The sequence below is a fragment of the Homo sapiens genome, chromosome 4 (genome assembly GCF_000001405.40).
Source record: "Homo sapiens chromosome 4, GRCh38.p14 Primary Assembly".
Classification (NCBI taxonomy): domain Eukaryota; kingdom Metazoa; phylum Chordata; class Mammalia; order Primates; family Hominidae; genus Homo; species Homo sapiens.
Window position 1 is genome coordinate 8978315 of NC_000004.12, and position 287303 is coordinate 9265617.

Genomic DNA, 287303 nt, shown 5'->3' on the forward strand with positions numbered 1-287303 from the left:
TAATATCATCCTCTCGCCCTCTGGATACGAGGAAGATTTTCACAGGGGTGTGTACACCCCTTGCGATATTGGGAGTAATATCATCCTCTCCACCCAGGAAATGACTAACAAGGCCACGGGGGGTGTGAACTCCTCCTGCGATATTGGGAGTCATGTCGTCCTCTCCAAACCTGGATGTTAGCAACGAGATTACAGAGGGGGTGTACGCACCCTGCGATATTGGAAGTAATATGATCCTCTCCCCACCTGGATATGGGGAAAGATATCACAGCGCGGGTATACATTTCCTACGCTGTTGGGAGTAATATCATTCTTTTCCTTTCTGGATATTAGGAAGAATATCACAGGAGTGCGGTACAATTATTTCGATATTGGGAGTACTATCATCCTCTATTTTCCTGGATATTGGGCCCAATAACACAAAAAGCTGTACAACCCCTGCGATATTCGAGTAATAGCATACTCTCCTTCCCTGGATGTTAGAAAACAATATCATCAGGGCTGAACACCCCCCGCGATAATGGTAGTAATATTGACTCTTTCACATGCCATTTGGAACAATATCACAGGGGGTGTTTACAAACAGGGTTGGTGTACACCCCCTGTGATATTCGGAGTAACATCATTCTCTCCACCTACTGACATTAAGAACAATATCCCGGCGGGAGGTGGTACACCCCCAGTGATATTGGGAATAATGTCATCCTCTCCTTCCCTGGATATTAGGAACAATATCACAAGGGGATGTACAACTTCCGTGAGATTGGAAGCAATATCATCCTCTCCCCCGCTGGATATTAGAAAAAAATATCATTCAAGTTAGATACCCACTGTGATATTAGGAAGAATATTACAGGGTGCACACCCACTCTGACTTTAGGAGAAATAGCTCCCTTAAATGTCACAAATAATACCACAGGGTATACAGTGATATCTCCCTAGGATATTACAAATACTATCACAAGGTGTACACCCACTGTGATAACAGGAGTAGTACGTCCCAAGGATACTACCAAGAATATTACAAGGCTGTACACCCACTATGACATAAGAAGTGATATCTCCCTACGGTATTACGAATAACATCACAGAATGTACACCTATGGTGTGCACCCACGGTGATATTAGGTGTAATATCAACCCAGGACATAACCAATAAGACCACAGGGAGTACATAAATGATGTACACCCACAGTGATGTTATGAGAACTATCTCTCTAGGATAATACGAATAACATCACAGAGTGGACACACATGGTATACACCCTATGTGGCACTAGGACTAATAACTTTCTAAGATATTACCAATAGCGTCACAGAATAGAAACACATGGTGTACACCCACTGTAACACTAGGTGTAATTTCTCCCTAGGATATTACCAATAACATCACAGGATGTCCACCCATGGTGTACACGCACTGTGATGTTAGGGATAATATCTCCCTGGGATACGATGAATAATGCCACAGGGTGTACAGAAACTGTGATATTAGAGGTAATATCTCTAATATCACAGCGTGTACGCCCACTGTGATAGTGGGAGCAATATCTCTCTAGGATAGTACAAATAATATCACAGAGTGTACACCCACTGTGATATTAGGAGAAATATCTCTCTGGGATATCACGAATTATATCACAGAGTGTACACACATGATGTACATCCACTTTGATATTAGGAGTAATATCTTCCTAGGACATTACAAATAACCTCACAGAGTGTACACCCACTGTAATACTAGGAATCGTATCACCCTGGGGGATCACCAATAATATCACAGGGTGTACACCCACTGTGATATGAGGAGTAATATCTTCCTAGGGTATTACGAATAATTTCACAGTCTGTACGCACAAGGTGTACACTCACGGTGATATTAAGAGTAACTTCTACCTAGTGGATGACAAATAACATCGCAGGGTGTACACCCACTTTGATATTAGCTGTAATATTGTTCTAAGTTGTTACAAATAAGATCACAGGGTGTACAAACATGGTGTACACTCACTGTGATATCAGGAGTCGTATCTCCATAATATATTATGAATAATATCACAGGGTGTACACCCACTGTATTATTAGGAGTAATATCTCTGTAGGATATTACAATTAAGATCACAGGGTGTAGAGCCAGCGTGATATTAGGAGCAATATCTTTCTAGGATAATACAAATAATATCACAGGGTGTACGCCCACTCTGCTGTCAGGAGCAATATCTCCCTAGCATATCAAAAATCCTATCACAGGGTGTCCAATCTCTGCCTTCCATGTTCTAAGGGATTCTCGTGCTTCAGCCTCCCGAGTAGCTAGGGTTACCCGCTACCACGCCCGGCTATATTTTTTTTATTTTCACTGGAGACGGGGTTTCACCACGTTGGCCAGGCTGGTCTGGAACTCCTGACCTCAGGTGATCCATCAGCCTCGGCCGCCCAAAGTGCTGAGATTACGGGTGTGAGCCATGGCGCTCAGCCAAGAGTTATATATTCAATTCATTTGGAAACACAGCTCCCATATTTGAGTGTGCATGTCCTTTTTTGAAGAAATGATGTCAGAAAACCGAAGGATGATAATAAATATGAAAAGTAACAGGCATGTGAAAAGGTCTTCCGATTAAGAACTCTAAGTTTCGATTTCGTTTTTAGATAATGGAGTCCTAGCTCTTGTGTCGTCCTTTTACATATTCTACATCAAAGGAATTTGTAGCACGGTGTCAGAATAAAGTAGAGTGTATTTCACGGCTTCTTAATTTCTTTCAACTAGACTGAGATCTTTTTCTTCAAGAGAGAAGAACATTTTCATTGCATTCTATTTATTTCTGAAAAGAGTAGGCCGTATTTTACTGAGATCACGGATTTGTTATATATGACGTTTTGATCTTCTAACATTCTTCAGTGGATTTTCTCTGAAGTAGTGTGTACAGAAAGAGTTGAATAGCAAAAAAGTAAATCATGTCATAATTCTGAGATTTTTGGATTTGTCACAACTGAGAAACATTGCTGGCGGTGTATGGTCCGCAAGTGTGAAAATGTTCCTTGTGAATTGCTTGCATCCAAAATATACACACAGCATTAAGGGATGGTTTTTATCTTTTATTTTTCCAATCCTCTTTTCTTCCCAAGGTGTCCAAGTCACACAAAGCCACGGAATCTCACAGGTGTCTGAGAATTCCTCCTCCTGGGACTCTCAGAGGATCCAGAACTGCAGCCCATCCTGGCTGGGCTGTCCCTGTCCATGTATCTGGTCACGGTGCTGAGGAACCTGCTCATCATCCTGGCTGTCAGCTCTGACTCCCACCTCCACACTCCCATGTGCTTCTTCCTCTCCAACCTGTGCTGGGCTGACATCGGTTTCACCTCGGCCACGGTTCCTAAGATGATTGTGGACATGCAGTCGCATAGCAGAGTCATCTCTTATGAGGGCTGCCTGACAAGGATGTCTTTCTTGGTCCTTTTTGCATGTACAGAAGACATGCTTCTGACTGTGATGGCCTATGACTGCTTTGTAGCCATCTGTCGCCCTCTGCACTACCCAGTCATCGTGAATCCTCACCTCTGTGTCTTTTTCATTTTGGTGTCCTTTTTCCTTAGCCTGTTGGATTCCCAGCTGCACAGTTAGGTTGTATTACAATTCACCTTCTTCAATAATGTGGAAATCTCTAATTTTGTCTGTGAGCCATCTCAACTTGTCAACCTTGCCAGTTCTGACAGCGTCGTCAATAGCATATTCATATATTTCGATAGTACTATGTTTGGTTTTCTTCCCATTTTAGGGGTCCTTTTGTCTCACTATAAAATTGTCCCCTCCATTCTAAGGATTTCATCGTCAGATGGGAAGTATAAAGTCTTCGCTACCTGTGGCTCTCACCTGGCAGTTGTTTGCTGATTTGATGGAACAGGCATTGACATGTACCTGACTTCAGCTGTGTCACCACCCCACAGGAATGGTGTGGTGGCATCAGTGATGTATGCTGTTTTCACCCCCATGCTGAACCCTTTCATCTACAGCCTGAGAAACAGGGACATACAAAGTGCCCTGCGGAGGCTGCTCAGCAGAACAGTCGAATCTCATGATCTGTTCCATCCTTTTTCTTCTGTGGGTGAGAAAGGGCAACCACATTAAATCCCTACATCTGCAAATCCTGCCCCTTAGTCACATTCTTTTTGTGGCTTGACGGCTTTTATTCCTTTCCGTATTTCCTTTGTGAATATTGCTTTCTTCGTTATGCCTTTCACTGGAATGGGTGAGGATTCTGGGATCCTTTGTTTAGCAGAAACCTCATGACAGAATCCTCTATGCCTAGGCGGCCTCCTTTAGTTTCTGAGCAATAACTCTGTCATCCAGGTGGAATCACAACCATCTTTTTATGTACACGAAGTCCTCATTTCGTTTTGGAATTCCCTGAAAACTGAATTTATGGAGACAATGTACAGGAGGTCCTCCAACACCATTGGTGCGTTCAAGGTTGTGTAGTTATAATGTTGGTGAGGAATAAGTGGTTTCATTATACCTAATTTTGCTTAAAGGTGAAGTTTCCAAGAGACTTCCAAAGATGTTAAGTGAGGACATACTGTACATCAAATTCATATCCTCTTCCACAGTTCTTGTGGAATTTCTTTATAAACTGCTTCTAGAGAAACTATTTAGGCTGGTTATGTGTAGAGATCCATGTCACCGGTCCTCAATCTTGGCTTTGAGTCAACTCACCTGGGGAGCTTACAAATGATGAGGCCTGGGTCTCATTACCTGAGATTCTGATTTCTCTGCACCTGTGTGAGCATGTGGATTTTTTTTTTTTTTTTTTTAAAGCACCAGAGGTGATTCCAATGCCGAAGATTTTAGAGGCATCAAGCTCCAATGAGTAAGAACAGAAGTTAATTGTAATATGATTTCTTCAAATATTATCTTCAAATGCATTGTCCATCAATACCATACAAATGTTTATTATGCTGTTGTTTCTTACCATTTAGCTTTTTCTATGTTTTTCTTTTTCTTTTTTTTTTTCTTTTTGAGGCAGAGTTTCACTCTTGTTGCCCAGGTTGGAGTGCAATGGGACGATCTCGGCTCACTGCAACCTCTGCCTCCCGTATCCAAGCGATTCTCCTATCTCAGCCTTCAAGTAGCTGGGATTACAGGCATGCGCTACCATGCCCGGCTAATTTTATTTTGTTTTGTTTTGGTATTTTTAATATAGACAGTGGTTCCCCATATTGGTCAGGCTGGTCTTGAACTCCCGACCTCAGGTGATCCGCCCGCTTCCGCCTCCCAATGTTCTGGGATTACAGGCGTGAGCGAGTGCGCCCAGCCACCACTTAGCATTTTCATTTTACATTTGTTGAAATTATAGATTTATACACACTTTGATTGCTGCTTTGTTATACACTTGCATATTCATAAGATGGGAAATAGAAAAGAATAAAATGGGCACAGTATCCCTGAAGTTTCACATTCCGAGACATGTTAAAAATATTTGCTTTTTAGAAATTTGTTTCAATTGATAAACTGTGGTATACACACACAATGAAGTACTATTTAGCCTAAAAAGGAATAAACAAAATCCTCTCCACTGCAGACAAAATGGATGAGATTGCAGGTCTGTATATTAAGTGAAATAAGCCAGGCACAGAATGACAAATACTTCATATCCTCACTTCTATGTAGGAACAAAAAAGAAAATCTTGGCCAGTTGTGGTGGCTCAGGCCTGGAATCCCAGCACTGTGGGAGGCCGAGTCGCAAGGATCACTTGAGACCAGGAGTTTGAGATCCGCCTGGCCAACATGGTAAAACCCCGTCTCTACTGAAAACACAAACAATTAGCCGGACGTGGTGACGCGTGCCTGTAGTCTCAGCTACTCGGAGGGCTGAGGCCCAAGAAGCGCTTGAACTCGGGAGGCGGAGCTTGCAGTGAGCCTGGATTGTGCCTGTGTACTCCAACTGGGCAACAGAAAGAGACTCCATCACACACCTACACACAAAAGGAATCTCAGGAAGGTGGAAAATATAAAGGTTGTTAGCAGACGCTAGGAAGAAAAGGGGTGGGATGGGGAATGAAGAGAAGTGGATAATTGGGTCCCAAAATACAGAAGGATGGAACAACTGAGTCCTAGTGTTTGATAGCACAGTATGAAAATTTTAGTTCACAGGAATTTCTTGCATATTTCCAGATGCTTTGGTGAGAAGCTTCCTAACTTTCTCATTATGCTGGTTTTTCAGCTATTCTCTTTCTGCTATCGAAATCATGCTGCAGTTTTTGTTTTTGTTTTTTTGTTTTGAGACAGAGTTTCACTCTTGTTGCCCAGGCTGGAGTGTCATGGTGCAATCTTGGCTCACCACAACTTCTGCCTCCTAGGTTCAAGCGATTCTCCTGCCTCCATCTCCCGAGCAGCTGGCATGCCCCAGCACGCCCAGCTAATGTTGTATTTGTAGTAGAGAAGGGGGGTTTCTTCCTGTGTGTCAGGCTGGTCTTGAACTCCTGACCTCAGGTGATCCGCCCGCCTCGGCCTCCCAAAGTGCTTGGATTACAGGCGTGAGCGACCGCGCCCGGCCCATGCTGCATCCTTATCTGTTGTCTGTTGTTGTTTGTCTGTTTTTGTGCCCAGACATAACTTCTCACCTATATGTTCAAATGATTTTCAACATGAGTGCTAAGAAAGTCCATTGGTGGAAAAGCAGCCTTTTCAAGAAATGGTGTTGGAGAAACTTGATTTCCACCTGCAGAAGAATGAAGGTGGACTCTGTGTCACAACAGGTGCAAAAATTAACACAAACTGGATCAAAGACCTAACCCCAAGTGCTGAAAGTATAATATGCCTCAAAGAAAACATTGGCCACACTTTCATGACATCAGATTGGGCAATGCTTTCTGGGATATGACACCAAAAGCATAGACAACAAAAGAAAATTAGATTCCTTGGATGATATCTAAATGACAGACACTTTTGTGCATCAGCAAACACTGTGAACTGAGTGAAAAGATAACCCATGGAATAGGAAAAAGATTTGCAAATCATATCTCTGAAAAGAGGCTGATATGCATCATAAACAAAGAACAGCTACAAATGAACAATCAGAAACCCAAAGCACCCCATTAACAATGGTCAGAAGACTCGAGTAGACTTGTTCCTAAAGAAGATATAGCAATGGTCAATAAGCGTCTAAAATGATGTTCAAAATCACTCATCATAGGGAAGCGCAAATCAAACCAAGAATGCCATACCACACATTAGGATGGATATGATAAACAAACAAGCATTGGTGAGACTAGAGGGAAGTAGGAATGTTCGAATCTGATTGGAGGGAATGTAAAACCGTGAAGGAACAGGGAAAATACTATGGCGTGTGCTGCAAAAAGTAGAAACAGGATTATCAGATGTTCCCGCAGTTGCACTTGTGGGTGCCTGCCAAAAAAAATTAGAAGCCAGGAGTGGAAGAGAGATTTGTACACCCAAATTCATAGCGGCATTATTCACAATAGCCAAAATGAGGAAGCAACCCAAGGGTTCGTGGACAGATGAATGAAAAAGCACACTGCAGTTCATTCATGCGATGGAAGACTATTCAGCCTTCAAAAGGCAGGCACTTCTGGCCGGTGTGGTGGCTCACGCCTGTAATCCCAGCATCTTCGAAGACCGAAGTGGGCGGATCACCTGAGGTCAGGAATTCAAGACCAGCCTGGCCATCTTGGTGAAACCATGTCTCTACTGAAAATGCAAAAAATGAGACGAGCGTGGTGGCGTGTGCCTATTGTCCCAGCTACTCGGGAGGCAGAGGCACAAGAATCGGTGGAACCCGGGAGGCGGAGGTTGCAGTGAACCCAGATTGTGCCACTGCACTCCAGCCTGTGCGATAGAGTGAGACTCCAAGGAAACACAAAACAAAACAAAGTCAAACGAACAAACAAACAAAAAACGAACAAACAAACAAAAAACAAACAAACAAAAAAAACAAAGAGGCACTTCTGACGCATGCCGCAACATGGATGAACCTTGTAAACATTATCTTCAGTGAAATAAATGAATCCCAAAAGGATAAACACGCCCATGCTCAGTGGCTCGCACCTGTAACCCCAGCACTTTCGGAGGCTGAGCCACGCGGATCACTTCAGGTCAGGAGTTGGAGACCAGCCTGGCCAATATGGTCTCTATTAAAAATACAAAAATTAGCTGGGCGTGGTGGCGCACGCCTGTAATCCCAGCTACTCCAGAGACTGAGACACAAGAATCGCTTGAACCCACGATGTGGAGGTTGCAGTGAGCCGAGATCATGCCACTGCACTCCAGCCTGGGTGACAGAGAAAGACTCTGTCTCCAAAACAAGAAAATTAAACACGGTATGATTCCACTTATCTATCAAGTGTCTAGAGTAGTTAAACTCATAGAGTTGCAAACTAGAAAGGTGGCCCCCAGTGGTGGGCGAGAGAGAGGAGTGGAGAGCTTGGTGAATGGGTGCAATTTCCATTTTGAAAGATAAAACTGTTCCGGAGATGATGACAGTGATGGTTGCTAAACAATGTGAACGTACTTAATGTCATGAAGCTGTAAACTGAAAAAGCGTGGAAACTGTAAGTGTTTATACTGGCCATTCTATATGAACTAATATATAGTTATAATTTTTAATATTTATACGTGGTATATTTTCCCATAATAAAAGATGAAAATTAAAGCAGTTGGATGTTTAAAAAGAAAAGAAAGAAGTGAAGAATACACACCAGCTTTCTCCTGATTAGAGGAAGAGCCCCAAATCTTCTATGGACACTCACTTTTCTCTTCTTCTTCTTGCTTTATTATGAGGAAATCCTTAGAGGTTGGGGAACTTGGGCGACTTTGACTAATGAGGAGCTCTGTGCCTTGAGCCCCCCAGGCCACAGAACAGTAAATAGTCAGTCTGTGACTCCAGCCCTGCAGTGTGAGGTTGCAGTCCTGTGGGCTCCACAGACATCACCTGTATCAGGAGGCTCATGTCTTACCGTGTCTTCTTGCCAGCCTCGAGGACGGAGTCTGAGCCTCCATGGTGCACCACACAGGGAGGACAGTGGACCTGTTCTCCGTGGTCATGGCTCAGAAGAGGGGAAGGGCAGTTCAGTGAGTGTAGGCAAAAGAAAGAGCGATCAGACTCTTACTGTGTCTATGTAGAAAGGAAAGACATAAGAGACTCCATTTTGAAAAAGGCCTGTACTTTCAACAATTGCTTTGCAGAGATGTTGTTAATCTGTAGCTTTGCCCCAGTCACTTTGAACCAACCACTTTGACCCAACCTGAATTTCACAAAAGCATGTGTTTTATGAAATCAAGGTTTAAGGGATCTAGGGCTGTACAGGACGTGCCTTGTTAACAAGATGTTTCCAAGCAGTATACTTGGTAAAAGTCATTGCCATTCTCTAGTCTCAATAAACCAGGGGCATAATACACTGTGGAAAGCCTCAGGGATCTCTGCCCTTGAAAGCGGCATATTGTCCAAGGTTTCTCCCCATGTGATAGTCTGAAAAGTGGCCTTGTGGGAGGAGAAAGACCTGACCGTCCCCAAGCCCGACACCAGTAAAGGGTCTGTGCTGAAGTGGATTAGTCAAAGAGGAAAGCCTCTTGTAGTTGAGAGAGAGGAAGGCCACTGTCTCCTGCCTGGCCATGGAAACTGAATGTCTTGGTATAACACCCGATTGTACATTTGTTCAATTCTGAGATGGGGGTAAAACCGCCCTATTGTGGGAGGTGAGACACGTTTTCAGCAATGCTACCTTGTTATTCTTTACCCCACTGAGATGTTTGGATGGAGAGAAACATAAATCTTGCTTAGAGACACGTCCAGTCATAGTACCTTCCCTTGAACTTCCTTATGACTTGTATTGCTCACAAGTTCGTTGCTGACCTTCTCCTTATTATCACCCTGCCCTCCTACTACATTCCTTTTTGCTAAAATAATAAAAATAATAATCAATAAAAACTGAGAGAACTCAGAGGCCTGTGCCTGTGCAGGTCCTTGGTATGCTGAGCGCCGGTCCCCTAGGCCAACTGTTGTTTCTCCATACTTTGTCTCTGTGTCTTATTTCTTTTCTCAGTCTCTCGTCCCACCCGACTAGAAATACCAACAGGTGTGGAGGGACAGGCCACCCATTCAAGTGAGTGCTGAGGGACGGTCGGGAGCCTTGTTTGTTTCCTCCTCCTCAGGACAAACAGGAGAGTGCGGTGGGCAGATGGGAGGAGATCAATATGCAAACTCCTTGCTCAGCTGACTGTGGAGTTTCTGTTCTTTGTTGTGCTGGGGGGTCTCAGAAATCTTATTGAAAATTTTTCTTTCCTCCCCCACTGGTTGTCCTTTTCATAGACATCTCACCCATGGTAGCAGGGAATCAGTCCCTCTAAACTATTCCCTAAGAACAACAAAGAGATTATGAAGGTAATGATGAGGATAAAGAGGATGACGACAGACACCATGGCATCATGAACCCTTACTGAGGGTTTCCTACAGACCAGGCTCTGAGCTCTGTGCTCTATGCAGCTTGCTTCATTTCATCTGCATAGTCTCCATGTTATTAGTGCACATTTCATGATGATTTTACAGACTAGAAAAGGCGCAACGGATTTTCATGTAGCTTGTACCAGATCACGAAGTCAAAAAGGGTGAAGTCCAATTTGAACCAGGCAGTCTAAGTCCAGACACATGGCATTTGGCCGGTCCTCTCCCTGCATCCAACCTGCCCTCTCAAATCCTCGTCACTCAGGCGGATGCCGCTGCTCACTGTGCCCTTCCCTTTGGGGGTTCCTTGTAGACCACAACTAGACCAGTGGGTGCCACAATCACTGTGTCATGTATAGAAAGGGCAGCTGCGATCACATCAAGGATTCCAGAAAGAATTGGCACAGGATCATTCGGGACGCATCTCTCTCTTGCCGCTGTTCCTGGCTTTCCTTACAGCTGTCGACTTCCCCAAAGGAGTCATCAATTCGGAGTTTGGCTTCCATTCCTATTGAAGAAGCTGGAAAGTGTTTCAAAAATGCTCCTCTGATGTGCCTGTGCTTAAGACCTCTGAGCTCTGCTTAAAACTTTTTGAAGCTGGGCGCGGTGGCTCACGCGTGTAATCCCAGCCCTTGGGAGGCTGAGGCAGGCGAATCACAAAGTCAGGAGTTCGAGACCAGCCTGGCCAACATGGTGAAACCCTGTCTCTACTAAAAATACAAAAAAAAAAAAAAAAATTAGCCAGGCATGGTGGCGTATGCCTGTAATCCCAGCTACTGGGGAGGCTGAGGCAGGAGACTCCTTTGAAGCCAGGAGACAGAGGTTGCAGTGAACCGAGATCATGCCACTGCACTCCAGCCTGGGCAACAGAGCAAGACTCTGTCTTAAAAAATTAAATAAATAAAAACTACGAAAAAATGTGCTTGGATGGGCTTGGCCAACTTTAGCCATTAGCTCACATACCACTTTGGAAGGGCATAACTTCAGTCACTTCACCCTTTAATCCCTTTGCTCAAGACTAAAGTTCCGAGAGGAAGTCTAATCGGCTGAGTTGTGTCCATGTGGGCAGTGCAGGAAAGGGTGCAGTGGGAGGCGGCTCCAGGGACGTCTTTGGCTTCCATCATGGGGGAGCAAGCGCCTGGATTATCCACCCTAACAAATCTGGACAAAGGAAAACGAGGTTCTCTGAGGAAGGAGACATAGAGCCCAAGGAGCTAACCAAGAGACAAATAGTCATCCTGTCTTGTCATTTTCTTTTACACATGTGTGTACATTATCTTACACTTATCACTTTGTTTTCTTTCTCTCCTTTAATTGCACCCTGTTGCCAAAAGTTAAAATAAAATGAAAGTATTGAGATAGCTCAGTAACTGACTTTTGGTCAATTGCCTTTTCATATAGTGAATAGCTGCCCAAACGATTGTCTCTGTCACTGTGCAAATTTGCAAGCGTTTGCATGATCACTCCCAATCCCCCAATACAGGGCTGTGTTACAGCACAATTTAGTTCAGTGTTTTGCTCTCTGCAACAGGGAGGTTCTCATCCATTACAGGTTGCAGTAAAAACAGGGGTACCATAAGCAACCACCTCTTTCCTCAACGATGAGATGAAAGCAAAAGCCAAGTAGCTCCATATATCCAACTTAAAAATATAAAAAGTTACACCCGTGGGCTGCAATTGGAGCTATGGCGGCGGCAGCTGTCTCTGGGTCTAGCCCGGGGTGTGGACCTGGGGACTCCCCAGAAGGGCCCGATGGGGAGGCTCACGGAGCGTCGGTGGAAGGCGCACAGGATGCTAAAGCTTTACAATGGTCTCTCGGAAGGGGAGGGGGTGGGACTCCCCTCGGGGCCCGACCCCCTGGACCCCACTGATCTGAACGGGGCGCACTTCGACCCGGAAGTTTACCTAGACAAGCTGCCTAGAGAGTGCCCTCTGGCCCAGCTGATGGACAGTGAGACGGACATGGTGCAGCAGATCCGGGCTCTAGACAGCGACATGCAAACCCTGGTCTATGAGAACTACGATAAGTTCATCCCAGCCACAGAAATTGACAAACAGCATACAACTCTATGAGGAATTGCAGGAGACCCAGAATTTCCCAAATAACCTTGTAAAAGAAGAACAAAGTTGGAAGACTCACAATATATATATATATATATAAAGTTGTGTTTTCGTTCAGTTGTAAATGTTTAGTAATTTCTATTGTGATTTTTCATTTAATTCATGAAAGGATATTTTTAATTTTCCAAATGTATGCTTGTGTTTAGCTATCTTCTTGCTTTTGACTTCTAATTTTATTGCATTATGGTCAGGAAAATGTGGTCTGGACAATGTCAATCGTATAGTGGATTTGGTTGAGACTTCTTTATGGCCTAATATGTGGCCAGTTTTTTTTTTTTTTGCAAATTTGCCACATGTGGTTAAAAGGAATGTGGATTATTTGTTTTTTTAGGAGAGTTTTTATTTTTAAATAGATAAGGTTCTCAGTGTAATTGAAATCTAGCTTCAATTAACAATATGCTAAATCTCTCAAATCTTAGGATGTTAGTCAGTGTAAAAATAGACTGCTGCTAAGACTAATAAGCCCTGAACTCTCAGTGCGTTGGCACCCATAGCATAGTCTGGTGCAGGGCAGGGGTTCTCCTTAGGGGCCCTTGTCCAACAGTGATTCAGAGATTCTGGAGATTTCCATCTTTTAATTCTGCCATCTCAGAATTTTTCACTTGTAGCCATATGGTTAAGAAGAGAGGGAACATAGCTCACACTTGCCTTTGATGACCTTGGCCTGAAGGGATTTCTTACATTCCTATTGGTGGAAATGCAGTCACATGGTTCCAAACTAACTGCAAGTAAGGCTGGGAAATGTAGTCTTTCTGCATGTTCAGGAAGAGGAATGGTGTGAACACAGCATTGTCTTTGACACACTAAGCATGTGCTTAAGAGTTCTTACTCTTATAGGAGGTTTGTCTGTCCTGTGTAACTTTCTCAGTTTTTGCTTAGATAGTTTCAGGCAATGTTGTTTGGTGCATTCAGCTTGATGATTATTATGTCCTCTTGGCAAAGTAGTCAAGATTCCCATCAATTTGAATGAAAGTGTTTTACAGATAGGTCAGGAAATGTTAATACTTTAAAATGCCCTTCCATTCCTCCACTCTACAGATAAGAACAACAGAGTCCTAGAGAGAGGAGGTCATGGGTCTCGCTCATGAGTGGCAGAATTGAAACCAACATGGCAGTAACTTTGCCTTTCCCCCATCGTGTTGTTCTCCCTCTATCTTCACTCTGCTGATTTCTTCACTTGCTCCATACAGACCTCCCAGTGCCAAGTGTATAAGTGTGTCCGGAATTGGTGGGTTCTTGGTCCCACTGACTTCAAGAATGAAGCTGTGGACCCTCCTGGTGAGTGTTACAGTTCTTAAAGTTGGCGTGTCTGGAGTTTGTTCCTTTTGATGTTCGGATGTGTTCGAAGCTTCTTCCTTCTGGTGGGGTTTGTGGTCTTGCTGGCTCAGGAGTGAAGCTGCAGACCTTCATGGTGAGTGTTACAGCTCTTAAGGCTGCATGTCTGGAGTTGTTCATTTCTCCTGGTGGGTTCATGGTCTTGCTGGCTTCAGGAGTGAAGCTGCAGACCTTCTCGGTGAGTGTTACAGCTCATAAAGGCAGTGCGGACCCAAACAGTGAGCAGCAACAAGATTTATTGCAAAGAGCGAAAGAACAAAGCTTCCACAGTGTGGAAGGGGACCCCAGCGGGTTGCCGCTGCTGGCTTGGGCAGCCTGCTTTTATTCTCTTACCTGGCCCCACCCACATCCTGCTGATTGGTCCATTTTACAGAGAGCCTGAGTGGTCTGTTTTGACAGGGTGCTGATTGGTGCCTTTACAATCCCTGAGCTAGACACAAAGGTTCCCCACGTCCCCACTAGATTAGCTAGATACAGAGTGTCCACACAAAGGTTCTCCAAGTCCCCACCATAGTAGCTAGATACAGAGTGTCGATTGGTGTATTTACAATCCCTTAGCTAGACATAAAGGTTCTACAAGTCCCCACCAGACTCAGGAGCCCAGCTGGCTTCACCCAGTGGATCCCACACAGGAACCACAGGTGGAGCTGCCTGCCAGTCCCTCTCCGTGCTCCCACACTCCTCATCCCTTGGGTGGTCGATGGGACTGGGCGCTGTGGAGCAGGGGGCAGTGCTTGTCGGGGAGGCTCCGGCCACACAGGAGCCCATGGAGGGAGGAGGCTCAGGAATGTTGGGCTGCAGGTCCCAAGCCCTGTCCACGGGGAGGCAGCTAAGGCCCAGCGAGAAGTCGAGCACAGCAGCTGCTGGCCCAGGTGCTAAGCCTCTCACAGCCCGGGGCCGGCAGGGCCAGCTGGCAGCTCCTAGTGCTGGGCCACCAAGCCCACGCCCACCCGGAACTCCAGCCGGCAGGCAAGAAGCACGCAGCCCCGGTTCCGGCTCATGCCTCTCCCTCCACACCTCCCTGCAAGCTGAGGGAGCCAGCTCTGACCTTGGCAAGCCCAGAAAGGGCCTCCCACCGTGCAGCCGCGGGTTGAAGGGCTCCTCAAGTGCTGCCAAAGTGGGAGCCCAGGCAGAGGAGGCACCAAGAGTGAGCGAGGGCTGTGATGGCTGCCAGCACGCTGTCACCTCTCAGAAGGAGTGATTAATCTGGGCTTCTCCAGAAAGTCCATTCCTGGTAGGCACTGGGAATAAGAAATCTCAGAGTATAAAATAACATCAAGTGGTAGCACTTTTGTGAATGGCTCCCAAATTAGATCCTTTACCTTTTTTTTTCATGAAGCACAGTTGCACAAAACACGCTTAGCCTGAGATGAAGCACATATTAGAGAAAGGTTCTCTCTATAGCATTATGTATTACTCGAATGAGCATTAAAAAGAAGAGATGGGACATGCTCTCTCTAGCTACTATTACCTCCACTATAGAGTTGACTTACACAAGCTCATTATTGCATTATGCTTTATTCAACAAAATAACTTTAATGTTGAAGCTTAAATTGAATTCGCTAAAACATCTTTGTCTCCAGCATAATGTGCCTCAAGTGTCTTCTTGGTGCCTGAATTTTCTCCAGAATTATAGTGCTGAAGCTATGGAAATGGTGAAATTATATGCAATCTGCAAAACAATGTGGCTATAATGTGGTAATTGGCCTTCCGCATAATTAAAGGAACATTTCCTCATCAGAGCTGTTCCATCAGATACCCAAAGGCTATCGTTGTACAAATCACCCACTTAGGAAAACCTTTATTCCCAGTAGCCTATAAAAATCTGGTTATGCAAACAGATTTGCTTATTCAGTAACATTAATGGCTTCTCAGATTTAAAAAGTCATCAATGTGATTGACCTATAATCTGTTTCCTCTGTGACCAAGTGTCGTTTTTATTTTGACAGTTAGGAGCCTTTTGACCCTTCCACAGCTGGCATGAAGGCACAGGGAGGAAAATCTCAAAAACCAAAAACCTGTGTATTCCCAGACTATTAATCAATAAAAATCACTTCAACTGGATTAGGGTCTTTTACCTTGCAGAAAGGCTCTTATGGACATTGGAATTGGATTTTTACACTTGATATGACACCTCCTTGAGTCAAATCAGATTCGTGTTTGATAGACTCTTGCCGAAAAATTGCTCCAGGGTCTGTGCAGTAGCTAACGCCTTTTTGTTGTTGTTGTTGTTTTAAAAGCAGCATTAAATGTTTTCATGAAGACCTTCCCAGCAGTGATGTTATTGGGAATATGGTCTTTAGCTCTGGTCCTGAATAACTCACACTGAGGAAACCTCTAACAAGTGTCTTATTGGAAGTTGTCTGATGGATTGTTGGTTTTAATAACAAATCTCTTCCCTTTTTCTGTCCCCTGTGTTCTATTCTCCTTTCTCTACACATTATTCTGGGAGGATTCACCTATTCCCAAAATCCTTTCCTCTTTATTTCCATTCCAGAGCTCTCTGTATAACTCCAGGCTGATGAATCCAACTGCCCAGTTGTTATCTCCACTTGGCTGTCTGTCTTGCATTGACCTCATCTTACCTTTCCTCTCCTGATTTCCTCTTCTGCCTGGGCTCACCACGTCAGATTCACACCACCATCCACCCAGCTTCCAAAACACCTGGGCCTCATCCTTCATTCCTCCCTCTTTCTCAGTTAAGTTAGTCTACTGTCTCCTCTCCATCCTCACTGCCACAGCCTTGGTCCAGCCAACCATCTTGTCTCACTTGGTGTATTGCAACCTCCCACCTGGTCTACTCACCTCCCACTCTCCTCCAGCCAGACTGCTCTTTTTATAGCACAAAGTGGATCATTACTCCCCTGCCTAAAAACATCTACTGTCTCCTTTTGTCTACAGGATAAACATGACAAAGAGCCTTTAAGATTTGGCTCTAACTTACCTCTACATTAGTCACTTTTTACAATTATATGAACATCTCTCAGCTCCTCACCCTCTCACGTCTCGATTTTTGCACATGCTCTTCCCTCTGCTGGGAATGATCTTCCACAGCTCTCCTATCGACCTGGCTAATTCCTACCATTTTCTAGTCTTCAACTGAGGAGTCCTGTGGTGGAGAAGGATTTCTGACCACCTGATAGAGATTGCATGCCCACCCATCACCTGGCTTTTTTTTTTGACGGAGTCTCGCTCTGGCCATCCAGCCTGGAGTGCAGTGGCGCGATCTTGGCTCACTGCAATCTCCGCCTCCCGGGTTCAAGCAATTCTCCCACCTCAGCCTTCTGAGTATCTGGAATTACAGGTGCCCGCCACCACTTCTGGCTAATTTTTTTGTATTTTTAGTAAAGACAGGATTTCACCATGTTGGCCAGGCTGTTTTCGAACTCCTGGCCTCAAGTGATACACCCACCTTGGCCTCCCAAAATGCTGGGATTACAGGCATGAACAACTGCACCTGGCCGACTGGGTGCCCCCTCTTTGTGCTCCCCTTGCCCCAGGCATACTGTCACCATAACTCCTACCATTGTGAGTTGAAAATGATTTTTTTTTTTGCTTTTTATTTCTCTCATTAAATGCAAAGCTCATTGAAAAGAGGATGGTGGTTGTTCACTGTTGTACTCCTAACTTTTGACTCAGTGTCCTGAGGTCGGCTCTAGAGCTGTGCACACATGTTCAGACATTGGAGCACATCTTGTCTAGCGCCTCTTTTGAGGTGGCTTGGAGAAAATTCAGTAGGTACTTCCCCTAGGATGAAACAGAAGCTTCACCTAAATCAGGAGTTCTTCAACTTCAGCCTGCATTAGAATCCTCTGAGAGCTTGTTAAAAATACAGTCTCCTAGAGACCACTCTTCAAGAGTCAGTGAGTTGCTTCATCATCAAAATATATACAGAATCCAGCAGGTCTTCAGCGCCAGCCTGGTCTGAGCCACTGTGGACTGCCACTTGCAGAATCTCACTGCTGGTCTCCTTGCTTCTGCTCTTACCTTCTTATCATCCATTCAAGTAGCCAGAGTGATCCTTTTTAAAAATTTTTTAAAATTTTTTTGAGATGAAGTCTCACTCTATTGCCCAGGCTGGAGTGCAGTGGTGCTATCTCGGTTCACTGCAGCCTCTACCTCCTGGGCTCAAGCCATCCTCCCACCTCAGCCTCCTGGGTAGCTGGGACCACAGGGATGCACCACCACACCTGGCTGATTTTTGTATTTTTTGTAAAGACAGGGCCTTTCTATGTTGCCCAGGCTAGTCTTGAACTTCTGTGTGCGCCCACCTCAGCCTCCTGCATTTTTAGGAGGCCCCTCTTGTAGGGATTTTGATGCAGAGGCCTGGGCGCCTCATGGCTCCTCCCATCTCTCTCTGTCTTTCTGTCTCTGTCTCTGTCTCTGTCTATCTCTCTCTCCCTTTCTCTTTGCCTTATAGCTTCCCTGGGGACTAGACTCTGCCTTAGGCATCCCTCTGACTCCTCTTTCCTTTTACACTGAGGCTGCTTTAAGTCGCACCTTGATCTGAAGCCTTGGGCTTCTGTTCCTATTGCTTGCTTTTGTTGGAAGGGCCGTGCAGCTTCTTGACAAATTGCAAAGGTGCCCACGAGTTTCCAAGTTCACAACAACCAAACCAGATGACAAACAAGGATGCAGCCCACGGCTGGGGAGACAGATTTCATGTCCACACAGAGATTCCAAGATGCTGAACTGAAATCCACCCCGAAACCTGTTTTCTCTCTCATTTAAGTTCAATGTCACCTGGGGCCTTGCAGGGCAGGGCTGGTGACCATTCACAGGGCAAAGATGCTTTGAAATGTCAACTGAGAATGGTGTGGTGGTTGACAGATGGCACATCAGGGCATAGATTAACATGGAAAGAGAAACTCACCCCTTGGGGGTAGTGTGTGAGGCTGGCAGCCACACAGAGGGCTTTTCCTGCGAGCTCTCGCATAGATGCAAACAGCCAGGAGGTTTTGCTTTCTGAGCCTGAGTGGAACAATGTTCCTCCCTGCACATTGCCGCTCTGCAGCAAATGTTTATTCCTGTTGCATTGATTAAAAGTGCTTACCAGGCCGGGCGCGGTGGCTCACGCCTGTAATCCCAGCACTTTGGGAGGCCGAGGCGGGCGGAACACCAGGTCAGGAAATTGAGGCCATCCTGGCTAACACGATGAAACCCCGTCTCTACTAAAAATACAAAAAATTAGCCTGGCATGGTGGCGGGCGCCTGTAGTCCCAGCTACTTGGGAGGCTGAGGCAGGAGAACGGCATGAACCTGGGAGGCGGAGCTTGCAGTGAGCCGAGATTGCACCACTGCACTCCAGCCTGGATGACAGAGCAAGCCTCCGTCTCAAAAAAAAAAAAAAAAAAATAAATAAATAAAGAAAGTGCTTACTGAAAGGGTTTGAGGGGAGTGGTGACAGTGTGAGTTATGGCTCTGCCGGCTGCCAGTGGAGCCAGCCACTCTGCATAGCTGTGCAAGGGTGTTTTGAAAAGTGGCTCAGCCAGCCAGGAGTGACCGGGTGTAAGTGTTGCTGCCACAACATCTTGTAGCCTGATTGGGGCCGTATTTGCAGAACCCCTAAACCACTACATTTGTTCAGGCTTAAAAATAAGCTTGCTTTTTTGTTTGTTTGTTTGTTTGTTTTGGTTTGTTTTATGAGACGGAGTCTTGTTCTGTCGCCGGGTTAGAATACAGTGGCATGATCTCTGTCCACTGCAACGTCTGCCTCCTGGGTTCAAGTGATTCTCCTGCCTCAGGCTCCCGAGTAGCTGAGACTACAGGCATGTGCCATCATGGACAGCTAATTTTTGAATTTTTATCAGATATGGGGCTTCACCGTGTTGGCCAGGATGGTCCGATCTCTTGACCTTGTGATCTGCCCACCTCGGCCTCCCAAAGTCCTGGGATTACAGGTGTGAGCCACCGTGCCTGGCCAAACATAAACTTACTTTCTTACCTCTTCTGCTGAACTCTATTTGCTTCTTTTCCCAAACGTCTTTATCCAAAAGAGCTTTTAGCAACAAAGTTACCCAATGCCCTTCCCTAGTCTCTCCTTGCAACTGGCTCTCAGCAGGTGGTAGGAGGAAATCCTTAACAGAACCAATTTACGTGACTGTTTGGAGGACTCTCGCTAGCCGCAGGAGGTGTTTGCATTTTTAAATTGGTTAGTAGGGTCAGAATGTTTCATGAGTAAGAGCACAGCCTCTACGTTGGATGCCCTGAATTTGAATCTCAACATGGCCACTTTGTATATAACCAGAGGATGGAATTGGGGACCCAATGGATCTACCATGACATGAACTTGCACCAACATTCACCTGACCTCCAAAATGCCTATTCTGACTGGTAGACCCTAGTCTCTCCCTAGTGCCAGTTCAGAGCCTGTGTCCAGTGATCCTGCATAGGTCTCATTAGTTTCTATTCCCCTGTTCAGTCATCCTAGTAAAAGGCTGTGTACTCCTTCAGGGGCAGGCTGGGAGAAAAATTGACAGTATAAATTTTTGGCAGTGGAGCAGAGTCCTTTTTGGAGGGGACCTGGCTTCCCATTCAGACAAAGGACTCCCGGTCTGTGAACTGGCTTATGTCTGGGAATTGACTGGAGACTGTGACTCTGTTTTTATGATTCAGATTAGACTTCTACTCACCTGACCTAGAACCCTTCTGCAAACACAGATCAAGTAAAAATGTGGCAGGCTTCTTACCTATTTCACTTCTAGGAATGCCACGATCAGCTGGCAGCATAGGTCTCTGCAAGTCAGGCAATTCTGGTTGCAGCTTTGACTCTGTTGTCTTTTATGGTAACTGCGTCCACCTTGCCTTTGGGGATTTAGTGCTGCGATCACTTGGCCCCAGCCCCTGTACTGTGCCTATGTCACTTACCCTCTTTATACCTCAGTCTCCTCCTCTGTAAAAATGGGCATCTAATAGCACCAAACCCCAGGGCTGCTGTGAGGTATACATGGATTAGCATATGGAAAGTAATAGAAGAGGGTCTCAAAGCCCATGTGTCATTAGCAGAATTATTTCATGACAGGGGAGAGCTGGAGGAGAGAGGAAGGTGCTGAGCAGACCCATGTGCTCTCCCACCTGTGTTTCCTGAGCGCCTATGTGCTGCCCACTGTGAGAGCTGTTAGGGTTGAAATAGGGAGCACAGCAGGGTAGGGGCCGCCATCAGGAGCTTAGTGGGGAGACCATTGTGCAACATGGTTCCAGCGCTTGGGGTGGGGAAGCTCAGGGAGTAGAGGGGCCTAGGATCCCGGGCAGAATCATGGAAAGGACATAGCCTCCCCAGCCTCTCCTGCCTCCACTGCCTCCCTGGCCTCCTCTGCTTCCCTGGCCTCTCCTGCCTTCCTGGCTTCCCCTTCCTCCCCAGCCTCCCCAGTCTCCCCTGTCTCTCCTGCTTTTGAGGTAGGCCAGGAGCTGCTGGTGCTCACTTAGCCTGTCCTGGACTCTTGGTGTAGCACCTCGATGTCCAGAAAATACCCCCGGGTTCAGCTTATCACACAGCCAAGGAAGGAGCTCCACACTGACACTAAGGGTGCATCCTGGGCTCATTCATCAGGGCATGCCTCCAAAATATTTCTCCACGTCTCCTCTCTTTGCCCACCTGCATTATCTCTGTGCCTGAGCCCTGGCTGGGGGCCTGCAAGGATCCCCTATCTCCTCTGTCCCTGCACGGCTGGGTCCCAGGCAATCTGTCTGCCCACCACACCTCTCTCCCCTCGCCCTCCATGCTCCAGCCCCACAGTCCTCTTTCTGCTTCTTTCCTAGCCTCTGGGCTTTTGCACACGCTGTTCCCTCTGCCCGAACATGCTCCACTGGGCTGAGAACAACTCTCTGAGACCTCTCTCAGCTGTTGCTTCCTTTGGAACAGCCGCTGCTGCTGTCCCTCTCCCAGCTCCAAGACCTGCTGAGCCTCCTGTCTTTCTCAGTTCCCATGACCCCAGCACTTCTCCTTGGCCTCCTTTTGCCCAATTGACAATGTCCGTTCTCAATGCCTTGTCACCCAGCGCTGAGCCCCACTGTGTGAAGGCCATGCCTGTCATGTTCACGACAATATCCCCTCTCCCATCACCACGCCTGGTCCACAGAGATGCTCAAAAAAGATCTGTTGGTAGGCAATGCGAAGGTGCATTCATGTCATCCTGCAGGCGGAATTCTCCACGAGTTTTGAGCAGCCTCGGTTTTCCCACCACCTCCAAATCATGCAAGACACAGGGTAAGAGCAAAGACAAGGTGGCTGTGGCTGATGTCCACCCTCTCGGGGCGTCCCTTCTCTTCTCTCTTCCTTGGGCAGGGAGACCATCGGGGTGCAACCTGGCTGGGGCGGGGAGGAGGTGCAGAGCCTGGCCGGAACTGGTCTGGCCAAGGGCAGGGGACAGCGACCGCCTAGGCCGGGGCAGGTGAGCGAGGCGCAGGCCCCGGCCCGGCGTGTCCGCGGTGCGCGCGAGCGGCCAGCAGAGGGCGCCAGAGAGCCAGGAGCGGCCTGCGGAGGAGCCCGCGCCGGCACCGATTCCCAGCTCCGCGCCACGCGGACCCACCGAGCTCGCGCTCAGACGCCCCAGCTCCGCCGAGAGGCCGCTCGCGCCGGGTCCTTCCTCTTCCCCAAGTGCAGGCCGAGCCTCCGCAGCCACGGCCAGCCCTTCGGGCAGCTCCAAAGCCACTGGCAAGCCCCGAGGCAGGGATGGCCGGCCCAGGAGGGAGGAGGACGACGTCCCTCCCTAGGAGAAGAACTGCGGCTGTTGCTGGAGGGGGGAAGCGCACAGCCCGACGACTGCGAGGACGGGGAGGACGCGCTGAGGTCAGGCAGGGAGGAGACCGGCACCCAGACAGGTGGCGACGGCAGAGGAGTAAGTGACGCGGGCGCAGGGGTCCGGGGGTGCCGGGGACGCGGGGGTGCCGGGGACGCGGGGTAGGGTGGGCGGGAGGCTCCGTGGCCGGCCCTGGGTTGAAGTTGGTAACTGAGCGGCAACTCCGGCGGGCGCGGAGTGACAGCTCGTGACGGCCTCCGAGACGCCAGCTGCCCCTTCTCGGCTGTGTGCCTTCGACTTCCTGATTCTCCCACGACGTCCCTGGCCTGGAGACCCGCTGGACTCTGCGGCTAGCCAAAAGGGGAAGGGGAGCCCCGCGTCCTGGGGGCCCCCAGCAGGGGAAGGGGCGGGGGTTGCCCCGGGCATCCTGTCTGGGGCATCTGTCTGGGACTCTGCCGGTGCCTTTCACCTGGCGAGGGGCTTGTGGCGGGGGCAGGGGGGAAGTCGCTGGCGCCAGGCTTGGCCAAGCCCTGCTCTGCTGGGCTGCGGGCTGGCGGCGCTCACCCAGCTCCTCACCTGCCCCGCATCTTCCTGTTTTTCTTCCCTTTCTGGTTGGGCAGCGAGAGTTGAGAGGAGGCAGATGGCTTACATCCCAGAAATCGCTCTCCTCTTTCCATCCCTACAGAGAGGGACAGAGAGACAAAGTTCCTTGCTTCCCCCGGGGCGCTGTCCCTGTGAGCTCCCGGTGTCCTGCACACGTGGAACCCTGAGTCACCGGGCCTGTGTGTGTGCGATGGGGCTCCGTGGCCAGCCTGGCCTCCTGGGGTTCACTTTCTGCTTTCCTACCCCAACTCTTCCTGTGTGGCTTTGCTGGCCTTCCACTGAGGAGGCACGTGGGTTTGGAGGGCAGATGAGGCCCGCTGGAGAGCTGTACCCCTCAGTGAGGGCTGCCACCTTGATGGTTTTTGATGGATAATGGGGTTGACCGCTTTGTTCCTTCCACATATTTTTATGTTTGACCATTTGCTCAGCAGAGCGTGTCTTAATCATTTGATTCGTGGTGAATGAGCCCCACATGGGAGAGAGGGCGGCCTTCATTCTGAACCCATTTAGGCAGCACGGGCAGCCCTCTTCGCCGTGGGCTGCATCAGAGCCCCCCTGCCCAGTCTTGGGGTTGCTCCCGGATGCTGTCTGGGAGGCTTGCTTATGGTGACATCCTCATCTCCCCGTGCACTTTACTACATTCAGAGCTTGGGTCACCTGGACACTGAACTCAGGTGAATTTTCTCTGAGATCCCGGGAGAAGGAGGACAGTTCTCTGGAAGGTTTTCCAGGGCGGATCACGGAAAGGATGGGAAGGGAGAGGTCCTGGTCGCGGACACAATTACGGTGGCAGTGTAACGCCGGGAAACTTTATTGCGTGAAGTCCCTCTTACTCCCTCTACATCCCTCTTTTACATGGACTCTGACAAAGACCAGGATACCAGAATGCAGTGGAGTGACCAAGTGTAGTGGGACCTTGGGAACAAGAGTCTGGAGCCAGGGGGCTGGAGTTTGCATCCTGGTTCTGCCCCTCCTTAGCTGGCTGACATGGCACAAGCCACTTACCCTCTCTGAACCTTACTGTCTTCAGTGGCAAATGGATCCATCAACAGGCCCCATTGCCTGGGGTTGTTACTGCTGAGATTAAGGGAAGCTCGTCCGTAGAAGCACTTAGCGTTGTGCCTGGCACATAGTGTATGGTGGATAAATGGGACTTAGGACTGAAACTCATGCCTTGGTGTGTTTTTGCAGTGATGTTTTGTTCTGGGGTGCATCACAAGAGACAAGGTTCTTGGCCGGGCGTGGTGGCTCAAGCCAATAATCCCAGCACTTTGAGTGGCCGAAGAGGGAGGATCGCTTGAGCCCAGGAGTTTAAGACCAGCCTGGGCAACATGGTGAAGCCTCATATCTACCAAAAAAAAAAAAAAAAAAAAGCCAAGTATGGTGGTGTGTGCCTGTAGTCCCAAGTACTTGGGAGGCTGAGGTGGGAGGATTGCTAGAGCCTGGAAGGTCCGGCTGCAGTGAGCTGTGATCATGCCACTGCACTCCAGCCCAGGTGACAAAGTGAGACCCTGTTTCAAGGAAAAGAGAGACAGACAGACAGACAGACCCACAAGTGTCTTAAACCAGAATCTCCATGTTAAAATGATTTCCGAAGGCTAAAAGGATGACATATTGATAATGAAATATTTAAAAGGCAGAAACCCCACTGAATTTCTTGGTCCACAGAGGGAAATGGGAATCACATGACCTGAAGGATGATGTAGGAACTGAACAGAAACCATCCTTGTTTCCTGAATCTGAACATGGCACCCTCTTTTCACGGTGTCTGTATCTGCTCAGTCCAGCGGCCCCTCGAAAAGAGGGAATCTTGATTTTCAAACTTAAAATTTGGCCCAAAGCCCACTGCTGCCCACAATGCCCGCCAGACACGTTCCTCTTACCTTTTAGTTTCTATGGGAATGCTCTCTTTGAAGAACCCATGAAGCAGTGTCAGGCTGGTGTGAGGATCAGCAGCAATTTCTTTGAGGAGGAGAGCCCGTTTCATCGCTCACAGGCCATGTCTGAGTGGATCAAGAAGAACAGAGTGCCCTTTTATGAGATTTTGTCTGCGTAGACCATTAGCTTGGTAAAAATGTCAAAACCATCCTCGTTCTTTAATAGCAGATTATTTTGGACTTTTCTCTGCAAGAAGCAGCATGGGCATTCAGATGCTTTTAAGGATAAAATGTTCTTTCTCATCATCAGGCCTGGTGCTCTGGATGGCTGAGGTTTTAATGTGACTGGATGTCCCTTGGAGTGGCTCCTAGGCTGTGCTTCTGTGGTTGGGTGGCAAGGGGTTGCTTTATTCGGTGGTGGCTAGAGGATGTTTTAGCAGGTAAATCGGGCCCCCAGGAGCCCCTGAGTGCCAAGTCCTGCTGCAGGGCATGTGTTTATGGTGGGGAGGTGGGGGGGTGGAGGGTGGAGGGTGGGGGGCATTGATTTCCTGCCAATATCAGAAGTTTCAGAGGCTTCTTGTGTATCCACAAACACCCACCCCATTGAGAAGGCCTAGAAAACCTGGCCCTCCCCAAGCCTTTACTGACCACTTGTGAATGATCCCAGGGTGTGTCTGACCCACAGCTCCTCCTGGAGGGAGAGAAAAGTCTCTCCTAGGTATTTGGTTATCAACCTCAACCACTTGCTGAGCCTTCCTCAAGACCAGGGACCTCGGCAGAGATTTCTGGGTTGTCAGGCAGAACCGAGCATTCGAGGGTAATAACTCTTTGGAGTCCCTGAAATCCCTGATGGATGCACCAGGTAAAAGCACCCAGGGTTGAAATCAGATGAGGAAGGTTATTGTCAGCCTGGGGCTCCTGTAGAGGTGCATCCGCGTTGCAGGGATTTTCCTTCTTGCTGAGGAGAAACCTGGGTTTCTCAGCTTTGCCACAGTCACAACATTTGGGGTGAGACCATTCGTGGTGCTGGTGGTGGGGCCATCCCGTGTATTGTGGGATGGTTAGCAGCATCTCTGGTCTCCATCCTCTAGGTGCCATTGTACCCTCCCAGCTATGGCTACCCCAGGTGTCTCCAGACGGTTTCAAATGCCATGGAGCAAGGGAGTGGTACGTGAGCAAAACCACCCCAGTTGAGAGCCATTGGTCTACACTTGTGGAAATGTTTGAGGGTGAGAGTGTCGAGCTTGGGTCCCTGCTGTACCCTTTATGAGCAACGCGGTCTTGGAAAATTAACACTACTCCAGGGGCCTCAGTTTTCTCATCTATAAAATGGAGATAAATGAGATACACTTTCATAGGAAGGTTATATGGGATTTACTGAGATAATAAGACAGTACATGGAAAATGCTGGGCATAGAATTTATTTATTTTATTTTTTTTTAAGACGGAGTCTTACTCTGTTGCCCAGGCTGGAGTGCAGTGGCATGATCTCTGCTCACTGCAACCCCCACCTCCTGGGCTGAAGTGATTCTCCTGCCTCAGCCTCCCGAGTAAGTGGGATTACAGGTACCCACCACCACACCAGGCTAATTTTTGTATTTTTAGTAGAGATGGGGTTTCACCACATTGGCCAGGCTGGTCTCAATCTCCTGACCTAAGGTGATCTGCCTGCCTCGGCCTCCCAAGGTGCTGAGATCACAGGTGTGAGCCACCACGCTGGGCTGGGCATAGCATTGTAACACAGACAAAGCACAAAATACTTGGGCAATATCTTTTTACGTTTGGCTTGTCTAGACTCCATCCTCCATCCCTTCATGCGCTGGTACAGTGCAGACCAGAATATCACCCACCTAGACTGCAGAGTGGATTTGGGTGGCATCTTGGCTTTCTGCACAAGATTTGCCTGTTCCCCACCACATCCCCCTGGTTCTCAGGGTCCAGGATTCCAGGAGGCAGGGATGTGGGCAGGCAGGGCAGGTGGCCCACCCAGTTCACTCCCACTCTGGGGACCTGCAGAGCCGGCTCTCCAAGACAGGGTGTTTTGACCAGCATCTGGGTTTCTGGATTTCCATTTGAGCACAGCTGGACTACACAGGCTGAAGCTCTCTCTGCTGAGATATAGATATTTCCCTGGCGATGATCTTTCAAGCTGACATGAAGACATGGCCACCCGCTGGAACGTGGTGTGTCTGCCGTGGTGCTCTTGTAATTTGTGAGGCAGGTTCCTGAGGAATGCAGTGCGTAAGTGGGAAATGGTGGGAAGTCCTCTCGTCCCTCGCTGGCCGAAAGTGCTGCCTGCGCAGGTTGGTGGACGGTCCTTTGAGCAGGAAGAAGACACGGAGCACATTCCTGTTAGCTATGACAGAGAGGGGCAGGGTACACACTGGACATTTCAAGCCCCTCCAGAGAAGCAAGTCTTACTGTGCTGGGAGTACTTGTGGAGTGGGGGCTGTGTCACCCTGGGCTTTAATTATTTCAGGAACATTTAACCGCAGGGCTGGCAGGCTGGATCTTGATATGTGTTTCTCAGTTGGAAAGACTTTGGACCATAGGGAAATGTCTTCTCAATTCTTTTAGTTTCATTAAGTTGGTCATTTTTCTTCTTGTGGCCTCTGGAATGTGACACAGAACTCAACGGACAGGAAGGAGATGAGTTGGAGGCTGGGACAGGGGTCCCTGCCAGGGATGCTGGTGACTCACATGACTGTGTTGATGTGTGGGGTCCGGTGCCTGGTTTGGGGAATGTTTGTGGGATATGTTCCAAAGCACTGATGGACGTATCAGGTACTGGAGGTGAATGGTCAAGTCTGATCTCAGGGCTGGCAGTGTCAGGCAAGGACAGGAAGTTGACATTGGACTCATTGGCTGAGGTTGCTTGGGACCCAGGGGGCAATGTGTCCCAGGACAGATGGGTCTGGGGCTAGGAAGTCAGGTTTGGGCTGGAGACTTGGGCTTGGGAGGCATCCCAGGTAGACAGTAGTTGAGGCTGTGGAAATGACTGCGATTGCCTGGGATGAGAGTGGAGACAGACAAGATGGGGGTTTTGCTCTAAGCCTGGGGAACCCACCTCCCAGATTCAAGGGATTCTCCTGCCTCAGCCTCCCAAGTAGCTGGGAATGCAGGTGCGTGTCACCATACCTGACTAACTTTTGTACTTTTAGTAGAGATGAGGTTTGGCCAGGCTGGTCTCAAACTCCTGACCTCAAGTGACCGGCCCACCTTGGCCTCCAAAGTGTGGGATTAGAGGCGTGAGCCACCATACCATGCCTGACCATTTTTAAATATTAATTTTTATGAAATATTTTCAAACATTTTTACTGTACATTGGAAAAGTCAATCATGATTTGAAACCTTTATCAAAATCCAATCAAATGTCAATTAACCATTTAATTGTGGATGAGTAAGGAGACTATTTTGACCAAAACATGTTAGAACAATTACCACTTATAGAAATAATCTATGTTTTAATGTTTTAGTTGAATTAAAGAATATTTTATATTCTGTGCAGGCGCAGTGGCTCACACCTGTAATCCCAGCACTTTGGGAGGCCGAGGCTGGTGGATCACCTAAGGTCAGGAGTTCGAGACCAGCCTGGCCAACATGGCGAAACTGTCTCTACCAAAAATACAGAAATCAGCCAGGTGTGATTGCACACACCTGTAATCCCAGCTACTTGGGAGGCTGAGGCAGGAGAATCGTTTGAACGTGGGAGACAGAGGTTGCAGTCAGCCGAGATCGCACCACTGCACTTCAGCCAGCCTGGGTGACAGAGCGACACTCTGTTTCAAAAATAAATAAATAAATAAAATAGAATTCTGAATTTTATTTTTAATAATTATTTTTGTAAAGAGAATGTCTTGTTTTTTGGAGTTGTTGAATTTATTGAATTGACAAAAATTACGTACAAGAGGGTATACAACATGATGTGATTGAATTATGTATACATTATGAAATGGCTAATCAAGCTAAATAACATATCACCTCCCAGACTTATTTTTTTGTGGTGAGAACAGTTAAAAATCTACTCTCTTAGTGATTTCCAAGTGTATGATATGTTGTTATTAACTATAGGTACCATGTTGTCCCATGGATATCCTGAACTTATTCTTCTTCTCTAAAAATGACATTCTGTGTCCTTTGGCATCTGCCCACTTCCCCACCCTGGCAACCATCATTCTACTCTGCTTCTGTGAATTCAACTTTTTTCTTTTCTTTTTCTTTCTTTTTTTTTTGAGACAATCTCATTCTATTGCCCAGGCTGTAGTGCAGGGTTGTGATCTTGGCTCACTGCAGCCTTGACCTCCCAAGCTCAATCAATCCTCCCAACTCAGCCCCCAGAGTTTCTGGGAGTACAGGCATGCACCACCACGCTCCACTAATTTTTGTATTTTTTTGTAGAAATGGGGTCTTGCTATGTTACGCAGGCTGGTCTCGAACTCCTGGGCTCAAGCAATCTGCCAGCCTCAGCCTCCCAAAATGCTGGGATTACAGGCATGAGCCACCATGCCTGGCCGAGTTTAACTTTTTTAGATTCCACATATAAGTGAGATCATGTGGTATTTGTTGTTCTGTGCTTGGCTTATTTCACTTAACATAATATCCTCCAGGCTCATCCATGTTGTCTCAAATGGCAGCATTTCGTTCTTTTTGAAGGCTGAATAGTATTCCATCGTGTACATACAGCACATTGTTGCTGGAAGTGTAATGGAGGCCAGTTGGGGGAGGAGGGAGAAAAGATTCACTCTAAGTCTAGATGCTCCAGCACCCACCCAGGGTGTGTGCAAGGAAGTGCAGGTTGCTCCTGGTCTTGCAAACTGTGGTTTGTGAGACTCCAAAGCCCCTATCCTTCCACGATGCTCTCTGTCCTGTTATCACATTTCCTTGGAGGAGAACCCAGCCTTGGTGGAGAGCCCTGCTCTGGCTTTGTCCCTCGGCATGAGATGGCAAAGGATGGTGCTGCTGGGAGACCCTCACGTCTGCTCACTGGGGGCTGCTTGCCTTCTCCATTCCTCCTTCAAGTATCTGAGCAGCTCCTGTGTGCCAGCTGCTGGTCTACGAGATGGATGGGTCCTTGGAGATCACGCTGTAGCAGAGGAGGCAGGCTGTAGCCCACAGGCCAGAACCAGCCCCCTGCCTGTTCATACAAATAAAGTTTTATTGGAACATAGCCACACCCATTTCAGTGCATATTGTCTTGTGGCTGCTTTCCTGCTACAGTGGAGAGTTGAATAGTTGGGACAGAGACCTATGGCCTGCAATGCTGAACTATTTACCATCTGGCCCTCAAGAAAAAGGAAAAAAACATGCTGATCCTTGTACCCTGACAGTCTTAGGTTAAGAAGACTTTGTACCACCCTGACGTCCCAGGCGGCCATGAGTCCAGCCACCCTTAAAATGTACACAGGTCTGGGCTAGCGTGCTTTCTGATTTTTGTATGGGGAAGAGAAAGGAGGGAGGAAATGGCAACTTGTTGCCCTGTTCTAACATTTTCCTAAGATGGGTCTCCAGGCAAGGGCTTGGGATCTCACCTTGCACAGCTTACAAAACCCAGTGAGGCCAGCTGTCTTGGCGCTGCCACTCTGAGGGATGGAGCCCCCAAATGACTAGGAAGAGAGATAAAAGAATAGTTTCTGTGAGTACAAGAACTGGCGTTATTGAAACTAACATTTCCCCCAAGTTTTACAATGTCTAGGCATACATATTTAAGTGTCTGCCTCAAAAGCTCATCCTAATAACCAGATGGTGCATTTAATTTCCTTTTTTTGTTCTCTGAGCAACATGCAGCTTCCTGCACAGCCCTCCTTGCAGGCAACTGTGCTGAGGTGACAGTCTTCCTGACAGCCAGCACAGATCCCCAGGGCCTCTGAGAGCCCTGTATTCTGGGGGAAGCTTTTCCCCCTTATATTCAGCCCCAGCTGGAAGGGGGCAAGTTACCCACAGGGCTCCTGCCTTAGCTTAGCTTAGCTCCTGCCAAAGCACAGGGCTCCTGCCTTAGCTTCTCCAGGGAGTCTGGCTCCCTCTGACCCTCTAGACCTCACCAGCTGAGGATCAGAGTCCCGGGGCAGGAGCCAGGGCCAGGGGGCATTGGCGGGTGGTTTGAGAATGCAGCTCTGGAAGGGGGAAGTGCGGGCCCAGGAAAAGCTGCTCGAGGGAGACTGCAAAGAGATGGCATAGTTAGTACAAGAGGGCCGGGCATGGTGGCTCACACCTGTAATCCCAGCACTTTGGGAGGCCGAGGTGGGCGGATCACCTGAGGCCAGGAGTTTGAGACCAGACTGGCCAACATGGTGAAAACCTGTCTCTACTAAAAATACAATAATTAGCCAGACGTGGTGACACCTATAATCCCAGCTACTCGGGAAGCTGAGCCACGAGAATTGCTTGAACCCGGAAGGTGGTTGCAGTGAGCTGAGATTGTGCCACTGTACTCCAGCCTGGGCAACAGAGCAAGATTCCATCTCAAAAAAATAAAATAAAATAAAATAAAAAGAGTCAGGATAGGAGGAGGAGGGAAGAGAGGGAGCTGTGGGACAGCAGCCAGGGCCTTAAAGGCACAGGAGAGGAAGCTTGGATTTCCAGTTCCAAAGGACATGAAGACAAAGTCACACACCTTTATTTAACCTGCTCCAGGTGAGGCTGGGCTTTGTGCATTTTCCTTGTTTTCTTTTTCCTTGTGTTCAGGCTGTTGTAGAAACAGGTACACAGGGGCTCTGTGTAGCGCCCTGTCCTGGTGGCCTTCAGGAAGCATGGGGCGCCCTGGTTTCCTTGGCTTCGTGTTCCCCTTTCCTCCTGCCACCCCTGACTGTGCTCCCCACCTTGTCCCTCAGACCATCCTCTTGGAGGGGCCTGGCCAGGGCTTGTGTCCTTGCTAGTCTCTGGGGAGGAAGATTCTGTGGCTTGAAAGCCTATTGGCTTAAGTTGCAAGGTGTAGGTGCCTGGGAGGGCACGTGCACGGCCCTCTTGACTGATCCATTCATGTTTTTCTTTTTTGACGCTGTTCTATGTTGTCCTGATGGAGGGGTAAGCCCCTGTCTTCTGCCTTTCCTGCCTTGGACTCTTGTAATTGGGCCAGATGAGAGGGTCTATGTGGTCTGAGAATTCAAGCAATGCAGGCCAGGTGTGGTGGCTCACACCTGTAATCCCAGCACTTTTGGAGGCCAAGGTGGGCAGGCCAGGAGTTCGAGACCAGGTGGCCAAAATAGTGAAACCCTGCCTCTACAAAAAATGCAAAAGTTAGCCAGGCTTGGTGGTGCGTGCCTGTAATCCTAGTTATTTGGGAGGCTGAGGCAGGAGAATCACTTGAACCCAGAAGGAGCAGGTTGCAGTGAGGAGGAGGTTGCAGTGAGGAGGAGGTTGCAGTGAGGAGCAGGTTGCAGTGAGGAGCAGGTTGCAGTGAGGAGGAGGTTGCAGTGAGGAGGAGGTTGCAGTGAGGAGCAGGTTGCAGTGAGGAGGTGGTTGCAGTGAGGACGAGGTTGCAGTGAGGACGAGGTTGCAGTGAGCCGAGAATGTGTCCTTGGACTCCAGCCTGCGCAATAGAGTGAGACTATGTTTCAAAAAATAAAAAATAAAAAAAATAAAAAAATAAAAAATTTATATAGAAAACAAAACATAAAACTTTCTCTTGATTTGATTTTCTTGATCTTGCTTCTCAGAGGTAACACTGGGAAGGGTTGGGGTATACCTCTCCACACCTTTTTCTTTGATTTCTTTTTATTTTTTATTCTACGTTCTGAGATACATGTGCAGAATGTGCAGGTTTTTTACATAGGTGTACATGTGCCATGGTGGTTTACTGCACCTATCAACCCGTCATCTAGGTTTTAAGCCCCGCATGCATTAGATATTTGTCCTAACGCTCTCCTTCCCCTTGTCCCCTACCCCTGATGGGTCCTGGTGTGTGATATTCCCCTCCCTGTGTCCATGTGTTCTCATTGTTCAACTCCCACTTATGAGTGAGAACACGCAGAGTTTGGTTTTCTGTTCCTGTCCACACCATTTCCCTCTGTGCACGCAAGCACATGTATTTGCACATAAGTGTTTATTGTAACCTTTTTAAAAAAATAAAAATGGAATAATGCTATATTTATTCTTTGGAAAGCCTGCTTTTCAGGCAGCATGTCTTTGACATTGTCTCACGTTGGAACCTGGGAACCACCTTCTTCTCCTAGCAGTTATTCTGACGTGGGGATGCACCACGCTTCGTTTAACCAGCCCTGCACCCATACGTCTGTGGATGGTTTCCGCCTTTTCCCAGTCACAGACGGTGTTCTGATGAATTTCCTCGCACATATCACTTGGTGCTCTGTGCGTGCATTTCTGTGAGATGTTCCTGGAGGTGGGCTGTCTAGGTCTGAGGGGGATCTGTGCTTAATTTGCATCCTGTGCAAAATTCCATCCAGTCATCCGGCTCCCCAAGGGCTCACATGGTACTGTCCTCTGTAGACATCATCTTCTGCAGATGATGGCACGACCGCCTCTTTCTTTTACTCACACCAGTCTGCACCCTGGTGTCCTGGGGGGGTCCAGCCCCTACCCGCTTGTCTGCCCCCAGTCCCCCCAGCCCCTGCTAATAGGGACTCTGGCTTCTGAGCTTTGGCAGACTGCTTCACTCTGGAGAAGTTTGCTTTCTCAAACATTCCTGGCAATGTTACTGTAAATCCCGAGGCCTGTGTTTGCCTTCTTTGGGCCTCAGTTTTCTCATAAGTAAAATGGGGATAATGTGATGCTACTGTCTGCATCCTAGAGCTGCCGTGAGGGTTCAGTGAGATCACTGTTGAGAGCACGTTCACAGCGCCGGCCTTGTGCGCAGTCAGCACGTGTGGGGCAGGGCTGTTGCTGATACGTGGCTGACTGTCATTGCTAGACTGTGGCTTTACCAGGGATGATGTCTTTAGTGCCGAGCCCAGAGCCACCCCTAGTACCTGCTGTGTTTATAGAGTGATTGAGTGGCAGGGTCAGAGACTGGGGCAATGGCAGCAGAAACAGAGGAAAGAAGTGGGGCTTCTAATAGGTCCTGGACCAGTGGCCCTTGAGATGAAGGCTTCTTGCCAAGGTCTGGGGCTGTGCTGTGTGTTCTAGGCCCGAGACTGGAAGCTAGGCCTGGCTGCAGCCCCCGCTGAACTGGGGAAGTGCAGGTCAGCATCCTGCTTCATTAGGACACCTCCAAGCCCAGCTTAGACGTGGATGCCAGGTGACCCCCTGTTCACTCTGAGCCCAGACAGAGGACAGGGAAGTGTGCAAGGGTGGGGACCCCCATCACAGCCCTTGACTCTGTAAGGCATATTAAGGCATATGGGTTTGTGCACGTGTGTGAGCACGGCCGTGGCTTCTCTGAGTTTCAAGCTCGAGGTTGTGTTTATGCAGGGTTAGGCTTGCCAGGTAAAATACAGGACGTCCAATTAAACCTGAGTTTCTCATTAACCCTTTTTTTTTTTGGTGCAAATATATCCCATGCAATATTTGGGACCTGCTTACCCTAAAAAATGATTTGTTGTTTATCTGAAATTCAAGTTTAACTGGCATCCTGTCTTTTCACTTGCTACATATGAGAGTTCCGTGTGGGGGTTATCAGTGTGCATTTGTGAGTTCCCATGTGAAGGACTGTCTCCAAGTGTCTGTAGGTGCCAGGATGGAGATGGACAGAGAAGATCCTCTTGGGCTGCTTTAGTGGTACCTAGAGGCTGTGGGGTTGGACACTTCAGCCCCAGGGGCCTGGGCAGCACTGTCCAGCACCTGCCTGCTCCTGTCTTCTTCACGGGGGCTGACTTCCCTGCCATCTCCCTCCAAATACGGTAGCAAGAGCTATCCCATCTGCCCCCATCTGGAGCTTAGCTGCCCAGCCAGACAGGATGGCAAACAGTGTGCAGAGGACTGCAAAGTCTTCCCCAGCTCCTTCTGCAAGGGGCCTGCAGATGAAATGGAAGCCCTCATCCTCACCGCCTCCCCCTTCCAGAAAACCCAGGCAACAGCCACCTCTGAATGCTGCTTTAGAAGCTTCTCCCTCCTGGTGATTAAACCACCCCAAGGCACTGCATTTCCACCATAGGCTTGTTCACATGCACGCAGCCAATTGTCTTGGATCCACCTGTGTGTCTGATTCATCAGGGTGAGGGGTTCTCCTCTGAGGTGCTTGCAAAGATCTGCTTAATTTTCATCTGGAAGACTCTGTAGAAATCAGGCCCAGCTTTGGAAGAAAGCCCTTTCTCCCCCTTTAGCAAATTCTGTGTCATTCTTTTTTTTTTTTTTCTTTCTTTTGTGAGACAGAGTTTCACTTTTGTTGCCCAGGCTGGAGTGCAATGGTGCAATCTCGGTTCACTGCAGTCTCTGCCTCCCGGGTTCAAGCGATTCTCCTGCCTCAGCCTCCTGAGTAGCTGGGACTACAGGCACCCACAACCATACCCGGCTAATTTTTTTTTTGTATTTTTAGTAGAGAGGGAGTTTCCCCATGTTGGCCAGCCTGGTCTGGAACTCCTGACCTCAGGTGATCCACCTCGGCCTCCCAAAGTGCTGGGATTACAGGTGTGAGCCACCATGCCCGGCTGGAATTCTGTGTCATTCTGGATACTTATCATGACTTCAAGCATCCAGAACTCTGTCCTGGGTATCCTGAGCCTGAGTGTGTATGTGTGTCCAGCTGGCTTGGAGGTTGTCTACAGGCAGGTTGAACTTGGCCTCTGAGTCCATGGCAGCCTCACATGGGAAATACCACCAAGGAGCCTCATCCTGTGCTTTTAGGAGATAGTTTCTATTTAGTCATTGCTGAATCTGTTACAGACAGGGTCTCAATTTCTTGCAAGTCCTGTATGAGGTGGGTGCTGTGATTATCCACATGTTCACTTGTTCTCTCTGGCCTCTTTCAGGCTCCTACACTTCCTTTGCTCTTTTCCTGCCACAGGGCCTTTGCACATCCTGCTCTTTCTGCCTGGAAAGATTTTCCCTCTCCCTGCCTCTTCACCTGGTCACGGTCTCATCTGACAGTGGAGTCACTACATCCTCAGGGACGCCTGGCCACACTGACTCAGTCAAAGCAACCCCCTGTTATCTGCTTTCATGACACCAGGTGCCTCTCTGTGGTAGACACTAGCTCAGCTATGGATTCCTATTTCTGTGCATGTCATCCTTCCCCTTCAAGACTGTGGTCACCATGAGGACCAGGGCCATACCTGTTCCTGATTCTCATTTGTGTCTCTGGTGTTTAGTATATGCTCACCTAGAATTTGATTAATGAATGACGGCATACCCATTTTACAGATGAGAAAGTTGAGGCTCAGGAACATTATGTAACTTTCTCAGTAGTAGGTAGTGATGGTTTGAAGCCATCTGGCTGGTCGCTGGGTGCACACTCTTAACGAATTCACTATGGTTCTTCTCTCATGGTAGCTCTCCAACAGCAGGAATGAGAGACAATTTTAGGATAGGTGTAACCAGAATCCCAGGGGTTATCCTAGAAGATGGTGTCAGGAACATGCTTGCCTATGGGCCTTCTTACTGTATGGCATAAAATACTCAGTTTTTCTGACTCACCTTTAGTAAAGACCTTAGCAATATTTGAAGCACAGTTGTCAACAGGAAAGGGTGGCTTTTTAAAAAGCAGTCTATATCATATTTATCTTGTGGTCTGCCATGCCCCCCTGATCTTCTTCAGCTTCAGTTATGCAAAATTAACACTTCTTCTCTTGACTGCCTCTCTCTTACCTGTTCAGTTTCTTTTCTGTGTTCGAGATTGCTTAGATTTTTTCCCCATTACTACAGCCTGCTTCCCACCTGTATCCCCCAGCCAGCTTGTTCTGGATTTTGTCAACAACAGTTCCAGCGTTTAGTGAGGGCTGGACTGAAGGAAAGCCTTGGAAAAGGATGTGTGATGAAAGGTGAAGACACCTAATGGGCAGGCAGTCATCAGGGTTAATTCAAAGGCTGGAAGAAGGGCTGACCTGGAGGACTGGAAATGTCTTTGAGCCGAAGGTCATGTGCAGGTGGAACGAAGAGGGTGAGCCTTTTGGGGTGAACTGCAAGTATTTGATAAGATCCCTGTCCCCATGGTTGGGGAAGTCTTGATAAGCATCCTCAATGTGATGGGGGGATTAAGGGACCCCTGGCTCTACCAGCCCAACATGGCAGTAACATGACCCAGCCAAGTTATTGATTATTGGTTGCCCAGCTGTCATCAGCTCAACATCTTCTGTTAGTTATAGCTGCAATTTGCATTAGTTGTCAATGCCAGTTTTGAATTTCCTAGTCAATAAAGTGTTCTGAGAGTGGCGACTAAGGCTGAGCACTACCCATAATCATGAGTATTACAGAGGCAAGCCCCTTGCCCACCCACCTGCAGGTGATGACACACCCTAGGAAATCACTCAATTCTTTGGAGGACCCCGAATAAATGCTCAAGTCCATCTGTTCATCTGTCCATCCATCCGTCCACCCCTCCTTCTATCCATCCATCCATCCATCCATCCATCCATCCAGACATGCATACATCCATCCACCCACCTACCCATCTATCCACCCACCCACCCATCTATCCACCCACCCACCCATCTATCTATCCAACCCACTCTCTTATGCACCCAACTATCATCCACCTACCCACCCACCAACCCATCTATCCATCCACTCACCCATGCATCTATCCACCCATTCACTCAACTACCCATCTATCCACACACCCGTCCATCCATTTATCTATCCCTCCACCCCCTCACCCACTCATCCATTTCTCCACCCACCCAGCCATCCCTTCACCGACTCAACCATCCATTCATTCATCCACCTGCCCGCCCACCCATCTTTCCATCCACCTATCTATCCACTCACCCACCTATGTATCCATCCATCTGCTTGTCCTTCTGTTCATTTATTCCACAAAGATTCGTTAATCACCTGCTAGATTCTGGGGAGGTACCTGCTCTAGTAATTGAGAAGACGGTCTCTAGAATATGATTCCCTGGGCTCAAACTGAGCTGCCTCCTAGCTAGCTGCTTGGGTAAGTTATAGAAATTGTGCTTTGATTTTCTTATCTGAAAATTGGCTATTAATATCTTCTACTCTTGCAGATGTAGTGAGGATTAAATAAGATGTCAGGTTAAAAGTGCATCATCGACACTCAATAGAAATTAGGTTTTACCATTCATTATTATTCTTGGCAGATGCTGCAGATAACGTGGAGAGCATACGAAAGACACATGTTTGAACCAATAGTGACATACGGGTGCTAAGTTCTGCAGTAGGGGAAGGGCAGAGAGCCATGGAGTGGGCCTGGCCCAATCCTGGAGCCTCAGAAAAAATTTCCTCATTGAATTGCTGTTTTAGCTGAGACTTGTGGGATGGGTAGTAGTTGGAGATCCCAGACAGGATGTGACCGAGTTAACCATGGAAAAATGTGGTCCTGGCATCCATGGCAGAGTTGAATGATCCAGTCCTTCTCTCTCCTCTGGTTGGAAGTCCACCAGATCTGGGAATGTCAAGTTGGGGGAGGGGCTGGCAATGATCATGACCTTCGCCTGTCCTCACATGTCCTTTGTGTATCTGCAAAGCCTCTGTTCAGTCTCCTCTTCTGGAAAGTGGGATCGGAAACCACATCTGCTTCTTTCCCAGGACTGCTAGGAAGACAAGATTAGATGGCAGGTGAGAGCTCTTTGAAAATGAAAACATTCTGCTATTTGAATGCAAAGTGTTCTTCTTTGCCTGTGATGTTTCCTAATCTGTGAACTCATACTGGACCTCGAAGCTGTCTATTAAAAAAAAATGACAAAGTGGCTGGGCATGGTGGTTCATGCCTGTAGTCCTAGCACTTTGAGAGGCTGAGGGGGGCAGATCACTTGAGACCAGGAGTTCGATACCAGCCTGGCCAATATGTGAAACCCCATCTCTACTAAAAATACAAAAATTAGCAAGGTGTGGTGGCATCTGCCTGTAGTCCCAGCTACTCGGGAGGCTGAGGCACAAGAATCATTTGAACTCAGGAGGCAGAGGTTGCAGTGAGCTGAGATGGCTCCACTGCACTCCAGCCTGGGTGACAGAGCGAGGCTCTGTCTGAAAACAGAAAAAAAAAAAAAAAAAAAAAAAAAAAGCAAAGTTAACACTTCCTCCATCTCTCCCCTAGGGGAGGCAATTTGTCAAAGATTGTTGTTGGATTTTACACACAGGGAAATCTAAGGAAGGTGTGGAAACCAGACCAGGACTCCAGACTGTGGTCTCCCTGTTTACAGGGTCTTAAATGGGGGAGCCACTTTGGGTTCTTTCCACAAGATTGCTTTGTAAAAAACCAAGAAACAAACAAACAAAGAACTCAAAAAAACAGCCCTCACCTAAATATTCACAAGGGACCTCAGGCAATATCTGCAAACAAAAGTGAGTGATCAGTGGAATCTGTCATCTTTACAACTAAGACAGCTCCAGAGTTGAAGCAAGTGGAAATATCTCTAGAGACAGAGATTTGGGCAGGTTTTGCCAGTTACAAACTATGAGAACTTGGGCAAGTTTACCTCTCTGAGCTTCTGTGACCTTGTAAAATAGGCTGCATTGTGCTAAACGTGCAGGAGGAATCCCAGCATCCTCCTGTGCACAAGGCTGGTTTCTTCCCATCCTTTTCCTTGTTCTGCCTCTCTCCTCCTCTCCAAGAGATGAATACATGTGGACCCAATAGGGGCCTATGTTTGCAAAAGCTCGCAGGTGATTCTCATGCAGCCAGCCTGGCTGTGGCACTGACCTCTTGGACACTTCTGAAGGCGCATTTACTAGTGAGGAAGGTCACTGTGTGTGAAAGGCACGATTCATCTTCCATTCCTTTCTTCCATGAAGCAAGGCGCATGGGTCGACTGAGCTGGGAGAGTCCACAGAGTCAGCCTCCCCCACACTTCCCTCCCTCCTTATTCCTTGTGTGCTGTACTTTGTCTTGATTTCCTGTACTCTGCACCAAGCCAGGAGATGGTAAGATCTCAAAAAAATCATTTTTTGGGAAATGGGACCAAGAGGGTTTTGGTTTGCTTGTTTGTTTGAGACAAGGTCTGTCGCCCAGGCTGGAGTGCGGTGGCATGACCTTGGCTCACTGCAGCCTTGACCTTCTGGGCTCAGGTGATCCTCCCACCTCAGCCTCCTGAGTAGCTGGGACTGCAGGTGCACACCACCATGCCTGACTAATTTGTCTATTTTTTGTAGAGATGAGGATTCACCATGTTGCCTAGGCTGGTCTCAAACTCTTGGGCTCAAGCAGTCCTCCATCCACCTCGGCCTTCCAAAGTGCTGGGATTACAGGCATGAGCTGCTGTGCCTGGCCAAGGTTTTTTTTTTATTATTATTATGAAAAATTTTCAATATACATAAAAGTACAGAGACTACTTTAATGAGCTATCATATACCGATCACATAGGTTTAAAAACTATTAAAGTTTGTAATATTTACTCCATTTGTTTTTCTGAAGTATTTAAAAAATAGTTTACAGTAGTTTTGTAATTGCATCATGATATTCACCCCTACGTAATTTACTTTCCCTCTAAAAACATGAGGGCATTTTTTATATGATCATTGTCATACCTAATCAAATTACCAGCAATTCCTTAATATCCTCTAAGATCAAGTTTACATTCAGATGTCTTCTCCTCAAAATGTCAATTGTGATTATTTTTCTCTTTGAGCAAACATAATAAGATCTCAAGATTTAATGACAGGGATTCCATGTTAGCTCTGATGTCTAAGCTCTGTGGTCCATTGTGGCTTTACTTGAAAGTCTCAGGCTAGGCGTGGTGGCTCACACCTGTAATCCCAGCACTTTGGGAAGCCAAGGTAGGTGGATCATGAAGTCAAGAGATCAAGACCATCCTGACCAACATGGTGAAACCCTGTCTCTATTAAAAATACAAAAATTAGCCAGGCGTGGTGGCGGGTGCCTATAGTCGCAGCTACTCAGGAGGCTGAGGCAGGAGAATCGCTTGAACCTGGGAGATGGAGGTTGCAGTGAGCTGAGTTTGCACCACTGCACTGCACTCCAGCCTGGGTGACAGAGCGTGACTCTGTCTCAAAAAAAAAAAAAAAAGTGTATGTGAGGAAACTGGGATAGAGCTTGGGGATATTGGGGGTTGGAGGTACTTTATCTACTGAACAAATCCATGGGATACCAATGCTAGAGGAAGAAGCATCATCCTCAGTTTCTACTAACTCAACCACTCATGAGATGGGGACTTGGTGTCCAAGAGAAGAGCCTCTTTTTAGGTCTTCAGCCTTGATCAAACCATTTCTGAATTCCTCATACACATATAATCAGGTGCTATGAGTGGTACTGATTGGATAATCTTTCTGTCGTTTCCTGTGATAGGAAGGAAAATACATGTACAGTCAAATTCCTTGAGGGTTCTTTCTTTTGCATCAGGGTATCTCAAACTCCTGCCCTTAAAACACCTGCAAGAGAATCATCCAGGCGGCTTGCTCACTCTGCATGCAGACCCTTTAGAATCAGAGTCAGAATCACTGGGGCTGGAGCCACAAAATGAAATGACATTTCAACAAGTTTGTCATCACGTAAGAGAGAATAGGTGAGTATTTGGATACCTATAATACAAAGTAGATTCAAAAAGAATGATGATTATTTTAAATATTGCGTTTTTAAAAATTTAATACAGAAAAGGCTGGGCACGGTGGCTCACGCCTGTAATCCTAGCACTTTGGGAGGCCAAGGCGGGTGGATCATTTGAGGTCAGGAGTTCAAGAACAGCCTGGCCAACAAGGTGAAACCCCACCTCTACTAAAAATATAAAAATTAGCCAGGCGGTAGTGGTGCACGCCTGTAATCCCAGCTACAGGGGAAGCTGAGGCAGGAGAATCGCTTAAGCCTGGGAGGCGGAGGTTTGGTCGGCTAAGATCGTACCGCTGCACTGCAATGTGGGTGACAATTGTTTAACCACCACCAAAATGGGTTCTGAGTCCAAATATTAATATGAAGGACACTGGTGACATTGTCTCAAAAAAATTAATGAATACAGAAAAGTACAAAAAGGGAGAGAAATCACCGAAAATCTCACGACCCCAAGAAATAAACCTCATAATATTAAGTGAACAGCATTCCTTGCTATGCACAAAGATGGCTAGAGACATGAACAGACACTTCTGATCACACAAAATGAGATTTTAAAAACAAGAAGTAGCAAATTGAATGCTGGGTAAATTTATCAGAAGAAAAAGAAATGGAAGTGAAACTGAAGGAACTGGTCAACTCAGATAAATGTAGTTTTTCCTCACTAAAAATCAGTTTCTAGAACGTCTAAGAAATCAAAGATGATGAAAAATATTAAGAAGTTTTATATATATGTAAAAGTCTTTACAGTTGATTGATCATCTCATGAAAAATCTGTACAGTCACTGCAAATAAATCATTGCAAAATCTTTACTCCTTTTGCTTTTTGCCAGCACTTTGCAGTTTCTGGACGTCATTCTGCCCTTGCATTCCTTTTGCTGTTTTCATGAGGTCATCTTCTCATGCCAGCTGTGTCTTGCAAGTCTATGAGTTCATTTTTGTTTGCATAATTCAAAGAACCAGATAGCATGCCAAAGCCCATTGTTTAACCACCACCAACATGGGTTCTGAGTCCAACTATTAATATGAAGATGACATCCATTGTGGTCTTGTACATTTTGTTGCCTTTCCGGGGTGAAGGACATTGGTGACCATTTGTTTCCTCTGGAGTGGTCGATTGGTCATGAACTTCCTGGTCCAGATAATTACTGTGTCATTCATCATGGTGGTTGATCATCAGGTAGTTAGGGAGGAAAATAAACAAGAAGTTATATATTTAAAACCACGTTTCAATTTTAGACCTGATTAATTGACTTAATAAAGGGCATTAGCACTTCTCCTTCCTACAGTCCCTCCCTTTACCGCTGGAAACTAGTTATTTCTAGGTTGTTTTATGTTGTTAAGGTTGACCACCTTCTCTTTCTGTTCTGCAATCATAGTCCTGTTTTTAAATGGATTCACCTCTCATAATTAGCCTTTTGTCATGGTCATTCAATTCACCAGTTGCTTATTTTTTAATTTCTTGGCTGACTAAATTTTATTATGAAGACTTTTTTTTTTTAAAGACCTCAGAAATACTGTATTCTTTAAGTTCTTCAACATGTGATCATGTCTTTTGCCTATTTTGATTGGGCAATAATTTAGCTGGCTATAAAATTCTTGGATTATACTCTATTTCCATTAGAAATTATAGGCAACCATCCACTGACATTTCATTGTGCTTTCTTTCTTTCTTTTTTTTTTTTTTGAGATGGAGTCTTGCTCTGTCACCCAGGCTTGAGTGCAGTGGTGCGATCTCGGCTCACTGCAAGCTCTGCTTCACGGGTTCACACCATTCTCCTTCCTCAGCCTCCCGAGTAGCTGAGACTACAGGTGCCCGCCACTATGCCTGGCTAACTTTTTTGTATTTTTTGTAGGGACGAGGTTTCACTGTGTTAGCCAGGATGGTCTCAATCTCCTGACCTCGTGATCCACCGGCCTTGGCCTCCCAAAGTGCTGGGATTACAGGTGTGAGCCACTGTATGAGCCCAGTCTCATTGTGCTTTGTACTAACCCCCTTTCCCTGGTCTCTTCCAGCTTGTCTTCTTCTCTCCCAGTAGTTTCTTCATGAAGAGGCCATGTGCTATATTCCATGAGATATTTCACACTCAAAGAAGACTTCTTTTATACTCTTTTGATAATTTGTCTGGGAATCACTGTCTTGATTTATAAGGGACTTTGTAATAAATACAGTAAAAGAGAAACACACAACGTATTTTGAGACATCAGAGAAGGGAGAAACCAATTCTATTAATATTTGGGGTTAGCAGGGAAGGCTTAGTTAAGAGGTAACATTTGAACTAAGCCTTGAAATAAGGGAAGGATTTGGCCATGCAGTAATGGGGAGAGAGTAGAAGCAAGACATGATGGTTAGTGTTATGTATCAATTTGACTGGGTTGTGGGGTGCCCAGATATTTGGCTACACATTATTCTGGGTGTGTCTCTGAGGTATTCTGGATGAGGATAACATTTAATTGCTAGACTGAATAAAGCAGATTGTCCTCCCAAATGGGGGTGAGCCTCATCCAATCCACTGAAGACCTGAACAAAACAAAATGGTAGAGTCACAGAGAATTTGCTCTTTTTACCTGATTATATTTGAGCTGGGACATCAACCTTCTCCTGAGTTTAGATGTGGACTCGAGTTGGAACTATATCATTGGCTGTCCTGGGTCCCCAGCTTGCTGGCTGCAGACTCCAGGACTCCTTAGCCTCCATAATCATGTGAGCCATCCCTTACAACAAATCAATCTGTCTCTCTCTATGTGTATAGCTCTACCTCTATCTCTCTGCTCTTTCTCTGGAGAACCTAGAGTAATACACAAGGTTATATTAGAGAAGAGGATGACCCAAGGAAAAGCATGGAGGCAGAAAAATGCAAAGAGGGTTTGGGAAGACTGGGGTCCTGACGGGGAGTTTGGATTTCACTGTGTGTAGCATGGAGAATCCTTGAAAATATTCAAGAGGTGAAAATTGTATTTGTGGAAGAACACCAGGAGTATGTGAAAGAAAAACACTCACTCCATTTTAACTCCACTGAAGGGAGCATCAACGGGATGCACTGGGGACATGGGTTGGAGGGTAGTTGAGGCCATATCTGGAGGATCTTTACTTCTAGGCTGAGTCTGAAGTTACCTTTCTGGGGAGTGGGAGATTACAAATCTTTGAGCTCCACTCAAGAGATGGTTTTGCTAACAATGGCAGGGCGACGGTGGTGGTGGTGGTAAACTGGTAGCATGAATTCTAATTGGGCTTCTGTTATTCTAGCCGAGAAAGTTGGGGAATGGTCTTTCCGTAGAATAATACAGACCTGGGAATCAACTGCATGGAGGAGGTAGTTATAGGTGATGAGATGGCTCAGGGACAAAGTTTGGTAGAAGGAGAAAAGATACTAGGCTGGTACAAAAATAATTGCTGTTTTTGCCACTACTTTCAATGACAAAATCCGAAATTACTTTTGCACCAACCTAATAGGATGCAAACTTCGGAGCCATCTGCATCAGAGGGATTGATGAAGATCAGCAAAGCTTGGGAACACAGGAAAGGAGCGGGGAGGGTAATGACTTGAGGGCATATCAGGGATAATCAAGGTTTTTCTTGTTAGCATGTGGAGACTTAAGCATGATTATATGTTAAACGTCTGGCACATACATGGTGCAAAATATTTATGAGTGAAATGACAAGTGAAGGTGGTGAGTCATGGGAGTTCCAAGGGAACGGGTGATAAAGGGAGGTCTCAAATGAGGCACAAGTGGAGAAGGTAGCTTGGGAAAGGAGAAGGATGCTACTCCTTATAAGATGGGAAAGGCAGAGGAAGAGGGTCAAGGTACAGTGATCCGGGGTGAGATAGAAGTGAGTTGAGAGAACTCCACTCTGGGCTCTGAAATCCCTAGGGATGGGTTTGGGGGCTTTGAGATATGGAAGAGGTTTAAAGTTAATTGTTCTAGCAAATATGGTTTGGAACTTATTTGTGATGCTTAAAAATATTGCTGAGCACAAGTGAAGTCTACCCTAGAGTTGGATGGTGAGATTATTTAGTGGAACTACCAGATCCATGTTGTGATTCTTTCCAGTATAATTCAGCAGCCCTTGGGCAGTTGCGAGGCAAGTCATCAGTGGGGTATGGAGATTTTCCAGGTGGGTGTGGTTGAAGGCAGGGAAGAAAGAGTTCAGGAGCACATTTCAAGAAGAAGGTGACTGTAAGGTCCAGGCTGAGCAGGAAGGTAAAGCAAGAAGGAAACATGAGGTTGTGAAGAGAAGTTTAGAGGGATGAGGAGGCAGGAGAGGTGAACAGTTGCAGGATGTAGCTAGAGTGGCGATGTTAGATCTTGGAGCAAGAGAGTTTTACAGTGATTATGAAGATCAAAGGGCATTAGAATCAAGCTATAAAGAGCCACTGTTTGATGTTGGGATGTGAGGATGCTGCAGGTGGATGTCTGCACATTGATGGTGAGAACATGGTCACCCTGGCCCTGCTGGGTCTTTGCTAAAGAGACTGTGCTCTGTTCTTGGGGCCGTTTTCATCACCTGATTAGAGCAGTGGTCCCCACATGGTGTTCTTTGGACCATCTGTATAAAATGTTCATAGGTCAAGGGTAAAATGGAAAAACAGAGAAAATGTCACAGAAATGTGCCCATTGGTGAAACACCACGAGCTGTCCTTTTTGGAGGATTATTCTTTATTCTAAAAATGTATATATTCTATTCTATTAAAACATTTTTGTATTTGCATTTTTTTCTCTTTTATGAAATGCCATGGGGTAGAAATTTGTAATGTATCCAATTCTCCTGTCTTCATGCATTGCCCTGTGGTGGGGGAGGGGATGTGGCTAGTACTGGCCAAGAGGCTGGGGGCAGAGGTGCAGTGTGAGACTTCTAGCCTGGGGCATTTAATTCTTCGTACAGGGCTCTCTAGCATTCTTCTCCCTCTGTTCCCTGCTTGGTGATACTCGAGGTAATGCAACCCTCATTACCCTTAGTCTTAGGGCAAGTTTGATGGGAAACAGAGCACCCCACACCTCCCTGCAGATGTAGCATGAGAGAGAAAAACAACTTCTGATGTTTGAAGTTACCAAGATTTAGGAGTTGTTTGTTACTGCAGCAAAACCTCACCTATTCTGACAAATCATGTTGGAATTTCTATGTATATGTGTGTGAAACTGGTAGTTTAAAAACGTTCCTTCTTTCCAAAAAGAAAAAAAAATTGCAACCTTATGTTGGTTCTCAAATTAAAAAAATATTTTTACTGGTTTATAAAATAGAAAAATCTGAGAATCTGTAGCTTAGAGAACTAACAGTGTGGGATGTCTATAAAGACCAGGTTATTTTATCAGCTCCTAACATGCCTTAATAAAAGCTTAGCCAAGACTTGTAATATTTCAGTCTTTCCCATTCCACGTTCCATGGACCCTTGGAGAGACATTGATGAAGCGGTGCATCCATGAACCACCCTAACTCAATCCTAGTGGCAGAATCCCCCTTTTACTGCAGAATGAGCTTCTTCCTACAGTGATACTTGAACCCCTTAGATATATCCTGTACTAATTATATTAAAACACGACCAATGCTTTTGCTTTGTTGTCCCCCAAATTAAACATATTAATCATGAGAACCCAGAGAATTGGATTTAGTGTAACTGATTCCAAACTGTCAGTAAGAACATAATTAGGTTATATTTTTCTCCAGTTCAGATAAAAGAAAATTGACAATAAAATGCTGATCAATATGTGTAGCTCAGGAGGTAGAGCCTGCTTTGAGATGCAGAAGTGTTTGGTTTTTTTTAGATCTATATTCTTGAGTAAAGAAAAAATCCATCTCTCTTTCCTAGAGGGGAAGATTTTCAGAGCTGGGCTTGGCAACGGCCTGACTATCAGAGGCTGAATTAAACCAATAGGTACCTCCCTGGAGTGAATGGTGCATTTCTCCTGTTCGGGGCACCGTGTTTTTATGGTGGAGTTTGCTTTCTGTCTTGGTCTCCGGATGTGTGTATCTGTGGGTGGATGTCTGCATGTAAATGGCAGTGTATACCTGTGTGGGTGTGTACAAAATTCCCATGTGAATCTCAGCTTTGTGGGGATCTCCGGGTCTTGAGCCCAGCAGATGCCATTTGAAGAAAAATCACTTGAAAATGAGACAGAAAGAATGGAAACTAAAACCTAGCTCTAAAGGCACCAGGCTGATTAAAAAAAAATTCTGTATCTTCTTTGTTTTCTACTCTACCTACTTCCAAATGGCATTTCTGTTTCCTATGAAATGATTAGAATGAAAGAGATTCTGAGCACAAAAGAGCAGATACTGTGTGATTCTGTGTATGTCAGGGTGTCAGCTGTGACGCTGCTGACATTTCGGCTCAGCAATTTCTCTGTTCTATGTGTGGGAGTTCCCTGTGCAGTTTAGGATGTTGAGCGGCATCCCTGGATCCCTGGACTCGCTGGATGCAGTAACACAACTCCCCTCAAGTAGAGACAACCCCCAGTGTCTCCAGATATTGCCTAATGTCCCCAGGGGGCAGAATAGCCCCATCTGAGAACTGCTGCTTTCATGAAGTACAATGTCAGGTGAAATAGGTGGAGGCTGTTTGTAGTCAGGGGTTAGTAGAGATGGAAGAGACCCCAGGAATATCCTGGAAGGGGCTGTAATATTTTGTTTCTTGAATTGGGTGTCGGTAATATGGAGATGTTCAGTTGTTGTTGTTGTTTTTGTTGTTGTTTTGAGGGAGGCTCTTGCTCTGTCACCCAGGCTGGAGCACAGTGGCACCGTCATGGCTCACTGCAGCCTCTGCCTCCTGGGCTCCAGCAGTCCTCCCTCCTCAGCCCTCCTGAGTAGCTGGAACTACAGGCATGTGCCATCACTGTTGACTAATTTTTGTATTTATTTATTTTTTGTAGAGAGGGGGGTCTCACTATGTTGCCCAGGCTGGTCTTGAGCTCCTGGGCTCAAGCAATCTGCTCACCTCAGCCTCCCAAAGTGCTGGGATGACAGGCATGAGCCACTGCACCTGGCCAGTATGTTCAGTTTGTAAGAAAAGTACTGTGTTGACCTCTTCTATGTGCACATTTCTTTAAGTAATAATTCAATAAAACATTTAGAAAAATTGGTCATAATAGGGGTGATGTGCAGAGTGATTGGCATGAAAGCTGATCACCTTAATTTGAACTACTCTGAAATGAGCACCAGGGGCCACCAAGAGGAGCCTTTCAAGGTGTCATAGCCAAGGAGAGGAGTGTGTTGTGTACATCTATGCATAAAGGATTCGCTGGTTACATGGAAGGATGAAGCCTCCTCCTGAGGACAGAGACAGCAAAGCAAGTGGAAGCCCAAAGCATTGAGCTTTCTAAGTAGAATTTGCTAAAATCTTGTGGATGACTCATGCTCTTAACCTACACGCATGTACATATTGTCCATATACACATTAATTCTGTAACAAGGCCCACACATAAGGGTTTTTTTCTCTTTTGAGACAGTCTTGCTTTATTGCCCAGGCTAGAGTACAGTGGCATAATTGTGACTCACTGCAACCTCCGCCTCCTGGGTTCAAGCAATGCTTGTGCCTCAGCCCTCCGAACAGCTGGGACTACAGGTGCATACCAACATGCCTGGCTAATTTTTGTATTTTTAGTAGAGACAGGGTTTCACCATGTTGGCCAGGCTACTCTCAAACTCCTGGCCTCAAGTGATCTGCCCACCTCAGTTTCCTAAAGTGTTGGGATTTCAGGTGTGAGCCACTGCGCCTGGGCCCACAGGTAAGGTTTGAGTTGAGATAGAGAAACTCTGGCAGGACTGAGGAATTGGGCCACAGTCTCTGGGAAATATGCACAATTTCTGGAATCTTCTCTACTTCCAGAGTTCCCACTTTCTATCCGTCTCCTGTTTATTCAACAAACTTGTATGGAACCACAGTGTGTCTAGAACTTGCCAGGTGTGGAGGATAAAAAGATGACTGAGGTCGGGCATGGTGGCTCATGCCTGTAATCCCAGCACTTTGGGAGGCCAAGGCAGGCGGATCACTTGAGGGCAGGAGTTTGAGCACAGCCTGGCCAACATGATGAAACGTCTCTACTAAAAATACAAAACTTAGCCAGGCATGGTGGCATGCATATGTAGTCCCAGCTACTTGGGAAGCTGAGGCAGGAGAATTGCTTGAACCCAAAAGGCAGGTGTTGCAGTGAGCTGAGATCACACCGCTGCATTCCAGCGTGGGAGACAGAGCGAGATTCCATGTCAAAAAAAAAGATGACTGGGATACAGACTCCATCAGAGTTGACTCTAACAGAAATTTGGTAAGAGCCCAAGGTCTGGCTGGGCAAGCACCTTGATCCTGCAGCCTCTACTAGAAGGAAGAACACTCTTTTCTTTACGCATGAAAATGTTTTGTGCTTCTTACCTACAAGCACAATTTGTGTTAATTCTGCAAAATTTGCCATATAACTGTGCCTGTATTCTTAGCATTTTTCCTTTGAGAGATTTTTCAGCATATCATCTTTGGACTATGTGGAATTGGAAATTTACTTAGAGTCAATAACAAGTACAGGAAAGTCAGTTCTTAGTCAAGAGTTAGGTTTTCAAAGACAGTGGATAAAATAAAAAATCTAGTACAGTCAAGATTATACGTGCAAATCCCCTCATCATTCATACAGTTTAGCAGTCAGTCTTACCGTGGCTCACCAGGTCCAATCCATATTTCTTCCTCCACGATTGGAGCAGAGGGTGATTTTTTTTATGAGCAACTGATGAAGTCATTTAGAGACCATTTGCAGTAGGAGCCCTGTGTACTAGAGACCAATCAACGTGCCCTCACAGCACCATTTCTCTCTCTCTCCCTCTTTGTTCTTGCCAAGTACCCACAGTTCATTTTTCATAGATTAAAAGAGCCCAAGTTGGGCCTATACCTAGGAGTACAATTGCTGGGTCATTTGGTAAATCTATGTAGAATTGTTTGGGAAGTTGTTGAAGTGTTTCTCACAGTGGCTACAATATTTTAATTCCTACCAGTAGTGTATGAAGTTTCTAGTTTCTGTATCCTCACCACCACTTGTTATTTTCTGTATTTTTTTTTTTTTGAGACAAAGTCTTGCTCTGTCGCTCAGGCTGGAGTGCAGTGGCAAAATCTCAGCTCACTGCAACCTCTGTCTCCCAGATTCAAGTTACTCTTCTGCCTCAGCCTCCCGAGTACTTGGGATTATAGGCACCTGCCACCATGCCTGGCTAATTTTTGTATTTTTTTAGGAGAGACAGGCTTTCACCATGTTGGCCCGGCTGGTCTCAAACTCCTGGCCTCAGGTGATCCACCTGCCTCGGTCTCCCAAAGTGCTGAGATTACAGGCATTCACCATCGCACCAGGCCAACTTTCTCTATCTTTTATTCTAGCCATGCTTATGGGTATGACGTCGTATCGCATTGTGGTTTTGATTTCTGTTTCCCTGATGATGAATTTCATTGAGCATCTTTTCATGTGCTTATTGGCCACTTATATGTCTTCCTTGGAGATGTGCCATATTTTCATATTCAAAAATGAAAGCACAGGTCCACACAAAAATTTGTACATAAATAATTACAGTAACATCACTCCTAATAACCCAAAGAGGGAATTTATCCAAATGCCCATCACCAGATGAAGAGATATATCGATTGTTGTCTACCCACATGGTGGAATATTATTTGATCACAAAAAGGAGGAAATTACATACGCTACAGCGTGGATGAACCTTCAAAACAGATGAAAGATCACATTCTACATGATTTCATTCAGATGGAAATCTATAGAAATAGGAAGTCGATTACTGGTTGCTTAGGGCTGATAGGGGCATGGGAGGATAGGGAGTGTTAGCTAAAGGGTATGAGGTTTCTTTTTGAGGTCATGAAATGTTCTAAAATTGACTGGTAATGTTTGTGTATATCTGTGAATATATTAAAAACCATTGACATGTAAAAAATGCAAAGAAAAAACAGCCCAAGTTGCAATTTTATTTAACACTTGATTGGCTTTAAAAATAGATTCCAGGCTGGGCATGGTGGCTCACATCTGAAATCTCAGTCCTTTGGGAGGCTGTGGTGGGAAGATTGCTTGAGGCCAGGAGTTCCAGGCCAGCCTTGGCAACATGGCAAGACCCTGTCTCTACAAAAAAAGAAAAAATATATATCAGCTGGGTGCAGTGGCTCACACCTGTAATCCCAGTACTTTGGGAGGCTGAGGCGGGCAGATCACCTGACATCAGGAGTTCAAGACCAGCTTGGCCAACATGGTGAAACACCGTCTCTACCAAAAATATAAAATTTAGCCTCTTGGTACTCTGAGCAGCACCATGGCGGTTGTTAAGAACAAGTGCCTTATAAAAGGTGGCAAAAAGGGAGTTAAGGAGAAAATAGTTGATCCATTTTCTAAGAAAGATCAGTATGATGTGAAAGCACCTGCTATGTTCAATATAAGAAATATTGGAAAGACTTGGTCACCAGGACCCAAGGAACCCAAATTGCATCTGATGGTCTCAAGAGTCTTGTGTTTGAAGTGAGTCTGGCTGATTTGCAAAATGATAAAGTTGCATTTAGAAAATTCAAGCTGATTACTGAAGATGTTCAGGGCAAAAACTGCCTGACTAACTTCTATGGCATGGGTCTTACCTGTGACAAAATATGTTCCATGGTTGAAAAATGTTCAACAATGATTGAAGCTCATGTTGATGTCAAGACTACCGATGGTTACTTCTTTCATCTGTTTTGTGTTGGTTTTACCAAAAAACACAACAATCAGATACAGAAGACCTCTTATGCTCAGCACAAACAGTCCCCCAAATCCAGAAGAAGATGATGGAAATCATGACCTGAGAGGTGCAGACAAATGACTTGAAAGAAGTGGTCAATAAATTGATTCCAGACAACATTGGAAAAGATGTAGAAGAGGCTTGCCAATCTATCCTCTCCATGATGTCTTCATTAGAAAAGTAAAAATGCTGGAGAACCCTGGGTTTGAAAGGCATGGAGCTTCGTGGTGACGGTAGTAGTTCTGGAAAACCCACTAGGGACGAGAGACATGCTAAAGTTGAATGAGCTGATGGATATGAACCACCAGTCCAAGAATCTGTTTAAAGTTCAGACTTAGTAGCAAATAAGAAGTCCTATTTGTGAAAAACAAACAAGAAACAACAATGAAAGAGCAAAATTAGCTTGGTGTGGTGGTGCATGCCTGTAATCCTAGCTACTCAGGAGGCTCAGGCACGAGAATCACTTGAACCAGGGAGACAGAGGTTGCAGTGAGCCAAGATTGCACCATTGCACTCCAGCCTGGGCAACAGAGTGAGACTCTCTCCAAAAGGAAGAAAAAAAAAGTATCCGGGCTTGGTGGCATGCGCCTGTAGTCTCAGCTACTCTGAAGGCTGAGATGGGAGGGTGGATTGAGGCCAGGAGTAATTTGAGGCTGCAGTGAACTATGATTGTGACACTGCACTCCAGCCTGGACTGCAGAGCAAGACCCTGTCTCTTATACGTACACACACACACACACACACACACACACACACACACACACACACACACATACATACATACATACCCGGGCTCTACCTCTGGTGATTCTGACTCAGTAGGGTGGGGTGTCCCCTAGGGATCCTGCTGTTCAGCCTGGTCTGGGATCCACTTTTCATTGGGAACTGAGACACTGGCTGTGAGCCTTTCTGTCCTGTGATGTAGAGGTCATGGCGATGCAGTTTCAAGCTTAAGGAGACCTGACTGTGCGTTAGGTGTTGTGCTGAACATCATCTCTTACTCTCACAGCAACATCCTTAGAAGGTTAATGATGTATCCCTGCTCTACAGATGAGGAACTGAGCTTTCAGAGGAGTTTAGCTTGTTCAAAACTTATTCTTCCTATGGAAACTTTGTACCCTTTGACCAGTGTCTCCTATCCCCTACCTTTCCTCCACCCCAGCCCCTGATAACCACTGTCCTACTCTCTATTTCTGTGAGTTCAACTTCTTTAGATTCCACATATAATAAAATCATGCAGTATTTGTCTTTCTGTGCCTGGCTTATTTCACTTAACACAATGTCTTTCAAGTTCATCTATGTTGTTGAAAATGACAGGATTTCTTTCTTTTTTAAGGGTTAATAGTATTCCGTTGTGTGTATATAGTACATTTTCTTTATCCTTTCATCCACTGATGGACACTCAGGTTGATTCTATATCTTGGGTATTGTGAATAGAGCTGCAGTGAACATAGAAATGTAGGGATCCCTTCGACATATTGATTTTGATTTTTTTTTTGGTCTATATCCAGAAGTTGGGTTGCTGGATTATATGTTTTGAAATCTATAGCACAGCAGCGTGACTATAGTCAATAATAATGTATCTTTCAAAATAACTAAATGGGTACATTTCAAATGTCGCATCATGAAAATTGTCAGTAAATTAGGGGATGGACCTGTTCATTAGTTTGATCTAATCATCCCACATTGCATACACATATCAAAACATCACATACATTGGTACAATTATGATTTGTCAATTAAAATAACGTTAGTTAAAAAAATAAGTAACTTGTTCAAAGCCCCAGTTGGGATTGATGGAGCTGGGACATGCACCAAGGCTATTGCTGTCAGGCCCACAGAGTCCTTTGTCCACGAATGTTGAAGCCCTACCTGAGATTTCTACTGAGATCAGTGTAGGGATTCAATGTCTCAGAATCATCCCATCCTCCAGGGCCCACAAGTCCATGACCGCTGCCTCTACCCCTGACCCTACTGACCTGAAATATGGCCCCTGCTTTCTTTTCCAGGAGCATACAACACTTACACCAAGCATTGATGGGATTTGTTGACTTCATTTGAGATGTGGGGCCATGGAGAGGGTCCCATGATCCTTGCTTGGTGTTGGCCAACTCATTGACTTCTCTCCTTTGACTTCACCCTTCCCTTTTCTACTCACCTCCTCTGTCATGGATTGCTCTGGGAATTCTGAGCCCTGGTTCCTTTATTTTGCAGATAACCTTCACTCTTCTCTGCAACGAATCCCAAAAGTGTGTAGTTGAGCTGACTGCAAGGTGCTTGACACGCAAGAGAATTTATAAATGGGATTCGGCCTCTGGAAAGTGGTGGTAGTTCCAGATTTATGTGGATGTTACTTTGTTTTTCCCTATAAAATCTATTCTTTAAACTGTCAAGCTCTTGGCTCCTGGCTGCAGTCCTTTGCTGGTGGCAGTGGGCTGGGTACTGCCACCGGGGAGAAATGCTCCCCACTTAGGGAAAGGGAAACTGGTTCTCTTTAAGAGGCAGAGGGAGGTTTCCAGTGCCAGTTTGTTTGGAGGCAAAATGGCTGTTGTATTAAAATTGCCCAAACTTGGGCTGGTGCCTAGTGTGTTTAGAGCTCAAAGCCATGATTGTTTTCATTTTTTTTTTTTTGGTTGTTGGTTTTCCATCCTTTTGCATGGCAGGTTTCTGCTAATAGCTTCAACCTCAAGAGTCCCATTATACAGACACTAATAGCACCTACTGTGTGTCAGTCTGTAGTGCCTACTATGTGCCAGGCATTGGAGATAATATAATGATGAACAAGATAAACATGGCATTTGGAAAAGAGAGTCTGGTTCCCACTCTCAGCCCACCCCAAAGAGAGGCCAGAATTGGGCTTCCAAAGATCTCAGATTCCTTTGCATCACCTCCCTGAAGAGAGCGGGTGAAGCTTTGGTGTCTGAAGAGAATTTGGCTGGACAATCCTCCAGGTTTGGAATGATGGGAAGGAGCTGCCATCTGTGTTTAAGATGAGAAGTAGGGGAGTGGCTGGATATCAGAGGAAGCCAAGATGAACAGAAGGTTTTTGTGAGTTCCTATGCATAGTGGAGACCTGTTCTAGTGAGGGTCCCTGGGGCTGAGCCTGTGGGTCAGTGGAATGATGCTGTGAGGAGGGTCTTGCTATAGCAGATGGCCCAAAGACGGTTGATGGATCATGATCAGCTGGAAGAATGGAGAGTTCGGAGGATGTAGATCTTACCTGGCTTTCCAACAGTGTGTAAGCCCAGAATTCTTACATAAGCCCATGGAGAAGGGAAAGAAATGCTTGTAACGACAAGATTGAATTCTCCACCTACCAGGCATCCAGGGACTCAGAGCAGATTTAACTGAAGTTACAGAAATAGGAATGTGACATTTCCTACATCCGGGTGTGCTGGAGCAAATGTATACCCTCCCTGGTTTGTGGGGAAGGAGAATGCTAACAGACAAGACTCCAGGTTTTCGCTCTTAAACCTGGTGCCTAGAAATGCATTTTCTACTGAATGCAGACAGAAGCTCCATATAGACATATCCATCGCTGCATCTCTCATGCCTTGTGTTCTCCCTAATTTTCCCTTTTTAACCCACAGAGGAAGAAAGTTCCAGCATCACTTCTGGCCTCTCAAGTGTGAGTTAGGTGGCCAGGTGGGGTTATTCATGCCTGTAATCTCATACTGAAGGGGTGGCCTGCCCCTCCACACCTGTGGGTATTTCTTGTTGGGTGGGATGAGAGACAGAAAAGAAATCAGACACAGAAACAAAGTATAGAGAAACAACAGTGGGCCCAGGGTACCGGCGCTTAGCATACCAAGGACCTGCACTGGCACCGGTCTCTGAGTTCCCTCAGTTTTTATTGAATACTATCTTTATTATTTCAGCAAAAAGGAATGTAGTAGGAGGGCAGGGTGATAATAAGAAGGTCAGCAACAAACATGTGAGCAATAGAATCTATGTCATAATGAAGTTCAAGGGAAGGTACTATGACTGAACGTGCATGTAAGCCAGATTTATGTTTCTCTCCACCCAAACATCTCAGTGGAGTAAAGAATATCAAGGCAGTATTGCTGTAAACATGTCTCACCTCCCACCATAGGGCGGTTTTTCTCCCATCTCAGAATTGAACAAATGTACAATCGTGTTTTATACCGAGACATTCAGTTCCCAGGGGCAGGCAGGAGACAGTGGCCTTCCTCTATCTCAAATGCAAGAGTCTTTCCTCTTTGACTAATCCACCTCAGCACAGACCTTTTATGGGTGTCGGGCTAGGGGACCGTCAGGCCTTTCTCATCCCACGAGGCCATATTTCAGACTATCACATGGGGGGAAACTTTGAATAATACCCAGCTTTCAAGGGCAGAGGTCCCTGCGGCTTTCCACAGTGCATTGTGCCCCTGGTTTATTGAGACAAGAGAATGGTGATGACTTTTACCAAGTATACTGCTTGCAAACATTTGGTTAACAAGGCACATCCTGCACAGCCCTACATGCCTTAAACCTTGATTTCATACAACACATGTTTTTGTGAGCTCCAGACTGGGTCAAAGTGGTTGGGGCAAAGTGGCTGGGGCAAAGCTACAGATTAACAACATCTCAGCAAAGCAATTGTTTAAAGTACAGGTCTTTTTCCAAATGGAGTCTCTTATGTCTTCCCTTTCTATGTAGACACAGTAAGAGTCTGTAAGAGTCTGATCTCTCTTTCTTTTCCCTACATATCCCCCTTTTCGTTTTGAAAAAACCACCACCATCATCATGGCCCCTTCTTGCTGGTCGCTGTCTCTCTGGAGCTGCTGGATACAACTGTAGACTAAAAATAGAAAGGACAGATATACAAGGATTAATACAAAATTTGCAATAGTGGAATTTCCGGTGGTTTTAACCCAAGTGACGGGGGCAAGAGGACGGTGTGGGTGCTGTGGCACCCGGGCAGTCTCCCACCTCCTTTGTGTCTTAGTTGCTGTTTCTCATCGTTTTCAGTCTTTCTCCTCACCTGCTCACTCGCACCTTTTATCTCTTTGTCTCCCTTCTCTTACGGTCTCTCTCTCTCTCTCTATTTTATACTATCTCTCTCCCCAGTCTCACTTTCTGTGTCTCTCTCTGATCTCTGTCTCTTTTTCTTTCTCTTCCTCTCCCTGACTCTCCACATGTGCAGTTTCCTTGGTGGATTGTAACTTCATCTGTTCTTCTGATATCACCATTTTGTTCACCCTGCGAGTCGATGATGCTCGATTGCGGGTTTTCTGTCTCTGCAGAGGCACTTTCATTTGCATCCCTGATGAGTTCATTGTAGAATTTCAAATGTCTAGTGGGTATCCAAACAGGAAGCTGATTTTCTCCTGGTGAAACACAAGCAAAACCTCTCCCCCATGTTATCACTTTACCTATTTCCCATGTTTTGTTTTTGTTGTCTTTCCACCAAATCAGTTTTCCCTCATGTGGGCTGTTCTTTTTACCAGTAAAATGTTCTGCAGAAGTAGTGGTCTGATTTCTATGTATGTCTAGAAAATCTAAAGTATAGAGTGTTAGATTAAGTTGCATCTGGGGAGTGCTATACTCCTTATTGTCTTTTTCCTTTTTTTGTTTAAGCAATTGAGCTTTGAGTGTTCTAAGCAGGACAGGTAAGATCTGCGTCTGACACAGTCAGCCAGGTCTCCTTACCCTCTGCTTCCCTTTCTGCCTGTGACTGAATGGGCATGTCAAGGTCTAGTAGGGGATCCAGGAGGAGGAAGCCTCATTAACTTCTATTCTGCAGCAATTGATGGCCATCCAACTTGAACAGTGGGGGCTTATCACCTCATATACTAAGACCAGAGATAGCTGATGCCAAGGTTGGCTAAATTAGTAGCTTGAAATGTTAGGTTTTTCATTTGAGGTTTCTATGCTGCTATTGTCTTCTGCTCTTGGTCACAGAGACTGCCACAATCGGCATGTCAAGTCCTCATGTGACAATATCCAGACACAGCAAGGAAGAGGTACAGTGTATTCCTGCATGTTTCTTAAAAAAATGTTTTTGATAGAGAATAATTGTACAAATTTATGGGGTCCATGTGAGATTCTGGTACATGCATGCAATGTGTAATGATCAAATCAGGGTCTTTAGGATATTAATCACCTCAAACATTGATCATTTCTTTGTGTTGGGAATATTTCAAATCTTATTGCTATTTAGAAATACACAAAAAATCTATTTATCAGGATACAAAATCTATGTACACATATCAGTAGCGGTGCTATACACCAACATCTACCAGGCTGAGAATCAAATCAAACCCTTTTATGATAGCTGTAAAAATAAAATACTTACGAATGTAACTAACCAAGGAGGTGAAAGACCCCTACAAGGAAAACTACAAAACACTGTTGAAAGAAATCATAGATGACAAAAACAAAAGGAAACACATTCCATGCTCATGGATGGGTAGACTCAATATTGTGAAAATGACCATACTGCCAAAAGCAGTCTACAAATTCAATGCAATTCCTATCAATGTACCATCATCATTCTTTATAGAATTAGAAAAAAAATGCCAAAATTCATTTGGAACTAAAAAAGAGTCTGCAAAGCCAAAGCAAAACTAAGCAAAAAGAACCAATCTAGAGGCATCACATTATCCAACTTCAAACTATATTACAAGGCTATAGTCACCAAAACAGCACGGTGCTGGTATAAAAATAGTCACATGACCAATGGGACAGAGTAGAGAAGCTAGAAATAAAGCCAAATACTTAACAGCCAACTGATCTTCGACAAAGTAAACAAAAACAAAGTAAGAAAAGTACACCGTATACAACAAATAGTGCTGGGATAATTGGCAAGCCACATGTAGAAGAATAAAACTGTATCCTTATCTCTCACCTTATACAAAAATCAACACAAGATGGATCAAAGACTTAAATCTAAGGTCTGAAACCATAAAAATTCTAGAAGATAACATTCGAAAATGCTTCTACACATTGGCTTAGGCAAAGAGTTTATGACCAAGAACCCAAAAGCAAATGCAACAGAAACAAAGATAAATAGATGGGACTTAATTAAACTAAAGGCCTCCTGCACAGCATAGGGAATAATCAGCAGAGTAAACAGATCACCCACAGAGTGGGAGAAAATTTTCACAAACTGCATCTGACAAAGGACTAATGTCCAGAATCTACAGGGAACTCTAATCAGCAAGAAAAAAATAATCTCATCAAAAAGTGTGCCAAGGACATGAATAGACAATTCTCAAAAGAAGATATACAAATGGCCAAGAAACATATGAAAAATTACTCAACATCACTAATTACCAGGGCAATGCAAATCAAAACCACAATGCAATACCACTTGTAAAATAAACAAAAAGAGGGCCAGGCGCGGTGGCTCACGCCTGTAATCCTAGCACTTTGGGAGGCCAAGGTGGGCGGATCATGAGGTCAGGAGTTTGAGACCAGGTGACCAACATGGTGAAACCCAGTCTCTACTGAAAATACAAAAATTAGCCGGGCATGGTGGCAGTTGCCTGTAATCCCAGCTACTCAGGAGGCTGAGGCAGGAGAATTGCTTGAACCTGGGAGGCAGAGGTTGCAGTGAGCTGATATGGCACCACTGTACTCCAGCCTGGGCGACAGAGTGAGACTCCATCTCAAAAAAACAAAACAAAACAAAACAAAACAAAAAAACAAAAATTAATGTTGGCATGGATGTGGTGAAAGACAACGCTTTTACACTGATGGTGGGAATGTAAGCTAGTACCACCACTATGGAAAGCAGTATGGAGATTCCTTAAAGAACTAGAAGTACATCTACCGTTTGATCCAGCAATCCCACTGTTAGGTATCTACCCAGAGGAAAAGAAATCATTATATGAAAAAGATACTTTTGCACACATGATTACAGCAGCAGAATTCACAGTTGCAAAACTATAGGTCCAGCCCAAATGCCCATCAATCAATTAATGGATAAAGAAAATGTGTTATATATATATATACCATAGAATACTACTTAGCTTTAAAAAGGAATAAAATAATAGCATTCATAGCAACCTGGATGGAGTTGGAGACCATTATTCTAAATGAAGTAACTCAGGAATGGAAAACCAAACATTGCGTGTTCTCACTCCTAAGTGGGAGCTAAGCTATGATGATGCGAAGGCACAAGAATGAAACAGTGGACTTTGGGGGCTCAGGGGGAAGGTGGAAGGGGGTGAGAGATAAAAGACTATACATTGGGTAAACTGCTTTGCTGATGGGTATGCCAAAATTTCAGAGATCACCACTAAGGAACTTATCCATGTAACAAAATACCACCTGTTCCCTAAAAACTATTGAAATTAAAAAAAAGAAATATACAATAAATTGTTGTAGTCACTTTCTGTGATAATAAACACTAGATCTCATTCCTTCTGTTATATATTTTTATACCCATTAATCAACCTCTTTTCAAACCCCTCCTATTCCCAGCCTCTGGTAACTATCATTCTACTCTTTATTTCCATGATATCAATTTTATATAGCTCCAGGGCACACAAGTCCATAACTGTGGTCTCTATCCCTGACCCTACTGAACTGAAATATGGCCCCGCTTTGATTTCCAGGAGCATAAGCTGCTCATATAAGTGAGAACATGCAATAGTTTTCTTTCTGTGCATGGCCTAGTTCACCTGACATTATGACCTTTAGTTCCATCCATTTAGCTGAAAATGACAGGATTTCATTCTTTTTTATGGCTGAATACTATTCTATTGTGCGTATATTCCCATTTTCTTTATCCATTCATCCATTGATTGACACTTAGATTGATTCCATATCTTGGCTATTGTAAATAGTGCTGCAGTAAATATGGGGGTACAGATATCCCGTTGATACGCTGTTATCTTTTTTTGGATATATACACAGGAGTGGGATTGCTGGATCATATGGTAGATCTGTTCTTAGTTTTTTGAGAAATCTCTGCACTTTTTTTCATAATGGCTGTACTAATTTACATTCCCACCAACAATATACAATAATTTTCTTCACATGCTTGACAGCGTTTGTTGTGCTTTGTCTTTTTAATACCCATTCTAACAAGTGTGAGATGATATCTCATTGTGGTTTTGATTTGCATTTCCGTGATGATTAGTGATGTTGAATATTTTTTCATAAACTTGGTGATTTGTATATTTTCTTTTGAGAAATGTCTGTTTATTTTTTGATAGTTTCTTTAGCTGTGCAGAAGCTCTTTCATGTAATTAGATCCCATTTGTCAATTTTTGCTTTTGTGGCAATTGCGTTTGGCATCTTCACCATGAACTCTTTGCCCATCACTATGTACCGGATGGTATTGCCTAGGTTGTCTTCAGCGTTTTTATAGTTATGGGTTTTACATTTAAGTCTGTAGGCCATCTTGAGTTAATTTTTGTGTATGGTGTAAGGGAGGGGTGTTGTCTTTTCACTCTGTTGATTGTTTTCGTTGATATGCGGAAGGTATTTAGTTTAATATAATCCCATTTGTCTGTTTTTGTTGCTTGTACTTTTTAAGTGTTAGCCATACAATCTTTGTTCTCAAGCGTTTCTCCTGTGTTTACTTCTAGTAGTTTCATAGTTGTGGCTGTTACATTTAAGTCTTTAATTGATTTTGAGTTTATTTTTGTAAGTGATGAGAGATATGGGTCTAGTTTTATTCTTCTGTGTTTGGATATCTAGTTTTCCTGGCACCATTTAATGAAGAAGGTGTCCTTTATTCAATATATGTTCTTGACAGCTTTCTTGAAAATCAGTTAGCTGTAAATATGTGGATTCATTTCTGCATTCTTTAGTCTTTTTCCTTTGTTTTTGTGTCTGTTTTAATACCAATACACGCTGTTTTGGTTACTGTAGCTTTGCAGTATACATATATACGTATATATGTATATACATATATATGTATATACATACACACACACAGATATACATATATACATATATATACACGTATATATACGTATATACGTGTATATATACGTATATACACGTGTATACACGTATATACACGTATATATACGTATATACACGTATATACACGTGTATATACGTATATATACGTATATACACGTGTATATACGTATATATACGTGCATATATACGTATATATACGTGTATATATACATATATATACATATATACATATATACGTGCATATATACATATATACGTGCATATATACATATATACGTGCATATATACATATATACATATATACATATATACGTGTATATATACATATATACATATATACGTGTATATATACATATATACGTGTATATATACATATATACATATATACGTGTATATATACATATATACGTATACATATATACGTGTATATATACATATATACGTGTATATATACATATATACGTATATATATACGTGTATATATACATATATACGTATATATATACGTGTATATATACATACATACGTATATATATACGTGTATATATACGTATATACATATATACGTATATGTATACATATATATACACATATATATACATATATACGTATATGTATACATATATATACACATATATACATATATACGTATATGTATACATATATATACACATATATATACATATATATGTTTTTTTTTTCTTTTTGAGATGGAGTCTTGCTCTGTTGCTGAGGCTGGAGTGCAGTGGCGTGATCTCTGCTCACTGCAAGCTCTTCCTCCCGGGTTCATGCCATTCTCCTGCCTCAGCCTCCCGAGTAGCTGCTGGGACTACAGATGCCCACCACCACGCCTGGCTATTTTTTTTTTTTTTTTTTAGTAGAGACGGGGTTTCACCGTGTTAGCCAGGATGATCTCGATCTCCTGACCTTGTGATCCACCTGCCTTGGCCTCCCAAAGTGCTGGGATATAGGCTTGAGCCACCTCGCCCAGCCTCTTTGCAGTATATTTTTAAATCAGGTAGTGTGAGGCTTCTAGCTTTGTTCTTTTTGCTCAGTATTGCTCTGGCTATTTGGGGTCTTCTGTGGTTCCATATGAATTTCAGGTTTTTTTTCCTGTTTCTGTGAAGAATATAATTGATAGGGATTATAGTGAATCTCTAGATTGCTTCGGGTAGTATGGTCATTTTAACAGTATTAGTTATTCCAACCCACGAGCATAGGATGCCTTTCCATTTGCTTGTGTCCTTCTCAATTTATTTTATCAGTGTTTTGTGGTTTTCATTGTAGAGGTTTTTTTTTTTTTTTTTTTTTTTCCTCATCCTTGGTTAAGTTTATTCCTAGGTATTTTATTTTTGTGGCTATTGTAAATAGAATTTCTTCCTTGATTTCTATTTTAGCTAGTTTGTTACTGGTATATAGAAACATTACTGATTTTTGTATGTTGATTTTGTGTCCTGAAGCTTTACTGAATTATACATCCGTTTTTAAAAATGTTTTTTATTTTTTATTTTTTGAGAGAGTCTCACTCTGTTTTCCAGGCTGGAGTGCAGTGGTGCAATCTTGGCTTACTGCAACCTCCACCTCTCGGGTTCAAGCGATTCTCCTGCATCAGCCTCCCAAGTAGCTGGGATTACAGGCACCTACCACCATGCCTGGCTAATTGTATTTTTGGTAGAGACAGGGTTTCACCATGTTGGCCAGGCTGGACTCAAACTCCCAACCTCAGCTGATCCATCCACCTTGTCCTCCCAAAGTGCTGGGATTACAGGCATGAGCTACCATGCCCAGCCTAATTTATTTTAAGAGTTTTTTGGTAGAGTCTTTAGGTTTTTCTGTTTACAGGTATAAGATTATGTCATTTGCAAAGTGAGACAATTTGACTTCCTTTTGTCCATTTGGATGCCTTTTATTTCTTTATCTTGTCTGATCACTCTGGCTTGGATGTCCCATACTGTGTTGAATAAGAGTGGTGAAAGTGGGCATCCTTCTCTTGTTCCAGTTCTTAGAGGAAAGGCTTTTCAATATTTCCCAGTGAGTAGGATGTTAACTGTAGATTTGTCATATATGCCTTTTCTTAGGTTGAAGTGTTCCTCGTATGCATAATTTGTTGAGAGTTTTCATCATGAAGGAATGGTAAGTTTTACTGAGTGATTTTTCTGCATCTGCTGAGATGATCAGATAGCTTGTGCCTTTCATCTTGTTGATGTGATGTATCACATGTATTGATTTGTGTATGTTGAGCCATCTTTGCATTCCTGGGATAAATCCCACTTGATCATGGTATATTATCTTTTTCATTCATCATTAGATTTGGCTTGGTAGTATTATGCTGAGAATTTTACCATCTATGTTCATTAGGAATATTGGCCTGTAGTTTTCTGCTTTTGTTGTGTCCTTGTCTTGATTGGATATCAGGGTAATGCTGGCCTTATACAATGAGTTAGGAAGAATTCCTTCCTCTTCAATTTTTGGGAATAGTTTGAGAAGAATTGGTGTTTGTTTTTCTTTACAAATTGGGTAGAAATCAACATAAAAGCCCAGTCTAGGGCTTTTCTCTTTTGGGAGACTTTTTGTTACTGATTCAAATCTGCTATTCATTTTGGGTCAGTTCAGGTTTTCTTTTTCTTCCTAGTTGAATCTTGGTAGGCTGTGTATGTCTGGGAATTTATCCCTTTCCTCTAGGTTTTCCAATTTGTTAGCATATGGTTGTTCATAGTAGCCTCTAATGATCCTTTTTATTTCTTTGGTAACAGTTGTAAAGTCTCCTTTTTCATTTCTGATTGTATTTATTTGGGTCTCTTTTTTTTTTTTTTTTTTTTTTTTTTGGTTAGCCTCACTAGTGGTTTATCAATTTTTTTAACTTTTCAAAAAACCAACTTTTATCTTGTTGATTCTTTGCATTTCTTTTTTGTCTCTGTTGCATTTGGTTCTGCTATTTTATTTATATTTTTTCTTTCTACTAATTGTGTGTTTGATTTGTTCTTGCTTTTTGAATTCCTTGAGGTGCATCATTAGGTTGTTTATTTAAAATCTTTCTACTTTTTTGGTGTAGGCATTTATTGCTATAAACTTTCCTCCTAGTACTGCTTTTGCTGTATCCCATAGGTTTTGCATGATGTGTTTCCATTTTCTGTTTAAAAAAAATTTTTGATGTCCATCTTAATTTCTTCATTGACCCAATGATTATTCAATAGCATGTTTAATGTCCATGTATTTGTACAGTTTCCAAATTTCTTCTTCTTATTGATTTCAAGTTTTATTCCATTGTGGTCTGAGAAGATACTTGATATGATTTTAATTTTTAAAATTTTATTGAGCCTTGTTCTGTGTCTTAACATATGGTCTATCCTGGAGAATGTTCCATGTGTTGATGAGATGATTGTGTATTCTGCTGCTGCTGGATGAAATATTCTGAAAATATCTGTTAGGTCCATTTGGTCTAAAGTGCAGCTTAAATCTAATGTTTCTTTGTTGATTTTATGTCTAGATGAACTGTCCAATGCTGACAGTAGGATATTGAAGTTCTCAACTATCATTGTATTGGACTCTCTCTCTCCATGTAGATTTAATAATATTTGCTATATGTCTCTGGATGCGCTTGTGTTGGTTGCATGCATATTGGGAATTGTTATACTTTGTTGCTGAATTGATCCCTTTATTACCATAAAATGACCTTCTTTGTCCTTTTTACAGTTTTTGGCTTAAAGTCTGTTTTATCTGATGTAAGTTTAGCTACTCCTGATTATTTTTGATTTCTGTTTCTGTGGTATATCTTTTTCCATCCCTTCACTTTCAGTCTGTGTGTGTCTTTACAAGTGAAGTGAGTTTCTTGTAGACGTTGTTGGGTCATTTTTTATCCATTAAGCCTGTCTCTATCTTTAGGTAGGTAATTTAACCAATATTCGAAGTTATTATTGATAGGTGAGGACTTATTCCAGTCATTTTGTTCATTGTTTTCTGGTTATTTTGTATATCCTTTTGGTATGGTTTGGCTGTGTCCCCACTCAGATCTCATCTTGAATTCCCATGTGTTGTGGGAGGGACCCAGTGGGAAGTAGTTGAATCATGGAGGCAGGTATTTCCCATGCTATTCTTTTAATAGTGAATAAGTCTCATGAGATCTGATGGTTTTAAAAGGTGGAGTTTCCCTGCTCAAGCTCTCTCTTTGCCTGCTGCCATCCCTGTAAGATGTGACTTGCCTCTCCTTGACTTCTGCAATGATTTTGAAGCCTCCCCAGCAATGTAGAACTGTAAGTCCATTAAATCTCTTTCTTTTGTAAATTTCCCAGTCTTGAATGTGTCTTTATCAGCTGTGTGAAAATGGACTAATACAGTAAATTAGTACCAGAAGTGGGGTGTTGCTAAAAGATACCTGAATATGTGGAAGTGACTTTGGAACTGGGAAACAGGCAGAGGTTGGAACAGTTTGGAGGGCTCAGAAGGAGACAGGAAAATGTGGGAAAATTTGGAAGAGGTTTCCTAGAGACTTGCCCAAAATGCTGATGGTTATATGGACAATAAAGTCTAGGATGAGGTTGTCTCAGATGGAAATGAGGAACTTGTTAGGAACTGGCACAATGGTGACTCCTGTTATGTTTTAGCAAAGAGACTGGTGGCATTTTGCCCCTGCTGTAGAGATTTGTGGAATTTTGAACTTGAGAGATTTAGGGTATCTGATAGGGTATTTGAACTTGAGATTTAGGGTATCTGATAGAAGAAATTTCAAGCAGCAAAGCATTCAAGAGATGACTTGGGTGCTGTTAAAGGCCTTCAGTTTTATAAGGGAAGCAGAGCATGAAAGTTTGGAAAATCTGCAGCCTGACAATGCAATAGAAAAGAAAATCCCATTTTCTCAAGGAAAATTCGATCTGGCTGCAGAAGTTTGTTTAAGTAACAAGGAGTCAAATGTGAATCCCCAAGACAATGGGGAGAATGTCTCCAGGGCATGTCACAGGTCTTCTTGGCAGCTTCTCCTATCAAACGTCCAGAGGCCTAGGAAGAAAAGATGTTTTTTTGGGCTGGACCCAGGGACCCCTGTTGTGAGCAGCCTAGGGTGCCTGAGTCCTAGCCACTCCAGCTGCAGCTGAAAGGAGCCAAGGTACAACGTGGGCTGTTGCTTCAGAGGGTGCAAGCCCCAAGCCTTAGCAGCTTCCACATAGTGTTGAGCCTGTGGGTGCACAGAAGTCAAAAATTGAGGTTTGGGAACTGCTGCCTAGATTTCAGAAGGTGTATGGAAATGCCTAGATATCCAGTCAGGAGTTTGCTGCAGGGGCAGGGCACTCATGGAGAACCTCTACTAGGGCACTGCAGAAGGGAAATGTGGGTTCGGAGCCCCCACATAGAGTCCTTACTGCAGCGCCACCTAGTGGAGCTGTGAGAAGAGGGCCACCATCCTCCAGACCCCAGAATGGTGGATTCACTGACAGCTTGCACTGTGTGACTGGAAAAGCTGCAGACACTCAATGCCAACCCGTGAGAGGAGCCAGGAGGGGGTTTAAACCATACAAAGCCACAGGAGTGGAGCTGTGGCCTTTTTTCTCCCAAGGCCATGGGAGCCCACCTCTTACATCAGCATGACCTGTATGTGAGACATGGAGTCAAAGGAGATCATTTTGGAGCTTTGAGATTTGACTGCCTCACTGGATTTTGGGCTTGCATGGGTCCTGTAGCCCCTTTGTTTTGGCAATTTTCTGCCATTTGGAATGACTGTGTTTACCCAATGCCTATACCCCCATTGTATCTAGGAAGTAACTAACTTATTTTTGATTTTACATGCTCATATGCAGAAGGGATTTGCCTTGTCTCACATGAGACTTTGGACTGTGGACTTTTGAGTTAATGCTGAACTTAGTTAAGACTTTGGGGGACTGTTGGGAAGGCATGATTGGTTTTGAAATCTGAGGATATGAGATTTGGGAAGGGCCAGGGGCAGAATGATATGGTTTGGTTGTGTCCCCACCCAAGTCTCATCTTGAATTCCCACATGTTGTGGGAGGGACCTGGTGGGAAGTAATTGAGTCATGGGGGCAGGTCTTTCCCATGCTGTTCTCATGATAGTGAATACGTCTCACAAGGTCTGATGGTTTTGAAAAGGGTAGTTTCTCTGCAGAAGCTCTATCTTTGATTGCTGCCATCCATGTGAGACATGACTTGCTTCTTCTTGCCTTCCAACATGATTCTTAGGCTTCCTCAACTATGTGGAAGAGTAAGTCCATTAAAACTCTTTCTTTTGTAAAATGCCCAGTCTCAGTCACGTATGTCTTTATCAGCAGTGTGAAAACAGACTAATACACCTTTGTTCCTTTTTTCTCTCATTATTTATGGTTGCAGTTTGGTGGTTTTCTTTAGTGGTGGTGTTTGAATCTTTTCTTCTTTGTGTGTCTGAACTACCAGTGAGTTTTATACTTTCATGTATTTTCATGATGGTAGATATTGTTCTTTTGCTTCCCAATGTAGGACTCCCTTAAACATTTCTTGTAAGACCACAACAAACAAGACACAAACAAACAGTCTTTTGCTTATCTGGGAAATCCTTTTTTCTCTTTTATTATTACTATTTTTTTTAGCAATGGAGTCTCACTCTGTCACCCAGGCTGGAGTACAGTGGCATGATCATAGCTCACTGCAGCCTTGAACTCCTGGGATCAAATGGTTCTCCTGCCTCAGCCTTCTGAGTCTCTGGAACTGCAGATGTGAGCCACTGTGCCAGCCTCCTTCATTTGTGAAGGATAGCTTTGCTGGGTATAGTATTTTTGGCTTACTTTTTTTATTTTTATTTTTTACTTGTAGTATACATCCCCTTTTCTCCTAGCCTGTAAGGTTTCTGCTGAGAAATCCCGTTAGCCTGATGGAGATTCTCTTATAAGTGACTTGATGTCTTTCTCTTGCTGTTTTTAGCATTTTCTCTTTGTCTTTTGACAATTTTACCATAATGTGCCTTGGAGAAGACCTTTTTGAGTTGTATTTATTTGGTAATCTTTGAGCTTCCTGCATTTGGAAGCATTCAGGAAGTTTTCAGTTATTATTTCATTAAATAGGTTTTTTATGCCTTTACCCATCTCATCTCCATCCAGAACTCCCAGAATTTCAGTTTTTGGTCACATATGTGTCCCATATATCATGTAGCCTTGCTTCATTGTTTTTTCTTTCTTTTTGTCTGACTGGATTATTTTAAAAGACTAGCCTTCAGGTTCAGAAATTCTTTGTTTTGCTTGATCTAGTCTATTGTTAAAACTGTCAATTATCTTTTGTATTTATTTCAATGATTTATTGTCTTCCAGGATTTGTGTTTGGTTCTTTGTTATGCTGTCTATCTCTGTTGAATTTGTCATTCAGATCATGAATTGTTTTCCTGTTTTTTTTTTTTTGTATTCATTATCTGTGTTCTCTTGTATCTCCCTGAGTTTCTTTAATAACATTATTCTGAATTTTTTTCAGGCATTTCATAGATTTTCTTTTCATTGGATCTGTTGCTGGAGAATTATTGTGCTTCTTTGGAGATGTTATGTTTCCTTTTTCATATTTCTTGCATCCTTATGTGACTATCTGTGCCTCTGAGATAACAGTCATTTCTTCCAATTTTATGGATTGGCTTTTATATGGGAAAGACCTTTTCTTATAGCTGTATCTACAGTGTTCATTGGATATCTCACTTTGGCTTTGATTCTGGGTGGGTACAGTGGTATAGTCTGCATATGATTCCTTCAGCTGTAATTGGCATGAGTGGTGCCTGTGAGTCATTCCGTGGCTTAGACTGCAGTATGTTTTTTGTGGTTGTTGAGATGGAGTCTAGCTCTGTCACCAGGCTGGAGTGCAGTGGCACAATCTCAGCTCACTGCAACTTCTGCCTCCCAGGTTCAAGCAATTCTCCTGCCTCAGCCTCCTGAGTAGCTGGGACTATAGGCACGTGCTACAATGCGCAGCTAATTTTTGTATTTTTAGTAGGGACGGGGTTTCACCATGTTGACCAGGCTGCTCTCGAACTTCTGACCTCGTGATCTACCCGCCTCGGCCTCTCAAAGTGCTGGGATTACAGGCGTGAGCCACCACACTTGGCCAGACTGTAGTTGTTATTGGAGGCTGTGGTGAGGCTTTGCTGAGGATGGGGATGCCAGGAAGTCTTGTCCTTCAGCATCAGTGGTAGTGCTGGTGGACCAGGTGTGTCAATACTAGGGACCATGGGCAGTGTTTGTGGACACTGATGATAGCCTGTTTGCGTGGGCCAATCCCTGGGCTCCCAGGTGGCTTCTTTGCTTGCTGGCAGTGGCAGCACTGGGCCAAGTGGGCAGGTGCACCTCTGGGCTCCTGGGTGGTGTGTGTGGCAGTCTGATCTCTAGTTCTCCAGGTGACGTATGCAGGTTCTGGTGGTGGGTAGGCAGGCGTTTCCTCAGGTCTCTCAGTAGTAAGTGTGAGCACTAGCTCTGGAGGCAGGTGAGTCAATCTCCAGGCCCCCAGATGGTACATTCAGGCACCAGCATATTCCTATGCATTTCTAGATAAAAGTATTTTTCAGAAAACCTAAGCATATGTCCTATTAATACAACTTACCCTCATCAACTCTGCATGAGAAGAAGGGGGAATTCCCTCAGTAGAACAGTCAGAATGGAATCACAGACTTGTTTTGAACCAGTCACTGGTAAGTGGGGGTAGGCTAAAATGATAAGCTCAGAATCTAAACCTTAGACTAGGGAATGGCAAACTTTTTCCATAAAGAGGCAAACGGTAATATTTTAGGCTTTTGGTCTAGATAACCTCTGTTGTAGTGACGCAGTGGTGCCATCGTAGCCTAAAAGCATATGTAGACAATGGATAAATCGATGGACCTGGATTTATTCCAGTAAAACTTAATTTATACAGTCAGAGGGCCAGATTTGGCCCTTGGTCTATAGTTGGCCAACCCTGTTTAGAGCAGTCAAAATTTATTCCCTAGGGCTGGGCCAACTTTTTCTTAAAAAAAGAAAAAAGAAAGCAACCCACTGTCAGAATAAAATAAGGTTTCTATTTAAAAAGAAGAAGAGGCTGGGTGTGGTGGCTCATGCCTATAATCCTAGCACTTTGGAAGGGTGAGGCAGGAGGACTGCTTGAGGCCAGGAGTTTGAAACCAACTTGGGCAATATAGTGAGACCCTCTCTCTGCAAAGAATAAAAAAATTAGCCAGGCATGGTGGCACATGTCTGTAGTCTTAGCTACATAGGAGGCTGAAGGGCAAGATCATTTGAGCCCAGGATTTTGAGGTTACAGTGAGCTCTGACTGTAACACTTGTACTCTAGCCTAGGCAAAGAGGGAGAACCCAAAAACAAACAAACAAAAAATAGGTTGGTTGGGGCGGGTTGGAGAAGAAAGTATTTCTGAATTTCTGGGTAGGTTACTGGTAGTGTCAGGCCAAACTAGCTCTACAGTCATATTCATTATAAATAAAGGCAACTAGATGATCTCCATCTAGCTATTAAAAATTGGTTAAAATCTACAGAGATAAAGGACAGTGACCCTTGTATCAGTTAGTTGTTGTCACAAAATGCTGCATAACAAGTCACTACAAATCTCAGTGGCTTAATACAACAATCATTTATTTTCATGGATCTATGGGTCAGCTGAGGATTGGTCAGTCTAGCATGAGCATGTCTGGGAAGCTCGACTTTGCTCTTGGTGTCTCTTATCTTCTGCTGGAAGCAGCAGCCTGGCCTAGGCTTGTTCTCATGGTGATAGCAGGAGTGAGCGAGCACAAATGAATTCACACTTTCCAAGTTTTTGGTCATACAGATTAATATTCCAGTGGCCAAAGCTAGACACAATTCAAAACCCAACATTAGGGACTGGAGAAATATACTCCGATTCTTCAGTGGGAGGAACTGCAGAGACAAATGGCAGAGTCTTGGATACAGGGAGGACATGGATCCATTAATGTACCTTAATCAATCGCAACCCTCTAACCACCAATACAATTAAATAAGTATTTGTTGAATGCACTTGTGCCTGAATGCTTCTGGCTGCAGCCCAGGCAATGGGGGCCTGACTGGGGAGGGACCATAGCAGGGACTCGATGTCCTGCAAGTCTGCATGTCATTGTGCACGGCCGACTCCACATTGGTCATGGCTGACTTGCTTTATCCTGCGTCCCCAAGGGGCAACGATTGGCTGATTATATTTCTGAACAATTTTGACAAAGTTGTTTTCAGGAGCCCAGGAAGCAAATCAGTTGTAGATTTGAATTTTGCAGGGTGTCAGAATTGTTGAATATATATATAGTCTTTTACATGCTGATAATTATTTCCGCATCACAAAGAAGGCCGGCTATTAGGAGGCTGCTGTTCAATTCCTTTGCCCCTTGAACTCATGAGCTGTGTCTATGTGGGGGACACTCAGTTGTTAGAGCTGTTTCCCTTCATAATAACATCAGCCAGCATTCTAAATAAATGCAGGAAATTAAATAGTCTTCCCCAGACAGGTACTTTGCCCTTCTAAAGTGAATTACACATTCTAAAATAAAACACAGTCACATTAAAAAACCAAAAGGCCTTTGTGTCAGGTTGGTCTGGCTTCAGCGAAGATAATATTTGCCTCCAGAGTAGAAGATCTGTAGAATCCACGGTATTGCATATGGCAGCCCCACATCTTGTTTCCTTTTCTTTTTTTTGTTTTTAACTAAAGCAGTTGGCAATTTTATTTTCACATTTCCCAATACAAATGAAAACTGCGTCTTTTTTGGCCCCACTTCTCCCTTCCAAAACTATTCTCTTTGATAGGGCAAGGGGGCAAGTCTTCCTTATGCTGTTAAGAAAACCCGATATCACAGCAGCATGATCTCCTGGTGAAGGGAGCAGGTAAATATAAAATTCATATAGGCCAGGCGCAGTGGCCCACACCTGTAATCCCAGCACTTTCGGAGGCTGAGGCGAGCGGGTCACGAGGTCAGGAGATTGAGACCATCCTGGCCAACATGGTGAAACCCCGTTTCTACTAAAATAAAAAAAAAATTAGCCGGGCATGGTGCACACGCCTGTAGTCCCACACTACTCAGGAGGCTGAGGCAGGGAAATCGCTTGAATCCGGGAGGTGGAGGTTTCAGTGAGCTGAGATCATGCCACTGCCCTCCAGCCTGGGCGACAGAGGAAGACTCTGTCTCAAAAATAAAGCAAAACATTACAAACAAAAAAAAACACAACAATAACAACAAGAAAACAACACTGATGCAATGAGGCCTCCCCTCTATCCTTATCTGTCTGGCCGAGTCATTCTGGGCTGACTGGGCACCATCATGAGACGGGCAGGAGATCTCATCATTGGGTACCTAGGAATCATGGGCATGTGGCCTCCTAGGGGCGGCCTCATTCCAGGAGCAGGTCCCACTGGCATCATCCCAGGAGTATTAGGACCCATCATTGGCATCATGGGCGGGCCCCCCATATGGGCTGCTGCCATCATTCTGAAATGTGCGAGAAGTGTCAAATACACATTAGATTGTGAAGACTTAATATAAAAAGAAAGCAAAGTATTTTGTTATTGTTAAAATATTTTATACATGTTGACCTGCTATTTTGGATAGATTTGTTTAAATCTGTGATATTATTCCAATTACCTTCACTTCTTTTGTTTTACTTTTTAAAATGTGGTTACTACAAAATGCAAAAGTAAATATGTGGCTTGCATCATATTTCATCACATTTAGTGTGGACCCTGAGGATCTAGGGGAGTTATGAGCCTTCAGTTGATGGTGACCCAGGTCAACGTGAATTGCTCTAAAGAGAAGCAAAGGGCTTAAAGAGAATGTATAAATGGAGCGAGGGAGCTCAGTCTCCCAGGGTGAGGAAAGGCTTGCTTTCTTACACAGTCTGGCACTTCTTCAAAAGCTTAAACACAGAGTTCTATGACCTAGCACTTCCACTCCAGTTTATGAAAGAAATGAAAATATATGTCCGTCCAGAAACTTGTGCACAAATGCTCATAGCAGCATTATTCATAATAGCGCCAAAGTGAAAACAACACAATTGCTTGTCTACTGATGAGTGGAGAAATAGAACATGGTTTGACTATGCAATGGAATATTATTTAGTCATCAAAAGGAATGAAGTACTAACACGTGCTACAACACGGATGAACTACGAGAATATTAAGCTAAGTGGAAGAAACCAGTCACAAAAAGTCACATATTCTAAGATGTCATTTATATGAAATGTCCAGAACACGCAAATCTATGAAGACAGAAACCCTGTCTCTACTAAAAATACAAAATTAGATGGGCGTGGTGGCACATCCCTGTAATCCTAGCTACTCGAGAGGCAGGAGAATTGGTTGAACCCGGGAGGCGGAGGTTGTAGTGAGCCGAGATTGTGCCACTGCACTCCAGCCTGTGACAGATACTCTATCTCAAAAAAAGTAGATTTTCAGGGCTTAGTGGGAGGAGGAAATGGCAGGAAACTGCTCATGGATACAGGGTTTCTTTTTGGGGTGATGTAAATGTTTTAAAACTGATCATGATGGTGGTTGCCGAGCTCTGTGAATGCACTGAAACCATTGATTTGTTCACTTTAAATGGGCAAATCATACGGTACCTGAATTATATTTTAAGAGTTATATAAAAAAGAAAATCTTCCTTGAAGAGATGACACTTAAGGAGAGGCCTAGGGAGTGGGATGAGTTCACTATGTAGAGAAATGAGGAACAGCATTTCAGGGTGAGAAACAGCATAGTGAAGGCCCTGAGGTTGATAGGCATAGAGCAGATTTAAGGGACTTGTTTTTTGAGACGGACTTTCACTCTTGACGCCCAGGCTTGGGTGGAGTGGTGCGATCTTGGCTCATGGCAACCTCTGCCTCCCGAGTTCAAGCGATTTTCCTGCCTCAGTCTCCTGAGTAGCTGGGATTACAGGTGCCACCCACCACACCTGGCTAATTTTGGGATATTTAGTAGAGATGGGGGTTCCACCATGTTGACCAGGCTGGTCTCGAACTCCTGATCTCATGTTATCCAGCCGCCTCAGCTTCCCAAAGTTCTGAGATTACAGGTGTGAGCCACTGCGCTCAGTCAGATTTAAGGGACTTTCAAGAAGTTTGTGTGGCTGAAGCCTGCAGGGCAAGCGAGACAATCAGGAAATGAGGCTGGAGAAAGAGAGGGGCTAGGTCACGGAGGGTCTCACATTAGTGTGTGGAAACTTCACACGAGTGGTCCCACTTTGGGCATCCCACCTAACTACTCTGTGTCCCAGCTTCCCCATTGGTGAAATAAAGGACTGATGTAGGGATGGAATGAGATAGTGTGTGCTCAGTAAAGATGACCTTTTATAATTTTTTTTTTTTGAGACGGAGTCTCACTCTGTCGCCCAGGCCGGAGTGCAGTGGCACGATCTCGGCTCACTGCAAGCTCCACCTCCCGCGTTCACGCCATTCTCCTGCCTCAGTCTCCCAAGTAGCTGTGACTGCAGGCGCCCGCCACCACGCCCGGCTAATTTTTTTGTATTTTTAGTAGAGACAAGGTTTCACCGTGTTAGGGAGAATGGTCTGGATCTCCTAACGTCATGATCCGACCGCCTCGGCCTCCCAAAGTGCTAGGATTACAGGCGTGAGCCACCGCGCCCGGCCGAGCTTTTATCATTGTTAACCCACACAGCAGAGGGAGCCATTGAAAGCGAGTGATCGGTTTGGATGCACCTTCTGAAGTGATCGCTTTGGTCCCTGTGAGGAGTGCAGATTGTCACAGGGCCAGGGGAAGACAGAGGCCAGTGAGGAGGCATTTGCAGTCAAACAACTGGAGGTGATGGTGGCTTGCTTTATGGTGGTGTCAGGAGAGTGGCTGAGCAGTGAACGGATCTGAAAAGATTTAGGAGGAAAAACCCACGTGACTTGGTCACTGAATGTGGGTTGTGGGGGCTGGAGGGAAGATGAGAAAGAATGAGAAGAAAAACATACTGAAGTGGGCCCTCCAGCCTAAGGTTACTTGAGGTCCCTTTGTGAAGAGGAATGTTTGTGTTTATGATGAAGATGTCTAGACTTTCAAAGGCCATTTGCAGTATTTTTTTTTTTAACACCCAACAACTCCTCCGTCCCTATGCCCTAAACATATGAATTTTTTTTTTGCCCTAATTTATCACAGAGGGATGGATGTTTATTTGCTTTAATGGGAAATGCAGAATGCCACTAAGAAAGGATATTAAATTAATCTGGATTGCTGTGAGGGAGTTAAATCTGTTTAGATGTGCCCCAGTGTTACTATAATAGTTTGGTCTCAACCCATTTCTGGCCTGCGGCTGCAGGAGGTTGACTCCCAGCTTGCTTTCATTTGAAAGATCCCAGCAACAAGCACACTTGGCATTTCCAGCCAAACCCACTTTGTGCAGCGAAGGAAAAGTTGAGGAGTGCCTCTGTTGTTTTCCCCCAAATCATTTGGCAGAAATGTGGCTGGGAGCTTCATTGCTGATTTTTTCAGTTTTAATATTGCTGTGGAAAGCCTGTACCAACCCTCAGCCATGTTATTCATCCACAGCTCCAGTCTGGGCTGCGATTTGTTTCTCCTTTGAGTGGCACAACCTTATTTTCCATTAAGACTCAAAGCAAATAGACACTCATGCACCATCACCATCACTCCCCCTGCTTGGTGGAGGGAAGTCAGTGGAATGATTCTAGTTTGGTGTTCATATCGGTGGGACTTATTTATTTATTTATTTCTGTAATTTCTCTCTGTCGCCAGGCTGGAGTGCAGTGGCGTGATCTCGGCTCACTGCAACCTCTGACTCCCTGGTTCAAGTGATTCTCCTGCCTCAGCCTCCCGAGTAGCTGGGCTTACAGGCATGTGCCACCATGTCCGGCTAATTTTTTGTATTTTTAGTAGACACGGGGTTTCACCATGTTGGCCAGGGTGGTCTTGATCTGTCCTCATGATCCGTCCGCCTCGGCTTCCCAAAGTGCTAGGATTACAGGCGTGAGCCACTGCGCCTGGCCTAGAGTTGTTTTTAAAAGCACTTTTCTCTCAAATTAACTCCGGGGTGTCCCACTGTGACTTGGGAAAAGGTTGGATTTTCTGGAGGTGGAAAGTCAAACTTCAAATAGAATTTGGAGGCTGCCACTGTGGCTCATGCCTATAATCCCAGTACTTTGGGAGGCTGAGGTGGGTGGATCATTTAAGGCCAGAAGTTCGAGACCAACCTGGGCAACATGATGAGACCTCGTTTCTACTAAAAATACAAAAATTAGCCAGGCGTGGTGGTACATGCCTGTAATCCCAGCTACTTAAGAGGCTGAGGCAGGTGTTATGGCTTGAACCTGGGAAGCAGAGGTGTCCTGTGTCCAAACCCCATGAGGCGTATCAGATGGCTGAAGATAAAATCGGTCACGCTGTGTTGGGATTGGGGTTGCTGTTATCATACCTCATCCCCACCCCTGCTTGGCATCCACAAATAGTCATCTTCAATGAGACATCCCTCCTGCCCCTGGCTGCCTTATTTCATCTGCACCCAACCATATCCGTTGCTTGTCAGTGGGTCTCAACCTTGGCTGCAACTTGGAATGTCCTGGGGAGATGAGACAATACCAAGGCTCTCTCTCACTTAGCGTGATGTTTCCAAGGTCCATCCACATGTAGTAGGCACCAGTATTTCCACTGTATGGATACAGCACATTTTGTTTATTCATTCATCAACCAAATGGCCATCTTGGTTGTTGCTACCTTTTGCTTATTATATATATTACATGATTCCATTTATATGAAAGGCCCAGAATAGGCAAATCTGTAGAGGCAGAAAGCAGGTAAGTGGTTGCCAGGAGCTGGGGGAAAGGGGAGGGGATGCAGAGTGCTTGATGGATACAGGGTTATTTTTTGGGGGGGCGGGGGGTGTTAATGAAAATGTTTTGGAACTAGACAGAGATGATGATTGCTTAACATTGTGAATGTATTTAATGATACTGAAGTGTATGGTTTCATACAGGGACTTGTATGTTATGTGAATTTTGCCTCATTAAAAAAATACTGCTAGGAGCAATGGCTCATGCCTGTAATCCCAGCACTGTGTGAGGCCAAGGCGGGCAGATCACCTGAGGCTGGGAGTTCGAGACCTGCCTGGGCAGCATGGTGAAACCCTATCTCTATTAAAAATACAAAAATTAGCCAGGCGTGGCTGTGCACACCTGTAATCCCAGCTACTTGGGAGGCTGAGGTAGGAAAATGGGTTGAACCCGGGAGTCAGAGGTAGCAGTGAGCTGAGATCGCACCACTGCACTTCAGCCTGGGTGGCAGAACAAGATTCCATCTCAAAAAAAAAACAAAAAAACAAAAAACACACACACACACACACACAAACCAAAACTACTGATGACCATGTTTCATCCCCAAGAGATTCTGTAATAATTGATCTGGGCTGCAGAGCCCGGGCACTGGGGTTGTAAAATCTCCCCAGGTGATTCTGATGTGCAGCTGTGTTTGAGAATCTCCTTCTGGAATGAACTTGTTCATGTCTTACTTGTGTTGTTTTCTAGCCTGCCAATGTCTTTCTGTTTCCCTTCACATCTTTGGGGGGTAATTTTTACAATGCAGTCTTAACAACCAGCTGCCTCAAAATGCACTGGGATACCTCGTAACCAGGTAGCTCCCCATCTCCAACTCTGACCTGCCAAGTCAGAATCTTGTGCGTGGGGCCCAGGACTGTAAATATTGAAACAGGCAGTGACCTGGGAACTATTTCTGAACACCCCTAGGTTTCCCCTGTGTTTGCCCTTTCCTTTCACATTTGGACCCCTTTGTGTGCTGACCACTGGGCTGTTTCACATGGACATAACATAAAAAAGGCAGGCCAGGTGCATTGGCTCATGCCTGTAATCCCAGCACTTTGGGAAGCCGAGGTAGGCAAATCACTTGAGGTCAGGAGTTCAAGATCTGCCTGGCCAACATGAGTAAACCCCATCTCTACCAAAAATATGAAATTAGCTGGGTGTGGTGATGCACACCTTTGATCCCAGCTACTCAGGAGGACGAGGTTGGAGAATCCCTTGAGCCAAGGAGGCAGAGACTGCAGTGAGCCGAGATCGCACCACTACACTCCAGCCTGGGTGAGAGTGAGACTCTTAAAAAAAAAAAAAAAAAAAAAAAAAAGACAGAGATGATCCTTCCTTTATGGAGCTCTCAGTAAAACAAGAAAGCTCACGATGTCCTGGCATTTGTCAGAAATATATTTGGTATATGTAGCTGGGGTCACATGCTTGACGTGCCTATTGAAAGCTTCTGGGTAGGAAGAGAACAATCATCACAGCATCACAGCCTGGCATAACTGTCTCCCAGGACAGGTCTCCCTGGGGAGACTGAGACCACAACTCTGAAATCAGAGCTCAAATCCAGGTTCTACATTTCCCTCAGTAATGTACATGATGTAGGACAGTTTTTATATTAGTTATCTATTGCTGTGCAACAATATTACTGCAAACTTTGTGGCGTGAGACAGCACACAGTTATCACTACGTGGTTTCTGTGGGTCAGGAATCCAGGCGTGACTCAGCTGGGTTCAGTGCAAGGCTGCAACCATAATGTCAGCCAGGGCTCAGTTCTCATCTGGAGGCTTGACTGGTGATTGATCTGCTTCCCATCTCATCTGGTTGTTGGTAGCATTCAGTTCCTTGCAGGCTGCTGGACTCAGGGCCCCAGGTTCCTGCTGTCCTCAGCTTCTTGCCACATGGGCCTCTCCATCTGGCCACTCATGACATGGCAGCTCACATCTTCAAAGCCAGCAAGATAGCCTCCTAGCAAGACAACTTAACATCCGATCTAACATAATCACTACATCCCATCACCTGTGCCATATTCTCTTGGTTATAAGAAAGTCATAGTTCCCTTTGTCAGACGAGTAGACTGCAAAAATTTTCTCCAATTCTGTAGGTTACCTGTTCACTCTGATGGTAGTTTCTTTTGCTGTGCAGAAGCTCTTGAGTTTAATTAGATCTCATTAGTCAATTTTGGCTTTTGTTGCCATTGCTTTTGGTGTTTTAGACATGAAGTCCTTGCCCATGCCTATGTCCTGAATGGTATTGCCTAGGTTTTCTTCTAGGGTTTTTATGGTTTTAGGTCTAACATTTAAGTCTTTAATCCATCTTGAATTGATTTTTGTATAAGGTGTAAGGAAGGGATCCAGTTTCAACTTTCTACATATGGCTAGCCAGTTTTCCCAGCACCATTTATTAAATAGGGAACCCTTTCCCCATTTCTTGTTTTTGTCAAAGATCAGATAGTTGTAGATAATGTGGCATTATTTCTGAGGGCTCTGTTCTGTTCCATTGGTCTATATCTCTGTTTTGGTACCAGTACCGTGCTTTTTTGGTTACTGTAACCTTGTAGTATAGTTTGAAGTCAGGTAGCGTGATGCCTCCAGCTTTGTTCTTTTGGCTTAGGATTGACTTGGTAATGCCAGCTCTTTTTTGGTTCCATATGAACTTTAAAGTAGTTTTTTTCCAATTCTGTGAAGAAAGTCATTGGTAGCTTGATGGGGATGGCATTGAATCTATAAATTACCTTCGGCACTATGGTCATTTTCATGATATTGATTCTTCCTACCCATGAGCATAGAATGTTCTTCCATTTGTTTGTATCCTCTTTTATTTCATTGAGTAGTGGTTTGTAGTTCTCCTTGAAGAGGTCCTTCACATCCCTTGTAAGTTGGATTCCTAGGTATTTTATTCTCTTTGAAGCAATTGTGAATGGGAGTTCACTCATGATTTGGCTCTCTGTTTGTTATTGGTGTATACGAATGCTTGTGATGTTTGCACATTGACTTTTATCCTGAGACTGCTGAATTTTGCTATTTTTAGTACAGACGGGGTTTGCTGAATGCAGCCCCCAGTCACGTACTCCCTTCTTGGTCAATCGATCACCACTCTCTCATGATCACGACCCTCTCACACGGACCCCCTTAGAGTTGTGAGCCCTTAAAAGGGACAGGAATTGCTCACTTGGAGAGCTGGGTTGTTAGAGACGTGTGCCACCACTCCCAGCGAATTTTTGTATTTTTAGTAGAGACGGGGTTTCCCCATGTTGGTTGGCCAGCATAGTCTCGATCTCTTGACCTCGTGATCTGCCCACCTTGGCCTCCCAAAGTGTTGGGATTACAGGTGTGAGCCACTCCACCCAGCCCACAGAAGGCTTTTCATACTTGCTTAGCAGCCTCCTGCATCCTACGCTAGCACCTGGCACTCACAACCTGTGGGCTGCTCTCATCCATGATCATCTCTCCCCAGGCCTGCTGTTCCTCGAGAAAGGAAGTTGTAATGGGCAGAATTCTAGTACAGCCCCCAAGAGAACCACTCCCTTATATCTGCTCCCTGTATCATCTCTTCTTGAGTGTGTGCAGAGCTTGTGATTTGGCCAAGGGGAAGGAATTTTGCAAATGTGATTATGGTCACACTTGCTTTGTTAAGCACATTTGCTCAGCTGACTTTGAGTTCATCCAAAGGAGGATGATCTTAGGTGGGCCAGACCTAATCAGGTGAGTCTTTTAAAGATGAAGTTTCAGAGATTCAACCCTTAGCCTCCAAGGAGACACAAATGGCCATGCTGTGAACTGTCTTTGGAGGTGGCAGCTCTAGGAGCTGAGGGCCTTCGTTCAACAATTGCAAGAAATTGAATTCAGTCCACAAACTGAATAAGCTTGGAAGAGGACACTGAGCATCTGTTGAGACCCCAGCTGACACTCTGATTGTAGTATTGTGACCCTGAATAGAAGACCCAGTTAAACCCTGCCCAGACCCTTGGTTCATGGAAACAGATAATAACTGGATGGTGTATTAAGCTGCTCAGTTTGCACTGGTAAATCCACCAACAGGAAAGTAATATAGAAGTTAAATGGGCCAGGCATGGTGGCTCATGCTTGTAATCCCAACACTTTGGGAGGTTAAGGTGGGTGGATCACAAGGTCAGGAGATCGAGACCATCCTGGCCAACATGGTAAAACCCCGTCTCTACTAAAAATACAAAAATTAGCCAAGCGTGGTGGCACGCACCTGTAGTCCCAGCTACTCAGGAGGCTGAGGCAGGGGAATCACTTGAACCCAGGAGGTGAGGTTGCAGTGACCCGGGACCATGCCACTGCACTCCAACCTGGGTAACAGAGAGAGACACCATCTCAAAAAAAAAAAAAAAAAAGAAGTTAAATGAATACTTTTGACAATTGATGAAAGTTGCTTTCATTCCCTCTTACTTAATCATCTTTATCTTAGCCCTGGAAGAGGGATGCTTTAACCCCATTTGTAACAAGTGAATCTGCGACCCAGGAAAGTGATAGAATTTAGCAAAGTCCACCTTACTACCTGGCGGCCCCAGCTAGAACACAGCCCCAGGTCCATATACCTAAAGTCATTACAGCGTCCACTAAAATTTTGCCCCTCTCTCGATGCCTTCCTCTTTAGAAGCCTGTTCCTTCAGGGATAGATCCCAACCCAGTGTTACAAGGCACTGAACTCTGATTTTCACAAAATATAGTAACTGCCCCCCAAAATTAATAATAGTATTTTTGAGCTGGGCACGGTGGTTCATGCCTGTAATCCCAGCACTTTGGGAGGCTGAGGTGGGTGGATCATGAGGTCAAGAGATCGAGAGCATCCTGGACAACATGGTGAAACCCCGTCTCTACTAAAAATACAAAAATTAACTGGGAGTGGTAGCAGGCGCCTGTAATCCCAGCTACTCAGGAGGCTGAGGCAGGAGAATCGCTTGAACTCAGGTGACAGAGGTTGCAGTGAGCCAAGATTGCACCAATGCACTCCAGCCTGGCAACAGAGCAAGACTCCATCTTAAAAAAAAAACAAAAAACAAAAAAATATTTTTGAGTCCTTATGTGTCAACCACTGGGCTATCCCAACACCAATAGTTATTATGATTATGATTATTTTTTCCATTTTACTGATGAGGAAACCAACACATAGAAAGGTAAAGGAACTTGCCAAAGGTGACGGTCACACAGCCAAAGAACTGTAGAAGCAGCACAGGAATCCCAGCAAACTCACAGCCAAGCTCTGCTTTTCACCTTCACATCATACAGTCCTCAGACTAAAACCCTAACTCTGACCTTCCAAATCAAAAATCATACTCAAGGCCGCACGCGGCGGCTCATGCCTGTCATCTCAGCACTTTGGGAGGCTGAGGCAGGTGGATCACCTGAGGTCAGGAGTTCCAGACCAGCCAGGCCAACATGGTGAAACCCCATCTCTACTAAAAATACAAAACTTAGCCAGGCGTGGTGGTGGGTGTCTGTAATCCCAGCATTTTGGGAGACTGATGCATGAAAATCACTTGAACCCAGGAGGCAGAAGTTGCAGTGATCCATGATCATGCCACTGCACTCCAGCCTGGGCAAGAGAGTGAGACTCTGTCTCAAAAAAAAAAAAAAAAAAAAAAAAAAATTGTGCTTAATAATAGCTTGGAAGTGCACATATCTTCTGTGAAGGTTGATGGACTACAGTTAGCTTCAAAACACAAATAAGTAACTGTGTTTAAATGAGGCTTTCTGTGTAATATCTAGGGAAAATCAATGTGGCTATTCATATTTTGTTTCCCCTTCCAGGCACAGAGAAGTTGCCCATGACTCTGTGATCCGTTTTGTCCAATGAACCATGAGCAGCAGCAACTTGAGTCACCTCTAGGTGGAAGTGTTAAGAGGCTCTATGATCCACCACATTCCCTTTCCCCTGAAGTGGTGATCAAGGACACATGCAGAGATGGGGCTTTTGTCAGCCTGGATCCCTGAGTGAACACAATGAACAGACCACCACACAATGCCCTAACACAGCCCAGACATGCAACATGACCAAGAATAAGCCTCACTGTGGCCAGGCATGGTGGCTCATGCCTGTCATTCCAGAACTTTGGGAGGCCAAGGCGGGTGGATCATTTGAGGTCAGGAGTTCAAGACCAGCCTGGCTAACATGGTGAAATCCTGTCTCTACTAAGTACAAAAATTAGCCAGACAGTGGTGGCATGGGCCTGTAATCCCAGCTACTCAGGAGGCAGGAGAATCACTTGAGTCTGGGAGGCAGAGGTTGCAGTGAGCTGAGATTGCACCACTGCACTCTAGTCTGGGTGACAGAGTGAGACCCTGTCTCAAAAACAAACAAATACCTCACTGCATGGAGCCACTGAGATTTGGGGATTGTTGTTACTGCACCAGAACCCAAATCATCCTGACCACTAGGGTGTCCTAACTAGGGTTTCTTACCAAAAGCAAAGGCATTTTTAAAGTTCCTGACATTTAAACAAAAGAGCAAATACCAATATCTACCACTTTGTCAGGCTAACACACCCAAACAAAGCCAACAGCCAGAAGTTAAAATAAACAGATCATTAGGTTGAAAATAGAACTGTCAAAACAGGCACAATTGACTTCATTTAGTGATTGCAAAGAGCATCAGGCAAGACACAGGTATGGTCATCATAACATTTATCACATGCTTAATTACACGTTTGACTAAGAAAAACATTGACTAAGAAAAACACAAAGTATTTAATCTCATCTGTAGTTCAAAGTGCCTATCCGTGTATTTATCTATTCATCCTGATTTATTTATTGAGCAACTCTTTTGTGCCAGGCACTGTGCTGTGTTGCGGGAAGTCAGGGACCCCAAACGGAGGGACCGGCTGAAGCCATAACAGAAGAACGTGAATTATGAAGATTTTATGGACATTTATTAGTTCCCCAAATTAATACTTTTGTAATTTCTTATGCCTGCCTTTACTGCAATCTCTAAACATAAATTGTAAAGATTTCATGGACACTTATCACTTCCCCAATCAATACCCTTGTGATATCCTATGCCTTTCATTACTTTAATCTCTTAATCCTGTCAGCCGAGAAGGATGTATATCGTCTCAGGACCTGTAATAATTGCGTTAAGTACACAAATTGTACAGCATGTGTGTTTGAGCAATATGAAATGTGGGCACCCTGAAAAAAGAACAGGATAAAAAAAAGAACAGGATAACAGCAATTGTTCAGGGAATAAGAGAGAGAACCTTAAACTCTGACTGCTGGTGAGCCGGGCAGAACAGAACCATATTTCTCTTCTTTCAAAAGCAAATGGGAGAAATATCGCTGAATTCCTTTTCTCAGCATGGAACGTCCCTGAGAAAGAGAATGCACACCTAGGGGTAGGTCTCTGAACTGGCCCCCCAGGGCGTACCTGTCTCTTATGGTCGAGATTGCAGAGGTGAAATAAACTCCAGTCTCCCATAGCACTCCCAGGCTTATTAGGAAGAGAAAATTCCCACCTAATAAATTTTGTTCAGACAAGTTGATCTCAAAACCCTGTCTCCTGATAAGATGTTATCAATGACAATGGTGCCAAAACTTCATTAGCAATTTTAATTTCACTTCAGTCCTGTGGTCCTGTGATCTTGCCCTGTCTCCACTTGCCTTGTGATATTCTATTACCCTGTTAACTACTTGATGTCTGTCACCCACACCTATTCGTATACTCCCTCCCCTTTTGAAACTCCCTAATAAAAACTTGCTGGTTTTTGTGGCTTGTGGGGCATCACGGATCCTACCAATGTGTGATGTCTCCCCCGGACATCCAGCTTTAAAATTTCTCTCTTTTGTACTCTGTCCTTTTATTTCTCAAGCCAGTCAATGCTTAGGAAAATAGAAAAGACCTACCTGATTATCAGGGCAGGTCCCCTGATAGTGTTGGGTGATGGTAATGCAATGATGAAGATGGCAGGCATGCCTCTGCCCTCTAGGAGTTTCTAGGATACAGAGGGGGACAAACAAAAAATAAGTAAATCCATGAAAGAAGTATAGGTGGAACCTGCACCCAATATTTCAATGTAGGTTCTTTCTATTTTCCATAAGTGTCAGCCAGCTGAGAAATAGAGACACTACAAAGAGAAGAATTTTACAGCTGGGCTGCTGGGGGTGACATTACACATTACACATTAGTAGGACTGTGATGCCCTCTGAGTCTCAGATGAGCAAGTTTTTATTAAGGGCTTCAAAAGGGGAGGGGGTGTAAGAACAGGGAGTAGGTACAAAGGTCACATGCTTCAAAGGGTAAAAAGCAGAACTACTACTAAGGGTCTAACAAAGATCACATGCTTCTGAGGGAACAGGACAAAGGGCAAAAGCAGAACTACTGATAAGTGTCCAGCAAAGATCACAAAGCAAAGGGCAAAAGCAGAACCACTGATAAGGGTCTATGTTCATTCACGCATGTATTGTCTTGATAAACATCTTAAACAACAGAAAACAGGGTTCAAGAGCAGAGAAGCAGTCTGACCACAGATATATCAGGGCGGAGTTTTTCTCCACCCTAGTAAGCCTTTGGGTACTGCAGGAGACCAGGGCGTATCTCAGTCCTTATCTCAACCGCATAAGACAGACATTCCCAGAGCGGCCATTTATAGACCTTCCCCCAGCAATGCATTCCTTTCCCAGGGTATTACTATTAATATTCCTTGCTAGGAAAAGAATTTAGTGATATCTCTCCTACTTGCATATCCATTTATAGACTCTCTGCAAGAAGAAACATATGGCTCTTTTTGCCCAACCCTGCAGGCAGTCAGACCTTATGGTTGTCTTCCTTTGTTCCCTAAAAATTGCTGTTATTCTCTTCCTTTTCAAGGTACACTGATTTCATTTTGTTGAAACACACATGTTTTACAATCAATTTGTACAGTTAACACAATTATCACAGTGGTCCTGAGGTGATGTACATCCTTAGCTTATGAATATAACAGAATTAAGAGATTAAAGACAGGCATAACAAATTATAAAAGTATTATTTGGGAACTGATAAATGTCCATGAAATCTTCACTATTTATGTTCCTCTGCCATGGCTCCAGACAGTCCCTCTCCATTTGGGGTCCCTGACTTCCCACAACAAGAAGCAATAAGAGGTTAAGGTGGAGAAGAGCAGGGAAGTCCACTTTATAAAGGGGTCAGGAAAGAACTGTCTGTGGAAGCACCATTTTAGCTGAGACCTAAAGGATGGTCTAATCTGGGGAGGTGCAGAGGAAAATCATTCCAGGCTGAAACAGCAAGTGCAAAGGCCCTGTTGTGGAAAAAGGTTTGAAAGTCCAAGAAAACAAAAGGAGGCCATAGTGGCTGAAATAGAGTAGGCCAAGAACAGGAGATAGGAGAGGGCTGGAGAGGTGGCAGGAACAGGCAGAAGACTCGGGGTCTCCATTTTATTCTATGTACCATGGGCAGGAAAGGCAGGGATGAGACTCAATGGACATCTTAAGATCACTGAAGCTGCCAGGTAGGAAATGGATTGCTGAGCATGGAGAGCAGGTGCAGAGTACCAGTTAAGACCAGTTAGGAGGCTGCTGCTGTAGCCCAGCTGAGATAGTGGTGTCCTACGCAAAGATAATGACAGTGAAGCTGGAGAGAGTGGACAAGTTGGATAAAGTTTAGAATCACAGGACTTGCTGACTGGAGAAGAGGGCAAAAGCAGAGTTAGCACAACACATGAGTTATGACCACTTTGAGCAGCTCAGCAGGGTGTGATGCCATTTACAGGACAGAGATGGCACGGACAGAGCCCATGGAGAAGGAGGAGGAAAAAAAGAGTTTAGCATTGGGTTTTTTTTTAAGACAGGGTCTCTGGCTGTGTCACCCAGGCTGGAGTGCATTGGTGCAATCATAGCTCTTTGCAGCCTCAAACTCCTGGGCTCAAGTGATCCTCCTGCCTCAGCCTGCCATGTAGCAGGACTACAGATCCTACAGATGCACATTACCATGCCTAGCCTTTTTTTTTTTTTTTTTTTTTTTTTTTTTTTTTTTTTTTTTTTTTTTTTGTAGATAGGGAGTCTCACTGTGTTTTCCAGGCTGGCTTCAAACTCCTGGCCTCAAGTAATCCTCCCACCTCAGCCTCCCATAGCACTGGGATTACAGCCATCACCTACCACTCCAAGCCATGAGTTTGGCTTTGGATGTAACAAGGTTGAGGTGTTCATGAGTTGACAAGTGGAAAAAACAAGAAAGAAGTTGAGTGTTTAAGACTGCTGTTTGAAGGAGAAGTCTAGCCTCAAGACAAAAGTTCAGGACTCATCAGCTGAGAAATGGCACTGGAAATTATGTAAATGGATGAGCTCAGCTAGCAAACAAGTCCAGAGAGAGCAGAAAGTCCAGAGAGAGCAGCACTGGGTTATGCACCTGGCCTAATGCCACCCCGCTCCTCTCAATCCCTGTGTTATGCTGGAAAGGGATCAGCCTCTGGTGAGTTTCACCAAACCCCCACATCTCTTTCTTCTGAGACCTTCTCTAAAATCCCCTCTTTTGTATTTAGTGAAATGGGATTCTCTTTTTCCCATCCACCTTCAGCAAAAACTTTTGACTATGAGAAGAATGAGGATGCATTTAGTATCTGTTCTGCATGGCTAATTCCATCAAAGATTTCTCATTATTCATGCCTGGCAGTCTCATTTTCTTCTTTTGCCTCTAAGAGCACAGTTGTAGCCTTAATTACTGACATTTTCACTCTTCTAATACCAGCGATTTCCACCATCTCAGTTCTCAGGAAGTTCTGTTTGCAGAATTATCTCCTGAATCCTCACCTGGAGATAGAAATTCTTCTCTGTGGCCATTTCTTCCCCCTCTAATTCTTATCAAAAAACTCAGTGATCTCTGTGCATCAAATATTAAACTCGAGCTTAACAGATCATGCTTCTGGCTTGTCTCTCTCTGGCCTGTGGATTAGCAGGTTTGCAACATTTGCAGAGAAGACACCAAATTCTCAGGAGGCCAGAGTTTCCAAAGGTACTGGTCACTCTTGCTCTCTTTCTCCTGCTCAAAATTCAGCACTAGAGAGTGTTACACCATTGCACCTGCAGAGGAGTTCATCTGACTCTAGGGACTACAGAGGAGAGAGATGGACAAACTAACAGGCATTCAGAAAATGACTACCACAATGGGGAAGAAAATGAAAGTCAAACCAAATAAGCAATGGTCAAAAAAAAAAAATCTAGAGGGCAGCTGCAGTGGCTCACACGTGTAATCCCAGCACTTTGGGAGGCTGAGGCAGGTGGATCACTTGATATCAGGAGTTCGAGACCAGCCTGGGCAACATAGTGAAATCACATCTCTACTAAAAATACAAAAATTAGCCAGGTGTGGTGGCGGGCACCTGTAATCCCAGCATTTTGGGAGGCTGAGGTGGGTGGATCACCTGATGTCAGGAGTTTGAGAACAGCCTGGCCAACATGGTGAAACCCTATTTCTATTAAAAAATACAAAAATTAGCCAGGTGTGGTGGCAGGTGCCTGTAATCCCAGCTACTTTGGAGGCTGAGGCAGGAGAATTGCTTGAACCCAGGAGGCAGAGGTTGTGGCAAGCAAAGATTGCACCACTGCACTCCAGCCTGGGAAACAGTGAGACTTTGTCTCAAAAAAAAAAAAAAAAAAAAAACAACCTAGAGATGTCCATGTAGGCTGAAGAGAATATTCCAGAGCAGAGGTTGGGACACTATGGCCCATGGGCCAAATCTGACCTGCTTGCACATGTGTTTGTCAATAAAGTTTTATTGAAACACAGCCATGCACATTTGCTACATATTGTCTATTGCTGCCGGATTTGGCTGTTCTCTCATGCTATAAAGAAATACCTGAGGCTGGGTAATATATAAAGAAAAGAGGTTTAATTGGATCACAGTTTTGTAGGCTATACAGGGAGCGTGACACTGACATTTGCTGAGCTTCTGTGGAGGCCTCAGGAAACTTACTATGATGGCAGAAGGTGAAGCAGGAGCAAGAGAGTAAGGTGGGAGGTGCTACACACTCGTAAACAACCCGATCTTGCAAGAACTCACTCACTATTGAAAGGACAGGACCAAAAGGATGATGCTAAATCATTCATGAGAAATCCACCCCCATGATCCAATCTCTTCCCACCAGGCCCCACCTGTAACACTGGGGACAGCTTTTATCTTGGCTTTTTCACTGGCAGCCCCTTCCTCAAGGACTTAACTTGTGCCAGCTGACTCTTAGCACATCTAAGAATGCAATTAAGTGATAAGATACTGTGGGGCAAGCAATATCTGCAGTTCCCAGGAATTAGTCCGATTGATAATGCCTAAAGCCCCACGTCTATCACTTTGTAATAGTCTTAAGGCCCTTAGACCTAGAACTGTTTACTTTCCTGTAACAATTTATCCTTTTAACTTTTTTGCCTACTTTACTTCTGTAAAATTCTTTTAACTAGACCCGTTTCCCCTTTCTAAACTGAAGTATAAAAGAAAATCTAGCCCCTTCTTCGGGGCCAAGTGAACTTTAAGGCTTAGCCATTTCTTGGCCGCCAGCTAAATAAGCAGACTCTTAATTCATGTGAAAGTGTGGCATTTTCTCTAACTCATTCAAGTACAACATTTGGAGGCCCGAGCGAGAGACGCCACGAGGCGAGAGCCGGGCTCGCTCCGGGCTCCCCGGGAAGGACGGCCGGCTCGTGGGGGGGCGCCACCTAAAAAAAAATTTTCAGGTCCTCGAAAGGTGACCGTCTTCCAGAGGAGAGCGGATCGACTACCGTGTGGGTGCCCACAAAAATTCCACCTCTGAGTCCTCGACTTCTGACCCCGAGGTCAGGTAGGTCAGATTTGACTTCAGTTCTAGTAAGAGGGAAGCGGCCCTGATGAGGGTGTCCCTCTTTTGACTCTGTCTGTTTCTCTAGGACGCTAGAATGTAGAGCCCTGGTTTTCTGTTAGGCACCTCTGTGTCTCTTTCTAGGAGGGAAGTGGCCCTGACAGGGGCCCTCCCTTGACTCAGTCCACATCCCAGGATGCTGGAGGACTGAGTCCTGGTTTCTGGCAGACCGATCACTCTCTCTCTCTCTTTTTGTATCTCTCATCTTTCTCTTGTTCAAGTTTCTTGAAGAATCTCCAAGAAAGAAAAAAAAAAAAACCTGTTATATACTCTCTGTGAATAATGAATGAATGAGGGAGGACAAGGGCTTGCGCTTGTCCTCCAGTTTGTAGCTCCACGGCGAAAGCTACGGAGTTCAAATAGACCCTCACCTGCGGTTCCTTGGCGACCTCATAAGGCTTAAGGCAGCATCAGGCATAGCTTGATCTGAGCCGCAAGTTTATACCGGCCTGCCAATGTTAAGAGGAGCCCAAGTCCCCTCATGGGGAGCGGCCAGGCAGGCATCTGACTGATCCCATCACAGGAAACCCTCCCCTTCTCTATCTTAAAAAAAAAAAAAAAAAGGAAGAAACAAACTGTCATAACTGTTTACATGCCCTAAAGTCAATTGTTTGTTTAATGTTGATTGTTCTGTTCAGTGTCTATTGTCGTTAGTAGTTGTGAAAGTTTTGCATGTCAAGACGTTGATATTGCCCAAGACGTCTAAGTAAAAACTTCTTCAAAGTCCTTAGTGCTGATTTTTTGTCACAGGAGGTTAAATTTCTCATCAATCTTTTAGGCTGACCACCACAGTCCTGTCTTTTCTGCCAGAAGCAAGTCAAGTGCTGTTACAAGAAGAAGTGTGAAAAACATTTGCCTGATTAAGATTTCTAGCACCATGAAAGTTGTAAGTATTTAGATCGTCATACTCCTCGTCCAAGCGATTAGACGTCCTCTAAACTAAACCAGTAGTGAGTTCAAAACAGCCACCCTGCAGATTTCCTTGCTCACCTCTCTTGTCATTCTGTAACTTTTCCTGTGCCCTTAAGTAGAACACTGTGTAAAGAAACGTACGCCCGTACTGCTTTACTTCGTTTAGATTCTTACTCTGTTCCTCTGTGGCTACTCTCCCATCTTAAAAATGATCCGAGTAGTCCTTTTCCATCTTGTCCCTGCCCCCTATCCCGCACATCTCTTTTTGTGGTGCGACAGCAAGTTTACCGTCTCCAGGACTTGGCTCTGCTCTCACTCCTTAAACCCTTAAAAGAAAAAGCTAAGTTTAAGCTATTTGCGTTTAAGTCACAAAGACACCAAAAGTATTTAAAGTGCAGATCTAGAAGAAGAAGAAGAACGCCTAGATCAAACTGACCCAGAAGATCTCAGGCTGGCTCTAGTCCTCCTCCCTCAATCTTAAAGCTACAGCAATGTAGCAGGTAGTATTAGCTGTTGTAAGTTTTTCTGCTCTTTCTAGTCATATTGATTCTGTTCTTTCACTACTCCAGTCCCCCAAGAAATAAGTTTCTCTGTCCATGCTAAGTTCAATATCTATGCTCAAATCTTATTAAATTGCCTTCAAAACAAACAAACAAAAAAAAAAACACTTCCTCCCAGCCTTGTAAAATTAAAGCCCTCTCCAATGTATGCTGCAGAATTTTCCTCTCAGTTTCTCAGAGGATTATAAAGTCCGCCTTAAAAAAGGCAAGCTCCAGACACTCTGCAAAATAAAATGGCCAAAGTTTAAAGTCAAGTGGCCCCCTGAAGGGTCATTGAACCTCACAATTGTTCAAGCTGTGTGGCAGGTTGTTACTGAAACTCCTAGCCACCCTGATCAGTTTCCCTACATTGATCAATAGCTAAGTTTAGCAGGATCCCCCCTCCATGGCTCCGCTCATGTGCCATTCATAATTCTACCTCCAAGGTCCTCCTAAGCCAGACCGCGTTTTCACCTCGACCCTCAGCCGGTTCAGCTCCCCCTGTACTGCCTCCCTCTGAAGAAGAGGAGAGTCTCCCTCACCCAGTCTCACCGCCTTACAACCAACCTTCTCCCTTGAAGTTATCCCATGTCTCCTCGACGACGTCCTCTGTAGGCTCGCCACCCATTGCCTCTCAATCATGACTGTGGCAGTAAGAAGTAGCCCCTCTACTACCACTGAGAGAGGCACAAGTCCCTCCAGGTGATGAGGGCTCAGCACCCTTCTTAGTTTGTGTTCCTTTTTCTACTTCTGACTTATATAATTCGAAAACCCATAATCCTCCCTTCTCTGAAAAGCCCCAGGCTTTGACCTCTCTGACAGAGTCTGTACTCCGGACTCACTCACCCACCTAAGATGATTGCCAACAGCTCCTTTTAACCCTTTTCACCTCTGAAAAGAAAGAACGTATCCAAAAGAAGCCAAAAAGTACTTCCTCACATCAGCCAACGGACCGGAAGAAGGAGCTAGAGACCTCCTTGAGGTGGTCTTTGCCTCTACCTGGCCTAACCGGGACCCAAATTCCTCAAGTAGAAAGGGAGCTTTAGACGATTTTCACCGGTATCTCCTCGCAAGTATTAAAAGAGCCGCTCAGAAACCCATAAACTTGTCTAAGACGACCGAAGTTGTCCAAAGGCCCGATAAGTCACCAAGAACGTTTTTAGAGCGCCTCCAGGAGGCTTATCGGACTTACACCCCTTTTGACCCGGCAGCTCCCGAAAATAGCCGTGCTCTTCATTTAGCATTTGTGGCTCAGGCAGCCCCGGATATTAAAAAGAAACTCCAAAAACTAAAAAGATTTGCTAGAATAAATATCAGTCAGCTTTTAGAAATAGCCCAAAAAGTTTTTGACAATCAAAAGTTTAAAAAACAAAAACAAGCAACACAGGCAGCTGAAAAGGCCGCTGATAAAGCATTCAAAAGACAAACAAAAATCTTAGTGGTGGCTATCCAAGAAGTACAGAATGAAATAGCCCGTTAATTTAGCATTAACTGAAGCCCCTGCTTTAGCCCTCCCTAATATCTCCATAAAAGCCAAGAAGTTGCTAAAGACGTGTTTACTCAGACTCTAAGACCCTAAAGACGCCCAGTGGCCTATTTATCTAAGAGGCTAGATCCTGTGGCCTCTAGATGGCCAAGTTGTCTGTGAGCCGTAGTGGCTATAGCAAGCCTGGCCCAAGGAGATGATAAGTTAACTCTAAGCCAAAATTTAACCCTTACAGCTCCTCATGCAGTAAAGACCTTACTATGAAGTGCTTCTGGCAAATAGATGTCAAATGCTCGCATCTTGCAGTATCGAAGTTTACTGGTAGATCAGCCTCGTTTGACTTTCTCTCCCACAAAGTGTTTCAATCCAGCTACACTACTTCCTGACTCAGACTCCACTATTCCTGCTCATGACTGTCAAGAACTGTTAGAAACTATCGAATCTGGCCTATCTGATCTTCAAGCTGTGCCCCTAGAAAAGGCAGATGCCGCCGTGTTCACAGACAGTAGCATCTTCCTCAAGCAGAAAGTATGAAAAGTCAGTGCAGCTGTTACCACGGAGACAGATGTGTTGTAAGCTCAAGCTTTACCAGCGAACAACTCAGCACAAAAGGCTGAATTGATGGCCCTCACTCAGGCTCTCCGATAAAGTAAGAATAAACGTATTAACATTTACACTGACAGCAAGTACGCCTTAGCTACTGTGCATGTACATAAAGCCATCTACCAGGAAAGCAGGCTACTCACCTCAGCAGGTAGCTGTGATCCACTGCAAAGGACATCAAAAAGAAAACACGGCCGTTGCCCATAGTAACCAGAAACCTGATTCAGCAGCTCAGATCGCAGCAAGACTTTCAGTCACGCCTCTAAACTTGCTGTCCACAGTCTCCTTTCCACAGCCAGATCTGCCTGACAATCCTGTATACTCAACAACAACAACAAAAAAAACTGGCTTCGGATCTCAGAGCCAATAAAAATCAGGAAAGTTAGTAGATTCTTCCTGACTTTAGAATCTTCATACCGTGAACTCTTAAAGAAACTTTAATCAGTTACCTACAGTCTACCACCCATTTAAGAAGAGCAAATCTACCTTAGCTTCTCCAGAGCCATTTTAAGATCCCCCGTCTTCAAAGCCTAACAGATTAAGCAGCTCTCCAGTTCACAACCTGCGCCCAAGTAAATGCCAAAGAAAGTCCTAAACCCAGCCGAGGCCACTGTCTCTGAAAAAACTCGCCAAGAAAAAACTAAGAAATTGACTTTACAGAAGTCAAACCACACCAGGCTAAGTACAAATACCTTCTAGTACTAGTAGACACCTTCTCCAGATAGACTAAGGCATTTGCTACCGAAAACGAAACCACCAACACAGTAGTTAAGTTTTTACTCAATGAAATCATCGTTCAGTATAGGCTGCCTGTTGCCATAAACTCTGATAATAGAGCAGCCTTCACCTCGCCTATAGCTCAGTCAGTCAGTAAGGCCTTAAACATTCAATCATGGTGCCTATCAACCCCAGAGCTCCAGGCAAGTAGAACGCATGAACCACACCCTAAAAAACACTCTTACAAAATTAATCTAAAAAAACAGTGTAAATTAAGTAAGTCTCCTTCCTTTAGCCCTACTTAAAGTAAGGTGCACCCCTTACCAGGCTAGTTTCTCACCTTTTGAAATCATGTATAAGAAGGCACCCCCTATCTTGCCTAAGCTAAGAGAAGCCAAATTAGCAGAAATATCACAAAATAATTTATTACAGTACCTATATTCTCTCCAACAGGTACAAGATATTATCCTGCCACTTGTTCGAGGAGCCCATCCCAATCCAATTCCTGACCAAAGTCCTGCCATTCGTTACAGCCATGAGACCTAGTGTTTGTTAAAAATTTCCAGAAAGAAAGACTCACTCCTGCTTAGAAAAGACCTCACACCGTCATCCTCACGACTCCAACTGCTCTGAAAGTAGACGGCATTCCTGCCTAGATTCATCACTCCCGCATCAAAAAGGCCAACAGAGCCCAGCTAAAAACATAAGTCCCCAGGCCTAAGTCAGGCCCCTTAAAACTGCACCTAAATCAGGTGAAGCCATTAGATTCATTCTTTTTACTACCTAACTTACTTGTTTTTGCCCGTTACATCCTCTGTGCCTTCCTACTCCTTTCTCCTCACCTCTTTCACAACAGGACGTGCATTTGCAAACACCATTTAGAAGGCCAGTACCTCCAAGGAAGTCTCCTTTGCAGTTGACTTATTTGTACTTTTCCCAAAGCCAGCCCATACCCACGAAAAGCAACACAATCTGCCAGTTCCAGGAGCAGGAAGTGTCGACCTTTTAGCAAGATTCAGACACTCCAAGAGCCAAACTAAGTGTAGAAGCTCCAAAAGTGCAGAAAAAAGACTCCAAAATATTGACTTTTACCTCTGTCCGAGAAATCACCCTGATGCTAGCTGTCAAGATACTTATCAGTTTTCCTGTCCTGATTAGACATGTGTAACTTTAGCCACCTACTCTAAAAGATCAACCAGATCTTCAACTCTTTCCATAAGTCCTGCTTCTCATCCTAAATTATGTACTAGAAAAAATTGTAATCCTCTTACTATAACTGTCCATGACCTTAATTCAACTCAATAGTATCATGGCCTGTCATGAAGATTGAGATTTTATATCCCAGGATTTAATGTTAAGTCTATGTTCACCGTCCAAAAAAACCCTAGTCTCATAAAGCCCACCCAAGTCAGTCAGGCCTTTAACTGATCTAAGTAACCCTATGTTCCAGAAACACCCTGACAAAGTTGATTTAACTGTTCCTTCACCATTCTTAGTCATGAAAGATATACTCCAGAAAGTGCAAGAAAATCTAGATAAGCGCCAACAAAAACAAGAAAATAACATCCCCTAGTATCAAAACATGTTCAACTAGAACCCAGAGCTAACTATTCTAATTACTACGTTAGCCAGACCCCCTCCCCATCCTACTATTAAGTCTAATTTTTGGACCTTGTATATTTAATTAGTTTCTTAATTTTGTAAAACAACGCATAGCTTCTGTCAAACTTATGTATCTTAAGACTCAATATAACCCCCTTGTTATAACTGAAGAATCAACGATTTGATTCCCCAAAAACACAAGTGAGGAATGTAATGCCCAACCTTGTTTTTACTAACCCTGTCCTTAGACTCTCCCTTTCTTTTAATCACCTAGCCTTGTTTCCACCTGAATTGACTCTCCCTTAGCTAAGAGAGCCAGACAGACTCAATCTTGGCTCTTTCACTGGCAGCCCCTTCCTCAAGGACTTAACTTGTGCAAGCTGACTCCCAGCACATCGAAGAATGCAATTAACTGATAAAATACTGTGGTGAGCAATATCCGCAGTTCCCAGGAATTCGTCCAATTGATAACGCCCAAAGCCCCGCGTCTGTCACCTCATAATAGTCTAAAAGCCCCTAGACCTAGAACTGTTTACTTTCCTGTAACAATTTATCCTTTTAACTTTTTTGCCTACTTCTGTAAAATTGTTTTAACTAGATACCCCTCCCCTTTCTAAACCAAAGTATAAAAGAAAATCTAGCCCCTTCTTCGAGGCCGAGAGAACTTTAAACGTTAGCCATTTCTTAGCCGCCGGCTAAATGAACAGACTCTTAATTAGTCTCAAAGTGTGGCATTTTCTCTAACTCGTTCAAGTACAACACATCCAGCAGGCACGTAATCCACTCTAAAATGCCATCCTGGGGTAGTGAAGATGATGTTGCTGGAAATATCCTGAAATGGCATGCGGATGAGTTCCCCCAGAGGCATACATGTTGAGCTAAGTACTTTGCTGATGAAGGGTACAAGTTGAAGGGGTTTTGAAAGGCAGAGTGAGGTTCCTCAGAAGGCTGTTGCTACATAAAGACAGGAGGAGAAATTACATGGCCAGATAGAGTGGCATGACCACTGGATAAGGGCTTTTTGTTTGTTTGTTTTTGAGATGGAGTTTTACTCTTGTTGCCCAGGCTGGAGTGCAATGGCACGATCTCAGCTCACCACAACCTGCGCCTCCCAGGTTCAAGCGCTTCTCCTGCCTCAGCCTCCCTAGTAGCTGGGATTACAGGCATGTGCCACCACTCCCGGATAATTGTGTCTTTTTTGTAGAGATGGGGTTTCTCCATGTTGGTCAGGCTGGTCTTGAACTCCCGACCTCAGGTGATCCGCCCGCCTTGGCCTCCCAAAGTGCTGGGATTACAGGCATGAGTCACCGTGCCCAGCATGGATGAGGGTCTTTAGCAAAGATGGAAGTTTTGGTACCTTGCAGTTTAATCTCTTCATTTATGTCCTCCTGAAATCTTCAGGAATAGCACTATTTTGTCAATACTTCTGGGGTCGTACTTAGGGGGACTTAAAGGAGATGTGATGTGGCAGCCTTTGACTTAAAGGAGTATCATACTAGCTCAAAGAGATCTGGGTATATGCCAGCTGAACCAACTCTTATGAGGATGTGATAGATCCTGGGAGGCCATTCTGATCCTGCCAACCTTGAGGCCAGATGAGTCTTTGAAAAACATGGTTTGGCTTAACACCAGCACTTAGTCTAACAGTCACCATGAATCTTGCTGAACTGAAGCTATATAAATACCTTTTCAAAAGATTTTTTTTTCATTCCAGATCCTTCTTAGAAATTCCTAAGGCTCAATGTTGTGTGGAAGATTCTGAGAAAGAAAATAGTTTCCGATCTTTGGGATTCCCCTGAGATGGTCCAATCTGCAAAAAGTTCATTGCCATTTCCATCAAGGACACTGAGAACAAGAGTCTTATCCGGATTGGATCCTGGGAATTGAGAAGCTTCAGCAGGTGGGAAATGCACCCTCCACAGGCTCACACCCTTGTGGGCTGTTTCAGTTACCTATTGCACCTAAAATTAGAAACTTTAAACCACCTCAAGTCATTATTGCTCATGACCCTGTGAGTTGCATGGGGACTTCCTGGCTGGTTTAACCTTGGCTCATTTGTGTGGCTACCTGCAGCTGGAGGGCCAGCTGGGTGGAACATCCAGGATGACCTCATGCATGTGCCTGGCAGTTGGTGCTGGTTGTCAGCTGGGGAAACTTGTTTTCCTCCATGTGGCCCCTCGCCCTGTAGAACCACTCTCCAAATGGCCCTTTAAGCAGGATAGCCAAGGTTTGCTTGGTGCCAGCATCGAAGAGGGCAAAAATATAGAAACTACGAGAGGGCTCTCAAGGCCTAAGACTATATGCACTCGAAAAATCTGAGGTCTCAGTTAATTGAGAAAGTTTATTTTGCCAAGGTTGAGGACGCACACCTGTGACACAGCCTCAGGAGGTCCTGACAACATGTGCTTAAGGTGGTGGGGACACAGCTTGCTTTCATACCTTTTAGAGAGACATGAGACATCAATCAATATGTGTAAGATGTACATTGGTTCAGTCTGGAAAGGCGGGACAACTCCAGGTGAAGGTGATGGTGAGACAAGGGGAAGGGGCTTCCAGGTCATAGGTAGTTAAGAGACAAATCATTGCATTCTTTTGAGTTCCTGATTAGCCTCTTCAAATGAGGCAATCAGATATACATTTATCTCAGCGAGCAAAGGTGTGACTGAATAGAATGGGAGGCAGGTTTCCCCTAAGCAGTTCCCAGCTTGACTTTTCTCTTTAGCTTAGTAACTTTTTTTTGGGAGGGGGGACAGAGTCTCACTCTGTTGCCCAGGCTGGAGTGCAGTGGTACGATCTCGGCTTACTGCCACCTCCAACTCCAGGGTTCAAGCAATTTCCCTGCCTCAGCATCCCAAGTAGCTGGGATTACAGGCGCCTGCCACCACGCCTGGCTAATTTTCATATATTTTAGTAGAGACGGGGTTTTGTCATGTTGGCCAGGCTGGTCTTGAACTCCTGACCTCAGGTGATCTGCCCGCCTCAGCTTCCCAAAGTGCTGGAAACTCCTGACCTCAGGTGATCCGCCTGCCTCAGCTTCCCAAAGTGCTGGGATTACAGGTGTGAGCCACCATGCCCATCCTGTTGTAGCTATTTTAATAGTGCTGGTGAACAATAATTTGCTCTCCCTATAAAAACAGGACATACTAAGCCAAGGAAAGCACCAATCTAGTTTGTTCTCCCCAGATCTTCAAAATGTTGGAATTAGTTTAAGAGTCCAAAATATTTCATGTGGCGAATTAGTATAAGAATCCAAAATAGTTCATGTAGTTTGATTTTTTTTTCTTTGGAGATGCAGTCTCGTTCCATCGTCCAGGTTGGAATGCAGTGGCACGATCTCGGCTCACTGCAACCTCCGCCTCCCGGGTTCAAGCAATTCTCCTGCCTCAGCCTCCCGAGTAGCTGGGATTACAGACATGTACCACCACGCCCGGCTAATTTTTGCATTTTTAGTAGAGATGAGGTTTCTCCATGGGCCAGGCTGGTCTTGAACTCCTGACCTCAAATATCTACCCGTCTTGGCGTCCCAAAGTGCTGGGATTACAGTTGTAAGCCACCATGCCTGGTCAGTTTGATTTTTTATTGTGGTAAAGTACATAAAAAATCTATTATTTTAGCCATTTTCGAAGGAAAAATTCAGTGGTGTTAAGTGCGTCCACCACATTGTACAACCATGTCCCCCATCCATCCCCAGAACGCTTTCATCCTGTCCTGCAAATATGCAGCACCTTGCTTCACTCCAGGTTGTTTGTCCCACAACAGAGCTGGGCTGAATTATTAATGTGGACTTTGTTCAACAACGGACTAAAGAGGGCGAAGCCCATGAACTGTGTGAGGAGTGCATGACAGGTGCTCGTGGGATGACATGGCTCGGCGCCCTCCAGCTGCTGCTGCCGCCGCCGGTCGTGCTGGGCGGCCACCTCGTCCCAGGGAAGAAGAACACTCACAGCTGCTGCTGATCTCCTTCCAGCGCTTCCGCTGGAACTAGGATCAGGATGTGGACACCCCCAACCTGGACCATCTGGCTGGGGAGGGCGTCAAGGCCAAGTACCTCATGCCACCCCTTGTCACAATGACCTCCCCGTCCCACTTCACTGCCATCACAGGTAAGGGCCACTCTGCCCATCAAAGCCCCAGTGTCGGTCATTCCCTGCGATAAGAAGCAAAAGCTCGGTCAGCTCTAGGGAGGCTGAGGAGGCTCCGGGGTCTCACTCTGTTGCCCAGGCTGTAGCTCAGTGGCATAATCACAGCTCAGTGGAGCCTCACACTCCTGGTCTCAAGCAGGGCTCCCTAGCTCAGGCTCCCCAGTAGCTGGGGATACAGACAAGCCACCGTGTCTAATTTTCTCATTTTCTTAGAAATTGGGGCAGGTGGTGTCTCACTATGTTGCCTAGGCTGGTTTTGAACTCCTGGTCTCAAGTGAACATCCCAACTCAGTTTCCCAAAGTGCTGAGATTGGAGACATGAGCTACCGTGCCTGGCCTTATCTTTTTTAAAAAAGTAAATAGGGCCAGGCATGGTGACTCACCCTTGTAATCCCGGCACTTTGGGAGGCTGAGGCGGGTAGACCACCTGAGGTCAGGAGTTCAAGACCAGCCTGGCCAACATGGTGAAACGTCGTCTATCCTAAAAATACAAAAATAAGCTGGGCGTGGTGGCAGAGGCCTATAACCACAGCTACTCGGGAGTCTGATGCAGGAGAATCGCTTGAACCTGTGGGGTTGAAGTTGAAGTGAGCCAAGATCATGCCATTGCACTCCAGTTTGGGCAACAGAGCAAGACTTTATCTCAAAAAAAATAAAAGTAATAAAAATAAAAAGGTAAATAACTAAAATCACTTTTAAATAATTGTATAAAAATAATAAAACATTGACATTTACAGAGCTCAGTTAGATGAGGTGACTCATACCCTCCAATGGTGTCCTGGTTCTCTTACATGAGAATTCAAATGTCTTTCTGTGGCTCAAAAGATCCCACACAGCCTGGCCCCTGGCCCATGTTCTGCCAGCCTCTCTCATCTCTCTCTCCTTCACTTCCTTCCGGATCACAAAGGCCTTTTGCCTGTGCCTTCTGCCCTGCTCCCTCCAGCCCCAGAGCCTTGGCCTGTGTTAATCCAGTCCCTTCAGCTCACCAGGAGCATGCAGTCCATTCGGGGAGACAGACACCAGACACCCAAACAGACACATACATCTCATGACAACTCGGGAGGCATCAAGGAGGAAAACGAGTTTTCCAGGTGCAGACTACAGGGGTAATCTGGCTTCAAACTAGAGAGGGAGAAAGGGGGTCTCTGAGCATGGGGCAGCTGAGCTGAAAGAGTTCTCAGGGGACCAGAGCAAGGAAATGTGTTCCAGACAGAGGGAAGAGCATGTGTCAGGTCTCTGAGACAAAGACCTGGTCATTTCAGAATCCCAGTGGCCACTAAAATAGAGGGATTCCAACCTAAAAAGGAGGAAAAGGAGGCTGCTGAAAAGCAAAGGACTCTGTGTAAGAATCATAATAGTGGGGGTGGAGCCAAGATGGCAGAATAGGAACAGCTCCAGTCTACAGTTCCCAGCGTGAGCAATGCAGAAGACAGGTGATTTCTGCATTTCCAACTGAGGTACTGGGTTCATCTCACTGGGGAGTGTCAGAAAGTGGGTGCAGGAAACTTGGTGCAGCTAGTGAGCATGAGCCCAAGCAGGGCGAGGCATTGCCTCACCCGGGAAGTGCAAGGGGTCAGAGAATTCCCTTTCCAGGTCAAAGAAATGGGTGACAGATGGCACCTGGAAAATTGGGTCACTCCCACCCTAATACTGCACTTTTCCAACGGCCTTAGCAAATGGCACACCAGGAGATTATATCCCATGCATGGCTCAGAGGGTCCTACACCCATGGAGCCTCACTCATTGTTAGCACAGTAGTCTGAGATCAAACTGCAAGGTGGCAGCAAGTCTGGGGGAGGGGCACCTGCCATTTCCTAGGCTTCAGTAGGTAAACAAAGCAGCTGGGAAGCTCCAACTGGGTGGAGCCCAACACAGCTCAAGGAGGCCTGCCTGCGTCTGTAGACTCCACCTCTAGGGACAGGGCATTGGCAAACAAAAAGCAGCAGAATCCTCTGCAGACTTAAATATCCTTGTCTGACAGCTTTGAAGAGAGTAGTGGTTCTCCCAGCACGCAGCTGGAGATCTGAGAATGGACAGACTGCCTCCTCAAGTGGGTCCCTGACCCCCGAGTAGCCTAACTGGGAGGCACCCCCCAGTAGGGGCAGACTGACACCTCATATGGCCGGGTACTCCTCTGAGACAAAACTTCCAGAGGAACAGTCAGGCAGCAACATTTGCTGCTCAACAATATCCGCTGTTCTGCAGCCTCCACTGCTGATACCCAGGCAAACTCCAACAGACATGCAGCTGAGGGTCCTGACTCTCAGAAGGAAAACTAACAAACAGAAAGGACTTCCACAATAAAACCCCATCTGTACGTCACCATCATCAAAGACCAAAGGTAGATAAAACCACAAAGATGGGGAAAAAACAGAGCAGAAAAACTGGAAACTCTAAAAATCTGAGTACCTTTCCTCCTCCAAAGGAATGCAGCTCCTCACCAGCAATGGAACAAAGCTGGACAGAGAGTGACTTTGACGAGTTGAGAGAAGAAGGCTTCAGATGATCAAATTACTCTGAGCTAAAGGAGGAAGTTTGAACCCATGGCAAAGAAGTTAAAAACCTTGAAAAAAATTAGACGAATGGCTAACTAGAATAACCAATGCAGAGAAGTCCTTAAAGGACCTGATGGAGCTGAAAACCAAGACACAAGAACTACGTGACAAATGCACAAGGCTCAGTAGCTGATTTGATCAACTGGAAGAAAGGGTATCAGTGATGGAAGATGAAATGAATGAAATGAAGTGAGAAGTTTAGAGAGAAAAGAATAAAAAGAAATGAACAAAGTCTCCAAGAAATATGGGACTATGTGAAAAGACCAAATCTACGTCTGATTGATGTACCTTAAAGTGACAGTGAGAATGGAACCAAGTTGGAAAACACTGCAGGATATTAGGCAGGAGAACTTCCCCAATCTACCAAGGCAGGCCAACATTCAACTTAAGGAAATACAGAGAACACCACAAAGATACTCCTCAAGAAGAGCAACTCCAAGACACATAATTGTCAGATTCACCAAAGTTAAAATGAAGGAAAAAATGTTAAGGGCAGCCAGAGAGAAAGGTCGGGTTACCTACAAAGGGAAGCCCATCAAACTAACAGCTGATCTCTTGGCAGAAATTCTACAAGCCAGAAGAGATTGGGGGCCAATATTCAACACTCTTAAAGAAAAGAATTTTCAACCCAGAATCTCATATCCAGCCAAAATAAGCTTCATAAGTGAAGGAGAAATAAAATACTTTACAGACAAGCAAATGCTGAGAGATTTTGTCACCACCAGGCCTGCCCTGCAAGAGCTCCTGAAGGAAGCACTAAACATGGAAAGGGACAACAGGTACCAGCCACTGCAAAAACATGCCAAATTGTAAAGACCATCGAGGCTAGGAAGAAACTGCAACTAATGAGCCAAATAACCAGATAACATCATAATGACAGGATCATATTCACACATAACAATATTAACCTTAAATGTCAATGGGTAAATTCTCTGATTAAAAGACAGACTGGCAAATTGGATAAAGAGTCAAGACCCATCAGTATGCTGTATTCAGAAAACCCATCTCATGTGCAGAGACACACATAGGCTCAAAATAAAGGGATGGAGGAAGACCTACCAAGCAAATGGAAAACAAAAAAAAGGCAGGTGTTGCAATCCTAGTCTCTGATAAAACAGACTTTAAACCAACAAAGATCAAAAGAGACAAAGAAGGCCATTACATAATCGTAAAGGGATCAATTCAACAAGAAGAGCTAACTATCCTAAATATATATGCACCCAACACAGGAGCACCCAGATTTATAAAGCAAGTCTTTAGAGACCTACAAAGAGACTTAGACTCCCACAAAATAATAATGGGAGATTTTAACACCCCACTGTCAACATTAGACAGATCAAGGAGACAGAAAGTTAACAAGGATATTTAGGAATTGAACTCAGCTCTTCACCAAGCGGACCTAATAGACATCTACAGAACTCTCCACCCCAAATCAACAGAATATACATTCTTCTCAGCACCACAACACACTTATTCCAAAATTGACCACATATTTGGAAGTGAAGCACTCCTCAGCAATTGTAAAACAACAGAAATTATAACAAACTGTCTCTCAGACAACAGTGCAATCAAACTAGAATTCAGGATTAAGAAACTCACTCAAAACTGCTCAACTACACGAAAACTGAACAACCTGCTCCTGAATGACTACTGGGTGCATAACTAAATGAAGGCAGAAATAAAGATGTTCTTTGAAACCAACGAGAACAAAGACACAACGTACCAGAATCTCTCAGACACATTCAAAGCAGTGTGTAGAGGGAAATTTATAGCACTAAATGCCCACAAAAGAAAGCAGGAAAGATCTAAAATTGACACCCTAACATCACAATTAAAAGAACTACAGAAGCAAAGAGCAAACACATTGAAAAGCCAGCAGAAGGCAAGAAATAACTAAGATCAGAGCAGAACTGAAGGAAATAGAGACACCAAAAACCCTTAAAAAAATCCATGAATCCAGGAGCTGTTTTTTTGAAAAGATCAAAAAAACTGATAGACCACTAGCAAGACTAATAAAGAAGAAAAGAGAGAAGAATCAAATAGACACAATAAAAATTGATAAAGGGGATATCACCACCAATCCCACAAAAATACAAAGTACCATCAGAGAATACTGTAAACACCTCTTCACAAATAAACTAGAAAATCTAGAAGAAATGGATAAATTCCTCGACACATATACCCTCCCAAAACTAAACCAGGAAGAAGCTGAATCTCTGAATAGACCAATAATAGGCTCTGAAATTGAGGCAATAATTAATAGCTTACCAACCAAAAAAAAGTCCAGGACCAGACGGATTCACAGCCGAATTCTACCAGAGGTCCAAGGAGGAGCTGGTACCATTCCTTCTGAAACTATTTCAATGAATAGAAAAAGAGGGAATCCTCCCTAACTCATTTTATGAGGCCAGCATCATCCTGATACCAAAGCCTGGCAGGGACAAAACATAAAACGAGAATTTTAGACCAATATCCCTGATGAATATCAATAGAAAAATCCTCTATAAAATACTGGCAAAACGAATCCAGCAACACATCAAAAAGCTTATCCACCATGATCAAGTGGGCTTCCTCCCTGGGATGCAAGATTGGTTCAACATATGCAAATCAGTAAACATAACCCAGCATATAAACAGAACTAATGACAAAAACCATATGATTATCTCATTAGATGCAGAAAAGTCCTGTGACAAAATTCAACAACCTTCATGCTAAAAATTTTCAATAAATTAAGTATTGATGGGACATATCTCAAAATAATAAGAGCTATCTATGACAAACCGACAGCCAATATCATACTGAATGGGCAAAAACTGGAAGCATTCCCTTTGAAAACTGGCACAAGATAGGGATGCCCTCTCTCACCACTCCTATTCAACATAGTGTTGGAAGTTCTGGCCAGGGCAATCAGGCAGGAGAAGGAAATAAAGGGTATTCAATTAAGAAAAGAGGAAGTCAGATTGTCCCTGTTTGCAGACGACATGATTGTATATCTAGAAAACCCCATTGTCTCAGCCCAAAATCTCCTTAAGCTAAGTAACCTCAGCAAAGTCTCAGGATGCAAAATCAATGTACAAAAATCACAAGCATTCTTATACACCAATAACAGACAAACAGAACCAAATCATGAGTGAACTCACATTCGCAATAGCTTCAAAGAGAATAAAATACTTAGGAATCCAATTTACAAGGGACGTGAAGGACCTCTTCAAGGAGAACTACAAACCACTGCTCAATGAAATAAAAGAGGATACAAACAAATGGAAGAACATTCCATGCTCATGGATAGGAAGAATCAATATCATGAAAATGGCCATACTGCCCAAGGTAATTTATAGATTCAATGCCATCCCCATCAAACTACCAATGACTTTCTTCACAGAATTGGAAAAAACTACTTTAAAGTTCATATGGAACCAAAAAAGAGCCTGCATCACCAAGTCAATCCTAAGCCAAAAGAACAAAGCTGGAGGCATCACGCTACCTGACTTCCAACTATATTACAAGGCTACAGTAACCAAAACAGCATGGTACTTGTACCAAAACAGAGATATAGACCAATGGAACAGAACAGAGCCCTCAGAAATAATGCCACATATCTACAACCATGTGATCTTTGACAAACCTGACAAAAACAAGCAATGGGGAAAGGATTCCCTATTTAATAAATGGTGCTGGGAAAACTGGCTAGCCATATGTAGAAAGCTGAAACTGGATCCCTTCCTTACAACTTACACAAAAATTAATTCAAGATGGATTAAAGACTTAAATGTTAGACCTAAAACCATAAAAACCCTAGAAGAAAACCTCAGCAATACCATTCAGGACATACGCCTGGGCAAGGACTTCATGTCTAAAACACCAAAAGCAATGGCAACAAAAGCCAAAATTAACAAATGGAATCTAATTAAACTAAAGAGGTTCTGCACAGCAAAAGAAACTACCATCAGAGTGAAAAGGTAACCTACAGAATGGGAGAAAATTTTTGCAATCTACTCATCTGAGGCTAATATCAAGAATCTACAATGAACTCCAACAAATTTACAAGAAAAAAACAAACAACCCATCAAAAAGTGGATGAAGGATATGAAAAGACACTTCTCAAAAGAAGACATTTATGCAGCCAAAAGACACGTGAAAAAAATGCTCATCATCACTGGCCAGAGAAATGCAACTCAAAACAACAATGAGATACCATCTCACACCAGTTAGAATGGCAATCATTAACAAGTCAGGAAACAACAGGTGCTGGAGAGTATGTGGGGAAATAGGACCACTTTTACACTGTTGGTGGGACTGTAAACTAGTTCAACCATTGTGGAATTCAGTGTGGCAATTCCTCAGGGATCTAGAACTAGAAATACCATTTGACACAGCCATCCCATTTCTAGGTATATACCCAAAGGATTATAAATCATGCTGCTATAAAGATACATGCCCACGTATGCTTATAGCAGCACTACTCACAATAGCAAAGACTTGGAACCAAGCCAAATGTCCAACAACAATAGACTGCGTCAGGAAACTGTGGCACATATACACCATGGAATACTATGCAGCCATAAAAAATGATGAGTTCATGTCCTTTGTAGGGACATGGATGAAGCTGGAAACCATCATTCTCAGCAAACTATTGCAGGGACAAAAAACAAAACACTGCACGTTCTCACTCATAGGTGGGAATTAAACAATGAGAACACATGGACACAGGAAGGGGAATATCACACACCGGGGCCTGTTGTGGGGTCGGGGGAGTGGGGAAGGATAGCATTAAGAGATATACCTAATGTTAAATGACGAGTTAATAGGTACAGCACACCAACATGACACATGTATACATATGTAACAAACCTGCACTTTGTACACATGTACCCTAAAAGTTAAAGTATAATAAAAAATAAAAAATAAAAACTTTTGCTGTTGACTCCAAATATCCTGCTTCATCATCTCTCCACTCCAGAAACTTTTCACATACTAACAAAGGGTGTTCGTTTCTCCTCTAAGTATTTGCCCCCCAGCCCCACCTGCAAGAAGGTGGAAGTAGGGCCTCTGCCTGGGATGGTAACTCTCAAATGTAAGGCAATACCTGTCTCTCCTCCAATATCCCAAGGACTGAAGGGCTGTGAAAGTCTGCACATTGATCAAACTTCCCACTCCCTTATCTGAAGGGACTTACTTCCTTCAAGACACTTTTCCTCTTCCCACCTAACTCCATGCCCCCATCCAGTCATCTTCCAACCCATCTCTCCCCACCTGCATGCCACACAAGAGGGGCGTGACCACAGAACCTGGAAGTTCCTTAAAATTGAATAGTATGTCAGGCCGGGTGCGGTGGCTCATGTCAGTAACCCCAGCACTTTGGGAGGCTGAGGAAGGCAGGTAACTTGAGGTCAGCAGTTCGAGACCAGCCTGGCGAAAATGGTGAAACTCCATCTCTACTAAAAATACAAAAATTAGCTGGGTGTGTTTGTGCATGCCTGTAGTCCCAGCTACTTGGGTGGCTGAGGCAAGGGAATCACTTGGACCTGGGAGGCGGAGGTTACAGTGAGCCAAGATTGCGCCATTGCTCTCCAGCCTGGGCGATAGAGTGAGACTCTGTCTCAAAAAAAAAAAAAAAAAAAAAAGAATTCGAGTGGTGTGATTAGCTTATGATTTTTTAAACATGGAATGATGTATTTATTTTCTAAGCTGCATAACAAATCAACAAATTTAGCAGCTTAAAACACCCATCTATTACCTCTCCTTTCCTGTGGGTCAGGAGTCTGGGGGTGCAGCTTTAGCTGGGTGCTCTGCTCAGGTCCTTACAAGGTTGTGATCAAAGTGTTGGCTGGAATTAGTGTCTCATATGAGGTTTGGGGTCTTCTCCCAACCTCACATGGTTGTTGGCAGAATTTATTTCCATGCAACTGTGGAACTCATGTGGCTGGCTTCTTCAAAACCAGCCAAGCATGGTGGCTCACGCCTGTAATCCCAGCACTTTCGGAGGCCGAGGCAGGTGGATCACCTGAGGTCAGGAGTTCGAGACCAGCCTGGCCAATATGGTGAAAACCCGTCTCTACTAAAAATACAAAACTTAGCCGGGCATGATGGTGCACGCCTGTAATCCCAGCTACTTGGGAAGCTGAGGCAGGAGAATCACTTGAACCCGGGAGGCAGAGGTTGCAGTAAGCCAAGATTTTGCCACTGCACTCCAGCCTGGGCAACAGAGTGAGACTCCATGTCAAAAACAAACAAAAACCAAAAACCAGGAGGAAGGAGTCTCTCTCCTCCAGACCCTCATTGAAGATCTCACCTATAGATGTCAGGCCCACCCTGAATAATCTCCCTTTTGATTAACTCAGAGTGAACGGATTAGGGGCTTAGTTACATCTGCAAAATCCCTTCAACTTTTCCATAGGTATAGATTAGAAACCAGCCGCGGGTCCTGCCTACACTCCAGGGGAGAGGAGATTACACCTGGCATTTACCCAGGGCAAGAACCTAAGGGGTCATCTCAGAATTCTGCCTTCCAAATAGATCCTCGGTGGAGCTCACATGCCTGGGCGAGCACCAGCCTTTGTTTAAAGGCAACAGAGAATGATGCCCTGGCTCAGATCTCCAGCAAGCCCCCAGAATGATAGTCCAGTCTCTGAACCCAGGGCCAAGGCAGCAGGAGCTTTGGGTGCACATGGGGGCTTCCCCCACTTTGAAGTGAGTCATCACATCCGTATTAGACCCTAGCTGTTGCTTAGGCAAAAATGATGATTTAGAAGAAGATGGAGAGAAGAGGAGAGTTAATTTAAAAGTACTTATATTCGGCTGGGCGTGGTGGCTCATGCCTGTAATCCCAGCACTTTGGGAGGCTGAGGCAGGCGGATCACGAGGTCAGGAGATGGAGACCATCCTGGCTAACAGGGTAAAATCTAGTCTCTATTAAAAATACAAAAAATTAGCTGGACATGGTGGCGGGTGCCTGTGGTCCAAGCTGCTCGGGAGGCTGAGGCAGGAGAATGGCGTGAACCCAGGAGGTGGAGATTGCAGTGAGCCGAGATCCTGCCACTGCACTCCAGCCTGGGCAACAGATCGAGACTCCGTCTCAAAAAAAGAAAAAAAAAAAAAGTACTTATATTCATTCCCTAGGGCTGCCACAACCAAGTACCAAAAGCAGGGTGACTTGAAACCAGAGAAATTGATTGTCTTGTGGCTCTGGTGGCCAGCAGTCTGAAATGGAAGTGCCAGCAGGGCCACGTTCCCTCCTGCACTTGTCGGGGGGTCCTGCCTTGCCTCTTCCTAGCTTCCTGTGGTTTCCTGGCAGTCTTCAGTGTTCCTTGGTTTGCATACGCATCAGTCCAATCTTCCGTCCAATCCATGGCCTTCTTCCCTGTGTCTCTGTGACTCGGCGTGTCCTCTCCTCTTTTATAAGGACACCAGTCATTGACTTAGGGCCCTCCCTACTCCAGGATGACTTCATCCTAATCAATAGCATCTGCAATAACCCTATTTCTTTCTTTCTTTTTTTTGAGACGGAGTTTCACTCTTGTTGCCCAGGATGGAGTGCAATAGCGCGATCTCAGCTCCATGCAACCTCCGCCTCCTGTGTTCAAGCGATTCTCCTGCCTCAGCCTACCGAGTAGTTGGGATTACAGGTATGGGCCACCACACCCAGCTAATTTTGAATTTTTAGTAGAGATGGGGTTTCTCCATGTTGGTCAGGCTGGTCTCAAACTCCTGACCTCAGGTGATCCGCCCGCCTCGACCTCCCAAAGTGCTCGGATTACAGGCATAAGCCACCACGCCCGGTCCGCAATAACTCTATTTCTAAATAAGGTCACGTTCTGAGCTGCTAGAATTTAGGATTTCAACATGTTTTGAGGAGGACTCAATTTAACCCGTAAGAATACTATGTGGGCCACACATGCTGCTTCACATCTGTTATCCCAGCACTTTGGGAGGTTGAAGCAGGAGGATCATTGCTCAGGGCGTAGGGGACACCAGGTGCATAAAACCACAGCGTTGACTGGCGTGGGGGCTTACACCTGTAAGTTTGGGAAGCTAAGGCAGGACGATCACTTGAGCCCAGGAGTTTGAGGCCAGCCTGGGTGACATAGTGAGATCTCATTTCTAAAAAAAAAAAAAAAAAAAAAAATTTAATTAGCTGGGCATGGTGGTAGCCGCCTACAGTCCCAGCTACTCAAGAGGCTGAAGCAGGAGGGTCGCTTGAGTCCAGAAGATCAAGGCTGTGGCGAGCTGTGATTGCACCCCTGCACTCCAGCCTGAGCAATAGAGCAAGCCCTGTCTCAAAAAAAAAAAAAAAAAAAAAAAAGAAGGCATCTCCCTTGTCTTCGGATTCCCTGAGCTGTCATAGAAAGGAAGTGAAGCAGTGAAAGCATCCCCTCGAAAGGGAGCTTTCAAAACCAGCTTAAGCAACATAGCAAGACCTTGCCTTTAGAAAGTATTTAAATTTGAAGGAAAATAAAAAAAAGCAGTACTATGGCACAGAGTTGACAGCTACAAGTGTGGCTACATCCAGGTCCTAAAACTATATCATCAGAATGACCCCTCACCCTCCCCCCCCATTCCATTTTACTTTCTTAAGCATGAACATGAAATTTCCAAGATTGTCTCTCCTTTGGCTAATCTGCTTCTCAGAACCAATCACTGTGGCCAGGGTGGTGGAAGGATACTGGCATCCAGGCTGGGACCACATGCCCCAGCTCCAGATCAGGGTGGGGAATGGCCAGTGGCACACATGCCATGGGGGACTAGTGACTCCTCAGTGGAAAATCGGGGACTGTCATTGGAGAGGAGCGATAGAAGAAAGGCTGACACAGTGCAATGTATCTCCTGCACCAGCCTGGGCCTCGATGTCTTGAGTACTGATGACACAGTACTCAGTCTAGGGCAATCCCAACTCCATCTGTGGGGCTGCCCACAGTACATGGACCCCTCACTGGATTTGCTGACCACACGTGCAAACAGCCACCTCCCAGCCCCACTCCCCGCAGTCTCCCTGAACCCTGTCAAAATTCCCCTCAGTTCTCACCAAGATTAAAAGCTATTCTGAGGGTGAGCGGCTCATTCTGCTAGTTTAACTCTTTCGATTCCTTCTCTCTCCAGAACTCTGTACTTACTGCTCCGTCACTGGTAATGACAATGAACATCTTCACAATCTCAGGTTTTATTGCAAAGTGATTGAGGACCAGTTAGAATAAGTTATGCCACAGAAACTAAAGAAATCCCGTCAAGCAAATGGTGTGTCATAGAAAGTCTTAGGGCAGCCGTGTATGTTTTCTCCCCCAATGAATCAATTGAAAATGAGAAGCTGTTACCGCCATGTTCTGGGCAGAAGCTATCAGAAGTATAAGCCATGATATTATAATTTGATGATTTTTCATCCGTCAAATGGATATGGCCCAGGGGTGAAAAGTGGATGCTCCGTAACTAGATGATGTTCAAGAGTTATAAAAATGAGGTCCTCTATGTTCAACATTTCTCCTTTCTTGAAAGGATACTCAATGTCATGCTCAGGGCCTCTAATGGTCAGAGATAAAATTCCTCCCAGTTCCAGAGCACCCCAGGGCAACCCCATAACCAGAGCAACTGCTTATTACCACGTAGACTATGTACTGTGCAATTCCTGGGGTGGCATTTTCATAAATATGTGGGTGTCGACCCCTGGAGTTGTGCAATGCACATCTTGCACAAATGGTAAGTCATCGTATCCCAAAGTCCACCAAGAAGAGGTAAACAAAATTCCCATCGATGTTGCCATCAGTCATGAGTCTGCCTTTTCTTCATGGGACAGTAGCAAAAACAATTTGGCCAAGTGTGCTTGGATAATCTCTAAGATGGAATCAGGGTCTCTCACTTTCAGCACTATTGACATTTGGGGCTGGATCATTATTCTGTCTTAGTGGGAGTTGTCCGGGGCATTGTAGGATGCTTAGCAGCATCCCTGGCCTCTACCCATTAGCTGCCAGTAGCACCACCTCCTCCAGCCGCAACAACCAAAACTGTCTCCAGACATGGCCACATGTTCTCTGGGGGGCAAAATCACCCCCTGGCTGAGAAGCCCTGAAATAAAGACATAATACACAGATCACATATATGTAAGAGAGCCTAAGGGCCACACAGGTGATGCTGTACCCATGACAAAGACAGAGTCTTCAAGAGGTTAGAGAAGTGGAGAAAGAGAAAGGAAATGAAGTCCCAGCTGCCGAGAGCAACAGATGCTGACTAGATGTTGTTGATAGTCATCTTTAAACTGAGTTAAAAGATGCTGAGAAGCCATCAGCTCCTATCCTGCTCTCCAGGGACAACGCTGCTGAAAAAGGCCTGGAGATCAACAAAGCCCCAAACACAGCTGCACTGAGCAAAGAAACCAGAGATTGAGACAAAATGACATTCCCTCAAAGACTACTCATTTCCAAGAGGGGAGAAAAAGTGGAGTCATGAAAAACAGTTGAGGCTGCATAGAGTGACTCACACCTGCAATCCCAGAACTTTGGGATTACTCCCAGGCTGAGACGGGAAAATTGCTTGAACTCAGGAGTTCAAGACCAGTCTGGGCAAAATAGCAAGACCTTGCCTCTAGAAAAAGGGAAAAAAAATAGCCAGGTGTGGCGATACACACCTGTGGTCTCAGCTACACGGGAGGCTGAGGTGGGAGGATCGCTTGAACCCGGGAGGTAGACGCTGCAGTGAGTCGGGATTGCACCACTGCACTCCAGCCTGGGCTACAGATCTTGTCTCAAAAAAGAAAAAAAATTAAACAAAATTAAGGCCGGGCACGATGGCTCATGCTGTAATCCTAGCACTTTGGGAGGCCAAGGTGGGCAGATCACGAGGTCAGGAGATTGAGACCACCCTGGCTAACACGGTGAAACCCCGTCTCTACTAAAAATACAAACAATTAGCCGGACATGGTGCTGGGCGCCTATAGTCCCAGCTACTCTGGAGGCTGAGGCAGAAGAATGGAGTGAACTCGAGAGGTGGAGCTTGCAGTGAGCCAATATCACCCCACTACACTGCAGCCTGGGCAAAAGAGCAAGACTCTATCTCAAAAAAAAAAAAAAGAAAATTAAAAATTTTTTTGAGAACAAGTCTCACTCTGTCACCCAGGCTGGAGTGAAATGGTGCGATCTCCGCTCACTGCAACCTCCGCCTCCTGGGTTCAAGTGATTCTCATATCTCAACCTCTTACCTCAACATGACTACAGGCATGTTGTCACCATGCCTAATTTTTGCATTTTTAGTAGATATGGGGTTTCACCATGTTGTCCAGGATGGTCTTGAACTCCTAGGTTCAAGCAGTCTACCCACCTCAGCCTCCCAAAATGCTGAGATTACAGGCATGAGCCACCGTGCCCGACCTCTAACTTTTCATTATGGAAATTTCCCATATGCACAAAAATCAGGGAGAGAATTGCACCATGAACCCCCATGCACCCATCATCCCACTGCAAGAACTTGTCAACATTTCACCAATCTCATTCCAGTTCCCACTTTTCTTTTCCTTCTTGCTATTTTAGGATATTTTAAAGCAAATTCCAGACATTTCATTTCACCCACATCCATAACACACCAGGGTGCATTCTTGATGTAAGGATTTTTTGTTTTATAACACCCATGACATTGGCACAGTTAATTGATTTAACATGAAGAAACTAAGATTCTTGAAGGTGGAGAAAAGATCTAATTACCACCTTAAAGCCTCTCCTACTAGCGCTTCTCAGAACTGAACGTGTATTCAAATCACCTGGGCATCTTGTTAAAATGCAGATTCTGGCCCAGCAGGTCCTCCCGGGTGAGCCCTGAGAGTCTTCAGTTCCAAAAGTTCCCAGGTAATGCAATGCTGCGGGTCCATGAATCACACAAGAGGAAGGGTCGGCCAAACACCCACAACAACTGGGTGCAAAGTCCTGACTGTTCCTGACTGCAGGGCCTTCAGTGAACGGGGAAGCTGGGGACCATTAGGGAAAGAAGGGAGGTTTTTCGTATCAGCTCCAGGCCCTGTAGAACTGCCAGGGAATAACAGACACAAGGGCAGCAAAATCTAACCAACAACATGAGTGCATTCATATTCCACAACCACTGCAACAAAGAACCATAAAATGGATGGCTTCAAACAATGTCTGGGCCAGGTGCCATGGCTCACACCTAAATAATCTCAGCACTTTGGAAGGCTGAGGTGGGTGGATCACTTGAGGCCAGGAATTCGAGACCAGCCTGGCCAATATGCCAAAACCTCGTCTCTACTAAAAATACAAAAATTAGCCATGCATGGTGGCAGGCACCTGTAGTCCCCGCTTCTTGGGAGGCTGAGGCAAGAGAATGGCTTGAGCCTGGGAAGTGGAGGTTGCAGTGAACTGAGATCATGCCACTGCACTCCAGACTGGACAACAGAGCAAGCCTCTGTCTAAAAAAAAAAAAAAAAAATTGTCTGGAAGCCAGAAGTCCAAAATCAATCAAATGTCAGCAGGAGCATGCTCCTTCAGAGGTTCTAGAGGTGAATCCATTCCTTGCCTCTTCCAGCTTGTAGAGGCTACTAGAATTCCTCAACTTGTGGCTGCATGATCCAATCTTTGCCTCTGTGATCACCTTGCCTCCTCCTCTTCTGTCTGGGTCTCCTCCTCTGGAGGGAGAGTGTCAGGCCTCTGAGCCCAAGCTAAGCCATCATATCCCCTGTGACCTGCATGTACATATCCAGATGGCCAGTTCCTGCCTTAACTGATGACATTATCCTGTGAAATTCCTTCTCCTTGCTCATCCTGGCTCAAAAGCTCCCCTACTGAGCACCTTGTGACCCCCACTCCTGCCTGCCAGAGAACAACCCCCCTTTTTCCTTTACCTACACAAACCCTGTAAAATGGCCCCAACCCTATCTCCCTTCACTGACTCTCTTTTTGGACTCAGCCCACCTGTACCCAAGTGAAATAAACAGCTTTATTGCTCACACAAAGCCTGTTTGGTGGTCTCTTCACACAGATGCATGTGAAATTTGGTGCTGTGACTCGGATTGGGGGACCTCCCTTGGGAGATCAATCCCCTGTCCTCTTGCTCTTTGCTCTGTGAGAAAGATCCACCTATGACCTCAGGTCCTCAGACTGACCAGCCCAAGAAACATCTCACCAATTTCAAATCTGGTAAGCGGCTTCTTTTCACTCTCTTCTCCAACCTCCCTCACTAACCCTCAACCTCTTTCTCCTTCCAATCTTGCTCCATACTTCAATCTCTCCCTTCTCTTAATTTCAATTCCTTTCATTTTCTGGTAGAGACAAAGGAGACACGTTTGATCCGTGGACCCAAAACTCCAGTGCTGGTCATGGACTAGGGAAGGCAGCCTTCCCTTGGTGTTTAATCATTGCAGGGACGCCTCTCTGATTATTCACCCAGGTTTCGGAGGTGTCAGACCACGCAGGGATGCCTGCCTTGGTCCTTCACCCTTAGCAGCAAGTCCCACTTTTCTGGGGGAGGGGCAGGAACCCCGACCTCTTATCTCTGCACCCCGATCCCTTATTTCCATGCCCAGACCTCTTATCTCTGTGCCCTGATCCCTTATTTCCATGCCCGCCCTTTTATTTCTGAGCCCCGATCCCTTATTTCCACAACCTGACCTCTTATCTCTGCACCCCAACCCTTTATTTCTGTGCCCCAACCCCTTTCCCTCTTTTCTGGAAGGCAAGAACCCCCCATCCCTTCTCTCCATGTCTCTACTCCCTCTTTTCTCTAGGCTTGCCTCCTTCACTATGGGCAAGCTTCCACCCTCCATTCTCCTTTCTTCTCCCTTAGCCTGTGTTCTTCAAAACCTAAAACCTCTTCAACTCACAACTGACCTAAAATCTAAATGCCTTATTTTCTTCTACAATGCCGCTTGACCCCAATACAAACTCAACAGTGGTTCCAAATAGCCAGAAAATGGCACTTTCAAATTTTCCATGCTACAATATCTAGATAATTCTTGTCATAAGATGGGCAAATGGTCTGAGATGCCTGATGTCCAGGCATTCTTTTACACATTGGTCCCTCCCTAGTCTCTGTTCCCAATGCAACTCGTCCCAAAACTTCCTTCTTTCCCTCCCACCTGTCCCTTCAGTCCCAACCCCAAGAGTGCTGAGTCTTTATAATCTTCCTTTTCTACAGACCCATCTGACCTCTCCCCTCCTTGCCAGGCTGAGCTAGGTCCCAATTCTTCCTCAGCCTCTGCTCCTCCACCCTATAATCCTTTTATCACCTCCCCTCCTCACACTGGGTCTGGCTTGCAGTTTAGTTCCGTGACTAACCCTCCCCAACCTGCCCAGCAATTTCCTCTTAAAAAGGTGGCTGGATCTAAAGGCATAGTCAAGGTAAATGCTCCTTTATCTTTATCTCAAATCAGATAGCATTTAGGCTCTTTTTCATCAAATATAAAAATCCACCCCAGTTCATGGCTCGTTTGGCAGCAACCCTGAGATGCCTTACAGCCCTAGACCCTAAAATGTCAAAAGGCCGTCTTATTCTCAATATACATTTTATTACCCAATCTGCTCCCGACATTAAATAAAACTCCAAAAATTAAATTCCAGCCCTCAAACCCCACAACAGGACTTAATTAACCTCACCTTCAAGGTGTACAATAATAGAGCAGAGGCAGCCAAGAAGCAACATATTTCTCAGTTGCAATTTCTTGCCTCCACTGTGAGACAAACCCCAGCCAAATCTCCAGCACACAAGAACTTCCAAACGGCTAAAGCGCAGTGGCCAGGCATTCCTCCAGAACCGCCTCCCCCAGGAGCTTGCTACAAGTGCCAGAAATCTGGCCACCAGGCCAAGGAATGCCTGCAGCCCGGGATTCCTCCTGAGCCATGTCCCATCTGTGCGGGACCCCACTAGAAATTGGACTGTTCAACTCACTTGGCAGCCACTCCCAGAGCCCCTGGAACTCCAGCCCAAGGCTCTCTGACTGACTCCTTCCCAGATCTTCTTGGCTTAGCAGCTGAAGACTGACAATGCCCGATCAATTGCCTCGGAAGCCTACAGGACCATCACAGACGCTCTACCTAACTCTCACAGTGGAGGGTAAGTGCATCCCCTTCTTAATCAATACGGAGGCTACCCACTCCACATTACCTTCTTTTCAAGGGCCGGTTTCCCTTGCCTCCATAACTGTTGTGGGTATTGACAGCCAGGCTTCTAAACCTCTTTAAACTTCCCAACTCTTGTGCCAACTTAGACAATACTCTTTTAAGCACTCCTTGTTAGTTATCCCCACCTGCCCAGTTCCCTTATTAGGCTGAGACCCTTTAACTAAATTATCTGCTTCCCTGACTATTCCTGGACTACAGCCACATCTCATTGCCACCCACCTTAACCCACAAGTAGAAGATACCTCTGCTCCCTCCTTGGCAACCTATCATGCACCCCTTACCATCTCATTAAAACCTAATCACCCTTACCCCGCTCAATGTCAATATCCCATCCCACAGCATGCTTTGAAAGGATTAAAGCCTGTTATCACTCGCCTGCTACATCATGGCCTTTTAAAGCCTATAAACTCTCCTTACAATTCCCCCATTTTACCTGTGCTAAAACCAGACAAGCCTTACAAGTTAGTTGAGGATCTATGCCTTATCAACAAAATTGTTTTGCCTATCCACCTCAAGGTGCCAAACACATATACTCTCCTATCCTCAATTCCTCCCTCCACAACCCATTATTCTGTTCTGGATCTCAAACATGCTGTCTTTACTATTCATTTGCACCCTTCATCCCAGCCACTCTTCGCTTTCAGTTGGACTGACCCTGACACATATCAGGCTCAGCAAATTACCTGGGCTGTACTGCTGCAAAGCTTCACAGACAGCCCCCATTACTTCAGTCAAGCCCAAATTTCTTCCTTATCTGTTACCTATCTCAGCATAATTCTCATAAAAACACACGTGATCTCCCTGCCGATCGTGTGTGACTCATCTCTCAAACCCCAACCCCTTCTACAAAACAACAACTCCTTTCGTTCCTGGGCATCGTTGGACACTTTCACCTTTAGATACCTGGTTTTGCCATCCTAACAAAACCATTATATAAACTCACAAAAGGAAACCTAGCTGACCCCATAGATCCTAAATCCTTTCCCCACTCCTCTTTCTGTTCCTTGAAGACAGCTTTAAAGACTGCCCCCACCCTAGTCTTGGTTCCCTGACCGGGAAGCGAGGTACTTGATGGACAGTTGAGGCAGCCCTTTAGGCGGCTTAGGACTGCCCTGTGGAGCATCCCTGCGGGCGACTCCTGCCAGCTTGAGCGACGCGGATCCTGAGAACTCTCCCGGGTAGGGAATTGACCCGGTGGAATGCCTCGTCAGAGCAGTGTGTGGTAGGCCCCCGTGGAGGATTGACACAGTGGGTCAACACCGGGAAGGAACAGGCACTTGGAGTCCGGACATTTGAAACTTGGTAAGACTGGTCTTTGGAACTTGCCCACTCTATCTGAGTGGAAGTGTGGCCTGATCACACACGGCGTGCCTGTACTGGCACTTTGGTTTTTGTTTTTGACTTGACTTGAATTGCTTGATAATTTGGTTTTGGTTTGACCTGGCTTGGATTTCTGGATACTCTGATTTTGGTTTTGATTCTGGTTTGGTGAAAACTGAAAAAGTGTGTGTGTGCCTTTTTTACCTATTCTTTGTTCTGTTGTGTGCGTGTGGTGTGAGCTTGGTGTTTTGTCTCGAGGAAACGTGGGTCAGACACAAAGTAAGCCTACTCTGCTAGGAACTATGTTGAAAAATTTTAAGAAAGGATTTAATGGAGACTCTGGGGTTACTATGACACCAGGGAAACTTAGAACTTTGTGTGAAATGGATTGGCCAACATTAGAAGTAGGATGGCCATCAGAAGGAAGCCTGGACAGGTCCCTTGTTTCTAAGGTATGGCACAAGGTAATTGGTAAGTCAGGACACTCAGACCAGTTTCCATACATAGACACTTGGTTACAGCTGATGCTAAACCCCCCACAGTGGCTAAGAGGGCAGGCAGCAGCAGTGCTAGTAGCAAAGGGAAAGATAGCCAAGGAAGGATCCCGCTCCACCCGCAGAGGGAAATCAACTCCTGAAGTTCTGTTCGACCCAACATCAGAAGATCCATTGCAGGAGATGGCACCAGTGATCCCAGTGGTGCCCTCCCCTTACCAGGGAGAGAGGCTCCCCACTTTTGAGTCCACAGTGCTTGCGCCTCCACAAGACAAACATATCCCTAGGCCACCCAGAGTATACAAGAGAGGAGGTGAGGACTCGGGAGAAACACCTCCCTTGGCAGCTCGTTTCGACCCAAAACGGGGATACAAATGCCCCTGTGAGAACAGCGGTATACTGGGATAGATGAGGATGGTCACGTGGTGGGGAGACATGTTTCTGTGTACCAGCCCTTCACCTCTGCCCACCTTCTCAACTGGAAAAATTATACCCCGTCCTATACCAAAAAGCCACAAGCTCTGATTGATTTGCTCCAAACTATTATGCAGACACATAACCCCACTTGGGCTGATTGCCACCAGTTGCTCATGTTCCTCTTTAACACAGATGAAAGGCGGAGACTGCTCCAAGCAGCAAAGAAGTGGCTAGAGGAACATGAGCCAGCTGATTACCAAAACCCCCAAGAGTATGTAAAGACCCAGTTACTGGGAACCAACCCCCAGTAGGACCCAAATGAAAGAGAGGATATGCAAAGGCTAAACCGATACAGGGAAGCTCTCTTGGAAGGATTAAAGAGGGGAACCCGGCAGGCCACAAACGTTAACTAGGTTTCTGAGGTCATTCAGAGAAAAGAAGAAAGTCCAGCACAATTCTAGGAGAGACTGTGTGAGGCCTATGGTATGTATACTCCCTTTGATCCCGATAGCCCTGAAAATCAATGCATTATTAACATGGCTTTAGTTAGTCAAAGCACAGAAGACATTAGAAAAAAGCTGCAGAAACAGGCTGGGTTTGCAGGGATGAACACATCACAGTTATTAGAAATAGCTAACCAGGTATTTGTAAACAGGGATGCAGTAAGCCGTAAGGAAAACTGCAGAGAGAAGAAACATCAGGCCCAGCGAAATGCCGACCTGTTAGCGGCAGCAATCAGAAGGGTCACCCAAAAGAGGCAAGGGAAGGGGGGCCCCGGGAAAGAAACTCAGCCTGGCTGTCAGAGCTTGCAGCGTAATCAGTGTGTTTATCGTAAATAAATAGGACATTGGAAGAACAAATGCCCTCAGCTAAAAAGAAAACAAGGTGACTTGGAGCAAGAGGCTCCAGACAAGGAGGAAGGGACCCTGCTCAACCTGGCAGAAGGGTTATTGAACTGAGGGGGACTGGGCTCAAGGACCCCCAAAGAGCCTATGGTCAGGATGACAGTTAGGGGTAAAGACATTGATTTTCTTGTAGATACCGGTGCTAAACATTCGGTAGTAACCGCGCCGGTAGCCCCCTTATACAAAAAGATTATTGACGTCATGGGAGCCACAGGGGTTTCAGCAAAGGAAGCTTTCTGCTTGCCCCGGACTTCTACTGTAGGAGGACGTAAAGTGATTCATCAGTTTTTGTCCACACCTGACTGTCCCTTGCCCTTATTGGGAAGGCACTTGCTTAGCAAACTGAGAGCCACTATCTCTTTTACAGAGCATGGCTCTTTGCTGCTAAAGTTACCCAGAACGGGAGTCATTATGACCCTTACCGTCCCCCCAGAGGAGGAATGGAGATTTTCCTTAACTGAGTCGGGCCAAGAGATAAGACCAGCTCTGGCTAAGCAGTGGCCAAGAGTGTGGGCGGAAGACAACCCTCCAGGGTTGGCAGTCAACCAAGACCCCGTACTTATAGAAGTTAAGCCTAGGGCCCAACCTTTTAGGCAAAAACAGAAGCCGGTCCTCAGAGAAGCTCTTGAAGGTATCCAGGTCCATCTCAAGCACCTAAGAACTTTTGGAATTAGAGTTCCTTGTCAGTCTCCATGGAACACTCCCCTCCTGCCTGTTCCCAAGCCTAGGACCAAGGACTACAGGCCTGTACAGGATTTGCGCTTGGTTAATCAGGCTACAGTGACTTTACATCCAGCAGTACCTAACCTGTACACATTGCTGGGGTTGCTGCCAGCTGAGGACAGCTGCTTCACCTGCTTGGACCTGAAAGATGCTTTCTTTAGATTCAGATTAGCCCCTGAGAGGCAGAAGCTGTTTGCCTTTCAGTGGGAAGATCCGGAGTCAGGTGTCACTACTCAGTACACTTGGACCCGGCTTCCCCAAGGGTTCAAGAACTCCCCCACCAGCTTCGTGGAGGCATTGCCTCGAGACCTCCAGAAATTTCCCACCAGAGACCTAGACTGCGTGTTGCTCCAGTAGGTTGATGACCTTTTGCTGGGACACCCCACGGGAGTCGGGTGCGCCAAGGGAAGAGATATTCTACTCCGGCACCTGGAGGACTGTGGGTATAAGGTGTCCAAGAAAAAAGCTCAGATCTGCTGACAGCAGGTACGTTACTTAGGATTTACTATCCGACGGAGGAAGCGCAGCCTAGGATCAGAAAGAAAGCAGGTCATTTGCAATCTACCGGAGCCTAAGACCAGAAGGCAGGTGAGAGAATTCTTATGGGCTGTGGGATTTTGCAGACTGTAGATCCCAAACTTTGCAGTATTAGCCAAGCCTTTGTGTGAGGTCACAAAGTTGGGGGACCGGGAAACTTTTGAATGGGGATCCCAGCAACAGCAAGCCTTTCATGAGTTAAAGGAAAGACTTATGTCAGCCCCAGCCCTGGGGCTACCCGATCTAACAAAGCCTTTTCCATTGTATGTGTCAGAGAGAGAAAAGATGGCAGTTGGAGTTTTAACCCAAACTGTGGGGCCCTGGCCAAGGCGGGTGGCCTACCTCTCTAAACAACTAGACGGGGTTTCTAAAGGATGGCCCCCGTGTTTGAGGGCCTTGGCAGCAACTGCCCTGCTAGTACAAGAAACAAATAAGCTGACTCTTGGACAAAACCTGAACATAAAAGCACCCCGTGCTGTGGTGACTTTAATGAATACTAAAGGACATCATTGACTAATGAATGCCAGACTCACCAACTACCAAACTTGGCTCTGTGAAAATCCTCGTATAACCATTGAAGTTTGTAACACCCTACGCCCCACCACCTTGCTCCCAGTATCAGAGAGCCCTGTTGAGCATGACTGTGTAGAAGTGTTGGACTCAGTTTACTCTAGCAGACCTGACCTCCAGGGCCAGCCTTAGGCATCAGTAGACTAGGAACTATACGTGGATGGGAGCAGCTTCATCAACCCACAGGGAGAGAGATGTGCAAGATATGAGGTGGTAACTCTGGACACGGTTGCTGAAGCCAGATCGTTTCCCCAGGGCACTTCAGCCCAGAAAGCTGAACTCATTGCTTTCATTCAGGCCTTAGAACTCAGTGAAACTAAGAATGTCAACATTTACACTGACTCTCAATATGCCTTTTTAACCCTTCTAGTGCATGGAACATTATATAAAGAAAAGGGCCTACTGAACCCTGGGGGAAAAGACATAAAATATCAACAAGAAATCTTGCGATTATTAAAAGCCGTATGGAGACCCCACAAGGTGGCAGTTATGCATTGCAGGGGACATCAGCAAGCTTCCACCTTGGTGGGTTTAGGGAATTCCTGCACTGACTTAGAGGCTCGAAAAGCAGCATCTGCCCCATTCCGGACATCAGTCACAGCCCCCCTGCTCCCTCAAGCACCTGATCTTGTACCTACTTATTCTAAAGAAGAAAAGGACTTTCTCCAGGCAGAAGGAGGACAAGTGATGGAGGAAGGATGAATTCGGTTACCGTATGGGAGAGTAGCTGTGCCACAGCTGCTAGGAGCTGCAGTTGTACTGGCTGTGCAGGAAACCACCCATCGAGGTCAGGAATCACTTGAAAAGTTGTTAGGCCGGTATTTCTACATCTCGCATTTGTCAGCTCTTGCCAAAACGATGACGCAGTGGTGTGTTACCTGCCGACAGCATAATGCGAGGCAGGGTCCAGCCGTTCCACCCGGCATACAAGCTTATGGAGCAGCCCCCTTTGAAGATCTCCAGGTGGACTTCACTGAGATGCCAAAGTGTAGAGGTAACAAGTATTTACTAGTTCTTGGGCGTACCTATTCTGCGTAGGTGGAGGCTTATCCAACACGAACTGAGAAAGCTCGTGAAGTAACTCGTGTGCTTCTTCGAGATCCTATTCCTAGATTTGGACTGCCCTTATGGATCGGCTCAGATAACGGGCCGGCGTTTGTGGCTGACTTAGTACAGAAGGTGGCAAAGATATTAGGGATCACATGGAAAGGACATGCTGCCTACTGGCCTCAGAGTTTCAGAAAGGTGGAGCGAATGAATCAAACTATCAAAAATAGTTTAGGGAAAGTATGTCAGGAAACAGGATTAAAATGGCTACAGGCTGTCCCTATGGTATTATTTAAAATTAGATGTACCCGTTCTAAAAGAACAGGATATTCCCCTTATGAAATATTATATCGTAGGCCCCCTCCTATATTGTGGGGACTTCCAGGCACTCCCTGAGAGTTAGGTGAAATTGAGTTACAGCGACAGCTACAGGCCTTAGGAAAAATTACACAAACAATCTCAGCCTGGGTAAATGAGAGATGCCCTGTTAGCTTATTCTCCCCAGTTCACCAATTCTCCCCAGATGATCAAGTGTGGATCAAGGACTGGAAAGTAGCCTCTTTGTGTCCACGGTGGAAAGGACCCCAGACTGTCGTCCTGAGCACTCCCACCGCTGTGAAGGTAGAAGGAATCCCAGCATGGATCCAACACAACCATATAAAACCTGCAGCGCCTGAAACCTGGGAGGCAAGACCAAGCCCAGACAACCCTTGCAGAGTGACCCTGAAGAAGACGAGACAAGCTCTGCTCCAGTCACATCCAGAAGCTGACTGGTCCACGCATGGCCAAAGCCTGAGGAAGCTCATCATGAGATTCATTTTTCTTAAATTTTGGACTTATACAGTAAGGGCTTCAACTGACCTTACTCAAACTGGGGACTGTTCCCAGTGTATTCATCAGGTCACCGAAGTAGGACAGCAAATTAAAACAATCTTTCTGTTCTATAGTTATTGTGAATGTATGGAAACATTAAAAGAAACTTGTTTGTATAATGCCACTCAGTACAAGGTATGTAGCCCAAGAAATGACCGACCTGATGTGTGTTATAACCCATCTGAGCCCCCTGTAACCACCGCTTTTGAAATAAGAATAAGAACTGGCCTTTTCCTAGGTGATACAAGTAAAATAATAAGTAGAACAGAAGAAAAAGAAATCCCCAAGCAAATAACTTTAAGATTTGATGTTTGTGCAGCCATTAATAGTAAAAAGCTAGAAATAGGATGTGGTTCTCTTAATTAAGGAAGGAGCTGAAGAGTAGAAAATAAATATGTTTGCCATGAATCAGGGGTTTGTGAAAATTGTGGCTATTGGACATGTGTTATTTAGGCTACTTAAAAAAAGAACAAAAGGACCCGGTTTATCTTCAGAAGGGGAAGCCAACCCCTCCTGTGCTGCCGGTCACTGTAACCCACTACAACTAATAATTACCAATCCCCTAGATCCCCGTTGGAAAAAGAGAGAATGTGTAACCCTGGGGATCAATAGGACAGGGTTAAACCCTCAAGTTGCCATTTTAATTAGAGGGGAGGTCCACAAGTGCTCTCCCAAACCAGTATTTCAAACCTTTTGTGAGGAGCTGAATGTGCTAGCACCAGAACTTCTGAAAAAGACAAAAAATTTGTTTCTCCAATTAGCAGAAAATGTAGCTCATTCCCTTAATGTTACTTCTTGTTATGTACGCGGAGGAACCACTATCGGAGACAGATAGCCTTGGGAAGCCCGAGAGTTGGTGCCTACTGATCCAGCTCCTGATATAATTCCAGTTCAGAAGGCCGAAGCTAGCAACTTCTAGGTCCTAAAACCTCAATTATTAGACAATACTGTATAGCTAGAGAAGGGAAAGACTTTATCATCCCTGTAGGAAAGCTTAATTGTATAGGACAGAAGTTGTATAACAGCACAACACAGACAATTACTTAGTAGGGCCTAAACCACACTGAAAAGAATCCATTTAGTAAATTTTCTAAATTAAAAACTGCTTCGGCTCATCCAGAATCTCATCAGGACTGGACGGTTCCCGCTGGACTATACTAGATATGTAGGCACCGAGCCTACTTTCGGTTACCTAATAAATGGGCAGGCAGTTGTGTTATTGGCACTATTAAGCCGTCCTTTTTCTTATTACCCATAAAAACAGGTAAGCTGCTAGGTTTCCCTGTCTATACCTCCCGAGAAAAGAAAGGCATAGCTATAGGAAACTGGAAAGATAATGAATGGCCCCCAGAAAGGATCATACAGTATTATGGGCCTGCCACATGGGCACAAGATGGCTCATGGGGATACTGAACCCCCATCTACATGCTCAATTGGATCATACGGTTGCAGGCCGTCTTAGAAATAATTACTAATGAAACTGGCAGAGCTTTGACGGTTTTAGCTTGGCAAGAAACCCAAATGAGGAATGCTATCTATCAGAATAGATTGGCCTTAGACTACTTGCTAGTAGCTGAAGGAGGAGTTTGTGGAAAATTTAACTTAACCAATTGCTGCCTACAAATAAATGATCAAGGACAGGTGGTTAAAAACATAGTCAGGGACATGACAAAGGTGGCACATGTGCCTTTACAGATTTGGCACGAGTTTAATCTGAGTCTTTATTTGGAAAATGGTTTCCAGCGGGAGGAGGATTTAAACCCCTCATTGTAGGTGTATTGCTAGTGATAGGAACTTGCTTGCTGCTCCCCTGTGTATTATCCTTGTTTTTTCAAATGATAAAAGGTTTTGTTGCTACTTTGATTCATCAGAAAACTTCAGCACAGGTGTATTATATAAATCACTACGGTTCTACCTCAGAGAGAGACTCAAAAAGTAAAGATGAGAGTGAGAACTCCCACTAAAAAGTGAAAATGCTCAAAGGGGGGAAATATGGTATGAGACCACCACTTCTCCTGTTGTCCTTCCCAGTTTCTCCCCAACCTCCCTTTTTCCCTAGTTTGTAAGACAGGAAAAAAGGGAGAAAGCAAAAAGTTGGAAAAAACAGAAGTAAAATAAATAGCTAGACGCCCTCGGCGCCACCACCTGGCCCTGGTGGTTAAAATAACAATAATATTAACCCCTGACCAAAACTACCTGTGTTATCTGTAAATCCCAGACATTGTATGAGAAAGCACTGTAAAAACTTTTTGTTCTGTTAGCTGATGTTTGTAGCCCCCAGTCACATTCCTCAGGCTTACTTGATCTATTATGACTTTTTCGGGTAGACCCCTTAGAATTGTAAGCCCTTAAAAGGGCTAGGAATTTCTTTTTCAGGGAGCTCGGCTCTTAAGACACGAGTCTGCCGACGCTCCCGGCCGAATAAAAAAACCTCTTCCTTCTTTAATCCGGTGTCTAAGGAGTTTTGTCTGCAACTCGTCCTGCTACACTAGCTCTCCGTGACTCATCCCAACCCTTTTCATTACACACAGCCGAAGTGCAGCGCTGTGCAGTTGAAATTCTTACACAAGGACCAGGATCGCATCCTGTAGCCTTTTTGTCCAAACAACTTGACCTTACTGTTTTAGGTTGGCCATTATGTCTCCGTGCAGCAGCTGCTGCCACCCTAATACTTTTAAAGGCCCTTAAAATCACAAGCTATGGTCAACTCACTCTCTACAGCTCTCATAACTTCCAAAATCTATTTTCTTCCTCACACCTGCCACATATACTTTCTGCTCCCTGGCTCCTTCAGCTGTACTCACTCTTTGTTGAGTCTCCCACAATTACCATTGTTCCTGGCCCGGACTTCAATCCGGCCACCCACATTATTCCTGATACCACACCTGACCCTCATGACTGCATCTCTCTGGTCCATCTGACATTCACCCCATTTCCCCACATTTCCTTCTTCTCTGTTTCTCACCCTGATCACACTTAGTTTATTGATGGCAGCTCCACCAGGCCTAATCGCCACACACCAACAAAAGCAGGCTATGCTATAGTACAAGCCACTAGCCCGCCTCTTAGAACCTCTCATTTCCTTTCCATCGTGGAAATCTATCCTCAAAGAAATAACTTCTCAGTGTTCCATCAGCTATTCTACTACTCCTCAGGGATTCTTCAGGCCCCCTCCCTTCCCTGCACATCAAGCTCAAGGATTTGCCCCCACCCAGGACTGGCAAATTAGCTTTACTCAACGTGCCCCGAGTCAGGAAACTAAAATACCTCTTGGTCTAGGTAGACACTTTCACTGGATAGGTAAGGGCCTTTCCCACAGGGTGTAAGAAGGCCACCAAGGTCATTTCTTCCCTTCTGTCAGACATAATTCCTCAGTTTAGCCTTCCCACCTCTATACAGTGTGATAGCAGACCGGCCTTTATTAATCAAGTCAGCCAAGCATTTTTTCAGGCTTCTAGTATTCAGTGAAACCTTTATATCCCTTACAGTCCTCAGTCCTCAGGAAAGTAGAACAGACTAATGGTCTTTTAAAAACACATCTTACCAAGCTCAGCCACCAACGTAAAAAGGACTGGACAATACTTTTACCACTTTCCCTTCTCAGAATTCAGGCCTGTCCTTGGAATGCTACAAGGTACAGCCCATTTGAGCTCCCATATAGACGCTCCTTTTTATTAGGCCCCAGTCTCATTCCAGACACCAGACCAACTTGGACTGTGCCCCAAAAAACTTGTCATCCCTACTGTCTTCTGTCTAGTCATACTCCTATTCACCGTTCTCAACTACTCATATATGTCCTGCTCTTGTTTACACTGGTGGTTTACACTGTTTCTCCAAGCCATCACAGGTGATATCTCCTGGTGCTATCCCCAAACCACCACTCTTAACTCTTAAATAAATAATCTTTGCTGGCAAGGCTATGCTGAACCTCCTTAGGCACTCTCTAATTAGATGTCCTAGGTCCTCCCAATTCTTCATCCTTTAATACCTGTTTTTCTCCTTCTCTTATTCCGTTTAGTTTTTCAGTTCATAGAAAACTGTATCCAGGCCATCACCAATAATTCTAAATGACAAATGTTTCTTCTAACAACCCTACAATATCACCCCTTACCACAAAATCTTCCTTCAGCTTAATCTCTCCCACTCTAGGTTCCCATGCCACCCCTAATCCCCCTCGAAGCAGCCCTGAGAAACATCGCCCGTTCTCTCTCCATACCACCCCCAAAAAATTTTCACCATCCCAATACTTTACCACTATTTCATTTTATTTTTCTTATTACTATAAGAAGACAGGAACGTCAGGCCTCTGAGCCCAAGATAAGCCATCATATCCCCTGTGACCTGCATGTACACATCCAGATGGCCGGTTCCTGACTTAACTGATGACATTCCACCACAAAATAAATGAAAATGGCCTGTTCCTGCCTTAACTGATGACATTATCTTGTGAAATTCCTTCTCCTTGCTCAGCCTGGCTCAAAAGCTCCCCTACTGAGCACCTTGTGACCCCGACTCCTGCCTGCCAGAGAACCCCCCTTTTTCCTTTACCTACCCAAATCCTGTAAAATGGCCCCACCCCTATCTCCCTTCGCTGACTCTCTTTTTGGACTCAGCCCACCTGCACCCAGGTGAAATAAACAGCTTTATTGCTCACAAAAATCCTGTTTTGTGGTCTCTTCACACGGACGTGCATGAAAAAGACTATCCTTTTTTTTTTTTTTTTTTTTTTGAGACGGAGTTTCACTCTTGTTGCAGAGGCTGGAGTTCAATGGCATGATCTCAGCTCACTGCCACCTCCTCCTCCTGGGTTCAAGCAACTCTCTTTCCTCAGCCTCCCCAGTAGCTGGGATTGCAGGCACGCGCCACCATGCCCGGCTAATTTTGTATTTTTAGTAGAGATGGGGTTTCTCTATGTTGGTCAGGCTGGTCTCAAACTCCTGACCTGAGGTGATCCACCCGCCTCGGTCTCCCAAAGTGCTGGGATTACAGGCATGAGCCACTGAGCCCGGACAAAAGTGTCCTCTTATAATGACACTTGTCATTAGATGTACAGCCTACCTAAATTACTCCAGGAGAATCTCATCTCAAGATCCTTAAGTTAATTACATCTGCAAACACCCTTTTTCCAAATAATGCCACCTCCACCGATTCTAGGCACAAGGATCTGGATATATCTTGTGCAAAGCCACCATTCAACTCACTACACTAGAAAGAGGAAAAACAACGAAGTAACAAAATGCGCAGAAGAAAGAACAGATGCAGATTGTGTGGCAGTGGCCATCAAGGCAGGCTGGGGTAAAACTGTGTTAACAGAACCCCCAGATGGAACTCAAGTGTGGCCGTCTACTCCCAGCTACTCACAGAGAACGTTTCTGTTTCTGACAGCAGAGTAAGAGAAGGGGTGGGAAGAGAGATAGCCCATTCTCTGTTGGCCTAATTCCTAAGGAATCGTGCCTCTGCCTTCGGGTCATTCTAAGTCTTGTTCAAGGATAAAATGATTTATTGATAGCCGTAATTAAAAAGCAATGCCAACAGAAGCAGCGTCAGCATTTTTCATTTGTACTTACACATGAGCAAGAGCAGTTTAGGGAAACGGGTGCCTTCAGTTTGTTTTCTCCATCTAGAAAAGGGCTGCCTTTGTGGAATGCTGGCCCTGGGGAGAAGCCTCATTTCTATAGCAGGAATTGATACAGTTTTAAATTCTGATTGGTACACGGAGCTACCTGTCCTCATTTCAAGCACTTCTGGTTTGTTCTGGGTTCAGTGGGTGAGCAATGAGTAGAACGCTGGGGAGGAGGATTTGGAGCGAGGGTGGTTTTGATCCACAGAGGGAGCTGTTTTTCCATCAATGTCTTGACTGTGATTCAGAATGGGCTTCTCCGCTCAAGATGGGAATACTGGGCTGATTTAAGGCAGGTGATTGACTTGATTTGGTGGCTACTTTTATACTAGCTGGTTAACGAGCTATTTTCTTCATTAGTTTCAGGCATGTGAGCTTAATGAAGCATTGGACCTCCCAAATTACAAGGAAAATACACATATAGCTTGTGTGGTAGGTTCAAAGGAGTTAGTGAACAAACACAGTAGGGCCACAAATTATTGTTAAAGACATGAATGCATGAAAGTGTATCTATGTCCAAATGGACTCTCTGCAACCATACTGTTCCACCTGAAAATTAGTAGATAGAAATTCAGCAAATGCTTGGACAGGGGATACTCTCAGAAGTATTCTGACTAAATAGCATGGTTTCATTTCATATCACTAAAGTAATTTCTTCTCAAATTGACTCTGGACTAAATCTTATGATACCTACTTGTTCTGATTGTACTTAGCCACCTGCAAATAAGGTGGGGGCAGTGATAAGAGGAGCTGTTGAATGAAATTAAACATTTGTTGGATGCCTACTGAGGATAAAGCCCTGTGCTTTGTGTCAGGGAGATTCCAGAATAAATGAGGTACAGACTACTCTCAGGAAGCTTTTGCAAACTAATGGAGAAAACACATCTGCAGGCAATGACTTATGGTATAAGAGGAAATGGGGCCAGGTAGGGTAATTCACACCTGTAATCCCAGCACTTTGGGAGGCCGAGGTAGGTGGATCACTTGAGGTCAGGAGTTCAAGACCAGCCTGGCCAACGTGGCAAAACCCTGTCTCTACCAAAAGTACAAAAAAAAAAAAAAAATGAGCCAGTCTTGATGGTGTGCACCTGCAATCCCAGCTACTTGGGAGGCTGAGGCACAAGAATCACTTAAACCTGAGAGGTGGAGACTGTAGTGAGCCGAGATCCCACCACTGCACTCCAGCCTAGAAGACAGAGCGAGACTCTGTCAAAAAAACAAAAAGGAAATAAGATTGGTGTTGAATGGGAAATCTAAGCAGGATGGAATGACAGGAGAGCGCCCACTTGCCCAGCTCCAATAACACTTTTGACAGCCATGACAATATTGCAGGGACACCCATTCCTTATGGTATCTGAAGTCCCATGAAGGCTTGAGTCTGGAGGCTAGTTCAGTCTTGACTTTAAGATAAGGGGATACAAGGAATGATTTTCATCTATCCCAAGCCAATAGTCCAGCCAAAAATCTAGGTCTGAGTTGAAGAGAAAAAGCAAGTCATCAACCATGTCAGCCATTTCATCATCATCATCATCATCATCATCATCATCATCATCATCAAAAACAAAAGACAGACCTGTAACCGTCTTGTGTGCCTGGCTCTCATCTTAGTTCAAAATATAGAAGTAAATTCTATGGCCAGCGAACAATGACCAAAATAGCTCTTATCACTCTCGTCTGCCACCATGTAAGACATCCCTTTTGCCTTCCACCATGATTTCGAGACTTCTTCAGCCACATGGAACTGTGAGCCCATTAAACCTCTTTTTCTTTATAAATTACCCAGTCTTGAGTAATAAAATAGTGGTTTGTCCACAACATCAATGAACGATGCTGTTACTTGTTCCAAGCACGTATCATTTAAGAGGTTTGGATAAACAACAACCTAAAATAAATAAGCACTAAACAAACTCAGGGCTACATAATCCCTGTGGTGAGGTAACTGACAATGGGTACAACTGGGACACTTTACTGTTAAATCACCTCTATCTACATGTGCCAAAGCAGTGAGATACTTGGTTTTAATCCTAAAAAATCATGGTGCACATTTACTCCTGCCTTCCAACTGGGCTTTAACGTCACCTCCTCAGAGAAGCCCGCTTTTCTGAGCTTCCACTCTGCTTTTTTTCAGCATTTAGTAGAGCATCAGTCACCATCCATATATGGGAACAATGATTGTAAGAAACAGAAACCCATTTGCATGAGCTTGAGGACAAGGAGCACACCTTATCTCTAACAGGAAAACTCATGGGCACAAGAAAAAAATGAGAGGCCATGAGAGAATAGAAACTGCAGTTACAGAAACCAAAATTCCTCTTTCTTGCTCTCAGAAGCCCATGGTCTCTTTTTTTTTTTTTTTTTTGAGATGCAGTCTCACTCTGTCGCCCAGGCTGGAGTGCAGTGGTGCGATCTCAGCTCACTGCAAGCTCCACCTCCTGGGGTTCACGCCATTCTCCCACCTCAGCCTCCCAATTAGCTGGGGCTACAGGCACCTGCCACCACACCCAGCTAATTTTTGTATTTTTAGTAGAGATGGAGTTTCACCATGTGAGCCAGGATGGTCTCGATCTCCTGACCTCGTGATCCGACCATCCTGGCCTCCCAAAGTGCTGGGATTACAGGCGTGAAACACCGCGCCTGGAAGCCCATGGTCTTTCTTATCAGCCCTGTGGAATTTCTTATCTCTTCTTCTCACTCACAACCAATTTTCCCTTTTTGCTGGTGGCCCATCTTGGCAGCCAGCAGAGCCCACCCCCAGCTGATCAGTCAGTTACTGGATATCTTGGAGAGGGAGGGAGGGAGGGAGGGAGGGAGGGAGCGAGAGGGAGACAGAGAGAGAGAGTGACAATTGGGCTTCTGGCCAACCAATTGAGTATAGGGAGGGGAAGTACCATGGTATAAATATAGCGCCAAGACCTGCTTTCCAGCATGGCCAGTGAGTAGGGAAATTGAGGGAAGGTACCTGCAAACACAGCAGACATCTCAGAACATGCTCTCTGTTCTTAGTTCTCTCTCCTGCCTTCTCCTAGATTGTAAATATCACAAGACAGTCTAGGATAGTACCTGGCTCAAAATATTTGAGAAAGAGAAAAAGGAAGGCATTGGATCAAACTGTGTACTTCATGGTTTCCTAAATTCACTCTGCAAGTTTTTGGGTTTTTTGTTTTCTGAGAGTCTCGCTCTGTTGCCCAGGCTGGAGTGCAATGGCATAATCTTGGCTCACTGCAACCTCCACCTCCCAGGTTCAAGCAAATCGCCTGCCTCAGCCTCCTGAGTAGCTGGGATTACAGGCACGCACAGCTACACCAGTTAATTTTTGTATTTTTAGTAGAGACGGGGTTTCACCATGTTGGCCAGGATGGTCTCGAATTCTTGACCTCGTGATCCACCCACCTCGGCTTCCCAAAGTGCTGGGATTACAGGTGTGAGCCAACACACCTGGCCGACTCTGCAAGTATGTAAGTGAATGAATGTCAGTCCCTGAGAATCAGAATTTCTTCTGATTTAATGGCATTAAATCTCCATTAGGTTTAATCCTGGTCAGCAGCTGTAGGGTGTCCTGGGTTTGGGATCAGTGGGATGAGGAAAAAGCAGGTTCTCCAAACCACCACACACGGAGGGGAGGTGTTAACTAGGCCAAAGATGATGGGTGGGGTACGTTCCTGGGTTTCAAACAGCTTATGCCAGGCCTAAAAACCGACGCTGAGGAAGAAACTGTATTAAGCAAATTGATGACATAATGGAGGGGGTCAAAAAGTTTAATATTGCTAAGAAGAATACAAATATTGATCATGCAACATGTTATTATCACACCATCTCCTGCTACACGCCAGGTTTCCTTTACCATGAGATACAAGAAATTTGTGGATCTGACCTAACCCTCCAAATTGTAAGGTCCCTGATCGTGGGCTCATGACATTCATGTTTTATAAATGTGGCATAAAGCCTCACGCTGACTGCCATGTGGCCCAATACCAGTTCGATGCTACATTCAAAGAACCATCATTCCAGCATGCAAGCATACTTAAAGGCAATTGAAATGTTTACCACCGTCCCTCAAGACAAACACCAAAGAAAAATTATTTTCAAAATGCATAGCAACACTTCTTAAAATCTTATTTTCCCATCTCTTTCTCTCTCTCTACCACATTCCCAGGAGTTTCCCAGGAGCAAAACTATCATAAAGACCCAGAAGCAAAATGATTAATGACTTCACTATATCTGATTCTGATTTAGTTGGTTTAGAGTGGTGTCCGGTCTTACGTATTTTTTAAAATCTTGCTGGGCACAGTGGCACACACCTGTAGTCTCATCTACTCAGGAGGCTGAGGCAGAAGAATCACTTGAGCCCGGGAGTTTGAGTCCAGCCTGGGCAACATAGCAAGACCCTGTCTCTGAAAAAAAAAAAATAAAAGCAAAAACAAATCTCTCTCAGCTGAAGTCAGGGTTGATAACTAGTTGATCAAAAAATTGTGGTAGCCATCCTTCACAATGGACCTTAATATTCCCACCTCCTGGTGTTATTCATTGTGGAATCTCTCTTAGCTAGTCCTCAATTGGTTCTGGTATCCAGGCCCCACCTTGAGAGGCTAGTCCCACCTCCTACCCCACACATGGTTTTACACTTACTTTCAAGACTGGTCTAAAAATGTAAAATGTATTTATTTTGACCTTGTTTCCAATGAAACAACTATTCTAAACATTCATTTAGGATGGTTAGGGAAATTTGAACACCGGCTAAATATTAGAAGATGTTTGCTTCAAAATAACCCAGATTGGTAATGAGATGATGGCGGCTGAGGCTGGTGATAGGCACAGAGGGCTTCATTATCAAATAGAAACAAGTGGAAAAAACAGAATTTTTCCATAATAAAAATGTAAGGTAAACACGAAAATGTACTGAGTGCATGAAAAGAATCTATGGTCTCACAGGCATTAGCTTATAATTTGAACATCAAAAATAAAAGTGACGGCCAGGTTCAGTGGCTGATGCCTGTAATCCCAGCACTTTGGGAGACCGAGGTGGGTGGATCACTTGAGCCCAGGAGTTTGAGACCAGCCTGAGCAACATAGTGAGACCCCCATCTCTAAAATAAATAAATATAAATAAAAGTGACTAGAATTGATTATAGAACATCAACTCGATTTGAGTCTATAAAGATTCCTGGTGGAGGGGGGCAATAGGGAGAAGGAGGAAGAGAATATATTTGTGACCTAGATTATTTTCCTTAGTTTTGAGAGAATCTTCGGGTCTCCTGGGTCTTCTAGCCCAGTATTTATGTTTACTTTTTATTGATTTATTTATTTTTTATTTTTTTAGATGGAGTCTCACTCTGCCACCAGACTGGAGTGCAGTGGTGCGATCTCGGGCCACTGCAACTTCCGCCTCTCAGGTTCAATCTATTCTCCTGTCTCAGCCACCCAAGTAGCTGGGACTACAGGTACCTGCCACTTCACACAGATAATTTTTTTTTTTTTTTTTTGAGACAGAGTCTGACTCTGTTGCCCAGTCTGGAGTACAGTGTTGCAATCTCGGCTCACTGCAAGCTCCACCTCCCAGGTTCATGCCATTCTCCTCCCTCAGCCTCCCGAGTAGTTGGGACTACAGGCACCTGCCACCACGCCCGGCTAATTTTTTTGTATTTTTAGTAGAGACAGGGTTTCGCCGTGTTAGCCAGGATGGTCTCGAACTCCTGACCTCATGATCTGCCCGCCTCAGCCTCCCAAAGTGCTGGGATTACAGGCATGAACCACTGTGCCCGGCCGCACCCAGCTAATTTTTGTATTTTTTGTAGAGATGGTGTTTCACCATGTTGATCCAGGCTGGTCTCAAACTCCTGACCTTAGGTGATCCGCCCGCCTTGACATCCCAAAATACAAGGATTACAGGCATGAGCCACCACACTCTGCCTATTTTCCTTAGTTTTCAGAGAACCTTTGTGTCCCCTGGGTGTTCTAGCCCAGTATATCTCAAACTTTGCTGCACTGAGGACCTTGTTGAAATGCAGGTTCTCATCTGCGAGGCTCAGTGGGCCAGCAAATCGGCATTGGTTTAGGAAGCTCACCCTGAGTATCAAGCTTCAGTGAGGACCAGGCAGGCCCCTGCCTGCCAACGCCCTCTCAGCTGGGCTTAACTCTGGCTCTCTCCTGCCAGGGTTCCTCCCCTCAAAATAGGAGCTATTTTCAAAAAATCTCTAGGAAAAAAGACCCTGTTTTAAAATTGGGGTGTTCAGGATTGGCCATCTGCTCACCATGGGGTTTTAAGACCTTTGCCCAGACCCCTGCAACCAACTTAGAACTGACATCTTTACTCTTGAAGGCCCCACTCCACACCATATTAAATTCATTAAAATCCACCCCCATTACAGGCATATCTCAGGCATTACACCCTCAGAACGGAGTTGCAGCTGACCACTTGACAGTGTTGTAAAGCATTAAACATGCATTCATTTCAGCCTTGCAGTTTGCACATTTAGCAGCCAATTGTCTTAGGTCTAAAGCATTCATGCCGAAGCATTTTTATGGGCCCCAGACACTATGCTTCCCAGCCTTAATGGCCTCTGCAATGCTGGTTCCTACTGCCCCACCCCTGGGTTCTGGCCGGCTAGCTCATGCCACCTCACTGCTCCCCCATTCAAGTGTGCCTTAAATGTGTGGTTTCCAAACTCATCTACACTTTAGGGTCACCTGGGATTTTTTTTTAAATCTTCCAAAACCCAGGCCACACCCAAGAACAATTAAACCTCAACCTCTGGAATGGGACATAGCATCCGTTTTTTGTTTTGTTTTTGAGACACGGCCTCGCTCTGTTACCCAGGCTGGAGTGCAGTGGCACAATCATAGCTCACTACAGCCTCCAACTCCTGGGCTCAAGAAACCCTCCCACTTCAACCTCCACGGTAGCTGGGATCACAGGTGGGCACCACCAGGCCTGGCTAATTTTTTTAATTTTTTATAGAGACAGTATCTCCCTATGTTCTCCAGGCTGGTCTCAAACTCCTGGGCTCAAGCGATACTCCCGCCTCAGCCTCCCAAACCGCTGGGATTATAGGCATGGGCCACCATGCCTGGACATCAGCATCTGTATTTTTTGAAGCACAGACGAGTTTGGGAACTACCGTGCTAGACTGAGCTCGGTTTCCTAGCCCTGTCTGACCGTAGGATTCGGCTGGGCTGCTTCTGAAAACAGAGCTCCCCAGGCTTCTTCCCAGGTAATTCTGATTCATTAGGTCTGGGGTGGGCCCCGGAATGTGCATTTTTTATGAGATCCCTCTGGGTGAATCAGGCTAAAGCCAGTTTGGGATCTGAGACCTTGGAGATCATTCCCCAACTTCCCTCCTAACGCAGTTCCCAGCTTGGCCCACCTCACCCAGGCTGTGTCACGTCTGACTTCACAGATTACACCTGAGAGGGAAGCCCCAGCCATCACAATGTGAGAACATTTTACAATGACCAGGATATGCCAAATACATTTTAAAACTCATTCAGGATTAGCGTTCACCTTAAACTTGACAGACTCTGAGAACGGGCTGGCCACGTGCTGTGCACAACCGTTAGTGCTCTTCTGTGACTAATATTTGGATAATTGATTGTTGGAAGCTCAGGAAGCCTCTCTCTCTCAGAGGGGTCGAATTTAATTTCTTTATTTCTGAGGTAGGGAAGAAAATGAGGATGTTCTGCCTTTTGCTAGACTGAATACTGTCCTCCAAAATTCATATTCACCAGGAATCCCGGAATGTACCCTTATTAGAAAATAGGGGCAGGGCATGGTGGCTCATGCTTGTAATCTTAGCACTTTGGGAGGCTGAGGCAGGAGGATCACTTGATGTCAGGAGATCGAGACCAGCCTGGCTAGCATGGCAAAACCCTGTCTCTACTAAAAACACAAAAATTAGCTAGGCATGGTGGTGTGCACCTGTAATCCCAGCTACTTCGGAGGCTGAGGCTGAAGAATCACTTGAACCCAGGAGGCAGAGTTGCAGCAAGCTGAGATTGTGTCACTGAACTCCAGCCTCGGCAACAGAGCAAGACTCCATCTCAAAAAAAGAAAAGAAAACAGGGTCACTGCAGATCTAATTACAAAGAGGTCATATTGGAATAGCGTGGACCTTAAATCGAGTAATAATGGCATTCCTCATGGGAAGAGAAGAAGAGACAGAGACACACAGAGGAGAAGGCCACATGAGAATGAAGGAAGAGAATGGAATGATGTGGCCACAAGCCAAGGATTGCCAGCAACCACCAGAAGCCAGAAGAGGCAAGGAAGGATTCATCCCTAGAGCCTTCAGAGGGAGCGCGGCCCTGCCCGTTTCAGACATCAAGCTTCTGGAACTGGAGAGAATGACTTTCTGTTGTCTTGAGCCACCCATTTGGGGAACTTTGTTAGAACAGTCACAGCCAGGTCATGTGCTCCTGAATGCATCTCAGGCATTAATAAGCACTGTCTTGGCCAGTCAGGGTGGCTCACCCTTGTAATCCCAGCACTTTGGGAGGCAGAGGTGGGTAGATCACCTGAGGTCAGGAGTTCGAGACCAGCCTGACCAACATGGAGAAACCCCATCTCTACTAAAAATACAAAAATTAGCTGGGTGTGGTGTTGTGCACCTGTAATCCCAGCTACTTGGGAGGCTGAGGCAAGAGAATCAGTTGAACCCTGGAGGCAGAGGTTGCAGTGAGCCAAGATTGTGCCAATGTACTCCAGCCTGGGCAACAAGAGCAAAACTCCGTCTCAAAAAAAATAATAAGTGCTGTCTTGACTGTGGTCATCAAAAATATTTGATGAAGGGTTAGCTAGAAAGCCTGACCCTTTCACAGATGGATGGAAGGGCCAAAAGAAAATAGATTGTTTGCAGTGGGGCAAGAAGGATAAGAATCCTATGGAAAAAAAAGAGGGAATTGTTTAGTGAGCGCTGGGGAGAGGCATTTGTTTTCTTGCTTAAAAAAGAAACACAGGTTGGGTGCGGTGGCTCAAGCCTTAATCCCAGCATTCTCGGAGGCCAAGGTGGGTGGATCACCTAAGGTCAGGGGTTCGAGACCAGCCTGGCCAACACCATGAAACCCCATCTCTACTAAAAAGACAAAAACAAAAGAAAGAAAGAAATTAGCCAGGCATGGTGGCGAGCGCCTGTAATCCCAGCTACTCGTGTGGCTGAGGCAGAGAATCACTTGAACCTGGGAGGCAGAGGTTGCAGTAAGCCAAGATGGCATCGTTGCATTCCAGCCTAGGCAACAAGAGTGAAACTCTGTCTCAAACGAAAGAAAGAAAGAAAGAAAGAAAGAAAGAAAGAAAGAAAGAAAGAAAGAAAGAAAAACATAGTTTTAAGTCCACTCAGTGGAGTTTAAAAATACATTCTCGTTGCACAGTGCTTTTGGAATCTTTTCTAAACTTCTGTTGCACATGATCTAATTTGATCTTCATAGCAACTCCCTGAGGTGGATAGGGGAGGCCTTTCTGAACACCTATTTTCTAGTTTGCATTAAAAGAACGGAATTGGCTGGGACCAGTGGCTCATGCCTATAATCCCAACACTTTGTGATACAGAAGGGAAGTGCTCAGAAGGGAAGAATGTGGTCCCTTTAAATGATATGGAAGTGAGGAAGGAAAGTACTGGGTAGAGGAGGGTGTGGTCCCTGGCTAGGGCTCCACCCCAGGGCCTGTGCCCACGGACCTAGGTGAGGACAGGCATTTTTGTTTTCCTGCCCAAATGTTGCATTTCCCAAGACCACCCTGGCTGCCACACCCCCATTCTGTGCCTATAAAAACCCTGAGACCCTAGCAGGCAGACACACAGGCAGCTGGACTTCGAGAGGAGCACATCAGCGGAGGAACACAAGGGTGCTGGATGTCAAAAGGAACGCACCAATGGGCACCGACACACCACAGGCCACTGACTGCAGAACAACGTAGAGTTTGGCTGGGACATTCGGAGAAGAGTCAGGCCACTCACCCGACTCCAGGGGTAAACCATCTCCCTTCTGGCTCCCCCATCTGCTGAAAGATACTTCCACTCAATAAAACCTTGCGCTCTCACGCCTGTAATTCCAGCACTTTGGGAGGCCGAGGCGGGCAGATCACGAGGTCAGGAGATCCAGACCATTCTGGCTAACACAGTGAAACCCCATCTCTACTAAAAATACAAAAAAATTAGGCAGGCTTGGTGGTGGGTGCCTGTAGTCCCAGCTACTTGGGAGGCTGAGGTAGGAGAATGGGGTCAACCGAGGAGGCGGAGCTTGCAGTGAGCTGAGATAGCACCACGTCCGGTACACCAAGGCAAGAACCCCGGGACAAAGAGATCCTTCTGTCCTTGCAATAAGACGGGGGTCTAATTGAGCCGACTAACACAAGCTACCTACAGACGGCTAAACTAAAAGAGCACCCTGTAACACACGCCCACTGGGGCTTCAACTATAAACATTCACCCCTGGACACTGCCATGGGGCTCCCTGCCTGTCTGCATGCTCCCCTAGAGGTTTGAGCAGTGGGGCACTGAATAAATGAACCACACCCGCATCGCATGCCCTTGGAGGGGGACAACGGAACATTTCCCATTTCATCTGAGAGGCCAAGGCAGGAGGATTGCTTGAGCCCATGAGTTTGAGACCAGCCTACACAACATAGCAAGACCCCATCTCTACAAAAAAAAGTAAACAACAAAAAAGGATTAAAAATTAGCCAGCTGTGGTGACACACACCTGTAGTCTCAGCTACTCAGGAGGCTGATGTGGAAGGACTGATTGAGCCCAGGAGATTGAGGCTGCAGTGAGCCAAGATTGAACCACTGCACTCCAGCCTGGGCGACAGAGTGACACCCTGTTTCGATAACAGCAAAAAGAATGGAACAAAATCACTTCTCAAATAGCTAGCAGAGGCAGATCTGGTTCTCAAATGCAGGTTTTCCAGGTTTCAATTCTTGTTTCTAGCAGTATTATGGAGAAACATGATCACTAATACATGAAGGAGAGGAGGTTTCAAGTTCTGATGAAAAGATGGTAAAGAGAGGAGTTAGTTGACTAGGAGTGACTAGGAATAGGAAGAAAACGCATGACACTACTTAGAGGAAAGAAGAAAAATAAACATAGAGGTGACTGAGCGGACAGAAAGGACTTGGAAGAAGCGTGTTTGGCCCTGTCTCTAAATTTTTTCCCTTGCTTTAGTAACTTCCCTGATGACTTGGATGAATCTTCTCTTCCAGGGTACCTAGTGTTCCCTTTCTGTCCACTTCTCCCTTCCCAGGGCCCATACAGTCTGGGAAAGCATGCTCTGCAGGCTTCTCATATCTTTCCTTCCTTAATCAGCCCCTGGCATCTCTACATAACCCATATGCACCTGGAGTTCCACATGTCCCAGTCTTTGCACTGCAGTGAATTCAAAGAATGGTAGACTCTAGCTGGGCGCACGGGCTCACACCTGTAATCCCAGCACTTTGGAAGGCTGAGGCAGGTGGATCACTTGAGCCCAGGAGTTCAAGACCAGGCCTGGCCAACATGGTGAAACCCCATCTCTACTAAAAATACAAAAATTAGCTGGGCTTGGTGGTACATGCCCAGTAGTCCTAGCTTTTGTGGAGGCTGAGGCAGAAGAATTGCTGGGACCCAGGAGGCAGAGGTTGCAGTGAGCTGAGGTTGTGCCACTGCACTCCAGCAGCCTGGGCAACAGAGCAAGGCCCAGTCTCAAAAAAACTCAAAGACAAAACTAAACCAAAAACAAACAAACAAACAAACAAACAAAAAACATAAAGCGCGCACACGCACAAAAACAAAGGTACACTCCAATAGGAAAAATTCACTCAAAAGCAATTCAAATAATTATTCAGTCAACCCAGTTCTATCTCAGTTCTTTATTATATATATAAACTTATTCTGTCCAGATTCCCTAGTTTTCTTTTTCTTATATTTTTTGTTTTCTTTTGAGACAGGACCTCACTCTGTCACCCAGGCAGGAGTATAGTGGCACAATCATGGCTCACTGTACCCTCAACCTCCTGAGCTGAAGTAGTTCTCCCACCTCAGCCTCCCAAGTAACTGGGACTACAGGTGCATGCCACCATGCTCAGCAACTTTTTCTATTTTTTGTAGAAATGGGGTCTCACTATGAGGGCCAGGCTGGTCTTGAACTTCTGGACTCAAGAAGTCCACCTGCCTCAACCTCCCAAAGTGCCAAGATTACAAGCATGAGTCACTGCATCTGGCTGATTCCTTAGTTTTCTTTTTCTCTTTGCGCATTGACTGGATTCCATAAGCAGAAGGAAAACCCAGGGGCTGACTTTGTAGGCAAGATTCTCCTCTTCAAAACGTAAATTGGCTCAAGTGGTACCAAAACTGAAACATGTTTATAACTTAACATCTTTTCTTCCTACCCTTTCAATCTCTTGAGCAATGAGAAAAGGCACTGGGCTCTTCATTTGTGTAGGGAAAAGAAAGAGAGATCAGACTGTCACTGTGTCTATGTAGAAAGGGAAGACATAAGAGACTCCATTTTGAAAAAGATCTGTACTTTAAACAATTGCTTTGCAGAGATGTTGTTCATTTGTAGCTTTGCCCCAGCCACTTTGCCCCAACCACTTTGACCCAACTTGGAGTTCCCAAACATGTGTTGTATAAAATCAAGGTTTAAGGGATCTAGGGCTGTGCACGACGTGCCTTGTTATCAAAATGTTTACAAGCAGTATACTTGTAAAAGTCATTGCCATTCTCTAGTCTCAATAAACCAGGGGCACAATACACTGTGGAAAGCCGCAGGGACCTCTGCCCTTGAAAGCAGGGTATTGTCCAAGGTTTCTCCCCATGTGATAATCTGAAATATGGCCTCGTGGGATGAGAAAGACCTGACTGTCCCCCAGCCCGATACCTGTAAAAGGTCTGTGCTGAGGTGAATTAGTACAAGAGGAAAGCCTCTTGCATTTGAGATGGAGGAAGACCACTGTCTCCTGCCTGCCCCTGGGAACTCAAAGTCTCGGTGTAAAACCCGATTGTGCATTTGTTCAAGTCTTAGATAGGAGAAAAGCTGCCCTGTGACAGGAGGCGAGACATGTTTGCAGCAATGCTGCCTTGTTATTCTTTACACCACTGAGATGTTTGGGTGGAGAGAAACATAAATCTGGCTTACGTACACGTCCAGGCATAGTACCTTCCCTTGAACTTATTTATGATATAGATTCTTTGGCTCACATGTTTTTTGTTGACCTCCTTATTATCACCCTGCTCTCCTATTACATTCCTTTTTGCTGAAATAATGAAAATCATAATCAATAAAAACTGAGGGAACTCAGAGCCCGGTGCCGGTGCATGTCCTTGGTGTGCTGAGTGCCGGTCCCCTGGACCCACTGTTGTTTCTCTATACTTTGTCTCTGTGTCTTATTTCTTTTCTCCGTCTCTCATCCCACCCGACTAGAAATACCCACAGGTGTGGAGGGGCAGGCCACCCCTTCATCTGGAGCCCAGCTTGGGGCCCTTCTGTAGGGTGAAGGTACTCTAAGAACGTGAGCATTGAGGACAGCCGACGAGAGATTCCCTAGTACGTCCACAGTCAGCCTTGTGGTTAGCTTGTGCGCTCAGAGGAATCCAGGGTAACAATGGGGCAAACTGAAAGTAAATATGCTTCTTATCTCAGCTTCATTAAAATTATCTTAAGAAGAGGGGGAGTTAAAGCTTCTACAGAAAATCTAGTTACGCTGTTTCAAACAATAGAACAATTCTGCCCATGGTTTCCAGAACAGGGAACTTAATATTTAAAAGATTGGGAAAAAATTGGCAAAGAACTAAAACAAGCAATTAGGGAAGGTAAAATCATCCCACTTACAGCATGGAATGATTGGGCCATTATTAAAGCAACTTTAGAACCATTTCAAATAGAAGAAGATAGCGTTTCAGTCTTTGATGCCTCTGAAAGCTGTGTAATAGATTGTGAAGAAGAGGCAGGAACAGAGTTTAAGAAAGGAATGGAAAGTACACATTGTAAAAATGCAGTAGAGCCTGTACTGGCTTGGTCAATGCAGAATGTTGACTATAATCAATTACAGGAGGTAATATATCCTGAATCATCAAAATTGGGAGAAGGAGGTCCAGAATTATTTGGGCCATCAGAGTTTAGACCACGATGGCCACCAACTCCTTCTCCCGCGGTTCAGATGCCTTTGATGTCACAATCTCAAATGCCAATCCAGGCACAGTATCCGCAATACCAGCCAGTAGAAAATAAAACCCAACCATCGGTAGTTTATCAACACAAGCCGTCAGCCGTATTTCAGTATCCGCCGTCTCCAGAGGTTCAGTATGGATCTCAGGCGGTGCGTCCTGTGCCAAATAGCAAGGCACTATATCAACAACCCAAGGCGATGGCGTTTGATCTTACAGTACCACCTAGTGGACAAGGTAGTGCACTGCATGAGACCATTGCTACAGCCAGAAAACAGGGAGATCTTGAGGCATGGCAATATCCGGGAATGTTACAAACAATGCCGGCCGGGAAAGGGAGTCAAGCAAGAGCGTCTGTCTGAACCAAGACTAGATATGAATCTATCACCATAAAAAAATTTAAAAGATATGAAGGAAGGAGTTAAACAATATGGACCTAACTCTCCTTATATGAGAACACTATTAGATTCCATTGCTCATGGAAATAGACTTATTTCTTATGATTGGGAAATTTTGGCTAAATCTTCCCTTTCACCCTCTCAGTATCTACAGTTTAAAACCTGGTGGAATGATGGGGTACAAGAACAGCTACGAAAAAATCAGGCTACTAATCCTGTTGCTTATATAGATGCAGACCAATTGCTAAGAACAGGTCCAAATTGGGGCACTACTAACCAACAATCAGTAATGAAAATCAGGCTATTGAACAACTAAGGGCTATTTGCCTCAGGGCCTGGGAAAAGATTCAGGACCCAGGAACCTCATGCCCTTCTTTTAGTTCAATCAGACAAGGCTCTAAAGAGCCATATCCAGACTTCGTGGCAAGGTTGCAAGATGCGGCTCAAAAATCCATTGCAGGTAATAACGCCCGAAAAGTTATTGTAGAAACAATGGCTTATCAAAACGCAAATCCAGAGTGTCAATCAGCCATAAAGCCATTAAGAGAAAAGGTTTCAGCAGGAGTTGATGTAATTACAGAATATGTGAAGGCTTGTGATGGGATTGGAGGAGCTATGCATAAGGCAATGCTATTGGCTCAAGCAATTACAGGGGTTGCTTTAGGAGGACAAGTTAAAACATTTGGGGGAAAATGTTATAATTGTGGTCAAATCGGTCATCTAAAAAAGAATTGCCCAGGCTTAAATAAACAGAGCAAAAAAAAAAAAAATAGAGCCACCTGGCCTGTGTCCAAGATGTGGAAAAGGAAAACACTGGGCTAAGGAATGTCGTTCTAAATTTGATAAAAATGGACAACCATTGTCGGGAAACGGGGAAGAGGGGTCAGCCCCAGGCCCCGCAACAAAGTGGGGCATTCCCGATTCAGCCATTTGTTCCTCAGGGTTTTCAGGGACAACAACCCCCACAGTAAATACCACCATTTCAGGAAATCAGCCAATTACAATACGACAATTATCCCCTGCCACAGCAGGCAGTGCTGCCGTAGATTTATGTTCTACTCAAATGATTTCTTTACTCCCTGGAGAGCCCCCTCAAAAGATTCCTACAGGGGTATATGGGCCGCTGCCAGAAGGGATGGTAGGCCTTATTTTAGGAAGATCTAGTCTAAATTTGAAAGGAGTTCAAATTCATACTGGGGTAATTGACTCAGATTATAAAGGGGAAATTCAGTTAGTGATCAGCTCTACTGTTCCCTGGAGTGCCAATCCAGGTGATAGAATTGCTCAATTACTGCTCTTGCCTTATATTAAAATTGGGGATAGCAAAACAGAAACAGGAGTGTTTGGAAGTACCAACACTGCTGGAAAAGCTGTTTATTGGGCTAGTCAGCTCTCAGAGAATAGACCTGTGTGTACAGTTACTATTCAGGGAAAACAGTTTGAAGGATTAGTGGATACTGGGGCTGATGTTTCCATCATTGCCTTAAATCAATGGCAAAAAAATCAGCCTAAACAAAAGCCTGTTACAGGATTTGTTGGTGTGGGCACTGCCTCAGAAGTGTATCAAAGTGCCAGGATTTTACATTGTCTAGGACCTGATAATCAAGAGACTACAGTTCAGCCTATGATTACTTCTATTCTAATTAATTTATGGGGTCGAGACTTATTAGAACAGTGGCATGCAGAGATTACTATTCCAGTCTCTCTATACAGCCCCACGAGTCAAAAAATCATGACTAAAATGGGATATCTCCCTGGCAAAGGACTAGGGAAAAATGGAGAAGGCATTAAAATTCCAATTGAGGCTAAGGGAAATCCAGAAAGAAAAGGACTAGGGTTTCCTTTTTAGGGGTGGTCACTGTAGAGCCTCCAAAACCCATTCCAGTAACTTGGAAAACAGAAATGCCTTTATGGGTAAGTCAGTGGTCACTGCCAAAACAAAAGCTGGAGGCCTTACACTTATTGGCAAAAGAACAATTAGAAAAGGGACATATTGAGCATTCATTTTCGCCTTGGAATTTTCCTGTGTTTGTAATTCAGAAAAAAATCAGGCAGATGGCGCATGTTAACTGATTTAAGAGCTGTTAATGCAGTAATTCAACCCATGGGGTCTCTCCAACCTGGGCTGCCCTGTCCAGCCATCATCCCCAAAGATTGGCCTTTAATTACAGTTGATCTGAAGTATTGCTTTTTTACCATTCCTCTGGCAAAACAGGATTTTGAAAAATTTGCTTTTACTATACCAGCCATAAATATTAAAGAACCAGCCACTAGATTTCTGTGGAAAGTGTTGCCCCAGGGAATGCTTAATAGTCCAACTATTTGTCAGACTTTTGTAGCTCAAGTTCTTCAACCAGTTAGAGACAAGTTTTCAGACTGTTATATCATTCATTATGTTGATGATATTTTGTGTGCTTCAGAAACAAGAGACAAATTAATTGACTGTTACACATTTCTGCAGACAGAGGTTGCAAACGCAGGCCTGACAATAGCATCTGATAAGATTCAGACCTCCACTCCTTTTCATTATTTGGGAATGCAGGTAGAGGAGAGAAAAATTAAACCACAAAAAGTAGAAATAAGAAAAGACACATTAAGAACATTAAATGACTTTCAAAAATTGCTAGGAGATATTAATTGGATTCGGCCAACTCTAGGCATCCGTACTTATCCCATGTCAACTTTGTTCTCTATCTTGAGAGGGGATCCAGACTTAAATAGTAAAAGAACATTAACTCCAGGGGCAACTAAAGAAATTGAATTAGTTGAAGAAAAAATTCAGTCAGCAAAAGTAAATAGAATAGATCACTTAGCCCCACTCCAACTTTTCATTTTTGCTACTGCACATTCTCCAACAGGCATTATTGTTCAAAATACAGATCTTGAGGAGTGGTCATTCCTTCCTCACAGTACAGTTAAGACTTTTACATTGTACTTAGATCAAATGGCTACATTAATTGGTCAGGCAAGACTATGAATAGTAAAATTGTGTGGAAATGACCCAGATAAAATCATTGTTTCTTTAAACAAGGAGCAGGTTAGACAAGCCTTTATCAATTCTGGTGCAGGGCAGATTGGTCTTGCTGATTTTGTGGGAATTATTGATAATCATTAACCAAAAGCAAAAATCTTCCAGTTTTTGAAATTGACTACTTGGATTTTACCTAAAATTACCAGACAAAAACCTCTAGAAAATGCTCTGACGGTGTTTACTGATGGTTCCAGCAATGGAAAAGTGGCTTACACTGGACCAAAAGAACAAGTTATTGAAACTCAATATCACTCAGCTCAAAGAGCAGAATTGGTTGCTGTCATTTCAGTGTTACAAGATTTTAATCAGTCTATTAACATTGTTTCAGATTCTGCATATGTAGTACAGGTTACAAAGGATGTTGAGACAGCCCTAATCAAATATAGTGTGGATGATCAGTTAAATCAGCTGTTTAAATTGTTACAACAAACTGTAAGAAAAAGAAATTTCCCATTTTATATGGCTCATATCCGAGCACATACTAATTTACCAGGGCCTTTAACTAAGGCAAATGAACAAGCTGACTTGCTAGTATCATCTGCCTTCATGGAAGCACAAGAACTTCAGGCCCTGACTCATGTAAATGCAACAGGATTAAAAAACAAATTTGATATCACATGGAAACAAGCAAAAAATGTTGTACAACATTATGCTCAGTGTCAAGTCTTACACCTGCCCGCTCAAGAGGCAGGAGTTAATCCTAGAGGTTTAAGTCCTGATGCATTATGGCAAATGAACGTCACACATGTACCTTCATTTGGAAAATTGTCACTTGTCCATGTGACAGTTGATACTTATTCACATTTCATATGCGCAACCTGCCAGACAGGAGAAAGTACTTCCCATGTTAAAAGACATTTATTATCTTGTTTTGCAGTCAGTGGATTTCCAGAAAAAATTAAAACAGATAATGGGCCAGGATACTGTAGTAAAGCATTTCAAAAATTCTTAAATCAGTGGAAAATTACACATACAACAGGAATCCCTAATTTCCAAGGACAGGCTATAATGGAAACAACTAATAGAACACTCGAAGCTCAATTGGTTAAACAAAAAAAGGAAAAAGTAAGGAATATAACACTCCCCAGATGCAACTTAATCTAGCACTCTATACTTTAAATTTTTTAAATATATATAGAAATCAGACCATTACTTCTGCAGAACAACATTTTACTGGTAAAAAGAACAGCCCACATGAGGGAAAACTGATTTGGTGGAAAGACAACAAAATAAAACATGGGAAATAGGTAAGGTGATAACATGGGGGGGAGGTTTTGCTTGTGTTTCACCAGGAGAAAATCAGCTTCCTGTTTGGCTACCCACTAGACATTTGAAGTTCTATAATGAACCCATCAGAGATGCAAGGGAAGGCGCCTCCGCAGAGACAGAGAACCCGCAATCGAACATCAACGACTCGCAGGGTGAACAAAATGGTGATATCAGAAGGACAGATGAAGTTGCCATCCACCAAGAAAGTGGGGCCGCCGACCTGGGCCCAGCTAAAGAAGCTGACACAGTTAGCTGAAAAAAGCCTGGAAAACACAAGGGTAACACAGACTCCAGAGAATATGCTTCTTGCAGCTTTAATGATTGTATCAACGGTGGTTAAGTCTCCCTATGTCTTCAGGAGCCGCTACAGCTAACTATACTTACTGGGCCTATGTGATTTTCCCACCCTTAATTCGGGCAGTCACTTGGATAGATAATCCTATTAAAGTATATGTTAATAACAGTGAATGGGTACCAGGCCCCACAGATGACCGTGGCCCTGCCCAACCTGAAGAAGAAGGAATGATGATAAACATTTCCATTGGGTATCATTATCCTCCTATTTGCCTGGGAAAAGCACCAGGATGCTTAATGCCTACAATCCAAAATTGGTTGATAGAAGTACCTACTGTCAGTGCCACCAGTAAATTTACTTATCATATGATAAGTGGAATGTCACTCGGGTCACAAATGAATCATTTACAGAATTCTTCCTATCAAAGATCATTAAAATTTAGGCCTAAAGGAAACCATGCCCCAAGGAAATTCCAAAAGAATCAAAAGACCCAGAAGTCTTAGTTTGGGAAGAATGTGTGGCTGATACTGCAGTGGTACTACAAAACAATAAATTTGGAACTATTATAGACTAGGCCCCTCGAGGCCAATTATATTATGACTCTATGGGCCAGACCCACTCATGTTCACAGGCTCCATCTGCCTGGCCCACTAATCCGGCCTATGATAGTGATTTAACTAAAAGGCTAGACTAGGTTTATAGAAGGTGAGAATCACCCTATCCATGGAAATGGGGTGAAAAGAGGATTTCATCACCCCGACCAAAGTTAGTTAGTCCTGTTGTTGGTCCTGAACACCCAGAATTATGGAAGCTCACTGTGGCCTCGTACCACATTAGAATTTTGTCTGGAAATCAAGTTATGGGAACAAGAAACCATAAGCCATATTATACTATTAACCTAAATTACAATCTGAAAATTCCTTTGCAAAGTTGTGTAAAACCCCCTTATATGCTAGTTGTAGGAAACATAGCTATTAAACCAGATTCCCAAACTACAAGCAGTGAAAATTGTAGATTGTTTACTTGCATTGATTCAACTTTTGATTGGTAGAATGGTATTCTGTTAGTAAGGGCAAGAGAAGGCGTGTGGATCCCTTTGTCCATGGATCGACCATGGGACGCTTCTCCATCCGTACATATCTTAAGTATTAAAAGGAGTTCTAACTAGATCTAAAAGATCCATTTTTACTTTGATTGCAGTGATTGTGGGTCTTATTGCAGTCACAGCTACTGCTGCGGCTGCTGGAATTTCTTTACACTCCTCTGTTCAAACTGCAGAATATGTGAATAATTGGCAAAAGAATTCCTCAAAATTGTGGAATTCTCAGACTCAAATAGATCAAAAATTGGCAAATCAAATTAATGATCTTAGACAAACTGTTATTTGGATGGGAGATAGGCTCATGAGCTTAGAATATCTTTTTCAGTTACAGTGTGACTGGAATACGTCAGATTTTTGTATTAAACCTTGAGCCTATAATGAACCTGAACATCACTGGGACATGGTTAGACGCCATCTACAAGGAAGAGAAGATAATCTTACCTTAGATATTTCTAAATTGAAAGAACAAATTTTTGAAACCTCAAAAGCCCAGTTAAATCTGGTGTCAGAAACGGAGGCAATGGTAAAAGCTGTTGATAGCCTCACAAATCTTAACCCTGTCACTTGGGTTAAAACCATTGGAAATTCCACTATTGCAAATTTTGTATTAATTTTTGTATGTCTGTCCTCTCTATTGTTAGTCTACAGGTGTATCCAGCAGCTCCGGAGAGACAGCGACCAGTGAGAAGGGGCCATGATGACGATGGCGGTTTTGTTAAAAAGAAAAGGGGGAAATGTAGGGAAAAGAGAGAGATCAGACTGTCACTGTGTCTATGTAGAAAGGGAAGACATAAGAGACTCCACTTTGAAAAAGACCTGTACTCTAACAATTGCTTTGCTGAGATGTTGTTCATTTGTAGCTTTGCCCCAGCCACTTTGCCCCAGTCACTTTGACCCAACTTGGAGTTCACAAAAACATGTGTTGTCTAAAATCAAGGTTTAAGGGATCTAGGGCTGTGCAGGACGTGCCTTGTTAACCAAATGTTTACAAGCAGTAAAGTTGGTAAAAGTCATTGCCATTCTCTAGTCACAATAAACCAGGGGCACAATGCACAGTGGAGAGCCGCAGGGAGCCCTGCCCTTGAAAGCAGGGTTTTGTCCAAGGTTTCTCCCCATGTGATAGTCTGAAATATGGCCTCATGGAATGAGAAAGACCTGACTGTCCCCCAGCCTGACACCCGTAAAGGGTCTGTGCTGAGGCGGATTAGTAAAAGAGGAAAGCCTCTTGCAGTTGAGATGGAGGAAGGCCACTGTCTCCTGCTTGCCCCTGGGAATTGAATGTCTCGGTGTAAACCCGATTGTACATTTGTTCAAGTCTGAGCTAGGATAAAAGCTGCCCTGTGGCGGGAGGCGAGACATGTTGCAGTAATGCTGCCATGTTATTCTTTACTCCACTGAGATGTTTGGGTGGAGAGAAACATAAATGTCGACTACATGCAAGTCCAGTCATATACCTTCCCTTGAACTTAATTATGATATAGATTATTTTGCTCACATGTTTTTTGTTGACATTCTGCTTATTATCACCCTGCTCTCCTATTACATTCCTTTTTGCTGAAATAATGAAAATCATAATCAATAAAAACTGAGGGAACTCAGAGGCCAGTGCTCGTGCAGGTCCTGGTGTGCTGAGTGCCAGTCCCCTGGACCCACTGTTGTTTCCCTGTACTTTGTCTCTGTGTCTTATTTCTTTTCTCTGTCTCTCATCCCACCCGACTAGAAATACCCACAGGTGTGGAGGGGCAGGCCACCCCTTCAATTTGGTGACACATAGCCTGTGGCCTCAAAGAACACTGACACGCCGGTAACATCCATTCGAAGAGCTTCTCCGTACCTCCCCTCCTTTATCCCCAAGGTCTCTGGGTCAGAGATCACTGAGTCATTCACAACATGATGTTTAACACCGAGACGCTCTGGAATTGCTCCTTCAAGATGACTCAGAAGAAGACCCAGTGCTGAGACAATCGTGTTCTCTCTCTTTCTGGATCACCGCCCAGAGACAAGGACTGCCAGAGACCCTGGCTTCCACAGCTGCTGCCTCCCATTCCTGCGCCTGTGGGATGAGAGTTTGAAGCTGTGTGACCTTGAACAAGTTACTTACCCTCTCTAAGCATGTTTCCCTAAATGTGAAATAGGGATGATGGTGATGTGTTTATTTCACAGATTTGATAGAAGGATGAAATGAGAGATGCATCAAAAGCAGTGGGCACAGGGTCAATGCTCAGTGAGCTTTCTGTTTTCTTATCAATAGACAGGTCTCCATGAGGACAGAGACTGGCTTCATCTCGACTGTAGCCTCAGGGCTGGCCACAGTGTCTGCACCCAGCAGGACTTCAGTAAATATCTGTTTATACACTAACCACAGACTTAGGCATAAAAGCCCTTTGGAAGAAAGTTGACCATTTCATGCACCTTCAGACTATGAAGAGCAATGATGACAACTTTAGCTCGAGAGGGTCTCAGTGCCTATTCATCACCACTGTGAAAAGGCAGAAACCAGAGCTGTATGTTTAACTCCCAGCCCCAAAACCTGTTGGCTTTGCTTTATCACTATGAACTCCCAATGCCATCCCTTTAGAATGGGACCTCTCTCTTCTTCCCCAAGGCACCAGCCTTCACCCCAGACCTCTCCTTATTAGCTGGTGCCTCCTCTCTGTACTCTGAGCCCATGCTGTGCTCGTCAGATAGCAACATGGGAGAATACAGCAGCCCAGAATGCAGGCTGCAGAGTTAGGTCCCCAGAACAGGATCTCAGCCGGATCCATCCTTCCTCAGCTGGGCGACCGTGGCCATTGACTTCCTCTCTGTGCCTCAGTTGCTCCATCTGTGAAATGACGATTGTCATAGTCCCTGCTTCAAAGAGTCACTGGGAGGATTAACTGAGAAAATGCAGGGAAGGTGCTTGGAACTAAATGCTCCAAAAAAGTCCATCTGGCCAGGTACGGTGTCTCACGCCTGTAATCCCAGCACTTCGGGAGACCGAGGCAGGTGGATCACTTGAGGTCAGGAATTCAAGACCAGCCTGGTCAACATGGCAAAACCCTGACTCTACTAAAAACACAAAAATTAGCCAGGCATGGTGGCAGGCACCTGTAATCCCAACTACTTGGGAGGCTGAGGCAAGAGAATCTCTTGAACCTGGGGGGCAGAGTTTGCAGTGAGCCAAGATGGTGCCACTGCACTTCAGCATGGGCAACAAGAGCAAAACTCTGTCTCAAACAAAAAAAAAGTCCATCATTCTTATTAATGGAGGACAAATCATCTCAGTGCTTCTTTGGCTGATCAGTACACTCCAAGCCAGTGTTATCCAAAAGACCAGAGGTCCCCATCCCCCAGACAACAGACCAGTAGCGGTCTGTGGCCTGTTAGGAACTGGGCTGCACAGAAGGAGGTGAGCAGTGGGCTAGCGAGTGAAGCTTCATCTGTATTTACAGCTGCTCCCCATGGCTAGCGTTACCACCTGAGCTCTGTCTCCTGTCAGATCAGCAGTGGCATTAGATTCTCATAGGAGCACCAACCCTATTGTGAACTGCATGTGGAAGGGATCTAGGTTGTGTGCTCCTTATGAGAATCTAATGCCTGATGATCTGTCACTGTCTCCCACCACCCGGAGATGGGATTATCTAGTTGCAGGAAAACAAGCTCAGGGCTCCCACTGATTCTACATTATGGTGAGTTGTATAATGATTTCATTATATATTAAAATGTTCATAACAATAGAAATGAAGTACACAATAAATGTAATGCACTTGAATCATACTGAAACTTCCCCCCACAAATACATGGAAACTGGTCCTTGGTGCTAAAAAAATTGGGCACCACTACACTAGACTATTCAGTCACTGTCCAATCAAACATTCTGCAATGGCGGGCTTGCTCCACTCTGCACTGTCCAACATGGGAGCTGCTAGCCACCCACATGGGCTGTTGAGCCCTTGAAATGTGGCTGGTGAGAATGAAGAACTGAATTTTCAATTTTCTCTTAACTATTTTTTTTTTTTTTCAGACAGAGTCTCACTCTATCCTCCAGGCTGGAGTGCAGTGGTGCAATCTCGTCTCACTGCAACCTCCATCTCCTGGGTTCAAGCAATTCTCTTGCCTCAGCCTCCTGAGTAGCCAGGATTACAGGAACCCGCCATCATGCCCGGCTAATTTTTGTATTTTTGTAGAGACGAGATTTCACCACGTTGGCCAGGCTGATCTTGAACGCCTGACCTCAGGTGATCTGCCCATCTTGGCCTCCCAAAATGCTGGGATTACAGTTGTGAGCCACCATGCATGCCCTTAATTCATTTCTAAATCACGAAATCTAAACAAGTGGATAGGAACTACCATAGTGTACAAGGCAGCTGTAGAATCACAGGAAATTGTCAATGACCCTGTCCTGCTTCAAGTTGACTTTTCTCCCTCATGGTGAGACTCTAGATTCTTTCCTCTTCTCTCACATTTTTTAGACTTTCAGGCCGAGACCATGAAAATAAGTTATGTCCTTCCAAGAAAATAACGTTCATAACACTTACTGTATACCAGGCTGATTTCAGTGCTTTACCTCTATTAATTTACAACAACTCTGAGGCAGGAGCTGTAATTATGCCCATTTAACAGATGACAAAACTGAGGCACAAAGCGGTGCTGGAACTTCTCAAAGTCGCACAGGTAGCAGGAGGCAGAGTTCGGATTTGAACTCACTTCAGGTTCAGCAACTCACAGCTCTCACCTATGACATAATATTACTTCTGTGGTCAAAACACTTAGACCTGGATTTCACAGGAATCTTGTGCTTGCCTGGCTGCTAGGGAGGTTTTCATCATCTTCCTTATCTCACAGTTCAAAACCCAGGGCCTCCAAGCTCTTGCTACGGTGGCCGTTCACTGGCAGGAGGCTTCTGGGAAGGTTCTCCTTTTCTGTCATTTTTCTTATTCGTGTTTTTTTGTCTCATTGGTGTTTATCTGCAGAACTTTGTTTCCTTCTGCTCAATTCATAATCAGAGTGCTTTTCCTCCTGGCTGAATTCATAAGTGTTTATGCAAAAAGAGGTTGGCGCAGAGCCAGGCGACTGACGACACCCGGCTCATCTGCCAAGTGGATATCAAATTGTTGCATCTCGTTCTGCCATTCACAGCTCCTGCTGTGGGGCTGGGTCATCTGCCAGCTCTCCAAGGAGCTGGCGGGAAACCGCTGCAATCAGAGCCAACCCAGGGCCCGTGTGAGCCCGCCTTGGCACAGCACTCCAGCTGCCCCCAGTGCCTTTTGGGGACACATCTGCTTTGCCAGGCAGGGCTGTGGGAAGGCCGCCTGCCTCCTGTCCATCACAGGGAAAACCTACCCTTGTCCCGCGTCCCTTCCAGGAAGCCTGTGTGGAGATTGCTGCATTCACCTTTAATATGGCTAAAATGTTTTCCTTCAATGACAGTAATGCTGCCAGAACCCATCAAGACACCCAGGAACTGATGTGCCTTGGCAGATGATGCTGGAAAGATGGGATTCCCGGCAGCCTTTGCATCCCTTGCTCACAGCCCACGAGCATCTCCACTGTCCAGCAGGTCAGGGCACAGTCTCTCTCTCTCTCTCTCTCTCTCTCTCTCTCTCTCTCTCTCTCTCTCTCTCTCACGGTCTCTCTCTCTCACGATCTCTCTCTCTCATGGTCAGGGCAGAAAGAGAGAGAGTCCATCTGGAGCAGACTCGGATTTTAAATGAGTGTTCCCGATAATTTAACATGATCAATGGCTGAGGTATTTCACCAAGTTCAGGAGTCCCAGTTCTCAGAGAGAGACAGCCAGCCATGAGTGTAAGACCTGGTCAAACCGTACAAACCAGACAGCAGGTCTCGCACCTCCCCAGAGAGCTCCAGAGAATATCAAAGAGTGAAACAGCAGAGGGATGGTCTGGGTGGGGTCTTCGTGGCTGGTAAGGGTCTGTGACAGCACCTTGTTAGGCTACCCCCAAGAGGAAATTTGGAGAGAGGGTGGGAGGGCAGCTCTCAGTGCAAGCTAAGTCTCCTGGAAAGTAACTTCCAAACTTTGGAGGATTGTGAGCAAGATGGGACCAACTTCTACCTAAAAGCAACTTCTACCTAAAAGAATGTTAATAGAAAGATAACTCATCCTAATATTGGTCCAAGCTGGGTCTTTATTATGCATCATAAAGGCTCTGAGAATAACAATGTAACCTCCAAAAGGGCTGCGGGCTTTGAGGAATCTCAGGCAACTCGCTTCCTTCTGCTCAGTGACTCCCCTGGAGCACAGCAAAGCAAGGAAACACTTAGAGCCAAGCTTGAGTTCTGAATTTCAAATACAGGGCGTCCATCTCTTTCTACCCAATTGTTCCCTAGTTGAGTAACTAACTCCTTCCCCTTAACGGCACGTACTTCCTACCAAAGCAGAAGCGCGACGGGCTGTCCATGAGCCTCCCCAAAACATGTGCACCTTGTGACATAAATTCTGTCACCCAAAGAGACCAGACAAAATGCAAAACCAAAGTGGAGCCTTTCCTTGAATTATAGGTTCTAAAGAGTTTTGGACCCTCTACAAAACCCAAGAGTTAGGAATTGCCTGTAAGAAGCACCAGCTCTTGTTTTAAAGAGGCAATTTAAGAATAATAGCCATGCTGATGCCACACTACGCTAAGGGAGAATAATGAACCTAATAAAACTAGCGATTTTCCAATTGCTTTTGCTGCTGGAAACACTGATTATGCTAATTAAAGTGTAGAATAGTAAATACCCACTGTTTTGCATCCAATTAAGTGTTCAGATTATTTCTCAGAAGTATTTGTTAAAAATAGCACTTCGGATAATCATGGGTCCCAAATAAACAGAGTCAATTGTGGTGTGGTACATATGTGAGTGTGTGTGTGTGTGTGTGTGTGTGTGTGTGCGCACATGTCTTTCTGGAGCTCATTTTATGGAGATCCCGCATAGCTCCCCAAATTCCTGTGAGAACAAATAAAAAAAATCAGTTTTATAAGACTACAGCTTGGGATATCTTTGGAAAAGGAGTGTATTGAGAACACAGCATATGGAAATTATTTCGCGTTGGCAATATCTGTGATTTAACATTGCAACATTAGAAATCCAACTGGTTCTTCAAAGTCACCTAAGTCCCTCATAATGACAATATTAGCTTCTTCTAAATAATAAGTTAGCCAGTCAAACTATGTTCTACAGCATGTTAGAAGTTTCATCCTTCTAGTCAATGTCACATTTCAAGGCAAAGTCAATTTATATGTAAGTTAAACGAAGTGCTGTCACTAAAAATTGAGAATTATGTCTAATGCCAATCAGAAATGGAATAAATAAGTATTAGAGGATTTGCAAGTGAAAGCAACCACAGAAATTCTATCATCAGGAAGGAAAATGTATTACCTGCAGAGGTTACAGATAAGACGCTAGAACCCAGAAGAGAAAGAATCTCTGTAAATATTTCCATTAAGTTAATCAAGAGTGGCTGGGTACGGTGGCTCATGCCTGTAATCCCAGGACTTTGGGAGGCCAAAGAGGGCGGATCACGAGGTCAGGAGTTCGAGACCAGCCTGGCCAACATGGTGAAACACTGTCTCTATTAAAAATCCAAAAAATTAGCCAGGCGTGGTGGTATACACCTGTAATCCCAGCTACCCAGGAGGCTGAGGCAGGAGAATTGGTTTAATCCAGAAGGCAGAGGTTGCAGCTAGCTGAGATCACACCATTGCACTCCAGCCTGGGTGACAGATCATGGCTCCATTTTGAAAAAAAAAATAAAGAAAGAAAGAAAGTTAATCAGGGTGAGAATAGGATGAGTTTTTCGCCCACAAAAAGAGATGAGATTCATGCATTCTTTCAACATGCATTCCATCAATAGTGAGCACCTGCTCTGAGCTAGGCCCATTCTAGGTCTCAGAAAATGAGTAAGCAACCAGACATGGCCCCTGATTTGGAGCTCACATTTTAGAGCAGCTAAATGGACAGTAAACAAGTAAGTAAATTAAGATCGTTTTAAATTGGGGGATGTTCTTTAGAGAAGCACTTCCATAAAGCTGAATCGCATCATAGACTATGACTGCCAGGTGGTAGGGAAGGTAATATCTCACCTGCTTGTGGATAGCAGAGCTTCTGAGGCCTTGCAAATTATTTAGTACTAAGATTTCTGTCTTAGGTCAAGTTCCCTAAAAGCAGAGCCTGAGGCAGGGATTGAGTGCATGTAATTCATTCAGGAAGAACTCTCAGGAGATAGGAGTAAGGAAAACAGGATATGGCAGGGAACGAGCTAAGTGAGATGTGGTCTCAGCAGGAGACTGGCTCCAGTCTGATCTCACAGGGAGCTCCAGAGGATCAACTGCACCACCATGTTATCCCAACCTAAGGTCTTTTGTTCTCCTGTGTCAGCCGGTCCCTGGCCAAGGGCTGCAGACTCTCTGGGGGCCCCAGCAGACTGGAGGAGAAGGAGCATGCTCTGTGGTCTACTCTTTTGTGCACACCCACCCACCTCTTCCCCAGCTGACACTGCTGGAGGAGGAGAGGGAGAGATGTCATCTCCTCCTATGGCAACCTGTGGGATAGCAACGGCCCTTTTCCTGCTGGGTGTAATCTGCTGCCATCTCTTGCTGTCTGCAGCCTGACAGAGAAGGGTGAAGGTCACCAGGTTCCACTGATAGGGGTCTTTGTCTCAAGCGGCAACCCTAGGACCGAGGGTCCCTTGCAAGATTCAGTCACATTTCATGACTGTCTGCAACACACCCCATGCCTCTGATGGAAGGAACACAATGCCCCATGCTGCACTCATTTCTGCCAGACTACAGTCCCTGATCTCAATTTCCCTCTGCAGTCCCCAACTCTGGGGTCTGCAGACACATTTCAGATCCCTCCTTTGTACCTCCCAGGAGGCAGAAGCCAGAGGAAATAATACTTGTCCCAATGCACCTGACCACGCCACTTCACTGCACGCTCTTTCACCCTCTCCAGGAGAAATCAAGCTTGTTGAATACTTACCAATGTGTCCACATGCATTTAGTCCCCACAACCACTTCATGGGGCAGCATTGTCATCCCCAAGTTACACATGAGGAAACTGAGTAGAGCATTTATATAACATGCATCTAAGTGGTGGACAAAGGATCTAACCAGGCAGTGCGGCACCAGAGCACACATTTTTGTTGTTCAGAGAGATGGGGTCTCCCTCTGTCCCTCAAATTGGAGTACAGTGTCCTGATCATAGCTCAGTGCAGCCTTGAACTCCCGGGCTCCACCAGTCTTCCCGCCTCAGCCTCCCGAGTAGCTGGGACTAGACGCATTCACCACCAACCCAGCTAATTTTTAAAAAACATTTTTCTAGAGATAGGGTCTGATCCCAAACTCCTGACTTCAAGCGATCCTCCTGCCTCAGCCTCCCAAAGTGCTGGGATTACAGTTGTGAGCCCCCGCGCCCAGCCCAGAGCACACTTTTTTTATTTTTTTTGAGATGGAGTCTCACTCTGTCACCCAGGCTGAAGTGCAGTGGCAAAATCTCGGCCCAGAGCACACTTTTAACCACCATATCATTCTGTCTCTGGGTAGGTTAGTCAAGCTCTGTAGCTGATCAGATGTCTGTAGAGAGAAAGAGACATCAATCTCCCCTTCTTCCAAACACCCCCAAATTTTACAAGTGATTTTCTCAGATCCCTCAGCATCAGGAATGGGGATGTGCAGGGCAGCCTGTCCCCTCCGAACAGCCCAGCAGATATCCCAAGATTACATCTCATTGGCTCTGACTAGGACATGAGCCCAAAGCTGACCCAGTTGCTGTAGCCATGGCATGCAGCATCCTCGGTCCTCTGGCCAGGCCAGAGCTACATCCCATCTCTGGATCCTCGCGTTGAGTCAATAATCTTGAACCAGGCGCGGACTGAAGCTCAAGGAGGAGTCAGAGTAATGTGACCCAGCCGACCAGGAAGTGGGTGCTGAGCAGGCAAGCATTCATCACCCACTGCACACACCAGGGAAGGCTTGTGGTGGCTTAGTCCCACCTGGGGGCAAAGAAAAGAGTGCCTGCTCCATGCCACAATGTGATGCCCAACACCGTATCTTAAAGCTAGCTGGCTTTGTAATCCCAGCTACTTGGGAGGCTGAGGCAGGAGAACCACTTGAATCCAGGAGGCGGAGGTTGCAGTGAGCCAAGATCACGCCATTGCACTCCAGCCTGGGTGACAAGAGAGAAATTCTGTCTCCAAAAAATAAAAATAAAAAATAAAATTAAAAAGCTAGCCTGCTTAATCCTCACAAAGATGTCATCTACTTTTTGGGATTCTACAGGTAGAAACACTGAGACACTGAGACACTGGGAGATTTTAAAACTCACCACCAGCCGGGCATGGTGTCTCATGCCTGTAATCCCAGCACTTTGAGAGGCTGAGGCAGGAGAATTACTTGAACCCAGGACTTCAGGACCAGCCTGGGCAAATTAGTGAGACCTCATCTCTACAAATATTAAAAAAAAAAAATTAGGGCAAGGCGCCGTGGCTCACACAAGTAATCCCAGCACTTTAGGAGGCCAAGGCAAGTGGATCACTTCAGCCCAGGAATTCAAAACCAGCCTGGCCAACACGACAAAACTCTATCTCAACTAAAAATACAAAACTTAGCTGGGCATAGTCGCACATGTCTATAATCCCAGCTACTTAGGAGGCTGAGGTACAAGAATTGCTTGAACCCAGGAGTCAGAGGTTGCAGAGTGAGACTGTGTCTCAAAAAAAAAAAAAAAAAAAAAAAATAGGTGTGGTTGCACATGCCTGTTGCCCCAGCTGCTGAAGAGGCTGAGGTAGCAGGATCACTTAAGCCCAGAAGTTCAAGGGTGCAATGAGCTATGATTGTACCCCTGCACCACTATGTATACATATATATGTATATATGTATGTGTATATATACACATATATACATGTATGTGTATATATACACATATATACATGTATGTGTATATATGTATACATATGCACATATATATACATGTACATGTGTATGTGTGTGTATATATATATATGTGTATATATATAAAAAACACACATGCACAAATTCACCACCAACAACTCAGAAATTACCGTCTCCTTCTATTCTAAGGAACTGTTTTTCATTTTGCCATCTCTGAAGTTGGAACACACCTTACAATCACTGGAATGTCAAGGTCTCGTTGGCAGCATTTTTCTGCTTAGTAGCCCATAAAATAATAGCACATCTTGTAACTAACAGTGTTGTAGATGCTATTAGATCCTGGGGAAGCCCAGAATCTAACTCCACCCTGTCTGACTCCAAAGACCATATATTTCCTATGCCTTTGGACTGGGGCACAGATATAGACAACTCGAGCTTTGCTGATTGTGAGAAAGGTATGAGAAATGGCCCCGATGGAATTTTCTTCTTGTACTTGCAGGGGAACAAAGTGGCATCATTCCACTATTCCAAGGGAGGTGCTAAATAAGAGGGTGAGGCTGTCAAGCGGTCCCTGGTGGAGTCCTACACTCACCCAAACAGCAACGAGACAGAGCGGAGGGAGAACATCGATACCATCATGAACTGGTTCACCAAGGAAGACTTTGACTTTGTGACTCTGTGCTACAGAGAGCCAGATAACGTGGGACACCGATTCGGGCCAGAGGCAGAGAACAGGAAGTTGATGATTCAGCAAATCGGCAGGACCATCGGGTATCTGGAGGGAGCCACTGAGAAGCACAGCCTGCAGAGCACCTCAGCGTCATCATCACACGAGACCATGGGGTGACCACCGAGAAGAAGAGACCCAATGTCAACAAGATCCCCTTGTCCAACTACATCAAGTTCAGGGACTGGGTCAAGTTTGATATTGTGGGCTATGGTGGCTTTGGGATGCCCCTGCCCAAATCGGGGCAAGAAGAAGCCCTTTACCAGGCACTGAAGAATGCGTACCCTCACCTCCACATCTACAAGAAGGAGGAGTTTCCAGAACACTTCCATATCGCTAAACATGACCGGGTTCTGCCAATCGTGATGTATGCCAACTCTGGTTACACTATCAATGGGGTAAGTTCATTCTAAAATGAATAAAGTCACCTTGGATCTAGGAGACAACCATTAGGGAAGGGTGGTTCTGCAAAAATCAAACATAAGTGCACAGCCAGGCACGGTGGCTCATGCGCATAATCCCAGCACTTTGGGAGGCTGAGGCAGGTGTATCACCTGAGGTCAGGAGTTTGAGACCAGCCTGGCCAACATGGTGAAACCCCATCTCTACTAAAAATACAAAAATTAGCTGGGCGTGGTGGTGCACATCTGTAGTTCCAGCTACTCTGGAGGCCGAGGCAGGAGAATCGCTTGAAGTTGGGAGGCAGAGGTTGCAGTGAACCAAGATCATGCTACTGCACTCCAGTCTGGGAAACAGAGTGAGACCCTGTCTCAAAAAAATATAATATAATATAATATAATATAATATAATATAATATAATATAATATAATATATAATATAATATAATATAACAAAACAAAATAAAATAAAATAAGTGCACACACTACGAGTTGTAGCCCACAGGGTCCTAAATGTTTCCCACCCTCCGCCCAACCAATGCTGCTCCAAATTACTGTTATACGAGATTAAAGACCAATTCAACTTGATAAGGCTGATTAAAAATACAAATAAGGCTGGCCATGGTGGTTCACACTTGTAATCTCAGTGTTTTGGGAGGCCAAGATAGGAGGATTGCTTAAGGCCAGGAGTTCAAGACCAGCCCGGGCAACACAGGGAGACCCCATCTCTACAAAAAACAAACAAATAAATAACTAGCCAGACATGGCGATGCATGCCTGTAGTCCCAGCTACTCAGGAGGCTGAGGTGGCAGGATTTCTTGAGCCCAGGAAGTCAAGGCTGCACTAAGCTGTGGTTGCACTACTGCACTCCAGCTTGAGCAACAGAGCAAGACCCCGTCTCTAAAAAATAAATAAATAAATAATAAAAAATAAACACCAACTTCATTATTCAAATTTCTGCATAGCGCTTCACTAAACATTAAATAGCAGTTCTTTCATTTTTGTCTTCCCAAAAACCCTATAAAATAGATGCTCTTAGTTCCACCACTTTAAAGAAGAAATCAAAATCTAGAAAGAAGTGACTTGATATTAAAAATGTAAGGTTGGGCTGGGTGCAGTGGCTCACACCTGTAATCCCAGCACTTTAGAAGGCTAAGGTAGGTAGATTTCTTGAGCCCAGGGGTTTGAGACCAGCCTAGGCAACACAGTGAAGCACCATCTCTACAAAAAATACAAAAAAATGTGGCTAGGCTTAGTGGCACGTGCCTGTGGTCCCAGCAACTCAGGAGGCTGAAGTGGGAGAACTGCTTGAGCCCGGGAATATTGAGTCTGCAGTGAGCCATGATCACGCCACTGTGAGATAGGAGGCAGGACTTGACTCCACAGGCAGGGCTTGGACACCAGACCTAATTGACGACTAGCTAAAACAAGGCTGGGGCAGACGCAGCTTTCCATCAGACATGCCCACCAGTGTGCCATGTGAGTTTACTATTGCCAAGGCAACACCCGGGAGTTACTGCCCCTTTCCAGGGTAATGACCCAATGACTCAAAGGTTACTACCCATTTTCTAGAAATTCCTGCATAAACTGCCCTTTAATCTGCATGCAATTAAAAGTGGGTATAAATGTGATTGCAGACTCTCTGCCGCTACTCTCTGCCTCCAGGGTAACCCTGCCCTACAGGAGCAGTCACAGGGCTGTAATGCTGCCTCTTCAATAAAGCTGTTTTCTTCTAAACCTCCGGCTTGCCCTTGAATTCTTTCCTGGGTAAAGACAAGAACCCTCACGTGCTACTGAGAGGTGACAGCATGCTGGTGCCCTGGAGCTCACTCTCGGCACCTCCTCTGCCTGGGCTCCCACTTTGGCGGCACTTGAGGAGCCCTTCAGCCCGCCGCTGAACTGTGGGAGCCCCTTCCTGAGCTGGCCGAGGCTGGAGCCAGCTCCCTCAGCTTGCGGCGAGGTATAGAGGGAGAGGCGCGGGCAGGAACTGGGGCTGGGCGTGGCGCTTGCGGGCCAGCGCTAGTTCCGGGTGGGCATGGGCTCACTGGGCCCCGCACTCAGAGTAGCCCGCTGGCCCCGCTGGACCCAGGCAGTGAGGGGCTTAGCACCTGGCCCAGCAGCTGCTTTGCTCAATTTCTTGCAGGGCCTTAGCTGCTTCCCTGCAGGGCAGGGCTCGGGACAAGCAGCCCGCCATGCCTGAGCCTCCCCCCAACTCTCCATGGGCTCCTGCGTGGCCTGAGCCTCCCTGATGAGTGCCGAGCCTCCCCAATGAGCACCGCCGCCTGCTGCAGGGCGCCCAGTCCCATCGACCACCCAAGGGCTGAGGAGTGCCAGCACAGGACACAGGACTGGCAGGCAGCTCCACCTGCGGCCCCCGTGTGGGATCTACTTGGTGAAGCCAGCTGGGCTCCTGAGTCTGGTGGGAACTTTGAGAACCTTTATGTCAAGCTAAGGGATTGTAAATACACCAATCGGCACTCTGTATCTAGCTCAAGGTTTGTAAACACACCAATCAGCACCCTGTGTCCAGCTCAGGGTTTGTCAATGCACCAATCGACACTCTGTGTCTAGCTAATGTAGTAGGGGCTTGGAGAACTTTTGTATCTAGCTCAGGTATTGTAAACGCACCAATCAGCACCCTGTCAAAACAGACCAATCAGCTCTCTGTAAAACAGACCAATCGGCTCTCTGTAAAATGGACCAATCAGCAGGATGTGGGTGGGGCCAGATAAGGGAATAAAAGTAGGCTGCCCCAGCCAGCAGTGGCAACCCTCTGGGGTCCCTTTCCACACTGGGGAAGCTTTGTTCTTTTGCTCTTTGCAATAAATGTTGCTGCTGCTCACTCTTTGGGTCCACATTGCCTTTATGAGCTGTAACACTCACCTCGAAGGTCTGCAGCTTCACTCCTGAAGCCAGCGAGACTATGAACCCACCGGGAGGAACAAACAACTCCAGACGCACCGCCTTAAGAGCTGTAACACTCACCTTGAAGGTCTGCAGCTTCACTCCTGAAGCCAGTGAGACCACAAACCCACCAGAAAGAAGAAACTCTGAACACATCAGAGCATCAGAAGGAACAAACTCCAGACAAGCCACCTTTAAGAACTGTGACACTCATCCCGAGGGTCCGCAGCTTCATTCTTGAAGTCAGTGAGACCAAGAACCCACCAGTTCCGGACACACTATGCTCCATTTCAGGGCTCCCCTGCTCTGCGTCAACTGCACTCTGGCCTGAGTGGCAGAGAGAGAGACCCTATCTTAAAAAAAAGAAAGAAATGTAAGGTTAAGTGCTGCCCCCAAGCCTGAGTGGCCAATCATTATACAGAGTACACAAAGATCACCAAAAAAGTCACCACAGAAGCCCCCCGCCGCTGGTTCTCATTTGCCCATATCAAAAAATATGCAAGCCTGTTCATACAAAGACACACACAGATGCTCATAGCAAAATTATTCATAATTGTCAAAAGGTGGCAACAACACAAATGCCTATCAACAACAGAAGAATGGGCAAACAAGTACAGTCTACCCATGTGATGGAACATTAATCAGCCAAAATATGGAATGAACGGCTGATTCATGCTACAACCTGGATACACCTTGAAACCATTAGGCTAAGTGAGAGAAGCCAGACAAATATTAGATGATTCTACATATATATATATATGCCCAGAATATGAAAATCCAAAGAAACAGAAAGTAGATTAATGGTTGCCAGGGGCCAGGTGTGGGGATAGTTGGAGGGAAATAAGGGGTGACTGCTAATGGATACAGGGTTTCTTCTGGGGTAATTAAAATTTCTAAAATTGATGGTGATGATGGCTGCACAACTCTGTGAATATATTAAAAAACACTGAATTATACACTTTATGTATTTAATTAGAGACAGGGTCTGGCTCTGTTGCCCAGGCTGGAGTGTAGTGGTGCAATCTCAACTCACTGCACCCTCCACCTCCCGGACTCAAACCATCCTCCCACTTCAGCCTCCTGACTAGCTAGGACTACAGACACACACCACCATGCCCAGCTAATTTTTTTGTATTTTTGGTCGAGACAGGGTTTTGCCATGTTGCTCGGGCTCGTCTCAAACTCTTGGGTTCAAGCGATGCTCCCACCTCAGCCTCCCAAAGTGCTGAGATTACAAGTGTGAGCCACCATGCCCGGCCAAATGATACACTTTAAATGGGTAAATTGTATGGTATGTGAATTATCTTTCAATAAAGCTATTATTAAAAAGCAGCTTTAAGGGCCAGACATAAGGGCCATGCCTGTAATCCCAGCATTTTGAGAAGCCAAGACAGGAGGATCACTTGAGCCCAGGAGTTCAAGCCCAGCCTAGACAACATGGGAAAACCTGGTCTCTACAAAAAATTTAAAAATTAGGCTTGGCGTGGTGGCTCACGCTTGTAATCCCAGCACTTTGGGAGGCTGAGGTAGGTGGATTACTTGAGTTCAGGAGTTCAAAACCAGGCTGGCCAACATGGTGAAACCCTGTCGCTAATAAAAATATTTTTTAAAAATTAGCCAGGCGTGATTGTGTGTGCCGAGGCTGAGGCAGAAGAATCGCTTGAACCCGAGAGGTGGAGGTTGCAGTGAACCGAGATTATGCCACTGCACTCCAACCTGCTGGGCAACAGAGCGAAACTCCATTTCAAAAAAAAAAAAAAAAAACTAAAAATTAAAAATTAGCCAGCGGTGGTGGTTAGTGTTTGTAGTCCCAGCTACTCTGGAGGCTAAAGTGGGAGGATTGCTTGAGCCCAGGAGGTTGAGGCTGCAGTGAGCCAAGATTGTGTCACTACACTCTGGCCTCAGCAACAGAACAAGACCCTGTTTCACAATTTTAAAAACAATTAGAAAACAAGCCTAAAGAAAACACAAAAACCAAAGCTAACTGTGAAACGTAAATGAGGTGGTCTATTTTTTGTTAACTACGAACTAACAATTCATGGCAGAAACAAAGTTTAAGTGATGCTATAGCCGGGCCCTGTGGCTCATGCCAGTAATCCCAACACTTTGGGAGGCTGAGGCGGGTGGATCACCTGAAGTCAGGAGTTTGAGACCAGCCCGGTCAACATGGTGAAACCCCGTCTCTAATAAAAATACAAAAATTAGCCGGGAGTGGTGGCGGGTGCCTATAATCCCAGCTACTCGGGAGGCTGAGACAGGAGAATCGCTTGAACCCCGGGGGCAGAGGTTGCAGTGAGCCAAGATCGCACCATTGCACTCCAGCCTGGGCGACAGAGCAAAACTCCGTCTCAAAAAATAAATAAATAATTAAATAAATGATGCTATAAACCTCATGTGAGGGAAGACTGCCCCAGGTACAGCTTGAAGAACCCTTGCTGTGAATAGGAGCCAAATGCGATAATTCTGTTTGCAACTTCCTTCATGTTAGCTTGTTGCAACTCCGGAGTGTAATAGGTATGAGAAAACTCATGGGGTTACTGTTTAATGCTGGCGGAAATATTCACATTAAAATACAACAGTTTATCACCTAAGTTATATTTTATCCCTGAAGTGGCCCGGAACACTGATTGCTATACACCAATCGCACGCCCATAGCTAAGGCCTTGCCAAGGAGATATTCCACAGTCACCTGGCCTATTTGTAAACGTGGTTTATGACGTTTTGTAACAGAATATCTTGACAGTAGCATGAGAACATTTAACGAGACAAGAACATTCCCCACTGACCAACCAGATGGTTTCAGGGAACAGGATGCTGTGCTCAGTTTAATCTTCTGCTGAACCATTAGGCAGAAAATCCTCTGGGTCAATGCCTCTCACTGAATCCACTTCTCATCCTGTCCACCTGCCTGCTTTGCAGTGCAGAGTAAAGTGGGCCTTCTTTGACCCTCTTCAGGGACCAATGTGCTTGAGGCCATCATGAGGACATTCATTCTTTCTTTTTTTTTTTTTTTTTTTTTTTGGAGAGAGTCTCGCTCTGTCGCTCAGGCTGGAATGCAGTGGTGTGATCTCAGCTCCCCACTGTAACCTCTGCTTCCCAAGTTCAAGTGACTCTCTTGCCTCAGCCTCCTGAGTAGCTGGGATTACAGGCACGCATCACCAGGCCCAGCTAATTTTTCTATTTTTTGTAGAGACAGGGTTTCACCATGTTGACCATGCTGGTGTCGAACTCCTGACTTCAAGTGATCCACCTGCCTCGGCCTCCCAAAGTGCTGGTATTACAGGTGTGAGCCAACATGCCTGGCAGAGGGCTTTCATTCTTCATGGACTGCTCCATAGCCTCAGAGACAGTCGGACTGGTTTCTTCAACCAGAGCGGAGCAGACAGGCAATTTCTGTATCCACCAGGACAAATATTAGCCCAACTCTTCAATGTACAGAGAGCATCACATTTCTTATATACTAGAATATCTGTTGGTCTAAAATATAAATAAATAGTATTGTAGCCAGCCACAGTGGCTCACACCTATAATTGCAGAGATTTGTGGGGCTGAGGCAGGAGGTTCACTTGAGGTCAAGTGTTCGAGACCACCCTGGGCAACATAGCGAGACAACCCCCCCCCCCCACCGCCACCTGCCATCTCTACAAAAATTAAAATAATTAGCTGGGCATAGTAGTGTGGGCCTGTAGTCCCAACTACTTGGGAAACTGATGTGGGTGGATTGCTTGAGCCCAGGAATCTGAGGCTGCAGTGGGCTATGACTGCATCACTGTACTCCAGCTAGACCTTGTCTCAAAAAAAAAAAAAAAAAAGTGTGCAATTGACATTACTTTATCATTTGAAAAGAGGGACAGACAAGAAAGGTATTTGGCATTTACCAAGCAATTACTCATAATCCTCATCCCATCCTACCCCCACCCTTCCCCTAAAAATGTATGTATATGTTTGTATACCATAAAACATACATCTATTTGGCTCTGGAACCAGATTGCTTGGGTTCAATTACCTGATCTAGCATTTGCTCCTGATGACTCAGTGCAGAAAAGCTCTGTAACTCAGTTTCCCCAGCTGTAAAATGGGGAATGGCGCCTTTACTGGGCTGCCATGAGGGTAAAGGGGGTAACATATATTTATAAAGCATTCAGAACAATTCATGATACACAGTAAGCTCTATATATTTGAGCTTATTATTACTGTCAGTACGATTATCATCATTTTGCTGTTTCCAATGGGTACATTTTCTACATTCTCTTTCTTAAAGACCTTTAAGTCCTTGGTATTCTCTCCACCACCACAGAGGGCAGTGTCCTTGTAGTTTAAATTTTCAAAGACTTCATGGATCCAATAAGCACGACATTAACTAAGGGACAGTTTTCTTTCAGTGGATTGGAATCTAAAATGGCTTTTTTATTGTTATTATTGGCCAGGCTGGTCTCGAACTCCTGACTTCAAGTGATTCCCCCCACCTCACCCTCCCAAAGTGTGCTGAGACTCCAGGCATGAGCCACCATGCACGGCCTTCATTCTCTTCTTTTATAAGGACACCAGTCATTGCATCTGCCCCCTCACCAGCAGCCCCCAATCCAGGATGACTCATCGTTACTTGATTACATCTAGAAAGACCCTATTTCCAAATAAGGTCACATTCCTGGGTACCGAGGATTAAGATTTCCAATTTTTTCCCTGACTCATTTTTTTTTTTTTTTTTTTGAGTCAGCGCCTCACCCTGTCATCCAGGCTGGAGTACAGTTATGTGATTATAGCTCACTGCAGCCTCAAACTCCTGGGCTCAAGGGATCCCCTGACCTCAGCCTTCCAAGTGGCTGAGACTACAGGTGCACACCATCATGCCCAACTAATTTTTTTTGTTTTTTTGTGTGTTTTTTTTTTGTACAGGTTAGGTCTCACTCTGTTGACCAGGCTGGTCTGACCTCAAGAGATTCTCTTGCCTTGGCCTCCCAAGGCACTGGGATTACAGGCGTTATCCCATGCTTGGCCCTCTTTCTACACCTCAATCATTGCATCATTAGCCTGAGCTGCGCATATTCCTTATTCTGCCCATCCCTGACCAACCTCCTCCTTTAACATAACTTCCATCTCGATATCATGGGGCCTGCTGGGCACTGCAAACAGCCTAAGGAAAGTGGAAACTTTACTTAACCTTAAATTGTATTACAAAGCCCACATTGAACGTAATTTATATTTAAACTATAAAAATTTTCTGTAAATTAAAACATGACCTATAAAGGTCTCTACACCCTGAAGCAACGTTTTAGAAAGAAATCAATTGGTCCTTTTCTGCAGAAACCATTAACCATAGGAGAGATAAAGGAAAAACTTCAATGTACTGATTGAACTTCCATGCCCATAAGTTAACTTCTAAAAGGCAACCATTCCATATTGTTAAACTGCCTTAGGTTGTTATTACTGTTATGAAAGAGATCTTCAAACCAGAAGTTGAATCTTGACTGTAGTTCTTGCACGTACACGCACACTCTTGCAACTGAAGCCACTCAGATTGTCCTAATGCTGCTCCCCATAGCAACACCACCTGGAATTTTACGTTTGGTTTTAAGCATCAGTCATAATCTTCACTTGCACCCGAACACACCGCACCTGTGAGAGCCACGTGATATTAAAAAAATCCCTTTAGTGAGGCTGGGCGTGGTGGCTCACGCCTGTAATCCTAGCGCTTTGGGAGGCCAAGGTAGGTGGATCATGATGTCAAGAGATTGAGACCATCCTGGCCAACATGGTAACACCCTGTCTCTACTAAAAATACAAAAATTAGCTGGGCGTGGTGATGTGTGCCTGTAGTCCCAGCTACTCGAGATGCTGAGGCAGGAGAATCGCTGGAGCCCGGGAGGCAGAGGTTGCCGTGAGCCGAGGTCGTGCCGCTGCACTCCAGCCTGGCAACAGAGGGAGACTCTCTGAAACAAAAAAAATCCCTTCAGTGCCTTGATCCTTCCAGATTCAGATCCAAGAGAGATGACATTTGTCCATCACCAGACACTGCGCACCAAGATAAAGATTTCTTCTGGCCAGGCGCGGTGGGTCATGCCTGTAATCCCAGCACTTTGGGAGGCAGAGGCGGGTGGATAACCTGAAGTCAGGAATTTGAGACCAGCCTGGCCAAGGTGTTCAAACCCTGTCTCTACCAAAAATACAAAAGTGGCCCGGCAGGGTGGCTCACGCCTGTAATCCCAGCTACTCGGGAGGCTGAGGCAGGAGAATCGCTTGAACCTGGGAGGTGGAGGTTGCAGTGAGCCGAGATCGCACCATTGCACTCCAGCCTGGGCAACTAGAGAGCAAAACTCCGTCTCCAGAAAAAAAGAAAAAAAGATTTCTTCTGTGTGCATGGCTCAGCTCTATGGTCTGCTAGCGTCCTTCCTCAATCTGCTTCCAATCTGTGGACTCAAGAAAGACTGAACCAACCTAGATTAATATTTTAGTGTAACATAATACAGTGTTACTTACTATGACATTGACCGTATATGCCCTTTTGCTCCTTGGAGGAAAGACAATTAATAGCTATTATGTGAGTTAATAAAATAAGCCCAGGATTTATGAGTATAACTAACCTGTTCCCATTGGTTTTCCTCGTCTCCTGCAGGCAGAGAGCTGATCAAAACAGCAAAAGCAAAGCAGTGCCCCTGGCCCAGTTCTGAAGCCAATCTTCCTTAATCACCCAGACCCATCCCTGGTTAGGACTTGCTGTGGATTCTCAGGTGACTCCATCTCAGGATACAGGGACTGAGAGGGTGTATGCAACATCTCAGAGCCAGAAACCATTGATTTTGTCTAAAAACACAGTAATAACCACATCCCATCCTCTTGATTTAAATGAAAGTGTTTGGAAGAATAAAAGATGAACCTTTTTTTTTTGTCAGATCTTGCGCTCATTTGGTTCTGGTGTGGAACAACAGCTATAAGAGAACAAGTGTATTCAATTAGAATTAATTCCCCTCTCTTATTCTCATAGCTGAGCAGGGCTTAAGTGCCTCTCATCTGAAAGAGGTAATAAGATTTTATCTGTCTCCTCATCTACCTTTTGCAAGTATACTTAACAAATTCGCTCTCGGGACTCTTCCAAATGGAGTTTTATGAGGAATTTGCTAAGGTAAACGTTTTAGACTTTGAACACAGTTCAGATTTCAGGGGCAGTACTGAAATCTAAACTGTGTTGCTAACTGCCCTGCCTTTCAACTCAAGACACAATAACTTTGAACTAAAATAATTATATTTTTGTTGTTTTCCACTCTGTCCCCACGTCTATATCACTACCACCCCCAATCCCACCCCGCAGGAGCTAACTCCTCCTTCCTGTCCCTGCAAGATCAAAACTCCTCCTGCAAGCCCCGCTAGCTCTGTCTGCTCACCTTCGTGGTAGATATCGCTATCGTACTTTTATCCTCCTTTGTGTGATAAGTACTTCAATATCCACTTCTTCCACGAGCCCCTGAGTCCCTGAAGGGCCTGGACCACACCTAGTTTTTCTCACCGTTACATATCCCTTGTCAGGCACATGGTAGGCGCTTAAAAAGTATTTGGTGAACGAATGGCTTGTTTGGTGACAGTCCAAAGGCTGGGGGACAGAGGGAAAGCTCCCTCCTTTCGGGCCCCAGACGGGTGGCGCTGATGGAGAGGAGGCTAGCCTAAGTCCTCCAGGACCGAAGCATGCACCCGTAAGGCCCCTGCTAAAAAGACCTTCCTGAAGGCGGAGGAACTGCGAGAGTGCCTACGTTAGCCCAAGGCCTGACCCGACGATCCCAGGGACCCTCGACCTAACTGGCCCCGCCTCCCGGGCCCCAAACCCGGACTCGGCCCCCCCGAAGCTCCGGATCCTGGGGCCCGCCCCTGGCCCCGCGTCGGAAGACCATGGGCTCGCTCCTGGGCCTTCCTCAAACCCTCCGCAGGTAACGCCTCCCGAACTGGAGCCACATTCCGATCCCCTCCTCAAATCCCTCCCCGTTTCCCACACCCTGGACCCCTCGCTCCGTCTCGGCCCCGCCCCAAGCCCAGCTAGGTCTCGGCCCCCGAGCCCAGCCCCGACCGGCCTCCCAGTCCCTGGGTCCCTCCCGACACCGGCCCCTCCCTAAGCTCCGCCTCCCAGGGCCCACCTCCTGAGCGCAGCCCAGCCCGGACTCGGCCCCGCCTCCCGGACCCTGGGCCCCTCCCCACGTGGGCCCGTCCTAAGCTTCGCCTCCCAGAGTCCGCGCACCGCCTGGCCGTGTGCTACGACATAGTCAACGCCCCGCCCCTGCCCCGCCTCCTGAGCCCTTCCCTGGGTCTGGCTTTAGCCCCGCCCTAAGACCTCTCTCCTGGGCTCGGCTCTGAGTCCCGCCTCCTGAACCCAATGGCGTTTATCCCCGCCCTAATGCCCGCCTCCAGGACTCTTATCCTGCCCCCACGCAAGGCACTGCCTCCAGGACGCCACCAACCTGCACGCTTCCGAAGCCCAGCTTCCAGGATCGCCCTATCCTGGCCCCGCCCCAGGAACCGCCAACCTGGACTCTCCCCAGGACCTGCCCCAACGTCGCTTATCCTGGCCCTACCCCAGGCTTCGCCCTCATGACGTTCATCCTGGCCACACCCCAGGCCCCGCCCTCCTAACGCTCATCTTGGCCCCGCCCTAGAGTCCGCCCCCAGGACGCACCTCCTGACCGTATCCCCAGGCCCCGCCCCCTCTCTGCCCCCGCGCACTGCCCTCGGCCCGCCCCCTCTTCAGTCCAGGCCCGGCTTCCTCCAGGTCTCCAGGCAACGCTGCGGCTCCGCCCACGTCATGGCGCCCGAGGAGAACGCGGGGACAGAACTCTGGCTGCAGGGTTTCGAGCGCCGCTTCCTGGCGGCGCGCTCACTGCGCTCCTTCCCCTGGCAGGTGGCCGGCGGGGCGAGCGGAGAGGCCCGCGGGGGTCGCGGGAGTCCAGGGGCAGACGGGATGGGTCTCGGTGCTGAAACCCCTGGCGCTCCGGCCACGTGCGTTCCTGGGCTCTCCCCGGTCAGGGCCGCGAGACCCGGTCCCCGTCCCTGGGGCCTGGCCAGAGTCGCTCGCACCCCTTCTGCCCCGCGAGCTGGCGGCGGAAGCTGGGGGCGTCTCCACCGCCCTGGGGGGCAGACGCGCGTTCGGTGTGGGGCACAGTTCACGATCATTTTCACGACTTTTTAAAGGCAGTAATCGTTCTGGTCACTGGGACACAGCTGCGCTCGCCCATTCTAAAAAGTCAGCGCCCTCAGGCCCGCGGGTAACCACCGCCTCCTGAGCGCGGTGACCAGGTCACAGGCTGTCTCTCATGCCTCAGTGTTCTCATCTGTATGTCGAGCACTGCACAGAATCGGCTCATGCGCTGAGGCTTTCACGCCTGTGATGGAAGAGACAGAGAAGGGGGTGGCCTCTCCTCTCCCTGGGGACCTGCCATTCTCAGCATAGGCATATGGCAGGCAGCAGCCTCCCTTCTGCCAGCAGAGGGGCTTAATGCACCCCGCTCCATTTGTAATTCATGTGCAGTGAGCTCACTGGGATGAGTCAGTTTGGATATATATTCCTCCCTGTGTCTGCCCCATTTTATGGGGTGTTGCTTAATCATTTGCGTTATTGCATTGACATAAAATATTTAGCACTCAGGGATCATTTCTGGTCAGGAGAAATTTGTGCATTTTTAACCCAAAATAGAAACCTTCATAAAAGCATCATAGGTCTCCATTCAATATTGACTATAATTGTTCACATGCCCACACTGAATGCTAACTTGGGCTCACCCTCAACACCCACGAGGTGGGTACTATTATTATCACTCACATTTGACCAGAGGGATTGTTTGATTAGGGTGAAGTAGTTGAGAGTTCAGACCCAGGAGACAGCCTGCCTGCTTCGAATCCTGGCCCAACCCCTGGCCCTGTGTGACCTTGGGCAAGTGACTGCATCTCTCTGTGTTATTGTTTTCTTATTAACAAAATGGGGGATATAATGATACCTACCTCTTAGGGTTGTTGTCAGCGTTGAATACAAAAGCCTGCGGATCAGTGCCTGGCTCATGGTAAATGCATGTCGGTGTTAGCTAGTGTTTTATTCAGTCTCAAAATGCCTTCCGTGAGCCAGGCACCATGGATCAGCTGTACCCATGATAGATGAGGCTCTGCTTGCATGGGAGAGCCAGAGAATAAACAAATAAATGAATAAACAAGAAAATACCAGATTAGAGTGGCTTTAAAACCAATAAAACAGGGAAATAGTGAATGGAGCAACTGGGAAAAAGTGTCAACAAAGTCAGGGAATCAGGGAAGCCTTCCCCAAAGGGGTGGCATTTGAACTGAGGCCTGAGTGGTGAAGCAGCCAGCCATGGGAAGGGTTTGGGGAACAGGATATGCAAAGGCCCTGTGGTGGAAATAAGCCAGCTGTGGTTGAGGAACAACAGCAAGGCAGCCAGTGTGGCTGGAGTGGAGTGAGCAGGGTGGGCCAGGGGTGAGGGAGAACAGGCCAGAGAGGGGGATTAGCAGCAGGTCTTGTAGGGCCTTTTATGGCATGGAAGGAGCTCTGAAGCAATGAAGTGCCTTGCCGTGTGTCACATACCAGCCGAGACAGTCTGCCTAACTCGGGAGCCAAAGCTCGCTGGTGGGCTTGAGGCCCCTGTAAGACAGCAATGTAACCCAGGCTGGTATGGGCACATTCTGCATTTCCACTTAAACTCAGATGGCAAGCCCATCAAACCTTGGTGCCATGGCTGCCCTGGTAATTCCTGGCTGACCAGTGTAACCAGGGAGCTGGCCCATGACCTGGGTGGCAACTGAGTAGCCAGGACTAATGCGGCCAAGAGTCAGCCTTCTTCCTGTGACTCATCCAGGTGCACTCTGCGACATCTGAAGGTCAGGCTTTCAGCCGCTGTGGCTTCCACTTCCAACTGGCTCCACGTCCCCAGGGAGGGATCACATAGAGCTTTGCCAACACATTCTATTGCGTGTTTTAATGTTCCTGTGAATGTGCCCTTGAGATTTCTCTCTCTCCCATCCACACAGAGCTTAGAGGCAAAGTTAAGAGACTCATCAGATTCTGAGCTGCTGCGGGATATTTTGCAGAAGGTAAGAATCCCAGAGTCCCTGGGACTCATGACCCTGCCGCCTGAATCTCTCCGGAAGACCTGAAAGAAGCAGCACAGGTGTGCTTGTACCCTTTAAAAACAGCCCTCTTCAAAGAACAAAACCATTGAGTCAGCACTGCAGGAGGGTGTCAGCACCTCCCACAGCTCCTGCGCTTTCGTTTTCTATCTAAGACTTAGACAAAGACATCAGAATATACAAAAATCTGCAAGAGGGGGGAAATCTAGGGAATGTTTTTTAAACCATCCACAGCAAAAACAGAGATGACAGGTGCAAAACAGCTTCTAGCATTTGGTAGATGCTCAGAGACTTTCTTTTTGCATTTATGAGGCCTGTCCCGCCCACTCCTGTCTCTTCTAGACCTAAATGGGCCCTTGCTTTGCCCAGGGTAGGGTTTGGACTCAAGTGCATCTGCATGCAGGTGAGAGCCAGGATCACCACCCGGCCCAGCCACAGGCTGACCTTGGCCTTGAGGGCCAAGTGCAGATCACCCTGCATCCTGGGTCTTCACCTTCGAAGGGCCATGAGCCCTTCTGAAAAGACAAAGCAATAGACTCCCTCCCAGAAAGAAGTGCACCAGAAGAATACATTTTCCATACAAACTCAGGGGAGGCAGACATCCTCCACCCTCACCCACCCAGCCCAATCCTAGGAGCCCCGGGGAAGAATTCCTGTGCTAGAGGTGAATCAAGATTATCCACGTGGAAAAGATGCAGCCACAGCAGGGAAGACTTTTGGGGCAATACAGTAGGTCAGGGCTTCGAGCATGGAGATACCTGAAGTTATCTCGCACCTTGCTCTGAGTTTCACCCTGAGCCTCACTCTCGTAGGTGGTGAAGCATGAGATGTAGGGAGAGCTGCTTTAAAACCCAGCACAAGGCTGGGTGCACTGGCTCACACCTGTAATCCCAGGTCTTTGGGAGGCTGAGGTGGACGGATCACCTAAGGTCAGGAGTTCAAGACCAGCCTAACCAACATGGCAAAAACCCATCTCTGCTAAAAATAAAAAAATTAGCTGGGCATGGTGGTGCACGCCTATAGTCCCAGCTACTCGGGAGGCTGAGGCAGGAGAATCGCTTGAACCCAGGAGGCAGAGGCTGCAGTGAGCCAAGATCGGGCCACTGCACTCCAGCCTGGGCAACAGAGTGAGACTCTGTGTCAAAACAAATGAAAAACCAGCACCAGCATGAAGAGCCTGTGTATTGCGTGGGGTACATTGCTGCCCTTGGGCAGAATCTGCATCCCTCCCAGCCAGCAGGCACTGCGGACCGTCTCCTCCCTCTCCTTCCAGGCTCCTGTTTTCCCACCGTCCCCCCTCCTGCTGCACAATTCCCTCTGCCCTCCTTTCCAAGTGCCAGCCCGTGGCCACCTCAGAGCTTGCACAGGCTGTTCCCACTGCCTGGAACTTGCTCATCCTGCACTTGGCTTCTCTCGGCTTTAGCTGGAGTCACCCTGAGATTCCCCTCCCCTCCATCCTGTCCCCAGGGACACACGCTCCAAGAGAGCAGTTGCCGAGTGGGCCTTCCCGCCTCTTCCATAGAGCCAGACAGTTGGCGACTGTCCTTACTGCAAACCCTGGTTCACACTGGCTCCCGTGGGAGGGAGGTGGTTTGGGCCCACATGCCCTGTGTTCCTGCTCAGAATGGGCATTAGAAATGCTGCCATAGCCTGTGCCACTGCAGTGGAAGCATTTTTAGGAAATGGCTTATATCTTAAGACAAACTTCAGATGCGTGGGGCCAGAACGCTTTGTCCATCTGCATCTTTGCTGAGGGATTGGGTAGCCTGGAGTTTGCCCTCTGCTGTGTTGGCTTGAAGCTCATAGGAGACTTAAGACGGGCTCTCGAGCAACCAACGTTCTGTCCTTTGCTGTAGACTGTGAAGCATCCCGTGTGTGTGAAGCACCCGCCATCAGTCAAGTATGCCCGGTGCTTTCTCTCAGAACTCATCAAAAAGGTCAGTTATGGGCAGTGTCCACCCAGTAGCCGGACAGCATAGCCACCGGCGTGCTGCACACCCCGTCCTTCCCAGGCCCTGGGCGTGCTTTGCAAACCCCAGCATGGCAGGGGCCTCCCCAGGCAACTGGCTGCAGCTGAGTGTGACCCATGGGAGACAGTGCAGGGCGGGAAGAAGGGGAGGCCAGCGTCTCTCCCTCACTCTGCTTCCTGGGGTTTACACAGCAGCTGCTTCTCTGGGGCCCCATCTCCTAGCATATGAATTCTCATTCCTACCAGGCTGGTCCAGCAAACAGCACTGGGACGCTCACTCATACCCTCTGTCCTGCCCGCCGAAGGGTTTGGAGTTTCCTGCTCTTGTCCATCTCTGGGTTGCCCCACGGGCCACTGTTGGAAGATTTAGCTCTTGCCATACCTTTGGAACTGGTTCCTCTGGTGAATTCTCTGCATTGATCCTGCTGGAATGAGCTCTTTCCTGACTGACATACGATGGATTTTATTTTTTACTTATTTATTTACTTTTTTGAGACAGTCTCATTGTGTTGCACAGGCTGGATTACCGTGGCACAATCTCGGCTCCCTGAAACCTCTGCCTCCTGGGTTCAAGCAACTCTCGTGCCTAGCCTTCTAAGAAGCTGGGACTACAGGCACACGCCACCATGCCTGGCTAGTTTTTGTATTTTTAGTAGAGACAGAGTTTCACCATGTTGGCCAGGCTGGTCTCAAACTCCTGACCTCAGGTGATCCGCCTGCCTCGGCCTCCCAAAGTGCTGGGATTACAGGCATGAGCCACCACACCTGGCCTAGGATGGATTTTAAAGGTGGGCCCTAACATGCAGGGTTTGACATGAGGATGTCGAGAGGCCGTTCCTTAGTAGGCAGTAGCAGACCTGCTGAGTGAAAGGGCCACACTTTCAGCAAATAAACAATCCCCTGCTTCTCCAATACCTGCTTTCTCCCTAGTTCTCTCCAAAAGGGTGCATCTGTGGTCACCAGCAGGTCTGCCCTGTGCCACCAGGAGAGGGCAGCAGTCACCCAGTGTACCCTGCTGCTGCCCTGAGAATTGTAGGACGGGGCCAGCTGTGGAGAAGCAGCCTGCTGACAGCCACAGCCTGCAGCATGGGCCGCCCTCACAGTTCTGCCTGGGCTCACTTAAAATCACCTTTCGTTTTCCTCCTCTCTGTGTTTGATCCAAACACAGAGCTCTCTGTCATGGTCACGTGGCAGCTCTCACGGAATCCTTGTCTCCTGCCCTAGACTACACCTAACCCTACCCTCTCAACACCTCTTGTTGAAGGCCCTCCCGTCCAGGTTTCCCTACCAAGTGGAATTATTTTTTTTTTAGAGACAAGATCTCTGTTGCCCAGGCTGTCCTCGAACTCCTGGGCTCAAGCAGTCCTCCCACGTCAGCCTCTAGAGTAGCTGGAACTATTCGGCACACAACACCACACCCAACGAAGTGAATATTTTATATACCAGCTGGCCGGTATTACACCATTCCATCCCAAATCTCCCCTCCAAACTTGGTGAAAATCATCTGACCATTTTTACAGATTAGAACGAAAGCAAACAAGCTCTCACTCTGTCTGCCCCCAGCACGAGGCTGTCCACACGGAGCCTTTGGACGAGCTGTACGAGGTGCTGGCGGAGACTCTGATGGCCAAGGAGTCCACCCAGGGCCACCGGAGCTATTTGCTGGTATGAGAAGGGCACCCTCCTCCCCCTCACAGCCCAGATACCCTTCCTGCACAGACAAAGTGAAAACGTGGGTGTGGGTTCAAATCCTGACTCACCCATTCTGCAGTCTTAGATATGAGGTCCATTAACCTTCTTTAGCCTCAGTTTCCCTGTCTGTAAATCAAGCACTTCAACAACAACAGCATGTCTCATGGGGTTGTTGGGCATTTGTCTAATAGGTGACACACACTACCTGCTTCACAAGGACCCGGTGCCCAGTCCTCAAAGAATACTTGACAGGGCTGGACATGGTGGCTCACGACTGTAATCCCAGCACTTTGGGAGGCCGAGGCTGGTGGATCTGAGGTCAGGAGTTCGAGACCAGCCTGGTCAATATGGTGAAACCCTGTCTCTACTAAAAATACAAAAATTAGGCCAGACGTGGTGGCTCATACCTGTAATCCCAGCACTTTGGGAGGCTGAGGCTGGGGGATCACCTGAAGTCAGGAGTTTGAGACCAGCTTGGCCAACATGGTGAGACTCCATCTTTACTAAAAATACAAAAATTAGCAGGATGTGGTAGTGGGTGCCTGTAATCCCAGCTACTCTGGAGGCTGAGGCAGGAGAATCTCTTGAACCCAGGAAGTGTATGTTGTAGTGAGCTGAGATCAAGCTATTGCACTCTGGCCTCAGCAATGAGAACGAATCTCTGTCTCAAAAACAAGTATAAAAATTAGCTGGACATGGTGGCACACGCCTGTAGTCACAGCTACTTGGGCAGCTGAGGCAGGAGAATTGCTCGAACCCAGGAGGCAGAGGTTGCAGTGAGCCAAGATCGTGCCACTGACTCTAGCCTGGGTGACAGAGCTCAAAAAAAAAATAAGATAAAACATAGATACAGAAAACCACAAAGGACAAACATAGCATATTGAATCATCACAAGGCAGCCACCACTTCGTAGCCACACCCGGCCCCTGGCCACCACTGACCTGTGCTCCATCGCCAGAATTCCATTGTCTCAGAAATGTGGGATGAATGGAATCCTGTGTGGCCTGAGATGAGTGTCTTTCATGCCACATGACACCCTTGAGGCCCGTGCAAGCTGTTGGCATGTCAACAGTTAGCTGCTTCTCATTGCTGAGTGGTGATTGGTCCTGTCATGGTTTATTCAGCCATGCGGTGGATGGCTACTTGTCTTCTAAGCCACTTGCCTTCTGATCGCTGGACTGACTCTCTCACCCTCTCTTGGTGCAGCCCTCGGGAGGCTCGTTCACACTTTCCGAGATCACAGCCATCATCTCCCATGGTACTACAGGCCTGGTCACATGGGACGCCACCCTCTACCTTGCAGAATGGGCCATCGAGAACCCAGCAGCCTTCACTAACAGGTGACCTCGGGGCACAGGGCAGGGCACCAAGGCAGGCTTACCCTGGTGCAGTCGAAGACACGCTCCCCTTTCTTCCCACCAGGGGTGTCCTAGAGCTTGGCAGTGGCGCTGGCCTCACAGGCCTGGCCATCTGCAAGATGTGTCGCCCCCAGGCATACATCTTCAGCGACTGTCACAGCCGGGTCCTCGAGCAGCTCCGAGGGAATGTCCTTCTCAATGGCCTCTCATTAGAGGCAGACATCACTGCCAACTTAGACGCCCCAGGGTGACAGTGGCCCAGCTGGACTGGGACGTAGCGACAGTCCATCAGCTCTCTGCCTTCCAGCCAGATATTGTCATTGCAGCAGGTAATGCCCAGCCCCGGGCATCCTGTGCAGGCGGTGTCCTTGCAGCATTATCCAGCTTTTAGCTCTGGGAAAAGGGAACAATGGATGCTGTCGGGCATGGATATGATGGGGTTTCCAGAAGAGTTACTCTGGACCTCCAGGGTGACATCAAAGGACAGCGGTGCCTCTTAAGGTGACCTTCAAGCCACAGCCCTATTGTTGGAGACAGGTATACTCCCATTACAGTGGTCACCACATGGCTCTGTCCCAGAGCCATGCCCTGTGTCCTTCAGAGACCACAGGAGAAAAACAACCACTTCTGGGACGAGGACAGGGCCCTTGAGAAAAGGTGGTGTTTGGCTGGGCCACCGAAAACCCCTCACCCCTGCCAGCACACTCAGTCCCCTCTCTGGTGGAACAGAGCTCTGCCTGTGGCCCTGGGTCCCAGCCCTGAAACCCACAGGTCCAGCGGTGGCCAGGGACACAGGCCCACCCCTGCAAGCCAGCAGACCAAACGGCAGACACCTGAAACAAGAAGTTCACGGTAGGGTCAGGCTTTCTGTCATTCAAAGCCCTCTAGATAGGCCGAGAACCAGAACTGTTTTTTTTTTTAAGGAACACCAGTGAGTCTGGAGATTTTTTTTCTTTTGCTTCGGTCTTTTGCAGCTTTCTCTACTAAGGGTTCTCCTTTTTCACCCAAGTAATTGCCTTTCAATCTAATGGCCCAAAAGGTCAAATGGCATCTAATAGTCTCATATGAGCGCTGCCTCTCTGGCCTCGCCCTGCTGCTGAGGTCAGCATGAACTGGAACTTTCCACTTGTCCCTTTCAGTAACCTGAAGTTTTCACTGTAGACGTGCTGTATTGCCCAGAAGCCATCGTGTCACTGGTCGGGGTCCTGCGGAGGCTGGCTGCCTGCCGGGAGCACAAGCAGGCTCCTGAGGTCTACCTGGCCTTTACCGTCCGCAACCCAGAGACGTGCCAGCTGTTCACCACCGAGCTAGGTGAGCCCACACGCCCACCCGGGCCTGCATGGTCTCCGAGCTGTCCCTGCAGAACTCCAGTGGAAGTGAAAGAACTGGGCGCCGGGGAAAAGCTAGGATGCCCCACACTCGCACACCATGCGGGGAACTTGGGCAGAGGCCAGTGAGCAGGGTGGGCTTGGGGCGTGGGGGGCTTGCGGCAGGAGGAGGGCAGCTCAGCACAGGAAGGGAGGGTCTGAGCCCAGCAGCCCTACTATGTGTTTCAGAGTAGGGTTCCCTAAGCCCTTGGGCCTCGGTTTCCTCATCTATAAAATGGAGGTGGTGGGAGGGGCAGTTGGGGTCAGGGCTGGACACAGCTGTGGCCTGCAGGATGCTGGAGCACAGGCTGTACAGGCGGATCTACCATGCCACTGTCCTGAGCACCCAGTCGATGGAAGACGAGCAGGGTGACTATAGAGAAGGGGAACTGGCCCCGTAGTGGGCCAGCCACTGTCCTCAGACCTGATATTTGTCAGCCCCCAACACCTGTGAGGGTGTGCTGTCATTGTCCCATCTCACTGACAAAGACACTAGGACACACAGAGGCCAAGCGACCCCCGAGCTCCCGCACACTGCAGCCCGGCTACCTGGCTCTCGTGCCTCCACACTACACCCAAGCCCCCATTTGCCACCAGCCTCTGCCCCAGCTCCCCCTGAGCATAGCCCCTCCTGGAAGCCATGTGCACAGATGCACCCGCAGCAGCCTCTGCCTGCACACAGAGACACGGACAATCCAGTGCCTGTCCACGTGGGGCAGCCCGTTAACTACAGAGCCAACAAACAAGCCAGCACACGAAGACATACTGGGTTCCACGACAGAGTCCAGCACAACCTCGCACAGGAGGCTGGCTGGGCACGGGGCTCAGGCCTGTCATCCCAGCACTTTAGGAGGCTAAGGCAGGAGGACTACATGACCCCAGGTGTTCAAGACCAACCTGGGCAACATAGTGGGACCCCATCTTCACAAAACATACAGAAACTAGCCAGATGTGGTTGCACACGCCTGTAGTCCCAGCTACTCGGGAAGCTGAGGTGGGAGGATGGCTTGACCCCAGGAGGTGGAGGCTGCAGTGAACCCTGATCTCACCACTGCACTCCAGCGTGGGCAACAGAGCAAGACCCTGTCTCAAATAGCAAAAATCAAAAAAAAAAAAAAAAAAAAAGGAAGTCTTTCTTCAGATACTTACGTGAAAAAAAACCTGCAATATCTTTTAAGTGAAAAAAACAGTGCCAAGCAGCACACATAGTATAAGCCCTCACCAACGTTTTTTTTTTTGTTTTTTTTGTTTTTTTTTTTTTTTTTTCTGGGACAGAGTCTGGCTTTGTATTGCCCAGGCTGGAGTGCAGAGGTGCCATCTCGGTCCACTGCAACCTGCCACCTCCCAGGTTCAAGCTATCCTCCCATCTCAGCCTCCTGAGTAGCTGGGACTACAGGTGCGTGCTACCACGCCTGGCTAATTTTTGTATTTTTTGTAGAGTCGAGGTTTCGCCATGTTGGCCAGGCTGGTCTTGAACTCCTGATCTCAAGTGATCTGCTGCCTCAGCCTCCCAAAGTGTTAGGATTACAGGCGTCAGCTACTGCGCCCAGACCCATTTTTGTTTAAAAACTAATAATAGTCACCCACACATAGTTATGAGTACCTATATTCCCAACTACTCAGGAGGCTGAGACAGGAGGATGGCTTAAGCCCAGGAGTTTGTGGCCACCTTGAGCAACATAGCAAGACTTCATCTCAAAAAAAAATTATCACAATCATCATTTTCACATAGGTATACCTATAGGGGAAAACCTAGAACATATATATAGCAGGCTTGTCCAACCTGCGGCCCAACACAAATCTGTAAACTTTCTTAAAACAATATGAGATTTTTTTTGTGATTTTTTTTCTTTTAGCTCATCAGCTGTTGCTAGCATTAGTGTATTTTATGTGTAGCCCAAGGCGATTCTTCTTCTTCCAATGTGGCGCATGTAGGCCAAAAGATTGGACATCCCTGATATACACGTTAACAGGTGCCATCCTTGGATGGCAGGATTATAGAGATTGCTACACCTTCATGTCTATACTACTTCATTTTCATAAATACGCATTTTCCACTCGTAACAAAAAAACCGTGATTGAAAATCATCCCGGGTCGCAGTGCCTCATGCCTGTAATCCCAACACTGTAAGAGGCTGAGGCTTTGGGAGGCTGAGGTGAGCAGATCACCTGAGGTCAAAAGTTCAAGACCAGCCTGGCCTACACGGTGAAACCCCATCTCTACTAAAAACACAAAAATTAGCCAGGCGTGGTGGTGCACGCCTATAATCCCAGCTACTCAGGAGGCTGAGGCAGGAGAATCACTTGAACCTGGGAGTTGTTGCAGTGAGCTGATATTGTGCCACTGCACTCCAGCTGGGGAACAGAGTAAAACTCCATCTAAAAAATAATAATAAAAGAGGCTGAGGCAGGAGCATCACTTGAGGCCATGGGTTCAGGACCCCATCTCTACAAAATAAAAAAATTACTGGCATGGTGACATGCACCTGTCATCCCAGCTAGTCAGGAAATGGGAGGATTGCTAGAGCCCAGGAGTCGAGGCTGTGGTGAGCAATGACTGTGCCACTGCACTCCAGCCTGGGTGAAAGAACAAGTTCGTATCTCAAAAAAAAAAAAAAAAAAAAAAAAAAAAAAGAATCATTCTGGATAATGGCTCTTCAGACATCTGTGCTTATGAGAACACCAGCCCCTTCTAAGCTTTGTGTGTGTGTGTATGTGTGTGTGTGTTTTGAGATAGAGTCTCACTCTGTCACTCAGGCTGGAGTGCAGTGGCACAATCTCGGCTCACTGCAACCTCCGCCTCCTGGGTTCAAGCAATTCTCCCGCCTCAGCCTCCCAAGTAGCTGGGATTACAGGCATCCGCCATCGTGCCTGGGTAATTTTTGTATTTTTGTAGAGATGGGGTTCCACCACGTTGGCCAGGCTGGTCTCGAACACCTGACCTCAAGTGTTCCGCCGGCGTTGGCCTCCCAAAGTGTTGGGATTACAGGCATGAGCCACTGTGCCCGGCCACTTTCTAAGCTTTGTGAGTGGATTGACTAAGCAGCCAGGTAGATGTGGGTTCAGATGTCTGCTTCTGTCCTGCTATGCCAAGGGCTGGGGCAGACGCGGGCAGAGAGTGGACAGCAGCATGGTGCCTGCTGCTAGCCATTTCTATGCAAAACCAGATTTCTGGTCCCATCCTGGAGGCCAATTCTAGGTACCTGGGTGGGCCTGGGAAGCTGTGAACAAAGTAAACTGACTTAGGCACCCTCCACCCCGCCAGGCCTGTCCTAGCAGCCCCACACAATACGCTCATGTCCTGTCCCCAAACACCGCCATCCTCAAACACGTGCTCTGTTTCCAGGCTGGACTGGGATCAGATGGGAAGTGGAAGCTCATCATGACCAGAAACTGTTTCCCTACAGAGAGCACTTGGAGATGGCAATGCTGAACCTCACACTGTAGGACTCACACACGACTCCAACGGGCTTGTGAGAATTAAGTCACTCTCGTGGGAAGAATTTTTATATGGGAAAGCGGATAAAACTTTCATTGCACTGGAATGTTTGGAAAATGTTAAATTCCAAATCAGGAACCACAAACTGCCCTCTAATAAGACATTGGCTATCTAAGCATGTGGGTGCCCCCTTTCTGCCAGCAGTTCTGGTTCTTAAGAAAATCACCATAAATCAGACATGAAAATTCTGGCTCCAAAAATAGCATTTTCTTTGTGCAAATAAAAACGAGTGTATCAAGTATGACGTTCCCCCAACGTGGACACACTTGTTTCCTCAGAAAGCCAAACCTGCTGCAGCTGCCACATCCCTGGACACACTCGTTTCCTCACAAAGCCAAGCCCGCTACAGCTGCCACATCCCTGGACACACTCGGTTCCTCACAAAGCCAAGCCCGCTGCAGCTGCCACATTCCTGGGCTTATGGTGCAGCAGGTGCTTTTTTCAAGACAGGAATCAAAGTGTAAGGAACATGGCAGAAAGGTGACACCTGGAGACCAAATGCAGGATGAGGAGTACTGCAGAGGTCACAGGGAAGTCACAGAACAGTAATACGCTGGCAGGGGCATGGGGCATGAAGAACAGAAGAAGACAGGAAGCACTTCAGAGACTCCAAAGAAGAAATCAGGGCCAACCACAGCTTCCCGGGTTATTCACCAGGTGGCACCACTGCTGTCATTTCAGCTTCTGGCCACTGGGAGGCGCTGCTTGAAAGGGTTTGCCCTGAGACTCCGAGAAGAAGCTGCGGGAAGGACAGCAGGGGCCCTGGGGTTTTAGCCTCTGGCCCAGGACTTATGTGTCCATAACCAAAGGAAGCACAGTCTGCACCCAACTCTCATCCCATCGGAGCTGCTGCGACTCCCGCAGGTTCTTCCAGAACTGGTTTAGCTTGCCTGCAGGATCAGGGAAGTTTGAGAAAAGCATCTGCAAAATACTAAAGAGCAGAGCTTACCTCATTTCCTGTCCCCACCCCATCCCAGGTCACCACCTGGCTGACCCCAGGTCCCCGACCCAACAACAACCCCTCCCAAGTCCCTAACTCCCTTACCTGGACTTGAGACCCTTCACACCCCAGCAGTGCTCCGCCTCCAACTTGACATCATGCTTTCTGGAAACTTCCCCGTGTGTCCCACTTTCCCACACTTGGTGCGCTGGAGCACCTTCCGGCCTCTACATGCTGTACGTTCCCCTGTGAGCACCCTCCTCTCGGCCTCTGGCCAACACAGTCCCACCCATCTGTGGGTAACAAGGGGGTGTGGGTGTTCTTTTCAGCCTTGCTAAACTGTCTGAATCAAGGATCACAAACTACAGCCTTCAGGCCAAATCCAGCCCACAGCCTGTGTTTGTAAATAAAGCTTTATTGGAACAAAGCCACACCCCTTAATCTACAGATGATCTGTGGCTACTTTCACGCCACAACAGAGTACCATGGTTCTGACAGAGACTGGGGGACCCAGTCTAAATGACTTCCGACCTGGACCTTTACTGAAAATCCTCCCAATCATTCTGTTGACAAGAATGATGTATTACTTTTTGCAATAAGAAACAAGTAACATTTGCAGAATTCCACCCATCTTTCAAGGCTGGTCCCAGAAGTTCCCTTTGCCCACACACCTACCTGATCCTGACAACTTCCTAAACTGCAGCCCTGCCCACCCGGCTCCAGCATCATTTGTGGAGTGTCAGCTCCATAAATCCAGAGGGCAGGTGGGGGTGTGTCCTAACATTCCCGAGCCTACTGTACCGAAACGGGACAGCAGAGTAGGCCAGCATCTGTGACTTCTGCTCCCTCACTAGCTTTTCCACCAGACCCCACATGTTACCACCCTGGCTGTGGGAAGCAGGGATCAGGGAGTGTGGCTCGGTGCCCGTCTCCAGAACCCTGCCCACCCTGGCGTGGTGGCAGACATGGTTACCTGCAGCTGAGCTGCCAGTTCCTCTGAGTCCTCAAAGACCAGGCCGTTTTCTTCATGTTTCACTAGCTCATGTAAACTGCAGAGAGAACCAAGGGAGCCTGAGAGCTGCCTGGGGAAGACACCAGACCCCTGGGGTGCCCAGCTTGCCTCCCACCCACCCCACGCTCAAGCCAGGCTGGGGGTTGGAACAGGGGGTGTGGTTTCTGGGAGCTGGTTCTTAGATTTGGCATCTGAAGCATATAAAGGTCTGGGGGAGTGCACATCAAAATGGCCAAATCAATTTGAGGAGGGAGCCTTAAGGAAGGTTTGTACGTTCTGTGCTGGATGCTCTTCAAGTACTGAAGAATTATTTTTGCATGTTTTTCTTAATTCCATGGCCATGGAACAAGTAAAGGCAACCCCCTGGGGACTGGTTCAGCACATAAAAGATGACTTTTCTAGGACACCAGATTTGATCCCGACATTCCCTGAGCTCAGCTCACATGAGGGGCTCGAATCCCTGAATCCCATCCAGGAGCCGGCTCCTGAGCAGGGGCCAAGGGCTCAACTTGTGCTGGGGCTACTGCTTCTAGAATCTCCTCTAACGCCACCCTTCCAAACACCCATCTATGCTGGGTGGAGTGAGGCCACAGTATGACACTCATTTAACTCATTCAAACCCACCATGTGAGCTTGGCCAAAAGGGACATGGTGGGAGAGAAAAACAAAGAAAACCATGTAAGCCTGCAGACAATTCCCGCCAATTCTACTCTAGGAGCAAAAGCCCCGAGTGGAGTTCTAGTATTTAAGGTGCTTTCTTTTTTCATATTAGGTTGGTGCAAAAGTTATTGCCATTTTTAATGGCAAAAACCGTGATTACTTTTGTACCAACCTAAATATAACATGAGTTCTAAATGGAAGCAACTACTTCAGTGAGGCTCAGCCCAGCCACAGTAACCACAGGTCTCCTCCTCGTGGCCTCCAGTGTGTGCTGGACTGACCGAAGGGCAGGGCCTCACTGTGGGCAGCTCACTGCACTGATTCCCCCTCAGCGGTGGATCTGTGAAGCTATCCCCAGAAAGATTCGGGTTCTGCTCCTACCACTTGAAGTTCACGGCACACACAGGCAAACAGCTCCTGAACATGTCCACCACCTTCATGGGCAGGCCCAGGCCACTGGAGGAGGTGTCCAGACAGACACCCAGGTCCACCGACCCTGCTAGGCAAGAGGGGTGGGTTAGAGCGCTGGTCTCCGCCCTGGGAACAAAAATCCTCCCAGCATAGTGAGACAACATCCCCCGAGGGGAGTGAAAATTGGATAAAGCCCCCGACATCCCCAAGCACAAGTGGCTTAAGCTGGCCAAGCAGCCACACGGCCTGGCTGGGACATCTGAAAATGTAAGTTGACACTTTTTCTACGTAACCACAATTTGTTTTTTTTGTTGTTGTTGTTTTGTTTTGAGACAGAGTCTCACTCTGTCACCCAGGCTGGAGTGCAGTGGCACAATCTCAGCTCCCTGCAACCTCCACCTCCCAGGTTTACCTCCCGCCTGTAATCCCAGCATTTTGGGAGGCCAAGGCGGGTGGATCACCTGAGGTCAGGAGTTCAAGACCAGCCTGGCCAACATGGTGAAACCCCATCTCTACTAAAAAAAAAAAAACAAAATTAGCGAAGCGTCGTGGCAGGTGCCTGTAATCCCAGCTACTCAGGAGGCTGAGGCAGGAAAATCGCTTGAACCCGGGAAGGCAGAGGATGCAGTGAGCCAAGATTGCGCCATGGCACTCCAGCCTGGGCTACAAGAGCGAAACTCCGTCTCAAAATAATAATAATAATAATAATAATAATAATAATAATAATAATAATCCACAGCACACCCACCACAAACCAGCTGTCAGTGTGAAAATAAAGCCAAATAGCTTAACATTTCTAAAGACTAGCTGGGTCCAGGCATGATGGGTCACGCCTGGAATCCCAGCACTTAGGGAGGCCAAGGCGAGAGGATCACTTGAGGTCAGGAGTTTAAGACCAGCCTGGCCAACATGGTGAAACCCTGTTTCCACTAAAAATACAAAAATAAGCCAGGTGTTGTGGCGGGCTCCCATAATCCTGTAATCTACTTGGGAGGCTGAGGTGGGAGAATCGCTTGAACCCAGGAGGCGGAGGTTGCATGAACTGAGATCGTGCACTCCAGCCTAGGCAATGGAGCAAGACTATCTAAAACAAAGACTAGCTGGAGAATCCTGCCAGGAAAAGGCCCTCGGCCGCCAAGTGCTCTGCTCACTCGAAGCTGGAAGATGCGGCTCTAGAGACGTATCAGGTCCAAGCCACGACTCCCAACTTGGAGAAATCAACGGGGAAAGAGACAGAGGCAAAGGAGAACCATCTCACTGGGAGAGGCGACGCTGTTTGACACATCGTCCCTGCACCTCCCAAAGCCACTGCCCTCCCACACCTGGGCAACAGTGGCCCCAACCCCAGGCCCAGCCCTCCTGCAGGAAGGAAGAGGGCTGAATAGAAGGTGTGGCAGGCTGAAAGGACGTGGCCTCCTCAAACCCATTGGTAAAGGGCCTCTGGGGCCACCTGGCAGGGAGGGGCTGGCACACCAGGAAGTAGCCTCCTCCCGGGAGTTGAGCCAGAGCCCAGATCCTCTCCCCAAGTGGCCTCCAGAGCCACCTTTTCAGAAAAAGTACATCCTGCCCACCCCTGCTCCCCCTGCTTAAGGCCCTGCCTCCTCCCTGAGCCTCCTGCTGGCCTCTCACCTAGAAGCGGGGGTAGTCCTCGGCCCTCCAGCCAGGGGGTGCAGACCTGGATGTGCTGGAAATGCTACTGGTGGATGAGGCGGCTGTAATACTCCCTCAGAGGCCCTTTGCCTTCACAGAGAAGAGGAGACACTGCCATGGACCCGTCTCTGTCCCTGCCACATGGCCCCAGGCTCAAGACACTCCCCGCTAGGAGGGATCCTTTTCCCAGAAGCTCCACCCCTCGGCAGCTCTAGTCAGGCCCCATCTGGGCCCTTCCAGAAGCAACCCAGGAGCCCTGAGACCTGCAGGGGTGTGTGCACCCTGACCCTGAGGCATAGCCCTGCACCTGCAGCCAGCTGGCCTAGGGCTGCAAACATGGCGGTATAAGCACTGGCCTGGCACCCGACCGCCCACTGGGTGGATCCAGCCTTCTGTCTGTGTTGTGCGCAGGGGACACGAGGACTCCCCCTTCCCTGGCACAGCCCCCAGAGCACATGACGCAGGTTCCAAGCCGCCCCTGCCCTGCCACAGCCTCCAGAGCACATGGCGCAGGTTCCAAACCACTCCTGGGAGCCTAGAGGCCAGAGGAGGGAGGAGAGCAGGACCAGCAGCTGGCCCAGACCCCGCCTCTTCCCACACCGCTTCCGCTTTTCTCCCTCCTCACTGAGTCACCTTGAAAGGGCTCAGCAGCAGTAACTGTGGGACAGGGGCTCTTCCGTTTGAAAAATTAAAAGAGGCTTGGTTAAGGTACCAATGACATGGCCGGGCACAGTGGCTCATATCTATAATTTCAGCATATTGGGAGGCCAAGGAGAGTGGATCACCTGAGGTCAGGAGTTCAAGACCAGCCTGGCCAACATGGTGAAACACTGTTTCTACCAAAAATACAAAAGTAAGCTGGGTGTGGTGGGCACCTGTAGTCCCAGCTACTCGGGAGGCTGAGGCATGAGAATTGCTTGAATGTGAGACGCAGAGGTTGCAATGAGCTGAGATCGCACCACTGCACCGCAGCCTGGGCGACAGAGACTTTGTCTCAACAAAAAAAAAAAAAAAAAAAAAAAAAATAGACACCAATGACGAAACAAGAAAAAAAAAAAGATGCTTGGAAACTATTGAAAAAGTAGAAAGCTTGGTATCTACAGATTCACATCTGGGCTCCCTGCCCTGCTGTGAAACCCTCTGAGCCTCAGTTTCCCACATGTAAAGCAGTATAAGACCCTATGGCAGAGAGCTGCAGTGAGGATTAAGGAGACAAGATCGTGGGAAGCACAGGGTAAAGGCGGGGTGCCCCTCCCTGGACTCCAATGCCTGGAGTCGCAAGACGAGCTGAAAAAGGAGCCAGGCACTGAAGGAGAAAGAGGTGTTGACTTTCTTCATCTGTGTTTCCCAGTGCGGTCCAATTCACGGTGGTTTCCAAGCGCCTCCTGGAGAAGAAAACACATGAGGGTGTGGTCAGGGATCTCTGCTGACAGACTTACCTTGGGGAAGAAAGAGAAGCTCAGAAGATGGATCATGGCCGTGACTGCATGTCAAGGAGAATCTCCTTGATGACACTGAGGCCCACGTCGAGATAGAGTAAATATGGTCCAATTAAAAGGTGTCTATTTTACCACATTTTTTAAAACAAAACACAAAAACAAAAAAGATGGAAAAGAAGACAGGGGTACAGGCACCAGTGTTACATGTCTGACGGGGAACATCTATTCTTCAAAGCTTGCAGCTGTACACGTAGGTTTTAGAATGTCTGTCAGCAGTGGACATGATCTTAGAGTGGGCTGTGCAGATAGACCTTTCCAGGTCATGTAATTGGATTAAGTTAAGTGTAATTAACGTACATGTAACTGATTAGGTTAGGGTACGTTCCACGTCAGGTGACCAGAGGCAGTATAAAAGGCCGCCTGGAAAGTAGAGGTCCCTCTCTGCCCCTTCCTCCGTCTTCCTGGATGCTGCATCGCTTCCAGCGGGGCTGCTCCAGCACCTGCCCATCTCAGCGCCAGCCGGGGAAAGAAAGTAGACGTGTAATTTCAGGTTAGTTTCACTGAACAGTTGTTTGTTTCACGCAATCCCTGAGGGGTGGGGGGGAAAAGAGACAAAGGAGGCCGAAAGAAAGCGATCACACTGGGGCTTGCTGATGGGGTAGGGTGTGCTCTCGTTACTAGTAATTCTTGGAACAGAAAACGAGAAAGCATTTCCGTCTCCATGTGTGGGATAAGACCAAGGTGGGAATGCGAAAAGAAATGTACTGCAGCATGCTGAATTGGTGGGTAAATGGAAAAAGGACTTTGGAAAAAAGGGTGGTTTGCCCTTCAGCCGTGTAAGACGTCGATACGATATGGCACTTGTTCACCGTTTGTTTAGATGAATTCGTGTGGCATGTGTAAAATACCAGAAAAATAAATAAAGAGGGGCTGGAGCTAAAGCCAAAAAGATAGAACAGGAAAGACCATCACCTGCTAGTGTGGTAGAGAGGAAGATAACTTCTCTCTATGAATTTGTGTTTGGAAGTTGCCTAATGAAATGGCAGGAGTAGCGATTCAAGTTGTGACAGGAAGCATCCCTTATCCCATATTTCAAACAGACCTGCCAAAGGGTGACACACGCCATGCCCTGTGGCTTCGATCATTCTGTCCGTCAAGGGAGATAGAGTCATCGTGTCTTCTACCAGAGTGAATCGTGATAGACCTAAGTCCAGTTCTCCAGAATCAGTTGTTAGTTTGGGGTTAAAAGCTCAACTCCCCATACCTAGGCCACAGGCCCTGTGGCAGGTGAGGTTTACTCTTGCACTAGGTAAACATGGCAGAGGAACACACAATATCTGAGGATGCACACAGCACATTGTGTTCCACAGATTTGACCGACTGGTGGTGAGGTCTCCTCATGACCACACCGGCAAGGAGTTAGCGGGGGGGCTACCTGTGGGTGTGTGAATATCCAATGTGCTTAACCATCGACGTGTGTGTTTGTGTGTGTTTCAGGTGACCCAAAAATCAACCCCTGAAAAAGGCGGTCATAAAACCCCCAGGAGACGAAGATGATGGCATGTCGTGACCCCAAACCTGGGGCAAAGAGACTGGTGAGAGCCCAGACCCTCCAGAAGCAGCGGAGAGCCCCAGTTGGGCCAAGGGCTCCCCCGCCCGATGAAGAAGATCCCAGGGTAAGTCTAGCCCTGGAGCTCCTGTGTATCGGGGTGGGGGTGGGGGCCGGGGGAGGGGGTGTCACACGGTCCTCAGAGACTGGGTTGGATTCCAAAGAGTTCTGTCACCACCACCCAGGTTGCTTTTCCCATCCAAGGTGGGCGTGGCTTGGGACCTCCTCCCCGGACCGATAGACCCCTTGAGAGACTCTTGAGGGCAACCTCCCTTTCTACTTAGAGTCCTGTGTAGCCACGTTTGGCTGTGCTGTTGACATCGGGTTCACCATCGTGCCCCTTAGAACCTTGAGTCCTGCCTTTTAGAGTTCCTCCGTCACATGGGCTTTGGGAGGGAACATCGCATCCGAACTCTCTCAGCACTTAACGGCCCCCATGCCGGTGTCCCCTCTTTGGAATCCTTATTCAGCTCTGAATTCACAATCCGTCTCAATGTTGACGTGGGATCGCTGCCTGTGGCTTCAGCTCACTCACCGACATCACTTCCTTTCCACCCACAGCTCAAGTGCAAAAACTGTGGGGCCTTTGGTCACATGGCCAGAAGTACCAGGTGCCCCATGAAGTGCTGGAAGGCAGCCCTGGTTCCACCGACCTTGGGGAAAAAGGAAGGGAAGGAAAACCTGAAACCATGGAAGCCCCAGGTTGAAGCAAACCCGGGGCCCTTGAACAAGGATAAGGGAGAGAAGGAAGAGAGACCAAGGTGAGCAGTGAGAGGGGTTTTCACCACTCTTAGGGCACTGCCTCCTAAGGACATGGTGTCTGTGCACCTGCACACCGTGTGCCTTTCCGTCTCCGGGCCAGGGAAGCAACGCTGCAGAGAAATAGACCGGAGCTCCGTGTCCTCCGGGGTTCCACACCCAGGAGCTCCTTTGGCTCTGGGAGATTCAGGGACAGGGAGAGGCGGGGGCGCTTCGTGCAGGTTCCCCACGACAGGGGGAAAAGCGATGGAATCCAAATCACAGTCCTTAGTTGGGAGGCCTAGAGGGCCACCTGGAGGATGGGAAGGTTGGCACGTGAGGGAAGGTGCAGAGGCGGAAAGGGCACCAGATGTCCATTTCTGTATCACAAAACACGGAATGGGACTGAGCCCCAGACAGGGTTCTCCCTATCTCCTGGGGAAAACCAGGGGCCACGGCCTGACCTTTTTCTGTTCTGCAGGCAACAAGACCCGCAGAGGAAGGCTCTCCTCCACATATTTTCCGGGAAACCTCCAGAGAAGCCGCTGCCAAATCGAAAAGGATCCACGGAATCTTCTGTTTATCTGAGGGTGAGTGTCACTCTGGGCCCCTGGTCTTTTTGTCTTCTAGGTCACGCTGGTTGATTTCCTTTCAGCTTCCCGTCTGCGGGAGGGAATCGGGGAACCCCTCTTTCTTGCCTTCTTGGGGTCAGGGACTCCACGATCCTTCCAGGTCAATTTGATTCCAGGCGAAGGCATCTGAAGATGCCGTATTTCCTGTTGTTTTCTTTCTGTCCAATTATGGCAAGCCTGCCAACAACATGTTCCTAGCGGCATGAAGAAATTTGTCCCTCAGAGGCCACAAACATGGAGAAGGCTAAACCCTGGAAAATGCATGTGTTCAGAGAAGACGTCCTGAGTACCCTTGAGCCACCAACCTGCCTTCAGAAGGGCATTAGTCCCTTCCACTTCATGGAAGGCTGAGTGAAGGCGCTTTGATCCAGTTAATGCCCAAGACGCCATCTTTTGAACAATGATGTGCTTAGATCAGCTATACATAGCTCGAGAGCGCATCTTTCATGTGTCTTGTCCTGATCAGCACTCAGGTGGAGGGTCTGTCCCTACTTCCAAGGACCGTAAGAATTTCATGGCGTGTGCAGCCTGTCTTTGGATGTGGTTGATTTTCACGTTGGCTCCATGCTGAGGAGCTTCTAACCTGTGTTGTTTCCTTCCTTTCAGGTTGCAAGCGGGCCAATGCCGGTCCACACAACCAGTAAGAGGCCGCGTGTGGACCCTGTCCTCGCTGATCGCTCAGCTACCGAAATGTCTGACAGGGGCTCCGCCTTGGCTTCACTGTCTCCCCTCAGAAAAGCCAGTCTGAGCTCCTCCTCAAGTCTTGGACCAAAGGAAAGACAGACAGGGGCTGCGGCCGACATCCCTCAGCCTGCAGTCAGACACCAGGGCCCCGAGCCTCTCCTCGTGGTGAAGCCGACACACAGCAGCCCTGAGGGTGGCTGCCGAGAAGTTCCCCAGGCTGCCTCCAAAACCCACGGCCTGCTCCAGGCCATCAGCCCCCAGGCACAAGACAAACGTCCTGCGGTGACCTCACAGCCCTGCCCACCAGCCGCCACACATAGCTTGGGTCTAGGCTCCAATCTCAGCTTCGGGCCAGGAGCCAAGAGACCTGCCCAGGCTCCGATTCAGGCTTGCCTGAACTTCCCCAAGAAACCGAGGCTGGGTCCCTTCCAGATCCCCGAAAGCGCCATCCAGGGAGGTGAGCTGGGGGCCCCGGAGTATCTCCAACCTCCGCCGGCAACAACCGAACTTGGACCAAGTACGTCGCCCCAGATGGGCAGGAGGACACCCGCCCAGGTGTCCAGCGTCGACCGGCAGCCTCCGCACAGCAGACCTTGCCTGCCTACTGCCCAGGCCTGCACCATGTCCCATCACCCAGCGACCAGCCATGATGGGGCCCAGCCTCTCAGAGTGCTCTTCCGGAGACTGGAAAACGGACGCTGGAGCTCCAGCCTCCTGGCGGCCCCCTCATTTCACTCTCCTGAGAAGCCGGGAGCCTTCCTCGCTCAGAGCCCTCATGTCTCAGAGAAGTCTGAGGTTCCCCGTGTTCGTGTCCCACCGAACGTCCTCTATGAGGACCTTCAGGTTTCCTCCTCCTCAGAGGACAGCGACTCTGACCTGGAGTGAGACTGCAGGTGGCAGGGGCTCCTTGGCCTCCAGCTCCTGTGACTTGGAGGGGACTGTGGGACTGAGGAGCTCAGAGCAGAGAGCAGACTCTGTGCGGTGACTCCGAAGCTCCCCGGCTGTGGCGCTTCTGTGGATGTGGGAGCCCAGGCCAGGCAGGGAGCAGATGCAGGGATCTGCCTCATTGAATTCTGGTGAGGGACATTGTAGTTCGCATGGTTCTCCGGAAACGCGCCAGGAAAAGCTTCCGTGCCAGAGAGATTCGTTGCCTCAGAAACTGCGTGACGCGCAGGAGTCAGACTTCCGCTGGGACGTCAATAGGAAACTGGGGAATTACTGTGTATTTGCTCTCTAGATGACTGAATAAGGGAAAAGTTAGGGAACCCTGAGAGGTGCAGCCCTTCCGCTGTGCCCCGCCCTGAGAGCAGTGTTTCGGACGCTGGGAAGCGTGCTGTGCAAAGCGCTCTCGGGGTCTTTCCTCAGCCTCGAAAACTGGGCTCTGGAATGCCTTTGTAAATAGGTGTGTTGAATTTGTTTGGAAGTGAATAAAATTCTCAAAAAGATGACGTATTGTCTTTTGACTCTCATTCCGTGTTTGTGTTTAACTGATTTTCCAAGTGAAGGGGTGGCCTGCCCCTCCACACCTGTGGGTGTTTCTAGTCGGGTGGGATGAGAGACGGAGAAAAGAAATAAGACACAGAAACAAAGTATAGGGAAACAACAGTGGGTCCAGGTGACCGGCAATCAGCACACCAAGGACGTACACCGGCACCGGCCTCTGAGTTCCCTCAGTTTTTATTGATTATGATTTTCATTATTTCAGCAAAAAGGAATGTAGTAGGAGAGCAGGGTGATAATAAGGAGAATGTCAACAACAACAACAACAAAAAAAAAACATGTGAGCAAAAGAATCTATATCATAATTAAGTTTAAGGGAAGGTACTATACCTGGACGTGCACGTAGGTCAGATTCATGTTTCTCTCCACCTAAACATCTCAGCGGACTAAAGAATAACAAAGCAGCGTTACTGCCAACATGTCTCGCCTCCCGCCACAGGGCAGCTTTTCTCCGAGCTCAGAGTTGAACAAATGTACGATCGGGTTTTACACCGAGACATTCAGTTCCCAGGGGCAAGCAGGAGACAGTGGCCTTCCTCCATCTCAACTGCAAGAGGCTTTCCTCTTTTACTAATCCACCGCAGCGCAGACTCTTTACGGGTGTCAGGCGGGGGAACAGTCAGGTCTTTCTCATCCCACGAGGCCATATTTCAGACTATCGCATGGGGAGAAACCTTGGACAATACCCTGCTTTCAAGGGCAGAGGTCCCTGCAGCTTTCCACAGTGTATTGTGCCCCTGGTTTATTGAGACTAGAGAATGGCAATGACTTTTACCAAGTATACTGCTTGTAAACATTTGGTTAACAAGGCACGTCCTGCACAGCCCTAGATCCCTTAAACCTTGATTTTATACAACACAGGTTTTTGTGAGCTCCAAGTTGGGTCAAAGCGGCTGGGGCAAAGCTACAAATGAGCAACATCTCAGCAAAGCAATTGTTTAAAGTACAGGTCTTTTTCAAAATGGAGTCTCTTATGGCTTCCCTTTCTACATAGACACAGTGACAGTCTGATCTCTCTTTCTTTTCCCTACATCCAAGGGCTTGAAAGTTTCTTGACTTGTTAGCAATCCAAATCGTTATGTCTCCGAAACAGAGTTGACTGAGGGGACCGCAGGGCTGGGCAGGTGCTTTGACTTCGTATACATCCACAGGAGCAAGAAAACCTCAGCCCCATTCTACCAACACACACCTAGTAAAATTCTGCCAACCGAATCTCACGCACGCTAACACGTGGGGAGCGTTCCTTGTACCACGAGTCCCCATTTGGCTCAACCGCCGATGCCAAGTGTGTGGTTCCATTTGCGACGGCCCCCCGTGAAGTGGCTTCCGGATGTGCGAATGAACCAGGCAGAGTTTCACTAGCCAAATAGACCCCAGCAAAGGTGAAGTTAACTCCCACATTTGGGATGTACTTCAGAGGTAAAACGTTCATCCCGTCTTCTTTCCGGATGTCTGACACCGGGCCTTTCCATGGTTCTCCCCCTGATCCTAAGAGGAGCTGTAGTAGAGACTCACTGAAAGATCTAGGCAGGGATATCCCATCATGCACAGGCTCTCTCCATTCTCTGACCTGGGAACAACTCTGAGCAGGATTCCACATCTAGGAGGCCTCGGAACTGAGCGGGATTTTCTGAGACACACCAAATGGCTGCTCCCTTTCCGCCGCTGTTGAGGGTCGTTATCTTGATTATCCAGATCACCTAGAAAGTATCCGTATCCAGAATCAATAAGATCAACTCTCTGCTCCTCTGACAGCAGAAGGAGCAGGACCACAATGAACCAAAGAGCGTGGAAGGAAACATGTGACCGGAAAGCTCAGAGAAAGGCCACAGGGGGTCGTCAGCAGGCCTTCCAACCTGAATCATGAATAATTAATGAAGCGCAAATCAAAGGGGACCCGAGTTTCAGCAGGTGAAATTCATCCAACGGGAGATCGCTGGAGGGCCAACAAGATTGAGAAACTGGGAGTCGGGTGCAGTGTCAAGGGGGACGCGACTGGTTCCAAAGCTCAAGAAGACCATGGGGTCACTTGGGCTACATGAGAAAACGCCCCAGTGTGCTGGTTCATCATTCCGACTCCTGCCTGTCTCTTCCCGTCCAAGGAACATGGACCCTAACTCGTGCAGGTGCAGATGACCATGGGCAGAATTAGGGGACGAGGCACAAAAGTACAGGGACACGGGAGTTCCACAGAAGGTCCGGTGGATCTTCGCAAATCCAGAGAAATGGCAATGGGACCCAGGGAATTAGAGCCTCACAGGCGTCTAGGAGACTTTTCAGGCATAATGCCTGGAGTCTCAAGACGAGCTGAAAAAGGAGCCAGGCACTGAAGGAAAAAGCGGTGTTGACTTTCTTCATCTGTGTTTCCCAGTGCGGTCCAATTCACTGTGGTAGAATTCCTGTATTTATTTTCCGTCGGCTTGTAGTTGCAGACTTTTGATGTTATTGATTTTTGGTTGTAGAGTTTCTCTTTGAAAAAGTAGATATTCTGAAGATGGAGGTTGTCCAAGATTGTATCTCAAGGTGAGTCTACTTGATGCCAGCAAAGCATACTTTGACATATAATGCATATGTTTGAATTATATTTTGTCTTTTTTACCACATTTTAAAAAATCGCTTCATGAAAGATGTTACAGTTAGATACACCAATGTTAAATTTCTCATCACATGTCCAGAGGTACTGTAAAATGCAGTCTAGAATACAAAATTCCCAGCCACTTCTACGTGGAACTTTCTGCAGAGTGGGACTGTATCCAGCGTTTTCAGGGGGCGCAGTTGTGGTACGAGCTGGTCCTTGGCTTCCTGCTGAAGTTGGAATCCTGCATATTGCTTAGGGGTGGTTTCAGCCTGTCCCTTCTTTCCAGGTCGTCACTAACCTTTCCTGAGCCCCCATGGGGACTCAGAACTTATCTAGAGTCACAGGCCGGCCTGGGATGCTGCCCTTGAGCCTCTGTGCTGTCCATGATGGTTCCATGCCACTGGTCTGCTGGGACACATTCTGCAGAGGGATGGGCTGGCAGGAGCTGTCCCTGCCTTTCTGAAAATCACAGAGATTTCTGGTGTCTGAAGCCACATAGAAATATCTGTAGAGTCTCGGGAAGGCCAAGGATGCCATTCACAGGCTCCTGTTCTTCCTCTTAATGGCAGCAAGCGTGATTTCTGAGTTTCCTAATTGACTTTGAAATAATTTTGTTGATTTTATTGTGTCAAAGACCACTCCTCTTTCTGTGGCATCCAGTTCACCTGTAGGGTTTTTTGGGATTATGTGGAAACTCTTGCATTTTTCCAGAGCCTCACTTCATCATGAATGTTCTCAGGAATGCACGAGCTGATCCCTGCCTTGGTGGCATCTTGAAACATTGAGGGAGGCCCCTTAGGTCCAGGAGGCACTAGGAGGTCCCTCAGAAATTGAGAGGGCATGCGTCTGCCCATCTGTAGCTGGAACTTCTATTTGCCTTCAGAATGCAGATCCTTCCTGAACTAATAAATTATCTTCATCTTGGTGTAAGTAGCCACAATATAATAATTCATAGTAATTCTATTAATAAAAATAACTGAACATCAACAATGAAGATAATAATGACAATGTTAATTATTATAATACTAATAGTAAAAATAAAACAAAGGCATTAGAGATTAGAGATTCCCCTAAGTGAAGGACAATGTACAGATATAGGGACACATGAGTTGTTTGGACTCAGAGTCAAATGAAACATGTTCCTCAAAGGCAAAGGACAAACAGCATAAGGAAAACACAAAGTTCATGGATGACCACATGGGCTACCTTGGAACTCATGTGGAAACACTGCAGGCAAAGTGTACCTGGTACTGGGACTGCCCACCAGCCAGCCCCCACCCACCTTCATGAGGTAGGACAGCAGGATAATGGGGAAGGGGACCATGCAAGGGATGCAAGGCTCGTGTCACACCTGATTCAAAGAAGCACTGCTTCTGACAGATGTTTATCTCCTAACACTGTGTCACCTCTAACTGCCTGGCTGCATGTCTGCCATCTGTTCTTCTTAGGTCACAGGAGGGACAGACATTACTTTCCTCCTATCTGCATACAGAGCCATTGGAGGCTTCCTTGTTGCTTACCTTTGTTGCTTACCCTTGTTGCTTCCTCTTTGGAAAGGGGCAACATACATGGCAGATGCCATTCTCTGTCTCTTTGGAAAACTTTGTCAGCACATTTAAGGTTTTTTTCAGCCACAGAAAGCCACCTGCTTCAAAGTCTCATCCTCCACAAATGGCAAGCACACAATCATTAATGGAGGGGAGGGGTACATAGGCTTTGCCATTTGATTCAGTTGGGACAAATAGGGGAGGATTTCTTAGCTCTACAGCTCTGTCCGTGTGGCCAGGTGACAATGTCAGGCTGCACTGCCATTAGACTTGTCCCTTTGCACATAAGGCTTCCCTCCAATCCTTTCCACAGATGTGGATCCTCACATCACTTCCTAATAAACATCCTGCACACTAAACTTCATCTATATCCAGTTCCCTGGGAACCAAACCTGTGACAAAAGTGAAAAGTTTCTAGGGAAAATAGGGTTTCCTTATCAGACAGGAATCAAATTCTGCTGAGCTAGAAAATAAAGTAAAGTCTGATGCCATCTCATGATTTTTTTTATTAAGACATTACCACTGCCAGCAAGAATTATGTGCATCAATTTGTGGGGACAAACATCATATTGGAGTGGGATGAGATTGCTGTCGGTTGAGGAGAAATGCTGATGAATGGACTTTACCCTCAACCTGGATTCAGGAGAGGACATAAAACCAGCTGGAAATAAAAGGTGTCCGAAAACATTTTTCTGGTTTTTCAAAACTTCAAATTTCAGGTTGGGAGACACTGTATGTTTAAATTCTAAAGGGATGTAGCATCCTGAGAAGAAATAACTATAGACAAAGTGTCCATTTTATGAATAATACAATTTATGGTATGACAGGAGACCAAGGGACATAACACAAATTTGGAGTTAAAGAAATTAACAGACATTCTCGATAATTCCTCAGCTATTATGGAAGAGATGCTGGGACAATGGATGTCCATGTAGCAGTACTTTTTTTTTTTTTTTTTTTGGGAGATGGAGTCTCACTCTGTAACCAGGCTGCGCTGCAGTGGCACAATCTCGGCTAACTACAACCTCCGCCTCCCGGGTTCAAGCAATCCTCCTGCCTCGGCCTCCCAAGTAGCTGGGACTACAGGCACACACTACCACACTCAGCTAATTTTTGTATTTTTAGTACAGATGGGATTTCACCATGTTGGCTAGGATGGTCTCAGTTTCCTGATCTCGTGATCTGCCTGCTTTGGCCTCCCAAAGGGTTGGGATTACAGGTGTGAGCCACCATGCCTGGCCCTTGTGGCAGTACTTTTGAACTTAGTGGCTGAAAGCATCCACCTCCAAACTTACGTATTATATCTGCAAAAGAGCACAAACCATGTGATAAATTTTAAAGGGAAGACAAGCCTGTGGGAATTCAACAGCCATGGCAATGTTTTGAACTTCTTTTTATTAAACATGTAAGAAGTAAGTGAAGTTCAAGACCTAACAGAATTGCCAGGAATTATCTGAGGAATTACCAAGATGACCATAGACACTATGAAATCCTTATGATGCCCTCTGCTGGAGTTTCCTCCTACAGCCAGTGACTTTAAGCCAGAAGCAAATGTCTCTGCAGGCATAAGAATTCAACCCAAATGTACTATTCAATTTTAAATGAGATGACAATAAAATTATGTGCTATATAGCAACAACTTTTTTTTCTTTCAGACAGAGTCTTTCTCTGTTGCCTAGGTTGGAGTGCAGTGGGGCACTCTTGGCTCACTGCAATCTCTGCCTCCTGTGTTCAAGTGATTTTCCCACCTTTTTCACAATGTATCCTTATCTTCAAACTCATCCTCCTAAGTAGCTGGGATTATAGGCCTGTGCCACCATGTCCGGCTGATTTTTGTATCAGCAAAATTATTTCTGGGGTGGAGAGTTAGGAATCTTTTTTCTCCCACACCCAAAAACATGTTCTCCAAATGATCTGTCAATAGAAATAACTGATACCTATATTTGCTAACCTACTTTTTTCTTTCTTTAAATTCAGAACTAGAGTGGGGAAAAGTGATATGAAGAAGGTCCTCTTAATTTTCAACACAAGTTATGGGCTAGGCACTGTGCTAGGTGCTACAGATACGCACTAATATACCCACAATAGTTTTGCCTTATTGCCTTCTATGTTCTAATAATGCACCAAAAGAAAAGTATAGATTAGCTTTTTAATTTTTTGAGATGGAGGTTAATTCTGTCACCCAGGATGGAATGCAGAGGTGGGATCTTGGCTCATTGCACCTTCTGCCTCCTGGGTTCAAGTGATTCTCCTGCCTCAGCCTCCTGAGTAGCTGGGATTACAGGCACGTGCCACCACACCCAGAAAATTTTTGTATTTTTCGGAAAGACAGCTTTCATCATGTTGGCCAGGCAGGTCTCAAACCCCTGGCCTCAAGTGATCCACCTATCTTGGCCTTCCAAACTGCTGGGATTACAGGCATGAGCCATAGTGCCCAGCCAAAGAGAATAGCTTTAAATAGAAAGTATGAAACCAAAAGAAACATATGCTCATCAATTTTATACTGTATTTGGCCAGGTGCAGAGGATCGACTTGTAGTAATGTAAGGGAATAAGGTCAATTCACATCTAATTGTTTGGACAATTTACCAGGAATCAAAAGTTGGAGGACTTGTATCTTTTGAGGTGGGTTGCACAGGCAAGCAGCAAGTTGCCATCTCTCCAAAGTCCTAAACTTTTCTATTTGTCCTACTGTGGAAAAATGAGTCTTCAACTTGATTTCAATTTATATAGGAAAATGCTTAATAAAACTAATAAGGGCTACATTCTAGGACACAGCCAGAACACACATATACTGAACTTGATTCTAGAGACACCTCCTGTTCAATGTAATTGGATTTTCAAGACAACAAAAATATAACTCTGACACAATATTGGAGAGCCAAAAGGAAAGGACATTTTGGGTTGAAATTTTTTCCTTTAAAAATGTGTCCTTGAGTTCTATTAACAATAGCTGAAGCCTGGGAACAGCTCAAATGTCTATTGAGAGGAAATTGATAAATTATATGCATATTATAGAGTAATATTTAGCAATAAAGGGGAATAATCAACTCTATGAATCAACATCATGATCATGGATCAATATAATCTTTCTAATCCCGAGTGGGGAAAGCTAAGCTATAAAGTGTCCTATAATATAAATAAATGTATACAAAATTCTAGAACAGACAAACCTAATATAAGCTAAAAAAGTTCAGAAAAGCGAGGTGCAGTGGCTCATGCCTGTTATGTCAGCACTTTGTGAGGTGGGTGGATCACATGAACTCAGGAGTTCAAGACCAGCCTGGCCAACATGCTGAAGCTACCCCATCTTTACCAAAAATACAAAAATTAGCCCAGTGTGGTGTGGTACACAGGAACAGAAAACCAAATACTACATATTCTCATGTATAAGTGAGAGCTAAACATTGGGTTATACACTGTTTAGCTCTCACTTATATGGAAACAACAGACACTGGAGATTCTTAGAGGGAGGAGGGAGGGTTGGGTGCAAGGTCTGAAAAACTACCTATTAGGTATTATGTTCACTACGTGTGTGATGACATCATTCGTACTCTAAACCTCAGCAGCACACAATACATCCATGTAACAAACCTGCACATGTATCCTCTGTGTCTAAAATAAAAATTAAAAACGTAAAAAATGAACAAAGATATATGAGCAGGCATTTCTCGAAAAAGGAGATACAAATGGACAACACATATATAAACAATTCTTACCCTCTCTAGTCATCACGGGAATGCAAATGAAAACTACCAAGAAATATCACCTCACACCTGTTAGAATAGCTATTATCAAAAAGATGGATTATAACAAGTGTTGGTAAGGATGTGGAGAAAAGGGAATCTTTGTATACTGGTGGTGGGAATGTAAATTAGTATGGCCACTTTGGAAAATAGTATGGAGGTTTCTCAAAAAATTAACAATAAAAATACCATTTTGTTCCAGCAATCCCACTTATTTTATATATAATATATATATCCATATATATAAATATAAATATATATATATATATATGAAGTCATTGAAATCAGTATGTGAAAGAGATATCTGCGCTCCTACGTTCCTTTCAGCACTGTTCACAATAGTCAAGATCTATGAAGAAGACATAGAGGTTATTATTCATTCATGGACGGCTGAATTAATGTTTTATATATATATATATGCATAATGGAATATTATTCAGTATTGTATAATAATGAAACCCTGTCATTTGTGACAACATTGATGGATCTGACGGGCATGAAGTCATGTGAAATAAACCAAACACAGAATGACAAACACTGTATGATTTCATTTGTATTTGAAATCTCAAAAAAAAAAAAAAAAAAAAAACTCAGAAGCGGAGGGTAGACTGGCCAGGAGCTGTGGTGCAGGTAAGTGTGTAGGTGTGATTATAGTACAAAGTTTTAGATATACCACATAAATAAGTTCAGGAGGTCTAATTTACAGCATAGTGCTTATAGCTATGAATACTGTATTGCCTACTTAAAATATAATTGGAAGGTGAATTTTGTGTTAATTATTCTTACCAATAAAAATAATAATTAGAATGGGAGGGAGAACTTTGGGAGGTGCTGAATATGTTTATAATCTCGATGGCAGTGATGCTTTCACAACGTATCCTTATTCTCAAACTCACTGAGATATACACATTAAATAGGTACAGCTTTTTGAATGTAATCATGTCTCAACAAAGTGTTTTTAAGGGGGGTTGGTTAAAAAATTTAAAAAGGAAGTGTAGATATTCCTTAGCCCTTCTCTCATGCCTTTTTTCTCCCTGCTGTCTAGAATTCAGAAATAATAGGTGGGAATTTAGCAGCCAAACTAGGACCTTTTCTAAAGTATAGCAGAGCAGAGAGCTGGAAGGGACCTGCATCCCTAATGATATAAGAAAGTATCTGTACTAGCCCTGAATGGTATAACTACAGGTTAAATTTACGTGAAAAAGAAATCAACTTCTGCCTTGTTTAAGCAAACTTATTCAGGCATTAATTTTATAAATATGTAGAGAATACATACTCCTTATGAGCAGAAACAATGTTTGCGCCATATGGTCCATGATGGGTGTTCAATAATGTGTGATGATGATAATAATGAAGACAATAGTGACAAATAAAAGAAAATAAAAAGCAGTGAAACAAAGTGGTTTAATAGCTATACATAGTTATTTTGTTGAAAGATTCTGCTGCTAATATTATTCAATATTTTTGTATGCTGGCGCAAATAAGGAAATTTACATCGTCTAATAAAAATTATTTATCAATTTATAAAACAGTAAAAATTTCATAGAATGGGGCTAAGAATCTGCACTGCAAACTAACTCTTTCAGTTGATTTTATGCACAGAAATTATTGAGAATCCCCTTATCTAGATCCAACAGATCTGGGCTTACATAGGTGCTATCAAGACTTAAGGAAGAAAATTTTCCTGACTCTATCCATACCTCCAATTAGTAATAGATCTAGAGATTTAAAACTGAAATCCAGACCTCCTGCTTCCATGTGCAGTGTCCTTTCACTGTCCTGTTTTGCTTCACTTGATGAAGAGGATTTGAGAATAAATGACCACATGATTCAACTCCTCCTCAGCTCTGAGCAATATAGCCCTGTCCTGGCAAACAAGAAGCTCCTGCAGTAGTAGAGGAGGCAAATATACGTTCACTAATCTAACATACAAGGCAGTAGGCACTGTACCATAAACAAGACACTGTGGGGGTTCAGACCAGGGGCAAAGTGGGGATTGATAGGGCTAGTAAAGTCTAGGAAGTGTTCACTAACAAAATGTCTAATTATTAACTAAACTAAATGGTTTCTCAACATGACCTAATTAATTGTAACTTACTATAAATGGTTGTTTGTTCATAAACCTTAATCTTTTGCCAAAATATTTGTAGCTTATGTTCCCATTTAACAAGGTTTTCTGGTCAAAACTGTGCACCCACATCATTCTAATGAACTTAGTGTCCAATAAAACATGGACTCTCAGTCGTCCCACGGAAGTTATTTTGTGTGCATAGTACATCTCTGTGAATATGCCTAATGAGGTATGGAAGGACACTTATTATCCAAACAGAGACATTCCACTGGTGCTAGAGAGCCACAGACGGAAGTTTTCTCTGCCTACTGGAAATAAAGCCAAGCTTTCTTCTTTCCTCAGCCGTGAGGATTGCTGACCTCCTCTTTATCATTCTCTCTCTCTCTTTTTTTTTAATGAGCCAAGCTCCACCAAATAATAAGATAAACTTTGTGCAAGACTTGGTAAGAGTAGAGTGTCTGACACCTTATGGTGCTATAATACTCAAAGCAAAAGCAAAATCGCCTAGGACCAGAAAAGGGAGTCACATAGGAAATCTAGAAGACCTATTGGCTGAGAGACCTGCAGCCTCATAGTTCATTAGCTCTCCATAGCAACTCTCACATGAAATGAAGTCAGTGGTGTTTCAAGTGCTTGAAACCCTCTTTACTCTACTTCTAAATGTGAATTAATTATGCAAATTTACTAGCAGTTGCTAGACCTCAAAAGCAAAATAATCAGGCATTATTCTACTAAGTATTGGTCTCCATAACTCCTCTATTTTCTTTAGGAAAAGTTAGTCTAAGACATTTGGCATAAAGGCTATGCCAAAGCTTTGGTGGGGTCAGCCAGGAAGGATTCGTGGGGGTCTCCTTGAAAATACTGCAATAATCTAAGAAATCTTCAACCTATTGCCCCTCAGTACTGTTGGTCCCCTGTACTTGACTTTTCCCCTTAAGTTTGATTCCATTTCCTAATATTATCCTTCCCTCTTCCTCCTCAGCAACTAGTCTTCTAAATTAGAACTTAAACACAATGAGCAGATATGACCCTGCAACAGAGCATGCCCTTCTGCATTGAGCATGCAATCATGAATCACAGGTATAAGACCCCTTGAGCAGACATGGTTTTGGTGATTCTGTGTAGGACTTATTGCTTTTACCCAAGAAGATGATCAGGCATCCTAAGTAGATCAGAAAATTATATGGAGCTCTTGAATGTGTATAGGCAAGAATGATTAAGCAACCTGTTGCCTTATATGAGGCTAACTATCTTCTCATATTTTCCTTTGAATTCAGGATTTCAAGGTTGGGGAAGGAGTGGGAAAGTAGCCATGGACATGTGAGAATGTGGATGGTCCTTTTACATTGTCAGGGATGGTCAAATTCTATGCTTTATGTTGTTTGCTAAAAGACACTTTCCAAAGTTTTCAACAGAAAATATGATGGCACACATGCCTATTCTTGGTGAACCCAGACTTTTCTATCTAGTCTGTGATAGTAAATTTAAAAGGACTGCTTAGGGTAAATGAATCCTTCAAGTTATAAAGATGAAGGGCAGTTTTTGGACAATTCCCATTTCACTGTAGGAAAACTAATCTGGAAGAAATAAAAAGGAAAGTTTGAAGTGGAGAGAACGGAGATGGAAAATGAGTTCAGTTGATCAAATTTTTGTTAAGCACCCACTGTATGTGGGGCTGGGGCCCTTACAAGGAAACAAGCAGACAAAGAACAAAAGCATGTGATGGTCTTGCTCCTAAGAAGCCAGAGGCCAGTCACCTGGATTGCTACATACCAGGAAGATGTCAACAATCCCCTACAATACAGCACTGGCATAGGATGAAGAAGAGGTTTCTTTCTATGAGATAAATAGCACACAACCAAAAAAGAAAGCCAAAAGATACACAAGGCTCGAAAACCTAGGGCACCAACCCTTAAGAGATCTGATTGTTGGTGGTGACTTTGGAAGGAAAATTATTATTAGGATTATTTTAGTACTAAGAGTTTTGAGCTGTCTATCCAAGACTGTCATCTGCACCTCTGCCTTAGGTAATACTGTGTGTGTGTGTTTGTGTGTGCGTGTGTGTGCCTTTACATGTGTTTGAAATACATTCTGTATCCCACACTCCACCTAGGTTTGGGGCTGATCTGAAACTATACTCTTAGGGTTGGGGTTAAGCTACTCTATCACATTGTGAAGAGTTGATATGTAAGAGACTCTTAACATTTTATAAATTACCTTTAAAATGTTTCCTTTTCTGTGAAGGGAAGAATAAGAATTTGTAAACAAATGCAAAAATATATTTAACTAAACAAAAGAACAGTTCGTTAGCCTTGTTATGATTAGCAGAGAGGATAGCTGCAGACACTGTAAAATCACTCAGCAAGAAGATTTGACAAAACCTTAAATATGGCTCTATTTTTCCTGTTTTATAGAGGAAAATATTAAGGCTCTGGGAACTGAAGTGCTTTTCCCAACAGTGGAGTAAATGTCAGAGTAAAGGCTGGGTTTTACATCCCAGCTTTCCCTATACATGCCACCCTATGGTTCTGTTGTGCTGTTCCTTTGTGTGACTCCATAAAGCCTGGTTAAAGGTGATACCATATCAAATTGTATTAATTCAGTAGCACATAACACCAGGGAATTGATTGACAAGATGTTTATCCTTGTGGCATTGCTGAAGACCGATCTGATTAGTAGTTACCAAGTAGCCATCCTGGCTAAATCTATGGGTTTGATTTTTAATTTTGAAAATGAAAAATATTTTAAAATATATGTCTTACATCCATATCCCAGGAAATTCTAATCAAGTTTTAAAACTTCCAAATTTAGATAAACTAATGGCTTTTTTGTTTTAATTTTCTCTCAATGAAAATAGAAGAAACTAACTGGATAGAACAGCACAGCAGAAGCATTACTTATAGCCAAAAATGGGATACAACAAGACTGAAGAAGAAAATGCAAGACAGTGCTTAAAAAAGCAGTCTAATGAAAAGTGAGGTCTCCTCTGGATGTCCTTAGGTAGACATTGCAGCAGAACTGTAAAGTTTTTCTGGAAAGCCGGGGAAGAGAGGAGGAAACAGAGAAGGGGCAAGAGGAGAAAATAGAATGTGGCTCAGAATACCAAGCCTTAGTGCTGTCCCTATCGCCTTCCTTGCTAGATCACTGGGTGATCCTGGGCAAGTTTCTTCCTTTCCCTCAGCTCATTTCCTCATCTGTAATGTAAGTGACTAGACAAGATAGCCTACGATGTTCACTGTAACTCTAACTTTTCTTCCCACAGCAAATAGCTGAAAAAGACACTGTGCTTACAATATGCAACAAATAAAAACAAAAGATTTTTAGAAACCCCTAGTGTAACTTGAATTCTTACAAAAAAGCAATGGTACATCATAATTTTACAAAGCCCTTTTGTGATTTCATTTTTAAAATCACGTCAAGTTTTATTTTACTTCATAGTAAGATAATGGGAGATAAGTGTTAAATGGGTTCATGAAGGAATGTTTGTAAAAGACACAATAATCCAAAATAGGTAATTGTTATATTAGTAGTTCCCTTTACTGGGGGGGAACAGATAAAAGAGTGTTAGGAAAAGCTTCATAAAGTGGATTATATAGAATGTGCTTTAAAAGAATTTGGTGTTTTATTGAGTGGGGAAAGAGCAATATGGGGAGTTATTGTTCAAGGGTTAAAGCTATACAAAATGATTCAATTACGTAGATAGGCTCCAAAACACAGTACGTTTAGTTAACAATGAGGTATTTTGTATTTAACAATTTGTGAAGAAGGTCGATCTTAGGGGTTCTGACAACAACAACAACAACAAAGGGACGTAGGAAACATTTGGAGGTGATGAATATATTATTACCTGGATATTGGTGTGGTAACAAGATAATATATATGTGCAAACTTGCTAAACTATATCCATTAATTATGTACTGTTTGTGTATAACAATTTTACTTCAGTTCCTACTATATTGCCTGGCAAACAATAGATGTATAAAGTGAGATCAATGATTATTGCATGTGCATGTCGAAAATAATAAAGAAAGCAGGTGACAATAAAGACATCCTGAATCTTTGGGAAATAAATAGCATTCACCTGCTTTCTCATCCATTGAGATATCACCACATTTATGTACTTGTGTGTCCCTGGAAATTTCCTGTGGGAGATTTAGTTATTCTCTTTTCGTTAGGCTCTACTGACCAAGAACAAATCACAGACTCAGAGAGCATCATAAAAAGGCCTAGACCCACGATGCCCAGAGACTCCAGCCTCAACCCACATTGATGCTGGCCCTTCAGCCATGAGACTCCATTTGCTTCTCCTTATTCTCCTTTTTTCAATTCTCTTATCCCCAGGTAAGTTGGTAGCTGATTACTATAAGGTTCTGCAGATGAGAAGGCTATATCCCTGGCCAGACAAGATCCTAGAATCAGTCCTGTGGGTTCAAGAACCTAATATTTACAGCTTCACTAGGATTATAATAGGGAAAACTAGAAAAGAGTCTCATTTAGCAGTAGCTCCTGTTGATAAGATTCCATCCATGTCTTTTGACCTAGTGAGTGGATATAATAATGGATGCTGCTGAAACCCAATCCTGTCGGATGAAACTGCCTACATGTAAACTTTCATGCCCCACCAAGCACCTCAAGATACAAAGTAAGGATACAACAGAACGTGACCTCAATGAGATGCCTTTGCGGGACATGGAAATTTACATGCAGGCAGTTAGATCTGACAGGATTGAATTTCTGTGGCATCTATTATTATATTCACTTACTAGGTCAAAAGAGATGGATGGAATCCTATCAATAGGAGCTACTGCTAACTGCGTGTTGACAAATCTGAAGGTTTTATTCGAAGAGACAAACAGAAAAATTATAATCCTAGAATAAGTGAAAATTATATGAGAGACTTTTCAAAATAAATTATGTTTTATGTGGTTATGAATAAAAAATGATTTGCAAAGTGAAACTGAAGAGTAGAAAGGAGAGTTAAAGGAACTTCAGACAAGTGAATTAATAAGCAGCAAAGACACCAAGAAGTGCTGCTCACGGTATATTACAGGTAACCACACAGAAGTGGGTAATATAACTTTCCATACAAAAATGGCTGAAATTTAATGGGCTAAGCATGCATTTTGGGGGCTTTTGGGAAAAAAAACAGCATAATAACTCTAAAGAAGATAAAGAGAAAATTATAAATACAAAATATAAATTAATGAAACAAATGAGAAAAAACTAGTATTTTAAAAAATGTTTTTCAAAAAGTTTAATACACTTTATAATAACCTGGCAACACTGAACAAGAGAAAATGAGAACATGCTTAAAATAACTATTGCAGGAATGAAAGGCTAATATCAAAACAGATGTTTCAGAGATCCAAATAGTTTTTAAATTTGTGTATTATATTCCCTCTTCGCTGTGTACTTGGGGATTTTCCTGTTGCAGTTCACTATATCATGACTGTGTCATCAATTTTGATGCTAGTAAATTATTACCACCAGCAAACAAATATGCTGTTGTTTTTCTGATTTAAGAAAAAGAATGTCCTTGCATTTCTTCTGATGCCAGCTGTCATCCCAATTTTTGCTCTACTTTTCAGCAAAACATCTTAAAATAGTTGTCCATACTCTGTGTCTTCAATTCCTCTCTTCTCATTGTTTCTTAAATATATCCCAATCAGGCTCTCTCCCCCTTTTTCGATCATGCTATTGACACCACTTTTGTCAAAGTTACGAATAATCCCTATATTGCTAGATCCAATGATCATTTTCCACTACAACTTTAATTGGCCTATTAGCAGCATTTGACACAGATAATCACTACCTTCTTCACAGTATACTTTCTTCAGTTGGCTTCCAGGACGGCACATTCACTTGATTCTCAGCCTGTCTCACTGGAGCTACCACTTCGGCTTCCTTTGTTTCTTCCTCATCTTTTGCATCACACCTCCTATAGGAGAGCTCGAGAGCTCAGTTCCTGGTCCTCTTCTCTTCTCCCTCACCACACACTCTTTGGAGGGGCTCAGCAAGTCTCATCCCTTTCAATTCTCCTTTTGGACCTCCTTTTGAACTCCAGGCTTATAATAAATTACCCAACTGCATAATGGTGTATCTACTTGGACACTTGATTTCAAAAGTAACATATATCCAAAACTGAACTCAAGATTTTCCCTCATAAACCTCTACATACAGATTTTTATCTTCTTGCAGAGTGCCATGGTCAGCATTGGAGCCTCTCTTAGCTTTCCTGTCCACTTTCATCCTCAGCAAGCCTCTATCTCTGCACCTCAAGAATCTCTCAGGGCTTCCATCCCTTGCCCAACCTCGGGCAGTAGCTGCCTCACACTCAGTGAAAGACCAGAGAATCTACTTCTCTCAGCTACCTGCCCTCCCCTGCCTTCAGACCTCATCAGGCCTCTCTTCTTATGCACCTGTGAGAACAGAGAGTGAAGGGGGTTTCTCTCAGCTCCCCAACCCACTCCCCAGTAACAGAGGGTTTACCGCGATTCTCACAGTGAGACCTTTACCTTGCTCTGACCTCAAATTGCAGCAGTTCCTACATGCCTGTCCCTCAAAAGTGTCTCAGGTAGTTCTCCTGCTCTCCATCTGATCTTACCTAGGAGCACCCAAGATAGGTCTTGAAAAAACCATTAGTGGGGCCGGGCGCGGTGGCTCACGCCTGTAATCCCAGCACTTTGGGAGGCCGAGGCACTGTAATCCCAGCACTTTGGGATCACGAGGTCAGTGGCTAACACGGTGAAACCCTGTCTCTACCAATACAAAAAAATTAGCAGGGTGTGGTGGCACGTGCCTGTAGTTCCAGCTACTCGGGAGGCTGAGGCAGGACAATCTCTTGAACCCTGGAGGCGGAGGTTGCAGTGAGCCGAGATCATGCCATTGCACTCTAGCCTGGGTGACAGAGTGAGACTCCGTCAAAAAAAAAAAAAAAAGGAAGAAAGAAAAGAGAAAGAAAGAAAGACAGAAAGAAAGAAAGAAGGAAAGAAGGAAAGAAAGAAAGAAAAGAAAGAAAGAAAGAAAGAAAGAAAGAAAGAAAGAAAGAAAGAAAGAAAGAAAGAAAGAAAAGAAAGAAAGAAAAGAAAAGCATTAAAGCATTAGTGAGTGAGTGAGTGTGTTTGGGCCCCTACTGCTGCTAAACTATCACAAGCCCACATTCAGCCTTTCAACATTTGCTTGAGGTTCACTTGTTTCCTTCTTATCTGCATCAAGGGCAGCTTACTCCTGCTTCTGCTGCTGCAACTCAGGTACACACAAATCATCTGTGGATCCGTTCTTTTTTCAGTAGGGCTTCATTACTCTGAATTTAAGTTAATTAGCTTTTTTTGAGACCTCAGCTCTGTCTTTTAAAATGAAATCTATGATCTATAGATTATCCAGCTTATTCTCTTTGTCAGGGCAAGAGCATTTTTCTATAACTTTCTAAATTCTAAACAAAAATAAAAGTTCACTTCTTTTCAGGATCCCCCCCATGTCAGAAAGTATTACTATTATCATCAGTTTAGTGATATTTATGGAATTCCAAGTTAACTCTGAGATCAGCTTTTGGGTTAAATTCTTTCTTCTTGATATATAGCCTTTGAAATTTTATTTGCTGCAGATCTTTTGATAGTGAACAATTTTAGTTTTTATCTGTCAATTTCATATCGTTATTTTTGTTCCTGAAAGACAGCATTACTGAGTACCCAATTGTATACTAACAGTTATTTTCTCTCCACATTTGTTGATACTAGTTTACTCATTTTTAGTTTTTGCTTTACTATAATAATCAGATAAATATTATTTCATTATAAATCGTCCTTTTTTCAATGTTTGTGTGGTCTGGTGTTTGGTTTTAATGTTTTATAATTTATAATTTAACTAATGTGAATTTATTTTTATATCATCTGTTAGAAATACGTTCTTTGAATCAATGGATTTATACTTTTTCCTAATTTCTTTTTGAGAATCTCTTGAAACGGTGAATCCTCTTACACTTCTCTCCCCCCATATTTGAATTAAATAAATGTTAGACCTTGTGTTTCCATGCTACATTCTGAGTATATCATTTAAGCATTTTTTTCTTTACTAATTATCCTGTTACCTATATCTAATATATCATTAATAACTTGCATTTATTTTTAATTTTTTTTTATTCAGACCTGCCTTTTTGTTTTGTTTTGTTTTTTTGGAGACAGAGTCTCACTCTGTTGCCCAGGCTGGAATGCAGTGGTGCAATCTTGGCTCACTGCAACCTCCACCTCCCGGGTTCAAGTGATTCTCCTGCCTCAGCCTCCTGAGTAGCTGGGACTACAGGTGCCACCACCATGTTCAGCTAATTTATATATATATATATACATTTTTTTTTTAGTAGAGACAAGTTTTCACCATCTTGGGCATGCTGTTCTTGAACTCCTGACCTCGTGATCCACCCGCCTCAGCCTCTCAAAGTGCTGCAATTACAGGCATGAGCCACCACGCCCAGCCAGACCTGTCCATTTTTTCTATCATCTATATTGTTTTACTATTGTTTTTACATCTTTGTAATAGTAGATTGTTTCTTTAAACAATCGATACACAGGTGCTTAATTATTTCTCCACATTGACAATTTCAATACATTTAGTTTTCAAGGATTTAAATGTGCTATTCATTTCACTAACTTTTATTCATGGTGTCTTGCTTACCTGATCATTTTTAATACTGAACTCATTGCTCATCCTTAATCTGCCATCATTCTACGGTCTGAAATGAGAATGCTATTATCCAAAGTTTCTCTGTGAAACTGACTCAATGCTTAATCTCAATATAGAAGTTCCAGGATTAACGAACTGGAATTTCTGATGGCCCAAGAGTCAGTAGTACCACCAATAGCATTGCTGACAATAGCAGATCTTCCCAGAAGATCTGGGAAACTCTCACCCCCCTCCATCAGCTAGCCAATACAAAGTGCCCAGGGCTCAAGCTCCAGTTCACAGACTATTTTTGTGTTTGAAAGAGGAGGTATTTTAAGAACATCCCTAATCATTTTCAAGGATAGAATTGTTTCAAAGAGATCCTCTAAAATGTATTTGTTCGATAGCAGCAGTCATTTGAGAGCAGCTAACTTGCAATCGTGGCCAAAAGCCTAAATCTTTCTTTCATTCTAATCACACCTATTTTGTATCTTTTGGAGATATCTCAGATTCAGATGCATTCATACTATTCTATGATTTGGGACACTTCTATAGATTCTTCAAAATGTTACAACATTCCAATGGTATTTTGGGAGGTATAGAAGGAGAGGAAAAACAATGGGCTCAAGTCTCCCCGACTTCTCTTCTTACAACATATTTCATTGTCCAAAACTTTTAGAACTATATTAATACAACATTGACAGTGGGTATTCTTCTTTTCCTTCTGATTTTAATAGGACTGAAGGAAATGTTTTGCTATGAAATTGCTATATGGGTTGTATTCAGAAAAATTTTGACTTTGTAAAGGCAATATTCTTCTCATTATTTTAAAATGTTTACCAGGATTCACAGTATTATTTTCAATTCTCCCCGTTCAAAGGCATATTTAAATAACTTGATGAAAGGGGAATATTATATATGTTAATCTGCTGTGGAAACAGAAAAAAACACCATCAAATTGTATTCTAGAAACTTTGTACACCAATTACACCATCTTTTTTCATCTAAGACATTCAATTATTCCACAGGTGGGAGCACATGAATTAGCATCATTTACTACTTGTAGTTTTCACTACAGACTTTCAGACTTATTTTGCCTAAAGGAAATAGAATGCTTCTAGCTGGGTTTAAAAGCTACAAATAAACAGAGGAAATATACACTATTTTGAAAGTGCCACTTGAGTGTTATGTATGTATTTCAATATTATGTTGCTAATTTTAATTGTTCAAGGTTAAAGAGCTTAAACCTCCTCCTCATGCATTCCTGAATCATCCATTACTCCCACACATACATTGTTTGATAGAGCATAAACCTAAGTAAGTAAAGATGTGGCAAAATGAAAAAAAATAAAATAATGTTATGCCATTCTCATCTAGAATGGCATCAGTAGACAGATGTGAATAAAAGTAATGTGATTATAATTTTAAAAATCATATTTAATAGGATCCATTTATTATTAAATGAACATTAAATTACTTAATGTATAATCAATCTTTAACACAATGAAAACTCTTAATTCAGAGTGAGAACAAAATGAAGGTATTAACTGTTTTCTTCCTAATCCTTGCTTTAGTTGTTATTTCCACCAGACCGTCACTTTATTTGAAGGATATTGTAATAGCACAAAGCCATCAGCTTTACCATTAGAGAGATCTTCATTAAATTATCTTTGTTGTAATAAAGGTCATCTGGAGGAAATACTGGTCTGAATACAATAATAAATGTAAAGCTTTTTAGTATTTTTCACTTTTAGACACAAATTGAAAGAATCATTTATAATGTCAAAAACACTTTTTTCTAACTAATCTATTCTATGACTAAGACACTATTACCAATTAAAGTAGATAGATCAAATCTAAGTGTGGAGAGAAAAAGTAATTTCTACTTATGTTTAAACAGATGAAAGCGTGAATAAATTGAAAGCCTGAAATATTAGCTTGGGGGAATAAAGCCACTTTTGGGGAACAGGAGCAGGATACACAAGCCTTTAGCTCTACACCCTCCCCCCAAGAAAAAAATATATAGATAGTTATGTACAAACCAAAATAGCCCTGGGTGTGTTCAAGGGACCATTTAAGAAACTATGGCAACACAGTGAAGCCAAAAAAAAAAAAAAAAAAAGAGAGAGAGAGAGAAAGAGAGAGTGAAAGAAAAAAAAAATAGCCATATAGAAAAAACAGCTGCTGAAATCAGCATACCTGAGATGCCAGAAACATCTTTTTTGGCTAGAAACAAAAGCAGAAAGGGACTATCTGTATCAGCCACAAGGTGGAACCACCAGGGCCCTCAGTAACCCACTCTGGCAGAAGACACTGGCATTTTTTGCCACTGGAGTAAGCAACATCCCTTTCTGACAGAAAACCCAGAGAAAAAGATGAAGATGTACCATCTCCTCTCACATCCCTTTTCCCCACCAAAAATGCAGTGACTGTTGGGACAAACCAGGATTGGAACTGCCACCTTTCTTAAACTGCATGTGTCTTTGACATATGAGCAGCAACCATTTCAAGAGCTCCCACATAAAAACGTTAATACTAAATTTATTCTGTTACTTAAGAGTGTTTATGGATTTACATTCCATTTGTGGACTAACTATCTCACTGGATCTTCTTTCCTGCAGTAAGGGTGGTTTGGGTCCTGCGGAAGGTCATTGTCTCAATTTGTCTGGTGTTTGCCGAAGAGATGTCTGCAAAGTAGTAGAAGATCAAATTGGTGCCTGCCGAAGAAAGATGAAGTGCTGTAGAGCATGGTGGATTTTAATGCCAATTCCAACACCACTTATCATGTCAGATTATCAAGAACCCCTTAAACCTAAGTTGAAATGAAACTGAGACAAAATAAAAATACATCAAAAGTGAAGTTATTTGCATCTAAGAATATTAAAATATACATATTAAGTACTTCCATCTTGATAACCATCTTGCATTTTCACTTATCAACATAAATGAATAAATCCTAATTTCAAATATACCCAAGTACTATTTCTTTGTGAGTCATTAACAGATCTTAACAAAACTTTTAAAAATGAGAAAACTGTTACTTTTGTTTTCCAAGATGGTGGATTGATGGTGGATTGAAGGCATTGTTAGTCTGCCTCTTGCACTTGGAAAGACAAAATGGTGTGTAGAGACTCACACTGTGAACTTTCTTTCAAGAAGCAACACAGGAATTTAACAGGAAAATTGAAATAAGCCACAGACCATTTGAAAGAAACAGCAGGATGCAGCTTACACCATAAGCTAGGCAGAAAATTGTAAGTTTCCAGGGTGTGACAGGAGGGTAAACTGACTCTAAGATATACACTTCCACTGGGAAACCTATCAATCCAGGCCGTGAGGGAAGGCCTTAACCCTACTCAGCGCTGGAGCTGATTTAGGGAAAAGTGGTGAGTATATGAGGAGTGGCATTGGGATGTGCTTTGAATCTCCAGCACATTCCCCGTTTCTGGTAGAATGGAGGGAAGCCAGTTCTGATTCTACCTCAGACAGGACCTCCTAGAAGTCTGCCAGCTAAGTCAGATGGTGGTCACAGGTTGAGACAACCTCCCAACTGAAATGTGTGATATAATCTTGACTGGGGACAAACTCCCCAGGCCGGAACTGAGAGGTGAGTGGGAAGTGTGCTGCAGCAGCAAGCACAGGAGCTGGGGGCCCCTGCTCTGCAGGTGGATCAGGAAGGGTGTGGCCTGAAGGTTGCAGTTGCTGTCTCCATAGGGGAGACTTATGGTATGGGTCAGTTTTGAGTTCTGAGCTCAGACTTCTTGAAACTTAGCTAGCTACTCCCAGTGGAACACTGTGGGTGTGAGACCTGCCTTGCCAAGTGTGTGGGAGCTGGATGGGGCTTACTACCAAGCTGCTACTCCCCATTCTTCATATGGACTCTCCTTGTACAGAGGCAGAGACAGCTTCACTTCTCTCTGGAAAATTACTCCAGTGGCCCAAGAACTGCCTTCCAATTCCCACTGGAGCCACTGCTTGTCCCACACATAGAGAGCCAGAGCATCACCTTACCTGGCCTAGTTCCCAACTGGCTTTGCTCAACCACCTACCCTGGTAGATTAACACAAATAACAGAAGAAACTTTTAGAAGCTCTATGGCTTCACCTATTTCCTGAGACACCAGAGTGCCTCCCCTGTGTAACATAAGGCAAGTCCAAATCTCACCACTACCACCACAGCTGGCAGTCTTTTGGAAGCACCACCTCCTGGCTGAAGGCCTACTGACAGTCCTTTACAGCATCTGCAGGTAGAATAACATAGCACCCAGGAAGGAGAAAAGTTGTGAGTGACCACAACTGTTACCATTGCTTGTATCATTCTGGCTAAGCAGGAGGCCCTGAGTCTCTCCATGTGATGAGTTCATTACTACTACAACTGGCATTTGAGAAATCCAATACACAACACACTAGGACTATTTATAACCAAGGAATCTTTCAGAGTCTACATCACTCCCCTGCCATCCCCATCTGATCAGCTGATGATACACACTGCTGTGAGACTTGAAGACAGATTATATCACTGGATCCATTGCAGACATTCTTGAGCATCAGCCTGGTGTGCGGCAGCCCGACTGGGTAGCTAGACCCAGAGAAGCAGCAGCAGCATATGCAGTAATCTGAATTTCAGGGCCTCCTACTCTGAGGAAAGAGGAAGCACACCACATCAAGTGAGCACCCTGGGGACAAAATAATCTAGATGGCCTTGAGTCCCAGAATATTCCACTTGTGGGAAGTTGTTTGGTGGTTTGTTTGTTTTTGTTTTTTTCCAGCAGAGGAACATGTGCATGCTAGGCTCAGCGAGGAAAGTCTGTAGCTATATCTCAACTATCAGGCAGCCTTGATGCTCAAGAAGAGTCTTGGAGAATGGACACTTATTTTCCATATCATACACTACTGCAGACACAATAGTACTGTAATCACAGCCAGTGTACTGAGGTGAGTGGCCATAAAACCTACTGAGACACCAGCCAGGACAGCTAGAGGAGTACTTGCTTTACCACTCCCCCAACCCCAGGCAGCACAGCTTGCAGCTCCAAAAAAGACCGCTTCCTTCTGCTAGAGGAGATTAGAGGAAAGAGTAAAAAGGACTTTGTCTTGCATCTTGGATATCAGTTGAGCCACAGTAGGATAGGGCACTGATCAGGGTCATGAGGTCCCCATTGTTTATGTAACTAACTTTTTTTTTTTTTAATTTTATAGGCTGATAGGCAGAAGGGACTTGTCTCAAATAAGACTTTGGACTTGGAGTTTTGAGTTATGCTGGAATCAGTTAAGACTTTCGGGGACTGTTGGGAAAGCATGATTGGTTTTGAAATATATATAAAAGACATGAGATTTGGGAGGTGCCAGGAGCAGAATAATATGGTTTGGCTCTGTGTCCCCACCCAAACCTCATCTCAAATTATTATCCCCACACATCGACAGAGGGACCTGTAATCGCCATGTATCAAAGAAGTTTACTTCATGCTATCCTCATGATAGTGAGTGAATTCTTAGGAGATCTGATGGTTTTAAAAGTAGGAGGTTTTTTTTTCTGTGCACTCACTTCTCTCTCCTGCCACCTTGTGAAAAAAGGTGCCTGCTTCTGTCTTGCCTTCCACCATGACTGTAAGTTTCCTGAGGCCTCCCCAGCGATACAGAACTGTGAATTAATTAAACATCTTCCCTTTGTGAATTACCCAGTGTGGGGTACTGTCTTTACAACAGTGTAAAAATGGACTAATACAGGTTCCCTGAAATATTCTGAGTCCCTTTGGAGGCAATAATCTCTTCGTACCAGCATGGTATACTGATGAAGTACATCCTGATCTCATGGGCTGAGAAAGAATTTATACATACCCTTTATGTGCCAGCAACTCTGTGTGCAGGCTTTTGAGCCCCAGAATGGGCTTTCTTGCCCCATCTAGTCTATTTAACATTTTTCAAAGCCAACTCAATATCTCTCATCCACACTGGGATAAGTCCTAAATTGCTGTCTGTTGCCCACCTGAGATAATGAGATGTTGTTAAATCAGGTGTGTGTGTGACCCAGATATGTGTATCTGGAGTGGCAGGAGAGGGTCTATCTGTTCACAAGAGACTGCAACATTTTCTAAGTCAGTTCAGAAGCTTATTGATTCACCTTTGCAAGCAACGTAGCCATGAGAAAGGTCTCCACAAATTCCTGACCTTCTGGAAATTTTTAAAGTCTCCGCAGGTGTCCAGAGGTGACTGTAGCTGTACAGAAAGTCACTGCCTGGATAACTGGCCTGTTAAAGCAAACGCAAAGTACGCTAAGCCCACTAAGGATACCCAGAAGCCATGGTATTCAGTTAATTTTTGTCTTTCTTGCAGGTGGGAGAATACTGAGGATTATGCCCTCCTATAGCCAGTGAAGGTTACTCCAGTGCCTAGATGTACCAGTCAAGAGAGGCCATGGGAGAGCAGATGGCAGAAGGGCAGCCAGGTCCTTTCGCTGGGGTTTACTGCTTGTCATGAGCTCTGCTTCTGGGCAGCATGTGTGATTTCTGACTCCTGCCATGTCCTCAAGAAGCCTTGCCCCATCAGCCAGCTGTCCTACCTCCTGAAAGCTGGTGCATGTTTGTTAGCATGGAGATCCAGAACAAGAGTCACTTTAGTATTTATCCATAGAGTCCCCATGTGTGCACATGCCTACCTGCAGGTTGTTTTTCCTATTTTTCTGAATGTTAATCTTTGCCTTCTGGAACTTAATATTACCCCCTGTGGCCAAATATGGGATAATTGTCAGGGGAAACTGCTCTTTAGGTCCCAAGTCCACAGGGTTAGTAGTATTATCAATATTAAAATTATTAATTATGGATATTAGTATCATAATAATCATCATCATTCCTTTTAATACTCATCAATATGTTTATTATTACTATAATTAAGATGGTTTATTAATGTTATTATTCAGTAATAAATGTTTAGTTTCTCCATTCACTCAGTCAAGCTGCAGACTGACTCCAGATATGACTATGGATATGACTGCATATGACTATGAGGGTTACCCTGCAGATATAGACATGAACAGCTGTCCCAGAGACAGCTCTTGCAGCCACCAATTGCTCTTTCATAGGATGAGTTCCTTACAGGAGAGAAGGGCTGATCTCCATGATGTGGTTTCCTCAGGGTCTCATTAAGGGCTAGTGATACAGGAGCACTGCCTACCCCTCTTCCTCACGTGAGAGTGGTACATTCTCTGTTGTCATGGCTGAGATGGCTCCATCTTGAACATATAAATTCCAGGTTGTAGAAGCAAAAAAGCAAAAGATGCATTGGATCTGCATAGGGAACTGCAAGCCACTCCAAACTGAGTGAATGGAGAAACTAAACATTTATTACTGAATAATAACATTAATAAACCATCTTAATGATAGTAATAACATCTGGGAAATGTCTCCCAGAGTGGGATGCTATGCTGACCCTACCTAAAAGCACATTCCCTAGATGTTGCTTGTTGCCTGGAGTTTGAACAGCATTGTCCAAACTTTGCCATTGAAGAACAAGGAAACTTACCTGGGGTAGTTGCAGGTGTAGGCCTAAATCCAGGTGTGAAGATCCTTGAACTGGGGGTGTTTCTGTACCTGTAGAGATTGCAGACTGGGAAAGGTAAGGCTCTGGTCATGCCAGACTCTCTAGAGGTTAAGAATGTGATCTGCAGAAATACATGAACTAGCACAGGCAACTGTAGAACATCTGCCCCCAAGAATCATAAATGCCTTTTCACTCATCCTGCAGAATGCACTCTCTACTTTAATGATCGTGTGGGATGTGACTTTAATTTCTACGCATGGGGATTGATCTTAAGAAAAAGCAGGGAAAGTGCCTTACCTGTCCTGGGACTCTGCTCCACTTGCCAACATTTGAATGGATTCATTTGTGTGGTAGTCAAGCTACAGGAAATAAAGGGACCAGTCAGTCTTCCACACAATGACACAGAGGCCAATTATCACAAGTCCAAATCTCCATTTGTCATCCAGCTCACATTCCCGCTGTGACACAAAGTCACATGCACTACTGTCCAACTCCAAATAGTAGCTTCACATAGTATGTCAGCACTCTCCCACCCATCACCTCTTTTAGAAGGTCTTCCTCTGGATTGAAAATGTCCTGTGATAAAAGATAATGACCACAGGAAGTAGTTGTTTTTTTAAGATCTGATCCACATGAGAAGGTAGGACATCTAATTTGGTCTGAGGACTTTAGCTATGCTAATATTTCAAGTAACTGACCCCTGTGTCTATAGATTTACAATGGGAATGGAGTGAGAGATGACGAAAACTGTTTCCTTTCCTAGTGAGTATGAGGAAGAACCCTTACATCATGCTCTAAGTTGTCTATTCTCCATACAGAGCCATCTCCCATTTAGAGAGAAGACATGGATTGTCAGTGGGAGCAAGCCTGAGACATGCCCACTGGCAGCTCCCAGAAACCCCTGAAACCTGGCCACATCATGAAGTTTCAACTGTGGGTCTCATGCCTCTCTTGGTATCTTGAATTCAGAACATTTAATGTCATGGCAGGCCAGGGAACCTCCTCTGCTCTAGTTTGGCTCTCTATCGCATATTCACACACACACACACAAACACACACACACAAAGTCACACAAACTCACACATCAACCTACTGGCAAACCAAGGTAGAAACACACAGACATACATACCTGCTCAATCCAGGCCAATATCCCTGACAACATCAATGCAAAAATTCCTAATAAAATACTAGCAAACAGAATCCAGCAGCACATCAAAAAGCTTATCCATCACAATCAAGTCGGCTGCATCTTTGGGATGAAAGGCTGGTTCAACATACACAAAAGAATAAATGTAATTGATCACATAAACAGAACAAAAGACAAAAACCAGACAATTATTTCAATAGATGGAAAAATGCCTTTGATAAAATTCAGCATCCCTTCATGTTAAAAACTCTCAGTAAACTAGGTACTGATGGAACATATTGCAAAATAATAAGAGCTATTTATAACAAACCCACAGCCAACATCATATTGAACAGGCAAAAGCTGGAAGCATTCCCTTTGAAAACTGGTACAAGACAAGGATGCCCTCTGTAACCGCTTCTATTCAACATAGTATTGGAAGTTCTCACCAGGGCTATCAGGCAAGAGAAAGAAATAAAGGGTATTCAAATAGGAAGAGAGAAAGTGAAGTTGTCTCTGTTTGCAGATGACATGACTTTATATTTAGAAAACCCCATCATCTCAATTCAAAAACTTATTGAACTGATAAGCAACTTCACCAAGGTCTCAAGATATTAAATCATTGTGCAAAAATCACAAGCATTCCTTTACATCAACAATAGTCAAGCAGAGAGCCAAATCAAGAATGAACTCCCATTCACAATTGCTAGAAAGAGAATAAAATAGCTAGGGATACAGCTAGGAGTACAGGGGATGTGAAGGACCTCTTCAAGGACAACTGCAAACCACTGGTCAAGGAAATAAGAGAGGACACAAACGAATGGAAAAAACATTCCATCCTCATGAATAGGAAGAATCAATATTGTGAAAATGGCCATACTGCCCAAACTAATTTATAGATTCAATGCTATACCCATCAAGCTACCATTGACATTTTTCACAGAATTAGAAAGAACTATTTTAAATTTCATATGAAATCAAAGAATACCCCATATAGCCAAGACAATTGTAAGCAAAAATAACAAAGCAGGAGGCATGACGCTACCTAACTTCAAACCATACTAGAAGGCTACAGTAACCAAAACAGCATGCTACTGCTGCCAAAACAGACATATAGACCAATGGAACAGAACAAAGACCTCAGAAATAACACCACACGTCTACGACCGTGTGATCTTTGACAAACCTGACAAAAACAGGCAAGGGAGAAAGGATCTCCTATTCAGTAAATGCTGCTGGGAAAACTGGCTTGCCATAGGCAGAAAACCAAAACTGGGCCACTTCCTTACACCTTATACAAAAATTAACTCAAGATGGATTAAAGACTTAAATGTAAAATCCAAAACCATAAAAACCCTAGAAGAAAACTTAAGCAATACCATTCAGGACATAGGCATGGGCAAAGACTTCATGACAAAAATGCCAAAAGCAATTGCAACAAAAGCCAAAATTGACAAATTGGATCTAATTAAACTAAAGACCTTCTGCACAGCAAAGAAACTATCATCAGCATGAAAAAGCAACCTACAGAATGGGAGAAAATTGTTGCAATCTGCCCATCTGACAAAGGTCTAATAACCAAAGTTGACAAGGAACTGAAACATATTTACAAGCGAAAAAACAAACAACCCCATCAAATGTGAGCAAAACATATGAACAGAAACTTATCAAAAGAAGACATTTATGCAACCAACAAATATATTTTTAAAAAGCTCAACAACACTGATCATCAGAGAAATGAAAATCAAAATTACAGTGAGATACCATCTCACACCCGTCAGAATGGTGACTATTAAAAAATTAAGAAACAATAGATGCTGGTGAGGCTGAGAAGAAAGAGGAACGCTTTTACACTGTTGGTGAAACTGTAAATTAGTTCAACCATTGTGGAAGACAGCATGTCGATTCCTCAAGGATCTAGAACCAGAAATACCATTTGACCCAGCAATCCCATTACTGGCTATGTACCCAAAGAAATATAAATCATTCCACTATAAAGACACAGGCACACGTATGTTTATTGTAGCACTATATACAATAGGAAAGACATGAAACCAACCCAAATGCCCTTCAGTGCTAGACTGGATAAAGAAAATGTGGTACATATACACCAAAAAATACTATGCAGTCATAAAAAGGAATGAGATCATGTCTTTTGCAGGCACATGGATGAAGCTGGAAGCCATCATACTGAGCAAACTAACACAGGAACAAAAAAAAAGCAAATACCGCATGTTCTCACTAATAAGTGAAAGTTGAACATTGAGGAAACAAGGACACAGTGAGAGGAACAACACACAACACGGCCCGTTGAGGGCTGGGGGTGAGGGAAGGAAACTTACAGGATAAGTCAATAGGTGCAACAAACCACCATAGCAAAGGATACCTATATAACAAACCTGCTCATTCTGCACATGTATCCTGTAATTTTTAAAATTAAAAAGAGGAAACACATACATACATACATACATGCATACATACATACATACGTATGTACATACTTTTGAAAAACGTCTATACAGCTCGGATCTTCATTCCTGGTAAGCCAAGGAACCTGGAGAAACACCAGAATTCTGTCCCTCTGAGAATGCCGGACAGGTTTACCTTCATCAGCATAAAATTTTGGAACAAATGTGGTAACTGCAGGTTCTCCCCACAATGAGTAACTGAAAATTGAGGCAGTATTTCAGATCTTAAAAAACTGATGAAGTGATTCGCCACACATTTGGGTTGTTTTTGCCTTTTCCTACTATGAAGAGGGCTAGTAGGAAGAATGGTGTATAAGTATCTGTTTGATTCCCTGCTTTTAGAATCCTTTGCTTGTTTGTGTGTTTGTCTGTTCCTTCTTGAGACAGGATGTCACTCCAGTCAGCCAGGCTTTTCCAGTGTGTAATTTTTGTTGTTTCCTTTTGTCAAGTTTTAGAAGTTGTTATTTTATTTCTATTGAATTTTAAGGCATTTTTAGATATGTATTAAAACATTATCACACATGCCGTGTGTTACATTGCAATTATTTTCATCGTTCCTTTAAGAAACAAAAGGTTTTAGCTTAGATATCTTCCAATTTGTGAAGCTTTTCTGATTTTGACTTTTTAAAAAATGCTGTCATATACAAGAAACCCTTGGATTAAAAATGCCATGAATATTTCTCTTTTCTTGCAGTCATAACTTCGGTGGATGTCATCAATTAGTCTCTGGGTTATAGCATGTTTTCTTGAAAGTGTTTCACAATCTATTTTGGGCACTGAGAATTTCATCAAACTTAAGTGAATGTTTCTACATTCACTATTGAGGGGAATAGTACATTTGATGCTTTATTATTTGCATATCTTGCTTCCAAAAGACAATTTCATGCAAAGACTTGTCTTCTCCCCAATGCCAGATCATTACAACATGATATGGAATCAACTGGCCAAAAATGGGAAGGTTATCTCTGGAATGTCTATTTGACTCCATTGATCTCTCCATCTTAATTAAGACAAAGAATATGCTGTATTAATTACATAACATTGCTGCAAATTCTCAAGTCAGAAAGTGTAGTTATAACTTCTTGTCATTTAGTCGCTGAAAGAATGATCTTATCTCACAGATGCACATGCTTGGAAGTACTTCTCAAAGCATACACACACATCCAGAAACAAACACACAAATACACACATACACACAAACTGTTTAACATGTACACAATTGTTAACTAGCATTGTTTTACATGAAATAAGGCAAATGTTTAGCCCTATCCTAACCCGGTTCCACTTCTATCATATTTGCCCGTAATACTGACAAGTAAATCTGCTTCAACTCTTCCATAATCACAATGTAAGCTGTGTCCATTAAATTCTCTGAGGAATGCAAGAGGATACAACCTAAGACAAAAAACTTAATTGAATCCTGATATTTCATTCGTAAATAGGGTAATTGATGGATAAATGTAATGGTCTCGGTGAGTGGACAGTAATTATATAAGGGCTGATGCAGCAAGATACTTAATTATTTAAAGGTGTTTCAAAGAAATTGAAACACAAGAGTGGGTGTATTCAACTAAAATAAAATCAGAAAGCCCTGAAATAAATCACATTTTGGAGGTAAAAAAATGACATTAGAGGAGATTCTGGGTCAATCATCCAGCTGTGAAAGTTGCATCTTGGAAGCAGGATCCCTGTAATGCAATGACACTTGTTTATCAGTGGTGGTCTTCCAGTGGAAAAGATTTTGAAGAATGAATCCTTCCTTTTGTTATTTGAAGATAAAATTTCATGCCAAATCTTGGGTTTTAAACTCTATTTAAACGTTAACAGAATTAAATAAAATGGCGAAAAACCAAGAGATTATTTGATTTGGAATCATCACATATGCATTTTTTGTTAGGTACAGTTATCAAAGATGACCTACCGGAGAGACACAACTGTGGAGAATGGACCCGTACTTTTGTATATTTGCTGATTAGATTTCATAGTCCATTTCTCATTAGGTACAGAGATCAAAGTTGATCTACACAAGAGTAGAGAGGTCCAGGACAGAACTCAGGGCTCCGTAGAACCACAGAATTTTGGGGGCAACATTGCTCAAGAACAAAAATGTGCTTATTCAGAGTGTTTCTGTGTGACATGTGTGTGAACTACAGTGCAATGAGCATGACACGCAGGCAGGATATCAATTCGGCTCCCCTCAAAAGCTGTTATGAGCATTAAAGGACACCAATGCCTAGTTCCCGGTTAAAACGATAAGACTCTCGCACACCCTGTGGGAAGCCACGGCATCTGGATTGCTCATGCTTCTGGGGATCATTTTCCTGAAAATCGTGGCTGCTTTCTCCCTGTGTAGCATCTTTCTAAGCAGTGCTCCTTTCTTCCCACAGGAAACTTTACATCAGGCACAGGAAGCTTTCTGATGGAGCACACCTGGCCCATGAAAAGACAAGGGAAAGAAATGGGGCCAAAGGTCACACTCCTCTCATTCCATCATACTCCTTAAAATCATCCTAATTTCATGGGTCCTGAAGCCAGGGCTGTTTCTTTACACCTAGAGGCCTTGGCGCCGGGCCTCAATTCTGCCCTGTTGCTTACTCTCTAAGACATGTTGGGAAAGTCCCAAGAGCCAGGATCTTCATTCCTGGTAAGGCAGACAGAATGAAGACACACCAAAATTCTGTCCCTCTTAATTCAGGGAACGTGTCCACTTTCGTCAGAATTAAAATTTTTGCACCAAATGTGCTAACTGGAATTCCACCATACAATGCATAACTGGAAATGGAGGGAAAATCCCAGATCATGAACAATCAAAGCGAGAATCCAGGAGACACACGGCTTATTTTGGCCTTTTCCCACTGAAACAAGGACCAGTATTAAAAATGGTATGCTATACTCTGTTTCACTCCCTGCTTTTAAACGTCTCCGATGTTTCTTCTTGAGACAGGGCCTCACTGCCGTCCGCCGGGCTATCTAGAGTATAATTTTCAGTGTTTGCTTTTGTCAACCTTAGAACATTTTATTTCGTCTCTATGAAATGTTGATCCATTATCACATACACATGGAAATATTATCACCCACGGTGTCAGATACGTTGTTTTTATTTTCATCACTTCAAGAAAAAAAAGGGTATAGTTGGGATACCTTCTGATTTCTCAAGATTTTTCTTTCATATTTTCTTAAACTGCCGTCGGACGTCAGAAACTACTCACTATACAATGTCGTGACAATCTACATTTTCGGGCAAACACAAATTTGGGGAATGTCATCAAATAGTCTCCCGCTGATTGCATGATTCCACAAAGTCCTACACAGTCTACATTGTGCACTGAGTATCTCTTCAAACTTCAGTGCTTCTTTCTACCATATGATGCTTTATCATTTGGCAATCTAGCTTCCACAAGAGCATTTCATGCAAACACTTGTCTTGTTGTCCACTGGCAAGTAATTCAACACGGATAGAGAATCAATAGGCTCAACGTGGAAAGGTTATCGCTGGAAGGTCTGTTTGATTCCACGGATCTCTCCTTTCTCATTAGGGAAGAAAATACGCTGTGCTAAATATTATACTTCATTGACTATTCTCAGGTCAGAAAGCACACTTCCGAATTCTTGTCCTTCGGTCACTGAGAGGATGATGGTAGCTGCCAAAAGTACATACTTGGAAGTTCATCCCAGCACAAACACACATACACACACGCCCCCCCCCACACACACAAACACACTCACACACACACACACACACACGGTTTCCAAGGTAAAGATTTCTTCCCTGCCATTGCTTTACCTAAAATAAGGCAACTGTGTGGCCACTGTCCCAACCCGGTTACACTCCTATTATATGTGCTTATCATCCTGAGGAGTAATCTGATTCAGGTGTTCTGGAAGTCATGATGTGGGCTGTGTCTGTTGAATTCCCAGCGATGCAAGGGGACACACCCTGTGACTCCTTCCTGAATTGAGTGCTGATATTTGATTGGCTAATCGCGCACCTGATGAGTGGGTGGGGTGTTCGCGGTTGGTGTGGGTGAGTTATAGAAGGGCTGATGCGGCCAGAGAGCTCGTCATTTGAAGACTCTCTCGGAAGAGATAGCGTCTTTCTGCAACCTGCGGTCCCAGCAGAAAAACCTTGTGATCCTTGTTCCAGTCGACATGGAGGACGACTCACTCTACTTGGGAGGTGAGTGGCAGTTCAACCACTTTTCAAAACTCACATCTTCTCGGCCAGATGCAGCTTTTGCTGAAATCCAGCGTACTTCTCTCCCTGAGAAGTCACCACTCTCATGTGAGACCCGTGTCGACCTCTGTGATGATTTGGCTCCTGTGGCAAGACAGCTTGCTCCCAGGGAGAAGCCTCCTCTGAGTAGCAGGAGACCTGCTGCGGTGGGGGCTGGGCTCCAGAATATGGGAAATACCTGCTACGTGAACGCTTCCCTGCAGTGCCTGACATACAAACCGCCACTTGCCAACTACATGCTGTTCCGGGAGCACTCTCAAACGTGTCATCGTCACAAGGGCTGCATGCTCTGTACTATGCAAGCTCACATCACAAGGGCCCTCCACATTCCTGGCCATGTCATCCAGCCCTCACAGGCATTGGCTGCTGGCTTCCATAGAGGCAAGCAGGAAGATGCCCATGAATTTCTCATGTTCACTGTGGATGCCATGAGAAAGGCATGCCTTCCCGGGCACAAGCAGGTAGATCGTCACTCTAAGGACACCACCCTCATCCACCAAATATTTGGAGGCTACTGGAGATCTCAAATCAAGTGTCTCCACTGCCACGGCATTTCAGACACTTTTGACCCTTACCTGGACATCGCCCTGGATATCCAGGCAGCTCAGAGTGTCCAGCAAGCTTTGGAACAGTTGGTGAAGCCCGAAGAACTCAATGGAGAGAATGCCTATCATTGTGGTGTTTGTCTCCAGAGGGCGCCGGCCTCCAAGACGTTAACTTTACACAACTCTGCCAAGGTCCTCATCCTTGTATTGAAGAGATTCCCCGATGTCACAGGCAACAAAATTGCCAAGAATGTGCAATATCCTGAGTGCCTTGACATGCAGCCATACATGTCTCAGCAGAACACAGGACCTCTCGTCTATGTCCTCTATGCTGTGCTGGTCCACGCTGGGTGGAGTTGTCACAACGGACATTACTCCTCTTATGTCAAAGCTCAAGAAGGCCAGTGGTATAAAATGGATGATGCCGAGGTCACCGCCTCTAGCATCACTTCTGTCCTGAGTCAACAGGCCTACGTCCTCTTTTACATCCAGAAGAGTGAATGGGAAAGACACAGTGAGAGTGTGTCAAGAGGCAGGGAACCAAGAGCCCTTGGCGTAGAAGACACAGACAGGCGAGCAACGCAAGGAGAGCTCAAGAGAGACCACCCCTGCCTCCAGGCCCCCGAGTTGGACGAGCACTTGGTGGAAAGAGCCACTCAGGAAAGCACCTTAGACCACTGGAAATTCCTTCAAGAGCAAAACAAAACGAAGCCTGAGTTCAACGTCAGAAGAGTCGAAGGTACGGTGCCTCCCGACGTACTTGTGATTCATCAATCAAAATACAAGTGTCGGATGAAGAACCATCATCCTGAACAGCAAAGCTCCCTGCTAAACCTCTCTTCGACGACCCCGACAGATCAGGAGTCCATGAACACTGGCACACTCGCTTCCCTACGAGGGAGGACCAGGAGATCCAAAGGGAAGAACAAACACAGCAAGAGGGCTCTGCTTGTGTGCCAGTGATCTCAGTGGAAGTACCGACCCACACGTAGGGGTGCATACACACACACACACACACACACACACACATAACTACACCCAGAAGCGCGCACGCAAACACACACACACCCACACAAACACGAACACCGTCAATCCTACATAAACTAATGAGGAGCCCAAGTTTCTGTCTGTACAACAGGGACAACTGGATAGAGATGGCTACATCTCAGGATGAGCCCGCATATGGGAAACATCAAGTTTTGGGGTCGTGAGTCTTCCGAACCTCTGGAGGGACTGTCTGAGTGTTTGTGTTCATGATAGGTGACATTCAGTGTGTATTTATGAATATGACCTACCGACGTGTAGGTTTGCGTGTGAGGTAATTGCAGGGGACTCGGTTTCGTATTTTCTCTTGGGGTGTGTTTCATTCGACAGTTGTTGGTCGGCACGAGAAGGTGAAATTTGGCTCATGTGGGACATCCGTGGATCATTCTCGCCACCTTGAATAGTGGAAACTGGAATGCATTTGGAAGAGAAGAACGGTGCTCTTCTTTCTTCCCCGGGCTCGCCGTTTTTACACTAGTTCCTGAATGGACCTCAGGCGCCCTGGGACTTGTGCTCTTGCTGGAACCCACATAACGCCGGAAGCAGACAGACCGACTTGCCTGTTTCACGGTGCCCGCTTCCCATGAGTCCAAACGGAAAATTTTCCCACGGGCATGTAAGTCATCTGGAAGTAAGCTGTATTGATAATAAAGGAAAGCAAACACAGGAGTGTGTGTATTCAACAGAAATAAATTCAGAAAGCCCTGAAATCAATCTCACTGGGTGTGTTTAAAAATGGCATTTGGGGAATTTCTGGGTCATTTGTCCAGCTGCGAAAGCTGCATCTCTGAAGCACAGTCCCTGTCCCGCAGTGAGACTTATTTATCCGACGTGGTGTTTCCGTGGAAATGATTGTGGGAAATGGCCCCTTCCTTTTCTCTATTTGCTGACTAGACTTCATGGTCCCTTTCTCGTCAGGTACAGTGATCAAAGTTGACCAACCCCAGAGGAAAGCTGCCCAGGGCACAACTCAGGGCTCCATAGAACCACAGAATCTTGGGAGCAACCCTGCTCAAGCACCCAAATGTGCATACGAACAGGGTCTCCGTGTGACGTGTGTGAAAACTACAGTGTGATGAGCATGACTGGCAGACAGCTTATCGATTGGGCTCCCCTCAAAATCGGTTATGAGCATTCAAGCACACCGATGCCCAGGTCCCGGCTGCAGGAATAAGACCCTCCAGGGTCTTGTGTGAAGCCTCGGCATCTGCATTGCTCATGCTTCTGGGGATCATTCTCCTGAAAATGGTGGCTCCTTTCTCCCTGTGGAGCATCTTTCTAAGCAGTGCTCTTTTCTTCCCCCAGGACACTTTACATCCGGCACAGGAAGCCTTCTGATGGAGCACACCTGGCCCATGAAAAGACAAGGGAAAGAAACGGGGCCAAAGGTCACAGTCCTCTCATCCCATCATCCTCCTTAAAATCATCCTAATTTCATGGGCCCTGAAGCCAGGGCTGTTTCTTTACACCTAGAGGCCTTGGCGCCGGGCCTCAATTCCGCCCTGTTCCTTACCGTCTAAGACATGTTGGGAAAATCCCTAGAGCCAGGATCTTCATTCCTGCTAAGCCAGACAGCCGGAAGACACACCCAAATTCTGTCCCTCTTACTTCAGGGAACATGTCCACTTTCGGCAGCATTACAATTTTGGCACCAAATGTGCTAACTGCAATTCCACCATACAATGCGTAACTGGAAATGGAGGCAACATCTCCGATCCTGAACGATCGATGCGAGAATCCAGGATATGCACGGCTTATTTTGGCCTTTTCCCACTGAAACAAGGGCCAGTATTAAAAATGGCACGCTATCCTCTGTTTCACTCCCTGCTTTTAAACGTCTCCGATGTTTCTCCCTGAGACAGGGCCTCACTTCCGTCAGCCGGGCTTTTCTACGGTATAATTTTCCTTGTTTGCTTTTGTCCAAATTAGAACTTTTTATTTCACCTCTAGGAAACGTTGATCCATTATCACATACGTATGGAAATATTATCACACATGCTGTGAGATACGTTGTTTTTATTTTCATCAATTCTTTAATAAACAAACGGTTATAGCTGGGATACCTTCTGAGTTCTCAAGTTTTTTGTTTCGTGTTTTCTTAAACTGCCGTCGCACGTCCGAAACCGCTCACTATGCAGTGTCATGACCGTCTCTCTTTTCTGGCAAACATAAATTTGGGGATTGTCATCAATTAGTCTCTCGGGGATTGCATGATTTCCCCAAAGGCTTTCACAGTCTACTTTGTGCACTGAGTATCTCTTCAAACTTCAGTGCATGTTTCTACCATTTGATGCTTTATTATTTGGCAATCTAGCTTCCACAAGAGCATTTCATGCAAAGACTTGTCTTCTTCTCCACTGGCAGGTAATTTCACTTGGACAGAGAATCAATAGGCTCAACGTGGAAAGGTTATCGCTGGAAGGTCTGTTTGATTCCACGGATCTCTCCTTTCTCATTAGGGAAGAAAATACGCTGTGCTAAATACTATACTTCATTGACTATTCTCAGGTCAGAAAGCGCACTTTCGACTTCTTGTCCTTCCGTCGCTGAGAGGATGATGGCAGCTGCCAAAAGTACATACTTGGAGGTTCATCCCAGCACAAACACACACACACACGCGCCCCCCCCACACACACACACACGAACACAATCACACACACACACTCACACGGTTTCCTACGTAAAGATTTCTTCCCTGCCATTGCTTTACCTAAAATAAGGCAACTGTGTGGCCACTGTCCCAACCCGGTTACACTCCTATTATATGTGCCTATCATCCTGAGGAGTAATTTGATTCAGGTGTTCTGGAAGTCATGCTGTGGGCTGTGTCTGTTGAATACCCAGCGATGCAAGGGGACACACCCTGTGACTCCTTCCTGAATTGAGTGCTGATATTTGATTGGCTTATCGCGCACCTGATGAGTGGGTGGGGTGTTCGCGGTTGGTGGGGGTGACTTACAGAAGGGCTGATGCGCCAGAGAGCTCGTCATTTGAAGACTCTCTCGGAAGGGATAGCGTCTTGCTGCAAACTGCGGTCCCAGCAGAAAAACCTTGTGATCCTTGTTCCAGTCGACATGGAGGACGACTCACTCTACTTGGGAGGTGAGTGGCAGTTCAACCACTTTTCAAAACTCACATCTTCTCGGCCCGATGCAGCTTTTGCTGAAATCCAGCGGACTTCTCTCCCTGAGAAGTCACCACTCTCATGTGAGACCCGTGTCGACCTCTGTGATGATTTGGCTCCTGTGGCAAGACAGCTTGCTCCCAGGGAGAAGCTTCCTCTGAGTAGCAGGAGACCTGCTGCGGTGGGGGCTGGGCTCCAGAATATGGGAAATACCTGCTACGTGAACGCTTCCTTGCAGTGCCTGACATACACACCGCCCCTTGCCAACTACATGCTGTCCCGGGAGCACTCTCAAACGTGTCATCGTCACAAGGGCTGCATGCTCTGTACGATGCAAGCTCACATCACACGGGCCCTCCACAATCCTGGCCACGTCATCCAGCCCTCACAGGCATTGGCTGCTGGCTTCCATAGAGGCAAGCAGGAAGATGCCCATGAATTTCTCATGTTCACTGTGGATGCCATGAAAAAGGCATGCCTTCCCGGGCACAAGCAGGTGGATCATCACTCTAAGGACACCACCCTCATCCACCAAATATTTGGAGGCTACTGGAGATCTCAAATCAAGTGTCTCCACTGCCACGGCATTTCAGACACTTTTGACCCTTACCTGGACATCGCCCTGGATATCCAGGCAGCTCAGAGTGTCCAGCAAGCTTTGGAACAGTTGGTGAAGCCCGAAGAACTCAATGGAGAGAATGCCTATCATTGTGGTGTTTGTCTCCAGAGGGCGCCGGCCTCCAAGACGTTAACTTTACACACCTCTGCCAAGGTCCTCATCCTTGTATTGAAGAGATTCTCCGATGTCACAGGCAACAAGATTGCCAAGAATGTGCAATATCCTGAGTGCCTTGACATGCAGCCATACATGTCTCAGACGAACACAGGACCTCTCGTCTATGTCCTCTATGCTGTGCTGGTCCACGCTGGGTGGAGTTGTCACAACGGACATTACTTCTCTTATGTCAAAGCTCAAGAAGGCCAGTGGTATAAAATGGATGATGCCGAGGTCACCGCCTCTAGCATCACTTCTGTCCTGAGTCAACAGGCCTACGTCCTCTTTTACATCCAGAAGAGTGAATGGGAAAGACACAGTGAGAGTGTGTCAAGAGGCAGGGAACCAAGAGCCCTTGGCGCAGAAGACACAGACAGGCGAGCAACGCAAGGAGAGCTCAAGAGAGACCACCCCTGCCTCCAGGCCCCCGAGTTGGACGAGCACTTGGTGGAAAGAGCCACTCAGGAAAGCACCTTAGACCACTGGAAATTCCTTCAAGAGCAAAACAAAACGAAGCCTGAGTTCAACGTCAGAAAAGTCGAAGGTACCCTGCCTCCCGACGTACTTGTGATTCATCAATCAAAATACAAGTGTGGGATGAAGAACCATCATCCTGAACAGCAAAGCTCCCTGCTAAACCTCTCTTCGACGACCCCGACACATCAGGAGTCCATGAACACTGGCACACTCGCTTCCCTGCGAGGGAGGGCCAGGAGATCCAAAGGGAAGAACAAACACAGCAAGAGGGCTCTGCTTGTGTGCCAGTGATCTCAGTGGAAGTACCGACCCACACGTAGGGGTGCACACACACACGCACACACACAGACACACACATAACTACACCCAGAAGCGCGCACGCAAACACACACACACCCACACAAACACGAACACCGTCAATCCTACATAAACTAATGAGGAGCCCAACTTTCTGTCTCTACAACAGGGACAACTGGATAGTGATGGCTACATCTCAGGATGAGCCCGCATATGGGAAACATCAAGTTTTGGGGTCGTGAGTCTTCCGAACCTCTGGTGGGACTGTCTGAGTGTTTGTGTTCATGATAGGTGACATTCAGTGTGTATTTCTGAATATGACCTACCGACGTGTAGGTTTGCGTGTGAGGTAATTGCAGGGGACTCGGTTTCGTATTTTCTCTTGGGGTGTGTTTCATTCGTCAGTTGTTGGTCGGCATGAGAAGGTGAAAGGTGGCTCATGTGGGACATCCGTGGATCATTCTCGCCACCTTGAATAGTGGAAACTGGAATGCATTTGGAAGAGAAGAACGGTGCTCTTCTTTCTTCCCCGGGCTCGCCGTTTTTACACTGGTTCCTGAATGGACCTCAGGCGCCCTGGGACTTGTGCTCTTGCTGGAACCCACATAACGCCGGAAGCGGACAGACCGACTTGCCTGTTTCACGGTGCCCGCTTCCCATGAGTCCAAACGGAAAATTTTCCCACGGGCATGTAAGTCATCTGGAAGTAAGCTGTATTGATAATAAAGGAAAGCAAACACAGGAGTGTGTGTATTCAACTGAAATAAATTCAGAAAGCCCTGCAATCAATCTCACTGGGTGTGTTTAAAAATGGCATTTGGGGAATTTCTGGGTCATTTGTCCAGCTGCGAAAGCTGCATCTCTGAAGCACAGTCCCTGTCCCGCAGTGAGACTTATTTATCCGACGTGGTGTTTCCGTGGAAATGATTGTGGGAAATGGCCCCTTCCTTTTCTCTATTTGCTGATTAGACTTCATGGTCCCTTTCTCGTCAGGTATAGTGATCAAAGTTGACCAACCCAGAGGAAAGCTGCCCAGGGCACAACTCAGGGCTCCGTAGAACCACAGAATCTTGGGCGCAACCCTGCTCAAGCACCCAAATGTGCATACGAACAGGGTCTCCGTGTGACGTGTGTGAAAACTACAGTGTGATGAGCATGACTGGCAGACAGCTTATCGATTGGGCTCCCCTCAAAATCGGTTATGAGCATTCAAGCACACCGATGCCCAGGTCCCGGCTGCAGGAATAAGACCCTCCAGGGTCTTGTGTGAAGCCTCGGCATCTGCATTGCTCATGCTTCTGGGGATCATTCTCCTGAAAATGGTGGCTCCTTTCTCCCTGTGGAGCATCTTTCTAAGCAGTGCTCTTTTCTTCCCCCAGGACACTTTACATCCGGCACAGGAAGCCTTCTGATGGAGCACACCTGGCCCATGAAAAGACAAGGGAAAGAAACGGGGCCAAAGGTCACAGTCCTCTCATCCCATCATCCTCCTTAAAATCATCCTAATTTCATGGGCCCTGAAGCCAGGGCTGTTTCTTTACACCTAGAGGCCTTGGCGCCGGGCCTCAATTCCGCCCTGTTCCTTACCGTCTAAGACATGTTGGGAAAATCCCTAGAGCCAGGATCTTCATTCCTGCTAAGCCAGACAGCCGGAAGACACACCCAAATTCTGTCCCTCTTACTTCAGGGAACATGTCCACTTTCGGCAGCATTACAATTTTGGCACCAAATGTGCTAACTGCAATTCCACCATACAATGCGTAACTGGAAATGGAGGCAACATCTCCGATCCTGAACGATCGATGCGAGAATCCAGGATATGCACGGCTTATTTTGGCCTTTTCCCACTGAAACAAGGGCCAGTATTAAAAATGGCACGCTATCCTCTGTTTCACTCCCTGCTTTTAAACGTCTCCGATGTTTCTCCCTGAGACAGGGCCTCACTTCCGTCAGCCGGGCTTTTCCACGGTATAATTTTCCTTGTTTGCTTTTGTCCAAATTAGAACTTTTTATTTCACCTCTAGGAAACGTTGATCCATTATCACATACGTATGGAAATATTATCACACATGCTGTGAGATACGTTGTTTTTATTTTCATCAATTCTTTAATAAACAAACGGTTATAGCTGGGATACCTTCTGAGTTCTCAAGTTTTTTGTTTCGTGTTTTCTTAAACTGCCGTCGCACGTCCGAAACCGCTCACTATGCAGTGTCATGACCGTCTCTCTTTTCTGGCAAACATAAATTTGGGGATTGTCATCAATTAGTCTCTCGGGGATTGCATGATTTCCCCAAAGGCTTTCACAGTCTACTTTGTGCACTGAGTATCTCTTCAAACTTCAGTGCATGTTTCTACCATTTCATGCTTTCTTATTTGGCAATCTAGCTTCCACAAGAGCATTTCATGCAAAGACTTGTCTTGTTCTCCACTGGCAGGTAATTTCACTCAGATAGAGAATCAATAGGCTCAACGTGGAAAGCTTATCGCTGGAAGGTCTGTTTGATTCCACGGATCTCTCCTTTCTCATTAGGGAAGAAAATACGCTGTGCTAAATACTATACTTCATTGACTATTCTCAGGTCAGAAAGCGCACTTTCGACTTCTTGTCTTTCCGTCGCTGAGAGGATGATGGCAGTTGCCAAAAGTACATACTTGGAAGTTCATCCCAGCACAAACACACACACACACGCGCCCCCCCCACACACACACACACGAACACAATCACACACACACACTCACACGGTTTCCTACGTAAAGATTTCTTCCCTGCCATTGCTTTACCTAAAATAAGGCAACTGTGTGGCCACTGTCCCAACCCGGTTACACTCCTATTATATGTGCCTATCATCCTGAGGAGTAATTTGATTCAGGTGTTCTGGAAGTCATGCTGTGGGCTGTGTCTGTTGAATTCCCAGCGATGCAAGGGGACACACCCTGTGACTCCTTCCTGAATTGAGTGCTGATATTTGATTGGCTTATCGCGCACCTGATGAGTGGGTGGGGTGTTCGCGGTTGGTGGGGTTGACTTACAGAAGGGCTGATGCGCCAGAGAGCTCGTCATTTGAAGACTCTCTCGGAAGGGATAGCGTCTTTCTGCAACCTGCGGTCCCAGCAGAAAAACCTTGTGATCCTTGTTCCAGTCGACATGGAGGAAGACTCACTCTACTTGGGAGGTGAGTGGCAGTTCAACCACTTTTCAAAACTCACATCTTCTCGGCCCGATGCAGCTTTTGCTGAAATCCAGCGGACTTCTCTCCCTGAGAAGTCACCACTCTCATGTGAGACCCGTGTCGACCTCTGTGATGATTTGGCTCCTGTGGCAAGACAGCTTGCTCCCAGGGAGAAGCTTCCTCTGAGTAACAGGAGACCTGCTGCGGTGGGGGCTGGGCTCCAGAATATGGGAAATACCTGCTACGTGAACGCTTCCTTGCAGTGCCTGACATACACACCGCCCCTTGCCAACTACATGCTGTCCCGGGAGCACTCTCAAACGTGTCATCGTCACAAGGGCTGCATGCTCTGTACGATGCAAGCTCACATCACACGGGCCCTCCACAATCCTGGCCACGTCATCCAGCCCTCACAGGCATTGGCTGCTGGCTTCCATAGAGGCAAGCAGGAAGATGCCCATGAATTTCTCATGTTCACTGTGGATGCCATGAAAAAGGCATGCCTTCCCGGGCACAAGCAGGTGGATCATCACTCTAAGGACACCACCCTCATCCACCAAATATTTGGAGGCTACTGGAGATCTCAAATCAAGTGTCTCCACTGCCACGGCATTTCAGACACTTTTGACCCTTACCTGGACATCGCCCTGGATATCCAGGCAGCTCAGAGTGTCCAGCAAGCTTTGGAACAGTTGGTGAAGCCCGAAGAACTCAATGGAGAGAATGCCTATCATTGTGGTGTTTGTCTCCAGAGGGCGCCGGCCTCCAAGATGTTAACTTTACTCACCTCTGCCAAGGTCCTCATCCTTGTATTGAAGAGATTCTCCGATGTCACAGGCAACAAGATTGCCAAGAATGTGCAATATCCTGAGTGCCTTGACATGCAGCCATACATGTCTCAGCCGAACACAGGACCTCTCGTCTATGTCCTCTATGCTGTGCTGGTCCACGCTGGGTGGAGTTGTCACAACGGACATTACTTCTCTTATGTCAAAGCTCAAGAAGGCCAGTGGTATAAAATGGATGATGCCGAGGTCACCGCCTCTAGCATCACTTCTGTCCTGAGTCAACAGGCCTACGTCCTCTTTTACATCCAGAAGAGTGAATGGGAAAGACACAGTGAGAGTGTGTCAAGAGGCAGAGAACCAAGAGCCCTTGGCGCAGAAGACACAGACAGGCGAGCAACGCAAGGAGAGCTCAAGAGAGACCACCCCTGCCTCCAGGCCCCCGAGTTGGACGAGCACTTGGTGGAAAGAGCCACTCAGGAAAGCACCTTAGACCACTGGAAATTCCTTCAAGAGCAAAACAAAACGAAGCCTGAGTTCAACGTCAGAAAAGTCGAAGGTACCCTGCCTCCCGACGTACTTGTGATTCATCAATCAAAATACAAGTGTGGGATGAAGAACCATCATCCTGAACAGCAAAGCTCCCTGCTAAAACTCTCTTCGACGACCCCGACACATCAGGAGTCCATGAACACTGGCACACTCGCTTCCCTGCGAGGGAGGGCCAGGAGATCCAAAGGGAAGAACAAACACAGCAAGAGGGCTCTGCTTGTGTGCCAGTGATCTCAGTGGAAGTACCGACCCACACGTAGGGGTGCACACACACACGCACACACACAGACACACACATAACTACACCCAGAAGCGCGCACGCAAACACACACACACCCACACAAACACGAACACCGTCAATCCTACATAAACTAATGAGGAGCCCAACTTTCTGTCTCTACAACAGGGACAACTGGATAGTGATGGCTACATCTCAGGATGAGCCCGCATATGGGAAACATCAAGTTTTGGGGTCGTGAGTCTTCCGAACCTCTGGAGGGACTGTCTGAGTGTTTGTGTTCATGATAGGTGACATTCAGTGTGTATTTCTGAATATGACCTACCGACGCGTAGGTTTGCGTGTGAGGTAATTGCAGGGGACTCGGTTTCGTATTTTCTCTTGGGGTGTGTTTCATTCGTCAGTTGTTGGTCGGCATGAGAAGGTGAAAGGTGGCTCATGTGGGACATCCGTGGATCATTCTCGCCACCTTGAATAGTGGAAACTGGAATGCATTTGGAAGAGAAGAACGGTGCTCTTCTTTCTTCCCCGGGCTCGCCGTTTTTACACTGGTTCCTGAATGGACCTCAGGCGCCCTGGGACTTGTGCTCTTGCTGGAACCCACATAACGCCGGAAGCGGACAGACCGACTTGCCTGTTTCACGGTGCCCGCTTCCCATGAGTCGAAACGGAAAATTTTCCCACGGGCATGTAAGTCATCTGGAAGTAAGCTGTATTGATAATAAAGGAAAGCAAACACAGGAGTGTGTGTATTCAACTGAAATAAATTCAGAAAGCCCTGCAATCAATCTCACTGGGTGTGTTTAAAAATGGCATTTGGGGAATTTCTGGGTCATTTGTCCAGCTGCGAAAGCTGCATCTCTGAAGCACAGTCCCTGTCCCGCAGTGAGACTTATTGATCCGACGTGGTGTTTCCGTGGAAATGATTGTGGGAAATGGCCCCTTCCTTTTCTCTATTTGCTGATTAGACTTCATGGTCCCTTTCTCGTCAGGTACAGTGATCAAAGTTGACCAACCCCAGAGGAAAGCTGCCCAGGGCACAACTCAGGGCTCCGTAGAACCACAGAATCTTGGGCGCAACCCTGCTCAAGCACCCAAATGTGCATACGAACAGGGTCTCCGTGTGACGTGTGTGAAAACTACAGTGTGATGAGCATGACTGGCAGACAGCTTATCGATTGGGCTCCCCTCAAAATCGGTTATGAGCATTCAAGCACACCGATGCCCAGGTCCCGGCTGCAGGAATAAGACCCTCCAGGGTCTTGTGTGAAGCCTCGGCATCTGCATTGCTCATGCTTCTGGGGATCATTCTCCTGAAAATGGTGGCTCCTTTCTCCCTGTGGAGCATCTTTCTAAGCAGTGCTCTTTTCTTCCCCCAGGACACTTTACATCCGGCACAGGAAGCCTTCTGATGGAGCACACCTGGCCCATGAAAAGACAAGGGAAAGAAACGGGGCCAAAGGTCACAGTCCTCTCATCCCATCATCCTCCTTAAAATCATCCTAATTTCATGGGCCCTGAAGCCAGGGCTGTTTCTTTACACCTAGAGGCCTTGGCGCCGGGCCTCAATTCCGCCCTGTTCCTTACCGTCTAAGACATGTTGGGAAAATCCCTAGAGCCAGGATCTTCATTCCTGCTAAGCCAGACAGCCGGAAGACACACCCAAATTCTGTCCCTCTTACTTCAGGGAACATGTCCACTTTCGGCAGCATTACAATTTTGGCACCAAATGTGCTAACTGCAATTCCACCATACAATGCGTAACTGGAAATGGAGGCAACATCTCCGATCCTGAACGATCGATGCGAGAATCCAGGATATGCACGGCTTATTTTGGCCTTTTCCCACTGAAACAAGGGCCAGTATTAAAAATGGCACGCTATCCTCTGTTTCACTCCCTGCTTTTAAACGTCTCTGATGTTTCTCCCTGAGACAGGGCCTCACTTCCGTCAGCCGGGCTTTTCTACGGTATAATTTTCCTTGTTTGCTTTTGTCCAAATTAGAACTTTTTATTTTATCTCTAGGAAACGTTGATCCATTATCACATACGTATGGAAATATTATCACACATGCTGTGAGATACGTTGTTTTTATTTTCATCAATTCTTAATAAACAAAAGGTTATAGCTGGGATACCTTCTGAGTTCTCAAGTTTTTTGTTTCGTGTTTTCTTAAACTGCCGTCGCACGTCCGAAACCGCTCACTATGCAGTGTCATGACCGTCTCTCTTTTCTGGCAAACATAAATTTGGGGATTGTCATCAATTAGTCTCTCGGGGATTGCATGATTTCCCCAAAGGCTTTCACTGTCTACTTTGTGCACTGAGTATCTCTTCAAACTTCAGTGCATGTTTCTACCATTTGATGCTTTATTATTTGGCAATCTAGCTTCCACAAGAGCATTTCATGCAAAGACTTGTCTTCTTCTCCACTGGCAGGTAATTTCACTCGGACAGAGAATCAATAGGCTCAACGTGGAAAGGTTATCGCTGGAAGGTCTGTTTGATTCCACGGATCTCTCCTTTCTCACTAGGGAAGAAAATACGCTGTGCTAAATACTATACTTCATTGACTATTCTCAGGTCAGAAAGCGCACTTTCGACTTCTTGTCCTTCCGTCGCTGAGAGGATGATGGCAGCTGCCAAAAGTAACTACTTGGAGGTTCATCCCAGCACAAACACACACACACACATGCCCCCCCCACACACACACAAACACACTCACACACACACACGCACACGGTTTCCTAGGTAAAGATTTCTTCCCTGCCATTGCTTTACCTAAAATAAGGCAACTGTGAGGCCACTGTCCCAACCCGGTTACACTCCTATTATATGTGCCTATCATCCTGAGGAGTAATTTGATTCAGGTGTTCTGGAAGTCATGCTGTGGGCTGTGTCTGTTGAATTCCCAGCGATGCCAGGGGACACACCCTGTGACTCCTTCCTGAATTGAGTGCTGATATTTGATTGGCTTATCGCGCACCTGATGAGTGGGTGGGGTGTTCGCGGTTCGTGGGGGTGACTTACAGAAGGGCTGATGCGGCCAGAGAGCTCGTCATTTGAAGACTCTCTCGGAAGGGATAGCGTCTTTCTGCAACCTGCGGTCCCAGCAGACAAACCTTGTGATCCTTGTTCCAGTCGACATGGAGGAGGACTCACTCTACTTGGGTGGTGAGTGGCAGTTCAACCACTTTTCAAAACTCACATCTTCTCGGCTCGATGCAGCTTTTGCTGAAATCCAGCGGACTTCTCTCCCTGAGAAGTCACCACTCTCATGTGAGACCCGTGTCGACCTCTGTGATGATTTGGTTCCTGAGGCAAGACAGCTTGCTCCCAGGGAGAAGCTTCCTCTGAGTAGCAGGAGACCTGCTGCGGTGGGGGCTGGGCTCCAGAATATGGGAAATACCTGCTACGTGAACGCTTCCTTGCAGTGCCTGACATACACACCGCCCCTTGCCAACTACATGCTGTCCCGGGAGCACTCTCAAACGTGTCATCGTCACAAGGGCTGCATGCTCTGTACTATGCAAGCTCACATCACACGGGCCCTCCACAATCCTGGCCACGTCATCCAGCCCTCACAGGCATTGGCTGCTGGCTTCCATAGAGGCAAGCAGGAAGATGCCCATGAATTTCTCATGTTCACTGTGGATGCCATGAAAAAGGCATGCCTTCCCGGGCACAAGCAGGTAGATCATCCCTCTAAGGACACCACCCTCATCCACCAAATATTTGGAGGCTACTGGAGATCTCAAATCAAGTGTCTCCACTGCCACGGCATTTCAGACACTTTTGACCCTTACCTGGACATCGCCCTGGATATCCAGGCAGCTCAGAGTGTCCAGCAAGCTTTGGAACAGTTGGTGAAGCCCGAAGAACTCAATGGAGAGAATGCCTATCATTGTGGTGTTTGTCTCCAGAGGGCGCCGGCCTCCAAGACGTTAACTTTACACACCTCTGCCAAGGTCCTCATCCTTGTATTGAAGAGATTCTCCGATGTGACAGGCAACAAGATTGCCAAGAATGTGCAATATCCTGAGTGCCTTGACATGCAGCCATACATGTCTCAGCAGAACACAGGACCTCTTGTCTATGTCCTCTATGCTGTGCTGGTCCACGCTGGGTGGAGTTGTCACAACGGACATTACTTCTCTTATGTCAAAGCTCAAGAAGGCCAATGGTATAAAATGGATGATGCCGAGGTCACCGCCGCTAGCATCACTTCTGTCCTGAGTCAACAGGCCTACGTCCTCTTTTACATCCAGAAGAGTGAATGGGAAAGACACAGTGAGAGTGTGTCAAGAGGCAGGGAACCAAGAGCCCTTGGCGCAGAAGACACAGACAGGCGAGCAACGCAAGGAGAGCTCAAGAGAGACCACCCCTGCCTCCAGGCCCCCGAGTTGGACGAGCACTTGGTGGAAAGAGCCACTCAGGAAAGCACCTTAGACCGCTGGAAATTCCTTCAAGAGCAAAACAAAACGAAGCCTGAGTTCAACGTCAGAAAAGTCGAAGGTACCCTGCCTCCCGACGTACTTGTGATTCATCAATCAAAATACAAGTGTGGGATGAAGAACCATCATCCTGAACAGCAAAGCTCCCTGCTAAACCTCTCTTCGTCGACCCCGACACATCAGGAGTCCATGAACACTGGCACACTCGCTTCCCTGCGAGGGAGGGCCAGGAGATCCAAAGGGAAGAACAAACACAGCAAGAGGGCTCTGCTTGTGTGCCAGTGATCTCAGTGGAAGTACCGACCCACACGTAGGGGTGCACACACACACGCACACACACAGACACACACATAACTACACCCAGAAGCGCGCACGCAAACACACACACACCCACACAAACACGAACACCGTCAATCCTACATAAACTAATGAGGAGCCCAAGTTTCTGTCTCTACAACAGGGACAACTGGATAGTGATGGCTACATCTCAGGATGAGCCCGCATATGGGAAACATCAAGTTTTGGGGTCGTGAGTCTTCCGAACCTCTGGAGGGACTGTCTGAGTGTTTGTGTTCATGATAGGTGACATTCAGTGTGTATTTCTGAATATGACCTACCGACGTGTAGGTTTGCGTGTGAGGTAATTGCAGGGGACTCGGTTTCGTATTTTCTCTTGGGGTGTGTTTCATTCGTCAGTTGTTGGTCGGCATGAGAAGGTGAAAGGTGGCTCATGTGGGACATCCGTGGATCATTCTCGCCACCTTGAATAGTGGAAACTGGAATGCATTTGGAAGAGAAGAACGGTGCTCTTCTTTCTTCCCCGGGCTCGCCGTTTTTACACTGGTTCCTGAATGGACCTCAGGCGCCCTGGGACTTGTGCTCTTGCTGGAACCCACATAACGCCGGAAGCGGACAGACCGACTTGCCTGTTTCACGGTGCCCGCTTCCCATGAGTCCAAACGGAAAATTTTCCCACGGGCATGTAAGTCATCTGGAAGTAAGCTGTATTGATAATAAAGGAAAGCAAACACAGGAGTGTGTGTATTCAACTGAAATAAATTCAGAAAGCCCTGCAATCAATCTCACTGGGTGTGTTTAAAAATGGCATTTGGGGAATTTCTGGGTCATTTGTCCAGCTGCGAAAGCTGCATCTCTGAAGCACAGTCCCTGTCCCGCAGTGAGACTTATTGATCCGACGTGGTGTTTCCGTGGAAATGATTGTGGGAAATGGCCCCTTCCTTTTCTCTATTTGCTGATTAGACTTCATGGTCCCTTTCTCGTCAGGTACAGTGATCAAAGTTGACCAGCCCCAGAGGAAAGCTGCCCAGGGCACAACTCAGGGCTCCGTAGAACCACAGAATCTTGGGCGCAACCCTGCTCAAGCACCCAAATGTGCATACGAACAGGGTCTCCGTGTGACGTGTGTGAAAACTACAGTGTGATGAGCATGACTGGCAGACAGCTTATCGATTGGGCTCCCCTCAAAATCGGTTATGAGCATTCAAGCACACCGATGCCCAGGTCCCGGCTGCAGGAATAAGACCCTCCAGGGTCTTGTGTGAAGCCTCGGCATCTGCATTGCTCATGCTTCTGGGGATCATTCTCCTGAAAATGGTGGCTCCTTTCTCCCTGTGGAGCATCTTTCTAAGCAGTGCTCTTTTCTTCCCCCAGGACACTTTACATCCGGCACAGGAAGCCTTCTGATGGAGCACACCTGGCCCATGAAAAGACAAGGGAAAGAAACGGGGCCAAAGGTCACAGTCCTCTCATCCCATCATCCTCCTTAAAATCATCCTAATTTCATGGGCCCTGAAGCCAGGGCTGTTTCTTTACACCTAGAGGCCTTGGCGCCGGGCCTCAATTCCGCCCTGTTCCTTACCGTCTAAGACGTGTTGGGAAAATCCCTAGAGCCAGGATCTTCATTCCTGCTAAGCCAGACAGCCGGAAGACACACCCAAATTCTGTCCCTCTTACTTCAGGGAACATGTCCACTTTCGGCAGCATTACAATTTTGGCACCAAATGTGCTAACTGCAATTCCACCATACAATGCGTAACTGGAAATGGAGGCAACATCTCCGATCCTGAACGATCGATGCGAGAATCCAGGATATGCACGGCTTATTTTGGCCTTTTCCCACTGAAACAAGGGCCAGTATTAAAAATGGCACGCTATCCTCTGTTTCACTCCCTGCTTTTAAACGTCTCCGATGTTTCTCCCTGAGACAGGGCCTCACTTCCGTCAGCCGGGCTTTTCTACGGTATAATTTTCCTTGTTTGCTTTTGTCCAAATTAGAACTTTTTATTTCATCTCTAGGAAACGTTGATCCATTATCACATACGTATGGAAATATTATCACACATGCTGTGAGATACGTTGTTTTTATTTTCATCAATTCTTTAATAAACAAAAGGGTATAGCTGGGATACCTTCTGAGTTCTCAAGTTTTTTGTTTCGTGTTTTCTTAAACTGCCGTCGCACGTCCGAAACCGCTCACTATGCAGTGTCATGACCGTCTCTCTTTTCTGGCAAACATAAATTTGGGGATTGTCATCAATTAGTCTCTCGGGGATTGCATGATTTCCCCAAAGGCTTTCACTGTCTACTTTGTGCACTGAGTATCTCTTCAAACTTCAGTGCATGTTTCTACCATTTGATGCTTTATTATTTGGCAATCTAGCTTCCACAAGAGCATTTCATGCAAAGACTTGTCTTCTTCTCCACTGGCAGGTAATTTCACTCGGACAGAGAATCAATAGGCTCAACGTGGAAAGGTTATCGCTGGAAGGTCTGTTTGATTCCACGGATCTCTCCTTTCTCACTAGGGAAGAAAATACGCTGTGCTAAATACTATACTTCATTGACTATTCTCAGGTCAGAAAGCGCACTTTCGACTTCTTGTCCTTCCGTCGCTGAGAGGATGATGGCAGCTGCCAAAAGTAACTACTTGGAGGTTCATCCCAGCACAAACACACACACACACATGCCCCCCCCACACACACACAAACACACTCACACACACACACGCACACGGTTTCCTAGGTAAAGATTTCTTCCCTGCCATTGCTTTACCTAAAATAAGGCAACTGTGAGGCCACTGTCCCAACCCGGTTACACTCCTATTATATGTGCCTATCATCCTGAGGAGTAATTTGATTCAGGTGTTCTGGAAGTCATGCTGTGGGCTGTGTCTGTTGAATTCCCAGCGATGCCAGGGGACACACCCTGTGACTCCTTCCTGAATTGAGTGCTGATATTTGATTGGCTTATCGCGCACCTGATGAGTGGGTGGGGTGTTCGCGGTTCGTGGGGGTGACTTACAGAAGGGCTGATGCGGCCAGAGAGCTCGTCATTTGAAGACTCTCTCGGAAGGGATAGCGTCTTTCTGCAACCTGCGGTCCCAGCAGACAAACCTTGTGATCCTTGTTCCAGTCGACATGGAGGAGGACTCACTCTACTTGGGTGGTGAGTGGCAGTTCAACCACTTTTCAAAACTCACATCTTCTCGGCTCGATGCAGCTTTTGCTGAAATCCAGCGGACTTCTCTCCCTGAGAAGTCACCACTCTCATGTGAGACCCGTGTCGACCTCTGTGATGATTTGGTTCCTGAGGCAAGACAGCTTGCTCCCAGGGAGAAGCTTCCTCTGAGTAGCAGGAGACCTGCTGCGGTGGGGGCTGGGCTCCAGAATATGGGAAATACCTGCTACGTGAACGCTTCCTTGCAGTGCCTGACATACACACCGCCCCTTGCCAACTACATGCTGTCCCGGGAGCACTCTCAAACGTGTCATCGTCACAAGGGCTGCATGCTCTGTACTATGCAAGCTCACATCACACGGGCCCTCCACAATCCTGGCCACGTCATCCAGCCCTCACAGGCATTGGCTGCTGGCTTCCATAGAGGCAAGCAGGAAGATGCCCATGAATTTCTCATGTTCACTGTGGATGCCATGAAAAAGGCATGCCTTCCCGGGCACAAGCAGGTAGATCATCCCTCTAAGGACACCACCCTCATCCACCAAATATTTGGAGGCTACTGGAGATCTCAAATCAAGTGTCTCCACTGCCACGGCATTTCAGACACTTTTGACCCTTACCTGGACATCGCCCTGGATATCCAGGCAGCTCAGAGTGTCCAGCAAGCTTTGGAACAGTTGGTGAAGCCCGAAGAACTCAATGGAGAGAATGCCTATCATTGTGGTGTTTGTCTCCAGAGGGCGCCGGCCTCCAAGACGTTAACTTTACACACTTCTGCCAAGGTCCTCATCCTTGTATTGAAGAGATTCTCCGATGTCACAGGCAACAAGATTGCCAAGAATGTGCAATATCCTGAGTGCCTTGACATGCAGCCATACATGTCTCAGCAGAACACAGGACCTCTTGTCTATGTCCTCTATGCTGTGCTGGTCCATGCTGGGTGGAGTTGTCACAACGGACATTACTTCTCTTATGTCAAAGCTCAAGAAGGCCAGTGGTATAAAATGGATGATGCCGAGGTCACCGCCGCTAGCATCACATCTGTCCTGAGTCAACAGGCCTACGTCCTCTTTTACATCCAGAAGAGTGAATGGGAAAGACACAGTGAGAGTGTGTCAAGAGGCAGGGAACCAAGAGCCCTTGGCGCAGAAGACACAGACAGGCGAGTAACGCAAGGAGAGCTCAAGAGAGACCACCCCTGACTCCAGGCCCCCGAGTTGGACGAGCACTTGGTGGAAAGAGCCACTCAGGAAAGCACCTTAGACCACTGGAAATTCCTTCAAGAGCAAAACAAAACGAAGCCTGAGTTCAACGTCAGAAAAGTCGAAGGTACCCTGCCTCCCGACGTACTTGTGATTCATCAATCAAAATACAAGTGTGGGATGAAGAACCATCATCCTGAACAGCAAAGCTCCCTGCTAAACCTCTCTTCGACGACCCCGACACATCAGCAGTCCATGAACAATGGCACACTCGCTTCCCTGCGAGGGAGGGCCAGGAGATCCAAAGGGAAGAACAAACACAGCAAGAGGGCTCTGCTTGTGTGCCAGTGATCTCAGTGGAAGTACCGACCCACACGTAGGGGTGCACACACACACGCACACACACAGACACACACATAACTACACCCAGAAGCGCGCACGCAAACACACACACACCCACACAAACACGAACACCGTCAATCCTACATAAACTAATGAGGAGCCCAAGTTTCTGTCTCTACAACAGGGACAACTGGATAGTGATGGCTACATCTCAGGATGAGCCCGCATATGGGAAACATCAAGTTTTGGGGTCGTGAGTCTTCCGAACCTCTGGTGGGACTGTCTGAGTGTTTGTGTTCATGATAGGTGACATTCAGTGTGTATTTCTGAATATGACCTACCGACGTGTAGGTTTGCGTGTGAGGTAATTGCAGGGGACTCGGTTTCGTATTTTCTCTTGGGGTGTGTTTCATTCGTCAGTTGTTGGTCGGCATGAGAAGGTGAAAGGTGGCTCATGTGGGACATCCGTGGATCATTCTCGCCACCTTGAATAGTGGAAACTGGAATGCATTTGGAAGAGAAGAACGGTGCTCTTCTTTCTTCCCCGGGCTCGCCGTTTTTACACTGGTTCCTGAATGGACCTCAGGCGCCCTGGGACTTGTGCTCTTGCTGGAACCCACATAACGCCGGAAGCGGACAGACCGACTTGCCTGTTTCACGGTGCCCGCTTCCCATGAGTCCAAACGGAAAATTTTCCCACGGGCATGTAAGTCATCTGGAAGTAAGCTGTATTGATAATAAAGGAAAGCAAACACAGGAGTGTGTGTATTCAACTGAAATAAATTCAGAAAGCCCTGCAATCAATCTCACTGGGTGTGTTTAAAAATGGCATTTGGGGAATTTCTGGGTCATTTGTCCAGCTGCGAAAGCTGCATCTCTGAAGCACAGTCCCTGTCCCGCAGTGAGACTTATTTATCCGACGTGGTGTTTCCGTGGAAATGATTGTGGGAAATGGCCCCTTCCTTTTCTCTATTTGCTGATTAGACTTCATGGTCCCTTTCTCGTCAGGTATAGTGATCAAAGTTGACCAACCCAGAGGAAAGCTGCCCAGGGCACAACTCAGGGCTCCGTAGAACCACAGAATCTTGGGCGCAACCCTGCTCAAGCACCCAAATGTGCATACGAACAGGGTCTCCGTGTGACGTGTGTGAAAACTACAGTGTGATGAGCATGACTGGCAGACAGCTTATCGATTGGGCTCCCCTCAAAATCGGTTATGAGCATTCAAGCACACCGATGCCCAGGTCCCGGCTGCAGGAATAAGACCCTCCAGGGTCTTGTGTGAAGCCTCGGCATCTGCATTGCTCATGCTTCTGGGGATCATTCTCCTGAAAATGGTGGCTCCTTTCTCCCTGTGGAGCATCTTTCTAAGCAGTGCTCTTTTCTTCCCCCAGGACACTTTACATCCGGCACAGGAAGCCTTCTGATGGAGCACACCTGGCCCATGAAAAGACAAGGGAAAGAAACGGGGCCAAAGGTCACAGTCCTCTCATCCCATCATCCTCCTTAAAATCATCCTAATTTCATGGGCCCTGAAGCCAGGGCTGTTTCTTTACACCTAGAGGCCTTGGCGCCGGGCCTCAATTCCGCCCTGTTCCTTACCGTCTAAGACGTGTTGGGAAAATCCCTAGAGCCAGGATCTTCATTCCTGCTAAGCCAGACAGCCGGAAGACACACCCAAATTCTGTCCCTCTTACTTAGGGAACATGTCCACTTTCGGCAGCATTACAATTTTGGCACCAAATGTGCTAACTGCAATTCCACCATACAATGCGTAACTGGAAATGGAGGCAACATCTCCGATCCTGAACGATCGATGCGAGAATCCAGGATATGCACGGCTTATTTTGGCCTTTTCCCACTGATACAAGGGCCAGTATTAAAAATGGCACGCTATCCTCTGTTTCACTCCCTGCTTTTAAACGTCTCCGATGTTTCTCCCTGAGACAGGGCCTCACTTCCGTCAGCCGGGCTTTTCTACGGTATAATTTTCCTTGTTTGCTTTTGTCCAAATTAGAACTTTTTATTTCATCTCTAGGAAACGTTGATCCATTATCACATACGTATGGAAATATTATCACACATGCTGTGAGATACGTTGTTTTTATTTTCATCAATTCTTTAATAAACAAAAGGGTATAGCTGGGATACCTTCTGAGTTCTCAAGTTTTTTGTTTCGTGTTTTCTTAAACTGCCGTCGCACGTCCGAAACCGCTCACTATGCAGTGTCATGACCGTCTCTCTTTTCTGGCAAACATAAATTTGGGGATTGTCATCAATTAGTCTCTCGGGGATTGCATGATTTCCCCAAAGGCTTTCACAGTCTACTTTGTGCACTGAGTATCTCTTCAAACTTCAGTGCATGTTTCTACCATTTGATTCTTTCTTATTTGGCAATCTAGCTTCCACAAGAGCATTTCATGCAAAGACTTGTCTTGTTCTCCACTGGCAGGTAATTTCACTCGGACAGAGAATCAATAGGCTCAACGTGGAAAGGTTATCGCTGGAAGGTCTGTTTGATTCCACGGATCTCTCCTTTCTCACTAGGGAAGAAAATACGCTGTGCTAAATACTATACTTCATTGACTATTCTCAGGTCAGAAAGCGCACTTTCGACTTCTTGTCCTTCCGTCGCTGAGAGGATGATGGCAGCTGCCAAAAGTACCTACTTGGAGGTTCATCCCAGCACAAACACACACACACACACGCCCCCCCCCACACACACACAAACACACTCACACACACACACGCACACGGTTTCCTAGGTAAAGATTTCTTCCCTGCCATTGCTTTACCTAAAATAAGGCAACTGTGAGGCCACTGTCCCAACCCGGTTACACTCCTATTATATGTGCCTATCATCCTGAGGAGTAATTTGATTCAGGTGTTCTGGAAGTCATGCTGTGGGCTGTGTCTGTTGAATTCCCAGCGATGCCAGGGGACACACCCTGTGACTCCTTCCTGAATTGAGTGCTGATATTTGATTGGCTTATCGCGCACCTGATGAGTGGGTGGGGTGTTCGCGGTTGGTGGGGGTGACTTACAGAAGGGCTGATGCGGCCAGAGAGCTCGTCATTTGAAGACTCTCTCGGAAGGGATAGCGTCTTTCTGCAACCTGCGGTCCCAGCAGACAAACCTTGTGATCCTCGTTCCAGTCGACATGGAGGACGACTCACTCTACTTGGGAGGTGAGTGGCAGTTCAACCACTTTTCAAAACTCACATCTTCTCGGCCCGATGCAGCTTTTGCTGAAATCCAGCGGACTTCTCTCCCTGAGAAGTCACCACTCTCATGTGAGACCCGTGTCGACCTCTGTGATGATTTGGCTCCTGTGGCAAGACAGCTTGCTCCCAGGGAGAAGCTTCCTCTGAGTAGCAGGAGACCTGCTGCGGTGGGGGCTGGGCTCCAGAATATGGGAAATACCTGCTACGTGAACGCTTCCTTGCAGTGCCTGACATACACACCGCCCCTTGCCAACTACATGCTGTCCCGGGAGCACTCTCAAACGTGTCATCGTCACAAGGGCTGCATGCTCTGTACGATGCAAGCTCACATCACACGGGCCCTCCACAATCCTGGCCACGTCATCCAGCCCTCACAGGCATTGGCTGCTGGCTTCCATAGAGGCAAGCAGGAAGATGCCCATGAATTTCTCATGTTCACTGTGGATGCCATGAAAAAGGCATGCCTTCCCGGGCACAAGCAGGTGGATCATCACTCTAAGGACACCACCCTCATCCACCAAATATTTGGAGGCTACTGGAGATCTCAAATCAAGTGTCTCCACTGCCACGGCATTTCAGACACTTTTGACCCTTACCTGGACATCGCCCTGGATATCCAGGCAGCTCAGAGTGTCCAGCAAGCTTTGGAACAGTTGGTGAAGCCCGAAGAACTCAATGGAGAGAATGCCTATCATTGTGGTGTTTGTCTCCAGAGGGCGCCGGCCTCCAAGACGTTAACTTTACACACCTCTGCCAAGGTCCTCATCCTTGTATTGAAGAGATTCTCCGATGTCACAGGCAACAAGATTGACAAGAATGTGCAATATCCTGAGTGCCTTGACATGAAGCTATACATGTCTCAGACGAACTCAGGACCTCTCGTCTATGTCCTCTATGCTGTGCTGGTCCACGCTGGGTGGAGTTGTCACAACGGACATTACTTCTCTTATGTCAAAGCTCAAGAAGGCCAGTGGTATAAAATGGATGATGCCGAGGTCACCGCCTCTAGCATCACTTCTGTCCTGAGTCAACAGGCCTACGTCCTCTTTTACATCCAGAAGAGTGAATGGGAAAGACACAGTGAGAGTGTGTCAAGAGGCAGGGAACCAAGAGCCCTTGGCGCAGAAGACACAGACAGGCGAGCAACGCAAGGAGAGCTCAAGAGAGACCACCCCTGCCTCCAGGCCCCCGAGTTGGACGAGCACTTGGTGGAAAGAGCCACTCAGGAAAGCACCTTAGACCACTGGAAATTCCTTCAAGAGCAAAACAAAACGAAGCCTGAGTTCAACGTCAGAAAAGTCGAAGGTACCCTGCCTCCCGACGTACTTGTGATTCATCAATCAAAATACAAGTGTGGGATGAAGAACCATCATCCTGAACAGCAAAGCTCCCTGCTAAACCTCTCTTCGACGACCCCGACACATCAGGAGTCCATGAACACTGGCACACTCGCTTCCCTGCGAGGGAGGGCCAGGAGATCCAAAGGGAAGAACAAACACAGCAAGAGGGCTCTGCTTGTGTGCCAGTGGTCTCAGTGGAAGTACCGACCCACACGTAGGGGTGCACACACACACGCACACACACAGACACACACATAACTACACCCAGAAGCGCACACGCAAACACACACACCCACCCAAACACGAACACCGTCAATCCTACATAAACTAATGAGGAGCCCAAGTTTCTGTCTCTACAACAGGGACAACTGGATAGTGATGGCTACATCTCAGGATGAGCCCGCATATGGGAAACATCAAGTTTTGGGGTCGTGAGTCTTCCGAACCTCTGGTGGGACTGTCTGAGTGTTTGTGTTCATGATAGGTGACATTCAGTGTGTATTTCTGAATATGACCTACCGACGTGTAGGTTTGCGTGTGAGGTAATTGCAGGGGACTCGGTTTCGTATTTTCTCTTGGGGTGTGTTTCATTCGTCAGTTGTTGGTCGGCATGAGAAGGTGAAAGGTGGCTCATGTGGGACATCCGTGGATCATTCTCGCCACCTTGAATAGTGGAAACTGGAATGCATTTGGAAGAGAAGAACGGTGCTCTTCTTTCTTCCCCGGGCTCGCCGTTTTTACACTGGTTCCTGAATGGACCTCAGGCGCCCTGGGACTTGTGCTCTTGCTGGAACCCACATAACGCCGGAAGCGGACAGACCGACTTGCCTGTTTCACGGTGCCCGCTTCCCATGAGTCCAAACGGAAAATTTTCCCACGGGCATGTAAGTCATCTGGAAGTAAGCTGTATTGATAATAAAGGAAAGCAAACACAGGAGTGTGTGTATTCAACTGAAATAAATTCAGAAAGCCCTGAAATCAATCTCACTGGGTGTGTTTAAAAATGGCATTTGGGGAATTTCTGGGTCATTTGTCCAGCTGCGAAAGCTGCATCTCTGAAGCACAGTCCCTGTCCCGCAGTGAGACTTATTGATCCGACGTGGTGTTTCCGTGGAAATGATTGTGGGAAATGGCCCCTTCCTTTTCTCTATTTGCTGATTAGACTTCATGGTCCCTTTCTCGTCAGGTATAGTGATCAAAGTTGACCAACCCCAGAGGAAAGCTGCCCAGGGCACAACTCAGAGCTCCGTAGAACCACAGAATCTTGGGCGCAACCCTGCTCAAGCACCCAAATGTGCATACGAACAGGGTCTCCGTGTGACGTGTGTGAAAACTACAGTGTGATGAGCATGACTGGCAGACAGCTTATCGATTGGGCTCCCCTCAAAATCGGTTATGAGCATTCAAGCACACCGATGCCCAGGTCCCGGCTGCAGGAATAAGACCCTCCAGGGTCTTGTGTGAAGCCTCGGCATCTGCATTGCTCATGCTTCTGGGGATCATTCTCCTGAAAATGGTGGCTCCTTTCTCCCTGTGGAGCATCTTTCTAAGCAGTGCTCTTTTCTTCCCCCAGGACACTTTACATCCGGCACAGGAAGCCTTCTGATGGAGCACACCTGGCCCATGAAAAGACAAGGGAAAGAAACGGGGCCAAAGGTCACAGTCCTCTCATCCCATCATCCTCCTTAAAATCATCCTAATTTCATGGGCCCTGAAGCCAGGGCTGTTTCTTTACACCTAGAGGCCTTGGCGCCGGGCCTCAATTCCGCCCTGTTCCTTACCGTCTAAGACATGTTGGGAAAATCCCTAGAGCCAGGATCTTCATTCCTGCTAAGCCAGACAGCCGGAAGACACACCCAAATTCTGTCCCTCTTACTTCAGGGAACATGTCCACTTTCGGCAGCATTACAATCTTGGCACCAAATGTGCTAACTGCAATTCCACCATACAATGCGTAACTGGAAATGGAGGCAACATCTCCGATCCTGAACGATCGATGCGAGAATCCAGGATATGCACGGCTTATTTTGGCCTTTTCCCACTGAAACAAGGGCCAGTATTAAAAATGGCACGCTATCCTCTGTTTCACTCCCTGCTTTTAAACGTCTCCGATGTTTCTCCCTGAGACAGGGCCTCACTTCCGTCAGCCGGGCTTTTCCACGGTATAATTTTCCTTGTTTGCTTTTGTCCAAATTAGAACTTTTTATTTCACCTCTAGGAAACGTTGATCCATTATCACATACGTATGGAAATATTATCACACATGCTGTGAGATACGTTGTTTTTATTTTCATCAATTCTTTAATAAACAAACGGTTATAGCTGGGATACCTTCTGAGTTCTCAAGTTTTTTGTTTCGTGTTTTCTTAAACTGCCGTCGCACGTCCGAAACCGCTCACTATGCAGTGTCATGACCGTCTCTCTTTTCTGGCAAACATAAATTTGGGGATTGTCATCAATTAGTCTCTCGGGGATTGCATGATTTCCCCAAAGGCTTTCACAGTCTACTTTGTGCACTGAGTATCTCTTCAAACTTCAGTGCATGTTTCTACCATTTGATTCTTTCTTATTTGGCAATCTAGCTTCCACAAGAGCATTTCACGCAAAGACTTGTCTTGTTCTCCACTGGCAGGTAATTTCACTCGGACAGAGAATCAATAGGCTCAACGTGGAAAGCTTATCGCTGGAAGGTCTGTTTGATTCCACGGATCTCTCCTTTCTCATTAGGGAAGAAAATACGCTGTGCTAAATACTATACTTCATTGACTATTCTCAGGTCAGAAAGCGCACTTTCGTCTTCTTGTCCTTCCGTCGCGGAGAGGATGATGGCAGCTGCCAAAAGTACATACTTGGAAGTTCATCCCAGCACAAACACACACACACACGCCCCCCCCACACACACACACACAAACACACTCACACACACACACGCACACGGTTTCCTAGGTAAAGATTTCTTCCCTGCCATTGCTTTACCTAAAATAAGGCAACTGTGAGGCCACTGTCCCAACCCGGTTACACTCCTATTATATGTGCCTATCATCCTGAGGAGTAATTTGATTCAGGTGTTCTGGAAGTCATGCTGTGGGCTGTGTCTGTTGAATTCCCAGCGATGCCAGGGGACACACCCTGTGACTCCTTCCTGAATTGAGTGCTGATATTTGATTGGCTTATCGCGCACCTGATGAGTAGGTGGGGTGTTCGCGGTTGGTGGGGGTGACTTACAGAAGGGCTGATGTGGCCAGAGAGCTCGTCATTTGAAGACTCTCTCGGAAGGGATAGCGTCTTTCTGCAACCTGTGGTCCCAGCAGACAAACCTTGTGATCCTTGTTCCAGTCGACATGGAGGACGACTCACTCTACTTGGGAGGTGAGTGGCAGTTCAACCACTTTTCAAAACTCACATCTTCTCGGCCAGATGCAGCTTTTGCTGAAATCCAGCGGACTTCTCTCCCTGAGAAGTCACCACTCTCATGTGAGACCCGTGTCGACCTCTGAGATGATTTGGCTCCTGTGGCAAGACAGCTTGCTCCCAGGGAGAAGCTTCCTCTGAGTAGCAGGAGACCTGCTGCGGTGGGGGCTGGGCTCCAGAATATGGGAAATACCTGCTACGTGAACGCTTCCTTGCAGTGCCTGACATACACACCGCCCCTTGCCAACTACATGCTGTCCCGGGAGCACTCTCAAACGTGTCATCGTCACAAGGGCTGCATGCTCTGTACTATGCAAGCTCACATCACACGGGCCCTCCACAATCCTGGCCACGTCATCCAGCCCTCACAGGCATTGGCTGCTGGCTTCCATAGAGGCAAGCAGGAAGATGCCCATGAATTTCTCATGTTCACTGTGGATGCCATGAAAAAGGCATGCCTTCCCAGGCACAAGCAGGTAGATCATCACTCTAAGGACACCACCCTCATCCACCAAATATTTGGAGGCTACTGGAGATCTCAAATCAAGTGTCTCCACTGCCACGGCATTTCAGACACTTTTGACCCTTACCTGGACATCGCCCTGGATATCCAGGCAGCTCAGAGTGTCCAGCAAGCTTTGGAACAGTTGGTGAAGCCCGAAGAACTCAATGGAGAGAATGCCTATCATTGTGGTGTTTGTCTCCAGAGGGCGCCGGCCTCCAAGACGTTAACTTTACACACCTCTGCCAAGGTCCTCATCCTTGTATTGAAGAGATTCTCCGATGTCACAGGCAACAAGATTGCCAAGAATGTGCAATATCCTGAGTGCCTTGACATGCAGCCATACATGTCTCAGCAGAACACAGGACCTCTTGTCTATGTCCTCTATGCTGTGCTGGTCCACGCTGAGTGGAGTTGTCACAACGGACATTACTTCTCTTATGTCAAAGCTCAAGAAGGCCAGTGGTATAAAATGGATGATGCCGAGGTCACCGCCGCTAGCATCACTTCTGTCCTGAGTCAACAGGCCTACGTCCTCTTTTACATCCAGAAGAGTGAATGGGAAAGACATAGTGAGAGTGTGTCAAGAGGCAGGGAACCAAGAGCCCTTGGCGCAGAAGACACAGACAGGCGAGCAACGCAAGGAGAGCTCAAGAGAGACCACCCCTGCCTCCAGGCCCCCGAGTTGGACGAGCACTTGGTGGAAAGAGCCACTCAGGAAAGCACCTTAGACCACTGGAAATTCCTTCAAGAGCAAAACAAAACGAAGCCTGAGTTCAACGTCAGAAAAGTCAAAGGTACCCTGCCTCCCGACGTACTTGTGATTCATCAATCAAAATACAAGTGTGGGATGAAGAACCATCATCCTGAACAGCAAAGCTCCCTGCTAAACCTCTCTTCGTCGACCCCGACACATCAGGAGTCCATGAACACTGGCACACTCGCTTCCCTGCGAGGGAGGGCCAGGAGATCCAAAGGGAAGAACAAACACAGCAAGAGGGCTCTGCTTGTGTGCCAGTGATCTCAGTGGAAGTACCGACCCACACGTAGGGGTGCACACACACACGCACACACACAGACACACACATAACTACACCCAGAAGCGCGCACGCAAACACACACACACCCACACAAACACGAACACCGTCAATCCTACATAAACTAATGAGGAGCCCAAGTTTCTGTCTCTACAACAGGGACAACTGGATAGTGATGGCTACATCTCAGGATGAGCCCGCATATGGGAAACATCAAGTTTTGGGGTCGTGAGTCTTCCGAACCTCTGGAGGGACTGTCTGAGTGTTTGTGTTCATGATAGGTGACATTCAGTGTGTATTTCTGAATATGACCTACCGACGTGTAGGTTTGCGTGTGAGGTAATTGCAGGGGACTCGGTTTCGTATTTTCTCTTGGGGTGTGTTTCATTCGTCAGTTGTTGGTCGGCATGAGAAGGTGAAATGTGGCTCATGTGGGACATCCGTGGATCATTCTCGCCACCTTGAATAGTGGAAACTGGAATGCATTTGGAAGAGAAGAACGGTGCTCTTCTTTCTTCCCCGGGCTCGCCGTTTTTACACTGGTTCCTGAATGGACCTCAGGCGCCCTGGGACTTGTGCTCTTGCTGGAACCCACATAACGCCGGAAGCGGACAGACCGACTTGCCTGTTTCACGGTGCCCGCTTCCCATGAGTCCAAACGGAAAATTTTCCCACGGGCATGTAAGTCATCTGGAAGTAAGCTGTATTGATAATAAAGGAAAGCAAACACAGGAGTGTGTGTATTCAACTGAAATAAATTCAGAAAGCCCTGAAATCAATCTCACTGGGTGTGTTTAAAAATGGCATTTGGGGAATTTCTGGGTCATTTGTCCAGCTGCGAAAGCTGCATCTCTGAAGCACAGTCCCTGTCCCGCAGTGAGACTTATTGATCCGACGTGGTGTTTCCGTGGAAATGATTGTGGGAAATGGCCCCTTCCTTTTCTCTATTTGCTGATTAGACTTCATGGTCCCTTTCTCGTCAGGTACAGTGATCAAAGTTGACCAGCCCCAGAGGAAAGCTGCCCAGGGCACAACTCAGGGCTCCGTAGAACCACAGAATCTTGGGCGCAACCCTGCTCAAGCACCCAAATGTGCATACGAACAGGGTCTCCGTGTGACGTGTGTGAAAACTACAGTGTGATGAGCATGACTGGCAGACAGCTTATCGATTGGGCTCCCCTCAAAATCGGTTATGAGCATTCAAGCACACCGATGCCCAGGTCCCGGCTGCAGGAATAAGACCCTCCAGGGTCTTGTGTGAAGCCTCGGCATCTGCATTGCTCATGCTTCTGGGGATCATTCTCCTGAAAATGGTGGCTCCTTTCTCCCTGTGGAGCATCTTTCTAAGCAGTGCTCTTTTCTTCCCCCAGGACACTTTACATCCGGCACAGGAAGCCTTCTGATGGAGCACACCTGGCCCATGAAAAGACAAGGGAAAGAAACGGGGCCAAAGGTCACAGTCCTCTCATCCCATCATCCTCCTTAAAATCATCCTAATTTCATGGGCCCTGAAGCCAGGGCTGTTTCTTTACACCTAGAGGCCTTGGCGCCGGGCCTCAATTCCGCCCTGTTCCTTACCGTCTAAGACATGTTGGGAAAATCCCTAGAGCCAGGATCTTCATTCCTGCTAAGCCAGACAGCCGGAAGACACACCCAAATTCTGTCCCTCTTACTTCAGGGAACATGTCCACTTTCGGCAGCATTACAATTTTGGCACCAAATGTGCTAACTGCAATTCCACCATACAATGCGTAACTGGAAATGGAGGCAACATCTCCGATCCTGAACGATCGATGCGAGAATCCAGGATATGCACGGCTTATTTTGGCCTTTTCCCACTGAAACAAGGGCCAGTATTAAAAATGGCACGCTATCCTCTGTTTCACTCCCTGCTTTTAAACGTCTCCGATGTTTCTCCCTGAGACAGGGCCTCACTTCCGTCAGCCGGGCTTTTCCACGGTATAATTTTCCTTGTTTGCTTTTGTCCAAATTAGAACTTTTTATTTCACCTCTAGGAAACGTTGATCCATTATCACATACGTATGGAAATATTATCACACATGCTGTGAGATACGTTGTTTTTATTTTCATCAATTCTTTAATAAACAAACGGTTATAGCTGGGATACCTTCTGAGTTCTCAAGTTTTTTGTTTCGTGTTTTCTTAAACTGCCGTCGCACGTCCGAAACCGCTCACTATGCAGTGTCATGACCGTCTCTCTTTTCTGGCAAACATAAATTTGGGGATTGTCATCAATTAGTCTCTCGGGGATTGCATGATTTCCCCAAAGGCTTTCACAGTCTACTTTGTGCACTGAGTATCTCTTCAAACTTCAGTGCATGTTTCTACCATTTCATGCTTTCTTATTTGGCAATCTAGCTTCCACAAGAGCATTTCATGCAAAGACTTGTCTTGTTCTCCACTGGCAGGTAATTTCACTCAGATAGAGAATCAATAGGCTCAACGTGGAAAGGTTATCGCTGGAAGGTCTGTTTGATTCCACGGATCTCTCCTTTCTCATTAGGGAAGAAAATACGCTGTGCTAAATACTATACTTCATTGACTATTCTCAGGTCAGAAAGCGCACTTTCGACTTCTTGTCTTTCCGTCGCTGAGAGGATGATGGCAGTTGCCAAAAGTACATACTTGGAAGTTCATCCCAGCACAAACACACACACACACGCGCCCCCCCCACACACACACAGACGAACACAATCACACACACACACTCACACGGTTTCCTACGTAAAGATTTCTTCCCTGCCATTGCTTTACCTAAAATAAGGCAACTGTGTGGCCACTGTCCCAACCCGGTTACACTCCTATTATATGTGCCTATCATCCTGAGGAGTAATTTGATTCAGGTGTTCTGGAAGTCATGCTGTGGGCTGTGTCTGTTGAATTCCCAGCGATGCAAGGGGACACACCCTGTGACTCCTTCCTGAATTGAGTGCTGATATTTGATTGGCTTATCGCGCACCTGATGAGTGGGTGGGGTGTTCGCGGTTGGTGGGGGTGACTTACAGAAGGGCTGATGCGGCCAGAGAGCTCGTCATTTGAAGACTCTCTCGGAAGGGATAGCGTCTTTCTGCAACCTGCGGTCCCAGCAGACAAACCTTGTGATCCTTGTTCCAGTCGACATGGAGGACGACTCACTCTACTTGGGAGGTGAGTGGCAGTTCAACCACTTTTCAAAACTCACATCTTCTCGGCCCGATGCAGCTTTTGCTGAAATCCAGCGGACTTCTCTCCCTGAGAAGTCACCACTCTCATGTGAGACCCGTGTCGACCTCTGTGATGATTTGGCTCCTGTGGCAAGACAGCTTGCTCCCAGGGAGAAGCTTCCTCTGAGTAGCAGGAGACCTGCTGCGGTGGGGGCTGGGCTCCAGAATATGGGAAATACCTGCTACGTGAACGCTTCCTTGCAGTGCCTGACATACACACCGCCCCTTGCCAACTACATGCTGTCCCGGGAGCACTCTCAAACGTGTCATCGTCACAAGGGCTGCATGCTCTGTACGATGCAAGCTCACATCACACGGGCCCTCCACAATCCTGGCCACGTCATCCAGCCCTCACAGGCATTGGCTGCTGGCTTCCATAGAGGCAAGCAGGAAGATGCCCATGAATTTCTCATGTTCACTGTGGATGCCATGAAAAAGGCATGCCTTCCCGGGCACAAGCAGGTAGATCATCACTCTAAGGACACCACCCTCATCCACCAAATATTTGGAGGCTACTGGAGATCTCAAATCAAGTGTCTCCACTGCCACGGCATTTCAGACACTTTTGACCCTTACCTGGACATCGCCCTGGATATCCAGGCAGCTCAGAGTGTCCAGCAAGCTTTGGAACAGTTGGTGAAGCCCGAAGAACTCAATGGAGAGAATGCCTATCATTGTGGTGTTTGTCTCCAGAGGGCGCCGGCCTCCAAGACGTTAACTTTACACACCTCTGCCAAGGTCCTCATCCTTGTATTGAAGAGATTCTCCGATGTGACAGGCAACAAGATTGCCAAGAATGTGCAATATCCTGAGTGCCTTGACATGCAGCCATACATGTCTCAGCAGAACACAGGACCTCTTGTCTATGTCCTCTATGCTGTGCTGGTCCACGCTGGGTGGAGTTGTCACAACGGACATTACTTCTCTTATGTCAAAGCTCAAGAAGGCCAATGGTATAAAATGGATGATGCCGAGGTCACCGCCGCTAGCATCACTTCTGTCCTGAGTCAACAGGCCTACGTCCTCTTTTACATCCAGAAGAGTGAATGGGAAAGACACAGTGAGAGTGTGTCAAGAGGCAGGGAACCAAGAGCCCTTGGCGCAGAAGACACAGACAGGCGAGCAACGCAAGGAGAGCTCAAGAGAGACCACCCCTGCCTCCAGGCCCCCGAGTTGGACGAGCACTTGGTGGAAAGAGCCACTCAGGAAAGCACCTTAGACCACTGGAAATTCCTTCAAGAGCAAAACAAAACGAAGCCTGAGTTCAACGTCAGAAAAGTCGAAGGTACCCTGCCTCCCGACGTACTTGTGATTCATCAATCAAAATACAAGTGTGGGATGAAGAACCATCATCCTGAACAGCAAAGCTCCCTGCTAAACCTCTCTTCGTCGACCCCGACACATCAGGAGTCCATGAACACTGGCACACTCGCTTCCCTGCGAGGGAGGGCCAGGAGATCCAAAGGGAAGAACAAACACAGCAAGAGGGCTCTGCTTGTGTGCCAGTGATCTCAGTGGAAGTACCGACCCACACGTAGGGGTGCACACACACACGCACACACACAGACACACACATAACTACACCCAGAAGCGCGCACGCAAACACACACACACCCACACAAACACGAACACCGTCAATCCTACATAAACTAATGAGGAGCCCAAGTTTCTGTCTCTACAACAGGGACAACTGGATAGTGATGGCTACATCTCAGGATGAGCCCGCATATGGGAAACATCAAGTTTTGGGGTCGTGAGTCTTCCGAACCTCTGGAGGGACTGTCTGAGTGTTTGTGTTCATGATAGGTGACATTCAGTGTGTATTTCTGAATATGACCTACCGACGTGTAGGTTTGCGTGTGAGGTAATTGCAGGGGACTCGGTTTCGTATTTTCTCTTGGGGTGTGTTTCATTCGTCAGTTGTTGGTCGGCATGAGAAGGTGAAAGGTGGCTCATGTGGGACATCCGTGGATCATTCTCGCCACCTTGAATAGTGGAAACTGGAATGCATTTGGAAGAGAAGAACGGTGCTCTTCTTTCTTCCCCGGGCTCGCCGTTTTTACACTGGTTCCTGAATGGACCTCAGGCGCCCTGGGACTTGTGCTCTTGCTGGAACCCACATAACGCCGGAAGCGGACAGACCGACTTGCCTGTTTCACGGTGCCCGCTTCCCATGAGTCCAAACGGAAAATTTTCCCACGGGCATGTAAGTCATCTGGAAGTAAGCTGTATTGATAATAAAGGAAAGCAAACACAGGAGTGTGTGTATTCAACTGAAATAAATTCAGAAAGCCCTGAAATCAATCTCACTGGGTGTGTTTAAAAATGGCATTTGGGGAATTTCTGGGTCATTTGTCCAGCTGCGAAAGCTGCATCTCTGAAGCACAGTCCCTGTCCCGCAGTGAGACTTATTGATCCGACGTGGTGTTTCCGTGGAAATGATTGTGGGAAATGGCCCCTTCCTTTTCTCTATTTGCTGATTAGACTTCATGGTCCCTTTCTCGTCAGGTATAGTGATCAAAGTTGACCAACCCCAGAGGAAAGCTGCCCAGGGCACAACTCAGAGCTCCGTAGAACCACAGAATCTTGGGCGCAACCCTGCTCAAGCACCCAAATGTGCATACGAACAGGGTCTCCGTGTGACGTGTGTGAAAACTACAGTGTGATGAGCATGACTGGCAGACAGCTTATCGATTGGGCTCCCCTCAAAATCGGTTATGAGCATTCAAGCACACCGATGCCCAGGTCCCGGCTGCAGGAATAAGACCCTCCAGGGTCTTGTGTGAAGCCTCGGCATCTGCATTGCTCATGCTTCTGGGGATCATTCTCCTGAAAATGGTGGCTCCTTTCTCCCTGTGGAGCATCTTTCTAAGCAGTGCTCTTTTCTTCCCCCAGGACACTTTACATCCGGCACAGGAAGCCTTCTGATGGAGCACACCTGGCCCATGAAAAGACAAGGGAAAGAAACGGGGCCAAAGGTCACAGTCCTCTCATCCCATCATCCTCCTTAAAATCATCCTAATTTCATGGGCCCTGAAGCCAGGGCTGTTTCTTTACACCTAGAGGCCTTGGCGCCGGGCCTCAATTCCGCCCTGTTCCTTACCGTCTAAGACATGTTGGGAAAATCCCTAGAGCCAGGATCTTCATTCCTGCTAAGCCAGACAGCCGGAAGACACACCCAAATTCTGTCCCTCTTACTTCAGGGAACATGTCCACTTTCGGCAGCATTACAATCTTGGCACCAAATGTGCTAACTGCAATTCCACCATACAATGCGTAACTGGAAATGGAGGCAACATCTCCGATCCTGAACGATCGATGCGAGAATCCAGGATATGCACGGCTTATTTTGGCCTTTTCCCACTGAAACAAGGGCCAGTATTAAAAATGGCACGCTATCCTCTGTTTCACTCCCTGCTTTTAAACGTCTCCGATGTTTCTCCCTGAGACAGGGCCTCACTTCCGTCAGCCGGGCTTTTCTACGGTATAATTTTCCTTGTTTGCTTTTGTCCAAATTAGAACTTTTTATTTCATCTCTAGGAAACGTTGATCCATTATCACATACGTATGGAAATATTATCACACATGCTGTGAGATACGTTGTTTTTATTTTCATCAATTCTTTAATAAACAAAAGGGTATAGCTGGGATACCTTCTGAGTTCTCAAGTTTTTTGTTTCGTGTTTTCTTAAACTGCCGTCGCACGTCCGAAACCGCTCACTATGCAGTGTCATGACCGTCTCTCTTTTCTGGCAAACATAAATTTGGGGATTGTCATCAATTAGTCTCTCGGGGATTGCATGATTTCCCCAAAGGCTTTCACAGTCTACTTTGTGCACTGAGTATCTCTTCAAACTTCAGTGCATGTTTCTACCATTTCATGCTTTCTTATTTGGCAATCTAGCTTCCACAAGAGCATTTCATGCAAAGACTTGTCTTGTTCTCCACTGGCAGGTAATTTCACTCAGATAGAGAATCAATAGGCTCAACGTGGAAAGGTTATCGCTGGAAGGTCTGTTTGATTCCACGGATCTCTCCTTTCTCATTAGGGAAGAAAATACGCTGTGCTAAATACTATACTTCATTGACTATTCTCAGGTCAGAAAGCGCACTTTCGACTTCTTGTCTTTCCGTCGCTGAGAGGATGATGGCAGCTGCCAAAAGTACATACTTGGAAGTTCATCGCAGAAAAAACACACACACACACGCGCCCCCCCCACACACACACACACGAACACAATCACACACACACACACTCACACGGTTTCCTACGTAAAGATTTCTTCCCTGCCATTGCTTTACCTAAAATAAGGCAACTGTGTGGCCACTGTCCCAACCCGGTTACACTCCTATTATATGTGCCTATCATCCTGAGGAGTAATTTGATTCAGGTGTTCTGGAAGTCATGCTGTGGGCTGTGTCTGTTGAATTCCCAGCGATGCAAGGGGACACACCCTGTGACTCCTTCCTGAATTGAGTGCTGATATTTGATTGGCTTATCGCGCACCTGATGAGTGGGTGTGGTGTTCGCGGTTGGAGGGGGTGACTTACAGAAGGGCTGATGCGGCCAGAGAGCTCGTCATTTGAAGACTCTCTCGGAAGGGATAGCGTCTTTCTGCAACCTGCGGTCCCAGCAGAAAAACCTTGTGATCCTTGTTCCAGTCGACATGGAGGACGACTCACTCTACTTGGGAGGTGAGTGGCAGTTCAACCACTTTTCAAAACTCACATCTTCTCGGCCCGATGCAGCTTTTGCTGAAATCCAGCGGACTTCTCTCCCTGAGAAGTCACCACTCTCATGTGAGACCCGTGTCGACCTCTGTGATGATTTGGCTCCTGTGGCAAGACAGCTTGCTCCCAGGGAGAAGCTTCCTCTGAGTAGCAGGAGACCTGCTGCGGTGGGGGCTGGGCTCCAGAATATGGGAAATACCTGCTACGTGAACGCTTCCTTGCAGTGCCTGACATACACACCGCCCCTTGCCAACTACATGCTGTCCCGGGAGCACTCTCAAACGTGTCATCGTCACAAGGGCTGTATGCTCTGTACGATGCAAGCTCACATCACACGGGCCCTCCACAATCCTGGCCACGTCATCCAGCCCTCACAGGCATTGGCTGCTGGCTTCCATAGAGGCAAGCAGGAAGATGCCCATGAATTTCTCATGTTCACTGTGGATGCCATGAAAAAGGCATGCCTTCCCGGGCACAAGCAGGTGGATCATCACTCTAAGGACACCACCCTCATCCACCAAATATTTGGAGGCTACTGGAGATCTCAAATCAAGTGTCTCCACTGCCACGGCATTTCAGACACTTTTGACCCTTACCTGGACATCGCCCTGGATATCCAGGCAGCTCAGAGTGTCCAGCAAGCTTTGGAACAGTTGGTGAAGCCCGAAGAACTCAATGGAGAGAATGCCTATCATTGTGGTGTTTGTCTCCAGAGGGCGCCGGCCTCCAAGACGTTAACTTTACACACCTCTGCCAAGGTCCTCATCCTTGTATTGAAGAGATTCTCCGATGTCACAGGCAACAAGATTGCCAAGAATGTGCAATATCCTGAGTGCCTTGACATGCAGCCATACATGTCTCAGACGAACACAGGACCTCTCGTCTATGTCCTCTATGCTGTGCTGGTCCACGCTGGGTGGAGTTGTCACAACGGACATTACTTCTCTTATGTCAAAGCTCAAGAAGGCCAGTGGTATAAAATGGATGATGCCGAGGTCACCGCCTCTAGCATCACTTCTGTCCTGAGTCAACAGGCCTACGTCCTCTTTTACATCCAGAAGAGTGAATGGGAAAGACACAGTGAGAGTGTGTCAAGAGGCAGGGAACCAAGAGCCCTTGGCGCAGAAGACACAGACAGGCGAGCAAAGCAAGGAGAGCTCAAGAGAGACCACCCCTGCCTCCAGGCCCCCGAGTTGGACGAGCACTTGGTGGAAAGAGCCACTCAGGAAAGCACCTTAGACCACTGGAAATTCCTTCAAGAGCAAAACAAAACGAAGCCTGAGTTCAACGTCAGAAAAGTCGAAGGTACCCTGCCTCCCGACGTACTTGTGATTCATCAATCAAAATACAAGTGTGGGATGAAGAACCATCATCCTGAACAGCAAAGCTCCCTGCTAAACCTCTCTTCGACGACCCCGACACATCAGGAGTCCATGAACACTGGCACACTCGCTTCCCTGCGAGGGAGGGCCAGGAGATCCAAAGGGAAGAACAAACACAGCAAGAGGGCTCTGCTTGTGTGCCAGTGATCTCAGTGGAAGTACCGACCCACACGTAGGGGTGCACACACACACGCACACACACAGACACACACATAACTACACCCAGAAGCGCGCACGCAAACACACACACACCCACACAAACACGAACACCGTCAATCCTACATAAACTAATGAGGAGCCCAAGTTTCTGTCTCTACAACAGGGACAACTGGATAGTGATGGCTACATCTCAGGATGAGCCCGCATATGGGAAACATCAAGTTTTGGGGTCGTGAGTCTTCCGAACCTCTGGTGGGACTGTCTGAGTGTTTGTGTTCATGATAGGTGACATTCAGTGTGTATTTCTGAATATGACCTACCGACGTGTAGGTTTGCGTGTGAGGTAATTGCAGGGGACTCGGTTTCGTATTTTCTCTTGGGGTGTGTTTCATTCGTCAGTTGTTGGTCGGCATGAGAAGGTGAAAGGTGGCTCATGTGGGACATCCGTGGATCATTCTCGCCACCTTGAATAGTGGAAACTGGAATGCATTTGGAAGAGAAGAACGGTGCTCTTCTTTCTTCCCCGGGCTCGCCGTTTTTACACTGGTTCCTGAATGGACCTCAGGCGCCCTGGGACTTGTGCTCTTGCTGGAACCCACATAACGCCGGAAGCGGACAGACCGACTTGCCTGTTTCACGATGCCCGCTTCCCATGAGTCCAAACGGAAAATTTTCCCACGGGCATGTAAGTCATCTGGAAGTAAGCTGTATTGATAATAAAGGAAAGCAAACACAGGAGTGTGTGTATTCAACTGAAATAAATTCAGAAAGCCCTGCAATCAATCTCACTGGGTGTGTTTAAAAATGGCATTTGGGGAATTTCTGGGTCATTTGTCCAGCTGCGAAAGCTGCATCTCTGAAGCACAGTCCCTGTCCCGCAGTGAGACTTATTTATCCGACGTGGTGTTTCCGTGGAAATGATTGTGGGAAATGGCCCCTTCCTTTTCTCTATTTGCTGATTAGACTTCATGGTCCCTTTCTCGTCAGGTATAGTGATCAAAGTTGACCAACCCAGAGGAAAGCTGCCCAGGGCACAACTCAGGGCTCCGTAGAACCACAGAATCTTGGGCGCAACCCTGCTCAAGCACCCAAATGTGCATACGAACAGGGTCTCCGTGTGACGTGTGTGAAAACTACAGTGTGATGAGCATGACTGGCAGACAGCTTATCGATTGGGCTCCCCTCAAAATCGGTTATGAGCATTCAAGCACACCGATGCCCAGGTCCCGGCTGCAGGAATAAGACCCTCCAGGGTCTTGTGTGAAGCCTCGGCATCTGCATTGCTCATGCTTCTGGGGATCATTCTCCTGAAAATGGTGGCTCCTTTCTCCCTGTGGAGCATCTTTCTAAGCAGTGCTCTTTTCTTCCCCCAGGACACTTTACATCCGGCACAGGAAGCCTTCTGATGGAGCACACCTGGCCCATGAAAAGACAAGGGAAAGAAACGGGGCCAAAGGTCACAGTCCTCTCATCCCATCATCCTCCTTAAAATCATCCTAATTTCATGGGCCCTGAAGCCAGGGCTGTTTCTTTACACCTAGAGGCCTTGGCGCCGGGCCTCAATTCCGCCCTGTTCCTTACCGTCTAAGACATGTTGGGAAAATCCCTAGAGCCAGGATCTTCATTCCTGCTAAGCCAGACAGCCGGAAGACACACCCAAATTCTGTCCCTCTTACTTCAGGGAACATGTCCACTTTCGGCAGCATTACAATTTTGGCACCAAATGTGCTAACTGCAATTCCACCATACAATGCGTAACTGGAAATGGAGGCAACATCTCCGATCCTGAACGATCGATGCGAGAATCCAGGATATGCACGGCTTATTTTGGCCTTTTCCCACTGAAACAAGGGCCAGTATTAAAAATGGCACGCTATCCTCTGTTTCACTCCCTGCTTTTAAACGTCTCCGATGTTTCTCCCTGAGACAGGGCCTCACTTCCGTCAGCCGGGCTTTTCCACGGTATAATTTTCCTTGTTTGCTTTTGTCCAAATTAGAACTTTTTATTTCACCTCTAGGAAACGTTGATCCATTATCACATACGTATGGAAATATTATCACACATGCTGTGAGATACGTTGTTTTTATTTTCATCAATTCTTTAATAAACAAACGGTTATAGCTGGGATACCTTCTGAGTTCTCAAGTTTTTTGTTTCGTGTTTTCTTAAACTGCCGTCGCACGTCCGAAACCGCTCACTATGCAGTGTCATGACCGTCTCTCTTTTCTGGCAAACATAAATTTGGGGATTGTCATCAATTAGTCTCTCGGGGATTGCATGATTTCCCCAAAGGCTTTCACAGTCTACTTTGTGCACTGAGTATCTCTTCAAACTTCAGTGCATGTTTCTACCATTTCATGCTTTCTTATTTGGCAATCTAGCTTCCACAAGAGCATTTCATGCAAAGACTTGTCTTGTTCTCCACTGGCAGGTAATTTCACTCAGATAGAGAATCAATAGGCTCAACGTGGAAAGGTTATCGCTGGAAGGTCTGTTTGATTCCACGGATCTCTCCTTTCTCACTAGGGAAGAAAATACGCTGTGCTAAATACTATACTTCATTGACTATTCTCAGGTCAGAAAGCGCACTTTCGACTTCTTGTCTTTCCGTCGCTGAGAGGATGATGGCAGTTGCCAAAAGTACATACTTGGAAGTTCATCCCAGCACAAACACACACACACACGCGCCCCCCCCCACACACACACACACGAACACAATCACACACACACACTCACACGGTTTCCTACGTAAAGATTTCTTCCCTGCCATTGCTTTACCTAAAATAAGGCAACTGTGTGGCCACTGTCCCAACCCGGTTACACTCCTATTATATGTGCCTATCATCCTGAGGAGTAATTTGATTCAGGTGTTCTGGAAGTCATGCTGTGGGCTGTGTCTGTTGAATTCCCAGCGATGCAAGGGGACACACCCTGTGACTCCTTCCTGAATTGAGTGCTGATATTTGATTGGCTTATCGCGCACCTGATGAGTGGGTGGGGTGTTCGCGGTTGGTGGGGTTGACTTACAGAAGGGCTGATGCGCCAGAGAGCTCGTCATTTGAAGACTCTCTCGGAAGGGATAGCGTCTTTCTGCAACCTGCGGTCCCAGCAGAAAAACCTTGTGATCCTTGTTCCAGTCGACATGGAGGAAGACTCACTCTACTTGGGAGGTGAGTGGCAGTTCAACCACTTTTCAAAACTCACATCTTCTCGGCCCGATGCAGCTTTTGCTGAAATCCAGCGGACTTCTCTCCCTGAGAAGTCACCACTCTCATGTGAGACCCGTGTCGACCTCTGTGATGATTTGGCTCCTGTGGCAAGACAGCTTGCTCCCAGGGAGAAGCTTCCTCTGAGTAGCAGGAGACCTGCTGCGGTGGGGGCTGGGCTCCAGAATATGGGAAATACCTGCTACGTGAACGCTTCCTTGCAGTGCCTGACATACACACCGCCCCTTGCCAACTACATGCTGTCCCGGGAGCACTCTCAAACGTGTCATCGTCACAAGGGCTGTATGCTCTGTACGATGCAAGCTCACATCACACGGGCCCTCCACAATCCTGGCCACGTCATCCAGCCCTCACAGGCATTGGCTGCTGGCTTCCATAGAGGCAAGCAGGAAGATGCCCATGAATTTCTCATGTTCACTGTGGATGCCATGAAAAAGGCATGCCTTCCCGGGCACAAGCAGGTGGATCATCACTCTAAGGACACCACCCTCATCCACCAAATATTTGGAGGCTACTGGAGATCTCAAATCAAGTGTCTCCACTGCCACGGCATTTCAGACACTTTTGACCCTTACCTGGACATCGCCCTGGATATCCAGGCAGCTCAGAGTGTCCAGCAAGCTTTGGAACAGTTGGTGAAGCCCGAAGAACTCAATGGAGAGAATGCCTATCATTGTGGTGTTTGTCTCCAGAGGGCGCCGGCCTCCAAGACGTTAACTTTACACACCTCTGCCAAGGTCCTCATCCTTGTATTGAAGAGATTCTCCGATGTCACAGGCAACAAGATTGCCAAGAATGTGCAATATCCTGAGTGCCTTGACATGCAGCCATACATGTCTCAGACGAACACAGGACCTCTCGTCTATGTCCTCTATGCTGTGCTGGTCCACGCTGGGTGGAGTTGTCACAACGGACATTACTTCTCTTATGTCAAAGCTCAAGAAGGCCAGTGGTATAAAATGGATGATGCCGAGGTCACCGCCTCTAGCATCACTTCTGTCCTGAGTCAACAGGCCTACGTCCTCTTTTACATCCAGAAGAGTGAATGGGAAAGACACAGTGAGAGTGTGTCAAGAGGCAGAGAACCAAGAGCCCTTGGCGCAGAAGACACAGACAGGCGAGCAACGCAAGGAGAGCTCAAGAGAGACCACCCCTGCCTCCAGGCCCCCGAGTTGGACGAGCACTTGGTGGAAAGAGCCACTCAGGAAAGCACCTTAGACCACTGGAAATTCCTTCAAGAGCAAAACAAAACGAAGCCTGAGTTCAACGTCAGAAAAGTCGAAGGTACCCTGCCTCCCGACGTACTTGTGATTCATCAATCAAAATACAAGTGTGGGATGAAGAACCATCATCCTGAACAGCAAAGCTCCCTGCTAAAACTCTCTTCGACGACCCCGACACATCAGGAGTCCATGAACACTGGCACACTCGCTTCCCTGCGAGGGAGGGCCAGGAGATCCAAAGGGAAGAACAAACACAGCAAGAGGGCTCTGCTTGTGTGCCAGTGATCTCAGTGGAAGTACCGACCCACACGTAGGGGTGCACACACACACGCACACACACAGACACACACATAACTACACCCAGAAGCGCGCACGCAAACACACACACACCCACACAAACACGAACACCGTCAATCCTACATAAACTAATGAGGAGCCCAACTTTCTGTCTCTACAACAGGGACAACTGGATAGTGATGGCTACATCTCAGGATGAGCCCGCATATGGGAAACATCAAGTTTTGGGGTCGTGAGTCTTCCGAACCTCTGGAGGGACTGTCTGAGTGTTTGTGTTCATGATAGGTGACATTCAGTGTGTATTTCTGAATATGACCTACCGACGCGTAGGTTTGCGTGTGAGGTAATTGCAGGGGACTCGGTTTCGTATTTTCTCTTGGGGTGTGTTTCATTCGTCAGTTGTTGGTCGGCATGAGAAGGTGAAAGGTGGCTCATGTGGGACATCCGTGGATCATTCTCGCCACCTTGAATAGTGGAAACTGGAATGCATTTGGAAGAGAAGAACGGTGCTCTTCTTTCTTCCCCGGGCTCGCCGTTTTTACACTGGTTCCTGAATGGACCTCAGGCGCCCTGGGACTTGTGCTCTTGCTGGAACCCACATAACGCCGGAAGCGGACAGACCGACTTGCCTGTTTCACGGTGCCCGCTTCCCATGAGTCGAAACGGAAAATTTTCCCACGGGCATGTAAGTCATCTGGAAGTAAGCTGTATTGATAATAAAGGAAAGCAAACACAGGAGTGTGTGTATTCAACTGAAATAAATTCAGAAAGCCCTGAAATCAATCTCACTGGGTGTGTTTAAAAATGGCATTTGGGGAATTTCTGGGTCATTTGTCCAGCTGCGAAAGCTGCATCTCTGAAGCACAGTCCCTGTCCCGCAGTGAGACTTATTGATCCGACGTGGTGTTTCCGTGGAAATGATTGTGGGAAATGGCCCCTTCCTTTTCTCTATTTGCTGATTAGACTTCATGGTCCCTTTCTCGTCAGGTACAGTGATCAAAGTTGACCAACCCCAGAGGAAAGCTGCCCAGGGCACAACTCAGGGCTCCGTAGAACCACAGAATCTTGGGCGCAACCCTGCTCAAGCACCCAAATGTGCATACGAACAGGGTCTCCGTGTGACGTGTGTGAAAACTACAGTGTGATGAGCATGACTGGCAGACAGCTTATCGATTGGGCTCCCCTCAAAATCGGTTATGAGCATTCAAGCACACCGATGCCCAGGTCCCGGCTGCAGGAATAAGACCCTCCAGGGTCTTGTGTGAAGCCTCGGCATCTGCATTGCTCATGCTTCTGGGGATCATTCTCCTGAAAATGGTGGCTCCTTTCTCCCTGTGGAGCATCTTTCTAAGCAGTGCTCTTTTCTTCCCCCAGGACACTTTACATCCGGCACAGGAAGCCTTCTGATGGAGCACACCTGGCCCATGAAAAGACAAGGGAAAGAAACGGGGCCAAAGGTCACAGTCCTCTCATCCCATCATCCTCCTTAAAATCATCCTAATTTCATGGGCCCTGAAGCCAGGGCTGTTTCTTTACACCTAGAGGCCTTGGCGCCGGGCCTCAATTCCGCCCTGTTCCTTACCGTCTAAGACATGTTGGGAAAATCCCTAGAGCCAGGATCTTCATTCCTGCTAAGCCAGACAGCCGGAAGACACACCCAAATTCTGTCCCTCTTACTTCAGGGAACATGTCCACTTTCGGCAGCATTACAATTTTGGCACCAAATGTGCTAACTGCAATTCCACCATACAATGCGTAACTGGAAATGGAGGCAACATCTCCGATCCTGAACGATCGATGCGAGAATCCAGGATATGCACGGCTTATTTTGGCCTTTTCCCACTGAAACAAGGGCCAGTATTAAAAATGGCACGCTATCCTCTGTTTCACTCCCTGCTTTTAAACGTCTCCGATGTTTCTCCCTGAGACAGGGCCTCACTTCCGTCAGCCGGGCTTTTCTACGGTATAATTTTCCTTGTTTGCTTTTGTCCAAATTAGAACTTTTTATTTCATCTCTAGGAAACGTTGATCCATTATCACATACGTATGGAAATATTATCACACATGCTGTGAGATACGTTGTTTTTATTTTCATCAATTCTTTAATAAACAAAAGGGTATAGCTGGGATACCTTCTGAGTTCTCAAGTTTTTTGTTTCGTGTTTTCTTAAACTGCCGTCGCACGTCCGAAACCGCTCACTATGCAGTGTCATGACCGTCTCTCTTTTCTGGCAAACATAAATTTGGGGATTGTCATCAATTAGTCTCTCGGGGATTGCATGATTTCCCCAAAGGCTTTCACAGTCTACTTTGTGCACTGAGTATCTCTTCAAACTTCAGTGCATGTTTCTACCATTTGATTCTTTCTTATTTGGCAATCTAGCTTCCACAAGAGCATTTCATGCAAAGACTTGTCTTGTTCTCCCCTGGCAGGTAATTTCACTCGGACAGAGAATCAATAGGCTCAACGTGGAAAGGTTATCGCTGGAAGGTCTGTTTGATTCCACGGATCTCTCCTTTCTCACTAGGGAAGAAAATACGCTGTGCTAAATACTATACTTCATTGACTATTCTCAGGTCAGAAAGCGCACTTTCGACTTCTTGTCCTTCCGTCGCTGAGAGGATGATGGCAGCTGCCAAAAGTACCTACTTGGAGGTTCATCCCAGCACAAACACACACACACACACGCCCCCCCCCACACACACACAAACACACTCACACACACACACGCACACGGTTTCCTAGGTAAAGATTTCTTCCCTGCCATTGCTTTACCTAAAATAAGGCAACTGTGAGGCCACTGTCCCAACCCGGTTACACTCCTATTATATGTGCCTATCATCCTGAGGAGTAATTTGATTCAGGTGTTCTGGAAGTCATGCTGTGGGCTGTGTCTGTTGAATTCCCAGCGATGCCAGGGGACACACCCTGTGACTCCTTCCTGAATTGAGTGCTGTTATTTGATTGGCTTATCGCGCACCTGATGAGTGGGTGGGGTGTTCGCGGTTGGTGGGGGTGACTTATAGAAGGGCTGATGCGGCCAGAGAGCTCGTCATTTGAAGACTCTCTCGGAAGGGATAGCGTCTTTCTGCAACCTGCGGTCCCAGCAGAAAAACCTTGTGATCCTCGTTCCAGTCGACATGGAGGACGACTCACTCTACTTGGGAGGTGAGTGGCAGTTCAACCACTTTTCAAAACTCACATCTTCTCGGCCCGATGCAGCTTTTGCTGAAATCCAGCGGACTTCTCTCCCTGAGAAGTCACCACTCTCATGTGAGACCCGTGTCGACCTCTGTGATGATTTGGCTCCTGTGGCAAGACAGCTTGCTCCCAGGGAGAAGCTTCCTCTGAGTAGCAGGAGACCTGCTGCGGTGGGGGCTGGGCTCCAGAATATGGGAAATACCTGCTACGTGAACGCTTCCTTGCAGTGCCTGACATACACACCGCCCCTTGCCAACTACATGCTGTCCCGGGAGCACTCTCAAACGTGTCATCGTCACAAGGGCTGCATGCTCTGTACGATGCAAGCTCACATCACACGGGCCCTCCACAATCCTGGCCACGTCATCCAGCCCTCACAGGCATTGGCTGCTGGCTTCCATAGAGGCAAGCAGGAAGATGCCCATGAATTTCTCATGTTCACTGTGGATGCCATGAAAAAGGCATGCCTTCCCGGGCACAAGCAGGTGGATCATCACTCTAAGGACACCACCCTCATCCACCAAATATTTGGAGGCTACTGGAGATCTCAAATCAAGTGTCTCCACTGCCACGGCATTTCAGACACTTTTGACCCTTACCTGGACATCGCCCTGGATATCCAGGCAGCTCAGAGTGTCCAGCAAGCTTTGGAACAGTTGGTGAAGCCCGAAGAACTCAATGGAGAGAATGCCTATCATTGTGGTGTTTGTCTCCAGAGGGCGCCGGCCTCCAAGACGTTAACTTTACACACCTCTGCCAAGGTCCTCATCCTTGTATTGAAGAGATTCTCCGATGTCACAGGCAACAAGATTGCCAAGAATGTGCAATATCCTGAGTGCCTTGACATGCAGCCATACATGTCTCAGCCGAACACAGGACCTCTCGTCTATGTCCTCTATGCTGTGCTGGTCCACGCTGGGTGGAGTTGTCACAACGGACATTACTTCTCTTATGTCAAAGCTCAAGAAGGCCAGTGGTATAAAATGGATGATGCCGAGGTCACCGCCTCTAGCATCACTTCTGTCCTGAGTCAACAGGCCTACGTCCTCTTTTACATCCAGAAGAGTGAATGGGAAAGACACAGTGAGAGTGTGTCAAGAGGCAGAGAACCAAGAGCCCTTGGCGCAGAAGACACAGACAGGCGAGCAACGCAAGGAGAGCTCAAGAGAGACCACCCCTGCCTCCAGGCCCCCGAGTTGGACGAGCACTTGGTGGAAAGAGCCACTCAGGAAAGCACCTTAGACCACTGGAAATTCCTTCAAGAGCAAAACAAAACGAAGCCTGAGTTCAACGTCAGAAAAGTCGAAGGTACCCTGCCTCCCGACGTACTTGTGATTCATCAATCAAAATACAAGTGTGGGATGAAGAACCATCATCCTGAACAGCAAAGCTCCCTGCTAAACCTCTCTTCGACGACCCCGACACATCAGGAGTCCATGAACACTGGCACACTCGCTTCCCTGCGAGGGAGGGCCAGGAGATCCAAAGGGAAGAACAAACACAGCAAGAGGGCTCTGCTTGTGTGCCAGTGATCTCAGTGGAAGTACCGACCCACACGTAGGGGTGCACACACACACGCACACACACAGACACACACATAACTACACCCAGAAGCGCGCACGCAAACACACACACACCCACACAAACACGAACACCGTCAATCCTACATAAACTAATGAGGAGCCCAAGTTTCTGTCTCTACAACAGGGACAACTGGATAGTGATGGCTACATCTCAGGATGAGCCCGCATATGGGAAACATCAAGTTTTGGGGTCGTGAGTCTTCCGAACCTCTGGTGGGACTGTCTGAGTGTTTGTGTTCATGATAGGTGACATTCAGTGTGTATTTCTGAATATGACCTACCGACGTGTAGGTTTGCGTGTGAGGTAATTGCAGGGGACTCGGTTTCGTATTTTCTCTTGGGGTGTGTTTCATTCGTCAGTTGTTGGTCGGCATGAGAAGGTGAAAGGTGGCTCATGTGGGACATCCGTGGATCATTCTCGCCACCTTGAATAGTGGAAACTGGAATGCATTTGGAAGAGAAGAACGGTGCTCTTTTTTCTTCCCCGGGCTCGCCGTTTTTACACTGGTTCCTGAATGGACCTCAGGCGCCCTGGGACTTGTGCTCTTGCTGGAACCCACATAACGCCGGAAGAGGACAGACCGACTTGCCTGTTTCACGGTGCCCGCTTCCCATGAGTCCAAACGGAAAATTTTCCCACGGGCATGTAAGTCATCTGGAAGTAAGCTGTATTGATAATAAAGGAAAGCAAACACAGGAGTGTGTGTATTCAACTGAAATAAATTCAGAAAGCCCTGAAATCAATCTCACTGGGTGTGTTTAAAAATGGCATTTGGGGAATTTCTGGGTCATTTGTCCAGCTGCGAAAGCTGCATCTCTGAAGCACAGTCCCTGTCCCGCAGTGAGACTTATTGATCCGACGTGGTGTTTCCGTGGAAATGATTGTGGGAAATGGCCCCTTCCTTTTCTCTATTTGCTGATTAGACTTCATGGTCCCTTTCTCGTCAGGTACAGTGATCAAAGTTGACCAACCCCAGAGGAAAGCTGCCCAGGGCACAACTCAGGGCTCCGTAGAACCACAGAATCTTGGGCGCAACCCTGCTCAAGCACCCAAATGTGCATACGAACAGGGTCTCCGTGTGACGTGTGTGAAAACTACAGTGTGATGAGCATGACTGGCAGACAGCTTATCGATTGGGCTCCCCTCAAAATCGGTTATGAGCATTCAAGCACACCGATGCCCAGGTCCCGGCTGCAGGAATAAGACCCTCCAGGGTCTTGTGTGAAGCCTCGGCATCTGCATTGCTCATGCTTCTGGGGATCATTCTCCTGAAAATGGTGGCTCCTTTCTCCCTGTGGAGCATCTTTCTAAGCAGTGCTCTTTTCTTCCCCCAGGACACTTTACATCCGGCACAGGAAGCCTTCTGATGGAGCACACCTGGCCCATGAAAAGACAAGGGAAAGAAACGGGGCCAAAGGTCACAGTCCTCTCATCCCATCATCCTCCTTAAAATCATCCTAATTTCATGGGCCCTGAAGCCAGGGCTGTTTCTTTACACCTAGAGGCCTTGGCGCCGGGCCTCAATTCCGCCCTGTTCCTTACCGTCTAAGACATGTTGGGAAAATCCCTAGAGCCAGGATCTTCATTCCTGCTAAGCCAGACAGCCGGAAGACACACCCAAATTCTGTCCCTCTTACTTCAGGGAACATGTCCACTTTCGGCAGCATTACAATTTTGGCACCAAATGTGCTAACTGCAATTCCACCATACAATGCGTAACTGGAAATGGAGGCAACATCTCCGATCCTGAACGATCGATGCGAGAATCCAGGATATGCACGGCTTATTTTGGCCTTTTCCCACTGAAACAAGGGCCAGTATTAAAAATGGCACGCTATCCTCTGTTTCACTCCCTGCTTTTAAACGTCTCCGATGTTTCTCCCTGAGACAGGGCCTCACTTCCGTCAGCCGGGCTTTTCTACGGTATAATTTTCCTTGTTTGCTTTTGTCCAAATTAGAACTTTTTATTTCACCTCTAGGAAACGTTGATCCATTATCACATACGTATGGAAATATTATCACACATGCTGTGAGATACGTTGTTTTTATTTTCATCAATTCTTTAATAAACAAACGGTTATAGCTGGGATACCTTCTGAGTTCTCAAGTTTTTTGTTTCGTGTTTTCTTAAACTGCCGTCGCACGTCCGAAACCGCTCACTATGCAGTGTCATGACCGTCTCTCTTTTCTGGCAAACATAAATTTGGGGATTGTCATCAATTAGTCTCTCGGGGATTGCATGATTTCCCCAAAGGCTTTCACAGTCTACTTTGTGCACTGAGTATCTCTTCAAACTTCAGTGCATGTTTCTACCATTTCATGCTTTCTTATTTGGCAATCTAGCTTCCACAAGAGCATTTCATGCAAAGACTTGTCTTGTTCTCCACTGGCAGGTAATTTCACTCAGATAGAGAATCAATAGGCTCAACGTGGAAAGGTTATCGCTGGAAGGTCTGTTTGATTCCACGGATCTCTCCTTTCTCACTAGGGAAGAAAATACGCTGTGCTAAATACTATACTTCATTGACTATTCTCAGGTCAGAAAGCGCACTTTCGACTTCTTGTCTTTCCGTCGCTGAGAGGATGATGGCAGTTGCCAAAAGTACATACTTGGAAGTTCATCCCAGCACAAACACACACACACACGCGCCCCCCCCACACACACACACACGAACACAATCACACACACACACTCACACGGTTTCCTACGTAAAGATTTCTTCCCTGTCATTGCTTTACCTAAAATAAGGCAACTGTGTGGCCACTGTCCCAACCCGGTTACACTCCTATTATATGTGCCTATCATCCTGAGGAGTAATTTGATTCAGGTGTTCTGGAAGTCATGCTGTGGGCTGTGTCTGTTGAATTCCCAGCGATGCAAGGGGACACACCCTGTGACTCCTTCCTGAATTGAGTGCTGATATTTGATTGGCTTATCGCGCACCTGATGAGTGGGTGGGGTGTTCGCGGTTGGTGGGGTTGACTTACAGAAGGGCTGATGCGCCAGAGAGCTCGTCATTTGAAGACTCTCTCGGAAGGGATAGCGTCTTTCTGCAACCTGCGGTCCCAGCAGAAAAACCTTGTGATCCTTGTTCCAGTCGACATGGAGGAAGACTCACTCTACTTGGGAGGTGAGTGGCAGTTCAACCACTTTTCAAAACTCACATCTTCTCGGCCCGATGCAGCTTTTGCTGAAATCCAGCGGACTTCTCTCCCTGAGAAGTCACCACTCTCATGTGAGACCCGTGTCGACCTCTGTGATGATTTGGCTCCTGTGGCAAGACAGCTTGCTCCCAGGGAGAAGCTTCCTCTGAGTAACAGGAGACCTGCTGCGGTGGGGGCTGGGCTCCAGAATATGGGAAATACCTGCTACGTGAACGCTTCCTTGCAGTGCCTGACATACACACCGCCCCTTGCCAACTACATGCTGTCCCGGGAGCACTCTCAAACGTGTCATCGTCACAAGGGCTGCATGCTCTGTACGATGCAAGCTCACATCACACGGGCCCTCCACAATCCTGGCCACGTCATCCAGCCCTCACAGGCATTGGCTGCTGGCTTCCATAGAGGCAAGCAGGAAGATGCCCATGAATTTCTCATGTTCACTGTGGATGCCATGAAAAAGGCATGCCTTCCCGGGCACAAGCAGGTGGATCATCACTCTAAGGACACCACCCTCATCCACCAAATATTTGGAGGCTACTGGAGATCTCAAATCAAGTGTCTCCACTGCCACGGCATTTCAGACACTTTTGACCCTTACCTGGACATCGCCCTGGATATCCAGGCAGCTCAGAGTGTCCAGCAAGCTTTGGAACAGTTGGTGAAGCCCGAAGAACTCAATGGAGAGAATGCCTATCATTGTGGTGTTTGTCTCCAGAGGGCGCCGGCCTCCAAGATGTTAACTTTACTCACCTCTGCCAAGGTCCTCATCCTTGTATTGAAGAGATTCTCCGATGTCACAGGCAACAAGATTGCCAAGAATGTGCAATATCCTGAGTGCCTTGACATGCAGCCATACATGTCTCAGCCGAACACAGGACCTCTCGTCTATGTCCTCTATGCTGTGCTGGTCCACGCTGGGTGGAGTTGTCACAACGGACATTACTTCTCTTATGTCAAAGCTCAAGAAGGCCAGTGGTATAAAATGGATGATGCCGAGGTCACCGCCTCTAGCATCACTTCTGTCCTGAGTCAACAGGCCTACGTCCTCTTTTACATCCAGAAGAGTGAATGGGAAAGACACAGTGAGAGTGTGTCAAGAGGCAGAGAACCAAGAGCCCTTGGCGCAGAAGACACAGACAGGCGAGCAACGCAAGGAGAGCTCAAGAGAGACCACCCCTGCCTCCAGGCCCCCGAGTTGGACGAGCACTTGGTGGAAAGAGCCACTCAGGAAAGCACCTTAGACCACTGGAAATTCCTTCAAGAGCAAAACAAAACGAAGCCTGAGTTCAACGTCAGAAAAGTCGAAGGTACCCTGCCTCCCGACGTACTTGTGATTCATCAATCAAAATACAAGTGTGGGATGAAGAACCATCATCCTGAACAGCAAAGCTCCCTGCTAAACCTCTCTTCGTCGACCCCGACACATCAGGAGTCCATGAACACTGGCACACTCGCTTCCCTGCGAGGGAGGGCCAGGAGATCCAAAGGGAAGAACAAACACAGCAAGAGGGCTCTGCTTGTGTGCCAGTGATCTCAGTGGAAGTACCGACCCACACGTAGGGGTGCACACACACACGCACACACACAGACACACACATAACTACACCCAGAAGCGCGCACGCAAACACACACACACCCACACAAACACGAACACCGTCAATCCTACATAAACTAATGAGGAGCCCAAGTTTCTGTCTCTACAACAGGGACAACTGGATAGTGATGGCTACATCTCAGGATGAGCCCGCATATGGGAAACATCAAGTTTTGGGGTCGTGAGTCTTCCGAACCTCTGGAGGGACTGTCTGAGTGTTTGTGTTCATGATAGGTGACATTCAGTGTGTATTTCTGAATATGACCTACCGACGTGTAGGTTTGCGTGTGAGGTAATTGCAGGGGACTCGGTTTCGTATTTTCTCTTGGGGTGTGTTTCATTCGTCAGTTGTTGGTCGGCATGAGAAGGTGAAAGGTGGCTCATGTGGGACATCCGTGGATCATTCTCGCCACCTTGAATAGTGGAAACTGGAATGCATTTGGAAGAGAAGAACGGTGCTCTTCTTTCTTCCCCGGGCTCGCCGTTTTTACACTGGTTCCTGAATGGACCTCAGGCGCCCTGGGACTTGTGCTCTTGCTGGAACCCACATAACGCCGGAAGCGGACAGACCGACTTGCCTGTTTCACGGTGCCCGCTTCCCATGAGTCGAAACGGAAAATTTTCCCACGGGCATGTAAGTCATCTGGAAGTAAGCTGTATTGATAATAAAGGAAAGCAAACACAGGAGTGTGTGTATTCAACTGAAATAAATTCAGAAAGCCCTGCAATCAATCTCACTGGGTGTGTTTAAAAATGGCATTTGGGGAATTTCTGGGTCATTTGTCCAGCTGCGAAAGCTGCATCTCTGAAGCACAGTCCCTGTCCCGCAGTGAGACTTATTGATCCGACGTGGTGTTTCCGTGGAAATGATTGTGGGAAATGGCCCCTTCCTTTTCTCTATTTGCTGATTAGACTTCATGGTCCCTTTCTCGTCAGGTACAGTGATCAAAGTTGACCAACCCCAGAGGAAAGCTGCCCAGGGCACAACTCAGGGCTCCGTAGAACCACAGAATCTTGGGCGCAACCCTGCTCAAGCACCCAAATGTGCATACGAACAGGGTCTCCGTGTGACGTGTGTGAAAACTACAGT

General features: G+C 46.0%; 12 protein-coding genes, 2 long non-coding RNA genes and 8 pseudogenes across 23 annotated transcripts, besides 7 other annotated features; 18 read left to right on the plus strand and 4 right to left on the minus strand.

The window, feature by feature from the left end:
- Nucleotides 3095–4101, plus strand: OR7E111FP (olfactory receptor family 7 subfamily E member 111F pseudogene; annotated as a pseudogene).
- Nucleotides 11759–12260: an enhancer, noted in NCBI's record as "H3K4me1 hESC enhancer chr4:8991799-8992300 (GRCh37/hg19 assembly coordinates)". NCBI's record gives its function as "activates a minimal SCP1, AML or CMV promoter by ChIP-STARR-seq in primed H9 embryonic stem cells {active_cell/tissue: H9 hESC(primed)}" and the evidence as "EXISTENCE:reporter gene assay evidence [ECO:0000049][PMID:30033119]".
- Nucleotides 12261–12760: an enhancer, noted in NCBI's record as "H3K4me1 hESC enhancer chr4:8992301-8992800 (GRCh37/hg19 assembly coordinates)". NCBI's record gives its function as "activates a minimal SCP1, AML or CMV promoter by ChIP-STARR-seq in primed H9 embryonic stem cells {active_cell/tissue: H9 hESC(primed)}" and the evidence as "EXISTENCE:reporter gene assay evidence [ECO:0000049][PMID:30033119]".
- Nucleotides 22469–22763: a silencer, noted in NCBI's record as "tiled region #9254; HepG2 Repressive non-DNase unmatched - State 4:PromP, and K562 Repressive non-DNase unmatched - State 8:EnhW". NCBI's record gives its function as "represses a minimal TATA promoter and a strong SV40 promoter by Sharpr-MPRA in HepG2 and K562 cells {active_cell/tissue: HepG2 | K562}" and the evidence as "EXISTENCE:reporter gene assay evidence [ECO:0000049][PMID:27701403]".
- Nucleotides 51948–52791, plus strand: LOC100286946 (ribosomal protein S3A pseudogene; annotated as a pseudogene).
- On the minus strand, nt 56260–174200 carry LOC105369250 (uncharacterized). 10 transcript variants are annotated; one of them, XR_001741579.3, is made up of 4 exons: nt 173579–174180; nt 172781–173125; nt 85928–86016; nt 56260–57231 (listed from the first exon to the last, which is right to left on the minus strand). It is a non-coding gene; the product is annotated as an uncharacterized LOC105369250 (long non-coding RNA). The 10 variants fall into 10 exon arrangements; XR_001741578.3 differs by having other exon boundaries at nt 56807–57760; XR_001741581.3 differs by lacking the exons at nt 56260–57231; nt 85928–86016 and adding exons at nt 166393–166552; nt 170206–170298.
- On the minus strand, nt 73485–73737 carry SNRPCP16 (small nuclear ribonucleoprotein polypeptide C pseudogene 16; annotated as a pseudogene).
- On the plus strand, nt 100644–163294 carry ENPP7P10 (ectonucleotide pyrophosphatase/phosphodiesterase 7 pseudogene 10; annotated as a pseudogene).
- Nucleotides 156633–157132: an enhancer, noted in NCBI's record as "H3K4me1 hESC enhancer chr4:9136673-9137172 (GRCh37/hg19 assembly coordinates)". NCBI's record gives its function as "activates a minimal SCP1, AML or CMV promoter by ChIP-STARR-seq in primed H9 embryonic stem cells {active_cell/tissue: H9 hESC(primed)}" and the evidence as "EXISTENCE:reporter gene assay evidence [ECO:0000049][PMID:30033119]".
- On the minus strand, nt 157406–158812 carry LOC124900663 (uncharacterized). The gene is made up of 2 exons (XR_007058023.1): nt 158658–158812; nt 157406–157528 (listed from the first exon to the last, which is right to left on the minus strand). It is a non-coding gene; the product is annotated as an uncharacterized LOC124900663 (long non-coding RNA).
- Nucleotides 174258–174367: a silencer, noted in NCBI's record as "silent region_15266". NCBI's record gives its function as "represses an Ori minimal core promoter by ATAC-STARR-seq in GM12878 lymphoblastoid cells {active_cell/tissue: GM12878}" and the evidence as "EXISTENCE:reporter gene assay evidence [ECO:0000049][PMID:35858748]".
- On the plus strand, nt 174901–188564 carry FAM86KP (family with sequence similarity 86 member K, pseudogene; annotated as a pseudogene).
- Nucleotides 174991–175120: a silencer, noted in NCBI's record as "silent region_15267". NCBI's record gives its function as "represses an Ori minimal core promoter by ATAC-STARR-seq in GM12878 lymphoblastoid cells {active_cell/tissue: GM12878}" and the evidence as "EXISTENCE:reporter gene assay evidence [ECO:0000049][PMID:35858748]".
- ALG1L14P (ALG1 like 14, pseudogene) lies at nt 188092–191984 on the minus strand (annotated as a pseudogene).
- Nucleotides 191985–192094: 110 nt separating this feature from the next.
- FAM90A26 (family with sequence similarity 90 member A26) lies at nt 192095–198416 on the plus strand. Its single transcript, NM_001358418.3, has 7 exons — nt 192095–192208; nt 193218–193424; nt 193699–193855; nt 194803–194981; nt 195476–195675; nt 196134–196242; nt 196891–198416. The coding sequence occupies exons 4-7, from the start codon at nt 194859–194861 to the stop codon at nt 197851–197853; spliced, it is 1395 nt and encodes a 464-aa protein (NP_001345347.1). The 5' UTR covers nt 192095–192208; nt 193218–193424; nt 193699–193855; nt 194803–194858; the 3' UTR covers nt 197854–198416.
- A 14279-nt stretch (nt 198417–212695) lies between these two features.
- LOC124900661 (beta-defensin 109-like) lies at nt 212696–219890 on the plus strand. Its single transcript, XM_047416496.1, has 2 exons — nt 212696–212754; nt 219686–219890. The coding sequence occupies exons 1-2, from the start codon at nt 212696–212698 to the stop codon at nt 219888–219890; spliced, it is 264 nt and encodes an 87-aa protein (XP_047272452.1).
- A 12452-nt stretch (nt 219891–232342) lies between these two features.
- On the plus strand, nt 232343–233935 carry USP17L10 (ubiquitin specific peptidase 17 like family member 10). The gene has a single exon (NM_001256852.1). It carries the CDS (start codon nt 232343–232345, stop codon nt 233933–233935), a length of 1593 nt encoding a protein of 530 aa, NP_001243781.1.
- Nucleotides 233936–237090: 3155 nt separating this feature from the next.
- USP17L11 (ubiquitin specific peptidase 17 like family member 11) lies at nt 237091–238683 on the plus strand. Its single transcript, NM_001256854.1, has one exon. It carries the CDS (start codon nt 237091–237093, stop codon nt 238681–238683), a length of 1593 nt encoding a protein of 530 aa, NP_001243783.1.
- Nucleotides 238684–241837: 3154 nt separating this feature from the next.
- USP17L12 (ubiquitin specific peptidase 17 like family member 12) lies at nt 241838–243430 on the plus strand. The gene has a single exon (NM_001256853.1). The coding sequence runs from the start codon at nt 241838–241840 to the stop codon at nt 243428–243430; it is 1593 nt and encodes a 530-aa protein (NP_001243782.1).
- A 3151-nt stretch (nt 243431–246581) lies between these two features.
- On the plus strand, nt 246582–248174 carry USP17L13 (ubiquitin specific peptidase 17 like family member 13). The gene has a single exon (NM_001256855.1). It carries the CDS (start codon nt 246582–246584, stop codon nt 248172–248174), a length of 1593 nt encoding a protein of 530 aa, NP_001243784.1.
- USP17L14P (ubiquitin specific peptidase 17 like family member 14, pseudogene) lies at nt 251327–252919 on the plus strand (annotated as a pseudogene).
- Nucleotides 256071–257732, plus strand: USP17L15 (ubiquitin specific peptidase 17 like family member 15). Its single transcript, NM_001256894.2, has one exon. The coding sequence runs from the start codon at nt 256071–256073 to the stop codon at nt 257730–257732; it is 1662 nt and encodes a 553-aa protein (NP_001243823.2).
- Nucleotides 260918–261940, plus strand: USP17L16P (ubiquitin specific peptidase 17 like family member 16, pseudogene; annotated as a pseudogene).
- USP17L17 (ubiquitin specific peptidase 17 like family member 17) lies at nt 265565–267157 on the plus strand. Its single transcript, NM_001256857.1, has one exon. The coding sequence runs from the start codon at nt 265565–265567 to the stop codon at nt 267155–267157; it is 1593 nt and encodes a 530-aa protein (NP_001243786.1).
- A 3158-nt stretch (nt 267158–270315) lies between these two features.
- Nucleotides 270316–271908, plus strand: USP17L18 (ubiquitin specific peptidase 17 like family member 18). The gene has a single exon (NM_001256859.1). The coding sequence runs from the start codon at nt 270316–270318 to the stop codon at nt 271906–271908; it is 1593 nt and encodes a 530-aa protein (NP_001243788.1).
- Nucleotides 271631–272132: an enhancer, noted in NCBI's record as "OCT4 hESC enhancer chr4:9251671-9252172 (GRCh37/hg19 assembly coordinates)". NCBI's record gives its function as "activates a minimal SCP1, AML or CMV promoter by ChIP-STARR-seq in primed H9 embryonic stem cells {active_cell/tissue: H9 hESC(primed)}" and the evidence as "EXISTENCE:reporter gene assay evidence [ECO:0000049][PMID:30033119]".
- USP17L19 (ubiquitin specific peptidase 17 like family member 19) lies at nt 275064–276656 on the plus strand. The gene has a single exon (NM_001256860.1). The coding sequence runs from the start codon at nt 275064–275066 to the stop codon at nt 276654–276656; it is 1593 nt and encodes a 530-aa protein (NP_001243789.1).
- Nucleotides 276657–279809: 3153 nt separating this feature from the next.
- On the plus strand, nt 279810–281402 carry USP17L20 (ubiquitin specific peptidase 17 like family member 20). Its single transcript, NM_001256861.1, has one exon. It carries the CDS (start codon nt 279810–279812, stop codon nt 281400–281402), a length of 1593 nt encoding a protein of 530 aa, NP_001243790.1.
- Nucleotides 281403–284557: 3155 nt separating this feature from the next.
- Nucleotides 284558–286150, plus strand: USP17L21 (ubiquitin specific peptidase 17 like family member 21). Its single transcript, NM_001256862.1, has one exon. It carries the CDS (start codon nt 284558–284560, stop codon nt 286148–286150), a length of 1593 nt encoding a protein of 530 aa, NP_001243791.1.
- The last annotated feature ends 1153 nt before the right edge of the window (nt 286151–287303 follow it).

Coding starts and splice junctions, on each gene's coding strand:
- FAM90A26 (NM_001358418.3), top strand. CDS start 194,859: ATGATGGCATGTCGTGACCCCAAACCTGGGGCAAAGAGACTGGTGAGA. Junction 194,982..195,475: donor CCGATGAAGAAGATCCCAGG/GTAAGTCTAGCC, acceptor TTCCACCCACAG/CTCAAGTGCAAAAACTGTGG. Junction 195,676..196,133: donor GAGAAGGAAGAGAGACCAAG/GTGAGCAGTGAG, acceptor TCTGTTCTGCAG/GCAACAAGACCCGCAGAGGA.
- LOC124900661 (XM_047416496.1), top strand. CDS start 212,696: ATGAGACTCCATTTGCTTCTCCTTATTCTCCTTTTTTCAATTCTCTTA. Junction 212,755..219,685: donor ATTCTCTTATCCCCAGGTAA/GTTGGTAGCTGA, acceptor TCTTTCCTGCAG/TAAGGGTGGTTTGGGTCCTG.
- USP17L10 (NM_001256852.1), top strand. CDS start 232,343: ATGGAGGACGACTCACTCTACTTGGGAGGTGAGTGGCAGTTCAACCAC.
- USP17L11 (NM_001256854.1), top strand. CDS start 237,091: ATGGAGGACGACTCACTCTACTTGGGAGGTGAGTGGCAGTTCAACCAC.
- USP17L12 (NM_001256853.1), top strand. CDS start 241,838: ATGGAGGAAGACTCACTCTACTTGGGAGGTGAGTGGCAGTTCAACCAC.
- USP17L13 (NM_001256855.1), top strand. CDS start 246,582: ATGGAGGAGGACTCACTCTACTTGGGTGGTGAGTGGCAGTTCAACCAC.
- USP17L15 (NM_001256894.2), top strand. CDS start 256,071: ATGGAGGACGACTCACTCTACTTGGGAGGTGAGTGGCAGTTCAACCAC.
- USP17L17 (NM_001256857.1), top strand. CDS start 265,565: ATGGAGGACGACTCACTCTACTTGGGAGGTGAGTGGCAGTTCAACCAC.
- USP17L18 (NM_001256859.1), top strand. CDS start 270,316: ATGGAGGACGACTCACTCTACTTGGGAGGTGAGTGGCAGTTCAACCAC.
- USP17L19 (NM_001256860.1), top strand. CDS start 275,064: ATGGAGGAAGACTCACTCTACTTGGGAGGTGAGTGGCAGTTCAACCAC.
- USP17L20 (NM_001256861.1), top strand. CDS start 279,810: ATGGAGGACGACTCACTCTACTTGGGAGGTGAGTGGCAGTTCAACCAC.
- USP17L21 (NM_001256862.1), top strand. CDS start 284,558: ATGGAGGAAGACTCACTCTACTTGGGAGGTGAGTGGCAGTTCAACCAC.